A 287,477-nucleotide genomic window follows, 5' to 3' on the forward strand; every position below is an offset into this window, starting at 1 on the left:
CCAATAATATACCTTACAGTGTGGCAACTGAGGCAGTATAAACATCAGTCATTAGATGATAGAGTTTGTTATAAGAAGCCCTATCACAGAGGGAAAGAGCAACTATTGTGGGATCACACAGGATCTGTCAGATGTTGAGCACGGCTTCTTGGTGACCCTTGGCTTGGGTCTCAAAGAATGCACAGGAATTTCCCTCCTGGACCAGAGGGGAGAGAACTTCCTGTGCAAGCATCTGGAGAAACAGACTTCCATGCTAAGAGGAGAATATGAGCGTTCAGGGTGGAGGATGGTGGTGGAAATACCTCCTGTGGAGACTCCTTCTACTTCTCTTCCTATTTCTTCTTGGTGAAACTAAAGAATCCAAGCCCCCAAAGGGACCTCTGTTGAAACTTTGACATTGTATTTCCCCTCGAGCTGTCCACAGCATCTGAGGCTCATCAGGCCAACCTTCATCACCTCATAGGTCCTTGCAGGTGCCTGAGGTTATGCCGGTCACATCAGAAGGCATCTCCGGATCTTCCTTCCTCACATCTCTGGATATCTGAGTTTCAGCTTCACCCTTGGTTGACTGGGGTCCATGTCTTTTCTTCCCAAGAACAGCCCCGGGGCTGCTGAGGGGATGAGAGACGAAACTGCAGGTAAGAACTCCTGGAAAGCTAGAGTAAGGCACCCCTAGAAGGGATGATGTTGACTATGACTTGGCGCTTCCTCATACCTGACATTGCAGACTGTCAGCTCCATCCTCAAATGCGGTATCCAGAATCCAACCCTCTCACCACTGCCACAGCTATCACCCTGGTCCATCCACCACCATCTCCCTCCTGAACTACTGGCAGTATTCTCAGCCCTGCAGCCACAGTGGTATTCCTAAAATGTAGGTCACGTCATGACGTTCATTAAAAGTCCTGCATGGATGCCCCATTTCACCAGAGGAAAAGCCAAAGTCCCCATAATGGTCCGCAGGCCCAACATGAACTCAGCTCTGACTCCCACCTCTGAACTCTCCTGCTTCGACCCCCTCCCTTACTCTACCCCAGCCACTTGGGTCTCTTTCCTGTTCCCCCAGCTTATTAAATATGCTCCAGGGCCTTTGTACTTGGTTGCAGTACCCTCTGCCCAGAGATGTTCTCTCTCACCTTCTTCAAGTCTTTGTCCAATGTCACTTCAAGGAGGCCATCTCTTACCACCCTGTCAGTTCTTTACTCTCCTCATTGGACCCTGCTCTGTTTCTTCAGCTAACCATTTTTACCTTCTGATTTACTACTTTATTTTGCTTATTTATTCCCCTGCCTGGAATGTAACCAAGGCAGGTATTTTGTTAGTTTCCTGCTGTATTCCCAGCACCTGCAACAGGACCGAGCCATAGTAGGTGATGACTACATAGTCATCGGATAACTGAAAGAAGGCACAGTTGGGACGCCTGCCCTCAGCTCTGTCTGCAAGGCCAAGACAAGGAAACCCCCCTGCGGACTCTGCATCCTCCTCAGAGGGCAAGGTAGCCGACATCTGAGCTGGCAGTCCTTGCCCGGTTCAATCCAACTCGCCTCAACAGACATTGATGGAGCCCTGGGCAGGTGCTGAGCCTGCCTGAGGGATGAGTCTCCACCCACCTCGAACTGGGTGGGGCGAAGGCTGCCTGGGGCAGAGGGGGCCTGCTAAGGGGCACAGGCCAAGCCAGGCCCAGAGGGATCTCCCAGAAACCTGAGATGGCAGGGCAAGCTCAGGCAGGCCTCCCCGTCACACCCACCTCATACCCCAGGCCCACTAGTCCGGCCTGGCCCGTGACCGTCCCCAGGGTCACTGCCCTTTCTAGGCCCTATTCCTGAGGGTCTGTGGGGCTCCCAGTCTCTGCCTCCCTCCCTCCCTTCCTCCCGGGTCTCCCTCCTCCACGCCCCCATTCTGCCAGACCCCTACCACCACAGCCCCTGCTTTTCCTCACCTCTCTCTTCCACGCCTTCCCCCTCGAATCTGGACCCCAGCCCCAGCCCCCCTCCAGGTCCCGTTTCCGGGCCTCCTTCCCCGACCCGGCCTCCGCCGCACCTCGCCCCTCCTCGCGCCTCCCCCTCCCCCCGGCCCCCGGCCCCCGCGGCCCCGGCCCCGGCCCCGACCCGGGCCCGCGCTGCGGCTCCGGCCCTGGCCGGTAGGGGCCGCTCCTCGCGGCGCCCGGGGCCCCGCCGCGCCAGCCGCCGCCGCCCGCCTCCCCGCCCCTTCCCCAGCCGGCGCTCCCGTTACGCCGCGGAGCCGGGAGCCGGAGCCCGAGCCCGCGGCGGCAGCGGGAGGCGGAGACGGGGGCGCCCGGGCGGCGGCGGCGGCGGCGGCGGCGGGGCCTGCGGGGCCTGCGGGGGGGCTGGCCGGGCCCGGCCAGGCCGCGATGGCGACCAAGAAGGCGGGCTCGCGGCTGGAGACGGAGATCGAGCGCTGCCGCTCCGAGTGCCAGTGGGAGCGGATCCCCGAGCTCGTCAAGCAGCTGTCGGCCAAGCTCATCGCCAACGGTACGCGCCGGGCGCTCCGGCCTGGGCTGCTGGAGGCGCCGCGGCCTCCGCCGATCACCGGGCCGGGCCCCCGAGGCGCGGCGGGGCGCGGGCAGGGGCGCGGCCGGGTCACGAGGGCGCTGCGCCCGGAGATGTGCGCGGCGGGGCCAGGGCCTCGGGAACCCGGGATCCGCGGAGCGGCGCGGTGGGGGCCTCCGGCGGCCGAGGGCTTGTGCCGGGCGTCCCAGAGTTCCGGCGTGCGGGGCGGGCTTCTGCGGAGTCAGGGGGTGGGTGTCTCGGAGTTGGCTGCTGTACTGGGGTCCCAGGGGGTCAGGGGCCGGCCTAGGGGCTCTGAGAAGTTGGAGGTGATGGGGGGAGGGTGCGTCCTCAAGACTCGGGTGTGGATGTATGGGGATCCAGGGTGTGTGTGTGGTGTACTCGGAGTCATGATGTATTTACGGGGGTCCTGCGAATGGGGGTGGTGAGCAGAGGCACCTGGGAAATATGCTCTGTAAACAGATGGCGTTCAAGGGGCTCCAGGTGGAAGCCCAGGCTTGGGGTGTGTGTGGGGTGGTGGTGGAAATCAGGTTGAGATGTGTCCCGGGATCCAGAGGGTAGGATGTCGAAGCTGTGGATCTAGGGAGGTCGGGTTTGGGAATATGGGGGAAATAGAGTCAGGGGAGTCAGGAGGGAGAATATTGTGGAGCGAGGTGGCAATGTGGTTGAAGAATGTTGGGAAATGGAGTTGGGTGTGTGAGGGGCTTGGGGCCTAGAGGAAGAGGGGGTCAGAGAGATCCAAGGAGTAGGAACCTGGTGCCTGGAGTTAGTCTGTGACCCGGTTGACTCAACTGGTTCTCATACCCAGTGGAATCAAAATTGCATCCAAAATGCCATTTCAGAGCATAGCTCCACGTGTCCTTATTTGTTTTGGAAGCAAGTATCCTTAATATTTGCTTGTCTTTTAGTGCCCGCCAAAACCGCAGGCACCAATGCACTGGCGAGAGGGCAGAGGTTTTGTCACATTTCATCTCAGGCTTCCTGAGGCTGGGTGAGCACAGGTTGGCTGAACAAATGAATGAATGAAAGAATGAATAAATGACACTGTTCTGAGAAAGGACCGCCACACTGTTTTCAACCTTCTCGCCTCAAACTACCCAGAAATGGAGAGGGATGTCGTGTGTCCTCTTCAGGAATGGTTTATATTTGTGCCTTTTATAGTATCAGAGCCTCAAAATAAGAACTTGGTTTTGTGCACTCTCAACTGTGGTACCTTGCTTTGGGCCGGTATTTCCTGGGCAGATGCAGGTGCCATGATCATAGCAGGGGCATGGAGGAAGCACAGACCTACCTGGGCTCAGCATGTGGAACGTGTTGACTCTTCTCAGTTACGCGAGCATTTGAGGAAAAGGTGTTCAGTCCCCTGGGCCCCAGTGGCAGCCTGACCTTGCTGTCCCTGTAAGGGTCACGAGCTTGGCCTCTTGCTTCTCTTCCCCGTACCTGCAAAGCTTTCTTGTTTCTTCAGAGCTCGACAATCCTGTGTCTACTTTGCCACTTCCCGGCTGTGTGGGCATATAATACCTTCAGGGCGTATTATACCTTCAGGGCATATAATACCTTCATTGATCTTAGGATTAAATAAGTTCATTTGTGAGCCCCCTGGTTTTTCCCTTCAGAACCCACTTGTTTCCTGCTTTATTTACTCATTCAACCAGTATTTGCATGCCCACACGTGTCGGGCATCAACAGTGGTGAATAGCACTGACCAAGCTTCTACCGTCATGTGCTTACCTCCTCTGAGGAGACAGATGGTAAGCAAATATGGACATAGTAAACAAGGTAGCTTCAGATAGTGAGAAGTGATTTGAAGAAAACAGACAAGATGTGACTGAGAATGATGGGTAGGAGAGGTGGGGTAACTCAAACTATGGTGGTCTCTGGAATGAGAGGGTAGATGGGCTTTCAGTGGCATGAGCCGATCTTACCTTCACGGCCCCTCTAGGCTTGGCTCCCTTTCCAAGGCTTGGTCCCTAGAATCTAAGCCACAGTCATTAATGGGGCTTGCGGGGGGAGCAGGTTGTACGGGGCACAGTGGTCCATGGGTCTATGTGCAAGTTTGGTTTGGGGAAACTCATGAGAGAGAGACTTTTGCCCCAGAACCCACATGGTAAACAGCAGCCGTTGATGGCCAAAGGTCACACAGACTAGAAAAGGTCAAAGAGATTGCTCAGGAAGATAAAAAAAAAAAAGAAAAAGGATGAAACAAAACAGAATTATTGTGGCTTTCCTTTGGGGTTCAGAGAAGTGCTTGTAGGAGGGTCTTTCCCTTTCTTTGGCTGATGGGGGCTCCCCTGACTGGCAGTGGGATGTCCTCCTGGCTTTGGGGGCACCAGACCCACCTGGGTGCGCTAGACCTCAAGTTTTGGGCAGATTTGGCAAAATCCCTAAGCTAAAACATTTGCTGTTTAGAATAAGGACAGCGAGTTAATGTCATGTTTATCATACTAAGACAGTTACCTTGAAGGCAACCACAGGCAGAAAAGGGCACAGTCTTTGGAACCAGCCAGACCAGTGCCTGAGTCCTGGACCTGCCACTTCCTAACGCTGTGACCTTGGTCAAATTACTTAACCACTCGGGGCCTCAGTAGTTTCATCCTAGAATGAGGATTAAAAGACTTACCGTGTAGGGGTTGTTATGAGATTCAAAGGAGTCTAAAGACTCCCAGGGCTAGCCACAGAGCCTGACGCCTTAGTAGGCAGGCCCTTCATTCATTCACTTATTCATTCATTCCACAAAAACTGAGTACTTGCCAATGTGCTAGTCACTGTTTTAGGCACAGGGGATCTACCAGTGATCACATCAGACAAACATCCCTGCCCTTATGACACCCACATTCTAGTAGGGAAGGGGCAGGGAGACAGATAGATAAAATCATGAAGTAAAATGTACAGGATGTCAGATGGTGGTAAGTGGTATGAGAAGAATAAAGAGGGGAAGAAGGAAAAGTGCTTTGGGGTGGGGTGGGGGTGGGGCTTGTTTAAATGGGTGGTCGGGGAAGGCCTCTGATGGGAAGGCAGCATCTGAGATAAGAGCTAAGTTGGTGGAGTGTGTTCCAGGGAGGGGACTTCCAGGGCAGAAGCCTGGTGAGGGCAGAGGGGTGGCAGGGCCAGATGGCATGGGGCCTCATGGGTCATGGTTAAGGCTTTGGGTTTTCTCTGAGTGATGTGGGAGCCCCGGGAAGGTTCTGAGCAGAGGAGTCACTGGTTCTTGCGCTCCCGCCTGCAGCGAGCCTCTCCGCTCAGCACATCAGCGTCTGTGCTTGGGCATGGCAGCCCCTCCCCATGGAGGCCGGTAAATAGCGGATACTTTCAGAGCCTGCTGCTCCAGCCTGACTCCTTTGAGATAAATTGGTTTAGCTAGTTTTGCCAAGAGGTGTATAAGGAAGAAAAGGGCCAATGCCAAGCTGGAAACAGAGCCCAGAAGTTCCTTTTCTGCCTCACACCCCACTGCAGTCACTGTTTTTAATCACTCCATCTCAAGGAACCGAAATGTGTGGCAGCTAAATGCCAGGCCCTGATGAGTTCCAGCAAGAGAGCGGGGATGGGAATACATACAAGCTAAGGGGGATGGGAGAGTCCACTCAAGCCCAGGCTCTTGCGACCTCAAGTGTGGTCAGGGGTCCAGCAGCATGGGCATCGTCTGGGAGCACGTGAGGAGCGCACACTCTCGGGCCCCACCCCAGACCTGCAGGGGATTGGTGGGCACAGGGAAGTGGGAGGGGCCCTGGCCTGGAGATGGCGTGGCCGCCCGAGAGGTCAGGGGTAAACATGGAGAACCGCACATCGGCTTCTTGTCGGCTCACAGGTCAGCCCTGGCCGTGGGAGGGCAGTCCCAGCTGGCTTCTCTCCCCAGAAGGTCACCCTCTAGCCTCCTGGTGGTTAGGTTCACTGCTGTGTGAGAAAGTGCAGTGATCTGGCCCCTGGGCTTCAATTCGGACTCTGGCTGGCTGGGTGACCTTGAGTCAGTTTCTTAACATCTCTGAGCCTGCGTTTCCTCATCAGTAATATAGGGTTAATAATACCTAACCCATCAGGATGGCTGTGAGGATGAAATGAGTTGGTATATGTTAAACTTGGTATACGCAAAATACTGGTGTTCACTCCTTCCTGCTGACCCAGCACGACCCTGGGCAAAGCAGGCCAGGTCCTGGCTATCACCTGGTTGGGAAGAAGTGTGGGAGACCTCGGGATGACACACGTGAGCTGGGCCTGGTCAAGACTTCCGCATATTTCAGTAACAGAACAGGCCTTTTGGAGCCTGCACCCGCCCCGAAAGACAGCCGCTCGCTCTGAGGCAGTGTCGGCCTCTCCCCACTTCCCCAGGCTGCTCAGCTTCTCAGACGGGCTCAGTCACTGAGCTCACTTAGAGCAATTAGGCCCTGATCATAGTGTCTCGTGAAGGGACCATTGCCCCTCTGGTTAGGTGTGATTTGGGGTTACTTTACTTACCTCTTGGTGAGGGGTAGGTAGGGAAGTGGTGCCTGAAACAAAGAATATTTAGGGGGAACAGTTTGGTTATAAAATGTACTTAGACCTTTGAGTGAGAGTGAGGTTCTCGCCTTTGCCAATAGCTGATATTCCTGTGGTTTGAAGGAGGGCACGGGTGGCATTGTGGCTTCCCCTTTCGGAGGAGGGCCGGGCTCGCTCAGGCCCCTGGAGATTTCCCAGAGAGGCAGAGAGGTAATGGTGGCTGGGGGCCCCCTCTGCCCGCCCGAGGGGCTTCTTAGGAAACAAGGCTGAGGTGTATCTGAGAGCCTGCAGCGGGGTGAGAAGGTGGCCCTGACGTGTAGGAATGGCTTCTTTGGACACTCCTGGGGTACGGCAGACTCTCGGGAAGCCCCCAGACACAGGGGAAGGAAACTTAGGAGACTCTCCCTCCTGGCTTTCCCAGGCCAGCGTCCTGCTGTCCTCTGAAGGACATGCCTTTGTGGCAGACCACACGTCCTGATTTTTGGATCCAGAAGATTCACTTATTCTTCCACAACGCACATGGGTGGCTCTGAGCTGGGCATTGGGGCTCACGTGGTCGCTGTGGTCAGGGCAAAAACACTGTGACCTTGTGGCTCCACACAGTGGGACTGGGGCTGCTCAGCTCCTCCTGCACGCCCCCCCCCGCCCCCCCCCCCCACCTCCAGGGCACAGGAATTTCAGGCTCCGAGTGGAGAGGAAGGAGGATACCCGACATCCATCCGCTTGGCCAGCCAGCCTTTCCAGCCTGACCTCCATCCCCTTGGTGCGCGGGGCCCCTCCGTTGGCTGGTTTGGCCTCCTGGACCTTCTCGCTCCCCTTGCTTTTCATCTCTCACCTGTGCGCAAGCTGTTGGGCTCCAGAGCCCTCTCTGCAGGTCAGAAGCCTAGCCATCTGTCAAGGTCTGGTTCAGGTTCCTCCTAGCTGTCCTTCCCTCACAGAAAAGGCTGTTGGCCTCTGAGAAGACAACCACAGAGAGTTAGAACCAGATGGGCCCTGAGCGATCACACTGGATAACAGTTTTCACACTGTCCTGTCGAGAAAGCACCCTGGTGACCAGGTGGGCAGGCCTCACTCACTGGAGCAGGTACATTTTCCCTTAAAGTTTCCTTTGAAGGAAGGGCTAATGTGCTTAAAAAAACACATTTGAAACCCACTGATCTAGTCCAACCTCCCCATCTTATAGATGAGAAAACAGGCCCAGAGAGAGAGGTGTCTTCCTTAAAGCCACCAGCCGGCGATGGCAGAGGTGAGCAGAGTGGGTCAGAGGTCTGGACCCTGGGTCAGAGTGTTGCTCTGCCTTGTGAAACCCCATGTGTAAAGTGGGGACACACGTCCAAAATTCCTTTTCTGAAACCCTTGGGGCCAGATGTGTTTCAGGATGCAGAATTTTTCAGAGTGCAGTGTATATACTGGACATTATGTGACACTCCCCGTGGGGTTAGTGGCAGTGCTTCATGAGAAAACAAGCAGTATTTCTGCATCAAAACATATCAACAGTCATTGCAAAAGGGATAAATAGACTCCACATAACCTTACATTGGTTCAGTTTACCTGCCCAGTAAGTTAACAACAAAACCCAGCTTTTGGTTTGTAGAGAGGTCTGGATTTTGGAAATTATGGACAAGGGATCGTGAACCTGTAATGACAGTGCTAAACTGGTAAGGTGGCTGGAAGGACCACATGACAACAGAACAAAACAAACAAGCCAAAGAGCACCTGAAAGTGCTTTTAGCCTGGGGCCTGCACAGAGCAAGCCCGTATCAGAGATAGCATGGGTTGTCTCGTGGTGGGTGCTAGCGTCTCCCACCTCCCCGCTCAGGGCCGCTTCCCCTCCCCACACAGTCTGCTGGGCATGTGCCTGGTCTTCCCACTGTGGTGGCCCTTCTGAAGGGCAGAGGGTGTGCTCCTGCTTTAGTGGGCCACCAGCCTCCTAGCCCACACTGGGTGTGCTGTGTCGAAGTGGCCGGCAGACTTTCACCAGGGGAGGCTCCTGGAGGCGCACGGGCTTCAGTAGTTGCAGCTCACGGGCTCTAGAGCACAGGCTCAGTAGTTGTGGCACATGGGCTTAGTTGCTCCGTGGCATGTGGGATCTTCCCGGACCAGGGCTCGAACCCGTGTCCTCTGCACTGGCAGGTGGATTCTTAACCACTGTGCCATCAGGGAAGCCCCCTGGTGTATTGTTTAGATTCCACATATAAATGATATCATGCAGTATTTGTCTTTCTCTGTCTGACTTATTTCACTTAGCGTAATGCCCTCCAAGTCCATCCATGTTGCTACAAATAGGAAGAGGTCTTCTGAGACGCCTCAAAACCTTCCCCGTCAGCCACCAAGATGAGACTGAGCAGAGTTTGGCGCGCGGGTGGGATGAGAGCCGCGTAAACTAGAAAGGGCAGCCGCAGCCACAGGAAACCTGGTGGTGTGGCCTCAGCCCCTGCTACCCTCCAGGCTTGTCTGTCCCTGTTCATCGAGCACAGCGCGTGGTGGAGGTGCCAGCACCAGGCAGAACAGATGCTTTTTGGTCCTTTCACGGGCCTGCCAGACACGGAGTCAGAATCCCCAGGTATTTTCCCTCTGAGTGACCTTGTGCACATCACTTGAACCACTGAAACCTTAGTTTTCCCGACTTCATGGGTGTTAAAACAGTGCCAGTACGGAGGGAGGATGAACAAGCGTTTCTTGAGCTTCAGCTGTGTGCTGGATTCTGCGCGTGAACTTGCACGTGGATCCCGGTTAATCATCCCAACAGCCACGTGGGGAGTGGGGTCGGGGCTGTGATTCCCATTCAGGGCACGAGTAGACCGAGGCTTGGAGATGTTCATAGAGTAGGACTCTAGCCCAACTACGACTCTAGTTCCATTATTCTACACTAATGTTTTTCTGAACTTTTCAGATCAAAGAATCACCGAGCTGGCTTATTAGAACCCAGTTCTTAGGGCCCCACACCTGGTGATTCTGATGCAGCCCGTTTGGGTTGGGGCCTAGGCTTCTGCACTCTTTATAAGCTCCCAGGTTTTGCCAGTTATGCAGGTCCATGGACACGCTCTGAGCTGCACTGAATTAAGGGAGCTCAGACATCATGGATTGCCAGACCTCTCCTCTAGGGTGGCGATTCTCGGTCCAAGATGCGGACTGGAAATCTGTATTTCAAAATTCAGCCTCCGGTGATTTGTGTCATCAGGCACGTCTGAAAGCCCCTGCCCTCAGCCACCATTCTTAGCATTTAAGGAGCACCTCCTGTGGAGCGGGGCGGGGGACGCTGCACCAGAAGACGTAGAGCGAGCCGGTCACCAGCCACAGGAAGCTTCCCACTCAGGGCAGTCCCTCAGCCTCTGGGCAGCTGACTCACCTGGGGCTGCTTAGTAACTCGGAGTTGCAGGCTGGGTCCGAGCTTCTGCTTCGGGAAGTCTTGGTGGCGTCGGGTTCAGGGAACAGGGTTGTTAACCAGCACCCGGGGGATTGTGGCGCAGGGAGTTCCCGGACCACACTGAGACGTGATTGTCCAAGTGGTGGGACAGTGTCACCTGCGGCCTGAGGAGAACAGTGACAGCATCACTGAAGGCTACAGGGTGCAGCTGGGTTACTGGGGCTGAGGGTGGTGGGTGAGGCCTGGCAGAGCGTGGTTTTAGGCGGCCTCTCCTGGTCTTAGCACCGAGAGTCCTGTGTCCCAGAGCCCCCTCAGTCCTAGGCAGTGGGACAGTAGTTCACCCTCTTAGGCGGATGGAGTTATTTTAGCAAAGAGGAAAGGAACCTAGTACAGGAGAAAGCGGTGGATTTTGCCCTGTTAGATCCGGGTTCAAATCCTGGGTCCAACACTTACTGCTCCTCCGGCCTTAGGTGAATTACTTAGCTTCTCTGAGCCTCAATCTTTATCTCAAAGGTTACTTTGAGGAACAAATAAGAGAATGCAGTTTCTAGCACAAGCATTATCTCAAGCAGCCTCACTGCATCAGGAGTATTGTGTGTGGAAGGAGGGTAGAAAGTTCCAGATACTCAGTCCTTTACAGGGTGTGGACGAAGTGGGCAGGACAACACTAATAGCAATGATAGCAAAGATGCTTAGTGGCGGTGGGGTTCTTGTTGTGCTGAGAAGCTGACAACAACCCGTGTTTGCTGGGTCACAGAACTAGTAAGCGCTTCAGCCCAGGTCTGACAGATGCCTCAGGCCTTCTCTTCCAGCCACCCATTCAGCACCCAGTAAGCCTGGGGTAGGACGTAGGGGTGCTGCCATGGGTAATGGGGACACGAAGATGAATGAGACCACGGGGCTGGCCACCCCAGGAGGGCACGGCCTTTTGTTCTCTTGTTCATTGCTCTATCCCAAGCACCAATCACATGGCTGGCACACAGTAGGTGCTCAACTAATTATTCAACCAACAACTTGGCCTGTGCTCTGGAGGAGTTAACTTGGATTCATTTACTCATCAGACACCTACGGAACACCTCCTGGGTGCCAGTCCTGTCCTGAGGGCCCGGAACACGAAGATCGCCGAGTCCAGTACATGGAGACTTGGCAGACTGGGCTCGGGGCTGGGGGTGGTGGAGGGACTGGGCTGTGGTGGCCCCCGGGGAGGGAGTGTCCACCCGCGCGTGGTTGCACAGCTGAGTCTCTTGGTGTCGTCCTAGCGAGACTGGCCTGGGCCCGCCTGGGGCTGATGGATCGCTGTTCGGGCTGGCTGCCTGTGGCCTTCTCTCCCTGTTTCTTGGGCAACTGCAGGGTGGACACTTGCTGGGAGGCCCATCCCAGGGAGGGGTTCCGGTCCCCTCGCTGCCCCCTTATCCCTCTTTCCTCCTCACGTTCAGGCTGGCTCAGCCCCGTTGCAGCAGGGCCGGGCTCCATTGAGGAACTGCCGCCTCTGGCTCTTGTAGGTTCTGAAGCGGCGTTCTCTCAAGTTAGCCAGCCTTGGAGGGGTGTCCACTTGGTGAGATGATACCCCTGAGGGGTGGGTGGTGCCCAGCCCAGGGACCTACAGTCAATGCCACCCTCCCTTCCCTGGTCCACCAGGCACCAGGCCAAGGCAGTCAGCTCCCCACTGAGTCTTGGGCCTGGAGGCCTGGGAAAGTGGGTCTCCCTGGCCCGTTGTAGCCGCCGCACACCCTGTGGCAGCCTCCCCGCCCTGCCCCAGCACACACGCCGGTGGTGTCCAGTCACCCTTCTGCCTGGAGTCTCACTTGGAGAAATTCCTCAGGCCCCTCAAACCTCACTTGCTTCTCACACCCTCCTGAGTGTCCCTGCTGGTCTTTGCACACCACCGCACAGGGCTTGGTGGTACCCGCCTCCCTACAGACCCTACCCCTTGGAGGCAAGGACTGGATTGGGGCTTTGGGTCTTCAGGAGGAACTTGCTGAGTCCGTGTGGGTGTACGTTTAACGACCCTGTGTGGGGCTGGCTTCCTGAGAGAGCCATTTCCAAGCCTTCTGGGCTGGCCTGATAACAGCCCCCCTGCCCGCTAGACTCACTTCCTGCCCTGCGGAGCTCTGGGGACAGGTCAGGCCAACTCCAAGCTCATGACTTTCAAGTTACCTCGTCTCTTCTTAGACGAGGTTTCTCTAGGGGAAATGTGTGCGTGTGTGCGTGCGTGTGCGTGTGTGTGTGTGTGTGTGTGTGTGTCCAGCATACTCGTCTACTCTGGCAGCGCGGAGGAAGCGAAGTCTGTTCCCGCATGTTCCTCTCCCGTCCTGTCCCTCAGCTTCTGCGTTGTGTGTGGATATGAGCAGGCATTGGCATGAGGCCTGGACCCTGGCCATCCCAGAATGTCGTTTCTGCCAGCTTCTTCTGAGCTCCTTACCCTTTGCCTCATGCCATCTTTGCCTGTCAGTAAGAGTTCCACAGTAACCGGGCCCTCTGAGCTGGGTCACAATTTAAACAAAGCTAGTGGAAGGGGAGCAGTGGGGCCTGAGGTAGACACGGGGAGGTCTGGTCTTGGTGAGCGTCGTGCCCCGACTGTGTACCAGGTACCCCGGCGGAGGGAGCTGTGTCTCCAGAGACTAAGGTACTTGGTTGGGCCGTGTCTGTGGAGGGGAGACATGCTTATTGATTGACTCGTTCCAGAAATGTGTATGGGACGCCTGCTGTGTGCTGAGCACTGGCGGTGGAGTGTGAATGTGAGAGCGATAGGAGGGAGGGCAGAGCTAAGGTGGTAAGTTACAAGGATCTTGGCTTTCACTTCGGGTGAGGGGGGAGCCATTGTAGGGTTTGAGGGGAGGGGTGACCTGACCCGACTTAGATTTGAAACAGGGGTAGGGCATGTAATCCATATTTTCTAGTCAAGGTGTGTGCCCTTTTCTTCCCCATCCTCCACCGTGACAGTGTCCCTACCCTGGTTCGGCCCAGCTCTACCTACCCGTGGGTCTGGCTGAGGAACGCCCTCACCTTGCTGACCACGTGCCCCTGGTGAACAGTGACCTCACCAAGGCACTGCCCCTCCTCCAGTAGGTCTGCGTTCCCCCTTTCCAAAATGTCTGTCGCACGCGTTCTTTTCTCTTCTTAGACCCTGTACGTCCTCTGAATGCCTTGCTGTCACCCCTCGCTCATGACCTTGCCTCATTCTTTGTTGAGGAAATAGAAACAATCAGGAGACCAGCTCGTTTCCTCCCCCCGAGTTGACCCGCTTTCCTCCTGGCCTGCTTGGGGGCCTCAGTTCCTTCCAAAGGCCTGCAGCCCTGAATCCCTTCTGTCCTCGCCTTCCCAGATTGGCCTCTGCAGTCCACTCTCTGCCTCCCTGGATCAGTTCTCTGTCTCTCTGTCTGGCTCTCCTGGACCATGCCCTGTAGGATGCACACATGCCTTAGACTTCCTACTGGAACCATCCTTAGCCCTGCATCGCTGTCTAATTACTGCCTTATCTCTCTGTTCCCTTTTGGCAAAGGCTCTTTGGAGAATCGTCATCTCCTCTGCTCACCCTGGCTGGGCTTGTATCCCCTGGGCTTCCCCGAGACTTCTCATGTTAAGGTCTCCCGCTCCCCTCCACCCCAATGTTGCCTCCATGTTGCCAAACGTAATGATTATATTTATGCTCTTATCTTCCTGGATATTCCAGCTGCTTTGAACCCACTTGACCACTTCCTCTTTCTGGAAACTTCTAACCTCAGTCTCTCTTTCCTGGTCCTTCTCACTCAGTCTCCCGCAGCTTTGATGTGGACCCTCGCCCACTGACATGATTTCTCTACTTGGATATCAAGTGTCATTTAACTTGGTTAACACAGAACTCTTGGGTATTTTCTTCCTCACCTCAGTACATGGCAAAGTGGTACCGCTGTCCGCTCCACTGTGCAATCTAAAATCTAGAATTTACCTTTAATCCTCTCCTCTCCTCAACCCTTGTGCATTAGTTTCCTGCTGCTGCTATAGCAAATTACTGCAAATTTACTGGCTTAAATCAATACAGATTTGTTTTCTTTCGGTTCTGGAGGTCAGAAATAGGAAATGGGTCTCATTGGGCTAAAATCAAGTGTCGACGGAACTGCATTCCTTCCGGAGGCTGTAGGGAGGAGACTGTGTCCTTGCCTTGTCCAGCCTCTACAGGCTGCCTGCACTCCTTGGCTTGCGGCCCCACCTCCATCTTTAAAGCCGGTGGTTCAGTGTCCTCCAGTCTCTCTCACTCTGCTTCCATCATCACGCCTTCTTCTCTGACTCTGACCCTCCTGCCTCTCTCTTCTAGGGACCCAATGTGCCCACCCAGATAATCCAGGAGAATCCTCCCATTTCAACATCCTTAACTTAATCACGTCTGCGAAGTCCCTTCTGCCAGACAAGGTGGCATATCCACAGGTTCCAGAAGTTAGGACATAGACGTCTTGATGGGGCGAGGGGTGGCTACTATTCTGTCTGCCATACCTCCAGTCCATTCCATTAGTTAGTCTGGTTTATGTTCTCTCCAAACTATGTCTCAGTCAAACGATTTCTCCCTCTCTGTGCTATTTCTCACCACTTACCCTCTTGTCCAAGTGTCTGTCACCTCTCGCCCGACTACTACAGCAACCTAACTGGCTCTGCCTTTGCCTCTGCCATGCTCCAACCCCAAGTTCATTCTCCACACAGCAGACAGAGGGATCTTTCCAAAGCCTACATCAGATCATTGCACACCCCCATTTACCCGCAACCCCCAACCAAAGACTTGCGATTGCACTTAGAGTGAATGCCAGACTCCTCACTGCAGTCTATGAGAAAGTTCATGATCGCCTCTCTGTCTATCCCCATCTTGACCTGTTCCCTCTTTTCCAGCTACGCTGGCCTTCTTGCTGTTGCTGGAACACACCAGCTGTGTCCCCACCTAGGGCCCTTACGTGAGCTCAGAGGATGCTGTTCCCTCAGCCATCATCATTCAAGTGTCAGACGCCTCTCCGTGGAGACTCTTGCTCTGGTCTGACCACCCAGTTTCGAGTAGCCATACACTTGCTCGCTGTCACGCCACCCTGCTTTAGCTCTCTGCACATCTCTTACCACTGTCTGGCCTTTCTCCGGTTTGTCTCTGTCTCCTCTGTCCCGAAACGTAAGCTCCCTGGGGGCAGAGGCCTCTCCTGTCTCATTCGCCGCCGCACGTCCTGGCGCGGGCTGGCCGGTGCCTGCACGTGCAGAGCCCTGGGAGGTACATGGTTAGCTCAGACGGAGGGAGCGGAGGAAGCTTCTCCCGGTGGACCCTGAAATGCATCTCAGACGATGCCTCGAACTTTGGCAGGAGAAGGGAGGCAGGCACGGCATGTCCAGGCACCCTCTGGTGAGACACGGCCTTGGAAGGATGCTGAGGGCCTGGAGAGTGTGTGTGAGAGGCTGGCGGCCCAGGGAGAGCGGGTGCTCGTTTCTCAGTAGTAACTGCAGACTTAAAACATCTTCACATGGTTCTGAGATGGTGGAGTACGTCGTGGGAAGCCCTCTGTGGGTGCCCAGACCAGCTGCTCTAGATTCAGAGTACACTGTAACACGGGCCATCTTTTTTCCTTTTAAATTAGCCAGTTAATACTTTCTAGGTAACGAATGTACGTGGTTATTAAGACCTAATAATGCAAAGGAGTATATAGTGAAAGTAGCTGCCTCCTTACATCATCTCCGTGTCCTCCTGCGCCCTTCCACTGAAGCGACCATTCCTGGGTGCCCTTTCAGAAACACTCTGTGTACCTGTACCTTTATAAGAAAGTATATTGTTGGTTTTTGGCTTTTACACACAGGAGTGACATACTGCACTCCCTATTTTGTATCTGTCTTTGAGTTGTTATCTATTACTCTGTAACAAACCATCGGAACACTTAGTGCCTAAAACAACCACATTTTATTGTTTTTCATGATTCTGGGCTTCTCAGAGCTTGCTCCTGCCTCGGTGGCCAGCCGTGGGTCAGCTCAGGGATGCTGCTGCCCTTGGCGGGGCGCTCTTACCTGGCTAGGTCTCATCTGAGACAGCTCAGCTCTGTTGCACGTGACCTTGCAGCCTCCTAGGTCCAGGCCAGCCAAGCACGTTCTCATGGTGGTTGCAGAGAAGCAAGAGGGAAGTGGAAGTGAATAAGCCCTTTCCTGAGCTTCTGTGTGCATCAGATTTGCTCCTGTCATATCAGTTGAAGCAAGTCATGTGGCCAAGCCCAGGGTCAATGGGAAAGGCCACGAAGCATGTGGATTCAGGGAGGCGCAGCCAGGCTACCGCGGAGCTGTGTTTAGATCTGTCCCCTTTGTTTAATGGACACAGTCTGTCCCATTGCCTGGGGTACACCGTCATTCGTTTAACAGGCCCCCTGTCGTAGTTCCTATCCTTTGCCATGACCAGTAGGGCTGCATGTAGTAAACTAAACATCCCTATACGTACGTCTTTGAGCTCAAGAGTGCATGTATCTATGGGAGAATTTGCTAAAACTGGAATTTCTGGGTCGGATGGTACAGGTACGTACATTGTTTTGTAGGTGTTGCTGAGTTGCCCTCTGTAGACATTCCTATCGATTTATACTTCTCCCAACGCTATCTGATGGTCTCTGTTTTCTTGTCAACACTCTTTGGGAGGCAGGAGGGTCCCAAGTGCTGCAAACATTAAGGTACCTGTGATTTACAAGAAGCCAGAGAGACGAGGGGATGAAATTCAGAGTTCCTACGGAGACTGGGAAATGGAGAGCCTGACTGTCTTTGCTGGATAACAAAGGGGACAAACCAGTTCCTCCTTCAATAGGGGTTTGTTGTTTCCTCTTGGATTGGAGCCCCAGCAGGAATGGTTTGAATAGACCTAATGCTTCTCTATTGACATGTAAACTGAGTAGTTGAGATTTTTTATACTGATATCAAGTACTCCCTGAACAGAGTAGAAACCGAAGTTTTTTCTTCCCCATCTGATCACATCTCTGGGTGTCAGCTGTTTATCCCACAAGGGAGAAGGCTGTGAGGAAGGGGCAGTCACTTCAAGTGGCAAAGGGCACAGTTCCTCCTTCCCTGGGGGGAGGGGGGTTCCGGGGCCACCTGGGCACAGAGCCGAGCCGGCCGCGAGGCTCATGGGACTGTCTGTGGACATGAACCCGGGACCAGAGTCCCCTGCCTGGGGGCTAATTCCCCACACTCTTCCTGGTGAGGGCCCTGGGGAGTGGTCTCTGGCTTCAGGCTTCCTCTCTGTTTGTCACTGGGAAGCTGGTTTCTGCCACCTCAAACCCCCAAAAATACCCGTGGGAAAGTTGAATCCAGCCCCTGGGCCCCTGAGTCCCCCCTCACTTTGGTCACCTGAGAATCCCAGCAGGTGGAGTAGGAGAGGGACTTGGAAACTGCCTGTCCCGGCTTGGCCAGGGTTGGGAAGGAAGCTGGGCTCCTTCTCTTGGAGCTGACGTCCACATGGTCTGTGCCTGACCTGCTGGGGAGACGGGGCAGGAGCCATCTGGGTTTGAATCCCATCTCCAGGACAGTATCCCAGCGCCTCACAGTAGCGAAAGGTGAGGAAACTAAGGCTCAGAGAGGTTAAGTAACTTGTCCAGTGCCACACAGCTAGGAAACAGAGGAGCAGGGATTCAAGCCCACGGCTGCCTGAGGCCAAAGCTGTTTCTCACATAGTACTACTGGGCTTCCCCATCCTGGGAAGGACACCCCGGCCCCACTTTGCAGTCCTGATGCTCTCCCCTGTGCTTGGGTGTGTGAATAGGCAAGTGGAGGAAGAGATACTCAGATTTAAGTCTTTTGGGAGCAGGATTCTGTGTTGCGACTGGGAAGCTCTCAAGGCGATCATAGGGTGCACCTTGTTTGCTACCCAGTTCTCTGGGGTCACTTTCCTCTCTTGCCTGATGTCCAATGTCTGGAAAACTGCTTTTCTTTTTTTTTTCATAAATTCTGTCTTGTTTTTGTGTTTATTTTAGATGGGAGGGTAAATTCGGTCCGTCTTGGCTGGAAGTGAAAGTATATTTTTAACATTTGGATCCTCTTTTATATTTAATTCTTTAATACAGTGGGAATTCATTTCCTTGTGTGCCCCGAGGTGCCTTATTTCCTTATGCCTCATGGTCCTGGCATGTAGCGGGACACACGGTTGGGCCATGACAGCGGGGTGGGGGACGTCTGTTTCTTTTGTCGATAGTGGATTCTGTTTGGGGAGCTGTGCGGTCCTTGGCCAGCGCCCGTGGAGCCCCATCCATCACTAGCCTTGCAGCTTCTGCATAATTCCTCTGGCATGAGCTGCTTGATCTTTTAAAATAATTAATTAATTTTTGGCTGCATTGGGTCTTAGTTGCTGCGCACGGGCTTTCTCTAGTTGTGGCGAGCGGGGGCTACTCTTGGTTGTGGTGCACGGGCTTCTCATTGCAGTGGCTTCCCTTTGTTGCGGAGCACGGGCTCTAGGTGCACGGTCTTCAGGAGTTGTGGCACTTGGGCTCAGTAGTTGTAGCTCACGGGCTCTAGAGCGCAGGCTCAGTAGTTGTGGCGCACGGGCTTAGTTGCTTCACAGCACGTGGGATCTTCCTGGACCAGGGCTCGAACCCGTGTCCCCTGCATTGGCAGGTGGATTCTTAACCGCCGTGCCACCCGGGAAGCCCCAAGCTGCTTGATATTTTTAAGATTTCTGTCCTCCTTGTTGGGAGAGTGAGTGGCAGGGAAGTCACCTTTTTTGAAGGGAGGCCAAGAAAACATAATTTGCTTGGGAGATTAATTAGAGCCTGGAAATTTTAAAAATTTCAAAAATGATTTTGTAGCCACCATGCTAAATTTCAAATTAGATTGTAAGCTCTTTACTCAGAATGTGCACCTCCTTTTAGAACTGAGGAGCTGATCCTTGCCTATCTGACAGGAAACTACCCCGACTACCTCCTCTCCCTCTCCACGCCCTTCATGGTTCAGCTCTTGGAGTTTCCCCAAGCAGCTGGTCTGTGTCATGCCTTTGCATATTCTGTTCCTTCTGCCTGGAATGCCCTTCCCCACATTTTCCTCTTTGAAAGCATATACCTGTCACACTCTTGCTGAAGGTTTTGTCTCGTGCTTCTCCTCCTCCCAGCCAGAGCTACACGCATCTCTGTTAGAGCCCGCAACATGTTAAATGGTCTTGAAGGACCAGAATCTCCATGAGAAAAGGGGCGCTGTCTCCTAATTCTGAGGAGAGCCTCTTCCTCTAGGCTGAACCTCTGCCAGGGCCCACCCCGCTGCTCTGCGAGCACTGGGCTCTCTTCACGTCTTGAATGAAGACTCTGGTGCGTGGACTTCCCTGGTGGTGCAGTGGTTAAGAATCCGCCTGCCAGAGCAGGGGACATGGGTTCGAGGCCTGGTCCGGGAAGATCCCACATGCCGCGGAGCAGCTAAGCCCGTGTGCCACAACTACTGAGCCTGGGCTTTAGAGCCCGCGTGCCACAACTACTGAAGCCCGCACGCCTAGAGCCCATGCCCTGCAAGAAGAGAAGCCACCGCAATGAGAAGCCCACGCACCACAACAAAGAGTAGCCCCCGCTCGCCACAACTAGAGAAAGCCCTGGCACAGCAACGAAGACGCAATGCAGCCAAAAATAAATAAATAAAATAAATAAATTTTAAAAAACCAACAAAACAAACAACAAGAAAAAGACCCTGATGTGTTGCCCCAGTGTTAGGAGATCGGTGAACACAAAGGGACGTGAATCCCACACAGCACTAGGGAGTGGTTTGTACACTCCTCTTCAACTATGCAGCCCCTTGTTTACATAAACATCTTTGCAAGCCTAGGAAGTAAAAAGCAATGAAAGAGGAGAGGTGAAGAGTCTAGGGGTTCTACCAAAGCCCTCAGTTGGGTTCTGCAGAGTTCTGTTTAGAAAGCAGTGAACTTGGGGATGGGCATTGGTAAGTTTTCTCAGACAGTGTTTCTCAACTGAAAGCCTGTTTTGTGTTTGGGAGATCTAGTTAGGATACGATTTTGGCCACTGTAACACAGGTCAGAATAACAGTGACTTAAGCAGAACAAGGTAAAAGTTAGTGTTTCTCTCTCATGTACTAATTGACCATAGCAGCGCCCAGGGCTTGTGGCAGCTCCTGGGTGTTAGAGAACAAGGGTCCTTGTGTCTTGCTGCTCGCCATCCTCAGTAGATGGCTTCCACCTCGTGGTCCGGGACAGTCTGCCAGTATCTATCAGCACAGCCACATCCTGGCTGGTAGGGTGGGATGAAGAGGGGCTGGATGACAGGCTCATCCCCTCTCAGGCCCTGGCCCAGATGCTGCGTGTATCCCATCAGCTGTAACTGAGTCACACGCAGCATCTAGCTCCCAGGGGCCCTGGGAAGCTATGCGCACTGATGAAACCTCGGCATTCTAATGCTAAAGGAAGAAGGGGAGAATGAATATTAGGGGGCGACTGGCAGATTCTGCCACAGGCAGGGACAGGCCTACCCTGGAAGGTGCAGCCCAAATGCCTCTGCCTGTCATTGAGTTAATTCACCGTTTATTGTCACTCTTTGCCAGATGTTGTGCCCGGCCCCGGGACTCAAAAATAAATGACACTCAGGGGCTTCCCTGGTGGCGCAGTGGTTGAGAGTCTGCCTGCTGGTGCAGGGGACACAGGTTCGTGCCCCGGTCCGGGAAGATCCCACATGCCGCGGAGCGGCTGGGCCTGTGAGCCGCGGCCGCTGAGCCTGCGCATCCGGAGCCTGTGCTGCGCAACAGGAGAGGCCACGACAGTGAGAGGCCCGCGTACTGAAAAAAAAAAAAAAAATGACACTCAGGTTCTTCCTTTAAGCCTCTCCTTATAGTCTAGAAGGGATTGGGGTGCTCAAGGTTGCTGGGACAGCTGGGGGTGGCTTGGGATGGGGCATGTCGGGGAGGAGATCCACAGCGCTTAGAGATCAGTAACGGCCAACAGTGTTCTCAGCATCCCAGAGCCTTGCAAAGGCTTGGAGGAGTGAACCAGGCTGGCACCTGTGGAGAACTTGGCCAGGACCTGTGTTCCATGCTAAGGGATTTGGGCGTCACCCCGTGGTGATGGGGCTGGGTAGGGGGGTGGGGGAGGGTGAACCGGTGAGTCTCTGAGTTCTTTTTTTTTTTTTTTTGCGATATGCGGGCCTCTCACTGTTGTGGCCTTTCCCGTTGCGGAGCACAGACTCCGGAAGCGCAGGCTCAGCGGCCATGGCTCACGGGCCCAGCCACTCCGCGGCATGTGGGATCTTCCCGGACCGGGGCACGAACCCGTATCCCCTGCATCGGCAGGCGGACTCTCAACCACTGCGCCACCAGGGAAGCCCCAGTCTCTGAGTTCTGACCCCAGCTGGTCTTCTCACTCACCGCACCCTGTTCTCCAGCCGCTTTGTTCAATGCAAAGGAAACTTGCCTTTGCACCTTTCCAATGCTGTGCTGTTTCCTCAGCCTAGTTTACCCTTCCCTCTCTTGTTTGCCAGTCCAGATCCTACTCAACCTTTAAGGCCCAGCTGAGTGGTGTGGTCACACTCCAAGGTCACAGCATAGTCCCTACTAAGAACTCATTAGCTCTATTCTGCAGTCTTGCTATGGTCACAGTATTGCTCCCATTTTATAAACGGGGGAATTGATGCTTCAGTATGCCCCTGGTCCCACAGCTAGAGAGATGCAGCAGGTAGCAGAGGTCCTGATCTATTGTCCTCTCTGCTCGCTGGCCTGGCGATGCTGCCCCGGGCAGCCATTTCCAGATGCAGGGGCAGGAGATCAGCAGCAGGGAGGTGAGCTGGAGGGGCGGGGAATGACGCGGAATAATTCAGAATAATGCGGAGTAGTGTGGAATGATGGGGAGAGAGGAATCCTCAGCTCATGTGTCCAGAGAGCCTTTCTTAGAATTACCCCCCAAAATGCTGAGGTTAAATCCTAGGGCCAAAGTCACAGAGCAACAAACTGAGATTTAAATCTAGGACTCTGAATCCCATTTTACTTTATTTTATTTTTTGGAAGCTTAAAGTATACAGAAAAGAAATTCAAAGTATACTGATAGTCTTACCACTCAGAAATAACCACTATTTTTTTTTTGCGGTACGCGGGCCTCTCACTGTTGTGGCCTCTCCCGTTGCGGAGCACAGGCTCCGGAGGCGCAGGCTCAGCGGCCATGGCTCACGGGCCCAGCCGCTCCGCGACATGTGGGATCCTCCCGGACCGGGGCACGAACCCGTGTCACCAGGGAAGCCCGGAAATAACCACTATTAATATCCTGATATATATATATATATATTTTTTTAAAAAGTTTATTTCCAATTTTTATAGAAGAGTTCATCTTTTCTAAAAGTAATATTAAATGATTCTGCTCAATATAAATAATTCAAACTTTAAAGATGAGAGCTTAAAAATCATCCCAAATATTATCCTTCAGAAATGCCTGTCGTTTCCTCCAGTGATTATCATTCTAGATGTCTCTGTAGGGATATAGACAGATTTAAATAGACACTTTTATAAATGGTGATCATATTCCTGTTTAGTAGAGTAGCCACTAGCCACATGTACCTACTGACCCCTTGAATTGTGGTACGTTTGAATCAAGATGTGCTGTAAGTGTAAAGTACACAATGGATTTAGAAAAATTAATATGAAAAAGAATGTAAAATATCTCAATAACTTAAAAAATACTGATTACTGGTTAAACTGATAATATTTGGATATATTGAGTTAAACAAAATATATTAGTAAAATTAACTTCACCTGTCTCTTGTTTCTTTTTTAATGTAGCTACTACAAATTTTAAAGTAACATGTGGCTTGCATATATTTCTATTGGATGGCAGTGCACTATTAGAAAATAAGGTGTTAGTAAGTATTCATGGAGGGAAGAAACTGAATCCGAAGGAATTGTTGAGCTCCAAATAAATGCTTCACCATGTGACAATCATTTCCTAAAGAGTCCAATAAAGCTTTTTTTAAAAAAATATTTATTTATTTGGCTGCACCGGGTCTTAGTTGCGACATGTGGGATCTTTTAGTTGCGGCACGTGGGCTCTTAGTTGCGGCATACAGGATCTAGTTCTCTAGTGACTGGGGATTGAACCTGGGCCCCCTGCATTGGGATCGTGGAGTCTTAGCCACTGGACCACCAGGGAAGTCCCCAATAAAGCTTTAAGAAGATTGGAGTCATGTTTGGTTTTTTTGTTTAAACATATATTACAGTGTTTTGAAAGATGAGGGCATGGCCCCTGAAGTTCCTCCCAGTTTTTGACGTATTATTGTTTTTGCATCATATTAATTTATAACAGTCATGTTCTGTTTTGTAATTCTCATAGGCCTGCAGGCCTCTGCCTACATGTCCTTCATCCCTGAGCCCTGGATTTCTTTTTTAGCTGGATTTCATTCTCAGGAAGGACTCATGCTTCTGGGAGGAAGCTGCTGTTTGGGCTGGCCTGTCCATGTGGGCTTTGCTCCGTATCCCCGGGCTCTGTGCCAACATGGCCTTGCGGCCCTCGGTGTTGATGCGGCCGTGGAACAAGCCTGACGTCCTCTGCATCTTGTAGGCAATTGCTTTCTCTTCTTGGACAGCAGAAGAATTCTTGTGTTCAGTAGCCTAACTCAGCTCTGTTTTTGCGTTGCTTGGTTCCTCCCAGGACCCTCGGTCTCATCTCTAAAAGATTATTTTCGGCTCCACATTGCACAGAGGCACTGCTGAGAACTATAGAGTCAGCAGCTTTGGGTCACTGACCAGAGCACTTGGAAAGGCTCTTGTTACAGCTCTCGGCCTTTGGTAGACCTACTTCCCAAAATCTCAGTGGGTCCTCTGTGATATTTTCTTTTTAGTTAATTTTAGATTACACAAATAATGGGCAAACCTTTTCTCCTTTCTAGGGCCAGGACATTACAGATAAAGCTAAAGTCTAATTGGCCGCTAACCCCCATTGAGGTTCTCCTTCCTGTACCCCAGTGGTAACTACTGCCATGGGTTTGAGGCATATCCTTCCAGACCTTTAAAAATTGCTTTTATATTTTCATACAATTATGTTCTGTCCCTTCACAGAAAAAATAGACTGTGTTCAGGCTGGTGTATGAATTGTTCTGGGTTTACTCAGAACAATCTGTATGTGTGGATTCCAAAGAGCTGCTCTTAGAGTGAGGTTTTTATTCTAATTAACAAGCCAACAGAGACATTAACAAAGAAGTATAAGCAATGCGCTCTTAGGAGCAGAACCTTCGTACAAACGTTCCCAGATACCATGTCTGTAGAGCTTTGACTTCTAGGCAGGAACAGACTGCATGCATTCAGGTCATTTTGACACAAACTTGTTTTAAGAATCTGAGTACACAAGACTTTCTACCAGCTCATGTCCGTGTATAAAGCCGTAGACCACAAAAGAGCTAGAAGATTTCACTGCATTGTCTCTGAAAAATACAGAGTATTGGGTTTTGTGTGTTTTATAGCGATCATGCTGAATAAATCATAAGACAACTTTGTGTCTTCTACTGAACTTGAGCTCTGTCCACATCAACGAGTATCCATCTTTCTAGTTCAATAAATATGGGACAGAGGAATGAATGCTTGGGCTGCCACCCTTTTGCTTTCATACTCTGGAACATTCTTAACTAATTAAGAGAATTCACCGTAAGATGGTCCTGAGGTCCTTGGGGAGTTCCCAGCACACAGACCATTCCTCACCCCCATTTAGCTTCTCACTGTGTTCTTTGTAGATGACATGGCGGAACTCCTCCTTGGGGAATCAAAGCTGGAGCAGTACCTGAAGGAACACCCCCTGCGGCAAGGGGCCAGTCCCCGAGGCCCCAGGCCCCAGATGACTGAGGTCCGCAAGCATCTGACCGCTGCCCTGGACCGAGGGAACCTCAAGGTACCGTGGGCCTCGGGATGAGGGCTTAGAGGGATGTGCTGGCTCTACCTCCTCTGGGCAGCGTGTGCTCGGGAAGGACGCCCAGGGACAAACTGGGCGACGAGCGGAGCACATCTGTGGCTTGTCTTCTGAGGAGCAGGCCGACTCCCTGTGCAATTGATGTGGGGCTTCCAGACCGATGGCTTCTCTCTGATGAGAGTCTCTAATGACACATTATCCTGAGAAATGGCACTAATCTTCCCCAGGTGCTTGGAATAAAGCTGTTATCTGTGGCCCAGGACTCAATCTGACACCTTGTCCCACTGAGAAGAGAGAAGTGAATCAGGAGTGTCGCTTAAACCACATGATATCCTGCCTGAAATGTGCAGCTTGTGAATGTCCCAGGCAGCTCTGGCCCGGAGCGGGGTGCACATTGGCGCCGGCAGGCCTGGTACCTTGGTGTGGGAGGGAACCGGGGCAGGAACTTCCCTCTGCCTGAGCAATGACCCTAATCCTCATGGCACAGGAAACCCTAAGCGCTGCCCTTCTCCTCATCTGCCCTGTTTCCTGGTCTCCGTATTCAGCTTTCCCTCTCCATTTCACATCTTTCCTTGCTTCACTGAATCTTTTTCACCTTGCCTTCCCTCCCCCCTGCCCCCTTCCCCACCCTGTTACCTCACTTACTAGTTTCTGGACACTTCCCTGCCTGAAGTCTGGCTCTTAACTGGTTTCCTGAAGTCAGTCTTGTTCAGATAGCTGACTGCATCCCAGCACTCCTGCCAGCTTCTTCAGGGTCCCTTTAAAATCTCGGATGTATTCTCTGTTGGGGAAGGGCAGTCTTCAGTGAACTTTTAAAGCTCTTCCTTTCTTCCTTCCTTCCTTCTTTCACTTTTCTTCAGAGTTAGGGACAGTTGTCTCCATGTCAGTTGTTCTTAACGAAGATGGTCCTGGTGACATTGGTGGGTCCTAATCAGTGGGAAAGGGTGGGGGGACCTCATAGTGACAGCTGGTCAGACTCAAGTGTCCTTCCAGGAGGTATAAGGCTGAGACTCTGTGTTGGGGGGAGAGGTTGAAGATCACTGCTCCAGGCCTGGCACCTTGGCTAGTTTCTATCCCACTTTGAGTCCCCCCACTTTGAATTAACCTTTAATTTTACCACATGTTCATAGTTTTTGCTCTCCATCCTCCACAACCCAGTGCGGTAGTAAGAACATTGAATTTCAACTTAGAATTCTGAGTTTGCTTTCCAGTTGTGGATTTGTAAGCTGTGTGATCGTGGGAAGTTACTTAAGCTCTCTGAGCTTCACATTTCTTATCTGTAAGTGTAGTTAGCTCAAGGCCATTCTGAGTCTCAGGTGTAGAAGTTCTTTCACAACTGGATAGCGCGAGATACATGTCAGTTTTTGCTATTTTATTGGTTCTACCTAGAGAAGTTTTCTCCTGCTGCCATTTTTGAGCTCCTCTGCCTTATAAAGAGTGTTCCAAAGTCATATTTGGAACATATCTTGCCTGGGCGGGTTGACCCACTCACGCTGGCTGATGTGAAATTTCCTCTCCTCTTGACCTTAAGTTCGGGTGTCTCCTAGCTGGGAGCTAGGGAAAGCCCTGTGAAGACACAGGTGCCCACAAAACACAAGTGAACTGAGGCTGGAGAGACCAGAGCGAGGTAGCCGTGTGGTGGCAAAAAGAGCCCGGACGAGGAGTCAGGAGGCCTGGCTTCTGATTCAACTCAAGAAAGTTGCGCTTGTCACAGGCAAGGTAACATGGCACTGGGCTGGAGCTGCTCCCCTCTCCCCCTCGGCCCAGGGGCCTCTGCCAAGCTGTTTCCTCCTCTGCACAAGGCCATAGATTGGACTTGCCCAGCAAGGCTCTCCATACTGTGCATACTCTTGGAATTTTCTTCAAGCTCCTGCATATTTTCCATCTGGCCCTTCAAGTTTACCTTTTTTTTTTTAATTAAAAATTTTTTCGGGTTTAATTTTTAAAACTTTCTTCTTGTGGTAAAATATAAATATCATAAAATTTGCCATTTTAACCATCTTTTAGGTTCAGTGGTTTTAAGTGCATTCGTATTCAGATCCCCACCATCTATCCCCAGAAACTTTTCATCATCCCAAACTGAAGCTCTGTGCCCAGCAAACACTAACTCCCTCCCCCTCCCCCTTTAGTTTGCTTTTCAGCCTATGGGTCTCAGTTCTGGGGAAAGAGGGAGGACACAGGAATCTCCTAGGAAGCCTTTTCAATATACCCAAGCCTGCCCTGTCCCCTTCCCTGGTGGAGAACCCCTGTGGTGGATGCTTTCTTTTCACAGCTCTTTTTCTCTTTTCTTAAGTCTGCTCTGATTTCTTTCTCTGTTTCCAAATACAATTCTGACGTCTTGCATTGGTGCCACTCCCTTGGGCCACTCTTAAAACCCTTTTGCTCCCTTCATTCTCTTGCCTGTTCTATGTCCTCTGTAGCGCTACCCCTGCTCCCTTTCAGGGACTGCCTGGAAGCCGACCACCTTGGCTGAAACAGCGGCTTCGCCACGCTCTGGCTGGTTACCTGCATATCGCCCACTCCGTCTCAGCCATAGATTACAGGATAGTGCAGCTTCATGGTGTGCTTCTGTAAGCTGAAAAATCCGGCTTTGTATACCTGGGGTTCCAATGAGAAGGCCTAGAAGAGGGTGATAAATGTTTCCTTATGTAGATGGCTGGGTTGCCTCTTCTTTCCCCAGTGATGAGTGGGGCTTGAGGATGGGCTGAGGATGAGGTTGGTGGGTGTGGACTGGGGAAGCCAGCCTCTCCTGATGGAGAGGAAGACGAGCCCATCAGAGTTAGAACTTGCAGCCTCTGGGAAGGGACCTGGGTCAGTAACCATAACAAGCTGGAACAGCTCAGCGAGAAAAGTTTGTCCCCGGAAAGAAAGCAAGTCCTGAATTTTGCACCAATTTAGAAAGCCTCTCTCCTTGGGATTTGGGTTACAGTCTGTGTTATACCCCCAGTGCCGTGGGCAGGACCCACCAGGATGTCCGTGGAGCCTCCTTTTCGGAGACAGGTGCTCGTGTGTTTTGTTCATAACGCACGCCTTCCATTCTTGACCCAAACCTGAGGCCTGAGGGGAGCCTGTTTTACAGCAGATTTTTTTTTTTTTTTTTTTTTTTTTTGCGGTACGCGGGCCTCTCACCGCCGTGGCCTCTCCCGTTGCGGAGCACAGGCTCCGGACGCGCAGGCTCAGCGGCCATGGCTCACGGGCCCAGCCGCTCCGCGGCATGTGGGATCCTCCCGAACCCGCGTCCCCTGCATCGGCAGGCGGCCTCTCAACCACTGCGCCACCAGGGAAGCCCCACAGCAGATTTATTGAAGTGTAATTCACATGCCATATAATTCATCCATTGAAAGTGTACAATTCAGGAGCTGTGCAACCATTACGTCAATTTTAGAACATTTTCATCACCCCAGAAGTAAACCTGTAGGTGTTAGCAGTCATCTCTCATGCCCCCATCGTGCAGCCCTAGGCAACACCAGTCTGCTTTCTGCCTCAGCAGGCTCGACCGTTCGGGCCAATATATGTCGCCTGTGTGACGGGCTTTTTCACTCAGCGTCATGTTCTTGAGGTTCACCCATGTGGTCCCAGGGGTCAGTTTTTCGTTCCTGATGATGGCTCAGTAATATTCCGGGGGACGGCGAGACCACATTTTGCCTCCCCCCTCATCAGCTGCTGGCCACATGGGCTGTTTCCGCTCTGGGGCCCCTGCGAGCAGTACCAACAAGAAGGCTCCCACGCCCGTCTTTCTGTGCAGAGCCGCGGGGCTCCATGGGAGCATCACACATCATATCGTAGGAAAATGCTTTTTTCTCTCCTTTTCCTTCTAGTCAGAATTCCTACAAGAGTCCAATCTGATCATGGCCAAGTTGGATTATGTTGAAGGAGACTATGAAGCCGCTCTCAACATTTATGCCCGGGTGGGCCTGGAAGACTGGCCGCTGACGGGCGTCCCCCCTTACAGGTTACGGATGGCCGCGGACGCCTACGCCACCAAAGGTGAGGCCCACGCCTGCTCTCCTGGGGGCCATGCCCTGGGTCGCGCTGTCTGGAGCTGCAGGGCCTCCCTGGATCCTGCGGTTTGACCCCTGTGCCCTTGGCTGGGCTTAACCCCGGCAGCTCCTGGCGAGGCCCCTGGGGTTGCCCCACCACAGGCACTGGATCATTTTAAGTCCAGCGACACGGCGTTTCCTTAGAGCTGCAGCTCCTCAGTTGTCCCTGAAGGAACAACATTGCAGTAAAGTTTCCTGATGATTAATGTGCAGCTTAAGCAGGGACCGTTCTTGGTAATTGAGATGCCGCACAGCGTATATACAGGGATCCTTATCACATGGCCAGTCGGCCATGTGGCTGATCTCATTTTCATTCATCAGTGCCACCTCTGGGTTAATTAAGGCTCAGTGGTCACTGTAACAGCCCGTCATGCAGTGTTTACCTGGGGGCCTAGGGACTCAGGGGATAGACGGGGGAAATGTTGCCCTGGTTGCCACAGAGGAGTTTGTAATCTAATGTGAGGGAGTGCAATCCCACGGGAAAAAAAAAATGACAGAAAGCCAGGGCACACACATTATTTGACCTTTCCAAGTCTCCACTTCCTCATCTATGAAATGAGTATAATCACATCCACTTCACAGAGTTATGAGGATTAAGTCACATAATGTATGTAAAGCACTTACTAAATGATATTTTTAAACGTCAGCCCCAAACAAAACAGCAAATGGAAAAAGCCAGGCCCGGTAACAGCTTTTCAGAGGCAGGAGAGGTCACTGTAGGCCAGCAGGGCCAGGAAGGCTTCCTGGAGGAGGAGGGACACTTTGAAGTAGATTTATAAAGGCCTCAGTAAGAAGGAGACCCTCTGAAAGCAGCTCCTCTCCTTCCTGCCACCTACCATGCAAACCATGCAAACCATGCAATGTGGCTGACTGTGGCCACACAGAGGCTCGGGCCCTGGGTGGGTTGACCCTCTAGAACAGCACTGAGCTGGCCACTTGTCTGCAGCCGGCTGTCTGTCTTGGTTATCCTATGCAATGTTGAACAAAGACCCAGCCAAGGCACACTTAAAGAGCCTTGTGACAGGGGTGACAGATTCACCCAGTTCCCTGGGGAGCCTTGCTCAAGCACTTTTAGGTTCCTCTAATTAATCTTCTCAGTGTCCCTGTGGGCTGGGAAAGGATGCTGTCACTCTGACAGGGCACTCTGGTGGTTTACTGGGCACAGTCCTTTGAGGCTGTCTCAGGGGTTCTGAGGGCCTGGACCTGGGCGTGCATCTGTCTGAGGTCTGTGCCACACAGCTGCTCTCTTTTCTCGCTGGTGTTCACCCAGCGCCTCACATGCCTTAGGCTTATGGGAGCTGTGTGTGTGTGCACGTGTGTGTGTGTGTGTGTGTGTGTGTGTGTGAGAGAGAGAGAGAGAGAGAGATTTGGGGCCAGGAACGATATTGTGCAACAAGAGCAAGGCTTCATCTGGCAGTTTCCAGTCACCTGATTGACCTGGGGCCTCCTGGCTTGTAGCCAGGAGTTGGTTTGTCCTTTGGGGGTGGAGCATGGCTCTAAGACCTGGTTAGCACCAAGAGCTCAGGTCTTGATTTGAGACGGCCTGGTGGGCAGACTGTCTGCAGGTGGCACCACCAGCTTAGTCTCACACCTGCCATGCAAAGTGGGCAAGGGGGACAGGAGGCTTGGTCCCCAAGTCTGGCCCTGGGTGGTGTGTGATTAGCAGTGGGCCCCAGCCACGGGGCTGAGGCATTTGGCTGTTGGGACATGCTGGCTGGCTCATGGGAGAAGGGAACAGCTGTCCCCTCACTTCACCAGAGTAAGACTGGGCTGGAGCAAAGCCCAGGTGCACCTTGGATGGGCATGCACCAGCCCACGCCCCTCCCCTGTGCCACCTGTATGCTGCTGTCAGCCGGGGAATTGACCTGCACACTTTCACAGGTCACCTCAACTTTTCCATGGTCCCCTGAGGTCTGACTCGACCCAGTCTCTCAGCCAGAGTCAATGTCCATGAACTCCCACATCTGCTCTTGCAGCCATGGCCGGGAGCAGATTCCCCTGGCCAGGTAATATAGCCTCGGCTTGTTGGGAATCAGAAGCCAACAGGATTCAGTTATGAGAACCTCCTATGGGCCAACACCACGTTAGGGTTTTATTGTCTTTTTAATCCTCCAAACCCCTAATTTACAGACCAAGGAAATGAGACCGGGTGAGGTTGCTAAGAATGATGCGGTGCCTGCTGTGTGCCAGGCACTGTGGCCCTTATTTGGGTATCTCAGCCAAGCTTCACCATCACCCTGTGAGGTAGACACTATTATTTTTTCCATTTTACAGATGAGAAAACCGAGGCACAGGGATGTTAGATATGCTGCCCGGGGGCCTACAGCTGGGAAGTGGGAGAGCCAGGACTCAGCCTCAGTGGCTGGTTCCAGAGCCCATGCTCTCCTACTGAGTGACAGGAGGGGGACTTAGTCTGAAGAGTGTTCAGCTCCAAAGCCCACGTTCTTAATTACTCTGCTCTGTTGGCACGTGGATGGGAATGCGCTCAGGCCAGGTAAGGTTTCCGCAGGTAGAAAACATTCAGGTCACTAGAGAACACCCTAGATTTGTGTCCACACTCCTCCTCTCAGCCCCACCTCTCACGTTCCTCTCCCTTAACTCCTTGCCCAGGTCCCTTGCTGTAAGTTCTGGCCCTTAAGCTCGCATGTCCTGTCTTCCCTGACACCCTCCAGGGCTCACCCATTCAGAGGCCATCACATTTGATAGTATCACAGCCCAGTAGGTTAGAACTACTCAAACATCATATTAGAACTAGTTGTACTGCGATCAGACACTCCTGCCAGTCTGTGAGTTCCACTCAGGGAGGAACTGTTTTGTTCGTTTGCCATCCTCAGAAACTAGCACGGTGTCTGGTACCTAATTGGTGCTCAATTATTGATTGAAATTTGTAGAAGTTCCCTTGCTCAGATTTCTACCAAGGTGCCCATCGTGTAATTCAGGTGATTCTGGGTGCCTTTGCTTCTAGCTGTCATGGTCAGGTGCATTTTCTTTGCCCAGGGGTAACATACTGGGCATATTTCGATAATTCAGACTTACTCGCTGCCAGTTACGGGGTATACCTGTAAGAGCATGTTGACATCACACCATGACAGAGGCTGGCATGGATCCCTTCCCCAAAGGTTATACATTTCAGTTCATTGCCATTATCAGAGAGCCTCTCAATGGATCTCAACTCCCCCCCCCGCCCATCCCCCCAGCACCTTCCTCCTATCCCTCAAAACTAAGTAGAGAAACAGAGAATGGGAATAGAAGCCATGGAGAAACTCTTTAGCTTCTGGTAGAACTGGGTTAATCAAGTGAGTAGAAATCTTTATTCTGGGCACAGATTGAGATATCACGTGAAATCTCCAGGACACCGAATGGCCACAGATGTTCTTTTCCCAAAGGGGGAGGCTTGGGAACAGTGAACACATGGTCACTGTCTATTTTGGGACTTCGATCTGCTGGACATCGGCTAACTTGCTGCAGCTAGGACAGTGGGAGCTGTAAGTGGCTTGCCTTCCTAGAGATGGCCTTTATAAATAGCCTTGGCATGTACCCTGTTGTAATAGAGGGACCACAGATGCATGGGTTCCAACTGAGGGAAGGCCTGTGACAGTCCTGCGATGGCCCACCTGGTCACGGTGGGTAGGCAGCTGTGTTCTGCGAGGTTGCTGTTCCTCCCCCGTCTGCTAGGGCGCAGTCCTCATCTGTGTGATGGATGACTGAAGCTGGGTGGCTGGCATGTTGCAGCTCGTGGAAAGGGGAAAGGAGAGAGATGTCTAGGGTGAGCAGAAGTAACACATATCAGCTGTGCTGACAGTGCACCGGTGAGAAGTCACTATAGGGCCATGCCACCAGGCACTTGGGAAAAAGAGGAGACTGGGGGGGGGGCATGTAAGCCTCTCGTTAGACATGTCCATCAGAGCTTGGTCTCGGACCCAGATGGGACCTGTTGGAGGATGCAGGTGAATGAAAGGGAATGCGTAGGATCTGAGGCTTGGGATTGGTGCCCACGAGGAGGGAAATTACGAGCCTGGAAACAGCAGCGTGGTATTAAACTTCCTTTCCAGATTGCATGGTACCAAAGCAGAGAAGGACTGACTCCAAAATATAAACAGGGCCTTCACAACCATCTCTCATACAGATGTCTTATTTTCCAGCAGGGGAGACTGTGCCAGAGAAGGTAAGGGACTTGCCCAATGACACAGAATGAACTGGAGGCAGGGCCCCGACACGGAGGTGTTTCTTGGTAGGAAACGTTCCTGTCAAGCTGCATGACATCTGCCCAGGTGGAGAAGGCGGTATAGTGTTGGGAGCTTTGTGGGGCCTCCTCCACTTTCTTTATTCCTCCTTTGTTCCTGGGTTTGAAATTGCTCCTCTGACACACTGACTCAGAGCTTGGGGTGTTGGAGCCAGACTTCCAAGTTTGATCTGTAGCTTTGTCACTTACTAGCTGTAGGATCTCGTGCAAATTACTTTCACCTCACTGGGGCTCCCTTTCTTCATCTATAAAATGGAGATAATAATAGTATCTACACTGTAGCATTGTTGTAGGGAAGGAGTGAGCACATGTAAAGCGCTTAGCACGGTGCCTGGCAGATAACAAAGGTTAGCTATTTTTATTCTTATGTATCCCTGGAGCTTGAACCCAAATGGATAGATCTCTTCAGAAGCCCCAGGTAACAGCCAGCTATGGGGAGAGGGGAGAGTTGCCCTAGTGTATCTGCCTTGTGTAGCAGAGGGCTTGGCTCAGGCTGTGGGAGTGCAAGCAGAGATTGGAGGCTGAGGGAGGAAAGGCTGTTGCTGCTGGAGGCTGGGGGGCACCCAGTGGTCAGGGGCAGGTGGAGTGGGTACCGTAACATCCTGCACTTTGTCAGCCCTGCTCCGGGCTGGCCCGGAAGGTTAGAGGGTCTTTAGAGTTGGAGCCACATTCATGGTTTTATCACAAAAGGCCATTCACGTTGGGATGGATCAGTTGATGCAAGTAGTGTTCCTTTAAGAGGCAAAAACAATTCACACAATTCCCAGACAGTTGTCTTCATAAGGAACATGCTAAATACATTGGCCGATAAGAGAGGAGACAGCGGAGGAGGAGAAACTGTCTCTGCTGGGCTCCAGGGAGGAGGGCTCGTCTCTGCTGACCGCACTTCACTTCCTGGCCAGAGGCCTCCCCTTCCCTAGAGTCTGCAGACCTCGTGGGCCTCTCGCTTCGCAGAAGGGCGGGTGTGATGAGAACAGCAGTGGGGATGTGGTAACGGAATCATATAATGGCCTCCCCTTGGGTATGTTACTTCCTTCCTCGGGTGAGACTGGCCCCAGAGCCCTCTTCGGTCTGCCCACTGTGTGCTCTGAGCATCGGGTCTTGGGGCGTGGTGTCAAGAAGGAACTAAGATGCCCACCTCTCCGTGGGCAGCGCCGAGGGGCGAGGGAGCTCTCAGGGGCTTTCAGAAGTGCTGCCTGTTCCCTTAAGCTTGTAAGCACTAGTCTTCAAACACAGAACCCATCTCCAGAAAGGTGTGGATCTCAGCCTTGCCCTCCCCAGCTTGAAAACCAGTGTCTTCTCACACCCACGGACCTCAGCTTGCAGTAATCAGTCGTTAGGCCAGAGGACAGAGACTTAAAACATTCACTGACAAAACGTTCTGGGAAGAGGCCCCTGGGGATTGCTCGCTGTCTTCCATGGGCCCCCTGCCAGTGCAAAATTCAGACAAATCAGCACAAGGGACACGGTTCATTGTTGAGGGGCTTTTATTAGGTGTTGCTCACGGGCTTCTCCACCACACTTTGCTCAGTCCTGGGCCGCTGGGTGGTATCAAAAAAGGCCTGAAATAAATTGAGTTGGAAATTGTTCAGGCTGTGGGTAGTTATGACTTGAGTACTGTCGTGCTCCCAAGAAGGCTGTCGCATGTTGTGGCCACGGAGGAAACAAATATCTTGAACCAGGGTTCCCTGCCCCCCACCCATGAAATATAAGAGACGGGAGAAGAAGGGTGTATCTGCTCTTCCTCCTTGGGGGCTAATCGTAACAGCCCTCTGTGTCAAGGTGAGGCCAGACTCCCGACGAGGTGACTCGAGGAATGAGGTTCCTAGAAGGTGGTTTACCTTTCTGCCTCATTTTTCCTCCTGGAATATTGTCTGTTTGGAGCAGCCCAGATTCCCCTGGGAAAGTGGAGACATGTTTGTTGGGGGCTTTTGCCTGGGGGCCATGGTGGGGGCTCCGTCCTCAGGGATGTTCGTTTGCCGCCCCCAGGGGAACCTGCATGTGGTGGGTTGGGTCCAGGCTGGCCATGCTCCACCAGTGCCAGAGGCATCTGTGGGGTAGGCAGTGCCGGTCCCCTCGCACACTAGGGCCCCTGCCCTCTCCAGGCCGTGGGTTGACGTCTTCCGGACCAGCTGGCGCCTATGCTCAGCTGACAGCTGCAGGCTCAGGCATGGTGACCAGGGCTCGCCCCTTGAGCCAGCTCACGTAGACACTGGGTGGCAGAGAGGCTCTCAGGTCGCTTGTGTGCTCGGTGGGGGAGAGTGCCGTGAGAGAGACACAACAGCTGCTGGGACATGGTGGGGGGGGGAGGGGCTGGACCGGTGGCAGGGTGTCCGTGTCACCTGCTCTGCCCAGCCCGAGTCCACTGCTCTGCAGATGTAGTGAACGGGTATGCTGTGCTCACCGAGAGGATGGAGGCAGAAGTGCCGATCCAAGTCAGCGACTCAGACTCTGTCCCCCAAGGCCAGAGCCCCTGCCTTGAGCGCATGCATAGGGTAAACCCACGCTGAAGACGCATTTTGAAGTTCTGCTGAGATCTGTGGGTTAGGGCCTTTCAGTTGTAGGTGAAGGAAAACCCAACTGAATCTGACTTCGGGGGCAGCCGGATTCAGGGCTCAAAGGCATGGACGCTTTCTCTCCTTTTCCCAGCACATCTTCCCCTGTGTTGCTTCCCATCTCAAGCTCCAGACTCTGATTCTCTTAGGCGTAAGTCGTAGGAGTCTCGGCCAGATTTTCACTGGGTCTTGTTGACCCTGCCTGGGTCACATTCCCATCCTCAATGTAGTTACAGTGGCCAGCGACATGCCCTGTAACTGGCCCAGGACCTGCACGAAGGCTGTGACGAAGAGGGTGGGCCCTTCAGGGGAATGAGAGGGAGGGCAAATGTCCATGACAGGTGACACAGCAGTGGCTCCTCTGAGTAGGAGCCTTCTTGTCAAAGAAGCTGGGGCTCTTTCTGCCTTTTCTCCTTGGAGGCGATCCCTGCAGGGGAAAAGGAAAAGGGACAATTGAGGAGGAGCCAGGTGACTGCTCTGTGACAGAGTCACTGTGGACTGGAGATGGCCTTGGGACCAGACCGCATCAGGCAGTCTCCAAGGATGGAGGAGCCAACCTTGCCTGCGTGGAGGGCTCTCGGGGGAAGAAGGACTTGACTGTTCTGGCCTCGGGGATAGGACCAGGCCAGGCAGTGGAAACGGCACGCAGTCCAGCAGTATTCCCATATCTGGAGATCTTTCTAACACACACAGCCACCTCAAGGTTCGGCTGCCCTGAGAGGTTGGGGTTCCTGTTGGATTAGCATTTGTTGAGCGCTCCCAGGAGCCAGGCATGACGCTTTCAGATCTACCTGCATGATTGCACTTTGCCCCGAGAACAGTCCTGGGCCATAAGGATTATCATTCCTTGCGGAGGGGTTGAAAGCCTGAATTTCAGAGGGGAGGTGGGAGTCAAATCAAGGCCTGTGGACTCCAGAATCCATATTATTTCTGCTTTCTTGAGCTGCCTTTCAGTTGGAGTAGGGATGTCACTGATGGAATTCTGGTGTCAGATAAGCTGCTAACCTTTGATGCTCTTCTGTGATTCTTAAGTAAGTAAATCTAAGTCTCACTTTTCTTATCTACACAATGGAGATAATGATACAAGAATACTGAGAAGAATGAAGAAGACAAAATGGGAAAATGCTTTTAAATATATAAATCTGAGGTCAGCAAAAGGGAGTTTGTGTAGTCTTGACCTCAGGTGTCCCGAGATTGGGAGCAGCAGTGGCTGTGACGGTCTCAACCCTCCCCATGGCCCCGCCTATCATGCTCCTTTGCTTGGGCAGCTGGTGGTGCTTCCAGCTGTCCTGGGTTGCCCTCTTGCCTCTTCCCCCATAATTTCCCTTTATTATTCTTCTTAATACAGATAAGATACATGTGCATTGTATAAAAATAAGAAATACAGACCAGTCAAAAGAACATAAAAATATCCATCACCCTGTTTACCCAAAGCCAACCTCTGTTAACATCTTAGTGTGTTTCCTTTTAGATCTTCTCTATACTTATCATGCGTGTGGCTTTTTTTTTAATAAAATGAGATTATATCATATATACTGCTTTGTGACCTGCTGTCACTTCCTGCAACAACAGATAAATTTCTGCAACATTTTAGCAGCTGTGCAGCATTTCATTGCATGGATAAGCTATAATATATTTAACTAAAAAGCCTCTATTTTGGGCCATGTATGTTGTTTTCAGCTTTTCTCTGTTACATATAAGGCTGTGATGAATGCCCTCTCAGCCTGGTCTTTGTGCTTGTTCTTAATGATTTCCCTAGGAGAGGTTTCCAGAGGTGGAGTTTCTGGGTCAGAAAAGAAGTATTTCCAGACTGCTGCAGAACGGCTGTGCCTGTGTGCTTTCCTATCTGCGCTATGTGGGACCAGCCGCCTCTCATTCTGACCTTTGATCTGAAAGTGAACATTTTTTTTTCTTTTTTAAATTTTTAAAAAAATTTATTTATTTTTACATTTATTTTATTTTTGGCTGTGTTGGGTCTTTATTGCTGCGCGCGGGCTTTCTCTAGTTGCAGCGAGCGGGGGCTACTCTTCGTTGCGGTGCGCGGGCTTCTCACTGTGGTGGCTTCTCCTGTTGCAGAGCACAGGCTCTAGGCACGCAGGCTTCAGTAGTTGTGGCACGTGGGCTCAGTAGTTCTGGCTCGCGGGCTCTAGAGCACAGGCTCAGTAGTTGTGGCGCACGGGCTTAGTTGCTCCGCGGCATGTGGGATCTTCCCGGACCCATGTCCCCTGCATTGGCAGGCCTATTCTTAACCACTGCGCCACCAGTGAAGCCCCTAAACATTTATTCTTCACTTGTATGTTGAGTATAGGCTATTTGGAAAATGAAGAACAATATAAAGCAAAAAATAAAACCAGCCACCCTACTGCCACTTGAGTTAGTTAACAAATTTTACAGGTGTGTTTTTGGAACCAGGGTTCGAACCAGCCTGGGCTTGCACAGTGGTGTGCCTTATGGGTATGTTCGAACGAATCGCCTATGGAACATCTGTGTTGTTTCAGGTTCTCCTATTACAAATATGCTCTCTAGCTTTTAAAAAAAACTTTACTGAGATATAATTTACATCCCATTAAATACAACCTTTTAAGTGTACAATTCAGTAGTTCAGAAGTTGTGCGACCATCACCACAGTCAATTTTAGAACATTTTCGTAACCCCAGAAAGAAATCTGTACTCATTAACACTCACTTCCTGTTATTTGATTAATGCCCACCCCCCAGCTCTAGCCAGTCACTAATCTACCTTTTGTCTAGAGATTTGCCTATTCTAGACATTTGAGATAAATGGAATGTCCTAACATGTGACGTTTTGTGTCTGGCTTCTTTCACTTGGCATGTTTCCAGGGTTCTCACATGTTGCAGCATGTATCTTTCCTTTTTATGGCTGAATAATATTCCATTGTATGAAGGTACCACATTTTGCACATTTTGTTAATCCACGCATCAGCTGATGGACGTGAGGTTGTTCCTGCTTTCTGGCTATTATCAATAATGCTGCCATGAACATTTGTGTACCAGATTTGGGGTGGATGTATGTGTTCATTTCTCTTGGGTACATACTTAGGAGTGAAATTACTGGGTCACGTGATACCTCTGTGTTTAACTTTTCGGGGAACTGCAAACTGTTTGCCAAAGCGGCTGTATTATTCTGAAAGATTCCAGTTTCTCCACATCCTTGTCAACGCTTTTCTGTTCTTTTGATCACAGTCATCCTAGTGTGTGTGTGATATGGTATCTCACTGTGGTTTTTAACTTGTTTCCCTAATGACTAATGATGTTGAACAATTTTTCATGTGCTTTTTGGCCATTTGTGTATCTTTTTTGGAAAAATGTCTATTCAGATCTTGTGCCCATTTTAAAATCGGGTAGTTTGTCTTTTTATTATTGAGTTATAATTGTTCATTTTATATTCTAGATGCAAGTCCCTTTACAGCTATATGGTTTTAAAATATATTCTCCCATTCTATGGGTTGTCTTTTTACTTTCTTGATGGTGTCCTTTGAAATGTAAAAGTTTTAAATTTGGATTAATTTTAGTTTATCTACTTTTTTCTCTTTTGTGCTTTTGGTGTTGTATCTAAGAAACTGTTGCCTCATCATGGTCACAGATCTTTTTTTAACATTTAAAAAGAGTTTTGTAGTTTGAACTCTTACATTTAGGTCTATGATCTACTTTGAGTTAATTTTTGTATATTGTGTGAGGTAGTGGTCCAACTTCATTCTTTTATCTGTGGCTATCCGGTTTTCCAGCACCATTTGTTGAAAGACTATTTCTTCCCCATTGAATTGTTTTGATGTCTTTGTTGAATTTAATTGAATATAAATGTAAAGGTTTATTTCTGGACTCTCAATTCTATTACATTGGTCTGTATATCTATCCTTATGCCAGTACTACTTTACTACTGTAGCTTTGTAGTAAGTTTTAAGATTGGGGAGTGTGAGTCCTCCAACTTTGTTCTTTCCAAGATTGTTTTGGCTTTTCTGGGTCCCTTACATTTCCATATAAATTTTAGGATCAAATAGTCAATTAGTACCAAAAAAAAAAAAAGCCTGCTGGGAATTTGATAAGGATTATGTTGAATCTGTAGATCAATTTGGGGAATATTGCCATCTTAACAATATTAAGTCTTCCAATCCACGAACATGGGATGCCTTCTTTAATTTCTTTCAGAAATGTTTTCTAGTTTTTGGTGTACAAGTGTTACATTCCTTTTGTTAAATTTATTGCTAAGTTTTATTCTGTTGGATGCTATCATAAGTGGAATTGTTTTCTTAATTTAATTTTCAGAATGTTCATTGCTAGTGTATAGAAAACACAACTGACTTTTGTATATTGATCTTTTATCCTGTAACCTTGCTGTGCTCATTTATAAGTTCTAATAATTTTTTATGGATTCTTCAGGGTTTTCTATATATATCATGTCATCTGTAAATAGGATAGTTTTACTTCTTCCTTTCCAAGCTGAATGCCTTTCATTTCTTTTTGTTGCCAAACTGCGTTAGCCAGAGCCTCCAGTACAATGTTGCATAGAAGTGACCAGGGCAGAGATCTTTGTCTTCGGGGCAAAGCTTTCAGCCTTTCACCACTATATTAGCTGTGGGTTTTTCATAAATGGCCTCTATCAGGGTGAAGAAGTATTTCTAGTTTGTTGAGTGTTTTTGATCCTAAAAGGGTGTCAGATTTTGTCAAATGCTTTTTCTGTTGAAATAATTGTGTAATCTTTGTGCCTATTCTTCTATTAGGATGTATTATATTGACTGATTTTCATATGTTAAGCCAACTTTGCATTCCTGGAACAAATCCCACTTGGTCATGGTATATAATCCTTTTTAATGTGTTGCTGGATTTGCTACACTAATATTTTGTTGAGGATTTTTACGTCTATGTTCATAATGGTGCAGTTTTCTTGGGATGTCTTTGTCTGGTTTTGGTATCAAGATAATACTGGTGTCATAGAGTGAGTTGTGAAGTGTTACCTCCTCTTCTACTTTTTGGAAGAGTTTGTGAAGGATTGGTGTTAATTCTTCTTTAAACATTTGGTAGAATTCACCAGTAAGCCATCTGAGCCTGGGCTCTTCTTCATAGGAAGTTTTTGGATTACTAATTCAATCTCTTGATACTCTATTGTTTTAATAGATTTTAAAGCCATTACTTGTTCTCCACTTGCTTCTACATGGCATCTTTTCATTGGAGCCCTGAGCCTCAGATCATGGCAAACCATCGTGCTCAGAAAGGAATGGTCTTTAGCCAGTTGCCATTTTCAGGGTGGATGACTGAGGAATGGTCTCTATTTTCTTCCACAACAATACCTTGAATAGCAGCTCACCCCATGTTACAGAGTAAACTCAAGTACACGTTGTCGTCAAGGGAAACAGCACTTCCTATATTCGCACTTGATTGACACAATCAGCTTGGTGGATGAGTCCTGTTTTTTCCTGCTAGAAAACTGTCAGCCACTGCCAGGTTTTAAGCAGGAGGAATGACTTAATTAAGTTCATGAGCAAGAAGCATCTTTCTGGCACAGAGTGGAGAATAGATTAGAAGGAATTAGAGATTATGGGGAAGGAGACTGGTTGGGGAGGTGAGCTGGCTTTGGGGTCTACATTTCAGGGGGCCTGACTTCTGCAGGCTGTTTCCGAGCGCCTGGGCTCCGCCAACAGAAAACACTGGCAGGAAATTAGAGAGCAAGAGGAGGGAGGGGCCAGGGTATTTTTTTCTCTCTCTCTCTGCCTTAGGCAGCACCTTTGACAGCGGCTGCATCTCTCCCGTGGTTCCAGCTGTAGTCAGACAGACCCTCCCTCTGTGGCTTCGGCTCCCACCAGGGGGCTTCTGCTGGGTTCCGTCTCCCAAGCAACAGCCCCAGCGCGTCAGCTCTTGTAACTCCACCTCCTCGCTGTATCCTTTCCAGCCCCGGGGTGTTCATGGCCTTCCGCTCTTGCAGAATCCTGGGATGCCATACCATCCTGTTTGGCTTCTCATATGTTTCATCCCTTATGTAGCCGGTCCCATACACTGACTCTCCTTTATTGGAAAGAACTAGAGTGATTCCTTTGTCCTAGCTGGATCCTGACAGATAACTGCAAAAGCCTGGATCGCAGTAGGCGGTGGAGATGGTATGTGTGTTGATGTGGTTGAGGAAGGCACCGAGATGACTGTGAGATTTTTAGCTTAGCTCACTGGGCAGGCAATGCTGTTGCTGAACCAGGTAAGGGTTGCAGGGGGAGGAGCCAATTTCCCTAGGAGGGTGGGGCGAAGACACTGCGTTGAAGTTGAGCAGGATGAGACCGCTGCAACCACAAGGGGGTGCTGTCCAGGGAACCATTCTAATTCTGGGGCTGCTGCTCAGCACAAGGGTCTCTAGGCTCTTGGTTCGTTGGTCAAGATTCGGGAATTGACTGTGTGTAGATTTGGTTACAACCCAGGAGCGGCTGCATCTCGCTCAGGGGACCACAGGGAGTGGGGAAGGCAAGAGGCCCAGCACATAACAGGGGAGCTCTACCTGTAGGCGGAGCGCCTGCCAGGGCTCTGGGCCCACAAAGGGAGGAGGGATGCAGGTGACAGAGGGGTTACGGGACCCAGAACATGTGAGCATTTGCACATTTGTGGCAATTTTATATTCTTAAGTAGGTCGAAGTTAAAATGTAGTGAAGGCGGTAAGCAGTCTGAGGTTTTGTTTTTTTTTTTTTTTTTTTTTTACGGTACGCGGGCCTCATTGTTGTGGCCTCTCCCGTTGTGGAGCACAGGCTCCGGATGCGCAGGCTCACGGGCCCAGCCGCTCCACGGCATGTGGGATCTTCCCGGACCGGGGCACGAACCCGTGTCCCCTGCATCAGCAGGCGGACTCCCAACCACTGCGCCGCCAGGGAAGCCCAGTCTGAGGTTTTAATGTACCACAGGAAAATCCACACTGAGGTCGTCAGGAGCAGACGCCCGCGCCCCCATTGTTACCTTCTCCCCTGTTGTTGAAGCTCGGGTTCCTGATGAGTTCTGCTGACCATAAAAAGTCTAGGGACGGGCGTGCATTCTCCCCATCCTGGAGGCTCTGTCCTGGTCTGGCGGGGCTGGGCCCACACCCTGCTCCGTCCTGCCCACACTCTGCTCCAGGCCACCTGCCGGCTGCCTGCCCGCTTGCCTCAGCCTGGCGGGCCTATTCCCTCCTCCGCCTGTCTTCTCCCTCCAGCTGCGAGTCTCTCATTTCTCCTGTGAGGAGTCCACCCTCGGGGACACCTCAGGGACAACCTCTCCAGCTCCATCGTCCACTTCAACTTCTCCTTCCTCTGATTCTACCTGTATTTATAGTTAGTACCATCCAGTTGGGCATTCTGTTTTTTATTATTTCGCACCTGTCACTTGCCTCTCTCGGACTAGACTGTATGATTGATTAATTCATTAAATCAGCAGATATGTGAGTGCCTGCTCCGGGGGGCGGGCTCTGAGGCTGTACCGCATCTAAGCTGCTGGATCCGGCTGCGGATCCCGGCATTGGCACCTGGGACAGTGCCTGCCACACAGGGGTACTTGTGATGGGATGGCTCTTTAAACATTCTCCCCTGGCATCCAGGGCCACACTATCGAAGATAAACTCTACCCGAGTAACACAAGCTGCTTAAGCAAAAGTGCAGGGTTTTTAGTGTATTCTGAAATGCTCTCCATTTTAGATGAAAATAGATTTTGGTTTGGGCCCGATATAAAACAAACAATCTTGTCTCTAGTTCTTCTTCTACCCACACTCACCTTCAGGTAGATCATCCCAATTTGTGGACTGTCTTTCAGGCTGTTTGGCTCTGACGAGCCCATCTCTCATGGCTCAGTTCTTTGAAATCCAGGGGCTCTTTGGGCCTCCTTAATGCAGTTTTCTCCCCTGCATTGTGTGCTAGTGGCTGTATTTTTCCCTCTTTGGACTTGGGGCCTTTTTTCTAGATCCCTGAGGCCCAGACCCATACAACGCGGGCCAGGTTATAAAAGGGGAGTAGTCCAGGCTCCCATTTAATACTTTAAAACCAGGACTTCTGAGTCCCAGCACAGTGCTTGTCCTGCCACCACCCATCACTTGGCTTCCATCATTTCCAAACCATGTCTGGTGTTCATTTTCTTCCCCCAAATGTTCCTGATGCTTTGGGAATGAAAAAAGCATCCTTATTTGGAAAGCTCAGAGCTCTCTGGGGGCGGGAGCAGAGCACAGACTGTTCTGGGGAGAGGGAGGGTGTCAGAGCCGCTCTGCACTCTCCCCCAGTCACCTTGGGACTGGTGCAGCAGAGCAGGAAGCTGTGCTGGGCCCCGGCTGGGCCTCCCTGCCCAGTCCCTTGACCCGTGAGGCAGAGACCTGTGTCTGCCCTGCAGGGACACACCGCAGCCTCGCAAGACAGGGAGAGGAACTCAGGTTTATTAAGCTCCTACTATGGGCCAGGTTCTGGAATAATAGTAATAAATTATTAATAGTAATTACAGCATTAAAAAGAAAAACCTTCCAAACACTCTTTAAGCACTCGCCCCCTAACGCCCTTAATCCTCACACAGGTACCATCCCCAGTTAAGAGGAGGAGTAAAGGGTGGACCCTCTGTTTCAGACCCCCGTTCATTTTCTCCTTTGCTGTCAGATGCTTGCTTTGTGGACTGGGGCCGGTGTATCATTTGTGCAGGCGCTCCCGGGTGCAGAGGTTGCCGATGCCGCACCGAGAGAGGCTGAGTCTACCCTGGTGTGCTGTGAGGTGCCTTGGTTTGCGTTGAGTGGCTCCCAGAGCTGGTTGGACCTTGCAGGAGGTCTTGGAAAAAACATCCTTCTCCCTGAACAGCGTCGATAACACTGGGGCTTCTTACTTAAACAGTAGGATTCTTTGGTACCCTGGCCACGTTCAAAAACCGGAATTCCACACTAGGCCTCTGAGCGGGTCACATGCCAAAAGTTCCGTCGTGGGCCACACCACAGTGGGGTGGGGAGGACCCTCCAAGCGCAGGGCACCCATCGAGGTCTTCCCGCAGTGCCGGCCGCCGCCGCCAGGGGGCGCGGGAGCCGCGTCCTCGCCGAGGAGTTCGAGCATGCGCGGAGCCGACCCAGCAGCCTTGGCCCTGAAATTTGGATCCTTCTAAGATTCTGCTCGAGGTCAGGGAGCCGGGAAGAAGTGTGAACTTGCCAGCCGTCTTTATTAACCTTGGATCAGTGAGCCTCCTAAGGGACTCCTGGGTCATTTCTCGAAAGCTGTGCCTTGGGTAGGCAATTATACACAGGCCTCGCCCGTTCTTACTAGACCGGGAGCCGAACCTCTGCAGCTCCCTGCAGTGACCGCGTTTACAGAGACTCCCACAGGGTCTGACCCCGTTCAGTACGTTAAAGTCAGTGCATGGATGACTTGAAAAGAGAAAGGAATTACAAGTATGAATTCTGGTAGTGGAGGGTTAGCAGGAGTTGATATACCTCCTTTTTTTTCACGGACTGAAAAGTCCCTGGTCATAAGGACTGTAGGGAGAATCCAAAGAGAATTTTCCTAGAGTATTTCTTGGTAGATTGATATCAGGTCTTAAAGTGACAGAACCTAATCCTGACCTTTATGAATTGGATATTTGCTAATGACCATGACCTCCTAGGTATCCTGGAGCTGAACGACAGACTAGTAACATGCAGGATGCTTCCTCCCTGGCAGGAAAATTCTACAGTCTGTTGGAGGCTGGGTCCCAGCTTCTGTAGACCTGCCCCGGTAGTGAGCTCATTGCAGCAGCGCTCAGGGTTGTCTTCGCCAATACCCACTATGTGACCTGGGGCAAATCATGAACCCCCTCTGAGCCTGCATTTCCTCATCTCCATGGTAAGGAGAGGAGAGGAGATGGGGGATCCAGTTTTTTCCCTTTAGAAGCTGCTTTTTATTCTTTTTGAAGTCTTGAGATCGCTTCAGGCTCAGTGAAAGGAAGTACTTTGATAGACAGCTATCCAGGAGAGGAGGGTATGGGGTGGCAGAGGTGGGGCCCGGGGGGTCCTTGCCGAGTGCTTTTGCCCATGTGCAAAACCCAGAAAATGTGGGAGTACGGGTGTGAGAAGGCGAGGAGCTGTGATGCCGTGGCCTGCTGGGGATCTGCTGTGTGAGCCTTCCGGAGCTGTTTATCTCGGGCGCGGCACTCTCTTAGGCCTCTTCCCGTCTAGATTTAACGGTTCTGCGATGGTGGGAAGCTAGATGCTGCGTTGCATGTAGCCACTCATCTCAGGTTGCTAGTCAGAGCCTCCTGTTTATATTTAGATAGTGTAAGGAGAGTAAGAGCCCTTTTATTGCTGCTGACCCATATTCATATTTAACGTTGGTCGTGTTGATAGACTCGTCATTGGTTCTTTTTTGGGAAACAAGCAGAGACAGAGCCCAAAGAAAGTTTGGGGCCTTAGGTGAAGGTCCCCTGAGGTGCTTGTACTTAGTTCTTCTGTGATACCACGTCTGTCTCAGTCACTGTACTCTTCACACTGTTTTGGAAATGTCTTTCTCCTCCATTCCACTAGAGGTAGGCCTTCTCAAGGGAGAAGACCAGGTCCTGCTCCGTGAAGCCCAGCCGTGGTGCTTAGTGAGAATTTGTGGAATGGAGAAAGGGAAGGCACGTCTGTTCACTGGCCACTCTCATTCCTTGCTGTAGTCAGGGCTACACTTGGTACCGTAGGGATCCCCTAAGGGTGATGAGTCCACTCTTCTTAGGAAAGAAACTAGAACCAAGACCAAAGTTTACATGGTATCATGTATGAGCAAGGCTGAGGGTCTGTGCTAAAATGTTAACTATGCTTGATTCTGAGGGGTGGGGACATAGATGATTGTTACTGTCTTCTCGATGCTTTTCTGTATTTTATAGATACTCCTCAGAAAATTGAGCATGATTGCAGTTCCCCCCAGGAAAGGTGCTTGTTGATAATAGTAGTTGTTATTTATCAAGTACTTACTTTACGTGTAGCCAGGCACTGGACTAAACCTCATAATACTCGCTTAGAGCAAGTGCTGTTATTTTCATTTGCTTAATGAGGGAACAGAGGCCCCGAGATATCGAGGAAGTTGCTCAAAGTCACAGAGCTAGAAAATGGAGGAGAAGGGTTTGAATCCATGTCTGTCTACTCCTGTATTTTCATGTATTTTCCATGTCCATGTATTTTCACTTCTTAATATCTTACCCAGCAGATTGGTAGTAGTAATAGGTGTCATTTTTAGCACAAAGATTACAAATAATATAACAAAACATAGGATTACCACCTGACCTACCAATTCTATTCCAGGTATATATCCAAGAGAATTGAAAGCATTTGTCCGTACAGAAACCAGTGCATGAATATTCATAGCAGCATGATTCAAAATACCCAAAAGGTGTAAACAACCCAAATGTTCATCAGCTGATGACTGGATAAGTAAAAAGTGTTATACCCATACCATGGAGTATTATGCAGCCATAAAAAAGAATGGAGTATTTGGAACTAGATAGAGATGGAGGTTGTACAACATTGTGAATGTAGTAAATGTTGCTGAATTGTTCACTTTAAAATGGTTAATTTTATGTTATGTGAATTTCCCCTCAATTTAAAAAAAAGGGATGAAGCACTGATATATGCTACGATAGTATGTACCTTGAGAATATGCTGAGACAAAGAAGTCAGGCACAAAAGGTCGCATATTGTAGGATTCCATTTATGTGAAATATCCGGAATTGGCAAATCCAAAGAGACAGAAAGTGGGTTAGTGGTTTCCAGGGTCAGGGAGGAGGGGGGATGGGGGGCAAGGGCTAATGGGTAAGGTATTTCTTTTTGGGGTGATGAAAATGTCCCAGAATTAGCTAGTGGTGATGGTTCCACAACTGTGTGAATATACTAAAACCACTGAATTGTACACTTTAAACAGATGAATTTTATGGTATACGAATAATATGTCAATAAAGCTGATATTTAAAAAATATATAAAAAGAATATAGCAAAAGAATAAATGCTTCCTCCTGGAGACCTTCCAGCCTACTGTTCTGTAACGAGAATAGTGGTATAGAGAATAATCCTGATAGTGGCTGGGTTTTGCGTGCTTACTGTGTGCCAGGCACTGTTTTAAGCACATAACATTTTACATATGAAGTCAGCTGTGGATTAAGAAGCAGGGAGTCTGGCTCCAAAGCCCACACTCTTAGCCACTATGCAGTACCGCTTTACCCGTTAAAGACAGATAACTCCGAGATGTGAGAGGCTGAGAGCAAGAATTCAGACGGCAGAGGGTCTGCCACTTACTAGTTGTGTAGTCTCGGGTGATTTACTTAACAGCTCAGAGCTCCAGTTCCCTCATCTCTGAAATGAGGATGATAGTGAATTCTCCCTCATTCCTGTGAAGGTTAGAAAAATTATTTTAAACTCTCAGGTGTCTGGCATGTAGCTAGCACTTGTTGCGTGTTGTTATTACTAGTATATGGTTACTAAGTAGAGACTTTAAGAACATTAATTCAAATTATAAACTCTTATTTAGTGAGCATTTCAGGTTGAATTAGCATCTCATTTGCTCACAGAATTATAGAGCTGGCAGGGACACTGAAAGATCGTCTGCTGTAGCAGGTGAATGTCTGATTCAAGGCCTGGCATCTCCTTTTATAAGCAGTGTGTGTGTGTGTGTGTGTGTGTGTGTGTGTGTGTGTGTGTGTGTGTTTGCGCGCACACGCGTGCGTGCATGTGCATGCATGTATGTATACGTGCACACTTCCTAAGAAGAATATGCTGACTCTGGAAGGAAGACAGCAATTTCTGAAAGCATCCAGAAGGGGCCAACTGTGCCTCCCAGCCCAGAGACCACTAAAAGCAGAGAAGCTCTGGATTGATGGGGTCTTCACAGGAGGTCTAGGCCACCCACCCCCCGCACTGGGTGGTTTCCGTTAGCATCCCCTCTCTACACCCTGTGTCGGGGCTTGTCTTGCACTGAGTTGAGTACATCTGACACCTCTGGGAGCCCGGCTGTTCTAGAGGTGAGAACACAGGACTAGCAATCTGGGGCTGCCTGTACCAGGACTTTGCTTTGAGACTCTTGACTCTCTTTTCCCCAGTTACTTTTCAGCCTTGGAAACTGAGATCCCTGGAAACTGTCTTACTGCCTTTGAAGTCCTTGCCACAGAGACATGGTATTGTAATGAGGTTTTTCTGGTACTTCCAGTTATAAACTGCCCTGTGGGTCATGTTACAGCAAGGCATCAGAGTGTACCTGGCCTGGGCCTGGCTTCAGAGATGCAGTTAAGATAAATGACGAAACAATGCCTAATGTTTTAGTACATAGTTCCTATAATTATATTTTATTGTGTTGCCTTTTATTGTGTTGCTTAACTTCATGAGAAATTAATTCCCTGTTCATTTTAAGGCGACTTAAAAAAATCCAAATATTTGCTTTGGCTTGTAGTCCTGCACAGTCATCCAGCTCAAGATGGTGTCCCAGTAGTTCAACCCTCATGGCTCAGATGAGGAGAAGAGGCCGGTGATCCCGGGACTTGCCTAGGGTGATGCAGCTCCTGGTGGGAGGGGAAACCACTGCCCTAAGCTCTGGACTCCGATTTCTATGCCTTTACCATTTGAAACTCATTTTTATGGTCACTGCTCTTATCAGATACCGAATATGCTGTCAGCAGCTCCCTGAGACAGGATATTATGAGCAGAGTTTTGTAGTTGGATAGACCAGGGGTCGAAACTTGGCTTTACCCTTTACTAGCTGTGGGATCCTAAGTTCAATCTTATCTATAAGGTTCTGTTAACACCTTCCTCGCCAGGGTGGCTGTGGGGATTTTAAGTGGTGCATGTCAAACCCCAGGCACAGTGCTGCGCGCTGAGTAGGGCCTTGACAAACGAACCTTTACTATTACGGAAACTGTGCAGCCTTACGCGCCCAGATCAGGCTCCTAGCTGAGGAATCTCAAGTTTAGACAATCCTGAAAGAATGTGGGGATGTTAACCCCTCAGTGATCGCTGGATTTATTTATTTATCTTTTTGGCAGTGAGATGTGTAGCTCTCCACTTGCTCAGCCAAACCTCCAGCCCTTGAGGAAAGAAAATGGAGCTCCCTTTCAGAGGTGACCTTGGTGTGGAAGGAAACAAGGGACGGAGAGTCCGGGTTGCCATATTATGTTGCATCTGTAAGATGCGCCTCAACAGAGTGATTCGGGGGCTGAACGCATTTGAACTTTTAAGTGTCCAGGGTCCTCAGCTGCCCCTCATTGACTGGTGTCCCCTCCCAACCGTGATGTTCCACTGGTCCCTGACGGCTGCACAGCACCTTTGCTTCCAGCAGTCCACCCTGCCTCAGACTCTTAGACCATCCATCACCTGGGGCAGGATACACTTGTCCCAGCTCAGGGGCTCCCTTGTAATCTCAGTTCTGGCCCTTGTGCAGACCTCCTGTTTCTTTTCCCACAAGTTTGGGAGGAGGGTAGTACCCATTAAACAGGCCCGAACAGGCTAATGCACATGGAAGAGCTTCGAAGCAGTCAAGTATGATCTAAATGACTTTATTATCATTAGTTTAGTTAAAAGATGTTGCCCTTCATAGAAAGGACCTTTCAGAATCAGAAGTGAGTCCATCTGTGGGAATTTCCCATGGGAAGGGAGATACATTTTGGGTCCAGTGGCTACTCAGCATTCTTTAAATCACAGCATGTAGTCAGCCACTTTTTCCACCCATGCTTTAAAGTTGGCCTTGATGATTGGTCATGGAGCACTTAGCGTCTACTCTTTTGTACACGGCTTTGATTTTGGAGATGCAGATCTTATTGAGATGTTTATTAGGCATCGCTCCCACACCAGCTATTTTTCAAGTCTGATTTTTATTTTTGTCATGCATTTCTCTGGAAAAAAAGTAACCAAAAACATTACTGATGATAGCTTTCCAAACTGACAAGGCATTATCTGACATTTTAATGGGGGCCAATTTGGACTGTGACCTCAGAACTCTGCTTCTCAGATAGTGTCGATCCGATCCCAGACACTTGAAAATTGACAGTCTAGTCCAAAGGTCCTGTAAGCAGCTTTCGACAGAGAACTGCATGTTCTGGAACTGAGCTGCATAGCCACAAATTCACTGTGGTAAATCAAGACTCCGCTGTTGCTCTGAGATGTGCGTGGTGGCACATGGAATGAACGTCACAGCATTTGGGAGAAGGAAAGGAACAGTATTTACCCTTAAGGGCCTCCTACCCGAGAATGGACTCCTTGCCAAAGACCCATTTGCCAGCCAAGAGCTTAGGTGTCCACATAGCTACCTAATCAGAACGGGAATCCACAGAAAACACCAGTCTCTCCTCATGGTGGAGGATTAAGTTGTGTAGCTGCTTTGAATATTCTTACCAACTATGCATGGCCATGGATTGCAGCCCTAGATAAGTGGATTTCAGCTATTTCAGAATGTACAGTACAGATGATAGTCAAACTGTGTTGAACTGGATTTGCCTTTTCTTTGACTCAGTGGGCTTGTCAGGTCCCTGAGGGCCTTGGTCATCTTCATGAGCATTAGGGGTCAGAGTCCAGCCTGCAGTAGTATCAAGTGCCAAAGACTAGACCCATTTTTTCCTGGCCCTTTGACATACTCTGGAGAATTTGTTTTCTTTATATTAAGTCCCTGATACCGACTTGCACAGTATTTGGCTGCTTCTCATACAAGCAGAAGGCAGATTATGAAACAATTTATCTCTTTTTGTTGTTTTCTGGAGATTTTAATTTTGTACAAATGAGCACTTAAAGCACATTTAGGAAGCCCCAATCAAGTGCTTGCTTTTGAGTAGTTCCAGAGCTGTTCTACCAAATGGTGAATTTGTTCAGTTTATCTTGTATGCTCCTTCAGAGAAAATTTTAAGAGGTTGAAACAGAGTTCACACTGGAGAGAGGGTGCTTAATAATTTTTTTTTGCAACCATATAAACAACTTTGGCTCTAAAGGAAAGGGAGTGAATATTGAGCACTTAGGACTGGGGGGACATTAAAACAGTTATTATATCTATTCTTCATGTTCAAAAAGTTTAGTAGAGACATGGAAGTTAAAAATAGAACTGAATCTAATTTCTAGAGATGAAAACTACAATGTCTAAGATGAAAAATACACTGAATGTGATTAATGGCAGATTAGACATTGAAGAAAAGATTAGTGAACTTGAAGACGTAGCAATAGACACCATCTAGAATGAAACAGAGTGAAAACTTTTTTAAAAAGTGCAAAGAATATAAGTGAGTTGTGGGATAACTTCAAGTGGCCTAATATGTGTGTAATTGGAGTCCCCTAAGGAAGGGGAAGGGTAAAAAAAAAATTCTGAAGAAATAATGGCTGAATGTTTTTCAGATATTATGAAAACTATAAATCCTCAGATCCAGAAAGTTCAGTGAGGCCCAAGCACAAGAAACATGAAGAAAACTAAACCAAAGCACTTCATAACCCAAACTGCTCATGACCAGTAATAAAGAGAAAATCTTTAAAATAGCCAAAGGAAAGACACATTACATGCAGACGAATAAACATAATGTGACAGCAGATTTGTTGTAAAAAAACATGCAAGTGAGAATACACAGAGGAACATCTTTAGTTCTAGGAGGGTGGAGGGCATGGGCGGGGGAAGCAACCTGTCAAGTGGATGAAAATGAAAATGTTCTCAAACATGAAGGTGGAATAAAGCCTTTTTCAGACAGACAGTAACTGAAAGACCTCATCATCAGCTGAACTACACTATAATAAATATTAAAGGAATCCCTTTAGGTAGAAGGAAATATGAATCTGCACAAAGGAACAAAGCGCACTGGAAATCGTAACTATATTAGAGCCTATATCAGTTTTTCCTCCTTATTAAAATGTCTTTAAAACATAATCCACCATTTCAATAAAAATAATCATCATGTAGCATTGGATTTATAATCTATGTAAAAGTATAATGTATATAATAAGAAGATATGGACTGGAAAGAGAGAAATGGAAGTATGTAATAGTAAAGGTGTTATGCTGTATGTGAATTAGTATAATATCATTTGACGTAGACTGTGATAAGTTAAACCTTCAAGCAACCACTGACAGCAATCCTCGGAGACTTCCATACCCTGTTTCAATAAATGATAGAACAAGTCAACAGATGATCAGTAAGGATACAGAAACGTTGCAACAACACAATCTACTAATTTTACCTAGTTGGCATTTATATGTCACTCCACCCAACAACAGAATACACATTCTTTTCAAGATTCTTACCAAGATTGACCATATTCCGGGCCAGAAACAAATTTCGACAAAATTAGAAGGGTTCAAATATGTTCTCTGACTTCTGTCAGAGATCCCCAAGACCACCCTCAGGTCAGTGATTCACTAGAAAGACTCACAGAACTCAGAAAAGCTATCATACTCATGGTTAGAGTTTATTACAACAAAAAGCTACAGATTAAAATTAGTAAAGGCACATAAGGCAGAGTCCAGAAGGGACCACAAGATTTAAGTCATCTTCTCACAGTGGGGTGATATGGACAGCACTTAGTTCTCCCAGCAACGATGTGGGACAGCACTAATGGTGTACTGCCAGCCAGGGAAACTCGCTCAGGCCATCATGTCCACGGTTTGTATTGGGGGTCAGTCAAGAAGGCATAGAACTTAATTATTTGGTCTCTAGTCTCCCTAGAGGTCAAAGTGGTATAGTGTGGCCTAAGACCTACACTGTAAATCACATTCTAAGTATAACTAAATGGCGTGGCCTGAGGCCCCAGATGTACAAAGACACTCTTATCCGGTAGGATATTCCAAGGGCTTAGAGCTTTTCTCCCAGCTGATCAAAGGCCAGTCCTTTCTCTGGAATGTGCAGAGTTTGAACATCTCAAGCCTGTTTAGTCTTTACTGCATAGACCATAATGGAATTAATTTAGAAATCAATAACAGAAAGATCTGTGGACAATCCATGAGTGTTTGGAAACTAAATAACACAATTTTAAAGACGAAATCAAAAGTTAAATTAGAAAGTATTGTGAACTGAATAAAAATAAAAACATAACATATCAAAATTTGTATGATACTGCTAAAACTACTTGGTGAGAAATTTATCACACAAAGTGCATATATTAGAAAAGGAAAAAGGTCTCAGATGTATACTTTGGCTTCCACCCTAAGAAACTGGAAAAGGAAGAAAAAATTAAGTCCAGTGTATGCAGAGGAAAGGAAATAATAAAGATCAGAACAGAAATAAATGAAGTAGAAAACCGGAAAATAATAGAGAAAAATCAGTGAAACCAAAGTCAATGAAATCAAAAATCTCAATGAGAATTTCAACTGTTCAACTGATAAACTGTTAGACTGTTCAGGATGAAAATAGAGGACACAAACTGCCGACATCAGGAATGAGAGAGATGTCACCATTAGAGATTCTACAGATACTAAAAGGATCAGGGAGCATTATAAACAACACTATACCAATACATTTGACAACTCAGAAGAAATGGACAAACTACTTAAAAGATGTAAACTACCAAAGCTCACTTAAGAACAAAGAGATTATCTGAACAACCGTATATCAAAGAAATGGAATTTATAGTTAAAAAGCTTCCACACAGAAAACTCCAGGTCCAGATGGCTTTACTGGTAAATTCTACCAAACATTTAAGAACAAAATAGTAATTCTACACGAACTCTTCCAGGAAACTGAAGGGAGGAGAATACTTCTCAAGTCATTTTATGAGGTTAAGACTTACCCTAATCCCAAAACCAGACAGAGACATTACAAGGAATCTGTAGACAAATATTCCTCAGGAACATAGATGAAAAAATTCCAAGCAGAAATTTAACAAATCAAATCTAAAAATATAAAAAAAGGCTAATACATCATGGTCAATAGGGTTTATCTCAGGAAAGGAAGTTTGGTTTAATATTTGAAAATCAGTCGATTTAATTCACCAGATTAAATAAAAGAGAACAACCCATAGACACAGAAAAAGGATTTGAGGAAATCCAACATCCATTTTTGATATAAACTCTTAGCAAAATTGGTGTAGAAGGGATCTTCCTCAACCTCATAAAGGGCATCTATGAAAATCTGATAGTTAACATCAAACTTCATGTGAAAGACTAAGTGCTTTCTCCCTTAGGTCAGTAATAAGATAAGGATGTCTGCTCTTACCATTTCTATTCAGTGTTGTACTGGAGGTTCTTGACAGTGCAATAAGGCAATAAATAGAAATAAAGGCATCCAGATTGGAGAGGGGGAAGTAAAACTGTCTTTATTTGCAAACAACATGATTGTGTAGAACTAATAAGTGAATTTAGCAAGGGTACAGAATATAAGATCACTATTCAAAAATCTATTGTATTTCTATATGTTAGCAATGAACAAAAGGAAATGAAAATTAAAACAATACCACTTACAACAGCATAATAAATATGAAATACTTAAATCTAACAAAAGGTTTGCAAGGCATGCACACTGAAAGCTACAAACCATTGCTCAGAGATGTAAAGAAGACCTACATAAATGAAGAGACATACTCTGTGCATAGGTCAGAAAACTCAATACTGATTTTAATAGACATTTCACCAAAGAAGATGTATGGATAACAAATAAGCACATGAAAAGTCAGTATCATTAGTCATTATGGAAATGCAAATCAAAACCACAATGAGATACCACTTCACACCTACTTAGATGGCTATAACAAAACAGTCAGACAAGAGCAAGTATTGACAGGAATGTGGAGAAACTGGAATCCTCATAAGTTGCTGGTGGGAATGTAAAATGGTATAGCCACTTTGGAAAACAAGTGTTTTTTAAACAGTTAAAAGTGAATTTGTTATCTGACCCAACAATTCCACTTCTAGGTATTTACCCAAGAGAATTAAAAATATATGTTCACACAAGAAAATTATACCTGAATGTTCATAGCAGCATTATTCATAATAGCCAAAAAGGAAGCAACCCAAATGCCCATTACTGGCAAATGGACAGATAAAATGCACCATATCCATACAGCAGTAGAAAGAAATGGAGTATTGCTGTAACTTGGAGGAACATTGAAAACATTATGCTAAGTGAAAGAAGTTAGACACAAAAGACCAGATATTATATGATTCTGTTTTTATGAAGTGTCCAGAAAAGGTAAATCTACAGAGACAGAAAGCAGATTGACAGTTGCCTGAGGCTGGGGCTGAGAATAGAGATTGATTTGGGCAGTCAATCATGTGATCATTTGGGGATGATGGAAATGTCCTTAAACTGGATTGTGTTGATGGTTGTACAACTCTATGAGTTTATTTAAAAAATGTTGAATTTTACTTAAAATGAGTGAATTTTATAGCATGTAAATTATCTCTCAGTAGAGCTATTTTTAAAAAATGATATACTGTATACTGGTAATCCAGACACATAATATTGGTGAAAGAATAGACCAAAAAAATCAGTGGAACAGAATAGAGAGCCCAGAAATAGACCTACTCGACTATAATCAACTGATTTTTGACAAAGGAGCAAAGGCAGTTCAATGGGGAAAGGTAGTCTCTTCAACAAATAGTGCTGGAACAAACGAACATACACATGCCACATATATATATATATGTGTGTATATATATATATATACATATATATATATATATATATATACATATATATATATATAGACAAAAACCTTATACCTTTCACAAATATCAACTCAAAATGGATTGTAGACCTAAATGTAAAATGCCAAACTATAAAACTTCTGGAAGATACCATAGGAGAAAACCTAGGTGACCTTGGATTTAGCAGTGGCATTTTAGAGACCACACCAAAAGCACAATCCTTGAAATAAAAAATTGATAGGTTGGACTTTATTAAAACTAACAACTTCTGTTCTGTGAAAGACACTGTTAAGAGAATGAAAAGTCACAGACTGCGAGAAAATATTTACAGAATAGATATCTGATAAAGGACACGTATCCAAAATATACAAAGAACTCAAAAGTCAACAGTAAGAAAACAAACAACTGAATCGAAAAAAGGGCAAAAGATCTGACCAGACGTTTCACCAAAGAAGGTATACAGGTGGCAAATAAGCGTAAGAAAAGATCAATATCATATGCCATTAGGGAACTGCAAGTTAAAACAACAGTGAGACACCCCTATACATACTAGAATGACTAAAATTCAAAAAACTGATAACACCAAGTGTTGACAAGGATGCTGAATAGTAGGAACTCTCATTCATTGCTGGCGGGAATGCAAAATAGTACAGCCACTTTGGAAGACAGTTTAGTAGTTCCTTATAAAGCTAAAAATAAGATCTGATAGAAAAACCCAAACAAAATTTTTGGCCAACCCAATAATATTTATTCTTACAAAGCTATCTGTAAATTAAATATATTTATTTAGCTATTTCTTGCAAACACATTCTCACCATACAATCCACCAGTTCCCCTTCTTGGTATTTACCCAATTGAGTTGAAGTCTATGTCCACACAAAAACCTGCACGTGAATGTTTATAGTAGCTTTCTTCATAATTGCCCAAACTTGTAAGCAACCGTGGTGCCTTTAAATAATGAATAAATGGAATGTTATTTAACGACAAAAGGAAGTTAGCTATCTGCCTACAAAAAGACATGAAGGGAGCTTAAAAGCATATTTCTACGTGAACGAAGCCAATCTGAAAAGGCTACCTACTGGATGATTGCAATTATATGATATTCTGGACAAAGCAAAACTGTAGAGACAGTAAAAAGATTAGTGGTTGCCACGGGTTCAGGAGGAGGGCTAGAGGGATAGAGCACAATTTTAGGGCAGTGAGTCAATTCTGTACGATGCTGTGATGGTGGATACATGACACCATGCATTTGTTAAAACTCATGGAACTTCACAACCCTAAGAGTGAACCCTAATGTAAACGATGGGCTTTAGTTAATAAAAAGTAAGAGTCAATAAAAACAAAAGAAATCATGATGAAACATTAAAAAAGCGCAACCTCAATATAGCTGTTAAACAGTAACAAAATCTTTGGCCGATCCGCACCTTCTGTGACAACGTGGTCACCTCTGAGCTCCCCGGCACACTGTCCTCAGCTGTGGGCTCCCTGTGGATGGAAGTGGTTTCTCCTTCCCATGCAGTACGACCACCTCCTATCACCTTCTACAGCCTAGAGGGACTGTCACAGTTTGATAAGAGCACCTTGGAGGAGGCCCTTCTCAGAGTGATGCATGGGTGGCTCTGGGTCACTTGCTGGCGTTTGGTGTGTTTGGTCCCCTCTGCGGTGGTGTCTGCTCTGAAAGCCAGCAGCTCACTTGACAGGTGTTGCTTGGGAGGCCCCAGACCTGGGTTCTCATTCCTGCTGTGCTGTTAACTGCCTGTCAGGTTTTGGGCAAGTCGCTTACTTTACCATGATGGCTCTCAGCTTCTTCGTCTATAAAATGAGTGGCTTTCCCAGGGACCTCTCTGGCCCCTTCCAGCTGCAGAGCCGGACTGTGTCCGCATTGAAGCTTCTCGCACCCTCGTGCGTGGAGTGAACGTGTGCAGTGTGTGTTTCCCGGTACCCCAGGGCACTTGACACAGCAGAAACCCTCCCCGCGGGGCTCCCTCTCTGCCTCCAATTGCAGGCGGGGACCTGGAGCCCGACGTGCCCCAGCCTGGTTGCCCAGAGCAGGGGCTGAGGTTGGTGCTCGGTTTACACAACAGCTGCTCCTCTCAGCATTGTTGTTTCTCAGTCTTTCATGCTTTCATATCCCGTCCCAGCCCTGAACTCTCTCTTGGCAAAGAGTAACCCCTCCATCTCCCAAGATGTGCCCACACAGCAATGTTCTGGGTGTTTTCTTGGCCTGGAACTGAGAGGTGGCTTGGGGTGTTGTCATCACTACAGAACTCTAGGGCTGAGAGTTGGAAGATTTTCCTGGTAACTGAGGCTCCTGAGAGCATTTAGAAATGTTTTGTGTTCAATCGGTTAAGTGTACATCATGGGACAGAAGATACTCTGTACCTAGTATTGTGCTGTGAGCCTACCTGTACTTACTTTAAAAAATTCTTTAAGGACCTTGAGACATACTTGAATGAGAAGCTCTGTTAGATCTGAATGGAATCATGGTGAAGTACCCGATCAAATTCTCAACCTGGATATCAAAGTCAAATGGTGCTTTCTGTATATATAGGGGCCTCCTTCATCTGAAACTTATGGATATTCTTTTTGGTACTCCATTTTGCTGTTCCCTTTTGTCCTTAAAGAGAGAGGGCAGAGTATCTGCTTCTCTAATATTATCTGGCCCTCTAGCGCAATATTAAAAAATTAAGCCCCATGGGGCTTCCCTGGTGGCGCAGTGGTTGAGAGTCTGCCTGCCGATGCAGGGGACACGGGTTCGTGCCCCGGTCCGGGAAGATCCCACGTGCCGCGGAGCGGCTGGGCCCGCTGAGCCATGGCCGCTGAGCCTGTGCGTCTGGAGCCTGTGCTCCTCAGCGGGGAGAGGCCCCAGCAGTGAGAGGCCCGCGTACCGCAAAAAAAAAAAAAAAAAAAAAAATTAAGCCCCATGAAAAACAACTTACCCAGTTTTTGTATGTTGATTTTTTTTTTAGGACTTTGTTTAGAGAAGTTGCCTATTTCTTCTTCTACCAGTAATCTCCTTGTGGATCGGGAACAGGACGTCATCACGTGTTATGAGAAGGCAGGGGACATTGCACTCCTGTACCTCCAAGAGATAGAAAGGGTAAGTGAGGACCATGTGTTCGTTCAGTTGATAAGTTTTTAAAATTTCAAATCAGATCTCACAGAACTGTGGTCAGCCTCTGGAAGCCTTCAGCTTGTCTGTCTCTGGGTGCAAAGCTTTGCTTCTGTTCTTTAATGCTATGGAGAATATGGTGGTAAATGCGGCACCTTGTGAAAATAGATGCGTCAGTGTTTGGGAACCATTTTAACATCCTCTGAGCAGAAATGACACTATGCATCTGTTTATACCCTCAGTGCCCCGAAGCTGGCTACTCATTCCTGTTCTCATAGGCAAAACAGGTTGAGCTTCCTTTGTACTTGTGTGGATTCTGTACCAACACAGGGTACATCTGGAGTTTGGGAGGCTTTACCTCAATGGTCATGCCAAAGGGCTGCTGGGGACTCTCAACCAACCTGCTTGGAGCAGGCTGTGTTCCTTGAGACCATCTGGGATGGTTTTCTCCCAGCAGTCAGTGGTTTGCCTCTGCTGTGGGGAATGAAACCAGAAGCTGATCAGAGGGCCATCTGAGGAGAGAACGAGTGAGCAAGGCACCCTGAGCTCACGCCCTCAGACAGAGGACGTTGAAGGCTGGATGAGGCTGGGGAGCTTGGGCAGTTTGTCTGTTCAGAAGGATCGCTGTCTTTGGCTCTGCTCTTCACTAAGTTACCTCCTTCACTTCTCAGCGTTAATGTTCCTATCTGTAAAAGGAGCATGATAATGGTTCCTACTTCATGAAGTTCTTGTGGGCATTGTAAAAGGTCCTTTAAATAAAGGCATTTAGCCCAGATTCAGAAATGAATTGGATTCTTGGTAATTGACACTTATTTTTCCTAAACACAATAGCTCCTAGTCAAGTCCGCCCCTTGCAGAGCTTCCTGGTGTTCTAACCAAGGCTCGGTCCTGATATTTCCCCTTTCGGACCCAGAGGTGCATCCTGTGAGATTGTTTAAAATGAGTAGAAGTTCTGTGAGACTTTTTGAAAATGGTCAGAATCTTGTTTCCCATCAACTTATGGGTTCTCTGTTTCCTTAAGGATTAGAATAGAGAGGGACTACCAAAGTCTTGATAGTTTTTGTTATTTTATAAGTGTACAGACTGGAAGTAATTTCTTTCATAGAAATCTTTTTGTAGTGTGTTGATGTGGGTGGCAAGGATCAGAATTACCTTTCAAGAGCAGGGAGAGTAGGGTGAGAGCCACAGAGAAGAGGGGGAGAGGATGATGGGAGTGGTGTCTGGCCTGGGCCATACCAGAATGGTTTATACATCATGGTTCGCGATATCCAGGAATTCAGGAATATATTTGGCTGTCTTGCCAAAATGTTGTTCTATGAGAAAGGAATTATTTGTTATTCAGAACTGATGGTACGATCTTTAGAGAAATGATCATGCAGCTTGATTTTAAAATCTGCATGATTTTCTTTGTCTACCTCCCTGATGGCCAGTGCTGGGCAGCTGAGAAGTCTGCTTATGCCAGCTAAGCTGTTCTTGTGGACCCCACAGTCCTTGCCACTTAGAGGACCTTATTTTGCATTTTACTCTCTGTTGTCACGCTGGGGCTGCCTTCTCCTGGCTGGGAGAAAGGAGGTTCATCTGTTATGTGTGTCTTTAATGATGTGGGAATTGGCAGATCTAGATGTACTTCCTGTTGTGTTCCTTTATAACCACCTATTCACCACTGGGTTCTTTAGCCAGACCAGAAAGGAGACTCTCATAATCGTAGGATTTAAAATAAATATTTTTCGTGGTTTTGAGGAAACAGTGATCATAGGATGTTAGATTTTGAGAAAAAAATGGAGGCCCAGAAAGGGAGACCCCCAAGGACACACAGGAAGTTAGGGCCAAAGCTAAGATTAGAACTCAGCTCTTCTGACACCTAGTTCAGCATCACTTACTTCATTATCCCAGGCCGCTGCCAATAAATGTGGAACCCCGTAGTTTCTTACACCCTTATATGTAGAAAGTGCTCAATAAGTATTTGACCAAGCAAGCCATAGCTCTTAGTAGTGTGGGGAAGCAGCCTCACTCAGTGTATGGTTCAATTTCAGGGTATATATTAGATGACTTTCACATTTCTGGCTCTGATTTTCCAGTCTGAGTTTTCCTTCATGGGAAACCACTTTGGGTCTCCCCAGATCCAGGAAGCTGGGATATTAGCAATGAGAGAGATTGAATGAATGAAACATCTGTTTTGACTGTAGTAGATGCTCAATAAATTATCTGTGACTAATTAGAAGTCTAGGGGAAAAATGACCTTCCTTAAGTGACCACTGGGCTTGGTGGAAGTTCAGGGGTTTTTATGAGGCAAGACAATGATGCCATGCAGAGGAAGATACCTGTTTGGCCTTTTTTTTCTTCCTTTAACTTAAGTGACTTTTAAGAATTATGCTAAATTGAAAACAAATGTTAGGAAAATAAAATCTGAAGGAAGCAAAAGACTGGGGCAAGCTTAGGTAAATAGTGCTTTGCTTTTCTGGGTAGGTAGCCCTTTAAGTAGAAAACCCCACACACTGTTCCTGTGTTTGTTCTGCTGGGCAAAGACAGTCTTTCGGTGGTTTTTCCCCTCATTTCCCAGCCATTCTAAAGCGAAGAAACTTCTGTTTGCCGGGACCTTTTGGCATTTTATTTATGTGTTGCCTCTTAATGTCATTCACTAGCAAGGATAAAATTTGAGGAGAACTTTTGAGCACAGTTTGGAGTATTGTGGAAAATGTTTTTTCATAATCTGGAACCATCGATTTGTTTCTGCTGCAGCCGCATTCCTCTTCTAGTTTCTCTAAGAGTGGGTATGTTTAGCAACGTTAGTGTTGTTTGTTTCCTGAAGGGCGGGGGCTCTTCAGAAAGGGGGCTGACCTTGGCTTCCCCTCCAGGCGGCTAAGTTAAGTTGGGAGAGGCAGCAGGGCCCAGGGGTTAAGTGACGCCGGCGTTGGGATCCTGGCCTTGCCACCTCTTAGCTGTGGAACATCAGGCAAGTTACTCAACCTCTCTGTGCCTCCGAACCTCAGCTGTAAAATAGCAATAATAATTGCTGTAAGGCTGATGTGAGCATAAATTGGGTCAACTCATGTTGTTCCCAGTACATGTTTAGCACACATTAAATGTTCGTTTTATTGTCATTATCTGTTCCTGTGTCACCTGGCGGTGGAATCTTTCCTCACCTTCGAAGATTTCAGATATTTAGATGAAAATACGGAGTATTTTAGACATGCTGTTTTACTAAAAGTGTTAAATAATTTTAAAGAGATATTTATGGAGTAATTTTTTCAGGAGAACTTGGTTTTCCATTTCTTGCCTGGAAGCTAATGGAACACCATCTTGCCTAGAGTCCCCATATCATATCCGGGTTCTGAATCTCTGTTCACCCCGGCTGTTTGACCTTGGTCCAATCGTTTATATCTGTGTGCTTCAGCTTTCCATTTTCATGGCGGGATTAATACTGCCTTACTTGTCTGGGGAAGAAAACCAGTGAGCCACCAGTGTTCTCCACCCAGTATGATAGGAGCTTTCCATGTACTGTTCTCCCTCCTTGTTCCAAACAGGGAGGCAGGGCCAAAGGAAATTTGAATACCTGAAAGCCGTGTGCACTGAATATTTGTTTAGTGTTGTCCTTGTTACATTAGGGTCACAGAGACATCTGCTAATAATTTTCTCTGATAGTTTGTTCTCTGAAGGGGAATGAAAAATACCTCCAAAATTATGCATATAGAATAATTTAATCAAGTAAACCAAATTAGAATAGATGGACATGACATAGGTTGACCTTGATTAGTTTATCTTTGGATGGTGGCATTACACCAACAGTAAATAAAGTTATCTGCCCCACAAGAAGCTTCTAAAGGTGCAATGATAGGAATAAAGATGACTTCACCCTCGAATATCATAATATGAGCCCTGCTTTTGGCAAATGAAATCATCCTGTCTCTGTCCTTTGCATGCATCAGCCAGCCAGCTGGGTATGGCTTTCTTGAGCAGAAGCCACGCCAGGGTGGAACCTTACCTTCTGCTGACAGTTCATTTCTTTACACCCTATTTTAGAAAAGAAGTTAATGCTAAATTATGGGACACCCATAGTTTTTTTTATGGGCTGTTTCAGCGTTGAAGTGTTGAGAAATAGCTGGTGCCCAAATGTTGCAGGGCCCAGCCTAGACTTCATCTGTTCATCAGGAGCCGTTCACTGGTCATCGTGGTCAGTCCTTGAGTGGATTCTGTCCCCCCCACAGGAAGAACTTCCAGTGACACAGCTGAGACGTTGGATTCACAACTGGATTAGATTAAGGTTACTATGTGTCTTGAACTCAAACAAGATGTCCTAAGAAAAGTACTCAGGGCTACTGACACGGAAGGCAGGGTGTGACTCTGGAGGTCCATGTGGCTGTGCTTGAGGGTCTAAAACATGAGACCATGAAAAAAAGATGGATTCTCCCTTCTCTTCTCCTTCCCAATCCCTGCCTTTTCACTTAAGCTGAAGCAGCAGGTTATAGGTCATGGCTTAATGTAGTGCATCTGAATAAACTACTTCCTTAAAGAAATGTCAAGAAACTGACTGGCCAGTATGTTGCTCCGACTTTGAGGCTGCCATCTGACTGGCTGGGAGAGGAGGCTACAGCACACTTAAAGCTGAGTTAGAAAAGCCTGGAAACCAGAAAAGAACAGTAGCTTATTTTTACTTTTGTATGTTCTTGGTCAGTCTTTGCCCTCATAATTTTATAGCATTAAAGGGGCCTATATCTGTCTTTTTTCACTCAAGATTACATCAAAACTTCAAAGTGTTGTCATGGTTATGTAATATTTTACCAAGTGGATGGCCTCTATGGTATAATTCACTTATAGTTGGGTATAGCCTGTTTTTATACTGCTCTGGTGCCAGCTTCCTTCAGGTAGCTTTTCCCTTGTTTTGCTTTGTTTCCTAAGGGCAAATTCCCAGAAGTCGGGACATTTTTAACATTCTCGTTACTATATATTGTATCCAATTGCTTCCTACAAGTCATACTAACATCTTATACCTTTGGCCATACAGGAGAGTAGTGGTTGCTTCGCAATCTTGACGGGGTTGCATTTGTTTCTAAGTTACTTTGCTGATTTGCTAGGTGAAAACAGTACTTTGCCATTTTGGCCTGCATTTCTTTGACTATCAGTCAGGTTGAAATTTTTTCCATCTATTTGCTTACTAGCTATATTTCTTTTCTTTTTTTAAAATCACAGCATTATTGAGATATAATTCACATACCATAGAATTTACCCATTTAAAGTATTCAATTCAGTGGTTTTTAATATAGTCACAGAGTTGTGCAACCATCACCAATACTTAATTTCAAAACATTTTCATCACCCCCAAAAGAAACCCTGTACGCATTAGCAGTCACTCCCTATTTACCTCCAATTTCTCCAGTCTCTATAGATGTGTATATTCTAGACACTTCCTGTAAATCAGACCATACAACATGTGGTCTTTTATGACTGGCTTCTTTGGCTCAGCGTAATGTTCTCATGTTGCAGCACGCATCGGTACTTCATTTCTTTTTATTGCCAAATAATATGCCATTGTATGGCGATACTGCATTATGTTTATCCATTCATTATTTTATCGTTTATTATTTGGGTTGTTTCTACTTTGGGCTATTATAATAATGCTGCTATAACTTTTTGTATATAAGATTTCATGTGGACAAATGTTTTCATTTTTCTTGAGTATATTCCTGGGAGTGGAATTGCTGGGTCATATGATAACTTTATGTTTAACCTTGTTATATTTCCTTTTTGTTTGTTTATACTTTCTCTCTGGTTTTAAGATGTCGTATTATTCTTATAATTTGAATAAAGCTTTTATACCATAAATATGTTAACCCATTATTATGTTTGCTCTGAATGATTTCCCACTCAGTACTTTTCCATTTCTAAATTGTTCATACATTTTAAACCTATTATATATATTAGTTGAATCTGATTATCTTTTTATTACACTTATTTCATTGTTTTAAAGCTGAAGTACTGAGATAAATCTTCTCTAGGATATAAAAAGTTTTCAACCATTTTCCATTTTAAAAAAAAAAAACTTTTAATTTTCAAATCTTGTTGGAGAGATTTATTTTGGTGTATGATATTAGATATGACTCTAATGTTTTCCTCAAACTTCAGTACCACTTTAAGATGATCTTATCTTTCTTTTTTCATATTTTCTGTTATGTATTTTAAGTCATTTAATAAAATTTTAGACACAACAGTAATTTCTGAACTTTCCTATTTTGTTCTGCTAATCTTATATTGCACCAGTGTGACACTGTTTAATAAGTGCTTCTTTATGATATATTTTAACATCTGAAGGGATTAGTAACTACTTATTTTTCAGAATACCCTTTGTCCTTTTCTGTTGGTATTTCTAGATGCATTTTAGAATAATTGGGATTTGGTCAAATTTTTATTAACGCTATACATTGGTTTGGAGAATTATATTTAGTCTTTACTCACCTGTGACCATGATACCTCTTTCCATTTTGCAAGATTTTTGTTTTACAGACTTCAGTAGATGGATTGTATTCGCAGCTCTTTTCTATTTGTATTGCTTCGCGTATAGGATCATTTTTTTTCATTGTATTTTCACATATAGCAATGCTTTGGTTTTTAAAATTCAATTACAAAAATATTTAATGAGCGCCTTCTTTGTTCTGCACACTGTGCTTGACACCAGGGGCACTAGAAGAAATAAGCCACAGAGCATGTCCTCAGGAAACTTACTGTTTTCTGAGGACACAGGTCCATAAACAGCACGTGGGCTGCTTTGGTGGGGAACGCTCAGAGAATTCTGCAAGCCCAGAGAAGGGTCTTGGACCCGTGCGGAAGTTCAGGGATGGCTCCTGGAAGAGATGACACCTGAGCTGAACCTTGAAGGCTGACAAGGATAGGAATACAGGGTTATCAGCCACGATACTGAACTCCTCCATAAAAATAGAGTTGTTTCTTTTCATTTTTCTAAGGCTATGAACATATGGCAGAGGAATGATTTTTGTCATTATTCTTTCTTCCTTTCTAGTGTTTTCCACTTTATCTCTCTTTCATGCCCTATGTATCTCCAGACTTTTCTAAAACAATGTTATTATAAAGGTGGTGGAAAGTATCCTTATTTTGTTCCTACTTGAAGGTGATACTTTAATATATCTCCAGTAAGGGTTATAGTGTTTACATGCTCATTGAGTTTCTCATTTGCAGTTCATAACAATTATGTAGGTATATATTATTATCCCCATTAATCAGATGAAAACAGTGAAGATCTGAGAGATCAAAGGAGTTGTCCTAAGTCCACAAGTGGTGAGGAATGTCAGAACCAGACCTTGAACCTGGGCCTTTTGACCTAAAATCTTTGGCCCCAGCCCACTTTCTGTCATGCTTCCTCAGGTGTTGGGTGTGTGCTTTTGCCCAAGCAGGCTGTACTTGTTAAGGATACTTGTTGGCAGTCCTCTCACAGGGAAGTGTTTATCCACAGAAAAAGTGGTGGCTTCAACACTGCCAAACAATGCTCCTGCCCAGGCCCATGTGTTAGAGGCTCTTTGTGAGGAAGGGATTAAATCCAAGATACTTAGACTTCAGGGCAAACTCTGAGTTAAGCTATTCCCTCTCTCATCCACCTTGCATTTTTCCCATCCTGACTCATCCTGGCAGCCCTGACCTTGTCTTTTGGACTTTGTTCTGCAAGCAAATGCAGACTAATAGGACAAAGGGAGAGGAGTCAGACTGCAGAGTCAGGTAGACCTGAGTTTCAACACCAGCCTTAACACTCGTTAGCCATGTGATTTGGGCAGCTTGCTCAGTGGAGCAAAGTCTCAGTTTCGCCTTCAGTAAAGAGAGGGTAATAGTGTGCGTCTCAGTGGGTTTTTGTGGGAGAATAAATGAGATAGTCTATGTACCTACATAGTGCCTAATGCAGAATAGGTTATTTTCTTATTGCTTTTTTCCTTGCATTTCTTATTGGCCCTGCAAATTTATTCATTCATTCATTTACTATGTGTTTTATTCATTTACTACATTTACTATGTATATTGAATGCTTACCCTGTCCCAGACACTGCAGTAGACACTGGATATATTAGTAAATGGAATAGACATGGCCCCTGACTTTGCAGAAGGTGCAGCACCATGGAGGGAGACAGCCAATAATCAAGTAAAAAATACATTAATAGGGCTTCCCTGGTGGCGCAGTGGTTGGGAGTCCGCCTGCCGATGCAGGGGACACGGGTTCGTGCCCCGGTCCGGGAGGATCCCACGTGCCACGGAGCAGCTGGGCCCGTGGGCCATGGCCGCTGAGCCTGCGCGTCCGGAGCCTGTGCTCCATAACGGGAGAGGCCACAACAGTGAGAGGCCCGTGTACCACACACACACACACACAAAAAATTAATAAATGCATTGAAGGAATAGAATAGGATGCTGTGGGAGGGAATAATAGAGGCAGGCCTGCTTTATGTTAGTGCTCAGGGAAGGCCCTTCTGAGAAATGACAATCAAGCTGATATATGAGAGGTGAGAAAGAGCATAAGAGTAACACGATCCAGACTGTGTTTTAAAAAATTATTCAGGTTGCTTGTGGAAGGTGGAAAGGAAGTTAAGGTGCAAGAGAGGACATGGAGACTGTATTTAGGAGGCTGCTGTAGAAATCTAACAGGAAGTGATGGTAGCTTTGATGAAAGGTGTGGTTGTGGAAATGGATATATACAGACATTTGAGAAATAATTAGGAGGAAAATAGTAATAGATTAGATGTGAGAGAGTGTCAAGGTCTCAAGGCTCAATCCCCAGTGTCTGATTTGGGCAGCTGGCTGGATGACGTTACAGTCGCCCCTCAGTATCTGTAGGGGATTAGTTCCAGGACCCCCTGTGAATACCAAACTCTGCAGATGCTCAAGTCCCTTATGTAATATGGCGTAGTGCAGTCGGCCCTCCGTATCTGCAGGTGTGGAACCCGTGGATACAGGACCAGCTGTATTTATAAGATGGAGTGATAAATAGAGGCTTCAGTTTTGGGCTGAATCTGGACTCCTAGGAGTGTAATCATGCTCAAAGTTTCTCTGGGGTAGAAGTTATATGGCTTTTGTCCCAGGAAGGCATTCCAGGAGCTAGGAGGGAGATGCCCAGAAAGGGGCCCTTGAAGATGAGCCCCATCCCTGAGGTTCTGGTATAGAGACCCTTCTTAAGACTGAGGCTGGACCAGGAGAACCAAGAATTTCTCCCTTCCACCACCAGCCACATAACAAACACAGCACCAAGTACTACGTAACAGCAGACTACTACTGGGAAAGAGGCATGAATGTGGAGAGAGAACTCCTCTGTAGTGCAAGCATACAGAGACTGCTAAAAACTGAGGGTGGGATAGAAACACTGAGGAAAACCCTCTGGAATCCCAAGTCCCACAGTTAGCAGCCCAATGCTGGAGGAGTTTGAAGCCCGTGGTGCATTGGAGGTAACTATAGAAACAATAAAACCCAGCTCCAGCTCAACTACTGACTAGGTTGACTCAATCCCCAACACTTAGGGCCTGATAAGAGAAAAGGGGTACACATTTTCAAGTGTAAATATTATTTAACTCAGTTTATTTCTGTATACACAATTGTCAACAATAAATAAAAAATTAAGGGCTTCCCTGGTGGCACAGTGGTTGAGAGTCTGCCTGCTGATGCAGGGGACATGGGTTCGTGCCCCAGTCCAGGAGGATCCCACATGCCACGGAGCGGCTGGGCTCGTGGGCCATGGCCACTGGGCCTGCGTGTCCGGAGCCTGTGCTCCGTAATGGGAAAGGTCACAACAGTGAGAGGCCTGCGTACCGCAAAAAAACAAAACAAACAAAAAAAAACTATAAGATACATATATATACACACACAAACTGGAATAAACAAATCACTGTGACGAGCAATAAACAAAACCAAACCCAGAAATGACCCAGGTATTGGAACTATCTGATAGGAACTTTAAAATACCCATGAGTTATATGTTAAAGGATATCATGGAAAAGATATACAACATGCAGGAACAGATGGGAATTTCAACAAGGAGAAGGAAACTATAAAAAAAGCATAATTAAAATGCTAGAAATAACAAAACATGATATAAGAGATGAGGAACTTCTTTGATAGCTTTTAGAAGACTGGAAAGAGCTAAGAAAAAACTTTCATATGAAGATAGGTTAATAGAGATTATTCAAAGAGAAACACAAAAAGAAAATTAAAAAGAGTGGGAAAAAAACAGAACAGAGCATCCAAGAGCTGTGGGAAAATATCATATATGTATTTGGTGCCCCAAGAGGATAAGAGAGAGAAACTGGAACAGAAGAACTATTTGAAGAGAAAATGGTTGGGCTTCCCTGGTGGCACAATGGTTGAGAGTCTATCTGCCGATGCAGGGGACACAGGTTTGTGCCCTGGTCTGGGAAGATCCCACATGCCGCGGAGCGGCTGGGCCCGTGAGCCATGGCCACTGAGCCTGTGCATCCAGAGCCTGTGCTCCACAACGGGAGAGGCCACAACAGTGAGAGGCCCGCCTACCGCAAAAAAAAAAAAAGAAGACTTTCTTATGTTTAATTTCTTTAAAAGATAATCGACTGCCTAAACCAAAAATATGAACAATGTATTATGGGATTTATAATATAGAAGTAAAATGTGTGACAACAATAGCAAAAAAGATAGTGGAGGAAATAGAAGTATATTGTTATCAGGTGTTTATACTCTATATGAATTGGCGTAATATTACTTAGAGATGTTATAAAGATCTATATTATAAACCCTAGGGCAGCCACTAAAAAATAAGAAAGAGACATAATTAACCAGTTGATAGTGGAAATGAAATGGAATCATCAATCCAAAAAAAAAACAAAAGAAGAAAGTGAGAAAAAGGAACAAAGAACATATGGGACAATAAAACAAAAACTAGCAAGATGATTCCAACCATGTCAATAATTATATTAAATGTAAATTGTCTAAGCACCCCAATTTAAAGGCAGAGATTTTCTATCTATAAGAAAATGATTTAAATATTAAAACATAGGTAGATAAAAGGTAAAATTAACACTATGCAAACAATAATCAAAACAAAGCTAGAGTGACTGTATTATATCATAAAGTAGAATTAGAAACAAGGGATATTATAGGAGATAAAGGGAGATGTAATAAAAGGAGTCAATTCATCAAGACATAATCCTAAAAGTGTGTATACCTAATAATAGCGATTCAAGATATAGAAAACAAAATGTATAGAAGAGTTTATAACATTAAATGTGTATAGTAGAAAAGAAGAAAAATTTCAAATCAATGATCTACATTTCCAACTCAAGGAACTAGAAAAAGATGAACAAATTAAAGCCAAAATAAGCGGAAGGAAGGGAATAAGAACGATTAGAACAGAAATCAGTGAAATAGAAAACAGATAAACAGTAGAAAAAACTAGTGAAACCAAAACTGGAGTCTTAGAAAAGATCAATAAAATTTGTGTAAACTATTAATAAGCTGAACAAGAATTAAAGAGAGAAGACACAAATTATCAATACCCAGAAAAAAGGAGGCACTTCTATAGATCTATAGACATTGAAAGGCTGTAAGGGAAAATTATGACCAACTTTATGCAAATAAACTTGATCATTTATAGAAAATAGACAAATTCCCTGAAAGACACAAAGTACCAAAGCTCACTCAAGAAAGAATAGATAACTCAAGTGTACCTATATGAATTAAAGAAATTGACTTTATCATTAAAAATCGTCCCATAAAGAAAACTACAGGTCAAGTTGGCTTCCTTGGTGAATTCAATGAAGAGAGATTCAGTTTAAGGGAGAAATGAGGCCAGTACTATAGAAGCTTTCAGAAAGTAGAAGAGGAGTAAAACACTCCCTAACTAATTCTATGAGACCAGTATCTCTTTTTTTTTTGTATTAATTGATTAATTAATTAATTAATTTTTGGCTGTGTTGGGTCTTCATTGCTGCACATGGGCTTTCTCTAGTCGCGGTGAGTGGGGGCTACTCTTTGTTGCGGTGTGCGGGCTTCTCATTGCGGTAGCTTCTCTTGCTGTGGAGCACGGGCTCTAGGCACGTGGGCTCCAGTAGTTGCGGCACTTGGGCTCTAGAGCACAGGATCAGTAGTTGTGGTGCACGGGCTTAGTTGCTCTGTGGCATGTGGGATTTTCCCAGACCAGGACTCGAACCCGTGTCCCCTGCATTGGCAGGAGGATTCTTAACCACTGCGCCACCAGGGAAGTCCCAGAGACCAGTATCTCTTATGAATACAGATGCAGATATCCTCAACAAAATACCAGCAAACTGAATCTAACAGCATAGAGAAGGAATTATATACCAGCAAGCGAGATTCTTTTCAGAAATGCAAGGTTGATTTAACGTATGGAAATCAATGAATGTAATACAACATATAAATAGAATAAAAGACAAAAACCACATGATAATGATAATCTCAGTAGATGCAGAGAACTAATTTGGCAAAGTCAACAATCCCCATGATAACAAAATCACACAACAAACTAGGAATAGAAGTAAAGAAAAATTAAAAAAAAAAAAGAAATTAATATCCTCAACCTGATAGAAGGCATCCATGAAAACCCATGTCTAACAACATATCTAATGGTGAAAGAGTGGATGCTTTCCTTCCAAGATCAGATTAGGCAGGAAAAAGAAATAAAAGGCATCCAGATTGAAAAGGGAGGGACTTCCCTGGTGGCACAGTGGTTAAGAATCCGCCTGCCAGTGCAGGGGACGTGAGTTTGAACCCTGGTCCGGGAAGATCCCACATGCTGTGGAGCAACTAAGCCCGTGCGCCACAACTACTGAGCCCACGTGCCACAACTACTGAAGCCCTCTGAGCCTGCACGCTTAGAGCCCGTGCTCCACAGCAAGAGAAGCCACCACAATGAGAAGCACACTCACCACAGTGAAGAGTAGCCCCCGCTCGCCGCAACTAGAGAAAGCCAGCGTGCAGCAAGAGAGACCCAACAGAGCCAAAAAATAAAATATTTTTTAAAAAAGAAATAAAACTATATTTACAGATGACATGATCTTGTATATAGAAAATTCTAAGGAATTCACACAAAAAATACTATAAATAATAAATGATTTCAGCAAGGTTGTAGGATACAAGGTCAATATACAAAAATCACTTTTATTTGTATACACTAGCAATGAGCAATCTGAAAATGAAATTAAAATTGTAATTCCACTTCTAATAGCATCAAAAAGATTAAAATGCATTGGGATAATAAAAAGCTCAAACCGTATACTCTGAAAACTACAAATCACTGTTGAAAGAAATGAAAGAAAACCGACATAAGTGGAAAGGCGTCCTACACTCATGGAACAAAAGACTTAATTTGTTAAGATGACAATACTCCCCAAATTGATCTACAAATTCAACCCAATCCCCATTAAAATCCTAGCTGCCTTTTTTGCAGAAATTGATAAGCTGATTCACAAATTAATATGGAAATGCAAGGGACCAGAAGAGCCAAAACAATCTTGAAAAAGAACAAAGTTGAGGGACTCACACTTCCCAATCTTTTAACTTTCTATTGTACAAAGCTACAGTAATTAAGACAGTGCACACAATTAGTATTCCTGAAAAAGAAAATGGAAAAAACCAGACTAGATAAGAAAATGCAGTTATATAATCAAAGAGAAATTCTTCAACAAAGTAAGGCTTTATTCAGCACTTGCTACACACTGTGCTAAGTGTTCTATCCATTTATTATTCCATTTAGTTCATAGGACTTCACTAAGTGAAAAATTCTATTACCATCTCCATTTTACCAATGAGAAAACTTTAGAGACTGTGACTTGCCCATAGTAGTGGAGCTGGGCTTTGAACCCAGAATGGCAGCCCGAGTCCAGTGCCTTACTTGATACTGCAGATCTGAATTTTTAGATTGAGAGTTCATACTGTGTTCCAAGAATAGCTGACATAGAATGATGAACGGCAAGACAACACCTGGTAGATCTTCTAGACTTCAGGGAGAAAAGGACTGCTCTTTGCAGATTGTCTGCAGGGAGACCAGTAAGGCTGGCTTCCGAGTTGTCCACAGCAACTGTCGGTGCTGGAAGACTGGAGTATCGTCTGCCACGTTCTGAGGGAGAGAAAGTGGGAAATCTGAGAATGTCATACCTGAATGTCTCAGGTTTAGAGGAACAGAGACAAGAGACAGACATTCTTACACCTGTAAGAATTCAGGGCCTGTAGCATCCACGAGCCCTTTTTGGCAGTATTGCACCAAGCAAGCATCAATTTAAAATAAAGAATTAAAGAAACAATGAATGCATTTGATTGATTGATTGAGGTATAGTTGATGTACAGTATTATATGTTTTAGGGGTACAGCATAGTGATTCACAATTTATAAAGGTTATATCCCATTTATAGTTATTATAAAATATTGGCTGTATTCCCTGTGTTGTACTAAATATCCTTGTAGCATATTTATTTTATACATACTAGTTTGTACCTCTTAATCCTCTACCCCTATCTTGCCCCTCAAATGCATTTTGATATAGAACTGATGAGAAACAATTATGGAGTAGAACATAATTGTTAGGTACCTTGGCAATAAAAAACAGTACTATAACGAAAGTAAGAGGCTGAGGAGAAGGCAAAGGAGAAGGTAGTATGAATATGTCAGTTTCCTCATTTTTATTCTGGGTCAGCAGATACTGTATAGTGTTGAAATGTGTAGATAAAAGAATGACCTACTTTCTGTCCTTTCTCTGGCTCTTTCTTTGTCTCCCCGTCTCTGTCTTTCTGTCTATATACACATACATATAACACACATGCATACATGTAATAAATATAACATATTTTTAACGTTAGAGAGACATAAATGTATGAACTATGTGTAAAAAAAACCCACATTTTTCTGAGGTTGAGTGATTACTTTGGTCACACTTTAGTTTCTCCTGTTAAATTTAAAATTAAAACCAGTATGTATAACAATCTCAATGTTTGTAAAATGATTATTATCTTTCTCTCCTCTTGATACATACGTACATGGAGATAGCTGGGTTATCGTTCAATCAATGTTCACTGGCTATTTCTATGTGGTAGAATTTTGAGATGATCTTTAATTTTCTTTTTGTACTGTACTACATTGTTTTCACTTTAAAATAACCGTGGCATTTAAAAAATTTTAAAACTATTATCAAAAGCAAATGGAGGATAATTTTTTAAAGTTTCAGCATTGAACCCCCAAGTGGAAATGTCAAGGAAGTAGTTGGATATATGAGTCTGGGAAAGTCTGGACTAGAGATTATAAATTTGGGATTCGGCAGCATGTAGCTGATTTTTGAGGAGTGGATGAGATCATCTTGAGAGACACTTCACAGAGAAGGACAAGGGCCCAGAACCGCACTCTGTGCATCTCCAGCACTTCGAGGATGGGTGAGGGTGAAGCCAAAAATGACAGTTCTCAGAGGCAGGAGGAACACCTACCTACCTCTTAGCACTTGCAAAGCCAAGGGCTAAGTCAAGAAGGAGCCAGGCAGTTTTGATAAGGTGCTGGGATGTAGTTCAAAGGCAAGGGTTGCCCACCTGGCTTTCGTTCCACAATGTATTGTTCATTGTGTGTCTTCTACTTTTTTTTCCCTCCCTAAAGCTCATAAGGTAGAGAGCCAGCAATTCCTTCAGCTCCATTTGGAGAATAATTTCAAGGCCTCTAAAATATTTGGGGTCTGGCTAACAGCTGGATCTTTGGAGAGCTGCTGACTCAGCAGATGTTGGCAGCATGTTTGGAGAGCACTCCTGTGGTTTTAAAATGGGCCACAGTAGCTTCTGGTTGATAAATGCTTTATTTGACTTGTGAGTTTAAGGAGAGCAGCCTCTGTAACCATAGCTAAGTGTTTACACTTCACTGTATCCCCCTCAACTTGCAAGCCTTTCTCTTGACTAGTTGGCAGTCTTTCTGGCGGGGCTAAACACGTCAACCTTTAAAACCTCGTTATCTGCTGACAAGAGGTCAAGTTTGGGGAGAGGGCGAGTCGAGGTGGTTTTTCTCAACTCTCCCCTTGAGAATAGGTGGCTGCTGCCCAGTCCACAGGCCTCAGCTCTGTAGCCTGGTGAATTTGCCCTCTCTGGTTAATTCCAGAGCCAGTGCCAATCATGGCACCTTCCAGCTCTTTCTGAAGCTCATCAAACTCTGGAGGGCTGAAGCCACGGGCCACGCATCAGTGACCTCAGCCATTGGTGGATGATGACTGTTTCTGTCCATTGCTGGACTGGCTTCTGTGTCACTCAGCCTCTCTGTCAACATCCTGGCCTTCGGCAGAGCCACTCCACCTCTAATGCTTCTCCTGGCACCGTGCGCTCATCAGCACCCTTCACTCCTCTGTCCTCAGTGCCAGGAGGGCCACACGTGGCCCGGGGTTAGCAGTTGTTCCCTGTCTCACAGAAGTCATTCTCTCTGCTTTTCTTATCGCTACACTTCTACATCAGTGCCTTGCACTGATGTTTGCATACAGAAGTTATTTTTTCAAGTCCTGCAGTGCATTTAGAGACAGGGTTTGAAGGAGGCAGGCTTGCATGTGGATCTGATTAGTTTTCCGATTTTCTCCCCTTCTAGGTAATACTTTCTAATATTCAAAACAGAAGTCCTAAGCCTGGCTCTGCTCCCCACGATCAAGAACTAGGTTTTTTCCTAGAAACAGGACTACAGAGAGCCCATGTCCTCTATTTCAAAAATGGGTAAGCCTTCTTCTTTTTCTAAATCAAATTCCTAAAGAAGGAAAGTAGAAAGCCTTATAATGCTGTCTTCAGTTTAGTTTTTATCGTAAAGCAATTTCAAATATAAATATAAATTTTTTTTCAAAAAAAGAATGAGCATAGGCTCTTTTGTCTCTTCTCCACCTGGGTCCTCACTTTCCCATGAGATTTGAAGGTGGGGGGAGGGAGGAGGCCCCCCCATGAGTACGAGTCACAGTGTGGAGCACCGGGACCAGGAGGGAATGGGGCCCATGCTCTGTGCTCCCTTGCCTCCCTGGGATGGTACTGCACAGGCCTCCCTGCTTTGTTGCGGGGAAAATGAAGGGATTGGAAACCCTGGCCCACAGGATCACCTGCCTTTGAATGGCTGATCCGTTTGGAGAACTGGATTTGCCAGATTTCAGACGGTTTTTATGAAAGCGAGCATGGCTGTAATGCCACGCAGGTACATTTTCCCCTTGAGCTGCCCTTGAAGAGAGTTTTAAAAAGGCTTAAGAGCCTGCACGTAAGGGATAGCTCTCTCATGCATTTGATGCTTGTTTTCCTTTTCGTGTTGCTCTTATGAGAAATGCAATGATACGCTTCCAAATCTCTTCAGCTGTCCCTTGTTTTGACATTCTGCTGCAGGATAGATGTGCATGGAGACCAACAGTAGGTATCTGGTTCCCCCGTAGCTCCTCCTAGGCTGTGCGTGGGAGGCCCCTTCCTCAGGAATAGTCCAATAGCGCTTTAAGCTGCAGATTGGATAACTGAACAGGGGAGTTGCTCCCTCTTCATTTTCAAGAGCTTCAAACCTTGGGGCGTAGCTCATGGAAGTGGGATTTCACCTGCCCAGAGCCACATGCTTCTGTTTCCCATTTGTTGGGGGAGTAAATGCTTATTTTCCAAATCCTATTAAACTGTTTGTGGAGAAGGCCTGCTTTGCTCCAAAGGTTCAGATTGGCAGGGCCCACAAAAGGCTGCAATAAACACCCCAAAGTTTGGAATGGCTTGGTAGCTTTGGCATAGATGCTTTTGAGTTTGATCTCATCTGTCACTGATTGAGATCGTCTGAGTGATGGTGCATGTCCTCTAGACTGAGTTTTGAGTTCTAGTTTCTTTGCTGTTATAAATAGAGAGAGAAGGGAGGGAACGTAGAATATTTTTTCTGTTTATTCTCCCTCTTCACAATAAATAGTGTCATCACAGAGGAAACTCCAACCCTGGCTTTCCCTCCCTCTAACCTGTGAGTGTGTGTGATTGATATGCAAGTCCAGAGGCCGGAATGAATTTCCCTGGGGCTTTCAGTAGTCCCAAACCAATACCTTCTATTGAAAATGTTTTGTGTGAGATTGATAAGGACCGGCCGGATGACTTATTTTCCTATTTGAAGCTTATTCGTCGAGGAGGAAGAAGCGGGGCTATGGGGCTCTGTCCTCTTGCCCCGAACCTCTGGATGCCCACCAGAACCCAACTAAAAAATAATGATGAGAGGTTTGCACTAGGTGATGGATTACATGCTGGGAATTGCTTACTGGCTCATGTCTCATTTTATCTTACCCAAGTTCAAGAAGGTTCCCATTGACATAGTCAAAGTTAAGGGACTGCTTAATTTTGAAGCCCCTCTTCGTTTCTTCTTGTCCTCTTGGTCTTCTCCCTGGGCTCTGAAGACCAGTGATGCATTGAGCCGGCCGCCCTGGAGGGCTCTTGTCAGCTGCAGTGTTCTAAAGCGGTAACAAGAGGTTACGTGGGTAGGCGGAGGTGAGGGCCAGTTTTGAGACCACGAAACACGGACGAAAGGAGAGAGACCAGTGGGAGGTTTTGGACATGCCAAGCGCTGTCAGGGCTGCTGACTTACACGGTGGGTCACTCGGGGCCCAAGAGCCACACCCGGGGGGCATTCATCAGTGGACGCGTACCGCCAGTGTCTCTGCGGAGCAAGTGGGGGCAAATGGAGGCGGGAGCCATCCCTAAACACCAGCGGCTTCCCATCTTCCAATGTGTTTGCTCTGCTCCTTCGTCGTCTCGCTCCCTTTTTGTGTTTCTACAACTTAGAAATATATATATCTGGGATTGACAGGATTTGACAGATTTTCAGGGTTAGGAAAATGCATCTTAGATGAGTTTGGCAATAAGAGTTACTAATTGGTAAAGCGTATCTTTTTCTTTAGAAATACACTTAAATATGTTCAGCCTTTTAGTTGCCAAGCCCGTGAACTTGGGTCTCTTTCAGAAAGAACCTGACGCCAGGACCAGCTCCTGGGCCGCTCTGATCCCTTAGATCCCTCTTCTGTTTACCAAGTACTTTTATTTCATCGTTGATCCTCATGGCGTTATATCTTCCACACCCACCACCGCCCTTGGGGTTGGCGGTGTAAACAGCATCGCCTCTATTACACACACGGTGACCTGGCTGCCGGGCTTCTGACCTCAGTCCTTTCAGTGCTGCCCCCACTGCAGGGGAAATGCTGTGTGCAGGGCCTTGGCTCAACCTTCAAACCGTGGCCTTGTCCACCATCCAGCCTCACTTGTGAGGGAGCGCTTGACCCCGGGATGAGACATTGCCGGGGGATGGTCCCCAGCCTCCACGAATTGGTGTTTTCTCATCACACTTTTCCTCATGTCTCATCTACAGCCTGTCACAAATCATACGTTTCTTCTTCTCTCCTCCTCCCCCTGCCCCTCTCCCCGCTCCTTTCCTCCCCCTCTCTTTCCTGCCTCACCCCCTTCCCCTCCCTCTCCTTGTTGCCCCCTCACTCCCCCTTCTCCCCTGTCCCCTGGGAGGGAGAGAGCACCTGTCATCATCCCAGCCCCAGTGTCCTTGGGCGTGGTCTGGCTTGGCACACACCCACGTCGATTTCACGGGGGTTTCTCTCATCCCTCTGGGTGGCAGCAGCAGGCCTGCTGTGGATGAGAAAACCGTCCTGCTGAGGCTGTGCAGAGGGTGGAGGCAGAGCGCGTTAGCCGCAGAGGGCCAGGGCTACTGCCTCTGAGCTTTTCGAATTTCCTCACCCACGGTAGGCACTCGGATGAGGGGAAGCAAGGGCGCTGGAGCCAGAGGACCGGATAAGGGACCAGCCCTTCTCCTCGCTGGGTGTCCGTTTCTTTATCTGTAAAATAGTGCCAGAACCAGAGAGCTGCGTGTGGCGCAAATAAGAGAACGCATGTGGAAGCATCTGGTGCAGCGTCAGGCAAACAGGCAGGGGGAAACTGTAACTTCCAGTGATGACGATGCCCGGCTGGCTTTCCAGCTGGAAGTGGGACCACAGGAAGGTCGGGCTCCAGCTGAAGTGGACGTTCTCGAAGCAGGCGTCACTCACTTCACTGCAGAGCCTCACACAGCAGAGTTTTCAAGGAAGGGCCCTCGTTTATGACTGCTGGTGTGAGCCAGCTCTGCTCGAGATGCGTAACAATTAGCTTGGGTAACCCCTAATCACCGAGGGCCACCCCAGTGTTTCAGAGAAAGGAGGCGGGGCCGCCTGGTGTGAGGCACTAGCACTGGGTGTTCTGGGCAGTGTGCAGAGAAACAGCCTCAGCCTGGGGCTCCCCTCAGCCTTCTGAGAAGTGTTGCCCCTCCTTGAGTCCTTGAGGCCACAATGCCAGAGAAGCTTGGGTTTGGGAGGCCATTTATTTACTCCACGTTATTTTAGGAATATTGAACTATATCTTATAAACGAAGGGTAGCCGAGGACATTTCAAGGAGCTTTGCTTCTTACTCCAGCACGTCAGGCGTACTGGGTAAGCCAAATGGATTGTAGTGTGTGTTTCCCCTGGTTCTGAATTGGTTTTAATTCAAGGAGGGTGGGGATAAATTCAAGCAAGAAGGCAGATGAGCGTCAGTGTCTGGGAAGTGTACCCGCTGGGTCGTCCTCTTTCCTAGGGTGCATCACGGAGTTCTGTGTGGGAGATCCTCGGAGAAGGTAGGAAGTCAGGCAATATGGTCAGACTCTGGGCTGCCCCCCACGTGCCTGCAGCCAGGCCAGGGAATAAAGTGGGATGGAGGGCTTTTTGGAGTTGTGTTATTACAGTCAGTCAGCACTATGCATTTGTTGGCTTTAAATAGACCTCTAATTAGCACTATGCATTGACTTTTCAAAGTTTTTAAACTTCCCCAGTCATCTTGTTGACCTTTGCAACTGTTCAGCCCTGCTCAGTGTAGCTTGGAATTAGAAGGCAGGAAGAAGGGCCATGAGGCCTGCGGCGTCCCATGGGCTGCCGAGGTTCCTGGGTTTATGGCCTCAGAGAAACAGTAGCAGCAGACGGGCTCCCACAGGCCCTGTTGGGGGCGGGAGGGAGGGGGAGGGAGAGGGCTTGGCTCGATGCACTGGCCTCCCCAGGCACTGGAGCGACTTGGCCTTGTCCTCTGCATTCTTGCCTTCAGTACGTCTTCCTTCTGGCGGTGATAGAAGTGGTTGTTTTTTCAACTGCCCCCTGCTTTTTACATTAGGAGTCAAATGCAGGGAACATGAGAAAATTCAGACACATTTCCAGTAAGCGTTTCGTATGTCTTAACTTTTGGTACATGACATTTCTCGAGAGATTCAGAGAGTAAAAAGAAATGAGCCTGCACTGTGGGAGATAGTAGGAGAAAAGAAAAAGGGTAAGATGTGAAAATAAGTAAATTATAGGCGACAGTATGGTTGTTTAAAAGAGTAAACAATGCAAGAACACCTAATAATCACTGTAACTGAGCTGAGGTTTCCAGGCCCATTCATTCATTCAGTAAAGTACTTATTCATCCATTTAGTGAGGACTAATTGCATAGTAGCCAGGCCCTGTCCTAGCACTGGGGCTCTAATGCGGAAAAGAACGACAAAGTCCCTGACCTCCTAGAACTTCATCTCAGGGAACTAACTAAAAGAAGCAGTCTCAGGATAGTCTGTACATGTGTGACAGGGGAAGTCCAGGTTGCCAGAAAGCCAAATAAGGAGGCTGCCTGTTGAGACGGCGGAAGATTTGGGAAGGGGAGTAAAGCTTTGGAGAAGCGGGATTGAAATGATGTAGGTGCACAGATTGGGGAGAGTCAGGGGTGCTTTCCAACTAGTTGGTAGAAACCTGGGGTTAGAACTGTACTCAGTATTGTATATATTCTGCAGGGTATGAGGAGACCACTCTGGTTGGAGCAGAGGTTTATACAGTAATGTATGTGTTTCTATATAAACCTCCCAGCACAGGACCTGGCATGCAGTAGATTGGGTCAGTTATCCAACATAGTTCTGCTATGTGCCGGTACTGTGCTTGGTACTGAATTGGGGAATATAAGACACATAGTCCGGGTTCTCGGGGAGGATACAGCCTAGTGAGGGAGAAGATAATAAACAAGTAAACCAATGTTTATACTTACAAATCGTAATAAATGCTAGGAAACGAATGGGTGCAGCAAATAACAGAGGGCACCTGCTCAGGTAGGGTGGTCAGGCCAGGCCTCCTGAGGAAGTGACATGAGACCAAGACTTGAAGGATGAGAAGGAAGTAAGCGTGCCACAAGCAGGAGAAAGAGTGCTGCAAGCAGAGGGCCCGCCACGTGTAAGGTCTTGACCCAGGGAAGTTTGATGTGTTTAGGAACCTGAAAAGAGCCCAGTGTGGCTGCAGCAGAGTTGGAAGGGGGAGAGTCACAGACTCTCCTGGTTTGGCTTACCCTGAAAAGGCAGATCTACCGTGGTGGCGTACAATGGGAGAGTAGCGATTGTCCAAAGAAAAATCCCCAAGTCACCAAAACAAAGGCGAGGTGACAGTGGTGGGCAAGGCATTAGATGCTCACCTCAAAGATGACAGTGGGGCTTCCCTGGTGGCGCAGTGGTTGAGAGTCCGCCTGCCGATGAAGAGGACGCGGGTTCGTGCCCTCGTCCGGGAGGATCCCACGTGCCGCGGAGCGGCTGGGCCCGTGAGCCATGGCCGCTGAGCCTGCACATCCGGAGCCTGTACTCCGCAACGGGAGAGGCCACAACAGTGAGAGGCCGGCGTACCGCAAAAAAAAAAAAAGATGACAGTGGTCGTAGGGACCAAGACAAGTGGATGGATTGGAGATGTATGGTAGAACTGCTGTTCGTTGATGTGTGATCCCAACTGGTGTGGGGACTAGGTGATGAATTGGATTTGGGGGGGAGCGGGAAGGGGAACAGAGGAATCAGGAATGACTCCCCAGTTGCAGTCGGAGCAACTGGTTAGATGGAGTGGGGACAAGGGGAGGACCAGATTCGGAAAAGGGGAAATCAGAGATTTGCCTTTGGATGTGTATCATTTGAGAGCCTGTGAGATTTCCAAGTGGCAGTGTCGACTAGGAGGATAGATGAGCACAGGGGAGGTTGAACCTTGAGTTATAAGTTGGGAGTCTCAGCATGTTGATTATATTTAAAGCCCTGGACTGGATGGGCTGAGAGGGACAGACCGTAAAGAGAGAAGCAAAGCCCAGGACCCAACAGGAAACCTGCAAGAGTTGGAGTTGGGCCAAGGAGGAGGAGCCCATAGGGGAGCTGCCCGAGGTAAGAGGGACCACGAGGGTGTGTCCTCGTAGAAGCCTAAGGTGCCTGAAGAGGAGGAAGGGCTCACCTGATGATGCTGAGGTGTTAATAAGGGTAAATACCAAAGCACTGGATTCGATAATATGGAAAGCCTTTGTGACCTTGAAAGGACTTTTGTTGGATGGTCAGAGCACAAGCTAGACTGGGGAAAGAGCGGCACGAATGAAGTGGTGGCGTCAGATGTGGGTCACTTTAAATAAATGTTATTTCCGTTCCCATTTCCTTTTCCAAGTTAGGGTTCTCGCTGGAAGGATGGATGGTGGAGAGATGGTGGAAGACTGAAAACCAGGCTAAGATGCAGGGAATTTATTCTTCAGGTGTGGAGAAGGATGGGATATCAGGAAGGGCCAAGGCTAGGGTAGTTCATTTGGCAGGAGTCTAGTGCCAGCAGAATCATGCCCACCATATCAGTCGGACTTGGTTCATTTTACTTGGTTTTCAGCCATAGGCTACGTTCTGATCTCAGCAAGAACCATGTATGTATTGGACTGAGAGAAAGATGGGGTGATGGAGGGAGTCGGGGGGGGGAGTCCATGTAAGTGGGCTACTTCCTTTATTCACAACAGCTTCAGGAGGGAAGTTTACGGACCAGTGTGAGTCCTGCAGCCTGGTCAGCCAGGACCACCTCGGTGATGCCACTTGTCATTCAAGCAGTCCTGGGTCTGGAAGACTTTGGGTCAACCTAGCGAACTGTGCTAAGCACTTCCCATGAGTCATTTCAGTAATAAGGAAAATTTTCATAATAGTTGAGCTGAAGGTCGGGTATAGAATCTGAAAATCCTGGAGTCCAAATGGTTAGAGCATGTTTTTAAAAATCACTGCCCTTTGTAGCTGAGGACTCTGAGATCCAGAGAAATCACATTCAATGATCATTTAATAAGTATTTATCAAGAACCTCAAGAGGTTATTTACTAGTGCCAAACGCTGTTCTAAGTGAACAGGTCAGACCCAGTCACTGCCTTGCTGGGGTTTACATTTTGCTCAGGGAGACCGTCAGTACACAAGGCAGTGCTGGGGTGTGCTCAGAGCAGGAGCCCGAAAAAATGGCTCCTCTGTTTATAACACACCCGACAGGCATCTGGGTTCATTGTGACAAGGGACACAAAACTTGTAGCCTTCCTATGAACAAATACCCTACACATGTCCTCCTGCACCTCCAGGTGGCCGCTCAGCGGGACCAGTGGGACAGGGCTCCATGCTGGAAGAAAAGCCACAGTGTTTAGCGGGGGAGTTTGCCGCCTAGAGCCTGTGGAGGACCATGAGTGGTCTATAGACTTAAAGGCTTTGACCCTCTCTTTTCAAGGAAAAAAAAAGATCCCATTTATATGCTATTCTAGAAAAGACCAAACAGTGGAGACAATAAAAAGATCAATGGTTGCCAGGAGTTTGGGAGAGAGGGGAGATGAATACACAGCACATAGAAGTTTTTTAGAGCAGTGAAAATACTTTGTGTGCCATTATAATGATAGATAGATGTCACTATACTTTTGTCCAAACCCATGGAATGTGCAACACTATTCACTTCCTTAGAGTGAACCCTAAGGTGAACTGTGGACTTCGGGAAATTTCTGTACCTTCCTATCAATTTTGTTGTAAACCTAAAACTGCTAAAAAAAAAAAAAAAAAAGAAAGAAAAGAAAGAAAAAGAAGAGAATTAAACAAGGCAGTGAGACTTATTCAGGGTCACACAGCTAGTTGGTGGCCTGTGCCTCCCCCTGCTGACACCCAGCCCAGTTTTCTCAGCGCTCGCACAGAATGACCCCGCCCAGTTAGTGTTCTCTTCTTGAAGATGGAGCTCTGGGCAGCAGAGCCGCAAGGAATACATTAGGCTGAGAAAATAAGGACTTTTAAAGCCAGTCTAGTTGTAATCGTTTATGGAATAAAAAGCGTCAGCCAAGTCTCCTCTGTTTTGTTTCAGTGTAGACTAGGTCTGGCTCATCCCTTAATGCCATCAAAACTTTAGTATGAAAACAAAGGAGTCTTTGTCAGTTTTAATTATGAAATTCCAGGACCACTTTCCGTGATACATTTCAGGGAATGAATTATGGGGGACGGGTAGTTGCTTTCTGCACTGCATAAGCCTGAGCACCCACGGCGTGTTCGAGGCCTGCGCCATCAAAGCGTTATCCGCGTTCAGCAAGGTGGGTGCATCCACGTTGGCCTGTCCTGTCTTCAGCAGAAGAACGGGGTAGGTCATCTGAGGCTTCCAGAGTACAAGGTGGGGTAGGGTGGGAGCACGGGGCGTGGGGAGGGGACCGGTGAACTAACTAGCAGTTACTCGCATCTCACAAAGGCCCCTCTCCGGACGGTTTCTCCCAGCTGTAGGCTGCCTCCTTCAGCCTCCATTCAGAGTTGGAATTCCCTGAAAGATGAACTGGTACCGGAGATTATTCCAGTTCTTCACCTTGGGTTTGTCCGGGATAGTGATTTTCTATTTTAATGGAGGCAGGAGGGAAGGGGGAGGTTCTTTGTTTATTCATTCACTTATTTGTTCATCCAGCAAACATTTATGTGCTAGGAGCTGGGGTTGAGACAGCAAACGATCCCAGTGGATTCTCTAGTCCAACAGGAAGATAAATAATTACAAGTAGGCTTACACCTTAGGAAAGGAGAAGGCGGCGATACTACCTCTTTAAATTCAGCCTTTCACTTTGCACGTTTTCCCCAAAAGAGATGGTTATATAACAGTTGTGGCTAAAAAATCAAAATTAACTTTATTTTTTTGATATTTCCCAATAATTCTTGATACGACCGGAGATTGACCCTGGAATTTTCTTTCATGGAGGGCAATATTTGCAGGCCGACTCTTGGGTCATGCTCTGGACAGGAGTATCCTCAGTGAGCATACACAGCAGGAACATAACAGTGCGGTGTGAGGACTACTGCCCAACTCTGTTTAGTTTCAGACGATTTGTTCCAACATTCACTTGTTCTGCCAGTGTTTATTCAGCTGCTGCTCCTGCCAGATGTTCTCCAGGTGCTGGGGGTGAAATGGTGAGCAGCCAGACGTGCTTCTTGCTTTCAGAGAGAAACCAGGTCCTTATATTCCTGGGTGTATAACTACACCCCGAGATGGGGCTCAGGCGGCAAGGTACCCATTTCTGTGAGAGGCCATTTGAAAATGAAGTTGACCTGGAGCTGGTGGTTAGGGGAGGTTTCCCGAGCAAGTGACTGAGCAGAGCCTGAAGATGAATCAGTGAAGAGGAGCTAATTCACAAAGGCAAGGTGGACTGGGAAGGGCGCTCGTGTTGGTTAGACCTGAAAGGATCCTGAATGGGCATCAGAGGCATCTGGTCCAACCAACCCATGCTTTTTCTCTGCTCTGTTTTTCTCAGTATTTAACGGGCATCAAATGTACTACGAACAGTGCTTACCGGGGATCTTCTTAGGTTCAGTTAAGCATTCCGACCCACAAGACTTTCAGTGGCCACACTTGGCCATCTGTGGAGACAGATCTGGAGCAGAACCGTAAGTTGCCAACCAGGCAGTGTCAAGGGTTTCTCTCCTGTGAGCTGTGCTCTTGGCAGTCATCTGGCCACCCAGGAGCTGTCCTCTTTGCCCCTCCCTCATCCTGTGACAGCTCACATGCTAGAGAGTGAGCTTCACGTGGAGTAGGGATGGGGTCTGCCCCGGCTTAACATCTCCCTGAGGGATATGCTCAGTCGTAAGTCATCACATTCAAGGAAGCCCGAAGCGGCGTTGTCCCCGTCAGATATTTATAGTTCCTTCCAGTCCAGATGCAAGATATCAGTCAGAGGTCATTCTTAATATAAGCAATGTTGCCTCGTAACATAATTGACATTCTAGCTTTATTAGGTTTCCAGGGAAACAGAACTAGAAAGTTAACCTAAGGTCAGATTCTCAAGCAGGAGAGGAAAGGAATTTGCTAACCCTTTGCCCACATTGTGTTTTTTTTCCCTTATCTAATCTGTTTATTGTCTGTCTCCCATCACTGGCATATAAGTTCCAGGAATTTGTATCTGTTTGGTTTGGGGAGGGATCTGTACCTTGAGAGTATCTGGTATACAGGTGTACGTGAATGAATGAGTGAGTGAGTGAATGAACTTATGTTCGTCCGAGATGGCTGTGGCTCACAGATGCCTGACAGTTGTGTGTTTTCTTTAAAATTAGTTCACGCAGCATGTATGTACTGAGAGCTAAGCGTGCAAGCACTGTGCTAGGTGCCGGGATGTAAGGAAGAAAAAAACAGCCTAGACGGGCCTCGTGGAAGTGACCGCTCCTGTTGCTGTTTAGGGGGAGCTGTGCTCTGACCGTCCAGCTCTTCCCACAGATGATGTCCTTCTGTTGGAAGAGGGTGAAGGGGGCCAGGTATCAAGTGGTTTCCTTGACCTCAGTAAGAGATAATACGTTTTCTGGAAAGGTCATAGGGACTTCTGTTGTCTGCCTTATCTCTGAGACTGTTTCCAATAACGGTGGCTTTATTATAAGACACCCCCCAAGCAGGCCTGATAGACTCTTTCTTTTCTGAGAAGCTCCTAGCTTGGTGGAAAATTGGTGCTTGTAGCCCTCCTTGCTTAAGCCTGGCGTGTACACATCTGGATGGGATTCTAGCGTTCCCACAGCAGGAAAGAGAATTATCATTTTCCACGGTTTAGTGTTGAGAACATTTGCTCCCAGAGCCTCCCAGACGCGCATTTTTTTTCAAGTATGTAGCGCTTTGAGTTGAAACCTCACAGGCTGAAGTTGGACACAGAAGCCCGAGAGCCTGTTTAAGCATGGCCTTTGTACGCAGCCCCTCAAGGGCAGGCCATTGAAATGACACGTGTGTGTCGGGAAGGAGGAATTCACGTCCCGTCTGGTCAAGGAGGAAGCCAGAGTTTACCCTCTCTGAGCCCGTCAGACTGTGGAGTGCTTTCTCGGTAATTTAGTGACGTCTGTGCCACAGAGCCGGTCCAGATGTATCTGCCCGGGAAGCGGGGTGGATGGGCAGGAGGGTGTTGGGAAGGCACGCAGCATTCCTGTTCTTGGCCAGAGCAAATCTCATCAACCTGTTCTTTCCCTTCCCTGGTTTAGGTGTCAAATGTGTTAATATTTTATATGAGGGCAGGGTGCAGGGGGTGGAGGCCCCAGCTCTTTTCAAGGGATATTTCCTACCTATTTCTTTTTAAGTCATCATTTTTCTCTCCATACTTTTTTCTTTTTTTTTTGCAGAGGTATTTTTAGTCAGCTCTTAGAGAGAGTTGCAGAGAGGTTGAGTTAAAGCCCAGAAAATGACTGAGACATCTTTGGAAAATTTATGACTTTTCTTAGGAAATGCTAGAACCTTCTATTGAAAGTGAGGGGGCCATAAATTTTCTTACAAACACCTGCCTTTATATTTTTATAGCAATGTCCGCCATAGATCTTTACACCAATAAGGATATCTGCAATATGATTGTATGTTCTCATAGCAAAATCCTGCATTAAATTGTAAGATTTTTAAAAATTAATGAATTGCTTTTTTCAATTGACATTTGATTTTTCCACCTTCCTCTCTATTTGAGGTTTGAATTTTTACTTTTTATTCACAGGTGACTTTGGTGGTGATTCTCTAGGCCCGGCACAGACATACTGTACCTTTTTGTTCAGTTAGCTCTTCCTTCTGTATCTTCTCTTTGCTGGCAGGTGCTTGGTTGATGGTTATGGGAGCTGGTTCTCCTTTGACTCTCCCTGGCAAATTAGCATCAGAAGCAGCAATCTCTGCATGTTGGAAACAAGCAGTTAAAATACCAGGAAGAATCTGCTGTTGTGTTTCTTCTGAAGAATACTCAGAAAAACTCATTAGCCAGACTTGGTAAAACCTCTGAATTACAGATTTTTTTAAAGATGCAATTACACTGCTTTCAAGTACGTTTTGAGCTAGTTAAAAAAAAGAAGATATTGCCATCTCAACTCCATGTATGTTTATTGAGAGCCTGCTGGGCACCAGTCACTAGGATAAGCTCTGGGATATGAGATGAATAAAAAATGTTCTCTGAGCTCATGGGGAAGACAACAAATAATTATAACACCTGGTGAAAAGCACTATAAAGAAAAGATGGGCTGCTGGGGAGAAGGAGAGGGAGGGGAGGAAGGAGGAACAAGCACTTGCCTGGGTGCGTTCGTCAAGTTCATTAGAAGAACTGACATTTGAACTTGGTCTTTGAGGGAGGGGTGAGATTTCCCCATCTCAGGGAGGCCTGGGGCGGGGGGCAGGGATGGCAGTCCTGGTTGAATGCTAGAGCTACCAGGCCAGACACACTTTATGCACTCTTGGCAGGCAGCATTGTCTAGTGGTTAAAAGCCATTGGCTCTGGATCCACCTGCCTGGGTTTGAATCCTCCGCCTTACAAGCGCGGTGACCTTGGCAAGTTACTTAACCTCTCTGTGTTTCACTTTCCTCATATGTAAACTGGGGATAATAATAGTACCTGCTTCATAGTGTTGTTAGGCAGATTAAGTGCGTTAGTAATTATTGTGTGTTTGGACAGTGTCTGGCACACGGTAAGTTTGATAAATAAATTAATAAAACCCTGCAGAGTGAAGGGTTTGTCAGCTCCCTAGAAGAAAAGGTAAGAATCAGCAGCTGAGAAGTCTGGGAAGATGATAACAACAGTGGCAGTATAGTTTTGGGATCTTCTCATATCCTGTCATTAAAAAAGACACAGTAACCGGACAGCAAAACCAAAAACCCGTGCACAACATTTACAGTGAAACTAGATGACAAGGTGTACTCACGAACACCAAAGTACAAGCTAATGGCGACAGACTACCAACAGGTAGAGACAAGCATGTTATTTGCATCTGTGTGGGAGAAAGCAGAAGGAAGCAATGGGGGATCCCAGGGGCCTGAGGACAGGAGACCCGAAAATAGCCCTCAAGACTCCTGGAAAGCTTGTCTGGCCAATTTGAGATTAGCTGCTGAAAATGAGAGGGTTTTGCCAAGTAAGGTCTAAGGGACTGGAGCAGTCTGGCCCCTGTGAAGACTTGAAACCGACCCACTAGGGCTTTTTGCTGGGACTGGACCCCACAATGAGGAGAATGCTGAAAGTGGAATGAAAACTGACCAAGTGACACAAGAGACAAAAGAACGATCAGGTAGAGATAAAAGTGAAGGACGGGGAGGTAGCCAGGAACTATCATAAAGCAAGATGCTACTATTATTTTTTTAGCGGCTTTATTCAGGTATAATTTATATATCAAAAATTCACCTGTTGTAAATATTACAGTTCAATTGTTTTAAATAAACTTACGGAAGCATTGCAGTCATTGGCACAATTCAGCGTTAGAACATTCCATCACCCTAAAAGTTCTTCATGCCTATTTGTAGTCAGTCCCCACTCCTACCCCCAGCTCCAGACAACCACTTATCTGCTCTATAGATTCGCCTTTTCCAGAAATGTCACATAAATGGGATCATAGAATATGTCGTCCTTTGTGTCTTGCTTCTTTCTCTTAGGATAATGTGTTTGAGGTTTACCCACGTTGTTGAATATATCAGTAATCACTCCTTTGTATTGCTAAATAGTTTTTCCATTCTTTGTCCGTTTACCAGTTGATGAACATTTGGATCATTTCCACTCTGGGGCTATTATGAATAATGCTGCTATGATCACTCATGGACAAATCTTTCTGTAGACATATGTTTTCATTTTCCTTAGATAGATTCATCAGAGTGGAATTGATGGGTCATAAGTTTATGTTTAACTTTTAAGAAACTGCTAAGCTGTTTTCCTGAGTGACTGTACCATTTTACCTTCCTAGCAGCAGTGTATGAGAGCTCCAGCTTCTTTCCATTCTCTTCAACATTTAGTGTTGGCAGTTTTGAAATTAAAGCCAGTCTGGTGGGTTTGTAGTGGTATCTCGTGATTTTAATTTGCATTTCCCTAATGATTAATGATGTTCAGCTGTTTTGCATGTGCCTATTAGCTATTATATCTTCTTTGGTGAAACGTCTTCAAATCTTTTGCCCTGTTTTCAATTGGATTGTCTTCTTATTATCAAGTTGTAAGAGTTCCTTATATATTCTGGGTACAGGTCCTTTATCAGATATATAATTTGCAGATATTTTCTGCCAGTCTGTGGCAGGTATTCATTTTTTTTAATTATGTCATTCAGAGAGGAAAAGTTAATTTTGATGAAGTCCAACTTAACCAATTTTTCTTTTTATGGATCGTCCTTTTGGTGTCATAGCTAAGAAATTTTGGCCCAATCTAAGACCACAAAGTTTTTCTCCTGTGTTTTATTACAGAAGTTTTAACTTTTACACGTAGGCCTCTAATCTATTTTGAGTTAATATTTGTGTATGGTGTGATGTAAGAGTCTAAGTTAATTTTTTTTTTTTTTTGCATTTAGATATCCAGTTGTCTAAGCACCATTTGTTGAAAAGTCAACTCTTTTCCCATTAAATTGCCTTGACACTTTAGCAAAATAATTAATTAATTGAGCATAAATATAAAGGTTTATTTCTGGGGTCTCTATTTTGTGTCGTTGATTTATATGTCTATTCTTAAGCCAATAGCACACTGTCTTGAATATGTAGCTGTATTGCAAGTTTTGAAATTAGGTAGTGTAAGTCCTCTAATTTTGTTCTTTTTCAAAATTATTTTGGCTATTCTCAGTCTTTGATATTTCCATGTGAATTTTAGACTCAGCTTGTCAATTTCTACAAAAAAAAAAAAAATGCCTGCCAGGATTTGAATAAGGCTGGCAGTGAATCTCTAGATCAATTTAGGGAGAATTGCCACATTAACAATAGTGAATCTTCCAATCCCTTGTCTCTTCTTTTATGTAGATCCTCTTTAATTTCTCTCAAAATCTTTTTGCAGTTTTTATTACACAGGTTTTGAATTTTTTGTTAAATTTGTTCCTAAGTAGTTTATTCATTTTATGTTATTGTGAATGAAATTGTTTTTAAAATTTTCTTTTTAGATTATTCTTTGCTTATATATATATATATGTATATATATATATACATATATATACTATTGATTTTTATATATAGATGCTGTATCTTGCAACTTTGCTGAACTTGTTAACTAGTTCTTATAATTTTTAATAGATCGATTACTTAGGATTTTTACATATGGGATCATGTCATCTGTGAATAAAAACAGTTTTACTTCCTCCTTTCCAAACCGTATGTCTTTTATTTCTACCGTCACCTTATTGCACTGCCCCGAACCTTCAATACAATGTTGAATAGAAGTGGTGAGAGCAGACCTCTTTATCTTACTCCTGCCCGATCTTAGGGAGAAAGCATGCAGTCTTTCACCATTAAGTAAGATGTTAGCTGTAGGTTTTTCATAGATACGTCTTTGTCTCTAGTAATATTTCTTCACTTAAAGTCTGCCTTATCTGATATTAATATAGCCACTCCAGCCATCTTGTGGTTACTGTTTACATAGTGTATCTTTTTCATCCTTTTGCTTTCAACCTATTTGTATCTTTGAATTAAAACACCTTTCTTGTATATCTCTTGCAGATAGCGGATAGTTGGAGCTTGCTTTTTTTATCCAGTATAAAAAAAATTGCCTTTTGATTGGAATATTTAACTCATTCACATGTAATGTAACTACTGACATGATTAGATCTACATCTGCCATTTTGCTCTTTGTTTTCTGTATGTCTCATGTCTTTTTTATTCTTTGTTCCTCCCTATGGCCCTCTTTTGTGTTAAACAAATACCTTTCAGCATTACATTTTAATTCCTCTGTTGATTTTTTACCTGTATTTTTTGAAAATTTCTATGGTGGTTCCTCTATGAATTATAAAACATATCTTAAATTATCAATCCATTTCAGTAAAATATGCAGGTTGGCTCTAATATAGCTTTATTTCCTCCCTCCTTTTGCTACTAATGTCTCTATATGTTATAAACACAACAGTGCAATATAATAATTATTTCCTCATACAATCCTATTTTTAATATAAATGAAAAGAAGAAAAGATTTTAAAATATATTTAAACTATATTTAACCACATATTTATATTTCTAGTACTCTTACTAATTTACTCCTGTGGTTTCAAATTACCTTCTGTTGTCATTTCCTTGTAGTCTGAAGGACTTCCTTTAAAATTTTGTATTGGGCATGTCTGATAGATATGAATTCTCCCACTTTTTGTTTATCTGGGAATGTCTTTATTTTGCCATCATTTTTGAGTGACAATTTTACGCCATGTAGAATTCTTGGTGATTTTTTTTTTTTCTCTCATCACTTCGAGTATATCTTCCCCTATGTTTGATGAGAAGTCACTATTAATCTTAACTGTTGTTCCCCTCTATGTGATTAATTATTTTTCTGTTGTTACTTTCAAGATTTGTTTTTCCGCAGTTTTATCATTATGTGTCTCTGTTTTTCTTCAGCCTTTTTTTTTTCTCTGTTCTTTGGATTGGATGATTTTTATTCATTTATCTTAAGTTCAGTGATTTTTTAGCTATTTCAAAGCTGCTGTTGAGCCCATTTAGGGAATTTTTAATTTTAGTTATACTTTTTAACTCTAAAATCCCCACTTGGTTAATTTTTATAGTTTCTATTTCTCTGTTGAGATTCCCTATTTGCTGACTTGCTATTTTCTTTTAATCTTTAAACGTAGTTTCTATTAATTCTTTGATCATACTTATAATAGGTACTTTGAAGTCTTTGCTAAATCCAACACGTAGGCTCACTCAGAGTGAGTTTATATTGACTACTCTTTTTTTTTTTAAGTATAGGTCATGCTTCCCTATTTCTTTGATTGTCTCATAACAGATATAGTACAACCATAAACTAAAAAATGAAAGGAGAATGCTGATAGCATATGCAGAAAATAAGATTTTTAGCTTTTCAGTAATTATAATGATGGTGATATGATTTGATATTGTGAAATGTTTTTGTGTAACAAAATAGAGCAGCTTAATAGTCATGGAATGTTCTACTTCTCTTATCCCCCATGTCCTTGAGAACCAGGATTCTTGGTGTGGGAGAAAGGCAAAATAGATTTAAGATAGAAGGAATCAAGGAAAAACTCTGTAGTCCTGAATTTGTTTTTTTCTAATTTAATTTTTTTAAAGTATAGTTGATTTACAATGTTGTGCCCATCTCTGCTGTATAGCAAAGTGACTCAGTTATACGCATATAGACATTCTTTTTTTTTTTTTTGCGGTACGCGGGCCTCTCACTGTTGTGGCCTGTCCCGCTGCGGAGCACAGGCTCCAGACGCGCAGGCTCAGCGGCCATGGCTCACGGGCGCAGCCGCTCTGCGGCATGTGGTATCTTCCCGGACCGGGGCACGAACCCGTGTCCCCTGCATCGGCAGGTGGACTCTCAATCACTGTGCCACCAGGGAAGCCCCAACATTCTTTTTTTTTAAATATTCTTCTCCATTATGGTTTATCACAGGATATTGAATATAGTTCCTTATGCTGTACTGAAGGACCTTGTTGTTTATACATCCTATGTATAATAGTTTACATCTGCTAATCCCACACTCCCAGTCCTGTCCTCCCCTACCCCTCTCCCCCATGGCAACCACAAGTCTGTTCTCTGTGTCTGTGAGTCTGTTTCTGTTTTGTAGACAGGTTAATTTGTGCCTTATTTTATTTTATTTTATTATTGGAGTATAATTACTTTATAATTGTGCCATATTTTAGATTCCACATATAACTGATAGCATATGGTATATCTTTTTCTGACCTACTTCACTTAGTATCATAATCTCTAGTTGCATCCATGTTACTGCAAATGGCATTATTGCATTCTTTTTTATAGCTGAGTAGTATTCCATTGTATATATATGTACCACATCCTCCTTATCCATTTGTCTATCGATGGACATTTAGGTATTTTCCATGACTTGGCTATTGTGAAATAGTGCTGCTATGAACATAGGGGTGCATGTATCTTTTTGAATTATAGGTTTGTCCCGGTATATGCTCAGGAGTGGGATTGCTGGATCATATGGTAATTCTATTTTTAGTTTTCTGAGGAACCTCCACCTGTTCTCCATAGTGACTGTACCAACTTATAGTCCCACCAACAGTGTAGGAGGGTTCCCTTTTCTCCATACCCTTTCCAGCATTTGTTATTTGTAGTGTAGTCTTCAATTTGAATGACTGAATTGGAAATATCAGTATGAAATCATTAGGTATCTGTGTGTGTGTGTGTCTGTATGTGTATTTGTGTGTGCGTGTGTGTAGATATACACATATATGTTTGTGTGTGTGTGTGTGTGTGTGTGTGTGTGTGTGAGAGAGAGAGAGAGAGAGAGAGAGAGAGAGAGAGAGGAGGTCCTTTAAATAAGTCCTTCAGAGAGACAAGGAGAGGAGAGGAGGTTTGGCTCAGTGACTGACCCAGTAGCAATGACCGTCCCTAGTGCCTAGGTTGTGATCTTGAAGTATCATTTTCCAATTTAAAAAACCTCATTCAGTTCTGGGGTAGGAAATAAATAAGACAAGCCTGTGAAATCTCTACATATCAGATAGCAAGAGAACTATCAAAGATTTCTAGGGCTATGTTTTCTAACATGGAATTCAGGCCATATATGGGACAATTTAAATTTCAAGAAGGATAAAAATTGCAATAGTCTCATCAAATATGTTTAAATTCATGAGTTCTAATTCAGTATCTAACAAAGTAGACAGAAAGAAAGAATCAAATGTTTTTCCTCCATTTACTGTATGAACTGGAAAACCAAATATTAGATGAAGGGAAATACCTCCCTATAAAATTATTCCAGCTAGTAAGTGAAAATGCAGTGAGAGAATTAGAATGTCACCATTTTGTAACTCCCAGTGAATTAACGTATCTAACCATCAAGCATCAAGGGCAGCTAACAGCAGAAAAAGAGCGACAGCTGGACCCAATGTGCCTCCTGATGGAAGAACACACGACTGGCAAAGTCTTGCAAAGGGATTGAACCTGAATGGGTGAAGCCTCAAAATCCAGCTCCCAAATGCAAGAAATACAGGGAAAGGAGGACTATATCCAACTGCATGACTCTGTGGTTTTCCTGTCGAACTGCATGACTGTGTGGTTTTCCAGCCAATGGGAATCTCTACAGGTCAAGCAGTTCAGATTCTTTAACTGATTAATTGTAAGGAAAAGAAAGAGGTAGAAAGGGAACCTGTAGATTAACCGAGATTTTAAAGACTCATCAAGTAAGAAAAAAAAAAATGGGCAAGTGCAGGGATGTATACTTGAGTGATTGAGCTGTAAGGAGTGGAATGAGGCCATGACTAGGAAAGTCAGGGGGGCAGTTACTGTGGTTGGATGGAGAGGCCTGTTAACTGGGATGGGGTGAGTGACAACGATTCTTTTTTTAAACTTGGGTGATAGTTACAAGTGTTTTTGCCTTGTAATAATTTCTCAAGCGATATATTTGTTTTATGTGGCTTTCTGTGTCTATTTTTTATATAACAAAAAGTTAAAAAAAATAGTTGGGGTGGATAGAAGGACACCGAGCAGGGGCAGGGGAAGGATCCCTGCACTGGGGATCCCGGTCCTGGCTCCGCTGCCCGCTCAGCGCTGTTGGGCAGGCCTCTCCCATTCCATCTCTGGGACTCAGTTTCCCTCTCTGTCAGTTGAGGGTAACGAGTCCTGTCTGCTCACTAGGTTGGTGGGAGAACCATCTGGAACAGTGGGCTGGGGGTGGCGTGGGACCAGCTCATGTCACTTCAGAAGAAGTCGATGATGGCGAACATTTACTGAGCAGTGACTGTGGCCTCATGTGATCCTGACAGCAGCCCTGTGACTAGCAGGTGTGTAGCTGGTCTTACCCTGGAAGACCCCGTCTCTGTCCTGAAGCAGCTGAAAGTCTCTTTTTCTTTAAAAATATTTATTTTAGGGCTTCCCTGGTGGCGCAGTGGTTGAGAGTCCTCCGGCCGATGCAGGGGACACGGGTTCATGCCCTGGTCCGGGAGGATCCCACATGCCGCGGAGCGGCTGGGCCCGTGAGCCATGGCCGCTGAGCCTGCGCGTCCGGAGCCTGTGCTCCGCAATGGGAGAGGCCCCAACAGTGAGAGGCCCGCATACCAAAAAAAAAAAAAAAAAAAAAAATTATTTTATTTGTTTATTTGGCTGCGCTGTTGTCTTAGTTGCAGCTCGTGGGCTCCTTAGTTGAGGCTCGCCAGCTCCTCAGTTGCAGCATGCTAACTCCTAGATGCGGCATGCATGTGGGATCCATGCACGGGTTCCCTGACCAGGGATCGAACCCAGGCCCCTATGCATTGGGAACGTGGAGTCCCAACCACTGCGCCACCAGGCGCAGCCGAAAGTTCCCAGCAGCCGAAAGACTTAGGGAGGCTTTCTTGATGAGAGAGAGGACTCATTTGTAATTATCTTGTCAGGGGTCTATTAGTAAATGTCCGCTCTTCTGGATGGCTTAGAAGGGCTTGAAAATAGCTTATTCTGCTGAGCAAATTCAATATTCTCCCCACAGATCATGTTTGCCCTGCTCATGTGCTTAACAAAGCCTCTTTTCTATAGATGGTGCAAAGGTACAGTTGAGCTCACCATCTGAGTGATTGGATGTGAATTCTGACTGGGAAGGGCCACTCTGTGAGGCATATGATGAAAGCATCTGATGTAGAAGCTTGTCCTAACGAATTGTGGACAGACCCGTTTTTATATTACCATCATTTTGTCAATGTTAGTCTCCTTGTCCATCCTGGTCCAGTTCAGAGTTCTCTTTCTGCCGTGAAGGTTAGCCCACGCGGCAGAAATGCTCTGCTGTCCCTTTGTTGTCTGCCGCCACTGGCAGGGGCCATGAATCACAGCCCTTCTTCAGAGCCAAGTGTGTCCCGGTAGGAATTTGGCCTGGCCCTCGCTGTTCCCAGCCTTCCTTGCTTCTCTTCTGCCCTGTCGTGCTTTTGCTTTTGTGTCATGGGAGTTAGTCACAGTTTCCAGACTGTTTGCAGGCTTCTGCATGACAGGGATCATCAACTTTTCTGGGCACTGGAGTCAGACTGGGCCTGGGTTCAAATACCAGCTCTTCTGTCTGTGGGCTGTGTGATGATCACGGGCACGTTACATAATTTCTCTGAGCCTTTGTTTCTTCGTGTCTAAAACTACAGAAGATGCTAAATACCTGTCAGTTGAGAAAAAAATTTTGACCGTAGTATACGATGGAAACCAGTCCTGATGTTGCAGTATCTTCTGCTAAACCAGAGGTACACAAACGTACCAGTGTCTGTCTTTGGCTTTTATCCGGTAACAGTTTATGTGTGGAACAGAGGACCAGGTGGTGGGTGGTGCGAGGGTTAGGGGAGGGTGGGGAATGGGAGGATTACATGATTTTGAGCGCTGGGCCAGCGACTTTACAGGCGTCATCTTATCCAGGCCTCAGGAGCAGGTATTAGTCCCATTTTACAGATGGGGAGGCAGGTACAGCAAGGTGAAGCCTGTTTCCCGGGCTCTTACCCCTCCCGTGGAGGCCCAGCGCCTGGTACTGTTTCCCTTCGCCTTGTTTCCAGATGTCTCACATTCCAGTCTCTGTTCCTCGTCCCATGATCACTCTCAACCTTTGCCCTCTCCTTCTTTTCTATCCCCAACTTACTAATCTTTCCCAGCCTGACTCACAAGAACCTGTGAGGATTCCAGGCGGCACCATGCTGCCTCAAACTGGGCAACACTGCTTTGTTTTCCCCGAGAAAATTCCCGGAGGCTTTTACGTGCCTGCTTCATGGCCAAGGTCCTCCTTTCCCCTCCAAGGGTGCCTGGTCTGGTTTTGAATGGGACCCTCGGGCTGACCTGGCCTGAGCGCTGCCTCCAGAGTTGCTGCCATTCCCCGTCCCCACTCAGCTCTCCTCACCCCTGTCTCTTGCCTGCTTGGCTCCTGCAGGCGTTTGGACCCGTGACTCCTGGACATTTAAAGTCCTATATATATTTTTTTTTTTTTAATTTTATTATTTTATTTTTGGCTGCGTTGGGTCTTCGTTGCTGAGTGCAGGCTTTCTCCAGTTGTGGCGATTGGGGACTACTGTTCATCGCGGTGCGCAGGCTTCTCATTGCGGTGGCTTCTCTTGTTGTGGAGCACGGGCTCTAGGCACACGGGCTCAGTAGCTGTGGCTCTCGGGCTCTAGAGCGCAGGCTCAGTAGTTGCGGAGCACGGGCTTAGCTGCTCCGCGGCATGTGGGATCTTCCTGGCTTGAACCCGTGTCCCCTGCATTGGCAGGCGGATTCTTAAGCACTGCGCCACAGGGAAGTCCCTAAAGTCCTATATATGTTATTTTTAAACTGAGTCCCTTGGATTTTTTCTCACTTGTCATAGCTTTTGAAATATTGTCCCCAGAGGTTGTTCTGGAAATGCAGTTCTGTTTCCCGCTATTGGAATGGAAGTGAACACTGTCCTCTTATCCTTGTATTGAACCTTCAGCTTAAGTACTGTGGTCCATCTGGAAGGACTGCCCCCCCACCTTGATGTCCTCTCTGCCTTTCCCCCTCTCCACAGCCCAAGTGGCTGGATGAACAGGATGGTCAGAAGTCCTTCTAACTATGTGACCCTGCTGCTTAGAATTCATGAATGTTTGAAGCCATATTGTTAGCAGACCATTTCTACCTCCTAGATTGTTTTCCTTCTGCTTTATTACTGACATTTTCAATGAGTATTAGATTGGCCTGGTGCGTATCAGGGTTCCACGTAATAAGCTATGTCTCTTCTTGGAAGCAGGCCGTGGAGCCCTGGCCTCTCTTGCACTCCTCGTGCTACATGTGTGTGTGTCTCCCACCTCGGGCTGGTCTCGAGCAAACACTTCCCTCTGTGGAAGTGAACGATGTCGGTGCTGGGCTTTTCCCTTGTCAGCTTTGGATCAGGCTCTCCTAGAACTTTAGTGGCTAGACCTCCTGGACCACTACTTTGAGCCACTAAACTACCTCTAGTGGCTCAGCCACCCAAGCTCCCATTTTTGAGTTTGGACTGGCCCCTGTTGATTGATTCAGAGCAAACCTGTATTAGCTGAGCCAGAACAAGAAGGACTCAACTGCTAACAGCCTTGGTTCCTCTGCCTCATCTGTGTTGTTGGGCTCTGACCCTTGCCCGGTGGCCTTTGGCGGAGACTCTCTGATCCTCCCCACGGGCACCAGCACTCCTAAGCGATGTCGCCATCCTTTCCTGCGAGAGTGACCACAGGGCCCCAGGAAAGAGCTTTTCACTCTTCCACCTGACATCAGTCGTGTCTTCTGTCATTGTGAGCATGGTAGGCTTTCAGTAAATAGCAGAGTGAATGAATGAATCAGACTGGGGAATATCTTTTTTTTTTTCTTCAAAATTAAATGACTCCAAAGAAGTAAAACAGACTTTCATGTCTGTGCATTGACTGGAAGGTAGATTCCAGAATTCCAGAACCGTTTTGACCAATGGCAGAGTTTTGAGGATGATGGTGATAATCGTGGCGAGTGCTTAAAAAGCACTTACTCCGTGTATGAACTCATTTAATTCCTACAGCCAGTCCATGAGGTGGGTACATGTGTTCTCACCATTTTACAGATGAGGAAACCGAGGCAAGCACTTGCCCAAGGTCAACAACTAGTTAAGTGGAAGAGCTTGGGTCTGAGCCCAGACTGACTCCAGAGTCCGCGTTCTATTTTGCCTCGGTTTGAGGACGTAGATTAGATGCGTACATGGATTTCCAGGTGGGTGCCCTGAAGAGCGAGCCTCACGTGTTAGACGCGCTCTGGTTCGTTTGTTAAAAGTGCTGTCAGATCGAGGAGTCCAGCTCTGCGTCAGGTACTGTGAGGCCTCTCGGGTCACGTTGAGCCTCGTTACGATCCAGGTCTGCGGGAGGAAGCGCGTTTGTTGGCGAGCCCAGCATTGCGTCCCCGGGGTCCTCTCCTCATGCGCAGTGGACACTCGCTGTGTATTGTTTGAATGAGGATTGATATCCTTTGACTCATTTCCAAAGGTTGAAAGGAAGGAGGATGGGAGAGGAGCAGGCCTTTCCGTATCCCGTGTTTCCCCAGAGCCTCGGGGTCGGGATGAGGGGAGAGAATGGGTAGGAGGGTGCGTAGTCCTTCCATCTGAGCCCCTACGGCAGTTTGTCCGGCTGTCATACATCACAGGCAGGACAGTTTGTCTGGCTGTCACATGTCACAGGCGTGAGCAGGCCGGGCCCCGCAGGGCTCCCTGTGCCTCGTCCACCTGTGTCTCTGCTGCCGGGACCCAGCTGCTCCCTGTGCTGTGGCTGCCTGGCCAGCTGACTAGGATGCCTGGTCTGCTGTGCTTTTGTCACGAGGAAGCCCTCGTTGCCAGGGTGGTCCAAAAAATGTTGTTAAGCCTAGTATGACTCTCATTAGGTTTGAAATGAGACTTACGGAAGCTTCGCCCGCTTGTTCAGGTCCCGGCGTGCACGGTTGTCACACCCTCCATTGCTATATCTAGGTTGCAGCTGGCTCGCTCCGGTGATCAGAGAGAGTCCTTTGCTAATGAGGCCAAGGTTGTGGGTTTGATCCCTGGCCCTTGACTACAGCAAGCCATCTGTCTTCACAAATGCATGTCACTGGATCTGAGGCAAAGAGTGTGCACAGAGGGAGAAGCTGGAATCCATTCTGGGAAAAACAGCTCCCTGACAGCCGGCCAGAAGTGGCCTTCCGTACTGTGAAGGATGTCTTTTTCTTCTCCCACTTTCCGGATCTGGAGTTCTGGTTTCGATTCCAGACTCTTTCCACATAGATGGTACTAAGGGTTGTATAAATGAAGGGGAAGCAATTCCCAAGCCTGAGAACGAAGAGAAATTGACCTAGGGATACATGGTATCCCTTTGTGTTTTTCTAGGGTTGTAAGTGCTGACAGTGTCCGGACACTGACAGGGTGGATCTCCTGGTGTGAGAAGGATCTCTTCAGTTGTCCTCTTTGTGATCACAAACATGCTTTTCAGCCAGGAGATGGGGAAGGGGATTTCAGAATGTAAGATTGCCCTCACCCCACAAAAAGCTTGCTGAGGGTCACTGGGTACCTGGTTGGCTCTGTGAGGCAGTTGGGACAAGAAGAGGTGAGTACAAGAGGGCCTGTGCTCTCAAGATGACTGCAGACGTAAATACAAAGGAAAAGCACAGGTTTAGTGCTGTCTACACTCAAAATAGGTACAAACTTGGACTTCCCTGGTGGCGCAGTGGTTGCGAATCCACCTGCCAGTGCAGAGGACACAGGTTTGAGCCCTGGTCCGGGAAGATGCCACATGCCGCAGAGCAACTAAGCCCGTGCGCCACAACTACTGAGCCCGCGCTCTAGCTGCAAGCCACGACTACTGAGCCAGTGTGCCACAACTACTGAGCCAGCGTGCCACAACTGCTGAGCCCACGTGCCACAGCTACTGAAGCCCGTGCACCTAGAGCCCATGCTCCATAACAAGAGAAGCCACCGCACCGCAACGAAGAGTAGCCCCCTCCTGCCCCAACTAGAGAAAGCCCATGTGCAGCAACGAAGACCCAACGCAGCCAAAAATTAAAAAAAAAAAAAAAAAAAAATGTACAAACTTGTTGGCAACACCAGGAGGCATTGTCGTGTCTTCCTGGGGAAGCTCACAAAAGGTTCTCAAAGGTGGCCTTTGACCTGGGTCTTGAAGGATGACTTAGGACTCTTTAAAGAGAGAGAGGAGCATGTGGAAAGGCACCTGGGCAGCAAGGTTTCCCTGAACTGTCTGAAAGGTTTTTTCAAAAGTCTCGAAATCCTCATTATCCACACAACCCTCTAGAAGCTGGCAGGCTGGGCATGCCTGGGTACGTTGCTTGCTACAGGCATGTCCCTGCTCTCCCAGGCACCCATGCTACAAACACGACTGAGGATGTATGAGACATGTTCTGTTTAAAGGGAACTTGCTGTGCTGCCTGCCAGTCCATGTGCGGTGAGAACGAAGGGGGTAAGAAACAGGTAGAAAATGCATCCCCTCGGGGTCGTGGTTCACTCAGCTCACGGTAGTTCTGAATTTCATTCATTCAACACATATTTATTGAGCACTTTCTGGATGCCAACTCTGTTTGAGGGGCTTGGGATATGGCAGTGAGCAAAACAAAGATCTTAGTCCTCAAGGCGCTTATGTTCGTATGGGGGATGTGAAGCCATCCAAGCTTCCTGGTGCTGTCCCGTGTTCACCAGTGTATCCTCAGGGATGAGACTGGAACCCGATATGTAACAGTGCTCAGTAATTATTGAAATAACCTACTGCTTAAGAGATTCAGAAGCGCCAGTTGGTATGAAAGAACATGGAAAAAGCCGAACGATTTCTTAGCTCTAAGAGATCTACTGTGTTGACTTGTTCTAAAATTGATCTTTAGTTACAAAGTTCTCCACCACAGAGAAGGAGAAAAAATACTGAACCTACGCTGGCAGTGGTACCTTTCCCTTGTTACCCAGGAATTTGACATCCAGTATTTTATTCACATCAGAACGTTGAGTTTGCGATGACAATGACAGTTGAGGTTGAATTTGAGTGCATTGGTGGCCTGGGCCAAACTCTGAGGTTAGAAGAGAATATGGAAGGACAGGTTAAGGGAAGAATTGTATTTTTCCACCCTGCTCCCAAGAAGTGAACATAAAAAATATAAAAATAAAATATATTGAGCTTGCGGTTGAAATAGCTGCCCGTCTCCAGGTGAATGGTTCTCCGGCCTCCCAGTTTCTCCCAGCCTCGGTTTTCCATTTGGATTTGGATTTGGGAACTCTGGCTTCCTTCCCATGTACGTTTCCCCCTTGGTTCGATTGTAGGTTTGTACGTCAGAATGTACATTTCAGAGACCAGCCTTCAGAAGTGCTGCTTTCAAGGCCCTAAGGGTCAAGAGGGAGGCCGAGCGCTGGCCAGTCGGTGCCCTCCCCGGGTGTCCTCAGGAAGTCATGCTTCTGCAGTGACCTGAGGACCAGCACACGAGACCTGGAAGGAGGTGGCTCAGGGGGAGGAGGATGAAACCTGATGGAAAAGGGAGGAGAGAAGAAAAAAAGGAAGTATGTCAAGGGGGGGATTAGAATGTGTGCCCGTGAACCGTGGGTGGGCTTTCCTTTGCCTGGGTTTGCACGAGAGCAAGGCTGAGGACGCTGGCCTGGGCTCTCCCTGCTGGGCTGGGGACTGTCGGTGATGTTGGCAGGTTTCGCCTGCCTGTCGGGCTGAACAACCAGCTGGTGCTCGAGGGACTTGTAGGCCCTTTCTCCGTGGTAAGAGCTTAGCAGTTGGGAACCGTTCCCCGTGGAGGGAAGCGCACCCAGCTCAGGAAGCGAGGTGCAGGAGGTGAACCCCAAGCTCTGACAGCTTGCCAGTGCCTGCTGCTTGAATGCTGGCCAGAACCTTCCTTTTAAGAATAGTTTACCATGATGGATTTTGACCTCATTGCACTCTCTAAGTCAAAGGTGTTGAAATGGAGCAAATGACCTCATGTCGAGGGTCTGTGGAAACCCTCAAAACCGGGGCAACTCCTTGTCTCTCTTCTGTTCATTTTGGAGTGGAGTTTTTAAGCAGCGGTTCATTCCAGGTAGTTCATGGGTCTCCACATTTTAAGAATAAACTAAGAGTTTAGAGACATGAAAACAATCATGTGGCTTTTGTTTATTTCCCTCAAATTGGGGTATTTCATAGCCTTTAGAATGTAATTCTTGCAAGTTAATTCCTTTTTTTGTTCCTTTCTATCATGATTATCCATCTAGCTTAAAAATTTTTTTTCTGCTGTCATGGCAACAGTGGAAGTGATTGCTTGAATAAAATTATGTGACTAAAAACATGTATGGATGGTATAAGAGTTGCTGAGAATTGGATGTCTTTGCGCTTAGGATATTTATTTCCTTTTCTGATATTTAAGCTGGGTGATCTCTCCCCTCCAGTCCCCCTCCCTCCTGCCCCGTGGGTGGACAGGCAGCCTCATGGTTGTCCTGACGGTGCCGTTCGACCAGCACAGCCGGAGGCCTTCTGAGACATTCTGCGGTTACTGCAGATCTGCTGTTGACAAGCAGGATTCCTCCCAGCTTCAGGAAGAACTTGGTTCTGAATCCTAAGCTCTTCCCAGAAGTAAACTGGAAGCAGCTTGAGAAAAACTTGAATTTGCCTCAAAGGCAGTGTCAGTGCGTCAGGAATACGCCCTCAGCTGCTACCGGTTTGGCCTCCTGTGCGGCGTCCTCTCGGTCACGGGGACTTCCTGCAGTCGCCACCAGAGGGCCTCGGTCCTGCACGGGAGAAACCACACCTCGGCCTCAGAGGGGAATTGAATTTCTCTACCCGTCAGTTCTCATTTAGGGCAGCTGAGGCCTCACCCTTGGACACCAGGCTGCTTCACCTGGGCCAGCAGATTTTCTTTCCAGTTTTGAACCAGTTCCTAGGAGAATCTCGTTAGCTGGGAGCACTGGAGCGCATCCGACTTGTATTATGTATATATATTAATTTTCATATTAATGATGTAAAACACAGACCTTTCTCGTATGCATATTTTGTTCTTTCTTCTAGAGCTGCACTTCAGCTTGAGGGCTCACATTTCTTTTGTCAGGAAGGTGACGAGGTTGGGTCGAAAGGTCCCAGCTCTCCCTCTCACTGGGTGTGGAGGGCTGAGCAAGCCGTTTCTCTTCTGTGTCCCAGTGGACCAGGTTGTGTCAGATCACTTATAGCTAGACACTTCTGTGCTTGCGTAACTGGATAGGTATCTCACTCTGCAAAGAGGGCCTGGGAGGCATTCCAAATGGCCAGTTCCCATCTGACAGCCTTCCCTGACTTATAACATATAGATTTGATACTGCCTACTGAAGGCTTAATTTCCACCCTGCCAAAACAGCCCTTTAAACCTGGGTCTCCAACTATATTGTCCCAGTCCCACCTTATTTCACACAGTTCAAAACGCCATTCTTTTCTGGAATAAAATGAGACTGCTCTGCCCTGCCCATCCCCTTTTTCAGCTGTAGCTGTTTTCTCCCCACCATGTTACTTAACAGAACCGAGCTTCAGTCCAAAGCAAGTGTACTCTGGTTCCTGTGAACACAGATCCCATAAAAGCAGATGAAGGGGAAAGCAGCAGCGTAGACTGCATGTCCCAGGGCCTGTTACCTAATTTTTATTCACGTCTCCTTTAGTGCTGCCTGGACTGCCAAGCGCAAGCCTCTCTTTTCATGCCACCGTAAAGCTTCTGATCTGGTATCATCTGATATGTGTGGGTGAGAGGAATATGGGAGTATTGACGTATCTGTGCCAATAAACCATTACCTTCAAGTTCTGGGGCTGTTCTTGTGAATCAGCGTCCTGGGATGTCACGTTAGGTATAAGACACGAATTGATAGCCCTTGTGAGTGCTCGTAGCATACAGAACCCACCTTCAGTTTGATTTAATCCCTTTGTGTGATTCAAAATGTCATCCAAGAAGAGAGCTGAATACCTAGAGCATCTGCCACAGACTGCAGAGGCTGGCTCACAGGTCCGCACCGGCTGACCCGCTCTGTGGCTTTTTTGGAAAGCTGAGATGTGTTCTAACGAGCAGGTTATAAATATCACGGGGTTCTGTCGTAGGAGGTGGCGGTGCTCGATGTAAAGGGACCTGCTGGGAAACGCTCCCAGCTGAATGGGTCAGGCACGGCCTTCAGAGGGGGCAGACAGCAAGTGGGGTCTGGGCACGTGGACCGGGATTTACTAACGAATTACTGTCCCTTCACGAAACGTGTCACCCTGCACATCTCTGTGAGGTGTGTGGGCACCAAAATGAGGTATGCTGGCCCCAGTCAGGTGGCGCCGGCCTCCAGCCAGCGCTCACTAACCGTGGGAGGGGCTGTGACCCTCTGCCTCGCTGGGGGCAGGAGGGGCCGATGGGTTTACTGGGCAGTGACGTGTGTTCTCGAAGACACGGAGTGGTTGCTTGGTGGAGCCCCTCATTTTTCATACCTTTTCTCTTTGTCTTGCCTGTAAAGGTTGCAGGTCACAAGAAGCCTTTCCCACGTTGCACACAGTGCCTTGTTGATACTCCTGTACCCCTTTGCCACCCACCTTGCGGTGAAAAGATAGAGTTTTCAGCACCACTCAGCAGAGCAGGAAAACTCCTCAGCCACTGTGAGGTAGAAGATAGACTCTGGAAAGATATCTTGCCTTTTGTTTTTTGCCTCGGATCCGATCTTCCGACATTTATTTTCCCGAGAAAATTGAATTGTGGAAGTTCAAAAGACCACTGATCCTAGGTCAAACTTTTCAGAGTTGAACAAAGAGGGACAGGCATGTGCAGAACGATTGCTTACAGTCTCGCCAACAGCTTTTATGTAGGCAAAATGAATTGAAGTATGTGTATAAAATATCTAACATTAATACACGCCAGACGGAAACCCTGTCCCATTCTGTGTGCGCACAGGAACTTGACGAGAGGGGTCGGGAGATTTAGAGAGATCCTCAGAGCAGTGGAAACGAGGACAACCCAGAACCTGCGAATGGTAAGTGTAACTAATGACTTGGCTGAGGCCCGAGGCACTTCAAGTGCCTCTCTCTCTTTCATACGTGTATTATAAATAATACATTATATATCATAACATACTATGTAATATAGATATTATACATTATAAATTATATCTCAGTGAAGCATATATATATATACACATATATATATGTATATATATATATACATCATACGTTCACCCAAACTCATTAGATTTTAGTAGCCACAGAATTGTTCAGCCATCGCTAATATTGAATTTCAGAGCATTCTCATCACTCCCCCAAAATCTCCATGCCCATCACTAGTCAATCCCCATTCTTCCCTTTCCCCAGCTTCCGACAGCCACTAATTTACTTCCTGTTTCTATGGTTTGCCTATTCTGGACATTTCATATAAGTGGCATTATACAGTATGTGGTCTTTTTTGTGACGGGCTTCCTTTACTTAGCATAACGTTTTCAAGGTTCATTCACGTTATACCATGTATCCGTCTTTCGTTCCTTTTCGTCGCACCATGATATTCCATCGTATGCATAGACCACATTTTTGTTTGTTCAGTCATCAGTCAGTAGACATTTTTTGTTTCCACTTTTCAGCTTTTATGAATAATGCTGCTACAAACATTCTCATGCAAGTTTTTATGTGTATATATGTGTTCATTTTTCTTGAGTAGATACCTAGGAGTGGAATTGCTGGGTCACATGGTAACTCTACATTTAGCATTTGGAGGAATTGCCAAACTATTTGTCAGATCGGCTGCAGCATTTTACATTCTCACCAGAAATGATGAGGGTTCCGGTTTTTCCATATCCTCAACAACACATGTTTCTTATCTTCTTCTTTAGTTCTGGCCATCCTAGTGGGTGTGAAGTGCTGTCTCATTGTGGTTTTGATTTACACTCCCCGATGGCTAATGATGTTGAGCATCTTTTCAGTTGCTTCTTGGGAATGCTCTCTCTTGAAACAAAAAATGCATCCTGTATAGCAGTTAGAAGGCATACCCTCCTGATGCCAGTGCGGTGAAGGGTTAGTTGTAGGCTGCTGATTCATACCAAAACCCAGACAGAGCAAAGCAGATTAGATCCTGAGGAGAACCTAGCTGTTGGACTCACTATATGGACCATAAAACCCAGAAATAGAAAAGCTAGTTAAATAAACTGGTTGATCAGCAGCTTGGCTCTCCTGTTGACTTGAGTTCTCTCTCTTTCCTTTTAAACCTTTCACCTTCCTGTCTGGGAGGCTCATTAATTATACCTCCACAGTTTACCCTTCAGAGCCAGAGTCATCGAGTGTTTGGGTGAGGCTTGGTGCTCGTGGAAGCTAAGAAGCGCCCCAGGCCCCAGCCGATGTGGCAGCCCCACTAAGACCGCAGTGTCCTTGGTCTCGTCATCCATGCTGTTGTCCTCCCATTGTCATGAGTCCTTTAAATGCTGTGGGACAGTGCTCAGTTGGGCAAGGCTAGAGATTCCTGTCCTGGGAAATGAGGCTGTATCTTCATGCTAAGGATGTGGACATACAACTCACTGGCCCAGATGGCTAAGCCATAGGCTTTCCTAGAATTATGGGAGGTGAGACAAGACGGGCGACTTCACGCACACCCCGCACCAAGAACTCACGTGGTCTTCGATATCTACCTATGTATTATATGATTTACGGGTGCCCTCAGAAGTTCAAACAAAACATTTTGATCTTCACAGTCCTTTAAGGGAAAAAACCCTGCAAAAATATGGTTAGGGCTTCCCTGGTGGCGCAGTGGTTGAGAGTCTGCCTGCCGATGCAGGGGACGCGGGTTCGTGCCCCGGTCCGGGAAGATCCCACATGCCACGGAGCGGCTGGGCCCGTGAGCCATGGCCGCTGAGCCTGCGCGTCCGGAGCCTGTGCTCCACGATGGGAGAGGCCGCGACAGTGAGAGGCCCGCGTACCGCAAAAAAAAAAAAATATGGATAAAATTTATTGCTATCTATCTTTTCTCTCAAACTGACCTACTCCCAACATTCCATAAAACTTCTGAACTGGTCAGCATGAATAGCTTCTTCTAAGATTTGGAAGCACAATGAAAGTAACTGGTTATATTGGCAAGTGTTCTTATAATTGTTTTAAAAGCACATTTAAAATGCCAATCTTTTGGGCTTCCCTGGTGACTCAGGGGTTAAGAATCTGCCTGCCGATGCAGGAGCACGGGTTCAAGCCCTGGTCCGGGAAGATCCCACATGCCGCGGAGCATCTAAGCCCGTGCACCACAACTACCAAGCCCGCACTCCAGAGCCCGCGAGCCACAACTACTGAAGCCCGCATGCCTAGAGCCTGTGCACTGCAACAAGAGAAGCCACCGCAATGGGAAGCCCACGCACCGCGACAAAGAGTAGCCCCCGCGCGCTACAACTAGAGAAAGCCTGCGCAAAGCAACGAAGACCCAAAGGAGCCATAAATAAATAAATAAATAAATAAATAAATAAAAATTTTAAAAATGCCAATCTTTCAAAATTGCTTATAGACTCTCAAAAAATATATATTTTGTTAAGGAGATAAGGGGTGTTTCCTCGTTAGAAGGTTGAGTGCATGCACTGCACTGTGAGAATCTGCTTGCTGCTTACTCCAATATTTATCAAAATTAGAGAATATCTTCCATTATTGTCTAAGGTTTATGATTTTCAAACCAATGTGTTTTAACTTATAAAAATTCTGTGAGGTAGGATTCTGACTAGAGATGTTAGGAAGGAAGACAGTTTTCTTCTTCTTTTTTCTTTTTTTTTCCTTTTTTCTGAGAAGCCCCGTGAAGAGGCTTCTAAAGAAAGCCTGTGTAGCTAAAGCTGCCCCTGGGCACGTTCAACTGTTACTGACTGGTTAGTGTTAATGTAAGCGGGGGAGTCACTCCCCACTCAATGTCACACTTGAGTTGCAAGTACACCTTTGGTCTTGGTGGATGGTTCTCAAGTGACCTAAGTTAAACCGTTTCTAATCCCTTGAGTGCTTAACGAAAGGTGTGCATCAGAACCATCTGAGGAACTTTGAGCAAATACACATCCCTGTATCTGACCTCAGGAATGCCAACTGAGTCCGTCTGCGGCAGGGCCTGAAAATCCGTATTTTCCAGTTTCCACAAGTGAGTCTTTGCCCACTCTAGTTGAGAAGCATTTCCTGGGAAGTCTACACTGGTGCTTGGTTTCCGGTGGACATCAGGACACTTCTCCAGCTATTGCCACTCATAAGACAGTGTTTCTATCAGCCTTAATTGCTGTATGATTCTTTTTAGATTAGCTGATAATTACAAATTTATGATATCCTTATGAGATGAAAAAGTTGCTTTGTAAACTCTGGTGTGAGACCATAGCAGAGAAGGATTTAAAAGTACATTCACAGCAGCCCCATTTCTAGATAAGTACTCCAAATAATTGAAAGCAGGTGTTCAAATCAAAACTTGTATATGAATGTTCATAGCAGCATTATTGACAATAGCCAAAAGACGGAAACAATCCAAATGTCTACCAACTGATGATTGAATAAGCAAAATGTGGTCTAGCCATACAATGGAATATCATTCAGCTATAAAAAGGAATGAAGTACTGATTCATGCTAACACATGGATGAACCTTGAAAACATTATGCTAAGTAAGAGAAGCCAGACACAAAAAGACCACATATTATATGATTCCATTTATGTGAAAGGTCCAGAAGAGGCAAACCTATAGTGACAGAAAGCAGATTAGCTGTTCCCAGGGGGTGGAAGGAGGGAGAATGGAGAGTGACTTCTTAGAGGGTATGGGGTTTCCTTTTAGGGTAAAGAATGTTCTGGAACTAGAGTGGTCATGGTTGTACAACATGGTGAATGTGCTAAGTGCCATTGGACTGTACACTTTAAAATGGTTAACGTGGTGAATTTTATGTTATGTGAATTTTATCACAATTTAAAATCACATACAAAAAAGTGCATTTAATGACCCAGTTTGTACAAAGAAGTTCAAGTCTTCTTCCAGACCAGCTTCTCTCCTTTCCTTCCTTTAATTCTAAATGTATTTGAAATGTATCTGGTAGCTACCAACAATTTTTAGACATTTAAACCGCAAGCTAAATATAACCGGAGTATAAAACATAAAAGGTATCATAGATATTGGTGATCTTGCTGATAATTTCTCATATTTAATCTCCTTTTCTGAACTTCATTTGAGATTTCAGTGAACACAGCCAACATCCTTCCTAATCGGTAATGCATGACGAGGTGATGCCTTTAAAATGTGCAATCACATAACCTCATTTTAAAAATCTCTCCGGAAGGTTAATACGTTGAGGGAAAATGAGATCTAGCGTGAGCTATCCAGCAGTAGACAAGCAAACTGTTTTGAGGGCAGAGACTTTTACAACCTTAGAATCCCTCCATGGCAGATACATCCAGAAAGTGAAGTTCTTTGTTCATTTTTCTCCTTTAACGTTTTTTTCTCAGCTATAGTGAGTGGAGGTTATTTTTGCTAGTTGGCGCTTCCAGCAGAAGTCATTAGCTTATATGACTGCAGTGAGATCAAAATGAGGCTGTAATGGAAGGTTTAAGAAAACAGTTCAGGAACTGTTTAGGTCCTAAAAATCGTGCTCTTATGAGATCTTTACAGATGGCTCAGTTGGGGATGATAGGAGTGCATTTAATTTCACATTTTTGTAGACATTTAAAGCTAGTGGGTCTTACTTGGGAATAATGAAGAAAATTTGCCTTTACCCAGTGGCTATCAGAAACCACTAAGCTAGTGATTTGGTTGCATTTAAGATTCCTTGTGGTGTTTTAAGAGATTTCACATGGATGAAAGCCTAGCAAAGTTCTGTTCTGGAAAATATTTATTTAAAAAGGCTCATTGTCAGGGAAGATCAGCATTCTTTGTCTGCATCTTCCAAAGAATGCTAAAACCTTGTGGAAAAATCTGCTGGTTGAAGTTGTCTTTGGCCACCTCTGGCTGATTGTGAGGTGGCCTGGACCACCCTGAGATGCAGTGCTTCTATCTTCGGAGGGATTTTTTTTTTTTTTTTACTTCTCTTCTTTGTCACTGGAAGATTATGAGGTAAGTTAACTGATATGCATCAGTTAACAAAGTACTTCTTAGTAGCTGCCACATCTCCCTCCCCCATACATCGTACGTGATGCTGTTCTAGGCAGTGGAGCTATAGAGTTTGGAAAAACATAGTAATCTGCACCTAACTTAGAAGAACAAGATCTGGATATTTCTGGGTTTTCACAGTAGGAAAGGAGATCCCTACCCAGCTTTAAAAAAACGGTCTTCTGGATCAGTAGCCACCGTCACTTCGCCAGTTCTCCACTTTGCTCAAGGCCAGTGGGAACCTTTGGGCTGAAGGGCCAGGATGCAGTAAGAACGGGGCCTCAGGTACTGAGTCGCAGAGTGGGGCTGTGAGGGACTTGCCCTTGGCACTCCGAAGAAGGAAGACATTCTAAAAATCTGCACCGAACATCATCTTATCATCAACGAAGAGATTTTTTTCAGGGATTACATCATGTAGGTTGAGTACTGGCTTTCTGCCAAGGTTGGGCTTTGGCAGGCCTCGGTTGGGAGGTGATGAAAATATTTGCAGTTCACCTATTATTTATAAGAGCTTTTGGAAAAGCGCTTAACTAAAAGTTTCAGTTGTTTCCGGTATAAAACATGTTTAGTGTTCCAGAGTATAACAGAGGCAGGGCAGCATTTGAAGGGCATAAACTTATTTTTTTTTTAATCTTTCAAATATCTTAGTGTATCATTTTTTCTTTTCTTTTTTTGTCATCAACTGATATAATTTTCATCATAGGAGTAGACATTTTTAATTATGAGTCTTGGAACAGTGATGACAAAGTGATGACTAACACGTATTTATTAAATGAGCGAATGAATGAATGAATGATACAAAATAGATTCATGGCTGTGCCTTTGCTCCTTTGTGTCCCCAGACAATAGCCAGGCAGCTGGCGGAGATCTTGCTGCGGGGTATGTGTGAGCAGAGCTACTGGAACCCTCTGGAGAACCCACCATGCCAGTCACCTCTGGACGATCCTCTCCGGAAAGGAGCAAACACAAAAACCTACACCCTCACGCGGAAAGCCCGTGTCTACTCAGGAGAGAAGTATGGGAGTTGGTGTCCTCATCTGTAGGTTAGGGGATGGGAGGGAAACTTCAGGAAAATGTAAGGATTGAATAGAAGTTCAAGGGTAGATTTTCTACCAGTTTAATAAAGATAGCTCTTTACTCTTCATAGTTTCAGCAAATATCCATGCATGCGTGGGGACGTTTTGAGTAGGAAAATGCTCTCATCTAGTGCTTGGCTGCCATTCTCAGCCTTCACTGTTGGTCTTTGGGATTTTCATGTCGTTTATTATAAGAACCGCAGAACCATACAGCAGTCAGTGACAAAGCTATTAGTAAGCCAGAGTTGACTTTTCTTTACTTTTCCTCAGCAATTCCTTGATCCTTTTGTTTAAAAGCTTGTTTTAAACTGAATTAGCTGTAAGAAGAAGGCGAATTTGATAATTTACATGTGATTGGAAGGTGATGTCTCTTTAGAATGTTTTAATTGGTTTAAGTTTCGGATTGGGAACTTGATCACCTTTGAGGAAAATGGGCTAGGGAAACACTCCGGTCTCAGCCTGGGATTTCCCCAGGTCCGGGAAGGAGGAGGTGGGAGGGAGAGAGACCACAAGAAGGCGGGAAACGGGAACAGGGGTTGACTCATTCCTCCCCTCAAAGCTTTCCTTCCCGTCTTTGTTCCTACAAGGACAAGGCATGATGGCTTTTCAGAACCTCTCCATGAAGCAAAGGGGAACGTGTAAGAATAAATACGGAAACCTTCTTTAGTCATTACAAATTGGAAAAATGGCTGAAAGACCGCAGGCTGCTGCTTCTGAGGCCCCAGAAAGCACTGACAGACATGGGGTGATTAGATAGTTATTATGTGTGTGACTTCTGAACGCAATGCCGCATTTTACAAGGGGCAGCATTTCTCAGGGTAACTGCCTCTTAATCCTCTTAAATTGACCCTGGCATTTGTCTCCCTCCTCATCTTGTTCAATTTGCATTTCTTATATGGATTCAGACTACTGAGCATTTTCTTAACTTTTCCCTGCGTTTACTCCTTAGTACTTATCTGGATTCATAGAACATCTGTTCTAGCAATTCTCAAACTCTCACTTTTAAAATGCTGACCCCTCATTATGAACTGTTTAGCAGCAGGATTGGGGTTCTTTTTTAGGTGATATTTAAATCTTAAAAATAGACCCTAGATTTTTCTTCTGCTTCAGATGCTTCTTAGTAGCCAAAGTGCCGGTATATTGAAGAATCTAATTCTTGTTCCCTCCCCCAATCAAGTTTGACACATGGATGAAGCCCTGTGTCTCTCTGGGTGCGATTCCAGTGTGGCCTCACCCCTTGAAGGCAGAGAAGCTCACAGTGCTGGCCACTTCTCCCTTATTTCCTAAACCACTCAGCCTCTGTCACTCTTTTAACATCCGTTTCCCCATCTGTACAAGGAGAATCATGGAGGCAAAATGCAGATCTAGTTAAATGAAGTTATTAGTTAAAGGGAAGATTCCCATGTGACAGGTTACTGAGACACAAGTTTCATTTCACACAAATACACACATTTTTTTAAACTGTTTCACTGAGATATAATTCACATACTATATAATTCATTCATTTAAAGTGTACAATTCACATTAGTATAGCTTTTAATATAGTCACATAGCCCATCACTACAGTCAAATTTAGAATACTTTCACTACCCCCAAAATAAACCTAGCACCCCTTAGCTGTCACCCGCCATCCCCCAAACACTTGTATTTTCACATGAATTTTAGGATCATTTTGTCTATTTCTGCAAAAAAAAAAAAAAAAAAAAGGCAACTGGAATTTTGTAGGAATTGCATTTAATCTGTAGCTCAATTGGAGGAGTATTGCCATCTTGACAATATTAAGTCTTCTGATCCATGAACATGGGATATCTTTCCATTTATTTAGGTTTTCTTTAACTTTTTTCAGCAACAATTTGTAGTTTTCAGGGTATAAGGTTTGCACTTTTTTTTTTTTTTTTTTCGTGGTACACGGGCCTCTCACTGTTGTGGCCTCTCCCATTGCGGAGCACAGGCTCCGCACGCACAGGCTCAGCGGCCATGGCTCATGGGCCCAGCCGCTCCGCGGCATGTGGGATCTTCCCGGACTGGGGCACGAACCCGTGTCCCCTGCATCGGCAGGCGGACTCTCAACCACTGTGCCACCAGGGAAGCCCTGCACTTCTTTTGTTAAACTTATTCTTAAGGGTGTTTTGGTGTGTGTGCTATTCTTTTTGATACTATCACAAATGGAATTGTTATTATTAATTTCATTTGGGGGCTGTTCATTGCAAGTATATAGAAGTAAAATTGGTTTTCTATATTGATCTTGTATACTGAAGTCTTGCTGAGCTTGTTTATTAGTTCTAATAGTTTTTTTTAGATTCTTTAGGATTTTCTATATACAAGATCATGTCATCTGCAAATATAGTTTTACTTCTTCCTAACATAGATGGCTTTTATTTCATTTTCTTTCCTAATTGCCCTGGGTAGAACCTCCAGTACAATGTTGAATGGAAGTGGCAAGAGAGGACAACTTTGTTTTATTCCTGATCTTAGGAAGGGGAAAACATCCAGTCTTTCACTATTAAGTATGATGTTAGCTGTGGGTTTTCATAGATGCCCGTTATCAGGTTGAGGAAAGTCCCTTCTATTACTAGTTTGTTGAGTATATTTTTTTGTGAAAAGGTTTTGAATTTGTCAAATGCTTTTTCTGTATCTACTGAGATGATCATCTGGCTTTTGTCCTTTATTCTATTGATGTGATGTATTACATTAATTGATTTTCAGATATGAAGCCAACCTTGCATTCCTAGGTGAATCCCACTAGGTATATAATCCTTATTTATTACTGAGTTTGATTTACTAGTATTTTGTTGAGGATTTTTGCATCAATAGTCATAAAATAATTGATCTATAGTTTTCTTTTCTCATGATGTCTTTTTGGTATGTCTAATTTTGGTATGAGGATAATACTAGCCTCGTAGAATGAGTGGGAAATATTCCTTCCTCTTCTATTTTTGGAAAGAGTTTATGGAGAATTATTATTAATTCTTCTTTAAATGTTTGGTAGAATTCACCAGTGAAGCCATCTGCTCGTGGGCTTTTCTTTGTGGGAATGTTTTTGATTACTAATCCACTCCCTTTACTTGTTACAGAGCTATTAAGATTTTCTATTTCTTCAGTTTTGGTAGTTTGTGTCTTTCTAGAAATTTGTCCATTTCATCTAAGTTACCTAATTTGCTGAGTACAGTTGTTCATAGTATTCACGTACACACACACACACACACACACACACACACACACACACACACACATATAATTTCTATAAGATTGGTAGTCATGTACCCTCTTCCATTTCTCATTTCTCCTTTTAGTAATTTGAGTCTTCTCTTTCTTTTCTGGGTCAGTCTACCGAAAAAGTTTGTCAAGTCTTATTGATCTTTTTGAAGAATTAACTTTCAGTTTTGTTGATTTTTCTCTATTGTGTTTCTATTTCTCTAGTTAGTTAATCTCTGTGCCAATCTTTCTTCCTTCAGTTATCACCATCAGCTTTTAGCTTTCTAGTTTTGCATGTTCATACCCTTACTTCTGATTTATTAGTAAAGAGAGAAAAATCTGCTTGGGGCTTCCTTATTAACAAGACAGGACTCTCCAATCAAGCAATTTTGTGGCAAAAAGATGTTATCACCAGTTCAGTTATGTGAGTTGGGAGGTAAAAAGGGGGAATCCATAGATGATGTTTAAATCTCATTTTGGCCGGTGGTCCCTCCTCTCTCCCCTCTTATGAGGAACATGAGCACAAAGCAAACTTGATGTGCCATAGATCCTTCCAGCTCCAGCAAACCACACGGACCATTCAGGACCATTGGTCATGATGGACCATTACTGAAAAATAACCTCTGCCAGAAAACTCCCCTCCCTGTCACTGCAACCTGGATGTGAAGTGGGTACAGGATGCTCATCCTCTCTCCGTCTTAAATGTTGAAAGGAAATCAAATGCTGATAATCCAAGATAAAAAAAGAGAGGAAGAATCACATGCCATAGGCCTCCTTACTTCCTTTCTTCTAGATCTTTCTATGAAGAATTTTATTGACTTTTGTTTACTTATTTTTTAAGTAAGCTTTTTACTGGCACATAATATACATTGCGAAAAATACACGAACCAAAAGTAGAAAACTTGACGAATTTTCACTAAGTGAACACATGCAAGTAATTTAGCATCCTGGTCAAGAACTAGACATGGCCAGAACCCTAGAAGGGCTCTCTGTACCCTCCCCCAGTTACTGCTCCCTGCCCAAGGGTAACCCTATCCTGACTTCTATCACTGTAATTAGCCTGGCCCATTTTTGAAATTTACATGAATGGAATCATATATTAAGTACTTTTACATTTAACTTCTTTTGTCTAACATTATATTGGAGAGATTCATCCATATTTTTGCATGTAGTAGTAGTTTGTTTTTGTTGTTGAATAATATTCCATTTTATTAATATACTCCCATATGTTGATCCATTCTACTCTTGATGGACATTTGCGTTGTTTCTCATTTGGAGCTAATAGGAATAGTGCTGCTATGAATATTCTTATACATGTTTCTTAGTCCACATATGTGTGCATGTCACTCAAGTATGTTTTTACTTCCATTGTATTCCTCCTTGTAAAAAGCACTTGAGGTGGCTTAGATAATTAAATGCATATTAGACTAGATAATTAGCATTAAGTAAAGGAGGAAGCTAGAAACCACTATGATGCCAGGAAGCGGATGATGATTTATTGAAAACTAGGAGTGCCACACATTGTGCTAAACTCCTCGGTAGGCCTAAGAGGAGAAAGTAATGATCATGGCGTGCTAAATACAGGTCTGAACCTCCTGGTAGCCAGCGCAGAGGCTTTTGGGAAGGACGAGGATGCTGTTCAAAGTTTAAAGATAGGGGACATTGAAGGGTCCTAACAACTACCTGATGGCAGAACTGAAGCTGTGAACGGCCATCCCTTCAATCAACTTCCTCCAGGTCTAAGGCCCCAGGCTTCTGGCTCCACAAGGCTGAGGCCTGGGCACCCCAGGATCTCCCCTTGAGGCTCTTGGGCCCCAAGAGGATAATATCACAAAAGGAGGGCCCCAACAATTTTGACTGTCCACCCTGAGCTCCACACTTCCCTGGGCAGGGAAGAGGGAAAGAATGACCAGAAATAGATCTAGAGAATTCATAATTATGGAGAAGGGGGCATTCCAGTGGGTAGCTTTTTAGGCATGTCTCTTAAAACTATCCTTTCCCCCTCCCCCGCCCCCCACTTCTTCCTGCCAGCCCTGAGAACTTTGCAGCACCCCTGAGTACCCATCTTTCCTGCCTTGAAAAGAAGGGTAGAGGAAGTAGAATTAGAATCAGTTAATGTGCTACTTGTTAGCAGCTCTAGTAAAAATAACACAACCTCACATTTAAGTAGACTAGATGGCTCAAGTGGAATTTGGGGATTATCTCTGGACCGAATTTGCTGGTGTTAAGTTATGATTAGAATGGGCTCCCTCTCTTTTCAATTAGTCTGGACAATGCAGAACTGGGTAGCTGTGAAAAAAATGATTAATGGTTCTGCTTTATTTGTAAGGTCCCAACTGCATGTAAGCACGAGCCAGGATATCAGGAAATGATTGCTGGATGGGGATACACACAGACACACACACAGACACACACACAGACACACACACACGAGCGTTCTTAATTCAAAGCCTGTTGGCTCTATTTCTGAATTTAAGGGGAAAGAAATGTTCCATCTTCCAAAAACCCAAATCACCTCAAGTTACCTCTTTAAGGAGGTCACTGCACATTCCAGAATCCTGCTTCTCACTCACAGCCCAGCCCTTTTATAAATTTTAGCCCTGCAGGAGCAATAGGAACCATCCCACAGGTGGTTTCCTTACCTCCAGGGATGACTGAATTGTAAAAAGAGTATCAGTCACTGGACTTTTCTGTCTTACTCCTCATGGCCCTTTGACACAATACAAAAGTTGCCAGCACTTCAAAGAGAACAAATATTTGCAATCATTTGGAAAACATTTTTTTGGCCATTTTGGGGGGGAAATCATCCCTTCTCTTAAGTTAAATGATTGTAATATTACCCCTGGGAAGATGTAAATTTAGTCTTTATTTAGTCATCTCCAAAACATCCCCAAGTTTTTTTAACCAAGTTCATTTTTACTGCACTCTTCTACCATTCCACGAAAAAGAGTTGATGGGACTTCCCTGGCAGTCCAGTGGTTAAAACTCTGCGCTTCCACCGCAGGGGGTGCGGGCTTGATCCCTGGTGGGGGAACTAAGATCCCACATGCCCGCCTGGCATGGCCGAAAAACAAACAAACAAAAAAGCAAGAACCGAGAAAAAAAAAAACAGAGTTGAGTTTGGCCCAACCAGTGATAAGACTTACAATTCTATTCAAAGGATGCTAGAACTTTAGAATGGGGGAAAATGCTGGAGGGTTTTTTTTTTTCCGGCTGTGCCCCGTGGCTTGTGGGATCATAGTTCCCTAACCAGGGATTGAACCCCCAGCCCCCGGACGATGAGAGCGCAGAGTCCTAACCACTGGACCACCAGAGAATTCCCTGGAGGTCTTTTAAAACGCTCAGAGCACAAAAAATAGGATATAGGGAATGGAGACCAGAGTTACGTTTGGTTTTCGTTGTTCTTTAATCCTGAGCAACACTGAGCTTAAAAGCTTTTTACTTTAATCCAAGATGGTAGCCAAATCCCATAAAGTTGATGCATAAGACAGCTCCTGCGTGCCACCCCGTAGTACACGTGTGTTTGAGTAAGATAGCTCACTAAGTTCTTACAGTATTCTAGAAATCATTCAAACTCTAAAATTACTTCCTATCTCCTGTATCATCTAAATGACAATATACAATACGCCAGCTAGCAAGTAAGAGGTAAGAAGAGTACCATGTAGCGAAATGTCTTCAGTTTATACCTCGTAATGGGTTTAGGAGGAAGCTTGTGTTCTTTAGATAACGTCAGTTTGTAGTGATCAAACTTTCCACCTCTGTCATAGGCACAAACGTTCTTTGGGCTTTTAACTTGGTTTCTACAGCGTTACCCGGCTGCCTGCTATTAAAATGCGTAGTTAAAATGTATACATTCCATAGATTACCATAGAAATAAACAGATTAATCCAGGGGCCCAGATTATACAGTATTTTTCGTGGGTTCTACACTATATAGAAATCTAGAAGCTGTTAGCCGTTCAGTTCTGCTTAGTCATGTATTTTGTGTTATTTTGAAATTGCCATATATCAACGTCAATTTTCTTTATACAGCATTTTTTGTCCTCAAGAAAATACTGAAGAAGCCCTGTTGTTATTGCTGATTAGTGAGTCAATGGTGAGTAGAATGTGTTTTTACGTTTTTCTTTCCCCTATTCCTATGGTCCCTGTTTTGATATGGTGACTCCATCAGGATAATGATTCTTTCTCTTTGGAGACGAGTACTTTCCGAAGGGAATACCTGGTGGGAAAAAAGTATAGTGGTTTAAAAAAAAAGGGACGTTTCTAATTCTTGGACTGGCCAGATATGTCCCTGGGTCAGCCTGGAGCATGGAGCTTCACTTCCCTTAGTTCATTCATTTATCCACCAAGTACTGATTGAACACTAACACAGTTGTATATGGGTAACTATAGCTAAAATGACCACCAGAGGAACCTTGAAAGGGGAAAGAAGCCCCCAAAAGGTAACCTTTATGAGCCTTCTCCATTTGCCTTGGTGGGAGGGAGAATTTGGGGGTGAAACACTTGTATACTTGAACCTCTGGTTTCCATAGCAGCAGCCTGATGAAACTGCCTCGTCCTCCTGCCCAGGTCCTCTCCCCAAGCCCCCACCTGTTTCCCAGGCACTGCAGAGCCCAGGCCCAGAGAGCCCACTCCTGTTACCTGGCTCTGCTGTTGTGAGGGAGTTTTTGCCAGACCATCAAATTCCTTTGAAATGTTTTCTTAGTGTTTGGCCAGGATATCAAATATAGGTCTACGATTTCATCGCTCATCCTTTACTGGGTTTCTACTCTGCATATCGCTAGACATGACAGCCCGGCTTGAAACATTCTGGAGTAATCTGTGTTATAGTAGTTAATACCTTGGCAAGTAAATGGTGTCTGCTGAGCACCTGAGCAGAACAGCAAGCCCCTGGAACTTGGAGGGACCTAGAGGTCCTCACATCCACCTAGTTATTTAGACGAGGGACCGGAGGCCTAGAGCAGGCAGAATGGAGGCATCATGCAGTGGTCTGCTGCTCCTTGTAGCAGAGCATCCTGCCTTCTTCCATAACTCCCACCCCACCAGGCAGGCAGGAGGAGAAAAGAGGAAAAGGCGTCATAACTAAAGCAAGAGAAGGTGTTCCCTTCTTCCCCAAGCAGACAGTTTAAATGGAGGCGTGAAAAACACTCAGGGAGAAAGACTTAGAAACGGAGCACAAGAGGAATGTCTGCGTGCTGAGTGAAAGAGGGGCAAAAGAGGCTGGGATTAGGCAGGCAGCGTAGCTTTCTTGCCTTAAGTTAAAGCTTTGGGTTCTCTTGTTCTGTGAAATGGCCCCGAGATGTTTATAAGAGCGAGACTGCTTGAGTCACCGCTTCTTTTTATTTGGAAGCTCTTTGACATCATTGGCCCTACTTCCTCTGAAGGAAACAGGTTGCCCCTGTGGCTTATCTTTCCTTGACTGTCAGCTGGTGACTTAGGACGGTGTCATTTACATCCTCTACTCTACCTTGGCACAGATGTGGAGGCACATATGTGCACAGGCTGGCGCCCAGTGGCCTCCAGTAACTGGTGTTCAGATGGGCAGGTCTCACCGTCATCAGTTCTGTGGGGGGGGGAGGGGGGCTGCCCACACAGGCCTCATCGCTGGACTCTTCACAACCTGGCACTTAGCTTCCTTTGGGCAGACTTGGTTAGTAACGGTGTAAAAATTCTGAAAGCGTGGTGAGCATACGCTTTCGATTTCTTGGACAATTCTGATTGAAAGGATTGAGTTCTATTGTCAGATCATGTGTTCCAGATTGGAATTTGGGAAACATGGCCACATCTCTAGAATGCTTGCTCTAAGTGTTGTTGTCTTGGGAGTGATGTCCCCAACTCTCCTGCTCCCTCCTTGAAGTGGTAGAAACTAGTAATACTCAAAGTTCGGATCCCCTGGAGACAGTCAAATCTGACTCTGTCGTATTTAATTTCCAGGAAGTCTCTTCAGAGGATGGTGAAATCCAATGACAGTAAATATGAAGGGCTAGGTTGCCAACCAAAATGATTATGTTCTCCCTGTAAATCGTTCCATAGTTACGTAGGTAGAAGTCTAAATTAAGTTGCCTTTGGAAGTCTTTTTTCACGTCCCTTGACTCCTTGATTTTTTTCAGTTTTTAGACCGAAAATAGATGTGCTCAATTTCAGAACCAAAATGAGAATTGCCGGGCTTTTTTGGTGTCTGAGAAAATTGTATTCTTTACTGGTCCTAATTTTAACTTAGAAGCATAAATTTGTCCATAGTCCCTCCACCTACAAGAACTCATTTGGAATTGGACTGCATTCTTACCTCAAGTCAAATTAGTTTCCCCAGGAGAAAGGGGTTATCAGAGCCATATTAGTACAACTACCACTGAGACAATGTTCTGGGACATTTATTATTTGTGGACCTGTTTGAGGTTCTATATTGTACCTTTTTAATCAAAAAGCACTGAGAGACTTTTTCTTTTAAAAAGAAAAAAAAAAGACGCATTTGGACATAACCTGAAAATCTCTCTTAAATGGTGTTTTGTCTTACTCCCTTCTCGCCCAGGCATTGATCTCAATATGGAACATTTAGAGGAAATAAATAAAATGAGACCACTTACAGCAGGCCGTATTTTCCCCAGAGCTTCTTTTTTTGGGTCGAAAGGCACTCCTAACAAGAAAAACTTAGAATGAAATCTTCAAGAGCAGGCTTGTTTCCATGAGAGATGACTCACTTTGTAGGAAGCGGCCTGTCTTATATATTCTTATTTGTCTTTGACATTTAAGAGTGAGGAGTTTTAAAACAAGTAAGTACTGACAGGAGGCTACAAGTCAGTGCCTTGGACTCACACGAAAGAAAGCATTCACCTCGCTAGTGAGCAGGAGATTGTGTGCGTGGCCTTTCCAAGTGTCAGGCAGGAAGGCAGACGTCAGCCCGCCTGGACCGGTGACCCTCGTCCTGCACGTGCCACTTCCGTGGGGAGAACGGAGGGGCCCTTTCTGTGCTCCTAGGGATGGACTTCTGTTCCTTAGCAAGGAAAAGAAGACAGGAAAAATCTAACTTTATTGATACTGAACTCCCTATTAGGGCGAAAAGGAAAATGAGCTATGTTGAGAGTCTCCAGTACCTGTGATATGTCTGGAGGAATTGGGGGAGAAATTTCAAAAGTAATGAAAATAAGTCACTGTGAAGAGCGGTTGATTTCTAGATAGATGAGATAAATAAGCTTGAACGCACCTGCTGTGTTTCTGTGCTAAGCAGTGGGGAAGTGAAATAGGCATGCCCTGGTGTTCTCCTGGGTCCTCTGTGCTAACGTCTTTTAAAACAAAAATCCGTTCGCTTCTTGCTGTCTCTTGTACATCTGTTTTGTGCTTCCCTAAACAGAGTTGAATTAGTTTCTGTAGTCTGTTCCAGTGAAGATGTCATATAGGGATTTGAACGTGACTTGGGTGAGAGAGGAAAAGTACGCTATATCTCTGTTGGACTGATGGAACGTGATGACACCAGTTGGTGATGGGAAGTGTGGGGCTGGGAATTTTCTCCCGCTCTGTAATGTACAGCAGAAGCAGGATCTACAAGTGAGGCGCAGCAGGGCTTCACTTGGTGGTCGATTCTGCTGCCCCAGAGCGCAGCTGTGTCTGCAGCATGGCTGTCTGTGAACCCGAGCCCAGGAGGAACCACCCTGCTTTTCATCGACTCCTAAAGCTTCCTCCAGACGCCTGCTGACAGGGACAAGTGCCCGCCAGGCCTTCAGTGTTTGGATAATACCATGTTACCATGTGCTGTGGTGCTCTGGGGATTTTGAATAAATGACCCCTGTCTCATTTGTGTCCTTGTCTCCAGACCCGCGGCAAGCTCCCAGGGGCAGGAGAGCCTGGATGGCTTCTCTGCGCACGGCGACAGCTGTGTGCACGGGCTAGCTCACCGTCTGCTTCTCTCTTCTGTGTTGTTTCCAGGCCAACCGGGACGCTGTGCTGAGCAGGATACCTGAGCACAAGAGCGACCGCCTCATCAGTTTACAGAGTGCATCTGTGGTCTATGATTTACTGACCATCGCTCTTGGAAGAAGAGGCCAGTATGAGATGCTGTCAGAGGTACAGCCCTTGAGTCTGGTTGACTTCCAGCAGTGGGTAGTGCTGGCAGTGCCAGCGCTGTGAAGAGCTGTGCGACCTGGTCTTGTCCCCACCCCCCGTCGCTGGCAGCCATGTGACCTTGGACCCATCCCTTAACTTTGGTTTCCATCTCTGCAAAATGCGAATTGGGCTAAACGATTAGGTGGTGGAATTCATTGGTGGTCATCTACCAAGGGTCCATAAACCCACTGGGGCGAGTTCACGTATGAGAGAAGGCAAGCGTTTCTCAAGCAGTTTCTCTTTCAGTGTAATTTCCACCATAACCCCAATCTCCCATCTGTGATATTAATTTCCTTGTAAAACAGGTCTCATTTTATGTAAAGTATCAATGCATAGCTCCTGGTGAGCTGGCATCTTCCGGCACAGTGTGCGTTGGGTGAGCTGGTGCAGGCTTCACGGGAAGTAAACGCTGTCGTCACGTAGAGTCTTTTACTCGTTCAGAAGAGACCCCAGTTGCTTACAGATCTTGCACCAGGCATTGCCATCTCATTCCCTCAGCTGCTAAGAAACACTTAGGATGGAAGCCTGACGGGTTTTCCAGTTTCAGAAGAAGCTGGTTAATCCGAGGCTGCGGTTATGCGTTATTGAGTCCCTGCCCAGAATACCAGATCCACCCTGGTAGGGGCTAAATCAGTAACAAGATCATTTTATCTTCTCTTTAGTGAAGTAAAAAGAAAGAAGGGAAGAAAGACAACTCCTTTTGTTAAAACGAACTTTTCCATGTTATTTATCTTTCTTTTTCTAAATTTACACACATTGCAACAGCCTCCGGGCACGAGGACAGGGAATGAAATACAGTAACAGATTGGCTGAAATCAGATAAGCACCCAGCTCACCCTGTAGCCTGCCTGCCGGTGCATCGCCGCATTAGGCAGGAGCCTTGGAGAACAGATGAGCCTGCGTGGCTTGGATCTTTTTTTAGTCTTTGGTTTGGTGACTATACAGGGCAATGGTTACTCAGTCTTCAAAAAAAAAAACAAAAAGCCCTCGCCATCTGGCTTAGATAAGGCAATGAGTCCAGATGTTCCTGTCATACACGGTATACCCCCTGGGACACTGCCCAGGCTTGGGATCGGCCCGGATTCTTTACCACCCCAGGGCTTTGGCTTCCTGGGACCCCCTCCTTCTGGCCAGCTTAGTTCCTGTCCGCCGCTTCCACCAAAGAGCCCATCTGTAGTGCCACCCAGCTCACAGCTGAGTTCTCTTAAGGTGAACTCCCCTCCACCCCCGACAAACCACTAAAAGTTTCTCAGAGGCCAGGGTTGAGCGTGGTTGGCACGTCTGCTTTCCTCCCATCATGTAGCAACAGAACCTGTCCCCAGCTTGAAATTCCCCTGTGTCCGCAGCAGGTGTGAGGAGCCTGAGGCTGACAGGCTGGACGGCCCCTGCCCACAGGCTTCTCGTCGTGCCACAAGTGACTCCAGGGGCACGGCTGTCATCCTAGCGGCATTCCTCTGCGAGCCCGCAGCTCCCTGGCATGGGCCTCTGCCCGGCACGGAATCCTGGGACCTTGTCTTCAGCCAGATGACTTTCACCTTGACATCACATGTAGCTTCATCTCGTGGTGATGACCTGACGCCCAAGTCACTGGGTAGTCCGGTTGGTTGCCGGAGCCTTTGCAATTCAGAATATGCTCTAGTCACATTGTCAACAGTGGAAACAGCGTCAGGGATTGCCTTGCAAGTGCTGGAGCAGAACGGTGGAAGAAAGGGAAATTTATCACTGTGTATCCCTCGGAGCCTTTTGAATTTCGTGCCGTATCTGTGTTTTATCTATTAAACATATAAATCGATGGATCAAATATATATATAATAGAGGACATTCATTTCTTTAACACATATAAATGCAGCCCCTGGTTCTGTGCCAGGGGCTGTGATTCAGGCCGGGGATGCAGCCGTGGGCGAGGCGGGGTCCCTGTCCGTGAGCGGCTCCCAGCCCAGAGGAAGGCCGCCAAGCAGCAGGCAGTCGCCATCTGGGCTGGCCGCTGCCGGGGGGTCTCCACACAGGGTCTCATCCAGTAATGACGGATCTGAATCCTTGGCCTTAGCTTTTCTTGCTACTTCTACTTAGTTTTGCAGATGGAGCTTCCCCCAGTGCACATGTGGCGGCCACGGTGAAGCAGATCTGAGTAGAGCTGTTTTAGGAGGAAGGCGCAGGTGCACAGCGTCTCGAGGGCTGGCCCTGGTTTGGGAGAGCTCGCCTCCTGGAGGAGGGTCTCGGTCCGCCCTTGGCTGAGCGCCGACCTCTCTCCCTTGGTCTCAGGCCATGACTTTAAGTGTCCCGCTTCCCTCATTTGCTGGGGTTTCCTCCCTCCCTCCCTCCCTTCCTTCCTCCCTCCCTCCCTCCCTTCCTCCCTCCCTCCCTCCCTCCCTTCCTCCCTCCCTCCCTCCCTCCCTCCCTCCCTTCCTCCCTCCCTCCCTCCCTTACTCCCTCCCTCCCTTCCCTCCTTCCCCCTTTTTTCCCCCCAATTTGTATTGTATGTTTCCTTCCTTCCTTCCTCCCCACCCTTCCTTTCTTTCTTCTCATCTGCTCTTCCATTTCCTGAGGACTTTAGGTTAAAAGGCTAACTGGATTTTTTTTAATTGCGGTAAATTTACATGACATACACTCAACCACTTTAAAAGGTACAATTCAGTGGCATTTAGTACATTCATGCTGTTGTACAACCATCACCTCTAATTTCAAAACACTTTCATCACCCTGGGAGGACACCCGGGCCCCACTGAGCAGCTGCTCCCACTCCTCCCCGCCCCCAGGCCCTGGCAGCTACTAATCTGCTTTCTGACTCCCTAGATTTACCTAGTTTGAGTATTTCACGTAAATGCAATCATCCGTCATGTGGCCTTTTGTGTCTGGCTTCTTTCACCTGGTGTAATGCTTTCAGGGTCATCCACATGGTAGCACGTATCCGTCCTTCATTCCTTTTCACGGCTGAGTAGCATCCCATCGTATGGATAGACCACGATTTGTTTCTCCATTTATCAGTTGGTGGACATTTGGCCGTGGCGACAGTGCTGCTGCGGAGTAACTGGCTTTTAAACTTCCTACATTATTTCTCTGGGCCCCACGGATGTTGGGATTATCATTATCATTCACGTGGCGGTTGTTTATATCCTGTCTTCATCTGCTGCATCGTCACCACAGTGATCTTTCTCAAACACCCTTCTGTTGAGAAACATTTCATGGCTATCCCCCTTGCCCCTTCTTTTTCTCCCTCTTTTTATTTTGTTTTGCATTCTTTTTCCTCCTGTAATGAAAACAACTTCATTGTCTTTCTGCCCCATGCTACAGCCCTTGAAGAATCAAACATTACATACAAACATGACAAAGAAAAAAGTCACTGAGAATCCCACTCTCCTGAAAGAGTTGACTACCCACTGACATTTTAGAGATCACTTTGTCCTGTATCTCTTTATGAACAAGTGCATGTACATCTATGTAAGTTTCAAGGAATGGGACAGTATCATAGACGTTTTATTGTGGATATTCCCCATCATTCTCCTCCCCTCCATTGACATCCCCACCCCAGCCCTGCCTCCTCAACCCCCAAACCCGGGTCAGACATCTCATGTGTCCTGAGCACAGGCCCTAGAGTCAGAGAGCTTCGGTTTGAGTTCTGGTTCTGCCGCTTACTAGTTGTGTGATCCGGGCAAATCATTAACCTCTTATGCCTCAGTCTTTCCTTCTGTAAAATAGGCATAATAATCACACCTATGTCAGATCATTCTGAGGGTTATTCGCTAATTCATGTAAAGCGCTCAGAACAGAGCCCTACACGTAGAGCTCATTAAACAGCAGCCGCGTGCTGCTGTGCTGTTTCTACCGCTGGGTGCCCAGGAGTTGCCAGGCAAGGGGGAAGCAACTAAGTATACAAAAACAGTATCTTGTCTTCCAGAAACTTCCAGTCTATATAAGGAAATCAGAAAACAACATATGGAAAGGTAACCAGTTAGAGAAGACTAGATAGTGCAAGGCACGTTAATTGCAGGTGAAGGGACTAGGCCGGGTGCAGCAGAGCTGGCAGGTTGGGGGTGCCAGGGAGAATGACAAACAGCTGATGTATGAATTGGCTCTTCGGGGCCTGACAGGAATTAAGTCTAAGAGCAGAGGGACACCCTCATTATCAAGGTCACGGAGGTGCAGGGACATGAGGCCTTACTCTCATGGAGGGAGAAGAGGCGAGGACTGGGTGAAAGCAAGGAGCCAGGTTGCCAGGCCCTGACGTGTCTGGCACACCACCCTTCAGCTGCTCTGTGAGCAGATTCTCTTTGCCTCTGTGCCGCTGCAGGAACCTTCCTTTCTTCTGGGTAGAATCTTTCATGAACAGAAGAGTTCACCTCCACCAGGCTGCTGTGAGAGGAGAGGTCTTGCCTCCTTCCCACCCTGTCCTCATCATACCTTCCTCCCTTCTCTTGTCCCCAAACAGCGTCAACACTTCTGCATCAGGACGTGGCTAGCGCGGGTCCAGGCACTCCCGCACCAGCAGGGACAGGGTGGGGGGCCCCCAGTCCATCTTCTCATACTCACGACACCTTTGTGTGTGTCGTAAGCATTGTGCAGACTCCGCCCTTTAAGAATGGTGCTTATGTGGGGAGCAGAGCCACTTTGCAGAAAGACTCTCCTCTGTGTCTCCGTGGTTCAAGATGGAAGGCTCCCCTCGCATCTCAAGATGGGCTGCTTTCTTGTGTGCCCACACGGTGCCTTTCTTTCTCTCGGGGCGCTGTTCAGCCGGATCCTGGGCAAGGAGCGCTGTGTGCAAAGGGAATTCAAACCAAAGGAGCATCATATCCTCATCCTAACGGGTTTAAATATAAGCGCAATGGTTACCGTATCTCCAGTGCTAGGAGTTTTCATGTTTTTAAAGACTGATGTGAAGCCCTGCTGAAAGGTTTGTGTAGGAAGGAACACTTCTTTTTCTCCCCCTTTTTAAACAGTAGCACTAGTTGGCATGACAACCTGCACTATTAAAAGTAAAGCAACAAGCGCCGCTTTCTCTGTTTTTTAGAATGAACGCAAGCTGCTATGGAATTGTTTCTTGAATTTGACTATTAATGGCTCCATTTTGACAGAATGTTTTGGGGTCCTTTTTGAAGGGTGTGTGTATCCCCTCTACACAGACATGGCAGCTTTAAAGACAGAAATGGTTTTTTTATCTTTCCTGTTGAATTCGTATTCATTTGTTTATGGTAAATCTCAACAACTTTATAGTTCTGTGGGTAGGACTGTCTGGCTCGTGCTTGTACCAAAGGGGCATCTACACGTCCGTACCCCAAACACTTATTTAATCAGGGAGCCTTGTAGAAAACACTTGAACATCTAACTACATCTGCTTAACCGGCCTATCATTTGTTAGTTTACACTAACATTTGGTATTTCATGCAGCCCCACTCACTCTGCAGAAACCCAGCCTTGACCTACATGCCAGGGTCCCTAGAAGGCATCAGGGTGGCCTGATGCAAACGGAACCGCAGACTTCTGAGAAATCGAGGCAGAGCATTTGGTTCATGATAGGTGCACAATAAACACTTGCTGAATAAACCCGTGCTTCAAAACCAATGTACATTCTCATCCTGCTTTCCTTTGGTTTGGGGGTAAACTGTCCCTGGATGTACAATGAGTGTATCTTCCCCAGGTAGGCCCAAAGGTTAAAGGTCCTTTACTTGGGAAATAGCAGAGGAAGAGGTGGGCCCTGCTTGGGGCAGAGCACTGACTGGTGCAGATCCCAGCTCTGGTCCAGCTTTGGGGGTCAGCCCAGTAGGGATCAACTACATCATTTTTGAACGACAGGCCTGCCCTGAAGAATCTCAGCCACTGATGTGGCCACAGGTGTCTATATTCCCACCATTATGGGTATGTTTTTTGAAATAAGCATCATTGTTCTCTTCTTATGGCCCTCAAGGGAAAAAAATTTTCAACTTAAAAAATGCCATATTAACCATTTTAAAATATATAATTCAGTGGCATCAATTGGATCCACAGTGTTGTATAACCAGTATGTCTGTTTCCATACTTTTCCATCACCCCGAACAGAAGCTCTGTACCTATTAAGCAATACTCCCCATTCCCGCAACCCCCATAACCTGGTAACCTCTAAGCTACTTTTTGTGTCTGTGAATTTGCCTATTCTGGGTACATTATACAAATGGAATCACGCAGTACTAGTTTTTTGGTTCTGGCTGATTTCACTTAGCCTAGTGTTTCCAAGCTTCAGCTGTGTTGTAATAATATATCTGATAGCGTGTATCAGAACTCCATTCCTTTTCAGAGCTGAGTAATATTCCATCGTGTGTATATGCCACATGTTGTTTATTCATTCGTCTGTTGATGGACGTGTGGATTGTTTTCACCTTTTGGCTATTGTGAATAATGCAGTGATGGACACGTATCTGAGTTCCTGTTTTCAGTTCTTTTGGGTATATGTCCAAGAGTAAAATTGCCAGGTCACATGGTAATTCTATGTTTAACTTTCTGAAGAACTACCAAACTGTTTTTCACGGCAGCTGCACCATTTTACGTTCCAAGCAGCAAGGCACGAGTGTTCCAGTTTCTCCACATTCTCACCCACGCTTTTATTTTTTGTTTTTGTTTTTTTGCTGTTGTTGTTGTATTATAGTCACTCCAGTAGGCGTGAAGTGGTATCTCATTGTGAGTTTGCCTGCTGACTAATGATGTTGAACGTCTTTTCACGTGCATATTCATCATCTGCGTTATCTTGTTTGGACTAATGTCTGTTCAAGACCTTTGCCCATTTTTTTAAAAATTATTTTTTTATTTATCTATTTTTGGCCGCTTTGGGTCTTCGTTGCTGTGTGTGGGCTTTCTGTAGTTGCGTCGAGCGGGGGCTGCTCTTCGTTGCGGTGTGCAGGCTTCTCATTGCGGTGGCTTCTCCTGTTGCGGAGCACGGGCTCTAGGCGCCTGGGCTTCAGTAGTTGTGGCCCATGGGCTCTAGAGCGCAGGCTCAGTAGTTGTGGCGCCTGGGCTTAGTTGTTCCGCGGCACGTGGGATCTTCCCGGACCAGGGATCGAACCCATGTCCCCTGCGTTGGCAGGAGGATTCTTAACCACTGGACCACCAGGGAAGTCCCCTTTGCCCACTTTTATATTGGGCTGTTTGTCTTTTTGTTGTTGAGTTATAGGAGTTCTTTATTTAATGTGGATAAGAACCTTAACAGATACATGATTTGCAAATACTTTTTCCCATTCTGTAGGTTGTCTTTTCACTTTCTTGACAATGTCCTTTGATGCGCACAAGTTCTTAATTCTGATGAAGTCTAGTGTACTAATTTTTTTCTTTTGTTGCTCATGCTTTTGGTGTCATATCTAAGAATCCGTTGCCAAATCCAAGGTCATGAAGATTTGTCTGGGGCCCCCCTTACAGGACAACCAGAAGAATGGATCCTAACATTCGACCTATATTCAAGCGTTCGTTGAACACCTACTTTGTGTAAGACACACCTCTGGGGAGCACCCGGGACACCTTACCTCCCTCCCTACTTCTTGTGTGTGTCAAGGGGCCACCATGGTTGAAGTCCCTGGTGCCCAGAGCCAGGGGAGAAGGACTGAAATCAAAGACCAAAAGGTGAGGGCAGTTGGGGAGAGAGGAGGGAGAGGAATGAAATGCCCATTTCCTGAGTTTAGGGATTCATTTTGTAAGAATAACAAAGGGCTACATCAGCAAAAGAGCAGATGGAGCGGTATTTGAGTAGAAACCTGGCAACCCTTTACTCACTGTGCAAACTTGATCCAGTTGCTTCACATCCTCGAAGGGAGAGCGTGCCGGAGGGTGGCGTCCAGCAATAAAGTCTGTGACCTTTGAAAAACAACCCACTCTCTACTCCCCCCACCATGGCCAGAGGCAGCGGTGGCCTCTAATTTAAGCATCTGCTGAAGTAATAAAGGTTTGACACTCCTCTGCTTGAAGCCATATCGCTGCTTTAGAGCAAAAAGAGAAACGGGAAGCGGGGGCACGGACATGGGGTTTGCTCCGTTTTATTTCCAGTTTAAGGGGAGAAAACTTGAGCAAGCCTTGATGGGTGTTGTCTATGTTTTCTCAAAACTGGGTAGGAGGACTTTTATTTGTAGCTGAGAGTCCCATCAGCCTGACTTTTAGAAGCTTTTCCTGGCCCCAGACTCCTTGTAGAGTAGATCTCTCGAACTCCACTTTAATTTGTACTTTTATATGCAGTTAATTTAGAAATAAGGGCTCTGACCTGAGCATCATGAGACCTGGCTTCTAATTCCAGGGCTGCCACTGTGTGACCCTGGGCTGGTCCTATCTCCTCTCTCTAGGTCTTAGTTTCCATGTCCTTAGTAAAGTAAGAATGGGACGAGATAATCTCGAAGGTCAACACGCTCTCTGATTATATCAATCTGTGGGTCTAAGATAATGGTCCAGAATGTCTAAATTGCTTAGATAGTTTTTCATTGCTTAGTTTTTCACCGCTAAAGTAAGGAAATGAAATATTATTCATATACCATGTTAAATTTTTAAAAATTGTTACACACCTGCCAGGAATTACATTTATTAATTGATTCATTAAGTATATACGATGTAGAAAAGAAAAGCTTCCTAATCAATCGAAGGATCTAGGTTATGAGAACTTGTAGGATATGGCCAACCTGTCCACAAAGGTGAATAATGGAGACAGTTCTCTATGTTATTTGTTCTATTTTAATAGTGATGAATTTTAGACATCCCCTCCAGGCTAAATTTGAGGGGTATCTGATTATTTTATTCCTGCCCCCTCCCCCATGGGTTTTGGAATCTCACCGTTGAATTCCAAATATAGACGTTGGCTTTTCCTTGCTTGTGGTATTGCACAGCTGTCACTGCCATGCACCCAGTTCGTGTAATTGGGCTTTGCATACTAGGAAGGTAATTGCTAAATCCTTTTCTTCTGCCAGAAGAACTTCTCATCCCTGGAGCCCCCTCAGAGACGGCTCATTTATGAAAAGCCAAATTAGGAGACTGGAAGGGATGAGCTCTTGCTACCAAAAGGAAATAACATTTTTGGAAGTGACATTTTGATGACCACTCAAATGATTAGGATGCCAATTAGAGTCTAATTATTGTTCTACCAAATATTCTTGGTATTAAATGAATGTTATCTGGGATTTAGAGAGAGGTGGCAGTAAGTCTGATTGCAGCAGATGGACCTGTCTTTCCTGGTAGAGATAATACTGTTGCCGGATCCCTCTTCTTTCCTTGTAAGGGAGATGATTTGGAGATATCATCTGCCGTTTTGTGTGGGTGACTAAGGGATCTGCAGATCTGCATTGGAGTCCACGTCCCTCTCCCCAGGCCCACACTGCCGTCTCTCCGCTGGACATTGGAAGTGGAAAAGGGCCAGCTCTCATCTCCCCCTTTCCACTTAGGGGCTCCCTTCCTCTCTCCCCCTGCCCTCCACTGGCACCCCAGCCCCGTTCCCAGGGCTCCTCGCCGCAGATCTAGCCCTGCAGCAGCATCCACTACTTCTTTGTTTCGTGAAAGCGACATCAGCAGTAGCATGTTTATTGCATTCGCTCTGTGCCAGACACTCTTCTAAGCATTTTACACGTATGACTTCCTTTAACCCAATAGCAACCCTCTGGCTGGTGAGCGAGGCGTTTGGATTAAGCTTAGGCAGTCTGGCCTTAGAGCCGCTGCCATCAGCACGTGCTGCTCTCCTCTCCAGCCACCAGCCAGGCTGGGTCTGGGGGACCGAAGCCGCCTCTTATATGCACCCCACTCCCGTCTGTCTCCATCCTGCAACACCTACATCTTCTTCCATTTTCATTAGTACCTCTTTTAGACTGGAACCGTTATTGAAATGTGAATTATCTCACTTTATAGCATATATTCTGCTCCCAGGCTCCTTACTTCATTAAAACTGGAATTTTTAAATTTATGGACAAGATATTATGCTGTCTGTGATCTGCATCAAAATAATATGTTGGGGAGAAATGGGTAGGGATACAAATGAAACAGGTTGAGAACTGAGTTGGTAGTTGAAATAGGGCGAAGGGTACACGGGGATTTATTATGCTATTTCCCCTATCTTTGTGTTTGAAATTTTTCAACAATAAAAATTTTTTATCACCAAACTTCTTATTTGTATCAAAGGCAGTTAACTCACAGAGAACAGGAATAGTAATAATAAAAATTTTTAAGAAGGAAAATAAACTGGAAATTTTTACTCTGTCACATACATATGTGTTTAAGGTGCTTAAAAGGAATAGCCAAACAGAACTGGGGTGAGCAAAGCCCTAGTCTAAGGGGCAGAGGCTGTGGATAGCAGGTGCTCCAGTGACGCCCCAAGTTCCCTTTGGTCTTAGATGCATTCTTTGGAAGAGCGCTTCCTTTGTGATTGAGGTATGTCGACCTGAGTGCTTAGAGATTTATATAATCTCCGTGTTTACAGGGACATAGGGGAGGACGCGTTACATAGCCGAGCAGTACGCTTGGCATCAGGATTTCAGGAGCATCTGGAGCTGTCTGGGCACTTTTTCAGAGCCAGCTGGATGAGGATGCCAAGAGCCCACAGGAAGACAGAGCCATCGGCTCTGAGGCCAGAGCGCCAATACTTTTGAATAGGGGTGAAGGGTTAATTTGTAATTGTTGGTTTGCGTTTCCTAACTCTCTCTATGACACCCCGATGGCTTATAATGGGACGTGGGTAGTTACAGTTATGAGAATGGGGTCCGAGCTGGGAGGGGCTGTGAAAGATCTGCAGTGTAGAGGAAACCATGGCCTGGGTACATCTTTGTCAAATCGTGCGCCTTTGAGATGGGCCACCGTGATGCTGGTGGGCATCTCTGGGATCTGTGAAGTTTCCTGAAAATTCAGCAAGCTGGAAAGGCCTCAGTCCTCAGAGCTCCAGGGATCCCCAAGAGGACACAGGAGCGAGGGCCCCTCAGCAGTACAAAATATTGTTGAATCTCGGGAGTATTTCAGGGAACGTGTGGCATTTTTAGGAGGCTTTTATTTAGCTATACTCTGCTTTATGCGGTAGGGATGGGCCCAATCAGTTGAGTGGCTTGTCTGTAATTAACATCTCAGAGGCAGTGGAGAGCTATGGATAAGCGCTCCAGCTCTGGAACCAGACCACCTGTGTGCAGATCCTGGCTCTGCCACAGCTCTCTGAGACCCTGCATGGTCACATGGCAGAGTTGTGCTCCATTTCCCTCCTCTGTAAATGTAACAGTACCTGCTTGGACCTTGTTGGGTCATTAGGACCAGCGAACGAGGCAGTTCCTGTAAAGCAATTAGAAGAGCACTTGGCTGCAGTGTTAGCAAAGAGCTTGTTGTCTCAGCGAGTCTGGGCTGTTGTAACAAAATACCACAGACTGCGTGGCTTGTACGCAACAAACGTTTATTTCTCACAATTCTGGAGGCTGGGAAGTCCAAGGTCATGAGTGGCAGATTTGATGTCTGGTGAAGGCCTGCTTTCTGGTTGCAGACTGCCCGCTGTTCGCCCAGTGGAAGGGGCAAGGAATCTCTCTGTGGCTCCGCCCTCATGACCCAATCAACCCCAAAGGCCCCGCCTCCTAACACGGTCACATTGGGGATTAGGTTTCAACATAAGAATTTTGGGGGGGGACACAGACTTTTAGTCCATACCACTTATTAAGGAAATAATAAACATGTATTCTAACAGTTTGGTTCCATAAAGTTGTACATTATTTTCAAGGGTCTCAGATTGAATCCTTTTCTAAAATGAGGAAACATTTTGTAAAGTAAATAATTATTTCTGATATTATGTATTATACGTTTGAATTTTCATATATTAAATTTGGGTAAAATGATAGATGTCATGTTACATTTCCTCTCTTAATATAAGCATGTTAATTTTAGGTAATAGCTAACCTTTTTTTAGCACCTACTAGCCTGTATCTGAAGTACTGTTCCTGTTGCTTGTTATGTATTAACTAATTTAATCTTCCTGGTAACTCGCTACATTAATTACTGTTATATTTCTCACGTTACGGTGAGGAATCTGGGTATAGAGAAGTTAATTGGCTTGCCCAAATTCACACACTTAACCTGTGGTGATTCTTTATTTCTAGCTGCTGTACATGTCATGAATTCCCTATTCTGGAAAGTTCTCAGGCAGAAGTAGTACAACTACTTGTTGGGGGCTGGGTGGTAGGGGGTGCTATCAGAGGGGCCTGAAGCATTTGATCGGGTGCACCTTCAGAACCTTGGTTGTAGGTAACAGACGTGACTTGTCAATTCAGGCAGAAAAGTCATGCATCTACCAATGCATACCGTTTAGCACACAGGATCCACAGAAGGCTAAAGAACAGGGGTGAGCAGAAATTGAGGAGGCAAAGCCCCCTGCCCCAGTCTGGGAGAATACTGTTAACTCTGGAGGGCCTCCACCAACCCGGCTGCTACCGCGGCCCCCAGGCCTGGCCACGGAAAACAACTTCCAACGGCCCGTCCCCCTGCCCAGACCTCTGGATGCAGCTCGCTGGCAGGAGCATCTCACTGGCCAGGCTCAGGTCACGTGACACACTCCAGTTGCTTCCCTCCTTCGTTCACCCTTAGGTTTGGCACCTGGAAAGCAGAGTCTGTTCCCCTTTTATCTAGGGTGTCCTTACCCCAACCCCTGCCTGAAAATAAACAGGAGAGTTTTGAGGTGATAGGCAGCCAAAATGACAAATGTCCCTTCCGTTAAGAGACTTCGACTAGATGCTTCCCAAGTTCCCTGGTAGCCCCACGATTCTGAGTCTACTCTTTATGAGGGCTGGTATTTCCCTGGAGCACCTGGAGTGGAGCTCTATACCGATTAGGCTTCCATGAATGTTTCTCACTGAAGATAATGAGTATGTTGGCCTTTGTCACAAAAGAAAATAAGGATGCACACTTATTTATAAGCTCTAGCTTTTTGATTCAGAGCAGAGTGTTTGAGCTGTGAGCTTTTGTTTATCAGGAAAGAAGTTGATGTTTATCGTTCTTCTTCACAAAAGGAGGCAGAAAAGCACTTAAACCTTTAAATGTCTCCGTGTACACATTTGAGTGCTTAGTGGTTATATTGCAATGAATTCGTTGAGTGGAGCTGTAGAACAAACCTCATTTTGATCATTATCTACCTACTTCTCTCCACATACTGACTCCTTTGCCTACTTCCACCAATGTGATCATCATTCTGGTTTCCTTCTTCATCATCCCTCATCCCCCTTCCCTAAGTCAGTTTCCAAGCACTGGCTTTTCACCGCTTGGCGTTCTCTCCTTAATACCTGTCCTGCCCCACGTGCTCCCAGCCCGTGCCGCCCCACACCTGGATTAGGTCTTCCCGCACCACCCCGTCTCACCCACTTGATCTTCTCAGCGAGGTGCTTTCCTCTTTTTACACCCACTGTGCTTCTTAAAGGCACAGTAATGCTTTCTTGTTGCTCATCTGTGTAGCAGAGCAGGTAAGAGGGCTCTGGCGACAGATTCAGATCCCAGCTCTGCTATTCAGTGTTTTTATTAGTGAGAGGTGTATCCAGAAGTAATGAACAAAACCACCATATAGTGAGTGCCTTAACCAAATATGAGTATTTTTTCCCTATGGCAGGAAGTCTGAGGAGAGGCAGCTGCAGCATCTCATGATATCAGAGGCCCGGCGCCTTCTCTCTTTCTGCTCAGTCATTCTAGAGGGTAGCATTTGTCCTCATGCTTCTCACTTCCTGGCCGCCCCACTTCCAGTATTGAGTCTGTGTCCCGGGCGGAAGAAGGACCAGGGCTGAGGGCAAAGTGTATGCCAACTGCAGGTGCCCTCCCCTTAACTTCTGCCAACATCCTGCTCTAGGACGGAGTCACATGTCCACCCCCGAGTTTTTGACGAAGTGTGTCTCCAGTGGGATCAGAATAAGGGACCAAGTGTCCGTTTTACATCCTACACCATCATTAGCATGGGCTTATTAACTGCTTATACTTCGCTTCTTAATATATTTTTTAGGGCAGGTTTTCACAGTAAACCAACCAGCACAGTATTTACTGTGACTTTCTCTGTGAATACCATTTAAAATCCTGGAATTCTTTCCTCTCCTCTCACCCCTTCACTTTACCTGTATCATGACCTTCTCTGTGGCTGCTTTGTCTCTCAGCCCCAGCCCCCTGCCCCCCCCTCCTTGGGCATCCATGAATCCTAAGCATCCCACCTGTCCTTCTCCTCCGCTCCCGGGCTGCAGGGAGCGTCGCTGGAGAAGAGGGGCCACGTGGTGCCGTAGGTGCCACCGCATGTCCACATCAGTCTTTGAGGTGACCCTGATGGGAGCTGTCTGCCCTCTCAGGGTGAAGGTTTTGTTGCTGTTTAAGGCTTTTCTGTTCATTTAAAAACCTCCTCGGGAGAAGGCCTCATGTGAGAGGCCCATTGTTCCAGGGGCCTGGCTTTCTAACCCATCTCTGCACTTTCTTCTCTGCCTGCTAGTTCCCCTCAGGTTGCCTCCCCAGTCTCTCTTTCTCTCTGTCTCTTTCTCTGTCGTTCTCTCTAATAAAGACACACACACACACACACACACACACACACACACACACACACACACACACACACACACACACACACACACACACACCCCTGCATACACAGACCTTCCGTGCCATGGGTTTGCTCCCGGGTATGTAGGCCGGAGACTCTGGGGGCCCCCTTCACTCCCTCCATCTCACCAGCCACCCGCTCCTTCCTTGGGTGGCCCTTCCTTGCTGATTCTAATTCAGACACATTTCTTGCTTCTGTCCTTGTTTCTGAAGTCCCTGGACCATTCTATCCACCTTATTCCTGGCCTTCATCCACCCTGGTCATACACCCCCCTGGTCATACACCCCCCTCATCCCATGATCTCCCTTAGGTTCTGACATGGTCGTGTCACTCTATGCAGAAACCAGAGGCTCCTCATGGATTGGGTGACCTGCATTTGTAGATCTCCCGCCTCAGGCGGGCACTGAGGAGACATTGAAGACAGGATCTCTGCCCTGGATAGTTTCTCAGAGTGGGACTGGGCTGGGCTGGACTGGGCTGGGCTGGGCTGGGCTGGGCTGGACTGGGTTGGGCTGGGCTGGGGCGGGTGAAGACATCACATTAACGCAGGTATGAACTCTGGGAGCACAGAGGAGGGAGAACCAAAGCTGGGGAGGGGGAGGGAGATGGAACAACTCAGACAAGGAGCCACCACGTCAGACTCTCAGTGACGCGGCCCCAGCCGCGCCTGCCTTCTGGCCGCCCGTGCCCTCAGCTGGGTTTATACTGGACCACTTGTCATTGGCACGTCGAAGCATCCTCTTTCGTGCCTCCACGTCCTTGTTTGTCCCCCCTCTTCCCGGAGCACCGTTTCTGAATCCTAGCTGTGTTTTCTCCCTTCTCATCCAACAGAACTGGCTCAAGTACCAGTCTGCCAGGACGCCGTTCCTGATGCCCGTGACCGCTTTCCCACAGTACTTTCTGTTTCCTCCTCTTGGGACACTTGTCAGTTGGGACCTTGTATTTGAGTAGTTTGTGCACCTGCCTCTTTGCCTGTATTAGATGAAAAGCTCCTTGGGATCAAGGGTTGTGTTGTAGTCAGCTGTGGATTGCCCCCGGCTTCTGGCCCAGGGGGCTGCCTCGGGGGGCGCCTCGGGAGGGTTCGGAGGAGCAGGGTGCTTTAAGCATTCCAGGGAAGCCGATGTGGTAGGACTGCTCTTAGTGCGCACAGACGCACACTCACACCTGCCCAGCTGCGCCACCGGCAATTCTTACCTGTCTGCATTTGTTCTTCTTTCCAATCCAGTGCTTAGAAAGAGCCATGAAGTTTGCCTTTGAGGAGTTCCACCTCTGGTACCAGTTTGCTCTGTCACTCATGGCTGCTGGAAAAGTGAGTCTCCCTTTCTGACATGCAGTCCTCTGTGTTGATGGTTAACTTGAATTTCATGGGATGATGTGATGCCTGGTAGATGTCTACACCAGCTACTTGAAACTGTCCTGTGGTCATTTATAAATGAGTGATCGAATTTAATTATTTGGGGGCCAACATGGACACATCATTGAGAAGAAAATTTTGAAATTCTTGCCTTTTTCTAGTGTTTGTAACTTTATTTATCTGAAGCTGTAAGGTCAGTTCTTCACACTGACCCCTTTCACTCATTTGAGAGTGTAAACTATTCCTGGCAGGGGAAATCTGCTAATTATCTGTAGCAAGATGTGATCTGAGACCGTGTACGGTATTGGTTGAAAGCAAGGGCTGTGGAGAGAGAGGCCTGGTGCGGACCTCGAAGCCGTGTGACCCATGGCAGGTCACTTAGTGTCTCAGCTTCCTCTTCCGTCTCATGGAGAAATGGTACCGACTTCATAGAATTGTCATCAGGTAGTGAGATGATACCCACAAGGTGTTTAGCATAGGACCCCCAAAACGAACACACTCAATAAAGATAATAGCCACTGTTATTCTTGTTAATTTGGGCCCTTTAGTGAATTGTAAAGTCTGAGACACAAGATTATTGGGGCGAAGTGGAGTGGTATGCTTTCCATTCTGAATGGTATGCTTTAAATTAGACAGTTTCTTTTTTATAATAATGTAAACCTCCACTGTCTTTATTTTTTTCTTACTTTTACAATGGCTACACAAGTAGGGAATAAAACTAGGGGGATTCGGGGCAGCGTTTTCACTTGTTTTAACCACAGTTTACTCCCCAGTCCCCCAAAAGTTCCAAGCTCAGGTTATCTCCATCCCCAGGCCCTTGCTTCATTGGGTGGAAGTTGGAAAACCTCATTAAGAGTGTATCCTAACCAGAAACCCCACTGGGAAGGCTTTAGTATTTGGTTCTGTCAAAAATTTTGAGTTTCACAGAAATGATCTCCTTTTGCCAAGTCTGCTCGCGCGGTGAAGGTGCTGAAAGAGTGCATCCGCCTGAAGCCGGACGACGCCACCATCCCACTTCTGGCCGCAAAGCTGTGCATGGGCTCCCTTCACTGGGTGAGTGGGGCTGGGGCCCTCCGCGTGTGCGGGGGCTGCCACCCTTTTGATTCCTAGGCAGAGAGGAAATAGTAGCAGTGCATCAGCTACACAAAAGCAAGGCTGTTCAGAGCCCCGGGCTTCTGGCCCAGGCTACAGCCCTCCTCAGGCCTCAACCCCACCCCAAGGACTCCGGGGAATCAGTACAACTCCAGGTTTTTCTTTTTCATGGGAATGTGCTTCAAAAGTAGAAATGGTAAAAGATGGACTTGGAATTCCTACTCAGACGCATCCTGTATGTAAGTCATATGGGACTGAAAAAGTCTATGTCACTCAGCGATTCCCTCTTAGGGGAGCCTGAGCTTTTCTGTAAAGCCAAGAGTCAACCTCTACTTTAGCTCATGTGTAAACCCAGCTTCCCTCATTCCTCTTCCTGCACAGAGGCTTTCCGCTTCCAGTGTTCTTGTTCAGCTTTGAATCTGGGAAGAGCCTGATTTGTAACAATTGTAGTACCTCAAAAACGTACTGTTTGAGCAGAAACTAGAAAACTCAATTGATCGCCACATACAATGGAGTTTTAATGTCTTTCTCTAACTTCATGTCAAGGTTAGTGATAAGAAGAAGTTGCCCAAAAGACTGAGGCACGTGGCTAAGGTTTCCTACCATGACGGTCCTTGCTGCTCTTTTTTTTCCATTTATTCTCACCCAGCAGGGCGAAAGTAAACATTGTGAAGAAAGTGTCCTACTTTGGTCAAATTTTTCTTGGGAAAGTGTGGAAGAAAAAACACATTTTGAAATGTGGCTCTCACCTGAAACACAGCCGTGAAGGTGTTGTGTGGTCCGTGCAGGTTTTAACACTTTGGTGTGGCAAGTGAGGGGACATGCAGGCAGGCCCCGAGAGTGGCTGGAGCAGTGGACCGAACCTTTCGGTTTTGAAAATGCCAGCTTCCAGCTGTGACTCTGCCACACTCCTTCCAGCGATGGCGCCATTCATCACCATAACACCTAACATAAACCTGGCCCTCTTTTACAAGATGAGAATAACAAATCTTTTCTGTATATTTTTTACATTTTTATCATTAAAATTTCCAAACACCGCAAAAGTAAGGAGTATAATCAGCTATCGTCCATGTACTATCTCCCAGCTTCAGTAACATCGGCACTTACCATACCCCGAAGGAGCAAACCTTATTATTTTTGCCTCTAGTGAGCTGTGCAAAAGGTCTTATTGTGGGTGTAGTTTACAGGTGCACATTCTTCCCTTTGGAATCTGCCAGTGCGAGGTCTGTGTGCGGTGTACTGTAAAATAAATAGATGGAGTTTTGAAATTTCTAACAGCTTGTGGGAAAGGGAATCCAAGCCTAAAAGATTCTTTATGTCATGCAAAAAAGGAAAGACCCAAGCACAAAATATTTCAAGAACTTTATTCTTTACAAATTATACATACATGTATACATAGCTTCTGAATACCTAGCACAATCTAATCACAGAGCCAATCAGTGAAAAACAGAGACGACAAAGAGCCCCACCAAGTATGCAAGTGACCTTGGAAAAGAGGGCAAAAAAGCGATAAGGAAAGGTTGAAAGCAAAAAGGCAAGGTGGGAATCCTGAGGACTGTTGAGAAGCTGAAATACAGAAAACAGAATCACCAGAGTGGAACTGGAAGATCTGGGAGTTATTTTCACAGTGACTCATCAGAAATCGCTTAGGACAGCAGATGCTTACGGGAACTCATGTTAGAAATTCTGCAGGATGTTGGTGTTGTTTTTAACTTACCTGGTTTTTCAGTTGGAAGAGGCTGAGAAGTTTGCCAAAACCGTCGTTGATGCGGGAGAGAAAACGGCAGAGTTCAAGGCCAAAGGCTACTTGGCCCTGGGGCTTACGTACAGTCTGCAGGCCACTGACGGTGAGCGAAGTCCCCGCCCACGGGAGCTGGGGAGCCACCAAGTCTGCACTGCAGGACCGGCCCATCCCCTGTCTCAGGAGGGCGCATGGCTGGTTCCTCGTTTGCCGTCCTGTGGGGACCTGCCACCGCTGTCCTCTTTGCTTGGACCGGTCGGAGAATGGGAGGGAAGAAATGCAGGCCCTGTGCCCCGGCTCCCAGGCCCTCTTCACAGGTGCACTGTGCTGGTGGTGCCCAGCTGGCAGCTGTAGGGATCTGTCCTGAGGAGTGAGGTGAGCAGGGCCCTGAGAGAGAATTCACCCCACCCGGCCTTCACCTGACTCTGCCCCAGCGCTTGGCCTGAGCTCTCCCCATGTGGAGGGATGTTGGGTCTTAGGCTAGGAATGTAGAAGCATTCAGGGCCCACCTCCTCCAGAAAGCATCCCTTGATTTATCAGTACCTGCCCCTTCTCCATTTGCACTTTTTTTTTTTTTAAAACAACTCTTTTTTATTTATTTATGTTTTGGCCGCTCCGCGCAGCATGTGGGATCTTAGTTCCCCAGCCAGGGATCGAGCCCATGCCCCCTGCAGTGGGAGCGCAGTGTCTTAACCACTGGACCGCCAGGGAAGTCCCCATTTGCACATTTTAATTCACGGATACGTACACGTGTAGTATAGTGGCTCGTAGCACATGCAGTGACATTACACGTTTGGGATGTATTTACTGTTTTGGTGGATGGGCTTCCGGCTAAAAAAAAAAAATCTTAATTATGTTTTCTATACTTAATGAGTTTTCAATTATATGTTTGCAGAAAGGGCAAATTGGTAAATTGTTTTTCTGAACTTTCTATTATTCCTTTTACATTTTGTTGTTAAATGTAACACAAATACCAAAAAAAGTCTCAAAAATGATTGTCCAACTCAGTGAATTAGTATAAGGGAAAGTATTCTTATAAGCAGCACCCTGCTTAGGAGATAGAACCTTGCCAGCTACCTGGGAGCCCTTTACGTGCCCCTCCCAATCACAAGCCCCCTTAAGAGAAGACACTACCCTGACTTTTATGGTATTCATTTTCTTTTGCTTTCTTTGTAATTTTGCTATAGTTTATTTTACATGTTACCCCAAATCTTTCTTTCCTCTGCCCTAAAATATCAAAGACCCTGGAGAAGTTTTGCATATCAACTGATTTTCAGTCATAGATTTTTTTGCTAATTTTTCATATACACTGACAATACCCAGAACATTTTTTTAACTATAGTAGGCTTTCAGTGAAGGGTAAATTTCATAGCATATGTTTATCCATATAACTTCTTAGTTGAGACTCTACACCTAATTTTGGGAGAGTCACGTGACCCTGCTGGGTCTCATCTGTATCCAGGGTTCCCTTGGGACAGCTCTCTGGGTGCCTCTAGCTCATTGACTGTTGTTCTAAGTTAGTCATGGCTTACAGCTACATCCAGCTCTGGGCAGCCTTCCACCATCCTCAGCGCGATGTCAGGATGGGATCTGCCATGTTGGATTTGTTAGATAAGGACCATCTCCAGGTGCAGCCATCAACAGGTTCCTCTAGGAGTTTTTCTGTTGTCCCCGTAAAAAGTACCTTTTTAGTTTCTACAAGGCTCTAAGGTGGCATTTCTCACATGCTGTCTACAGGGGAAGTGTTGAGCTGATTTTCCAGTATCAGTGTTGGGTTTGCCCTGTCTGTCCCTGGTGTTCACATCAAGGCATTAAAGGTCCTAGCCATTGCCTCCGTGAATTAAACTGGCCTTCCATGGCATCAGGCTAGTGTCCTTGGTTTTCGGTGCCGGAAGGAACTCTGAAGGCCGTCAAATCCACCCACTGGGGCTTGAATCTCTTCTCTTCCATTCTGGCAGAGCCATTCTTCACCCGTGAATTACATGCCTGCCCTTGAGAATGGTTTCCTCTCTGGAGTTCCCAGCTGGTCTTTTGAAGACAGGCTGCTATTCCTGGGGGTACCAAGAGTGACCAGCCAACTCTCACTCTCGCCTTGGCATGGTTCCACAGTTATGCCCAACAAGTGCAAGGGCCTCAGGCTGACACGGCCTTCGTTTCCCATCCTCGACAGTGCCTGGGACAGAACTGGGCACATAAGCTCCCAGAATTTGTTGCTCTTAATCCAGTCAAATGTTTAGTTTTTGTGATGAGTTTTCTATTTGTCAGAAACTCCCTGATCTCCCATGCCACTGACTAATCGAACCCTTTTCTTAGCTTCTTTGCGAGGGATGCAGGAGGTCCTACAGAGAAAGGCGCTTCTTGCATTTCAGAGGTGAGTGGGAGTTCATCTTTTCACTCGGCTGTACATAATGACACCAAAGTATGATAAGTATAAAAAGAAGAGATATTTATAAAGATTATGTAAACAGTATTTTACCCCTGGGAGTCTTTCCTCTCGAGTACCGAACAGACAGTATAAAACTTGCTGCATCACTTGTTGCCATGTAAATCTGCATTCTTGATATGTTTATTCATTCCTAATAAAGCGATTTCAGCTCTAAGAGAGGTACTTTTTTATGTCTAGGGAGATGATTCCTTTTATTAAAGATATTTTTTATCATCTAGAAAAAGCATCATTCTTTGCAACCTTTTTTTTTTAACGTGTCAATCTGCAGATTTTTATATTACGAAATGAAAAGGCCAGATTTTAGGGCAGTCTCTGAAATACTTATAAGACAGTCAGGCCAGCAGGTCCCAGGTCTCTCCATCCCCTCCATGCTCCATAATACCTTATGCTTATCTCCATCACTGTACCTTTCATGAAATTAGGAGAAGGCCTTATAATTAGAGACCGCTTGCATGTCACAGTGGCCTTTCACACCCCTTACTTGATCCTCACCCCACACCAATAAGGTAGATGGAACAAGTCGTGTGTTCACTGCAGGTGAGGGACCGAGATGCAGGGATAAAGAGCCAGGATCCTGTAGCTATTGAGGTCAGGAAGGTCAAGGTCTCTGACGCTGACTGGCTTCTCTGGTACCTACTACACCACACTTCCCTCATTTTATTCTTACTGCAGGCATAATAAATCACTAACATGAATCACTGTCTGAAAGTATAGCCCCATGATGTCCAATCTAGAATTGGTATTGATCCTGTCAGCTTAAATATACCTGAGTTACTTGATTTCTTGGAATTATATTAGAAACTTAGTTACTTAACCAAAAGTTTTACGAGGACCTCTCAATACCTAATAACCGTTGTTAGATTTCTTTCCTTAGAACTAGGGCTGCCTGTAGGTTTGTCACAGTGTACATGCTCCTTTTTTATCACGAAATCATTAGCACTTGGTTTCAGTTAGTCTGAAACACTTTCATCTCTTTTCTTTCCATTTCCTAGCAGGCGTGCCCATAGCTCCTTCACGCTGCCAGTCCTAGACTGGTTAATGACAGAAGGTACCAACTGACAGCAGCAAACAGACCTCCTATCTCTGTGCTAAGTTTTTGTTGATATCCTTCAGCACGGAGTGTGGAAAGCATTTCCATTTCAAATGATTTGGAGTTTTAAATTTTCCAGTCCTAGTTTGTAAAACCCACACATGGATGCCTAAGAAAGTGGTCATTACATCTGTTTCACTGTTTCACTTTCCTTAAATCAGCTCATCTTACTGGCTCTCTAAAAACAGCCATGGTGGTGGTCTGCCTTGAGCCGCAGAATTCATAACTTCATGTTATATAACAGCTGTTCCATTGGCCTGAATTTCTTTTTGTTCCTCTTTTGCTTAGTTTCTAATTCAAAGGGATTTTTAAAATATTAGTTCATATGGGAATAAAGTGGAATAAAATCCTACTAACCTACGTGATTCTATTGGGGAAGGCTAACCTAAATTTGTATTTATGTGTATTTAAGGGTATTTTTCAAAGTAATAAAAATATTTGGTTTCAAGTACGCATGAACTAGGACTATCCTAGTGTACTGTACAGAAGTCTATAAGGGAAAGATTTTAAGTAAATAAGAAGGATCTGTATTACTTCTTACATGTAAATGAGTATTTAAAAATCACTTGGATGAGAAATATTTTCTTACTATATATTTTAAATCTTCTCCCCACAATTCTGTTAATACTATTGTTTAGCAAATTTTGTTTAAAAAGAAAACGGTGTATCTCAAAAAGTGGTGAGGTTGCAGATATAGCGTGTGAAAATTAACTCAATTATGACTGGAGTCAGAATTCAAAAAGGTTTGCTCTCTCCTGGATTCAGAGAGGTGATTTTTGAAGACATCCCAGTTGCATGATTGCTTCTTAATGTTGAGACCCTCAGCTGTTCATACACTCATAAGCTGAGCCCAAGAGGCTGAACCAATTCATATGTCCTGTACAAAATTATAGTGAAGAAAGACTGTTGTTTGCAAAGCTTTCTAAGATGCTGTATTGATCTCAGTGGTGGCTCCTGGGGGCTCTCACATCCTACGGAGAAAAGCCAGGCTGGAAACAGTCGAGCGCATGTCTCAGTGACTTGCCCCCCAGCGTGCAGGAATCCGGGCTGCGTGGTGTCACTGGTGTTTATCACTCAGTGTGGTAGAAGGGACACAATCTCACAATCTCACTTTTATTTTCCTCTCCCACTCCTAGCTTGAATTTAAGTTTGAATGTGGTATGTTTTGTGGGTATGGAGTGACCAGCCAGCCCGGTTTGTTGGGAACTGAGCAGTTTCCCAGAATATGGGACTTTCAGTGCAAACACCAGGAAAATACAGGACAAACCAGGACAAGTGGGTCATCCTATGTGTGTAAGTAATGGGAGGTCCCTGAGTAATAGATTTAACCAGGTTTGCACTTTTCTTTCTTAACATAATGATACACTAATCCCATGTCTACTGTAATCAGGATTGAAGGGGACTTCAAGGAGAATTGGCTAAATAAGGCAGCAGGGTGATACGGTGGAGAGACCAGGCCTCGGAATTTCACTTCTGGCTTTACCTCTTTTGCTTGATGTTCTCGAACAAGATGCTTAATAGTAGATGCTTCATAAATTGTAGTTATTATTGTTACAAGGGGTACATGTCTTAATGGACCAGGGTCAAAATTGATCAGCTGTCTCTGTATTCTTGGTTCAGCTCCAGAGGATGTTGGAGCCAGAGTTCAGGAGAATGATGGGGTGGACCTCAGGACGATCTAAGTTTTAGCCAGGTGATCTGGGAGGCCCATCGCATGCACTCCAGTAGCAGTCTGGCATACCCTTCTCAGGGCACTGCTCGTACTGCACTGTAATGATCATTTAGGTCTCCCCCTCTGTGGTGTTGGGGGGAGCTCCTCAAGGAAAGGCACTTGTATTATTCATCTCCAAGCTCCCTAAAAGTTAACACAGGGCCTGGCATCACAGTAGGTACTGCATAATGTGGATGGATGGGTGAGTGGATGGATGGATGGGTGGGTGGATGGATGGATGGATGGGTGGATGGATGGATGGATGGATGGATGTTTGGATGGATGCATAGATGGATGGGTGGGTGGATGGTTGGATGTATGGATGGAGAGATGAAGGGGTAGATAGATGGATGGGTGGATGGGTGGATAGATGGGTGCCCTCAGTGGGCCAGTGTCTTGCAATTCTTTCTTTTCCTATGGAATAAAAATGGAATTAATGAGTATGGAGGTGCTTTGACAAGGGAAGCACTTTGTGAGCACCCCTGTAGTGACATTTTTTAGGTCTCTGATTTTCTCTTAGCAGCCTCACCAGGTGCTCACAGCATGGGAATGGGATTCATAGCGCTGCTCTAAATTCATGTACAGAGTCCAGCAAGCTTGCAGTTTTCAAGATCACTAATGTCCTTCCTCTCACCTGCATTGCTTGATGATTTCTGTCAAGCACATTTTCTGTGGGCATACAAACTTGGTGTTGTCACAGGAAGCCTAGCTGCCGAAGTTGTCCCGCGCAACTGGAGCACGTTTTCAGGACTCTACCTGAGATGAACATCTTGCACTTTTTCTAGTTTTTTTGAGCATCTCCATGTTTCCTTTTTTCTTTCATAGGCTAAAGTGGCCAGTTTAACGTATTAGCCAAATTATTGAAATAAGGTTTTTTTTTAAATGTGTGTGCTTAAGTTGTGCCTCATTAGAAATTTGGCTGTTGGATATTCATTATTAGCCAAGTTGACGATTCTTCCGACGTTGTCCTAATGTACCCCAGTGATGCCAAGATTTCTAGCACTTCTGTTTGTTTCTTAGTGCTGTGGCTAACAGTTAATAATCATTTGAAGAGGCTAAGGTAGGGCCTTTGGTCAGAACTATTCTTATCCACACCCTGAGTTCACCAGACCATTGTCAGCTTTTCACTTGGTTGGTGTTGGGTAGAAACAACCGTGATTTGATTTAACTTCATTTGTAAAAACTCTAGACTGTGCTGAGAAAATTACAGCTCTGTGGAATTCTTTTTGAGGGTTGTAGAAAGCTGGTTTAATTGTGAAAGAAGATGAGATAAAATAAATAATGCTAAATTCAAAGTCTCTTCATAATCCATTTTGTATTCATTTTCCCTGAATAATTGGGAGAGACAGAAACCATGACATTCCAATCTCACTTTTTATGAACACCAAAGAAAAATATTCTTTGATGTATAAATTCATGGAAAAACCAATGCCTGTCAAGTAATAAAAACTGGGGCATGCTGAGTAGGCCTCTGCTAGAAATAAGACATCTCAAAGGGCAACACAGGCAAATCCTCCGCCTCAGCCTCTTAGACTAAAGTGAGAAGAGTCCTAAGGCAGTGTCTGGAGGCAAACTTACGAGTGAAGATTCCCCAGGGATGGGAGTTTTGCTCTTAAGGTTAAAAAAAGGACAGAGAACATCCCCCACCCCCTAGTTCCCCCCAGTTGCTTGTGGTAAGATACAGTTGACTTCCACATAAAAGCAAGAATGACGTGTCTGCCATCCAGTAGGAGGTCAGCATAGCCTCTTCCCATTGGTGTCAAAAGCCAGTTGATAGACTAAGTCTGGTGTCTGGCCACAAAGTCTTACATGTCTTGGTTGCATGTAATTAGTTAAACTGCATGGAACTTAGTAGAAGCTTCAAAAGACTGAATGAATATCCTCCATTTCTCTCTATAGTTCATCAAAAAACCAAAACCTCATTTTACAAGCAAAGCCGGGCCTTTGATTTTCATATGGTTTCTCTGAAATCCAGAAATTTGGATAAAGTAATGTTAAGACCAAGCGAAAACTTAACCAAAGCAGCTGTCGCCTTGCCAAGTATGCTCACAGCCTCACCGTGTCCCAGCGTGACACGTGGAGCTCTCCTGCTCAGCCCAAGGGAGGCGTCTGCTGGGGAGGTCAGACCTCGGGGCCTGTGGCTTCTTCAGCCCCAGGCTCCTTCTCAAAGTCAAGCCCATTGGCTGCCATTTCAGATGCTAAACAAAACAGAGACATGCTCCTGTGTCATTCCCATGTACAGTGGCAAGAGGAAACATGCATGCCATTTGTTCGTGGACAGAGGAGAAGAGTTTAAATGAAACATTAAATAGTTAAATTAAATATGGGGCCTTGGGAAAATAATGAACAAGAACCTACTGTATAGCACAGGGAACTCTACTCGATACTCCGTGATGACCTATATGAGAAAAGAATGTAAAAAAGAGTAGACATATGTATAACTGATTCACTTTTCTGTACAGCAGAAACTAACACATTGTAAATCAACTATACTCCGATAAAAATTAATTTAAAAAAATATGGGGCCTTGGTATAAATAAAAATACAAATGGGAGTACTTGTTTGACATGGAAAGTACAAATGGCCTCTCTCATGTACTAATAGCTGCAAATGCTTTTTCAGGGCCCACAGCCTGTCACCTACGGATCACCAAGCAGCTTTCTACCTGGCTCTGCAGCTTGCCATCTCCAGACAGGTCAGTTCTCCAATGTTCCCACACTTGGTGCCTGTTCCGTCTTGATACAGTTTGAGGGAGTAGCTGACCTGCTTTCCTTCACCTGAGGCTGACCTGGAGCCAGGGACTCTCCTCAGAGGCCGCTGCCTCCTCACAGTGAAGACCCTGGTGTTTCGGTCAATTGGAGCACCAGCTGTGAAGACACAAGGCAGGCAGGCTCTGCTTTTGGAGATTAAATCTGCAAATCTGGAGGGCCCCACCTGGGGTCACATGGCAACAGGGGATGCAGCACATGATGTAGACCCTGACGGAGGAGTCCTCAGACAGCCTTTGTCCCTTGCTAACAGAGCCCAGTGGTGAGCTGCATGGTGGGGATTTAGTCACTGGTGAGGCCTGGTCGTCATAAGGGTATCAGTGATTGACAGGAAGATGCCAGCGAGTGTAGACAAAAGAGACCAGTTCCTTTCAAATATGTAGAAGATATGAACAATTACACACAGTGTCTCCTCGAAATAGGAGACTCGACAGTATTCTCCTTGCTGGAGGTGCAAGCTTTGTTGGCCTTCATCTTCCCAGCGGTAGCTTCCAGAAGCTGCCTTTGCATTCTCATACCCTCCCGTTCCCTCCCAGCTGTTCAGGAGACTCCGGCCCCATGTCTGCCTGTCCACCACGTGCAAGACACTGGTGGTAACCCCAGCACAATCCTAAGTGCTGACTGGAGGGTGAATCGAAGGTCAGTTCCCCAGACATGCCATTCCCCTGGCAGGCCTGGGCTGTCCACATGTATCTGACTTCCCGGAGGCCAGGGAATGCTGCCAAGAAGTGGCTCCCCTTGGCGACCTGGGGACCAAGGAAACCAAGAGAGCTCACCTGGCACGGTGTGGCTCACAGCTGGCCTGACCACAAGCTGCTGCAGAGACAGCTATGGGCGGGTGACCAACCGTCCAGTCTCTCTCCTCCTCCAGGAGCTCCGCTCGCCTCCTCCTTGAAGCCCCCTTCCCATAGCAGCCCGTTCCTCTGCTTCCTCTTGCCCAGCTCTCTTGTTCAGTATCTTTCTCACTAGACCTTAGGTTCCCTGAGGGCAGGAACCCACATCTGTCATCATTGCTTTGCACTGGCAGCGGGGACACTGCCTGGCACGTGGTAGGCCCTCACTAATACTCATTGAATGAAGGAACCAGCTTCGAATTCCTTCAAGTCCGCCCAGCCCTTAAGGACCTCACTTTGCACCCTGTATCACTTTTTTCCTGATTACACTAGTCATCCCTAAAAACGGATATCATGAGTGTACCTGCCTTTTGACCCTCCCAGAATACCAGTGCTGTTTACACAGCAGCCTGTGCCCCTGGGGAGGGGCGCAGTAGATGGAGCCTTCTGGGTTCACTTCGTGAAGTGATGTGTAGGGCCGGATGATCTCTTCCTGCTGTGATAGCTGGGATTCTACGGCTCAAAACAGAAAGCCTCTGTAACCAGCATTTTTAACTTACATGCATCAAAAATGGTATTTCGGAGAGGAAAACGAATAGATTTGGTAAAGACAGAAGTCACGGTTTCCTACTAAGGAGCGAGGTTACTGAGGGTTTGGGAAGAAGCAGGAGAGCTGAGAAGAGGTCCAGCCAGGGCCCGGAGTTGGAGGGGAGACAGAAAGGAGTCCCTGGGGTGACCGTGTAAGAATGCTTCAGTCTTGAGCCTGTTTTGAAATCCAGCTTCAGGTTCTAATCCTCCCTAGGTACTGTTAAACCTGCATAGAATCTCGGGTGTTCAGATACCCGTTATATATGCATTTTATCCACCCTTGTGCTTGGGTGATTTTGAAGAAAGTCTTGAAGAGCTGTTGGATTTTGAAGGTTAAGGTTGTATCTGATCCTACTTAAATTTGGACACACCTGCTGTGTATGTGGCATTGCAGTTTGTTTCTTGGGTGGAGTTCCTTTGGATTGTAGTTTGGAAAGGTGTGGGGTTGGTTAATTTGTTTGCATAGTTCCTTGATGTCTAACGGAGATGCAGGACAAAGGGACTTGAAAAGAATCACAGGTGTCTGATCCTTTGGAAAGCTCTGTTTAATGTTCTGAAACTTATCAAGCAGTTTAATTTCAGTACTACTTAAAAAATCAGAACAGTTCAGCTAAGTCAGTTTCATTCCAATAAAAACTGCTGGGAATTTGTTATGTGTCTCCATTTAGAGTGAAATTATCTTGGGCATAATCGAAAGTAAATCAGTTTTGTGGAAAAAGAGACAGATTATTTAGGGAGAAGTAAACGATTTGGTATTGGCAGTTATACTGAGAAACAGAGTCTCTTGTATCACTTCATTAGTCATACTGTTGCTTGAAGGGGGCCTCTGTTTTCGTGTTTGTGGTTAATATCCTGGGGCTGCCGTGAAGATGGCTTAAAATCTGAGTGTGGCACATGGTGAAACAACTCCTGATATATACAGAGAATCAGATACTGAAATGGTGGCTCTGTGTGTGTGTGTGTGTGTGTGTGTGTGTGTGTGTGTGTGTTTAAAAATTCTTTCTGGTTTTGTTTTAAACCAGATACCAGAGGCTCTGGGGTATGTCCGCCAAGCTCTTCAACTTCAAGGCGATGATGCCAACTCCCTGCACCTCCTTGCCCTCCTGTTGTCAGCACAAAAGCATTACCATGATGCTCTGAATATCATTGACATGGCCCTGAGTGAATATCCAGAAAATTTTATGTAAGTGATACTGGACTTGCTTTTCCTTACACAGAAGGTATTGAATTTACTTCTCCCAATCTATCTAAGTCCTTCATGCACTTCCTGGTGGTAAATAGTACAGAATCCCCTTTACTCTTGTTTTTTCATGATATTTAGAAACAAACATAGTCTTCAGGTCAACCTGAGTTGAAATACTTTATCCATTCTTTCCCATTGTGTACCTTTGAGACATACAAGATGATTTTAAATGCATTGTGGATGAACATTTTTATTTTAATAGCTATGCATTTTAAAATGTACATTAGAGAAAATACAGCTGCCTATCAAAGTGTGATTTCATAGAAATTATTGCTCAGAGGGAGACTAAGAATTTTTAAATGAGTTGTTTTAAAGTGAATTTAAAGGGAAATATTAATATACATGGATATGGCAAAAGCTATGTTGAACAAACTCCAATGACTGAAATTTGGGAAACATTGCTTTGTAGCTTGTTTGTCCCACGTTCCATAAAGGACTCCATTACTTCCAGGTGATCACTATATTTTAGGCAACTTTGATCTGGATACCTGACCTCTTTGTGTCTTAGGTTTATTCTCTAGGAAATGGAATTCCTTAAATCAATCAGCAGTGTTTGTTCGTAACCTAATTGTCATTGCACACTGCCATGTGCTGGAATTGTCTGCGTCTTCACCTCTTCCCTCTGAATCCCTGAATCCAGGCCTGTTGATTAGGCTTTGTTGAGAAGGACATTGTCTTTTGGGCTACTCATTTTATCCTCAGTGGAGTAGCTTAGTAACCAGTACACAGTGGCCAGAAACAGTAAACAGTCCCGCAGGCTGGCAGGTTCTCATTGTCTAAGTGGCAGGGTCAGCAGTGGGCGGGGGCGGCCTGGGGCAGGGGGAGAAGGGAAGGCAGGCTCTCTCCACTTCCAGAAATAATGCAAATTTTAAGTGGACCCGCCTTGGCTTTATTTCTCTGCCTCATCACCTCACTGTGGTTTTAATCAGTGCGTTTCAGCAAACTCCGCTCAGAAAATCGGTTCACACGTTTCCATTACAAACATTTCTTTGTCCTCAAGTGAAAAGGGCACTTCTCTTCTCCCCATCGAGAAAATTCTCATTATAATCCAGGAAACCTCTGACTAGAGATTTCTCTTGTAGGTTCAGCTATTTATGCAGAGTGAATTAAAGAGCTTTGCCACTTGCTCACGGAGTACATCTCAAAATGCACACGGAGTGCATTTCTGGATTTTATCCAAAGCTGGTTAGCCCGTGGAACCGTCAAGTGGTTAAAGCACTTTCAAAAATACTCGGCCCTTTAGCCCTCAGTAGAGTAGAGCCTGATGCAACTGAATTCAGTTTCTCTCATCAATACTCTTATAAAGTGGCTGCCCCTGCCTCCCAAGCCCAGCACCTTCATTGGATGTTTGTTAGATGTTAGACTCCAGCGTGTGGCCCTTGCGTAGACAGCCTGGGGTGTCATCTGAGAGGAGAGGAGGCTTATTAAACTAACAGCCACACTGCACGGTAAGCAGTAAACAGTGGTGGCTAATATGGTAATGCCTCCAAGTGACAGCAGCTGACAGCCTTTTCAAGTAGTAGAAGTAAGGAACAGCAGTAGAGGTATTTGAGGAATGCGAGCCTGTTATTTTAATGTTAAGCTGTAAGCTCAAAAAAGCAAAGCATATGGCAGCAGGGCTGAGAGCCTCTGATGACTTGCTTGCTTTTTAAATATTTGTATTTCTTCCTTTGTGATGGGAAACTTCTTCCTCCCAAGAATACTTTATTAAAAGTTGGGGCCAGATATAGTCAGTGGATCCCATGGTTTCTTCCCAACCTGGCTGAAACATTTCAACACCAACCTAAATGAGATTACGTGGGCACCTGTCCCAACTGCCATGTAGCATTATCCGTATGTTTGTGACAAGCTTGTCTCCAGAGAGCTGCAGACTTTCGGAAGCCTGGGATGTCCTCGTGTCTCTCGTGTCCCAGCAGCCACAATACCACAGACTGAGTATGTAGTGGATGTTCCCTCGGCCCCTTCCCTCTGCTAGGGTCAGGCCTGTCCGACTGTTGAACCAAGAAATGATTTCACTAGCCTCTTAGCCTGATGCAGAGAATTACAGAGCTTTTTGGTCTCCATTAAACGTATTCAAGATACTTAGCCACCATCTTTTATCACTTCATGGTGACAGTAAGGACGGGTAACCCTGGAGAAACCAGGGGCTCCCCCAGGGGCAGTGAGCTGTCCTGGTCAGTGCATTGAAGGCATTCATACGTGGTGATCACTCAGTAATTGCGAGGCATTCATATTAATAGTATTACTACTGATACAGTGTCTTCAAATGTAATATTTTAGAATCCTTTAAAATGATTAAATATTGAGTAGAAGCAAAAGACTATTTATTAAATCTATTCAAAATAATAATACAACTAACCTATGTATACCCACTTCTTAACTTAAGAAAAAGAACATTAATGTTGCCTGTGAATTTCCTGTGCACTCCTGCTGTCCTCTTCCCTGACCTCTCCCTGCACGGGTTAACCACCATCCTGAATTCTAAAAAAATTTTTAATGATCTCCTTACACCACTCGCTTTCATTGCTTAACATTGTGTTTCTGAGGGTCATCCTTCTTGCATACAACAGCAATTTATTCATTTATACTGACAAATAGTACTTTATTGTATAAATATACCAAGATTTCTTTTTCTAGTTTACCGTAAGCGGATATGTGGGTTGTTTTCAGTTTTCAGCTGTTACACGAACGATGCTGCTGTAAATATCCTTGCACAGTCCTCCTGGTGCCCATGTGCAAGTATTTCGTCAGGTAGACACCTAGGAGCGGAACTGTTGAGTCATAGGATGCGTGTATCTTCAGTTTTACCAAATAATTCCAAACTGTTCTCCATAGCGGTTGTGTCCGTTTACATCTCCAGCAGCAGTGCCCACGGGCCCACGCAACTCCAGACACCAACACTTGGTGCCCTCAGACTTGTTGGCTGCTGGTTAATGGTATTACACTGTGAGTTTAAGTTGCATGTCCTCATTATTAATGAGGTTGAACACCTTTTTCATGTGTTTATTGGTCATTTAGCTTTTCTCTTTTATGAGGCACATATAGAAGTCTTTCTTCTTTTCTAATCTGGTTGTCCATTTCATACTAATTTGTAAGATTTCTTTATGTTATGATTAAAAATGCTTTTGTTGGTTATATGCATTGTAAAAAGCTTCTCCCAATCTGTGTCTTGTCTTTCCTTTCTCTTAATGATATCTTTTGATGAACAGAAGTTCTTAATTTTAAAGTATAGTTGAATGTATCAATCATATCCATGGGTAGTACTTCTCTGTCTAGCTTAAGAGACCTTTCCTAAGTTATCTTCTCAAGCTCTCTCATGTTATCTTTCATCCTTGAGGCTAGGAGTCCATCTGGAATTGACTGTTTTATGTATGTGAGGTGTAAGGGATCCAGGGTAATTTTTTCCCATGTGGATACCCAATTGTCCAGCCACATGTATTGAAAAGATTCCTTTTGCAGTTTCTCCCCAGGGCCACTTTTGTCTTAAACCAAACGTCCATCTGTGTGAGGAGTTGTCTGTGAGCTTTCCACTTGGTTCCATGGGTTCAGGGTGCCCACCTCTGTGTGATTGCCTCTCTATCGTCATCCTTTTTTTTTGTTTGTTTTGGTTTTGGGTTTTTTTGCGGTACGCGGGCCTCTCACTGTTGTGGCCTCTCCCATTGCGGAGCGCAGGCTCCGGACACGCAGGCTCTGTGGCCATGGCTCACGGGCCCAGCCGCTCCGCGGCATGTGGGATCTTCCCGGACCGGGGCACGAACCCGCATCCCCTGCATCGGCAGGCGGACTCTCAACCACTGCGCCACCAGGGAAGCCCCTCTATCGTCATTCTTACAACTTTATTATACATGAGGTCAGTCCACCCCTGTAACTTGCTCCTCAGGGATATCCTGGCTGCCCTCAGGCCTTTGAGCCTCCATATAAATTTTCAAATTGGTTTTTTCACGTTCCACCGAAAAAAATCTGTTGAGATTTTGATTGGAATTACATTTAATCTAATAGCTTAGTTTGGGGAAAATTAGATATCTCTAATTATTTAGGCCTTTAGAAAATACTTTTTAAATGAAGCTTTATAATTTTCTTTATAAAGATTTTGTTGATGTTTACTAGGTTTATTCCTAGTTACCTGAAAAAAATTCCATGCTTTTCTATTTAAACCTCTATTAAGAGTTTAGGGAAATTTCCTTCTTCCAAGAAGGCTTGCTAAGAGTTTTTTTTTTTCATCATGAATTGATATTGAATTTTATCAAATGTTTTTTCAGTATTTATTGAGATGATTATATGATTTTACTCCTTTAATCTGTGAATGTTATATTAATTGATATTTTTAAATGTTAAATTAACCTTGCATTCTTGGAATAAGCCCAACATCATCATGATCTATTCGTTTTTTAATGGATTCAGTTTACTAGTTTTTTTAAAGAACATTTACATTTATGTTCATGTGTGAACTAGCTTGTAATTTTCCTTTCTCATTATATCCTTGTCAGGTTTTGGCATCAAGGTTAGGCCGGCCTCATAAAATGAGTTGGACTAGCTCTTTTTTGTGTGTTTTGGAATCTTTGTGTAAGATGTGAATTATCTGTTCCTAGAATAATAAGTTTGGGTAGAATTTGCCTGTAAAACCATCTGGGACTGGTCTTTTTTTCCATGGAAGGACTTCTGATGCTTTTTAAAAATGATTATAGTATATTCAGGTTTTTCTACTTCTTATTTTATTAAGCTATGTTTGATATACTATATATATTTTAAGAATTTGCCCATTTAATCTAAGTTCTAAATTTTATTGCCATAGAGTAGTTTATAATGTTTTTAAATTATTTATTGTCATACAGCATCTGTGGTTAGGTCTTTTTCTTTCCTCATTGCTGTTTAATGTGCCTTTTTTTTTTTTCTTGAACAGTCTTGCCAGAAAACTGTCTGAAACATTGATCTTTTCAAAGAACCTTTAGTTTTTTTTATCATCTCAACCTTATATTTGCTTTCTCTTTTATGAATTTCTGTCCTTATTTCTATTATTTCTTTTCTCCTATTTTCTTAGAGTTTGTTCTGTTTTGTTTTAGTTGGTTTTCCTTCTTAATTTTTTAAGTTGGATGTTTAGTTCTTTAGTATTGTGCCTTTCTTATTTTCTGACATAAGCATTTAAGATAAAATATTCCGCTATGTACTCCTTTAACTATAAACCACAAGTTTCAATATGTGAAATATTTGTTATTGTTTCATTCTAAATATTTTTAAATTTCCATTATTATTTTTTGATGAATTAATTATTTTAGAACTGTATTTTATAATTTAAAAATATATGGGTTTTTTTTAACTTATCTTTTGTCAATGGGTTTTTAACTTCATTGAACTGTGTTCGGAGACTATAATCAATATAAGTTTGAAATTTGTTGAGACTTGTTTTATGGCCCAGCATGTGGTCACTACTTATAAATATTTCATGTGTGCTTAAAAAGAATGTTTCCTGCATTTGGGGGTAATTTTTTGTATATTTTATTACGTTGAGCTATCAACTGTGCTTTTCAGATCTTTTTTTTCTTATTGATTTTTTTTTTTCTACTTAATCTATCAGTTTTTGAGCAGAGGTATATTGAAACTACCTCTGATTGGTAGATTGTCCTGTTTTACCACATAGTTGAAGCAATTTTTTTTTCTTCTTTTTTTTTTGTGGTACGCAGGCCTCTCTTAAAATGCACTTTTTAAAAGCTGTGCTATTAGGTGCATTTAAATTTAGAATTGCTATGTCTTCCTAGTAAATTCAACCTTTTATCAATATGTAAGTAGTTGCATAATTCATTTTGCCTGAAAGTCTATTTTGTATGATGGACACATACCTGCACACACAAATGTATATGTGTACATATACATGTATACACACATACTGTGTGTGTGTGTGTGTGTGTGCTTAGAATATCTTTTTCCATTCTTTGAACTTCTTATATTCTTATATTTTACATGCACTCTTGTATTCATTAAATATAGCTGTTTTGTTTTTTTGTTCCAGATAGGCTGACAGTCTATCTGGAACATTTAGTTCATTTCCATTTATTATAAATAGTGACATATTTGTATTAGTGTCTCCCACTTCATTTGTGTTTTCTATTTGTCCTGCTCTTTTTTCATATCTTATCCTCTCCTTTCCTACCTTCTTTTAAATAATTATGTTTTTATTACATATTTTTCCTTTACTAATTTGTAAGAGAAACGTTCTATTTTGGTTGTTTTAGAAATTTTAGTGAGGGTCTGTTGTTGGCAAACTTTCTCAACCTGTGTCTAAAATTGTATTTGGCCTTTCTCTCAAAAGAGATTTTCAAACTAGATCTATGATTCCAAGCTCACATTTCCTCACAGCACAGTGATCTTGCTCCTTTTGTCGTTGTTGAGAAGTCAACCGTTGGTTTAATTTTAGTTCATTTTAATGTCATCTGCCTTTTCTCTCTGGCTGCTTTCATTGCCATTCTTGCTGATGCTTGGCATTTTCACTGTGATACAGCTAAGAGTAGGTTCTGCTGGGGACTTTTTAAAACTGTGGATTGGTCTTGTTTGTATTGTTTATCATTTCTAGAAAATTCTCAGCCATCATTTCTTCCAGTATGTCTTCTCCTATAGCTGGCATATCACTGGATCTTGCTTTTGTTGTTTAGTCTGATAAGTTCTGCCTTTTGTGTCAAGTGTTTGGTCCATTCACATTTAATATAATTAATGATGGTTGAATGTACGTCTGCCATTTCTGTATATATCTTGTCTCTTTTGTTCCTCTAATACTGCCTTTTTCTTCTGTTGAAAACTTGTTTTTTTAAACCCTTTAACTATTAAATGCCTAAACAAAAGGATGAAAAATTAGTATTTGCTGATTATGTATTAAATGTCTCTAACACACTGTAAGTTTTTTCCAAAATAAAATTTAACAAAGTACACATTTTTATATTGAACAGTGTTCACAGATTCTGATAGATTCGCTTTCTCTTGTACTTGGTATAAGAGCCTCAATCGTTCTTCTTTTAAAATAGAGCTTTGCAAAAATTTCCTAATTGATTACTGTATTTTACTTAGTAATTTTCCTCACTGGCCCAAGAATGTAGAAGTAGATGCCAGGTGATGTTGGGAACAATTGTTTCTCCTAAAGACAGTGTGGTGGCCAGGGCTTGGTCAGGCCCTCACAGACTTCGTGTTTCTGCCACGGGATTATTCATTTTTAGATAAAATATCGCAATGAGAACTGACAGTTTGTTACTTTTGTCTCTGGAAAATATACCAGATAGTATCATGCCAATGGTGGCACATTTGAGAACTTTAGTATAACTGAGATATTTTATTCTAATTTCAGCAAGCCTTCCAATGGCTGCTAAGGGCAGCCACACCAGGGTGTAGTTTCTTGCCCTGAGACAAATTGTGGTTTTACAACTTTCCTAATTACAGATTTTTAGTTGATTTGAACTTTACTCTTTCCTACTTAAGTAAAACACATACAGACACTTATTCTCCGGCTCTCAGAGAGGTCATCAAATCAACAACACACTTAAGAAACCATCAAATGTTACTGCAAAGCACAAAAAGTAAATTTTGAAACCTCTCAAAGATAAAAATACAAGTGGGATCATTATGGTGTTTTCTGATCCACGACTTTGATATATCAGATATTGAAACAAATCCTCAAGCCACCAGATTGGAAAACAATCTCTTCTTCTGTATGTGGTCTTCTATTTTCGTACCCGTGGAAACAGATTTTTTCAGACAATCGTGCTGCTTTTTACGTCAACAGGAACTAACTGTATGGAAAGAAATGAACATATATAACGTTCATGCATTCATTCATCCATTTGTTCACTCATTTAGCAATAATAACCACTAGCATTTATGCACTGCTTTGTGACAGGCAACTCCTATCCGCACTTCACATATTTTAAACTAATTTAATCATCATGAGACCATCAAAGGTTGGTAGTATTATCATCCCCGTTTTACAGATAAGGAAACTAAGGCATAGGGAGGTTTAGTGATTTGTCTAGTTGTGTACCTAGTAAGTGGCAGAGTCATGCTTTGAACCCAGGCAGCCTGGCCTTGGCCTCTGTGCTCTGTGCCTTCGAAGCATTGCGTTCTTCCCACATTCCAGTTGCCATGTGAGGTGCTGGGCATGCCGCCATGGACGAGAGAGAGGTAATTTATGCCCTCTTCAGGCTAACAATCCAGATGAACAGGATTTTTATCCTACACCCTCCGTTAATCTCTTCAATAAACCAGAAAGATTGATGGGGATCATTCTTTTCTTGAGTGGAGTATATATACCTGGTTTAAAAAAAACATTACTTGGCAAGTAAGATTGTACCTTTTTCTCAGTCTGTCTCACTTAACACACATAGTCTCAGAGAAACTCAGTTTAAGTTGAAATATCATATTGAGTAATGTTTTGATGTAGTGATTACTGAGAGGCCAGGTGTTATGGACTATTTTTATGTCTGAGCTGAGCGATGGAGTAATGAACATGCCTATTAAATTTGCATTTGATAGAAAGTTGGAACTCAAGAAAAGAGGCTGTTCATCTAATTAAACTAGAGAAATGATTCACTGGAAACCTGAAGGATGTCTGGGAGGGATGAGTGCAAGGTAACCAACCCAGGGATGCCTGTTCCTCAGATACAGGCTGGGGAGGGGATCCTTGGGCAAAGGAGAGCGGGTGACAGCCTAAACGACACCACAGACCAAAGTGGAGTGGATTCAGTGGTGCAGCAGCTTATTTAAAATCAACTTTCCACAACAACAACAGCAAAAGGACTTGAATAAAAAGTGGACAAAGGGGCTTCCCTGGTGGCGCAGTGGTTGAGAGTCCGCCTGCTGAGACAGGGGACATGGGTTCGTGCCCCGGTCCGGGAAGATCCCACATGCCGCAGAGCAGCTGGGCCCGTGAGCCATGGCCGCTGAGCCTGCGCTTCCGGAGCCTGTGCTCCGCAATGCGAGAGGCCACAACAGTGAGAGGCCCGCGTACCGCAAAAAAAAAAAAAAAAAAGTGGACAAAGGACTTAGATAGACATTTCTACAAAGTAGATATTCAAATGGCCAGTAAGCACATGAAAATATTCTTAGCATCACCAATCATTAGGGAAATGCAAATCAAAACCACAATGAGATACCATTAGGATGACTATTATTTAAAAAAAAAAAACAAACCAAAAAAAAAACAGATACTAACAGGTGCTGGAGAGGATGTGGCGAAGCCGGAACCCTTGTGCTCTGCTGGTGGGAATGTATAATGGTGCAGCTGCTTTGGAAAATAGCGTGGCCATTCCTCAAAAAAATAAAAATAGATTACTATATGATCCAGCAATTCCACTTCTGGGTAAATACTCAATAGAATTGAAGGAAGGAATTCAAACAGAGGTTGTACACTCATGTTCATAATAGCAGTATTCATAATATCCAAAAGGTAGAAATCACCTAAGTGTCCATGGATGGATGAACGGATAAGCAAAATCTGGTCCATACATAAAACAGAATGTTATTCAGCTTTCAAAAAAGAAGGAAATTCGGAAAAAAAGAAAAAAAAGAAAGAAAGAAGGAAATTCTGACATGCTGCAACACAGATGAACCTTGAGGATGTTATGCTAGAGAAACAAGCCATCCACAAAAGGACAAATACTGTATGATTACTCTTAGATGAGGTTCCCAGAGTAGTCAAAATCATAGAGACAAAGTAGAGTGCTTAGTGGATACAGGGTTCCAGTTCTGCACGCCTGTCTCCCTGTCCTCCTGGGAAGAGAGCTTGTCTGAAGGCCTGGCTGCTGGGAGAAGCCAGGCCAGGGCAGTCACCCCAGAGCCAGCCATCCCCGATGGTGGCATGCAGAAGGTTTATTTATTTCAGTGCTCTCATTTACAATGTCTCAAGTTCTCCTAGATATCTCGTCCCACCATTCAAAGTGTGGAGTATCATCTTCAGAATTCATGCGGGGTGTTTCCTGGAGATCTCTGGATCCCCAGCCCCTAACCCAGAGCTTAGCTTGCTGCAAACATTACTACTCGTGTGTACACTGACGACCCTGCTGAGCAGCCTAGAGGCCTTAGTTCACAGCGAAGCATGTTTACCTGTGTTTCGTCTAGTGTCTGTTGCCGCTTTCACTCTGCTGAGTTCCGCTACATGATAAAATGATGATGTCTGCTGATTTCAGGGCTCATATACCGCTCCTGCTAGGTACCCAGCCACCTGTGAGAAAACCTCCAATAGTACAAGTCCAGCTGAATGCCAGTTCATTTGTAGTGGTCTTTGCATTTTCAGTTAATGACAAACAAAACCAAAACACCTGAGAGCTACAGGAGAGCAAGAAAAGAATCTTCAAACTTATCTCCTAAGCATTCCTGTGGGATCCTGAGCTGAGAACAGCTGGTGGGGAATGCATCACCCCCCTGCAGACGGTCAGACCTGCTCTGCTTTAAACATCCCTCCAGTTAAGGGTGAGAGAGCCCGCTTTCTGCCAAGTGTGTAGCAAACCTCATGGTGTGCTACGTGAGGACACAGAGAAGGTAAAGAGAGAACGTGGATAAGACAGGGCAGGATTCATGAGAGCAGGTTCTGTGCAAGGACCCATGGCTCCATTCGGCCTGTGATCCCAGCGGGATGCCTGATCCACCTCTGGTCCCACGGAGCTGGCCAGCTTCGTAGCACCCCGCTGCTCTCTTCCTTTCTGGCGCCCTTCTTGACTTTGGGTGGAGGCTGCCATTTCTAAATTACAGAGCTTCATGGCTCCCTTAGAGTCTGTGTCTCATCGGGCTGAGCCCTCTTCCTTCTAGGTCTAGGTGATTGTAGGATCCCCACTCTTTGGCATCTGCCTTTATCCCTGAAAAGGGCCCCCAGTGCATCTTTTCTTCTTGAGCTCCCATCCTCAGACGTGGGAATGTGGGGAGATCCAGGCCGTGGCAGCCGAGTCAGAAATAAATCCCGCAGAGACGGCTTTTGGGGAGCGGCCTGTCAGTAGATCTGCTCTTGGTTCGCCCCCTCACAATTTTAGAGACGACCAATGGCTTTGTGGTTCAGACAGAATAGATTATTTCTTTTTAGAGCCGGGATAGTTCAATGGAGAACTTTTTTTCAAATGTTTCCTGTTAACACGTTTGTATAGCAGAGGGCTCACCGGGCCCAAGGCACTTGCTCACCGAATCGCTCACCAGAGCTGGGGGCAGCTTCTCGGCCGCCTGCTGCCCTGCACGCCGTCGGCCCCTGGTTCCACCCGGTCCGACCGTGCTCAGGGAACCATCCCGACTGCTGCTTCGTGGATAGCACTTAATGAAAGGGCTCCCTTCATGAAACTGTCACGCTCAGGCATGGGAGGAGGTCTCCCAAGTCTGGGCAGCGTGAATCCACACATGTTCTCAGGTCAGCCTGTCTTGGTCGTTTCCGGCTTAGGTGCCGGTTCCAGGACGCTAATCGGAGTTGAGATTAATAGCTGAAGTGGGAGCGAAAAATGAGCCAAACTGGGGTTTCTTGGGGTGATTTATTTCAGCTAAATATGTCAGTTGTTTGTTTGTTCTAAAAATATCGTGAGGAGGATGGGGGAGTATTCCAGATTGTTGACACTTTGACTGAAATGAGAAGCAGAGTGTAACTGATACGGGATCGTGCAGGAGTCCCTGCGGGTCACGAGGAGGAGGCGGGATCAGGCTACCGAGAAGCGGCCGCAGGACCGTCCCCAGCGCCGTCACTCCAAGCAGCCTCCCAGGCCAGGATGAGGGGCTGCTAAGTCCTGCAGAGCGAGGTATCTGACCCTGATGCTTCCTTTTGCTGAACAAGCGTGGTGTCGATGTTCCAGGAACCAGCAGATCTGGGAGCCTGAGCTGGGGTCAGGCTCACGGCGACTGGGAGCCGTGCTGAATGTCCCCCCCCCCCAGACCTGCCAGCACCCTGTGCGGCATCTCCTTCCACGGCAAGCAGAGGCCCTGAAAGTGGTCAGATTTCAAGAACTTCCTCAGTGGTAAAAACTCCCAGACAGAAGTTTACCCATGAGCCGCCTGTGCCGGTCTCTCGACAGGGCTTCGTTCCCGGAGAAGATGCTCTCATAGCAGGAGCCGTGCCCTCCAAACCCTCCCTTGGTGGTCCTGTTAGCAAAGCCAGCAGGAGTCAGCGCGCACTTGGGGGTTTTGTAGAGGAAACCAGGCACTCAGATTTGATCCCTTTAAGACTTGTAGACGAAGGGTTTCTGTCTGGCAGCCTGTGAGCAGACATCTCTTAGAATTCCAGGAGGTCAACGCACATTTCAAAGATGTCTGGATTTAATTATCTTCAGGCTGGGCAGGCATGACTCCAAACACTCCCTGAGATCCTGAGCTCACCTCCTGTTTACTTGCTTGGTTCTGGAAGATGTTTGAGTTTTCCAGCCCTGAAGAGGACCCCCAAAGGCAGTGGGTGATTATCCAGTGCTTTGCAGACTCGGGACGTGCCCTTTATGTGGGCGAAAATGCTAATGGTGCCCCTGGCTTAGTACGCTGCCCCTCACCGGAGATGCTCGGGAAGGACCTGGACAGGGTTGTAGCACATCCACCAGGCAGCCACCCAGAGACTCTCTCCAGATGGAAAGGAAGGTTCAAGACCACAGGTGGGGGTAGCCTTCATTTGTGAGCTTAATGTAGGTGGTTGATGAGAATTGCCACTGAATTTAAGAATAAAATACCCTCAAAATCCTTATTGGAATGAAATAAACACAGGTAGAATTGCCTAAGTGTAGGGACTATGGGAACTCTTTTCCTTGGATGTCTTTTTTAAAAAAACTCAGACCCTTTGAAGGCTAAGATGGAGAGTTATGAAGTAGAGTGGTGCTTTTTGAACTTAAGTTTGCACAAATCACCTAGGACTCTTGTTACATGAAGGTTCTGATCCACCGGGTCTCGAGTGGTGTGTACTTTCTGCATTTCTCACATGCTCCCAGGGGATGCAGAGGCTGTTGCCCCAGCCACGCTCTTGAGCAGTAAAACATTATAGGACCTCTCAAGGCCTTTTCCAGGGTTGGGTTAATTGGAAAAATCTATATTTTTTCTAATGAGTCGATGAACAGCACATCAGTACAGCAGTTAGGTGAGCCAGATGATCAAAGAAATTGTGTATTTCCCGTGTAATAGTTGGGTAGACAGAGCGTTCATTCAGGTGACATTTACTGAACAACCACCATTAGTGAGACCCCCCCAAGCAGTGTTTGATATCTAATCTAATATCATACCCCCCCATCCCTTCCAGCTGTCGTCAGAGGGTCCTCAGGGGGCTGGAGGCCTCAGCTCTGGGGCCTGCGCAGCTGCAACCCCACCATCATGGGCTCTCCTGGTGGTGACTGGGCCTGTGGAGCTGCGTCAGGCCAGGCAGCTCGCAGGCCAGTCGTGGCCTTGATCTCCAGTGACAGTGACTCAGCCCCGGGTCAGAGGCTGCTTTTTGCAGAGAACACCACCTCCTGGGATTGGGCTGCCTTGGAAACCCGGCCAGGAGAGCAAGGGCTCCAAGACCAGCAGGACATGAGAAATGCTGGTAACGAGGAACTGAGATGGATTTCCTGCACGAAAGCCACATTGAAACCTGAAAGCAGCCCCTCGTCCCCCCCTGAGGGGTGGGTTAGAGGTGTTTCGAACATCCTCTCCGTGACCGGCTGCCGCTCAGTCCTGTCTGACTTTGTTCCCAGCTGACTCATCTGGGTTCAGATTTCCACCGCCCCTGCTCATCACCACGTGCTTGGGGCGCATCTCTTTCAATTTCTCTCACCATCTGATCTGTGGCTGCCAAGCCATCTTCTCAATTTAAAATTTCATTTCATCATACCTACCTCCTCCCCACCCCTGCCTGATGCACTGTCACTTCTACCTGGTGACAGAGTGGTGACACTTCCCTTCAGGTGTTTGGCAGCCCGCCCCACTCCAGCTCTCAGGTCAGGCTCCCGGGAAGTGAGAGATGTGGGAGGTATCCAAGTCCCCCGTGGCCACTGCCCCACGTGGGCAAATACCACATGCGTTTCCTGCACAGCTGTTTTGCATCCCAGCCTACATTCAGCAGATAAACAAAGACAGGTCCCTGGCATGCTGAGCCCAAGAGCACACAAGCACAGATCAGCACAAAATACCAAACGTTCAAGGTTCCCGTGATGTTCTTTCTGAATCAGTTGCCTTGAATACAGCATTTACGGAGCTGCTAATTAGTGAGGGGTTTTGTTTATTAATATGCGTGTTTCCTCCTTGATGGACTTAATGAGCGCATTGTTTATACTGCCAAATAAGATTGGAGGGAATTATTACTTTAGAATTTCTCTAAACTTTCCTAATTTATTTTCATGGACAGTTCTTCATCAGACAGCTTAGTGAGGAGTATTAGATTTCAGAATTTAGTGATATCTACCCTTTTAGCTTCTTCTCGGGCCCCAGCCTTATAGCCCAGACTCCAGACACCATTCCTTGAGTGCACGGGACGCTCCTGCCATTGTCGAGATGGTCCATCTGCCTGCCTGGAAGGCCCTTCCCCAGGACCCCTCCCACCCTAACTGAAAGTCCTACTTCTCAGCTGTCTTGCATGACCCCCCCAGGCCGACCCTGTCTCCTTCCTTTTGTGCTGCCAGAGAACCTTGTCCATATGTCTGTTTGTGTTCATCACATATGTGTATGTAACACTAGACTGTGAGGTTTGGTGGGGAAAGATACCATGTCTTATTCCCCTTTGTGGCCTCAAGGGCGTAATAGGCATTTTTTTAATGATTGACAAAAGGACGAACAAATTCAAGTTCATTATCAGGCACACTGACATGTAGGTAGTCAGCTGTACAAATTATGGGGTGAGTGAACAGATTACAAAAAATATTTTATACAGATGAGGAAGGAGCTAGATGCCCTGGGGAGCAGGGGGTGAGTCATAGGAGATGTCAGACGGTGGGACTTGAACAGGTAGAGTTGGTTGGGGGGCTCTGGGGAGGGGACTTCTAGGCAGGCGGAGGGAGCACGGTGAGCGCAGGCAGGAAGATGGGAGGGCACGTGGAAAAAGCTCGAGGAATCCTGTTGAGTCTGTGTCTCATGGGGGTGGGGCCCGGGGTGAAGCTAAACCAGAGAGATGTGCTAGAGGGGAAGCCTAGTGCTTGGGGGCAGTTTCCAGGGAGTGAGGAGTCTTCCCGGGGATGAGGATTAGACATTAAACCTGGCCCTGGTACATCCTCCAGGGTGCCCAGTGAAAAGTCACCAGGCCACATGGCCCCAGAGCTTCACCAGGGGCCTGTATCTTCTTTCTAAGCTCTACACTAAGCCAGACAGTTATTTCAAGAGTTACCTTGGCATTCTCAAAAAATTCCAAAAATGGGGTAAAGTATTGTTTCTGTTAGTTTTAATGAAAAGTAAAGCCTTGATTAACTGCATCCTTCAAGTGTCTAGAATTTTATATGTGCCTGACTTCTGAGTGAAAGAGGCAAGTCACAAAAAGCACAGGCAAATGTGATCCGTTTTTTTTTAGTGCGATCATTTTTTAAAGAACCATGTCTGATGTATCCTAGGAACAACACCCCAGGAGCCCAAACTCCACTTTTCCTGCAGCCCTACCCAGATTTCAGGGCCTTAATCTGTCCCTAAGCCAGAAATCTTGCCTAATATTCGTGGCAAGTCTTTCCTGCTGACTGGACTGTAACTTCTCTGAGGTCAAGGGACTGTATTTTATGCCACTTTTATTCCACACAGTATCGAACACAGATCTTTGCACATTTTAGGGTTTTAAATATTTAACACTGGATTAGAAAATGCTACATATCTTCATTAGTGTGGCCAGAACATTTCAAGTCATTCTCCTCTGTTTCTCGTTTGGCTGTTTGGAGTCAGATGGGTTTGGGTTTACATTTCTGTTCTAACAGCGACTGGCAACGTGAACTGGGGCAGATTCCTTAGCTCTCAGCCTAACTTGGAGGGTTGTTGTAGAGATCACTGATTACGTATTTACAGCGTCTGACAGCTGCTGCTGTTATTGTTATTATTTCTCCCATCTTGAAAGCAGAAGCCTCCTGGCTTATAGCTTATTATTCCACAGTTGAGAGCTCTTGTATTTTCTGGAATTGCATTTCCATTTGGGAGTTTTAGCTCCTATTACTTAAGGCTGGCTTCAGTGGTTGGGAGTTGGGGAGGCTCTTTGACCTGAATCTCCAAAGATGAGTAGAGGCTTAAAAAGCAGAAGCGGACAGAAAAGGCATTCCAGGCAGAAGGAACAGCATGTGCAAAGACCCAGGGGCACGAAGGAGAGTGACATGCGGAGGAAGTTGATCGTGGCTAGAATAGGGGATGTACCCGGCGGGCAGAGGGCAGACAGAGGCTAAGCATGTGGGCAGGAGCCAGATCATAAAAGGCACTGCACGTGATGCTAGATTTGGACTACCAGGAACATTGTTAGATTGGTATTTTAGCGAGGTTCTATTCTTCATTAATATCCTGTAAGTATTCAATGAGTCTCTGGGCAAAATTCGTTTTAATTAGATTAATGGACTTTGAGCCAGGTACAGGGAAGAGGAATAGACCATTTTCCCAGCATGTGATGCCTTACTATACTTAAGAGGAACATCTCACTTAATTTGTGGTGGGTCCTGGGTGATGTGGCCGGCAAATGATCTCAGCCCAGCCATCCCTGTGCCCTCTCTATCAGGTTGACAGTTCCACAGATTGAAATGCTGGTTGGTCCCAGGTTTTTTGCCTCAGGGTTTCCTCAGTAGATGGACTCTACAGTATCTTTGGACGTCAAACGCAGCACATGAACGCTTATCTTCACATCTCTGCCAGTGTAACATGCACCCAGCCAGATGTTTTCGAACCATCTTGAAACGTGTGAGCAGGGCTCGGCAAACACGTTGACAAGTCCCTTGTCCTGTTTTCGGCATTGTTCTCTGCCTTATAAACCAGCCAAGGTCTGGGGAATGGCGAGAAGGAGCAGAGTCTCTGAGGCCTCCAATCTCCTGCTTCTCTTTTGCACGCAAGAACATGTCGGAGCTAAAGGCTCCTGGAACTGTCTGCCCATCGCGCTGGGCACATCCGACAGTGGCCGAGAGGCTTTGCTTTCTCTCCCCAGCCTGTGCTCTCAGCTCCTCTTCTCCGTCAGCCTCTCCTTCACACTGCCCCTCTTGCTTCACTTCCAAGTACCTTTTCCATCATTTGGGCTCAGCAATTCTACTATTGTTCTTCCTGTCTGGTTCTCTGAAATCCAGCCCACACCTTTCAACTCCATATCCTGAGTCAAGTGTTTGAAAGCTGTTATTTCATGTTAATTAGCAGTTCTTTTTCCAGCCAAGAAGCCTTGCACAGAACTGTTCCCCCAAGCTGTGGCTTAGAGACGAGCTCTGGTGTTTTGTACTTTGGTACGGTTAGAGGAATCGTGGGTAATTGCTCTTAGAGCCGCAGCGCTGCCTGCCAGGCCAGGACACCTTCCCCACGACTCCGTGGCCCTCCGTGGGCTGGCAAGCTCCGAACCTGACTCAGCCAGAGGACTCGGTGCGCCTCCAGAGAACACCATGGTCTCGGTGGGGTCTCCCCTGGCCAAAATTGCTTGGCACCCAGACCTCATCCACGAGGGTCTCTGGCCTCCAAGTAGGTCTCCACCAAACGCTGGCAGGTGACCATTCGGCAGCTCCTCCTTCCTTTGTAACACATGTTCCAGTTGACCCATGTTGACTGGACCCGTGTCATGTGGGAGATTCTGGTGGAGAAGTACTCCCACCACCTTCTGGACTCATGAAGACATCAGCAAGAGTTGGCTTCCGGCTCCTTAAAAACCCCTCAAGACAGCCTGAGTGGCTGCCATCCCTTGCAGGCAGTCTTGGAAAGGCCTCAGGGAATTTCCACTTCTTGAGGTGTTTTTGAGCAGAAGCCAAGCCCTGTTCTCACATCTGGCCTCACTCTTTACGCCCACCTGCTGGTAGATCAGGGCCTCCATCCGTCTCCTTACCTGGCCTGTTATTCCATCGTCCTAGGCTTCTGCAGACCCAGGCTTGAGAAGGCTGCAGCCCTGACCCCTCTGGGAGCCACCAGCGCCCCCTTGGGCATCCTGTGTTCCATTTGGAGGGAGTGGTTGGTGCTAACCCATCCTGAGCTTGGGTGGCGACTGTTAGGACCGCCCTCCTTCCACCTCTCCCGGGGCAGGGGGTGGACTTTCCTCCTCCGAAGCGCCTGCCCTCAGATGAGTAGTGAGGCAATTCTCCTATGTGTCTAACTTAAGTCACCGGGAACATACTTCTTTACCTTCTGTGGTTTATAGAGAAAATAGTCAGTGAGCAAGTGCTGATTTAAAGCCCACTGACCTCAGAGCACAGTTCTAAGCACTGTGGAAGTGAGGCCAGAGGTTCTTTTATAGAAGGGAGATAAAACCCCCTACTGAGAGGGGTCCTTACACAGATAACACTGATATTGTTTTGTAAAAGTGCCAAGTACGGGCACATAGAAGACCTTTAAAAAGCAGGAGTTCCTCCCTGTCTTTGTCTTCTTTTTATTAACAACAAACACCAGCTGATATGATACACACAGTGTAAAGATAAAGGTGTGAAAGTGGTACCCATGGAAGACTTATTTGATGAGGTGGAGTTTTAGCTGAATTTAGGAAGAATTAAGGAGTGATGTGGATTAGTAGAGATTAAGATTGAGAGCATGGGCTTCCCTGGTGGCGCAGTGGTTGAGAGTCCGCCTGCCGATGCGGGGGACGCGGGTTCATGCCCCGGTCCGGGAAGATCCCACATGCCGCGGAGCGGCTGGGCCCATGAGCCATGGCCGCTGAGCCTGCGCGTCCAGAGGCTGTGCTCCGCAACGGGAGAGGCCACGACAGTGAGAGGCCTGCGTACCGAAAAAAAAAAAAAAAAAAAAGATTGAGAGCATGGCATATATTCTTAGAGTTATGATAAAAACATAGTCTTTGGCCAGTGAATTACATTGGTAGGAGTAAAGGGCCCAGTGGGATCCGTGGCACTGAATGGGATGGTGACATAGGAGTGGGCCAGTGGGCAGAGTGTCTTAAAGCAGTGGTCCCCAGCCTTTTTGGCACCAGGGGCCAGTTTCACAGAAGACAATTTTTTCTTCGGACCGGTGGGGGGCCGTGGGAGGCAGGGCAGGTGGTTCAGGCTGTAATGCGAGCGATGGGGGGCGGCGGATGAAGCTTTGCTCACTCGCTGCTCACCTCCTGCTGTGCGGCCCAGTTCCTAACAGGCCGCAGACTAGTACCCCTGTCTTAAAGGACTCAATAAGGAATTTTGACTTATTATTGCAGTCAGTAAGGAATCATTGTAGTTTCTTGAGCTGGGAATGAAAATGAGTTTTGGAGATCTTTATTATATGACTTCTTAGAGCCGGGCAGGTGAGTGGACAGCAAGACCTTCAGGACGGTACCTGGGCTCACGCTGGGGCTTTCACAGGGACAGTAGTGATGAGCCCAGGGACCAAGGGAGCTGATGTCTAGAGGGACATAAGTAGACTTAGGGGTCGGGGCAGCTCTGAGGGGCCACGAAAGGGAGAAGGGGCTAAGCTTAGTGCCCTGAAGGTCTGGGCGGAACGCGAAGCCATCGGTGGTAAAAAAAAGAAAATTGGGAAGAGGTAGTGGGTGACTGTGGGTGACTTGGTGAAGTCCTAGCCCCTACAGAGCAGGGCTGGAAAAGATCAAAGAGGAGAGGGCCTTAGCCCGAGGCCCCCTTTTTATGTGCCCTCGGTTCAGGCTTTCATCTCCTTCCCATGATGAGGATCATTGTGGAAGGTTATTTGTAGATATTTATGCAGATAATTACATCGCCTGTGTAATTTTGTAAATAAATCAAGATTCGCTTTTGATGCATTTTTGAAGTTTTGCAAATAAATTGGCTTTGTTCTAAAAAGCACGGTCTTAATAAAATCCCTGTGTTCTGAATGAAATTAGCCACTCCAGATACGTTTAACCTGACCACACATGGTGGCATTGTGCCGGCATTGGCGTTGGGGGTGAGACTTATGCAAAGGCAGATACTGAGCCGGGAGTTCTGGAATCCTCAGCCCTCCTGCCACTGCTTCCCTCAGATCCAGCCTTTGGACGCCCCCTTCTAGAATGAGTACAGAGCTTCTGGCTACTTTGTTTTGTTCTGGTGGGGACTCTGGCTTGAGCTGTGTTCTTTTCTCCCTTTATCTCCCCACCACAGACTACTGTTTTCCAAAGTGAAGCTGGAGTCGCTGTGCCGGGGCCCGGATGAGGCGCTCCTCACCTGTAAGCACATGCTGCAGACTTGGAAATCCTGCTACAATCTTACCAATCCCAGGTAAGAGGCCAGCGGCGGCACCTGTTGTGCGTGGTTTTGGCATGGCCCCTGCCTCTCAGTCCATCCCCGATAGGCATTTAGCAGGACAAATTCCCCACCCCTGTGCACCCCTAGGCCCCCGGGAGCCACAGGTAAGAGCAGTGGAGCCTCACACATTACATTTTTAAGCAGATTTTCTCTTAGCGTCTGATGAAATCTCCAAATCGTGGGTTTCTTATGCTTTCGTTGCCACGGTGGCCCTCTAGGCTCACTTCCAATTGGTCTCCGTCTGATTTCCCTCAGCCAGCCATTTGTGTAATTCCCTTTGACAAGTCTTTATCTTTCTGGTGATTTATGGATAGACTAGTCAATTATATATTCCAGATGGGGTTCTCACAGTAATATTTTAAAAAGACCTGCATAGACAACAGGCCACATGCTACTAAGGAGAGTAGAAATTGCTTTTGACATGATAAAGTGTAATTTTCAAAAAGTTAAAATCATGACTCAAACAAATATAAAAGATTAGCACATATAAAACATAAAAGATTAGCACATATGGAAGATTTTACTTACCTCATTAACTAATGAGGGAAGCAGTAAAATGTTGAGACCCATTCAAAGAAGAATTTGAAAAATAGATTTGCTGAAATGAATTTGCAAATAAATATAAAAACAATAATATTCTCTAGAACAATGAAATACATTGTTTGGGGTTATCTTTTCTACGGAGTGGACATTGATTGTATCTCGACCAGACAAAATTCATAGGTTTTCTACTGGCCAACTCTGCCCCATAGAGATGTGAAAGGGCCCAGCCAGTAGGAGTCAGTCAAAGGCGTCCACCCTGCAGAGGCAGATAATCTAGGGAAGGTCCACTAGTCAACTCCCAGCATGTCCCCGAAAAGCACCATCTTCAAGTCTTGAGCAGTGTTTCCTGGCATGTGTCTAGATTACGAAGTGTGCCCTGACCTGTGAAGGAAGTGATTTAATGAAAAGGGACCTCACGATTCAGGTGAATTCAAACAACTGCTCAAACACTCAGAATATTTTTCAAGTTCGCAGCAAGATGTATGGACAGCCCACATTCCGCTCTTAAGAGTCAGGAGCCTAAGAATGTATAAGTCAAATTGTAAATGTGTTCAAGGGTGTGGCCCACCCAATCCAGCCCAGCAGGAGGCGGGCAGGCAGGCTGGTGAGTCGCTGCGGGGTGGGAGGAAAGGTGGGGTGGGGTTAGGGAAGCAGCAGGGTGCTGGTGGGGTTCCATGTGAGATCTTGTTCGACAAGTTTCTGCCGTTAAAAAAATATATATATTCAAAATCAGGGCCCTGTTGAGGTGATGGGTCCTGATGAGCTGACATGAGCCAGAGTTGAGACCACAAGCCCCGTGGGCGGTGTGGCTAGAAGATGGGGGAGCCTGGCCGGGAACCCCCCCTTGCAGAGCCCGAGCCACAAGAATTACACGAGAGCCCCCTTCCTAACCGTAGCCTGTGGCACGTTACCAGGCCCATGGGGCCCATCTTCCTCTTGGTGAAAAGCTAATCGTGAAACTGGCTTCTTCCCTTTTGTGGGTATGTTCTGGAGATAAAGATCATTTTAATTTTTTAAAAAAATTCTACTTTTCTAAGTCTGTAGGCAGAAATAGGAAATGTCCATATTTATGTCCCAAAGTCCCCACTCCCAGCCTACCAGACGCAGCAGGATTTGAGGGAGGGTCTTTGCCGCGAGCCCAGCTACAGGCGATACTCCCCGAGCTGGCTGCTTCCTAGTGGAGCACATCCCTTTGTCTGTACCCCCTTTAGAAGTGAGAAAATAAATCCATCAGCTTTCCCGTTGCCAGTTTTCTCTCAGTTCTCCACACCTCTCCCACCTCCCCACATTTCTTCCCACTTAGCAACCAAGAGTATTGCATGTGAGGAGAAGAAAAAATAGCAGAATTGGAAAGCTTTTTAAAAACACTTAACCAAATGCCTGGGCTGTGTCCGTACTTGCTCAGCTCCCTGAAGGATCCTTCAGGGCCAGGCACGGGGGGACCTTGGCTCCGGGCGCAGAGTCTGGCTGGGGGTGGGGGTGGGGGTGGGTGGAGGATGCATCAGCTCTACGGAACTGCTCCCTCCAGCTACTCCCAAAGCCTCGAGGGGGGGTGCTGGCAGTCCAGCAGCCCCTTATTAAGGAGTTTCCTGTTTGTTTTTTTAACTATTTTCTCTGGGATGTAAATAAATGTTTCTCCTGTAGCCCTCACCAGTGTGCAGACTTAGACATCCTCCCCAGTACGGTCGGGGAGGGCGTGACCCTGGCAGTAGAATAAAGCAGAAGAGGGGAGGGTAGTGTCTTGACGGGGACAGCACACCCCGCAGTTCTCCAGATAAGGGCGGCTCTGGGCCCAGCAGCCTCAAGTCGGGACACGCGGGGCTTTAGAAGAGGATAGAAACGCATGCACAAGTGGGTGAGAAGCATCCCTGCTTCATAAAAGACGTGAAAACTGAGCAGAAAGCAGGCTGGCAGGGGCCGGTTGGTTTCCAGCTGGAGAAGGTCCTCACTGACTTCCGGGCTCAGGCGCCCGTGTTTCTAAGTGTGCTCAGTTGTGAGGGACCTGTGCTCACCCTCCCAGGGCGTCCCACTGCTCGCCACCCCCAAGAGCCCCACCCAGGGGCTGGCACAGGCCTCCAGAGCAGTGGGACAAGGGGGCGCAGAAGAAGACACGGGCAGTAACAGGGCCAAACGGAGACAAGACCTGGCTTCCTGTCCTCTGCGACCCGTCCCTCCTCTTCACTCTTGCTTGAAGGAGCACCACCCTCTGGGCCGGTCGCTGAACGGAGCCTGAGGCCAAAGAGCGGTCCCTGCAGGCTGAGAACGCTTCTCCTGCCGTGAGCAAAGGGTGGGTGGCGTTGTCCTGAGTGTACGTTTGGCAAGGTGTTGGTCACTTCAGAAGCCTGGGTTGAGGCCTGCAGCTTTGCGTGCCTTTAGGACAGAAATCCGCCTCACGTTTCGTCTTCTCTCCTGCTGAAGTGCACAGCTCCCTCAGCTCTTGTGCGCGTTGACTTGGCCACTTAAGACAGTGTGACCTCTGGCCAGAGCCTCGCCAGACGGTCCAGCGCTTCAGCAAGGGATGCTGTACCTTCTCTGTGCAGCACCGTGCTAAGCTGTTTATACATACGTCCTCCTCAACCCCTGCCTCAGCCTTGCAAGAAAGCTACTGTTCTTTCCACTTCATAGAAAATAAAAGTGAAGCTACACTTCACTTTTATTAAAGAACTTGCCCTAGTTTTCTCAATTAAACAACTAGTAGAGCTATTATTCAAACCCAGGTCTGCCGAACATCAAAGCTCTCTCTCCATCACCCATGCTGCCTCTCTGAATTGACAACCAGCTTTTTTTCCTTTATTTTTATTTTTTATTATTAACTACTTCTTCCCCCTCTTGTCACTGCCACTTAGACCATCTCCATCATGTAGCCATATGATCGGAAGAAAAGTTTTTCTTCCCAAGTCCCATTTCAATCACATTAACGAATAGCATATAAACATTTTTTAAAAAGAATTTATTTGCTCTAACCTCAGTTGGAAATTGGAAACCCCTTTTTTTTTTGCGGTATGCGGGGCCTCTCACTCTTGTGGCCTCTCCCATTGCAGAGCACAGGCTCCGGACGCGCAGGCTCAGCGGCCATGTCTCACGGGCCCAGCCGCTCCGCAGCATGTGGGATCCTCCCGGACCGGGGCACGAACCCGCGTCCCCTGCATCGGCAGGCAGACCCTCAACCACTGCGCCACCAGGGAAGCCCCGGAAACCCCATTTCACGCTAGTAGTCATCCATATTTCGGTGGAGCTTTTCTTTTTACAAAGTGTGCTCTCATTCATCTTCAAAATAGCCCCATAAAATGGGCAAATGTCGTGTTACATCAGACCCATTTTACTGATGAGAAAATTGAGTTTGGGAATGTTGAGAACTTGCCTTGATTCATGTAATCCAGGCTTAAGTTGCCTGGGAAATGTTCTGGTTTCCTATCCAAGGCCCCTCTATTACATCAGTATTTACTGTGTGCCAGGCACTGTCTCAGAGCTGAGAAAGGACAAGGCTGTGACAAGGACCCCAGGGTTCTGGCTCCCAGTCCACCATCAGCTTGCCTCTTGTGTTTCATCTCTGTGTAGCTGTGTTAGAGGATTTCCAAGAGAAGCTTCCAGTTTCTAGGATAACTTAACCATCAGTACAGTCTACTCTGGATTTTCAGTCCTTCTTTAAGGGAATAGAAATTACCTGGATGTGTACATCTACATATGTGGGTCTCTTCAGCTTATGTGCGGTGGATTTGGGGCTCCGTCCAGTTTCCTTTCCCTAAACCCTCTACTAACACCACTGACCAGTAATGTTTTTCCTTTCCTTCCTATCATCCTCCTTTGGAGGTGGTCCTGGCACCTAAGGGCCAGACAGAGAAGAGGTGAGGTGACTGAGCTGTAGGGGGAGGTGGTCCACGGAGTGCCCAAGTAGATGTGTCCCAGAGGGAGAGAGGAAGGCTTGCCTGAGACACGCTGGCCAGAATGAGAGAGCGAGGCCAGGCCTCCCTCTGCCCCTCCTTCCATATCCTGTGGATCATGGCAAAGACAAATCCTGCACCATATAAACAAAGAACTAAAACCTGCTTACAGCATCCACCAAAATTCTCAGTCAGTCGCAACAGTCAGAGTGGAAATGAAGGCATCTCCATTGTGAACAGTTATTTGTTGATATATAAGCAACAGATACTATGGAGATAAACAGATACTATGGAGATAAACTAAGGAATGTAACCAAATATTGTTTCTCAGCTGGTGGAAGGGAAATAGGTCCTGTGTCCCTATCATTGGCTGAGGTTCATAAGTTAAGATCTTCGTTTTGGTTGGGGTTTATAACATCTGGAGTAGGAGGCCCTTAACTCAGCTTCTCCACACCTACCGTTGCACCAGACAGCTGGGAGTAAGTTGTCTCCCGAAGTCAGCCAGCCTTGTTAACCCCTGATGCGTATTTGGAGGCATGGTGTTTATAAGGACACCTGGCATGTGTCCAGAAGTTATAATTCTTCTGAATGTTCTGTCTCCATGACCTCAGTTCAGCCTGACACACTTCTGTGTGGGAAGAAGAGGCCACCTCACCTGACAGGGAAGTCACTGAGGCACAGAGAAAGGGGCCTTGCTCAAAGTGACCTACCATTAGTGACAGATGTGGGATAAGAACCCAGACTCCTGGTTGGGTTCCAGGACCCAGCATGACATGCAGCAGCCAACCCTGTGCTCTGATACTTGGTGAAATGAGAAGCCTGGAGGATTGTGGCTGAACCAGACATCTCCCATCCACTTACTGTGATTTGGTCCACTGAAAACCCAGGCAGATCCTTCCTTGGCAATTCTAAGACCTCATTGTGCGTCCTGGAATCCCCAAGGTGATGAAAAACTTCACTATATTTTGAGATAAGATCTTCCAAAAAACTCCTAAGTGGGGAGCCATTGCAACATTCAGATAATTAACTCTTTGTAATATTTTTGTAGTATTTTTTGTAATATTTATATTAAAAATACATGCATGAATAGATCAGTGCTAGAAATATTCAGTTGCTAATGTGATTAATGCAAATTTGCATGTACTTTTATGCTGTCTTCTGCTCAGAGACATTTATTGTTTCTCAGTCATGGAAATAATTAATAGAACAGATTCCAAAAAGCATGTATCCAGTGATGTCATAAGTATAGGCTGACAAACCAGTCTGTACTGAAGCAAGTTTCCTTCTGTTTCCTGTGGATTTCTCTAACTACATCACTGGACGTGGAAATTGCAGCCTGCAAACCATATTAAGTTTCATAGCAAATCTTGTTTGTACCACTTTTAGCAACAGCTGCATAGAGGAAGGAAATTGTGTCCCTTTACTGTGGAATTTGAACTTCTTAACGAAGAAAATCATTTGTAGAGCCCCCAGGTGGGGGAAAAAAAAATGGATTCAAAGAAAAGCATTAAAGGCTCAAACCTCAAGAGACAGATATACATCTTTTGATAGAATACCATGATAGAGGAAAAAAGAATGCAATTGTTTAATTGTTTTTACTTACAAGTTTCTTAGAATTAAAAAAAAAAAAAAAAAGTCTTTCTGAGCTGAGCGCCCTTAACGGTGTTCCATTCCCGTTAGTCCCGATGTGGTCTCCCACGTGACTCGCCCAAGGAGTGGGGCTGATCCCGTTACTATACGCAGGAGCAGCCTGGAGAGGGGGCTTCAGTGCCGGAAGCTAACGAGAACCACCGGCCTGGAGGCTGCTGCCAAAACGCGACTGTGTTCTCTCCAAGGCCCAGCCTTCCCAGCTCGGGAACACCGGAAGGGGGCCGTAGCTGCCACTCTGCCAGCACCCAGCTCAGTGTAGGGCCTCACACCTCCTCTCTCTTGTCTATTAAATAGAGGTATCAACCACGCCATTTATCTTAAAGGCTTGTTCTTAGGACACAAACGAGGCCGTGGCTGTGTCACCCTTTGAAAAGGCAGGGCCAGTGGTTCTTGAATTTGGTTATGCATGAGAACCATCTGGGGAGCTTTGAAAACCAGAAATTCTGATTTATTGGGTCTGGGGCAGGACCCAGGCATCCGTGGCTTTTCGAGATGCCCCGGGTGATTCTTCTGTGCAGCCAGGGCTTAGACGCACTGGTGCAGAGCGTTGGTTCCTAAAGACAGCTCGAGGATGATGTGTTCATGGGCTTGAGCCCGACACTTAGCAGCACAGAATGCTCATCAGCTTCCCCCACACGGTGGATGGAGAACGTGGCTCGAAGTTCCCATTTTTGTGTCTTACCATGACACAAAAGAGACGAAAATTAGCTCGGGTCTCCGGGTGCGGTTTAAACCGTGTTTGTGATACGGATCCTGAAAGGAATCCCAGACCAGGCCGGGCGGGGAAGCAGGATGCCCGGTGATGAGTGGAAAGGTGCTGAAGAAGCTCCAAAAATGCGCAGAAGGTTTTGCTGCGTTTCAGGAGTCGGGATTGGTTGACTCTGTTGCCTTCCCCTGCCCGCCCTTCAAATGACTGACATTTGTAGCTGTGTTTTGCAGTGATTCTGGACGTGGGAGCAGCCTCTTAGATAGAACCATTGCTGACAGACGACAGCTTAATACAATTACTTTGCCAGACTTCAGCGATCCCGAGACAGGTGAGAATAAAAAGCCAGAGGGGCCGAAAGGGTGTCAACCGGAAGGGACGTGGGGCCTGGCCCCAAGCCGCGCGGGACGAAGACCACCAGGGCCTGGGGCGGGAAGAAGTCCTCACCCAAATAGGCTACACTGTCGCCTGAGGTGCGTTTTCTCCGGTGTCTTTTTTCAAGTGTTTGTTCACAGTGGGGGAAGTAATATTACTTGCCCAACGCAGCTCTTTGAAATCTATTTTTCCCCTTGCTCTTGGAGCCGAAAATTCGAAACTAAAATTAGACTGTTCCCATCCCCATCAAGCTTCCCCTCTGCTTTTCTGTTTCTTTCTCTTTCTTTAGATTTCAGACCTTGCTAAAATCAAGCTTTCGGTTTCTAATCAGTTGCACATATGAACTCACACAACCCCACAGGAAACCCTGCAGGGAGAGGCAGGTGGGTTCAGAGCTTCTGAATCTACTGACCCCACGAGGAAGCTTGTAGCACTTACTGCCTCGGAGCAGATATTTACACCTCAGTTATCATTTGCGTTTCCACAGTTGCCTAAGTACAGAGGGGTAAAGAGACCTCTGTAATCTCCAAACAAGTAACTTTAGTAGTAATACTGACTTTTCAGTGGCAATTCGGAGGACTCGACAGACCCACAAAATGTAAAGAAATCCACGGCGCTTTGAGCCTCAGGGATAGTTCCAGAGCATCATTTGGAAGCTGGTTTTGGTGCTTCTCCCGCCACCCCAGAGGGCCCTGGGTCAGGCTGAATCGCTGTCTGGGTACGCCTGGTCTTCTGTGGGTTGATTTCATGAAAGGAGCCTCCGGGTCTTTCTCCTGCACAGTGCCAGGTCCCGGCTCCTGACCAAGCCCCTCCAAAGAGCCAGAGAGCAGCCCCGAGGCGTGCACAGCCGTCCTTGGAAAATCTCTCCCCAGGTGGCAATGGGAGCCGGGTGTGGTACTCACCCAAGCCCGTCCTCACAGCTGCCTGCCTTCCTGTGCTAGTCTCCCTTTTACCAAATTTAAAGTCGGCTGAAGAAGCCTGATCCCAGGGCCTTGGGGCTCCTAGGTCAAAAGAGTGTTGGGCATCGGAAGCAGCATGAATTATAAATTAGTGCAGTTTAACAGGGCTTGCAGCCACTGCTCAAAATGCAGGCCAGCTAGGCCACAGAGAAACTCGCCCCTGGAGTAGCCTGGCCCCTGGGTGGAGGGGCAGTCATTGGTGGGCTTAGACGGCGCACCAGGCAGACTCTGACGTGGGATGGTACAGCAGAGTTCTGCTTGTGGTCCAGACCTGCTAGAGGGACGTGTGTAGCCCCCCTCGCTGCAGGAGAGGGAAGGTCAGGCTGTCAGGACTTAGCCACTGAGAGGTGAGGCTCGGACCCCGGGGAGAGAAGAGAGGGAGGTAACAGTCACTACAGCTGGTTCACAGCTGCTGTGGCTGCCCAGGGCCAGCTTCCCCTTCTCCCCCACCCACAGGACCCTGCGAGGACACTCATACTAAATTCAGACCCCCTTCCCCACCAGCTGATCGGGACCTTAATCTCCCCTGAGGTCTGAGACTTTCATCCACATCACATTAAAAACAGACAGTGGGAGAAAATGAGGGAGGCCCTTGGGATTCATTCTCCCCTTTGCCCCTTGGGACCTCTTCCCCGGAGCCTCCAGGAGGCTCCCACTTCAGGTTAAACATCAGGTGCTGTAGCTTCCAGCCGAGGTGTGTCTCCGTGGCAGAGTCGGGGGTCGCTGCCACTTGTCCGTAGTGGACACTGCTCTCCCTCAGGCGCTAGCCAGTGACCAGTTTATTGTGTTGGTGTGGTTGTATGTCCACACGACGCCCTCCAAGACTCCTCTCACTGGCCCTGCCCCCACAGCCCCAAATCGTTGCTTTTCACACCACCACCACCAGTTACTTACCCAGGAGGCCAGGAACCAGAGAAACGGAAGGCCATGTTAGCAGGCCTTATCAGTTGCAGACTGATTTTAAATGATGGTAAAACATTCTGAAGTGATCATTTAAATCAGAGAGACTTAAAAATTATGAAGACTCACCTATAAATGGAAAAGATGCCTCCATCTTGATTAATAAAGCCCAGTTTTAGATAGTTCAGCCCATTGGTGGTCGCAGGAGGGCAGCGGTTCTTATTAGTGCATCAGTGGGGACTGCCTGTCTCGTGAGCGACCCACAGATTTGGTCCAAACTTGATTCCGAAGGTTCCATAGAGGTGTTTTGCTTCCATCCCTGCCCTTCCATCTTGCCTTTCCCTAAAGACAACCATTTTTTATTAGCTTTTTGTTTACCCTCCCATACAAATAAGATTATATCTTATTTCCCGTGTCCCTTGACTTGAAAATAGCATACCGTATACGTGCTGCACAGCCCCGGTGACGTGTCCCTTTACACATGCCCTGAGGATTCCTCTGCACCCGTTTGGGAGAACGTCCTCAGGCTTCTGCAGTGCTTCTCTGCTTTTCGAAATGCATCCGACAAGAGCACAGCCGGCAAAGACGTGTGGCCAAAGCCGAGGTGACCCGCCACGCTTGTGATGCTGCCAATTCTGAGTCACCCAGTGTGCAGCAGACGCCTCTGGGAAGCCACAGGCCCTCTTGGGTTGTTGTTTTTGTCTTCCAGAACTAAAATTTATTTCCTTTTTTAAAAAAATTTTCTACTGTGGAAAAATTTCAAGTATACCAAAATAGAAATACTCGTATAATGAATCCCCATGTACCTACCACCAGCCTTCAACAATTCCTATTCTTTTTTCCTGTATCTCTGCTGTCCCACACTTAGTTTTTGTAGACTATTTTGAGGCAGATCTCAGACATCGTATTTTGCCTGTTAAAATTTCAGTGTATATGTCAAACAGATGAGAGCTCGGTTATAAAAATATAACCGAGATCCCATTATTATACATCTGGGTCATTATGAAGTACAGGCTCAGTGTTCTTGATTTTGGAAAGTGAATAATTAACTGGGGTATGGTTTTCCACCTCTGAAATTGTCCATATGCAGATCTGTGTAATAACATAAGGGGAACCCATGTCTAAAAGCTTTGGACTATAGCTGAGTCCACTGTGGCTAAAGAGTGGACGTTGGTTTTATTAAATGGATGTGGCAGACTGAAAAAAAAAACCCTTAAGGAATATGCTTTCCCTTCTAATATCGCCTCTGGGTCCCCTTCCCCCCACCTCTGTCATCCAATAGGTCCTAGCCATCAGGAGAGAGGAATCAAATGGAGGGACAGTCATTTAACTTTGAAGCTTTGAATCATTGTCTTTTCTTCGGAATAAGTTAGTTCCTTAAATAGAGGAGGAAAAAGAATTCTTTTCCTTCCTTTTGCCTTCAAAACAGGAAATGGAGTAAGGAGATTTATCTTTGATCATTGGTAGATGTTACCAGACACCGATCCGTAGTAAGGATTCTTTCGCCTTGAAAGTTTGATCCATTTTGTCTGGGAAAAATTTGAATTTGGCACTGCAGTGGTTCTCCCTACTGCTGTGTATCTCTCCAGCTGAAGGCATGGAAGTGACAGGAATAGCTTCCTTTTCAAAGTGCCCGGCCAGTGGACCCAACCGTAGACCAGCTTAGCAAGCTTAGACTCCATTGTCGCGATTCAGGGACCTGACCCATTGTTGCACCTCAGTTACCTGCACCTAGAAAGACCTTAGTTTTCAAGTAAACTTTATATAAGTGCTTCTCATAAAAAACAAATCGAGGAAAAGTCAAGTTCTAATCCTTTCCAACTGAAAAGCAGATAGTTTCTTTTCCTCCAGAATGTCCTGGGTATTCTAGGTTAAAGAGGTATTATTTTCAATGGATCATACTGCTGAATCCGTGCCCAGGTAAATCTGAGATGTTTTTATGCCGTGGTGTTGTTGCAGAACAATTAAATAACCAGTGGAAAAAACAGCAAATTTGTTTTCTTCGAAAAGCACTTGTATTCTCTTGTCAAGTAGAGGAATGATTGTGTATTACATGACCTCATTTTCTTTGCAGCTTATGTGAGTATATTAAAAGCCAGTTTATTTTTTTTCTTTGTGTTTCTAAAGTTTTTTTGCCTTTATCCTTTTTTTTTCTCTCTCTCTTTCATGTTTTTAGTGTCAGATTCCTCCTCCTCCTCTTCTCTTTCAAGAACCGAATCTCCTCTCCACCTGTTTGTATCTTCTCATCTTCATTCTCATCCCAAACCCGATACCTTTGTGTGGCCCCCGGCAGCTCATTCAGTCAGTGACCCAGGTCCCCGCCAGGAACCCTCTCTGTGTAAACATGGTTTATGGTTTTTTCCTTTCTTGTTAGATCTGCTTCATTTGCCTGATGTTTTATTTTCTGATAATCTTCCTAACTGCTAAGCTGGATCGGAAACTCCATCAAATTTACCTGAGAGAAAATCTTGCTAGTTTGAAAATCCAAAAAACTGTGCGGGCAGAAGGAGACGTTGGTGCCCAAGTTCCAACCTCCCTTTTAAAAAGTAAAGGAAATCTGTTTAGAGCAGAATCAATAGAAGCTTCTCTGGAGCATCGCTTCCAGTTCTTGGGGACTTCTGTGCTTTCTGCTTTCCTGGAGTGGATATAAATTCATACAGATCTCATTTTTTAAAAAGACAAATTAGAACATTTTGCAAATAATAATTTACTCCTAATCATTTCTGGTTTTCAGTTTAGAAATTAATTCACCAAGTATATAATAATCAAGGTAGTATTCTAAAGATATCAGTCCTATGCCTTTTAAGTATGTGGTTCTCAAACCTTACTGTGCGTTAAAATCACCCAGAGAGCTTTGAACACTGCAGATTCTCTGGGCCCTACCCCCAGAGTTTATGATTCAGGAGGCCTGAGGTGGGGCCCAAGAATCTGGATTTATAAAATACCTTCTTAGGATCCCGATGCCAGTGGGCTGTGTACTACATTTTGAAAAACAATGCTATAAATTGTTTTCTGTTTGCAAGGAAGGAAAACGTAGGGCTTGTGTCATGAAACTATGCAGGGAAATTGAACAGTATTTTAATCTAATCTTGATTTTAAATAATAGGGAAATTTGAAAGTCTGTTTTAGGGCGTTTAGGGACTTGTCAATGGAAAAAAAAAAAAAAAGATCCCTGTATTGAAATGAGACACTTGTTGATAAAGCCCTTAAATGGCACCTAAATATGGATATCACCAGGAGAGCCACCCTTGTTCTTCCACTCATTTATTTAATGTTCACTTTACCCGCAACACGGCCAGAAAATTTAATCTCTGTGTCCATGATTTATAAGGGCTCATCTTTGTTCCAAACACTCAGTTATATGCTAAACAAAAGCTCATAAGGGGAGCTGCTGCCAGAAAGAACTACTTTCCCTAATGCGCTTATCTTTCTGATGGTAACCTGCTGTGTTACACACACACACACACACACACACACACACACACACACACAGACACACACACACACACACACACACACACACACAGAGTCTGGCAGAAAGGAGACTATGATCTAAAATAAATAATTCAAACCAAGAAACACTCTGACTTTACTTATCTGCATATTAAGTGTTCTGAACTCAGCCTCAACGGCAATCCCAGTTTTATGAAATGGAATATGAAGATAAAATTTACAAACTGCTTATGTCGTTTTTAATCCACTTCTTAAAATAGATATTTTCCCTTTAATATGATGCCTACAGGCAATTGCCAACTTTTTTTTTTTTTTCTGCTTTGGTTTTTCCAGAAAAAATTGTTTATTACACTGACTTTTGCCCAGTTTTCTGGGGTCTTAAAATGGGATCTTACTGTTCTAGAATAATGTTAGATGTTCCCACTGCCCCATCCTTTCTCGTTTGCACAATGAACCCACCTACCTCCACACCCTGCCAGTAGTTATCTTGTTGCATCCCAAGGAGCCCTGTGTCCCTTTAAACCTCTGAAAATTGAAGTCCAGACTCTTCTGGTGGGGCACCTTATATCAGATTAATTAGCAAATTGTTAGGGCGATGAGCACCCACTGGGCTTTCTGCTGAACGTAATATGTACCAAGCAGTGCTCAGTTGTTTATTCTCTGTGAAGCTCTGAGTCATCTTCCATCCTTAGGGAGTGCATAGCCAGTAACCAGGTGTTTTAAGTAAGACTGTTCCCCTCCCCCCACCCCATAAATCCAACATTTAGTTAGAGAAGGGAAAACACAACATACATTGCTAGTAAATGTAGAATTTCTTGATTAAAATTATAATGAATTTGAATCCCAACTCTTTCCCTTAGGACAGATAGCCAAGACCTGAAGTTTTATGAATTTCTCCCTCCAGTCCTTTACTTCACAGGATTGAAAGCTAGCCCAGCCCTACAAACGGTTGGAATCATGATTAGGGTTAACGTGTGGAAAGATCTGAAAACTGCTCGTTTGATTATTTTTCCCTTCCCTTTGGAATTTCCTGCCCTGGAAACAAAACACATTACATGAATTGGTCAGCTTTCATGTGCTGAGTGAACATTTAAACGTGGAGGGGAATGCCCAGTTGGCCTTTCTTTGCTTTAAAAAAAAAAGAAAAAATCATTGTTAGTGGAAAAACATATGTCACTGTTGAATTGAAATCTGATTCCAGACAGCCAGACTTACGGTTGGAAGGTTATTAGAACTCCATTTGCTTTTTTAGCCTTAATTTTGATTTTTCAAATGTTTGTTTCTTGGTTTTAATTTTTGGTTTGATTTGTTGTTCCAAGGCAACTCTCCAGAAGTATACTTTCATGGTTTTCCCTCCCTTTTTTCAGTTAGTAAGTAGTTTACCGATCTATCTGTTAACTTTTCTGAGGGTCTCCAGAATCACGCTGACCCCACCATGCAGTGTGTGTTGTGGCGTTGATCAGGAATGTTGAGATGGCTTGGACCTGAAGCTTGCTCACCCCTCCCGCTGGGGACCAGCCCTCCCAGGCCCTCTCATGCTTTCTGCAGCTTGGGTGTAAACACTGAGGAGGCAGCACTTGTCTGGGAAGGACTACAGAAGAAGGCATTGCAGGAAGAATGCCCAAGGAGGGGCGCGCAGTGGCTTGGTCAGCAACCCCACGGGGGCTGATCAAAAGTGTGAGACGTCCAGCCTCCCCAGTGTGGCTCATCTGTAAATCTGAGGTAGAGGGAACTAGTTGAATCTTAAAATTCCTTTCCAGTTCAACCACTATTGCTCATAGAAAACAATTCTAATAATTCGTTTTCCTAAAATAAGCTAATCAGACATCATAAAACTTAAACTACTTCTACCAGAATTTAAAGCAGACTAAGCAATTCCCTTCAAATATGTTAAAGGGAGGCTTGACACATTTATACAAGGGACTTAACTACTTCCATAAAAACAGCAGCTCCAAGTCTCTCGAGGGTCAGGAAACCTGGGTTCGGGGGCCAGTTCTGCAGAGGAATCCAGGCAACTCATTTAACCTTCCTGGCCTCAGCATCCTCATCTGTAAAGGTCTTAGTCGACTAATTATTCTGTTCACACACACCTTTGGGGTTTGCCGGTAGCTGATCCTGATTTCAAGCCTCGGCCAGGTGCCTTGCTCCCCAAGTTGCAGCCTGGACTCTGTGGCCTCCAGAGGGCAGTGACCGGCCAGGTGGGGAGAGCCGGACTGGAACGCAGCCGCCAGGACCCCCCCCCCCCCGCCCCGCTGCCCTCACTCCTGAAACCTGAGGATCCCAGGCGCCCCCAGCAGCGAGCGCCTCAGCAGTCATCCTTCTGGAGAGAAGTGTGGGTTGAGGTTTTATTCTTCTCTCCAAGAACGTGCTGACTGGGTGCTCAGCTTCATTTTTCATATCACCGATTCTGGTGACACCGCGGCTCTCTTTAGGAACCAGGACAAGAGAATAGACATTAACGAGAAAACACACCTCTCAAACGAACTCAGGTGAGAAATAAAGCCAAGGTAGTCGTTTTGTCTCCTTCCACGGTGGCTGGCGTTGTTTTATTGACTTCGCATTTTTCTAACATTCAGAAACATCTGTCATGATCAGGAAGTGACTAGTCAGGTGGTGAATTTCACCCTCTGCTACTGCTTAATAGAATAAAGTCATCTTTGTCACCTATATGTGAACAAAAAATCACTCTAGTGATGACCCCACTGCTTTCGAGGAGTGGCAGTTTAAAACATTCAGTCCTAATGATTCAAGTATAAACCTTTTCTTGCCATTTTAATTAAATTAAAATTAATTCTCCTTAAGTAGTTCTGGGGTGTCTTTCTTTAAACAAGGTCGGTTGGAATTTTAGGAGATGGACAAGTCAATAATAAATGGCACTCGGGGAGAAGTTGAGTGTGTGACCAGCAATTAGACTACGGCCTGAGCCAGGGAGGCTTCTCCCATCAGCTGCATCAGAGACAAAAGCCTTTCCCAGGCGGAAGGACACTTCATTCCAGAGACACGGCCTCATGGCTGTGCACGGGGGAGGGTTTGAGGAAGTGGGTAGCCTCTGCCCTGTGCAGTCCTCCGGAAGGTGCTGTCTCCCGGCTCACCCTCACGGCGGGCCCCTCCCTGCATGTGCGCCGCTTAGCTCCGCCAGCCCCCAGCAGCAGCACGCAGGCCAGCCCCGCATGCCCGCTGGTGACCACATACCCCTGCCTTCGGGGGATCCTTCCCTAAAGCTTTCCCTGGAAAGGACGTTCCCCTTTCAAGAGAAGGCACATCCCGTCAGGTTTCAGCTGTGCTTGATGTTCTGTTAAAGTCATTTGGAAATTGTGATCTCGTCTTGGGACCGTGGGTTGGCTGTCCAGATTTCCTTGGCTATCTTAACCTCCTTTTTCACTCAGTGAACAAAGGAAAGTATCTACTAGAATGACCCCCAGAGCTATTTATCAGCGGGACCCACAACCAAGAGGCCCCATAGTCGGTGGGAGTTGGATAGACCCAGCAGTGGCCCCTAAATCCGCCCCAGCCCCGTGGCCCCATCACGTGGGTGGACATGCTGTGCAGAGGGCAGGGGGCAGCCCGCGAGGGATCAGAATGTGGAAGGGGGATCTCTGACAGCGTGCTGTGAAGAGCCCACCACCCCCAGATCAGCCTCCTTGAGAGGCAGGACCGCCTCCAGCAAAGATAGGAATTGTCCTCGCCCGGGGTTGGCAGGGTGGGGAGTGGAGGAAAATGGCTCATGTTTTTAAGGTACAGAGAAAAATATGCCTAATTTGAGTGCTGAAGTGAGAGCAGACGCTCGCATCTCTCCTCCCGCCTCAGAAAAGAAGAGACAGTCAGCACTGTCTCCTCGGGTCCAAGGACGTTCGGGTTCTTAGAGCACAGGGGCCAGGTGTGAGGTCACTGGGCTGCCAGCAGTCCGCAGTGTTGCACTGATTTATGCGCAAGCCCTATCTTGAGAAACAGGCATCCTTTTCCTGTTAAAAACGAAGAGTTTTAAGCAAAGCTCTGGGGCAGAATGCTTAGTCACTCAGATCGTTGTTCAGTTTGCAGGGTCTTTAAGGGGGGGAGGGGCGCCTTCTTTTCTTTAATTCTTTCATTGTTTGGGGGGCACAGCTTCTAAGAACCGGAAGCTGAATAAACTCTACTGACAGATACGATGGAATCACTTCAGGACTGAGGGAAAATAAGTACAGAGATTTATTAGCGGTGGGTAGTTTCTGCACACTTGGTTTCTTTTCAGAAAAACGTGGGGAGGGCAAGTATCTGCTGCGGCGGCATCAGGCAGAAAGAATGTGGGTGACAAGCAGAGAGATGGAACTTGGGGCGCGGCCACGTGCTCTACGTTGTCTCACGTTCATGCATAGGAGGCATCCGAGTTAACTCTCCAGGGCCGGGAAGCAAAGAGCAGCCTGAATCCTGAGCAAACACCTGTGAGATGTGCCTCCTGATGTCTCTTTGGTAGAGGATTCTTTTCGCACATCAAGTAACATAGCTGTCTGTTGTTCCTGAACCGTGTTGCTCACCAAGTCAGCAGGCAGCAGGGCTGCATCTGAGACCTGTTCATCTTCTACATGCTGTGAAGATATGAGGGGACAGGGAAGGTGGACATCCTTCAGACCATAGCAGCTTACATAATGCGACCAGAACAGCCAAAAGGGTAGCTAGAATATAAATACATGCCGTGCACTCAGTGACCCTGCTTGTGAAAATACAGGTGATGGAACATAACTAGGCCACATAATTTATTGAGCCCTTTGCTTCACAGAATTATTGGCTCTGAGATCCCTTTGAATGATGAGCCTTAGATATTGAAATAGGGTCCACGTGTGATTGCCACATTTGAGGTCTGTGTGAAATTGACCGCGGGTGTAGCGTGCTTTGGAAAAGGATTTTTGGGAAGGCTTCAACTGCAACAGCAAGTTGACCTGGCTGTGCCCGGCATCCTACTTGTGGCAGGGTTTCTCCACAGGCTTCAGCAAATGATAGGAATGTGGGGCAGACATCCTCCAAGCTGAGCTTGGACTCAGCTTCCTGAGGTCAGGGGCCTGGGTTCCTGGCCCCTCAGCCCATGGGGAGATGACTCTCCACTGCAGCTCCTGGGGCCTCTCTTTCGCTGCCCCTGTCCCCCACCCCACCCAGACAGTGGTCCGGGGGGGAGGGGGGACTCAGATAAAGACCCCAGATGTAGGGATCAGAACAGTTCTTCAAGTGGCATTTTGCCTATGTATCAGGTGTCCGAGATAACATTTCCTCTTGGGCCTCTAGCTGGGAGGAAATTCAGGTCTCCTCAGCTCCGGGGCATCTTATGCCCCCTGGACCACTGGGGCAGTCAGGTTACAGAACCTAGGCCAGATGTTAGGGCGTGCTCTCACCTGCCTGTGTCAGCTGTCGGTTCAGTTGGTTTTGCAGTAGCTTTTCAGAGCCACTGTGCCCTGTGACTGAGGGACCTGGTGGCTGCTCGGCTCTCAGGGTTACGACAGGGATAAGCGCTTCTCAAATTAACGTGATAAATAAGAGGTGTACAGTGGCCAGACACATCTGCTGGCTTACCTGTCGAACCTGATTATGTGGAAGCTTGTTTCTCCAGAGTCTTGGATTTCAAATTAGAAATATGTCTTCTCTTCCTCCCTCTAATTCCTTTCTCAAGCCTCAATTTGTCCATTTCCCTTAGGGGAATAATCCTCTTAACCCCCATGCACGCTGTAGGAGGACATTTGCTTTGGTGAGAAAGGGGTTGCTGTAAAGATAGGCGGGTTAGAACTAGCATTTCTAGGTGTTACCAACAGAAATCAAAATCTGTTTTGCCACTTACCATTTTCCATCCTATGAAACAGTTAAGTTACAGGTTGTTTTGATTATTTGTAATCAGATATACATCCATTCTGATTCATAATGATGTTTATCCCTTTTTTCCTCCAAATTCTAACCCAGTGGAAGAATTTGATATACTGTGCTATTGCTAGAAAGAGTAGACATTAACTATTAAATCATTTTACCATTATCATAAGCCACCTACCATTATTAATGAGTACTGAATGCCCTAATATCCATCCCCAGTTCAGAACCTGAAGGGTCTCTGCCCCTGTGAGGTGTGTGTGAAAAGGGATCGACTAGGAAGGAAACAGTTATTTCTGACGGACCTCAGTTACCCTCCCTATTTAAGCGGGTTAGTTATGTTAGATCTGGGAAGCCCCTAGGTGAGTACAGTGTTAATCCAGCTGTGCACCACTCTGCTTCTTAGTCCGGGTTGTTGGAAGTGAGCACAGCCATGCTGAGAAGCCCCTTGAGACAGGGAAGGTTCTGGCCTCTGAGCCATTAGGGAAGGACAGTAGGGCACCCAGACGTGCTTCCCCAAAGAGGGGCCACTCTTCTAAATTTCACACAGTGATGTGTGTATTGACAGTACTCATTCTTCCATTCGTTGATTCATCATTCACTCATTCTGCAAGCATTTACCAAGTACATTGCGTGGGCCTGGCATTGTTAGCCCCTGAAAATACCTCATTGGAGGGCATGTTCCTGTCTTCCAGAACCACCCAGTCTCGGAGGAGAGACAGTTACATCAACCTTTTACATAAAACAGTGTGGTCTGTACAGTGATAACCATACCCACAGGGGGAGATGGGGCACTGAGGACCCGAGGCCTAACTTTTTACACGAGGGTGGTAGGGAGAAGAAACAGAAGGCTCACGGCAGCCTTCCCGGTGGAGGTGGCATCAGGGCTGGATTCAGAGGCTAGATTCGGAGTTAGGATAGTGTTTGAGTCCTGGTTTTGCCACCTGCTGGCTGTATGACTTTGGGTAAGATACTCACTAAAATCTCAATTTTGTCATCTAAACAATGCAGGTAACAGTGTTACCTGCCTCAAAGAATTGTTTAAAGGTTAAGTGAGATAATATATGTAAAGTGCAAACCAGAGTGCCTGAAACAGGCCACGTTCACTGAAGCCGCTAATCACCACTGCTGGCATCATCATCATCATCATTGCCATACCTTATTCACAGCGAAACATTGATTGTAATAATAACTTAAAATCTGTTATTTTACAGATGATTATGTGAAGCATTAATTGATTTAGTTGTATATAGATACCACAAAGAGAAAGGACTTTGACATTAGTTCTGACGAGTGCATTTGTGAACCAAACAGTTAATCCAAAAAAACAAAATTAGCACCTCCAAAAGTCACAAGTCCTTGTAGCAAAGGAGCCTGAGAACCTGGTAGAAAATGTGTGGGATTTTTCTAGAGCGGTAGTTTATTATTGTTCTTCTTGAAAAATGAATTAATAACTAAATATTTTGAGCATTTCTCAGTTTCGACTTCTCATGGGTCAATATCAATAGATATAACCCGTGTAAACAAGATCTCTTGAGGGGTCTCAATAAATTTGCAGACTCCTAAGGGATTCTGAGACCAAGAGGTTTCTGAGAACCTCCGTCCAAAAGGACAAGATCTTCCCGGTACTCTTTCCCCAGACTGTTGGGCTGCAGGGAAGCAGGACAGCTCAGGCTGGCTGGCCTGTGTAGAGGACGCCTGCAGGCTTTTCTTGACCACATGTCAGTTAATAACACCTGCTTCCTCTCTCCCCAGGTCAGGGGCCTCAGCCTTAGCTGCACATTGGAACCACCTGGGCTATTAACAAACAGATGCCTGGTCCCACCCCTAGGGTCCATGATTCGGTCAGTCTGGGCTGTAGCTACGGCATATGATTTTTTTAAATCCCTAAGTGATTTTGATGCGAAGTCAAAGTTGAGAACCACTGTTGAAGGTAGTCAGTGAGGAGGTGAGTCGGCTTGATAATGTCAGAATGTAGCAACAACAACCTTACTTATTTACTAATAGTTGCTATTGAAAGTCTCAGGGAAAAGACATCAAATCATTGTTATCAAAGTTAAAGCATTGATTTTTCCATAAAAAGGTTCAAAACAAAACAAGACCAAAAAAATCAACAGCAGTTTAATCATTTTGCTGTTTGGGGTTTTTTTAGGTAGTCCCACACACTTTGTCTAAGCAAGGTCAGTTCTTAGCTGAACTTCATCAGTTCTCCTGGATCATAATGATATCGATCAGTGCCTCTGAACTGGGCCTCGAGATCCTCCTTGCACGGCAGCGCTCACTGGAGGACTCACTGGTCCTTCTCCAGAGGCCCTCCTCATGCTTTTCCCCGTGGGTGCTGTGTGTGGATTATCCACAGACGCTGGATTCCCAGTCTGGTTCCCATCCACCTCCTGCATTTTGCCTCCACCAACCCCACCCCACTGAAGGATTTGAGTGTGTTTAGAAAAATCCATGTTTCCTTTGTGTTGGAATATGGATGGCCAGTCTATTGCCACAGGTAGTCTTAAAAATGAATACATGAATTTTTATTTAAAAAAAATTTTTTTTCAGATCAGTTAATTTCCAGATTTTGTCTTCGTGAAATACAATCGTATAGTCTGAAAATAATAACTTTGTGCTTTCCTCTTTTCAAATCTTTCACGTCTTATTCACTGTTTAGAACTTTTAGAAGCTTTCTTCCTTAAATATTCATGAAAATAGAAGGCATTCTTATGTCATTTGTGACTTCAATGAGACAATCTCTGATGTTTAACTGCAAGAAGTTGCTGGCCCTTTGTGCCTTACTGAGAATATACTTTCCCATTTCTAGATTAATATTTTTCTATCATAAAAAGGACCAACTTGGTGCATCTCAAAGCCCCAACAGAAATTATTTTTATGCTCACAGTCTCATTTTACCCAGAGTGAAATTTATTTGAGTAGTCAGCATTTATCTCTGTATATCATCACCATTTTCAACCTCACGATAAGTCGATAGTTACCACTGAAGGCGCTGGAACGTTTATCTCCGTATTACGCTTTACGATGCATTATAAGTTAAGAATGTTGCCAGTGAATATAAATATCACCGGTTTTAAATTTGAAATAACCAAGACTCCCGCTCTCAGCTCTGAAACCATTCCTCCAAGAGCGGATGTTGGAAAGAAGTGGGGAAAGAGCCCCTGTTTGGGGAGGTGGCCTCCGATCGCCAGGACCTCCCGAGGGTCAGCGTGGAGAGGAGTGTGTCATTTGACTCATCGGACTTCTGAATAGAAGCCCTTTGGCCGGTGAATGTGCTCAGCCTGCCGCCTCCCCCAGTTCTCAGGACAGTAGCTTCTACAGAGGAGTGAGGCGGGTGCAGCTCCTGAGCTCCGGGCCCCTTTGCCGTAACCTGTCCTCGGCGAGTCTAGTATTAGCCTTAGTGATAGACACCTGCTTAGACAGCAGGCAAATTGTGCTTTGTCTACAGTTTTTAAGGCATGTCCTAGAATACGTTTCCAGATCCCTCAAAGGCCAGGGAATGAAACGGGCGGTTGCTGGGTTTGTCTTGAGAATGGCCTCCATCTATGCCAAATCCTGCCCCAGGAGGCAAGTGTGGTTCTTCCCCCTGCCCCCCAGGTAGTTTCTAGGTTCAGGCCCAGGCGGGGGTGCTTTGTCACCTCCCTTCGTAGTACTTCACGTCTGCGAAGTTTCAGCAGCGTGTCACGGCCTCGTGGCTAGCTGTGCCTCTCCTGCCCCGACACTCAGCCTGCGCTCGACTCAGCTCCCGGACGGAGCATCTGCACAGCGTGTGCTCTGTCCTGACTAAAAGACGAACTAAAGCAACGGACAGAAACTAAGGTGCCAGGCCATAGTGACTGTATGGACAGTAAGGACCGTAAACCTCAGAAACATTGTGAGGGAGGGGTGTGTGTACGTCTTGAACCCGTGCCTGTGTGTGAGGGGGACGGCTGGCTGTGTGGGTCGGTGGCTGGCTCTGGGTCTGTCCTTCCACCTCTGATGCCGTCTTCCCGAAACCCTCCCGCAGGCTCTGTCCACGCCACGTCGGTAGCAGCCTCCAGAGTGGAGCAGGCACTGTCGGAAGTGGCGTCGTCTCTGCAGAGCAGTGCCCCCAAGCAGGGCCCGCTACACCCCTGGATGACGCTGGCGCAGATCTGGCTCCACGCAGGTACCACTCCGCCCCTCAACCCCGCGCCCACCTGCCGCTCTGCCAGAGGGGAGCTTGCGGCCTGGGCCGCAGGGTTTATGCTGTCGCAGGGGCCAGAGATCTACACCCCAGACTTTCTTTGAGGGGGACAGCAGAGCGTGGTGTCCCGGACCCGACGGAGGTCTGGCAGTCCTGCAGCCTTGGAGTGGAGCCTCAGCTCTGCTACTTACCAACAGCTGCATGGGCTGGAGGGGACAGCCTCCCCTCTCAGCCTCGGTTTCCTCATCCGTACGGTGGGTCAATAGCACCGTCTCCTAGGGTTGGTGAGCACAGTGCCCGGCACACCCTGGTGGTGAAGTCTAAGAGACCCTGGGAGAGGGGCCAGGTGTCCTGATGACACAGATGTCTTTACCTAAGCCGAGGGGGCGGGGGGAACAGCGTTTGGATGTCCAAGCTGCCACTTCTGACGGCGCTCCTGGTAATCCTCAGAGAGCGAGGCAGGTACCAGCAGCTGCCGGACTGGAAACTAGCCCAGAAGGCAGGTGTGACTGCCCCTCCCCCAGTTTCACACGGCTGCTTCTGCATAGCTAGGGAATCGCCACATTATTGTGCAGCCTGCAGACATTTAGCAATGGGAATCCCACCATACAGAGCAAATGGCGGCTCTTGATGTGCTTACATAGGAAAGATAACTTCTGTTTCTCAAGTTTTACCCCTTGATCTGCAAGGCCTTCCCAGGCTCAACTCTCAGGGTGCACGGCAGAAGCCCAGGTTTGGCTGCAGAAGTGCTTATTACCCACCACTGGCCATCTGTTTACCCCTTTTTTGCCAAGGCTAATTGTATGATGTCCAACCTTGTTTGGAACCTTCGTGTAAGAAACACAATTGGATTTACCTAGGTTTGGCATGTCCCAGAGCCGAGCTCAGTCAGCCGCTCCCGTGTTGGCATCTTTAATTGAGCCAAAACAACCACTGTAAATTAACAAATTATGTTCTTCTAAGCAGAAATACAAAAGAGGGATGATTCACGAACGTGCTGATTGTTCTTCCTGTGCAGATGCTGGCCAGCGTTCAGCCTCTTGCTGGGTTCTAGACAGGCTGACTCAAGGGCCCGGGAACAGCAGTCATGCCTTCCTCTGTGGCTCTCTTGAAGAAAAGCTGGTCCCCAGTCTAGGACCTGGTGCCTGTCCTACTCAGTCATCCTCGTGAGCAGTGACGGCAAAGAACAAAAAGAGAAGGGGTTCACTTTAGTGTCCAGGCCAGGTGAGACTGGCCGAACCTGCAGGGCTAGTAGAGGGGCAGAGTTGTCCTTCAAAATGGGCATGAAGTTGAGTTTTTAAAGGGTCAATGTCTACGAAACAACAAGGGCAGAAGGTGATCCTTCTAGGCTGGAAGCAGCTCCCTTGACCTCCCAGGCATTCTCTTGCTTGTGGCTCGGAAAACCTAATGACCTTGGTGAGGGTCACTGAGTCCCAGGACCGCTTTGCCCAGTGGCTTGCTGCCCCTCCCTCAGTTATCCAGGCTTTGCTCCTCGACGTGACCCACCATGACTCAGGAGGAAATTTTGTAGCTGCTTATTAGAACATTGAAGAACCCGGCAGCTAAGATTCCTTTTGGAGTTATCCTTGAAGTTTTATCAATCGTGTGACATCCCTTTCTCATTGCCATAGCCTATAGGACAGAATAAAGCTCTCATTGCTATTAATGCGTGTGGCATTTAACATTCTACGAGTTGGTGGAATTGGATTCTGGAAATGGAATATCATACTTGCCTTAAACTCCAGGCAGAATATAAGTCCCGCTTATATAGTATGAATGAATGAAGCAAATTATAATCTTTATAAGATTGGTGCTACATTGACTCTTCCAAAGCACTGACTTTGAGTCAAGATTAGAATGGTATCGTATATTCAATATGGTCTTTGAAGAGGTAAACTCAGAAGGAATTCATAAAAGAAGCTTCCACTGAACTGTAAGGTTTTACCATAGGTGGTTTGAGCTTTCCTGCTCTGGGTGGCAAACTAAAAGTGACTCACATTTTTTGACAACTTATGGAAACCAGGTAACATCTGCGTCCATCATCAGCTCTAACAATACCGCCAGATTCTGTAAATGCCGCAAGCTTTGGAAGAAACCAGATCAAGGCCTCACACCCAAGGCCATGGTGTTTCTGTGGCGTTTGCGGGTCTCTTCTCTCCTGGTTGTTTTTGCTGGTGATCTGAGTGTAGTGGGAGCTTGTGGTGGAGGCCCGTGCTGGAGGTGGCCCCAGATTTGAGGCTGGCAGGTAAGGCCACTCTGAAACGACCTCAGATTTCCAGCCTATTATATGAGCAGGTCCCTGAGCCACTTGTGTGTCATCTGAGTGACAAAGAGATCATGACTGGGACACCGGAGCCTCTGGCTGCTCTGTGAGGACATCAGCCACAGGCCCAGTGGGGAGCACAGACCCAGGAAGTCCAGGGATGCTTGACCATCCAGGGTCCCTCCCGTCCTGTATGGTGGGACCCATGCCCTGGGCGCCCCTTCCCGCTGTACCTCTTCCTCCTTCCTGGACACTTCTGACCCCAGGGCCTCAGGCTCCTCACAGGGTACCTGGTGGCCAACTGGCATGGGTTGTACATGTTTTGTTGCTTGGTGTTTTTGGACCCATGTGACAATTTTATTTAAATTATTTTTGAAAAAATAATACACGCACATGATACACAGTTCAAAAGGCACAAGAGATGTGAAATGAGAGGCTTCCTGCCCCCCTGAGTGTCAGTCACACTCCCCCACGGCAACCACCGTTAGTGTGTGCACCCCCGCCGGGGTGTAACACTCGCTGCAGACCATTGCCCGTCGGCACGTCAGAGAGCAAATCCACTGTATGATTTTACCGTAATTTAACCAGTAGCCCGCTGACGAACATTTAGATTAGTTCTAGTATTTTGCTGCTACAGACGATGCGTCAATGAGTAGCCGTCTATAGATTGTTCCGTCCCTGTGAGGTAAACTCCTAAAAGTGGAATTGACGGATCACAGGATGCGTACTCTTTAATTTTGGTAACTTTTGTCACATTGCCTTCCACAGAATTGTGCCAGTTTGCATTCCAGTCAACAAGGTGAGAATGCCCATGTTCTCACATTCTTGATAACACAGCAAATCATCAGACCTCAAGATCTTTGCCGATCTGATAGATGAAAATGGTATTTCAGTTGTCTGCTCACGGCTTCTGCCCATTTATCTTCTTAGATACCGAGCTTTTCTTTTTGAGTTGTAAGCACTTACTATGTGTCAAAGAAATTGGCCTTGTGCCATATGTGCTCTAAGTATTTCCCCCCATTTTAATTTTGTTTGTGTTTTGGGGTTTTGTTGGGGGTTTTTTGCCAAATTTTTTTTTTTTTTTACATTTACCAATCTTTTGGGTATCAAAAGATTGGGTATCAGCTCTGGGTATCACATGCTATTTAGAAAGAAACTACCCATTTTTATGGTCTCTTTTCCTGGAAGTTCCAAGTATCTTCTAGTGCCATTTGTATAAACACCATCTTACAAAGAAGGTCCAAAGCGTTCTTTTCCTCTGTTATGCAGAAGGGAAACCCAGGCCAAATAGAAACCAGCTCCTCTGTGGTCTCACTGGGCAGGAGTCAGGTGAGCTGAATTAGGGCCTTTGATGTTTGTTGCTCCTTGAGACATATCTCCCTGGGAGTCATACATCGTTTTCTTTAGAATGCACACCTTATCACTGGCCTTTGGAAATTCATACATTCACAGTCATTCAGAGTTGAACCAGGGCCTTTCCCAAGCCAAGCAGCTTCTTGGTGTCCATCCTTCAATTTCCACTTCTGGGATGGCAGCTAAAAATGACTGTGCAGTAGGTGGATAATTTCTGCTTGTTACTTACTAATAATTATAGCTTTCACTTTGGCATCTCTCACCGTCGAAAGCAACGGCTATTCTTAGATGTGCAAGATCAGATTTTCTGATTTCTGCTGGGAATGTAAAGCTGTGATACTCTCACAAATTCCTTGGCCCTGGCCGGCCTGTCCCGTTTGCCCTTCCCCCTGCTAGGTTCCTCCCAGCCACCGGGAGGCTGCATCGGCAGGGTTGAAGGGTAATCCTGTGGCGCGGCCACCATGACAAGGTGAAGACAGCTCCCAGACAGGTGGCGTGAGGGTGACTGCACAGGGAGTGCTTGCAGGAGGGAACATGTGGTACCCAGGGGTCAAGCCTGACCTGACACGGTGCCAGTCTCCGTGGGTCAGCCCCGCCAGACCTGCCCCTTCTGCTGCCCTGGGAGGTTTTGATTCACGGTCTACGACCTGCAGGTAGCTGACCTTTACCAAGCACCGTGCATGTGTCAGACCTTATCCTGGGACTTTATGTGTCTTAACTTGTTTAGTCCTTGTGATAGCCATATAAGGTATAAATACCCTTTAATCACCCCATTTTACAGATGGAAAAACCAAGACACAGCTCTCACGTCACCTGCCTAAGGTTACATGACTAGTAAGTGGAGAAACCAGAATCCAGACCCAGCCAGTGTGGGCCCAGAGCCCCAGCCCCCGCCCAGGGAGGGCGCTCAGCTATGGAGCACGCACCTGTGAGCACCTGTTTACGTGCGTCATCAGGGCGAGGCTCTGGAGCTCAGTGGTCAGCAGACGGACACGGGCTCTGCCTTCATGGAGTTTACAGATATGAAACGTAACAACTGCAGAAGCACTTAATTCCACGGTGCCGAGTACCCCAGAGCAGCAGTGTAGGCTCTGGGAGAACTGGGAACCAAGGTCCTCCCCAGCCAGGACCGGAGGAGGCCTGAGCACGTGGCAGGCGTAGGACACACGTGGACAGGCCTGTGGGCCACGTGAGCCCTGAGGTTAGAGAAATGGCAGGGCCGCAGGGCATGCAGCCTAGAGAGGAAGAACCACGTGGCCGAGGCGAGGCCAGACGAGCCAGCGCCCCGGTGACCAGGTCAGGATCTCTTCCTAAAAGCACTGAAAAGCTGTTGAAGGACGGCAAGCGGGGGCATGAAAGGATCAGAGGGAGATTGCTACAAGATCACCCTGGAGGAATGTGGGGCACGGAACGGGAGACAGTGCCGTGGGGAGGCAAGGTCAGGAACTTCGGTCTGTGTGACCGCGGGGAACGGCCGGTCTGAGGGTGGAGAGAGGGGGATACCTGAGTTGCATTTTCGAGGCAGAACTGATAGGACTTGTTGATGGGTTAGATGTAGGGGTGAAGGAAAAGGAAGACTCCTGTGTTGGGAGCTGGAGCCAGCGGGTAACTGGTGATTCCTCTTCCTGCCACGGGCAGCCTGGGTGGTGGGAACCGATGGGTGGGGATATGGGGGAGCAAGAGCAACCAGAGCCCTCCTTGAACTTGGGAGCGTCGGGTGCCTGAGGACCCACAGTGAAGGTGTCAGGCAGGTGGCTGGATACTCAAGTCTACGCTTGAGGTTTGGGCTAGAGACATCAAGTTGCGAGTGGGGATTTAAAGCCAAGGGATGTGGTGAGAATGTCGATGGAGAAGGGAAAGGGCCAGGCCCCAGACCTGAGCCCTCAACATTCAAAATTTGGGGAGGAGAGGAAAAGCCAAAGCAGCAGAAAGGAAGTGGTCAGCAAGGCGGGAGGGAACCGGGAGACGTGGCGTCCTGGCAGCCAAGGGGGGTTACGAAGGTGCCTGCGCGGTACCATCAAGGGCTTGGGTTCTGGACTCAGACTAGTTGAAATCCTGGTCCCACCACCCTAGTGCCCTCCTCTGCAAAATGACGACAGTTTGACAGTCACACAGAAAATGCATGAGCGTGTTCAACAGGTGGGGGTCAGACACTCCGTAACTGTTAAAATAATGATTTCTTGATCAGCATTGTATCTTCATTTCTTTTTAAAGGTTATAGTCCATTTATAGTTATTATAAAATGTTCCCCACGTTGTATAATATATCCTTGCAGCTCATTTTATACCTAATAGTTCATACCTCTTAGTCCCCTACCCCTCCCTTGCCCCTGCCCCCTTCCCTCTCCCCATTGTAAAATAATGATTTTTAAGTGCGTGTGGCAGGTAGGAAATGCTGCGGAGGGCTTGAATAAGGTGGAGACAAAGACATTTGTCTCCCGGCAGACACGCGCGCCCAGCCCTGGCGCTGCCCTGCCCTCCGCGGCGGAGGCTGTCCCAGGACCAGCTAAGGGTGTTTCCCAAGTCTCCTCTCTCTAGGGAAGCAGGGTTTGGGGAAAGGGAAATGGTTTCGGGGGGTCGGCGAGTCTGCAGGCCTAACTCCCTGCTGCCTGCAAGGCCGAGAGAAGCTGATGGCCCACGCGCCTTTTTCTGCATCCCTCTCTGCCAGACCTCTGGTGGAATGGAGGATCTGATGGCTCGCACACAGGTACAGCCCTCGGGCCGCCTCTCACATACACGGCTCCTTTGTGTGAGTTTCACAGGAATGTCCCCTCTGGGTAGGCTAAGCCCCAGGGAGCAGGTGTGCCTTAGCTGAAGGCACCTTGGTGAGAAGAGCTTCCTCGCTTTCCAGGGGCAGATGCAGCCCTACTCCAGGCTCACAGCTGGCCAGCGGGGTCCAGGCTGGTCAGCCCCACTCCGCCCAGCGCCTCTGCACGGCGCACGACCCAAACAGCCCTGAGCCCAAGGCAGGCAATGGGAGCCGGTTCTCAGCCTTGCAGCCGACGTGAAGCAGGTGCTTGACAAGTGTCAGAAGAGTGAGTGAACGAGTGAGGAAACTGGGCCCCGTGCGGGGCTGTGGGTGCGTCCCGCTCCAGGTCCCCCTATCGGGAGCCCCCTTCACCACTGAGGAGGAAAGAGGCCCCGGACCTTGGCACTATAGCTCAGCCCTTTTCAGATCCCATCTTTAGCTTGGTTTGGCCAACGATTTCAGAAAGCCCTCTGCGCGAGGCACAACGCACAGGGGGGCGGACTTGATCCCGGCCCTCCAGGGACGTGACCTCTACAGGATAACACAAGTCACGGGAGCACGGGGCAGCCTGGGGTGAGGGACTTCCCAGAGCACGCAGGGCAGTGGAGGGGTGACGCACCCAGGCCTGTCTGGGGAAGTCGTGTGCAGGGTGGGGTTTGGGGGGACGTCATGTGCAGGGCAAGGTTTGCGGGAACCCAGGGTGAGGAGTGATGGGTCTGCAACAGTACAGGGAAGGCACTTTGGGCAGAAGAAACAGCACAGCCAAGGTGTGGAGGTGAGACCGTGAATGGAGCACGGAGGGAGTGAAAAGGTAGCAGGGTCCTAGTTTAGAACGGGAAGCAAAAACATCTGGGTTACATTCACCTGCAGTTGGGAACCATTGAGGGTTTGCAAGCGGGGGTGGGGTGGAGGGGTATTTCCAGCATTTTTCATAGTAACCTGGTAGCAAGGAGAAAGCAAGAGAGTCCAGAGAGGACAGCCAGAGCTTAGTCTGAGCTTCAGAAAGGGGTAGAAAGTGTCCGTGACCCTGCGTGGCACCTTACCTTTCGTTAGAGGCTGTCAGCTGCCAGCGACCAGGACAGACTCTGTCCCTGTGACCTCTTCAGAGAGTGACCCTTCAGAGCCCGCCCCGCAGCGGGGGCTCTGACACTGCGCTGAACTGTGTTCTTGTTAGGAGCCGATCAGCTTTAAGTTCCCAGAGCCAGCTTCCCGCTCTGTTGCTGTTCCTTCGGTACAAGCTCTTCTATCTCTTAATGAGCTCAAAAGGCCCTTTATGGGGTTTTTTGTGTGTTTTTTGTTTTCACTTGAATTTAGCCCTTGGTGAAGGGGTCGGGGAGCATCACTTGCTGTGACTTCTCTGGCCTTTGACTCCTCATCGACCTGGGCCACAGAGACGGTTGCCTTCCCCTGACCCGCAAGCAGTGTCCATTAGTCTACAGTCTTTCCTTAAGCACCTACTAAGTGCTAGACCTGTGCTAAGGGGTGCAGAGGTGACGTGGCTGGAAGTTGCTCATAGTTTTAGTGGGAAAAGACAATACCGATCACATTTTTTGGAGGCTTTAGGGAAATAGTACACCTCTGTTTACGTCCTGAGTTCTGAGCCAGTTAAGAAAGAGACAGGGAGTGAGATGGAGATCACACTCCCAGCTTTGTGCCCAGGGAGGCTGAATCGGAGGATGCATCGTGACTCCTGGCCTCAGCTGGGCTCCCAGTGCATCACAGCTGATCGAATTCACCCGTCCCGAATTGCTGGCCTCGCTGTCGCAGGGGCAGAGCCCAGCATCATGCCCGCAGGAGCAAGCCGAGAATGCGGGCATTCAAGGCTCCAGGCTTCCACCCTCTTGGTTGAGACGCGGGCCAGCCTCAGGCCCCACCTGGCAGGTGAACAGGGCCAGAGAAGTTGATGGCCTTGCCCAAGGTCACACACAAGGCCTGGGCGCAGGGATCGAACCCTCCATGTTCCCCTGACACTGGCTGACCAACGGGGTACCCTAGAGTCCTGGTAGCAAGGAGAAGGAGGGCTTGAATAAGGTGGAGACAGTGCTGCCTCAGAGACCCGGAGAGGGGGCCAAACCAAGAGGGGAGGCCAGCTGTCCACTCTTAAGATCTCTTTGGAGGAAAGAGGCTCCACTGGGGAGAAATGGTTTGAAAATCACCCCAGCCCGTTGCGCCTGTGTCCTTCTGTTTGACCTTAAAACGGAGGGGTCAGGGAGCAGCGCAGGCCATGCACTCGCCTGCCCCTCTGCCTCGGGAACGCAGATCTCAGCAGTGACGTGAGCCGGCCCCTACAACTTGGACAGCACGGCAAAGAAGTCCTCGGGGGTCTGGATCCTCTCTCCCACCTTCTCAATCATGACTCAGCTCAGCCCCCGTCGTCTGTTTCCTCATCACGAGGAGGGAGGAGAGGCACCAGACCTGTAGCCGAAGACACGGAACCAAGAAGACACTCGGTCCCGTGTTTGTTTTCACGGGGACCCCCACAGAACAGGGTGTCATCTACATTGTTGTGTTGGTGTTCAAGGCTCCCCCCCCCCACCCCCGCTGCAACATACACCTTGATTCTTGTTATAAAACCTCTGGGGACTTCCCTGGTGGTCCAGTGGCTGGGAGTCTGCCTTCCAATGCAGGGGATGCGGGTTCGATCCCTGGTCGGGGAACTGGGATTTCACATGCTGTGAGGCAACTAGGCCCGCACGCCGCAACTAGAGAGGAGCCCGCGCGCCGCAATGAAGAGCCTGCGTGCCGCAACTAAGCCCCGAAGCAGCCAAAAAACAAATAAATGAAAATAAAATAAAATAAAATTTAAAAATCAAAAGCAAAACAAAGCTCTGGAATCATTTCGTCCCCGCTCTCCCAAGTTGGCCTTTATTCCGGAGCGATCTAGATGGGAGGGGCCTGTGGCATCTCACCCACCCACAGGCAGCCCTGGGACCTTGGAAATGAACACGAACTCACCCCCAAAGGGAAGCAAGTCAGGAGGCAGCATACAGTGGGAGGAACATTCTGTATTGGTGCCCCCGCAGCCGCCAGGCTCCGGAACCTGAAACTGCCAGATACACCCCGGACTCTTCTGGCGGGAGCTTGGAGAGAGTCGTGTTACTGGAAGACAGCGGGCAGCCCTGCGTGTCTATCTCCCAGGAGGGCAGGTTTTGCAGAGGCCCAGGCGGAAGGACAGATGCGTGTGGTCTCTGTTCCTACAGAGGCCCCGTGTGTAGTAGGTGCTCAGTAAGTACCTCAAGAGAGGAGTCTCGGAGGACGTGAGGCAGGCGCAGTGCCGGCCCGGCCACACTTAGAGCTCAGTTGTATGTGAGTGTCCGAGTTTCCAGGTCTGAGAGGCTGGGCCTCTCCCCGCAGGTCCCCGGGCCAGCCCATCACCTCTGCTCCCTGTTGAGGGGGACTGATGGCCAGAAGCACAGATGGGGTGCAGGGTGGGTCTGTGCCTCCCCTGGGCTTGCTCATGGCCTGAGGAGTCAGTCACTGGTGTGACTATGGTCACCAGGGAAGTGAGGTGCTTAGGAGAGGGCCATGCAGTGGCATCGACACTGACCACACCCTGCCCACCCAGAATTTCCAGTCTCCGCGCCTGAAGCTGGAGGTGGGGAGGTAGAAGGGTGGATGTCAGCAGAACGTGCTGTCCGGGGGCGTAGCCAGGACCCCTCACAAAATGTCTCTAGGGACACAGCCATCAGAGGGATACCCAGGATGGGCTCCCCTTCCAGCTGGGGCGGTGGGACGGGGTCAGAGGTAGCTTCCGGGGGTGGTGGCCGTTGAGCTGGGCTTTAAAGGGGGTACAGGGGTGACACCATCAGGGCAGAGGCAAGAGAATAAACAAAAGCCCAGGGAAACAGCGGCGGCTTAACACGGCAGAGCCCGGGGGTGTAGGAAGCAATAGGAACACAGGTTAGTAGGGGTGGTAGAGACAGTCACCACGGGCTCCGGATGCCAGGCAAAGGGGTCTGGATGTTATCTGGGGGCAGGGGAGACACTGTTCTCTGTAGAGAGCTGAGAGCACAGCCGCAAAGCCACGCCTGCCTGTACCTTGCCCTGGGACCTCGGACAAATTGCTCAGCCTGTCTGTGCCGCAGTTTCCTCGTCTGTATAACGGGGATAAAATAATAGTACCTAGTGGATCACTGTGCAGACAAAAGCAGAAATGAGAGCACTTCTTTGCACAAAGCCCATGTTTGATGATAATTAGCTACTGGTATCATTACTGTTACCGTTCATTCGTTCGCAACCATTTCTTGCGCTCTGACTGCCAGGTGCTCATCCGGTCGCTGGGGACTCAGCAGTGAATAGTGTGAAGGTGGTGGCTTATGTCCTAGAGGGGCCCCCCAGACAGTGAGTGAGACAGACAGGGTGAGCCTGGTATTGGCCGGAAGAGAAAGCAGGGAAAGGAACTGGGTCGTGCTGGGTCAGGACGGGGTAGGGGGAGCAGCAGTTTTAGGTGGGATGGTCAGCAGAAGCCTCTCAGAGGCCGTTCCGGGGAAGACTGAAGGGGGTGAGGGGTGCCCAGGAACGGAAGGAGCGCTTTGCAGCAGGGTGGTGACCCCACCGGAGCTTTGCCTGGGGAGGCTGGTCTGTCAGTGGCTGCGCGGGACAGAGGGGCTGGAGGAGAGACGGGAGGGGCGTGAGGGAAAAAGTCAACGTTTTCTGTTTCTTTGTATTGTGTTCTTCTATCATTCCTATTCTCGTGTGCCTTCCGTTATACACAATGTGTGCATATACACGTAACTTGGAGATATGGGCACAAAACCTCCTTCTCTGCCAGGAGTGGAGGCCAGCAGTCAGGGCAGGAGCAGGCGAGGAAGGGGCTGCCCGGGGGTGGGAGGAGGGGTCCGTGGGCCCGGAGCACAGCGGCCACCTGAGCGGGGCTCTGGGTGGTGGTCTTGACAGGTGTGGCTGAGGAGGGAGAGTCTTCCCACATCCAGCCAACGCAGGCCCTACATTGGAGAGGCGGTGGGGCCGTGACCTCAGGGCCCTAAGGAAATGAGGAATCTGAGCGGACCTGGGGATGGCTGGGGGCACGGGACGTGCATGATGGAAGCCAGGGCTGCAGAGCAATTAGGGACCCTCCACGGAGGCGCGGGAGACTTGAGACCTGAGATCGGAGGAGAGCTCATTTTCCTGCTTTTTGGAAAGCGATGGCTCGTCAGTGTTATACAGTTACTAGTCCCCCCGGTGCAGTGGCTTTCCCTGGTCGGTCCAGGGCAGGGTCTGATGGAGCAGTGATTTTATGTCGTGCCCATAGCAGCACCGCCTGCTGGCCTTGTCACACTTCCTGGCATCAGGGGAACCAGCCCGAGAGCAGAGCCGTTGCCCTGTGAGGGGCTGTGCCGCTCTGGTTTGCCTGTCCCTGGGTTCATCCAGCCCTTCTTCTGTGGCTGCCAGAGCTGAGGGCAGGTGTCCCTGGTGCGCCCTGAGGATGCGTGACCTCCGAATGGGGGGGGCAGGGCCCAGGCAGGCCTCACTCCCGTCTCATCGGTGGTGACAAGTGTCCCCTCCAAGGTCGCACGGCCTTGACTCGAGTGCCTGTGAACAGTGGGCGGGAAGGACCGTCAGCCCGCGGCTGTTTCCACTTGGGGTTGGGGGCTAGGCTGGCTGGCTCTGGGCCTGCGTATTCCAGGTGGGCCCCTGCCAGACTCCCGTGGTGGAGGGGAGGCGATGTCCCAGGGCCTCTGAAGGGCAGTGGCCCAGGACAGCATCTGCCTGTGCTCTCCTCCTCACAGCTGATGTCTACATCGGCATTGGGAAGCCAGCAGAAGCCACAGCCTGTACCCAAGAAGCTGCCAACCTCTTCCCGATGTCCCACAACGTCCTGTACATGCGAGGCCAGGTTGCCGAGCTCCGAGGAAACATCGAGGAGGCCCGGCGGTGGTACGAAGAGGCCTTATCCATAAGCCCCACCCACGTGAAAAGCATGCAGCGGCTGGTGAGTCTGAGCGCTGGCGGGGCCTCCAGCCCTGGACCAGGGGTCCCCCGGGAAGCAGCACATAGTTCTTGACCCTCAAACCCTGTTCCTGTTCCAAAGGCCAGATGCACCTGGGCTGCCAGGCTGTCAAGGTGCATCAAGCCAGCGAGCGCCGTTTGGTTGTAGTTTACGCAAATGGAGCTCGTAGGAATCGGCAGCGCACAGCCTCAGCGACCCTGCCTGGGGGTCCTGATCAGTGTGAGAGGAGAGTTTTGAGTCAACGGTCTCCGGCCAGCAGTCCAAGCCACCTTGTGGCTCTGGGTTTAATAAAGACATATTTGTGGCCCTGGGCACTGTCATTGTCATCTTGGTCTCCGAGCTGCTTATAGCAGCCACCTTGGGGGTGTCCGCACCTTGGGGAGCCTTCAGTACAGAAGTCAGAGCACTTTACCTCCTGGGGGGCTCTCTTACCTTGAGGGAGCCGAGACCCCAGCCTGTCTCCGAGGCCACTGGCTAGTGGGAGCGTCCTGTCAGAGGACGGGGGCAGCCCTACTGTGCCCAGAGGACCCAGGTAAGTCACCACAGCGTCCACACTGCATACGGGTGTGGTGGCTCTGAAGCCGCACATGCCCCTCCTCTGGGTGCCCGGCCAGGAGCCCGGGGCTGGCCCACTGCTCCCCTCCCTTCCTTGCGGGGGAGTTGGCCACCTGACCACCTCGGTTTCAGTTGGGCGGGGTCAATTAGACCACTCACACGTGGGGCACAGCGGCTGCCCAGGAGCCGCCCGTCTGCTGTCCCCTTCCTGCGAGAGTCTGGATGGAGACTTGGAGATGAACCGGGTCCAGGGAGCGGGTGAAAAGCTGCTTTCTCTGGGCCTGTCGGCCAGACTTAGCTTCTGAATTTGTATTTCATTCTCAGCGGTAGGACATCTCTGATTTCATGAGCCACGGGAAGGGAAAAGCCCGTAATGCAGCCGAGGTGACCTTCAGGTGGGCAGCCCTCGGGAGCCCAGCGTGTATGATCAGGGGGGTGTGACGTGGAGGAACGGGCATCGGACAAGGTGTCCAGGGACAGAATTCTGGCCCTGCCGTGTCACTCGCTCGCTCTCTGACTTTGGGGAAAGCCCATAAGCTCTCCGCACTCGGTTTCCTTGCTGTAAAATGAAAATATTCAACTAGATAGGCTCTGAGTTTCTGTCCAGTGCTAAGAGGATACGGTTTTGTAACCAATAAGTAAAATGTTCTCCAGAGGGTCCCAAAGGCTTTGTTCTCTCACCATTGCTCACAGTAACATCACAAAATGTAGATGGAGCTGAGCAGTAACTAGTGGTTTTCAGCAGAAGAGGGCCCAGGTGCCCAGCATTAGGAACCATGGGAAACGTATGCTTCTGAGCCAGATCTGGGTTCAAACTCAGCCCTGTCCCTGCCCCCGGGACACCTTGGGCTAGTCACTTAACCTCTAAGAGCCTCGGTGTTTCTGTGCATTGAGCTGTTCCTTACCCAGTTCATTTGTGAGAACAACATGAAATGGTTTACATAACGAGTCCAGCAGAGCTCCTGGCACCTAGTAGGTGCTCATTAAATAGAAAACTGAAGACAATCATTTTCAGTTTTAAAAATAAATCAGACCTTGTAATAATTACAATCATTTAATTTTCAACTTCCCTTTATGAGCATTTTGTAGTTCAATACAGCTTTATAAATAATTTTACGTATTATCCAAACATTAGTTTGTTTGGTTAAAAATATTCCATGGCTTTTCATTTTTGTCTCACTATTGTAAGAGGAATCTGTAAAGAGCTTTTGAGATCTCCCTGCTTTTGCTGAAGTATCACAGAAGAGGTATAATCAACACTGCGTACCCAGCCTTTTTATTAAAAAGAGGCAGCGTGTTTCTACCCTGGGGCCTATGAATTATTCAGAGAAGTATTTCTTGTTCGTCCCCAAGGGGAACACATGAGACAAAAGATCAAATAGGAAAATCGCACCGGGAAAGTTTTCTGTTTCACCTTTGGAGCTTGTCAAGACACCTGAGCTCCCTGCCAAATGCCAGACGCTTTCCTTTCTGAAAGGAGCAGCAGTGGGCCCAGCGGAGGAGAGCCGGTGAGCGAGGGCCGGGTGATGGAGGGGCCTTGCCTGTTGGATCCAGGGCAACGACCGAGCCTTCTCTGGCCTGGAGACATTAGCTGCCTTGGAGGTTTCAACAGGAGAAAATTGCGATAATAATAAACTCTTAAACTTCTCCACGCATCCTGATACATTCAAAAACTATCTAGACTGGAGGCAGATTGAGTCCGACAGGCCTACAAATTTGAGGAGTTCAGATTCTCGTGGTCCGAAACTGCCCAGTGACTGTGCTTGTTGTGGGTCCCAAAGGGTGGCTCGGCCAGTTCCTTCTTGGTGGCCTCGTAAATGATGCCCGCTGGCCTGCGTCCTCCCAGCCACAGCCACAGCTGGCGGGAGCCCCGCGGCAGCCAAGGTCAGCTTCCTCTCCCACCGGTACTGCCGACTCTCCTGGTGCCCACAGAGGGGCAGCCCCTGGAACCCAGGCCCCCAGCCCTGAAACATCACAGCCCTGTCTTTCCTGCCTCCCACCCCAGCGGCACAGGAAAGCTCTGTTTCTTTGGCTCACCCTCTTGGTGCATAAAGAGGCATAATCTTAGCCCCAGACACAGACGAAGCACAGGAAGGGAAACCTCTTATTGAGTCACAGAAGGTCCTGCCTCTACCCTCGTGGCAGCCAGACTGCTTTGCAAGCCCCTAAGTGAAGACGAATTGTCAGCAGGGAGATCAGAGGCCGCCTTTTTCCCAGGTGACGTCCAAGGGAAGAGTCGGGGGCTCTAGACTTACGGGGCAGAGGAGGCGGAAACAGATGTGAGCGAGCGTTGGCACCTGCCTGGCTCTCAGGAGTGGGGTGCGCAAGTGACAGGGTGGGCCAAGGAGGCCTGGCCGCAAGGCCACGGCGAGGGTCAGAGGTCAGACTAGAAGGAGTTTGAAGGACCTGAGCGCAGCAGCGAGCACCATCCCAAAGAACCAGCCAAGGGGCTTCCAAGGGAAGGAACCGACTGCAGGCAGATTGCAGGTCATGGAAAAAGCCCAGAGGATGGAAAGTGCGTCTGCGTCAGCCCTGATGCTCAGAGAGGAAGGAGAGGGGCCAAGGGGCAGTCGGAGGGAGCCAATTTGAAGGAAGGAAGCCACGTTGTGTGTCACAGGTGGAGACCAGGGGCTGACGGTGGCCACGGAGAACGGTTAGCAGTCGGGGCGCGAGCTTGTTCCCTGAGGAACGATTGTTTGCTACCTTCTAGGGCGGGTTAGTGGGAGGACGTGCCACCGCCCAGCCCAGCTCGTAGGAGAGGCACGATTTCAGAGAAATGCAAACACATTAATATTGTTAAAAAGCAATAACGACTTGGAGGCAGATGGTATTCATTAAAGTATTAAATGTATTAAAGTTAATACAAGGTCCGACTTGACAACAGAAATGTAAATTAAACCCCAGTGAAAATTGACAGTTTTCTAATAGTTTCAGCCTTCACAGATGTGTTTAAATTCACATACAGGGCAAAGAAAGAAGAGAAATAATGTGTTTAATATTAATAATGAGTTAGCACAAGACAAGAGAGCTGAGTGTGGGCAGATAGTAAGGGAGCGGTGAGCTGACGGGATAAAGAATTACAAAGTGATGTTGTTGACAAGGGGAGGGAATCATAGAGTGATCAGACTTCTTTCCAGAAAATCTAAAGGCATATGTTCATATCTTTTTTGCATAAGTATATAACTTTACATACATTTGCATGCCGTGGTAAAAAGCCTTTCACTCCCAGGACCTGAGATAAATTAATGAAACATAGAGCAACTGTTTCCACACCAGTAACCCTGTGCTCAGGAGGAGGGGGTAGAGGAGGGAAAGGGGGCTCACGGCGGACTAAGGGCAGAGGAACGGCCTCTGGGTGATACCACCCAGGCCAAGGACAGGCACGGACTCAGGGTAGACAGGGACACGATGACCAGGATAGGGACAGGCTCTGCAAACAGGGCCACCCGCTTGCCCTCTGATAACGTCACCCTAGGCTCCCGAGGGCTGTGTGTGAGATGGGAGGGTAAGAAAGGAACAGAGGGGCTTCCCTGGTGGTGCAGTGGTTGAGAGTCCGCCTGCCGATTCAGGGGACACGGGTTCGTGCCCCGATCCGGGAAGATCCCACATGCCGCGGAGTGGCTAGGCCCGTGAGCCATGGCCCCTGAGCTTGCGCGTCCGGAGCCTGTGCTCCGCAACGAGAGAGGCCACAATAGTGAGAGGCCCGCGTACCGCAAAAAAAAAAAAAAGAAAGAAAGGAACAGAGAGAGCCTTCAAGAGGGAGATGAACGTGGAAGGAAGCCAGAAAGGCTGTGTGCGGGGAGATGATGTTGGTGAGACTAGAGGGGAAAATACTGCTGAGAAAGTAACTTATCCTGGAGCACATCACCAATGAACTCGACAGGTCGAAAAGAGGTGTGAAACAGAAGCAGATGGTGGGGGTCGCCCAGGGCGTGCTGGAGGCCGGGGCCGCAGGAGAGGGAGACAGGCGTGCTCTGCTCGGGCGGTTTTGGGGAGGGTGTGAGCTGGAGAGGGGCTGGGCCCAAAGGGCCCTGCTTGTGCCCCAGCCCTGCCCTGCAGGGAAGGAAGAGGACTGACTTGTCCCCAAGGGATGGGCCTCCAGCTACGGCAAGATGAGGGTCTCTCAGAGCTAATGCCGAAGCGGGGAGAAACCAGAGGGGAAGCACCAGGGACCACGGCCTTGAATGTCGAAGGTCCCACGACAAGGCTGGACACCCGGACAGGGACAGAGGCCATCCATCCTTCAAAGGAGGGTAGCTAGGAGACCGGGGGCGGGTGGTGTGAATTTCACCCGCTCTGCCACAGGAAGTAGTGAGAAAGGCCTACTGGTGGAGCACCCCAAAGAAAGGGGAGGACGATGGGGAAGAGGGACCATCGGAGGCCAGGGGTCAGGCCCCAGAGGTCCTCCCAGGAGTGGGGCGGAGGCCTCCCTGCCTCATCCTGAGGGCCCCGTGATGGTGGGTTGTATGAATAGCTTGGCAAGGACCCCCAGGGAGGCTGCAGGGGGTTCCTGCTCAGTGGAAAGACACTTTGGGGGCTCTTGTAGGTGGCCAGTTGAATAATAGAATAGACTTTTTGTTTGGGGCATGAAGGGTCCAAAAGTGCTGGCTGACCTCTGTGGATGAGGCGTGAAACACGCCTCACCCCACACCTCAGTTCAATCCAGACAGCTCCAGGCTAAAGATTTCAGCACAGGTGTCTTCGAGGGTCTCCTCCGTGATCTTACATTTTCAGAAACATCAGAAATCTGTAGTGACATCAAGTGTGAGAACTTCAGAACAGGTGCTGCAGTTCTGTTCCGGGAGCACGTTAGTAGCAAAGGCTGGCAGAGAACGGCCGCGCTGTAGGAAAAGTGCATCCTGTTATGAAATACCCGGAGGCACGCCACGTCGGCGGGAGGTCTGGAAGGAGGACCTGAAATGCGCGGTGCAGGGGGACAAGTCTTCTGGATGGTTACTTCATTTTAAGTTGTGTTCGCAGCTCTAAAGTTTGAGCCGGAAGCATCCGAACAAGGCTAATGACATTGCTCGGAGACGGCGGCAGCTCTTCTGAAGTTCAAAGAGGGACCTGAAGTCGGAGCTTTCTTTAAACTGTCCTCAAGCTTACACGCGCGTCTACTGTGCGAAAATACTTCATCCCATTGCGCATGACGAGCCAGAAGGGTGGCAGGCAGGGCAGGTCTGAATCAAGGGAAAGAGGTGACTCCGGCTTGCCTGACGCAGCTTGCACTGCTAAATTATGAAACTTTGGTGTTTTCTCTCTCTCCCTCTTTTAAAGTGTTTCATGAGACTTGGAGGAAATAGCTTGCGTCTATTTTATGATTTAGAAGCACGTTTTCCAGTTGATGCCCCTATTGGAGGAGAGATGCAGCATGGAGTCGTGAAATTTTCAGGGTGATTCCAGAGGCGGCAACTGTCTGTGTATCTGTCTAGCTTATCCATCAGTTTAGTAAGGGGTACCCAGGGCCCAGGGCCCAGACAGGGCAGGGCTCCGCATCTTTCCCTTGGAGAAGCCAGTCTTAAAGAAGGGAACTTTGATCCTTCCTGTTACTCTGGATAAGACCCAGGTACAATTAAGGTAATGAAGCCGAATGGAGATACCCTTCCCCTTGCAAATGCTGATCTTGAGAAACGGATCTCTTTCATCGAAAGTATCGATTTCTCTCTGTACATAGAAAGAATGATTGGCAGGGAACAAAACACTACCATCGTCTAGTGAGAAGCCTTCTCATCTATTAATTGTATTTCATTTACTTCCAGGATTTTTAAAATGCTTTTAAACATAAGGAGAACAATTATTTTCTTTAAAGGAAGACTACTGAAATATTTAGATGTCCACCTTTCCTACTCATCTGTGTGCTGTTGACAGTACTCTTTGAACAGTGTACAGGCCTTAACTTCTCTACTGTCTTTACTGACAGTATTTGGGACTCAAACTAACAGAGGAGAGGAAAGAGCAGGGCCTTCTACCAGATGCTTAGCCCCTGTTCCTCACTCCGGCTTCCCTCCCGTCCCTTAATGGTACACACTGCCTCTGAGCAACTTTGACAGCTTCAGGCCCTTCCAAGAATTTTTCTTTTTTTAATAGATTTATTTATTTATTTTTGGCTTCGTTGGGTCTTCGTTGCTGCGCGCGGGCTCTCTCTAGTTGCAGTGAGCCGGGGCTGCTCTTCGTTGCGGTGCACGGGCTTCTCATTGCGGCGGCTTCTCTTGTTGTGGAGCACGGGCTCTAGGTGTGCGGGCTTCAGTAGTTGTGGCACGCAGGCTCGGTTGTTGTGGCTCTCAGTCTCTAGAGCGCAGGCTCAGTAGTTGTGGCGCACGGGCTTAGTTGCTCCTCGGCATGTGAGATCTTCTCCGACCAGGGCTCGAACCCATGTCCCCTGCATTGGCAGGCAGATTCTTAACCACTGTGCCACCAGGGAAGCCCCCCAAGAATTATTAATAATTGGCACGAATATAACCTTAGCCTCAAAAGAGAAATGCAAAACCTCATTCGCCGTATCTGATGTTTATTCTTGCCGTATGAAATATGAAATAGAGAATTTCATTTTTACTGATGGGGACGCTGCCCTTGGTGACCTGCCCTAGGTCGTATTTCAAGTTAGGAGCAGAGGCAGGACAAGAAGGTAGAGTCACTTAAGAGTCTCCAGCTTGAACGATGGGACAGCACAGAGGTTGAGAGCATGGCACTGGAGCCAACCCACCTGGGTCCCAGCTTTGTCACTTACCAACTGTGTGGCCTGAGATACGTCCCTTAATCTTTCTGTACTTCCATTTTCTCAGCTATAAAATGGGGGTAATAATGGTGATCCCCTGGCGGTGTGATTTTGCGGGTTAAGTGAGTCACACAGGCTGCCTAGCCCTCCATAAACACTAGCTATGAGCGTTGCTACCAGTCTCCATAATTGAGGTCCCACCTGCCCGTGGTGGAAGCCTCTCTGCCTCGATTTGACAGGGAGTTCTTCTCTGAAGGAACTGACCATGGGTGTGGCTTTCCTCCTGAACCAAATTTCAGCAGTTGGAGGAGCTGAAATAAGAATATATCATGGGGCTTCCCTGGTGGCGCAGTGGTTGAGAGTCCGCCTGCTGATGCAGGGGACACGGGTTCATGCCCCGGTCCGGGAAGATCCCACATGCCACGGAGCAGCTGGGCCCGTGAGCCATGGCCACTGAGCCTGCGCATCTGGAGCCTGTGCTCCGCAACGGGAGAGGCCACAACAGTGAGAGGCCCGCGTACCGCAAAAAAAAAAAAAAAAAAAAAAAAGAATATATTGTGGCACGTGCTTGGCCAAGAGCATGGTATTACACTTTCCTTTTTAAGTATTACTTTCTGACTGTTTCTGTTGAGCCTGTAGCCCTAGTTATCCAGGCTGAAAGGAGTCAGGGAACGGTGGAGGCCCCAGCTGGCCTGACTTGTTGTCAGGTAGAGGCGGAAAGCATCTCTTCTGACTGGGTTCGGGGGAGGCCCAGCTGGGCCAGACCAGGGCTGCTGTGGAAGATGGGTGCCCCCATGGCCAGGGTGGGGTGGGCCCTCGGCCTGTGGGCAGGGGCGGTCGGGTACCAGGCATCAGCCTGGGCGGCAGGAAAGGCAGAGCCTGGCGTGGAGCCCGGCTCAGGAGTCACTGCCTCTGAGAAGCGTTTCTTGGCCCCCTACCTACCTACCCTGACAGAGGGGCCCTCAGCCCCTTGACCTCCCTCCCTGGAAGCACCGGTTGAACCAACGTGGACTTGTTTGCTCATGGGTCTGTCTGCTCCTTGGGGGAAGGCGCCCTGCCTGAGGCAGCCCAGTGACTGCGTAGACCAGGGGTGGCCGGCCGGCGTGGGGCGGGTGGGCTGGGGAGGAGGGAGGGGGAGAACAACTACAGGCGACGGTGAACTTGACAGATGTCATTACTCCCCTTTTATGAGTGAAGCCCCCCAAAGCCTGGGTGCTAATTCCCTTGCACAGACCGAGCAGCTCTCGTGGGAACATGCTGGCTCCGCCGGGCAGGTTTACTTGCTCTTTGTGGCTCCGCCTCTGCACAAAGTCCCATCGACCACGAGGACAGGAAATGACACTGAGGTGGGACTGGAGACCGTGGAGGCCCGGACAGGGCTAATTAATGCACCTCCCGGGGCAGCGGGATCTCAGAGAGGACTTGCTGGGCTGCCAGGCAGGGCTCCTGTCAGGTGTGTCAGCTTAGTGGTTACCTGTGGACCTGCTCCAGGGGCTGAACATGACAGAAGGCTGGAGGGGCAGCCCTCTGTTCAGGGGCCCCGGGAGGGGCGCGGTGACGACCCCTCTCAAGTTCAGACACTCTGTCCTGTTGTCCCCAAGCACATTCTTCTGTGTCAGACCCTGAACCCCATTTGGGGAGCATGGTGGTCACCATCCTTAGACCACAGATGGCCGTGGGACGCTACTGGAGTCCACAGGGGCGAGGCCCGGGCCGAGGGCGGGCAGGCGCCCCCGTGTAGCTGTCTGCCGGGCCCGCGAGGCTCTCTCAGTCCAGTCGGGGAGGGTCACCTCTAAGAAACGGACTCACCTGACCACACCCACGAGAGACCTAGTTCCAGACCAGAGATCAAAATGGTAATGTAAAAAGAATCCACCATTCCTTGGTCGAAGCCCCTGTGCTCTGTTTCCCCACTCCCCAGAGGAGCTCACCTGCCAAGCTAGATGCCAGGCGCCAAGGCCTGACTCAGACTCAAGTGCTGGGGAGGCTGCAATGGCCACCCCGGGCAGCCGGGGGCACCGAGGCAGACGTGTTGGCGTGGCAGCCGCCGAGGGGTTGGAGCTGCGTGGACCCAGGCAGCACCCCTCCTCCGCCACACAGAGCTTCTTCCTGGGCCAGAGCGCTCCCACCTGTTGCCTCCCCTGTAGGCCAGAGCCTCCCTGCTAATGTCCTGTGGCTACAGGTGAGCCAGGAAAGGGCTAGCCTCAGCCCCGTGTGCCACGCAAGTATCATTCAACATCATCTCCCGTCTGAAAACAACGGACGTCCAAACCCCACTCCCTCAGGCCAGGTGAATTCTCTTGTAGTGGACTTCCTGTTGGTCACCCCCAAGCCATCTCTTCCCAAGGACAATCTTTTGTCCCTTGGTTGTGACTCGGGACACACCCTCAGCCCTTCCTGCTGGTTCCCTCCATAGATTGTGAGCCTGGCGTCCCGTTCAGGACGAGACCACCTTCTGCTCTTGGTCCCAGACTGAGGGAGCCTATTCTTTTGCCCCTGACCCCCACCCCAAACCCAGATGAAAGCAGCTTCCTTATTTCCACAGCACCAAGATACCTTCTCTGCTCTCACATCTTGCTTGGGTTGGGGAGGGGCGTCTTCCGAGGAAGGGAGGGAGAGGCCACATTGCCCTAACCGGCTTTGCAGAGCACCTGCACCCGTCTTTGGGAGGGAGGTGACAGCAGTGGCAGAAACAGTCAAAGAGCGAGTCTGCCGAAGCGGATCAGGGGAGCGAACCCAGCAGAGAGGACCTTTGAGTGGGGACGGGTGTGGCGGGTATTGGGAATGACTTGAGGGAAGAAGCAGGTAATTGAAAGGTTTTACGACACAAGCTATGTCTTCACATCATTTTGAAACTGTGTGCTTCTGGCTTGTTGGGAACGTGTGTCCTTGTTGGAGCAAAAGGAGTGTCGCCTGGGAATCCGGAACGTGTGCTGTACGTCCGCATGACTCCTGTGTGACTTGGGGCCCTTGTTCCCGCCACCCCCCGCCCCCGCCAGAAACCCTCCCACCCCAAACAGCATCAGTCGGTGCAGGGATGTTCTCTGCAGACATTTTCTGCTTGATGATTGGGTCCATCCTCCCACTGCAGCATTTTCTGGGTGCTGGCCAGGGAGCCGTGGCATCAGGCCACCCCTGCGTTCCCTGAGGACTGAAATCACAGACCCAGAAGCAACACAGACCCAGGGCAGGCTCTGAAATGCAAGCCGTGTCACTAGGCTTTCCTTTGCTGCAGCTTAAGGGAAAAAATGAATTCTGTGTTTATTCCTCTTTTGTTTTGGAGTCTTAGATGACTAATTACAGGCAGAGTGGTTCAGTGTCTCATTAGTAATGATGATCTAAAATTATTTAAAATCTGACATACTCTACCCAAACCATTTATTCTTAGAAATTCTGCCCCATTATTCCAGGACGATTTGACGGTTCGCTTCCACTGCTTTCCTGCCTTTCCACAGTTATTGCTCCCTAGCTTGGATTAGGAATTTGATCCAGATTTTTTCACTTACCAGGGTCCTTCTGTGTTCTCAGATCCCGGTCCCTAATCCCCTCTCCTTATTTCAGGCCTCCCGGGATTTTAGCCCTGCTGCTTAACTTGGATTCCTCAGCTCCCTCCGCCCCCGCACAGCCTGCCTCTGAACTCAGCCAGAGGGCGTAGCTGCCACCATTTTCTCATGGTGGCATTTGGAGCCACTCGGGCTGGCAGCCTCCGACCCGTCTCGTGCCTGAATTGCTTCCCCATCATTTGGGGCTGGTCCCAGAGACGCCCCTGCTGGTGTTTCTGGGCTCTCTCTGGGCCATGTCTCTCTCATGTGTTGTCCGGACCTTCTGACAGTCTGAGCTTAAAACTCTTCAGCCCAGAGGTCTAGGGAGGACCTCCTGTGAGAAGTCTCCCCCAGGCACTGCTTCTGGTTTTCCTTCACCGATATCAAGGATGAGGGCCTAGGGTGGACAGGTGGCAGATGAAAGCCTTTGGACCTGATGCTCCCCAGACAGTTGAAAGCAGTCCGGGATTTAGAACAACAATGGAATTCCCTAATCTAAGCGTCCCCTTTCACAATTGGGGAAGCTGAGACAGACAGGGGAAGGGACTTGCCAAGGGCACAGCACTGAGTGGCAGACCCACCAGGAATCCTGATTCCATCACTTTTGAAGGTTTCATGCCCACTTTCCTTATCTGTAAAACGGGATAACAGCACTTGCCTTCTTGGGTTGGGGGGTGGGGTGAAAGGCATCAGCTCTCTGGACCCCTCCAGGGTGACCCTGGCCCCAGAGAACTCTGCCCCTTGCTCTGGTGGGAGGAGTGGAATTTCTCACCATCTTCTGGGGATTGGAGGGCTTGACTCTGTGACTTGACAGTCAAGCAGCAACTGCTGAGCCTGTCTCCCTTCTCTTTTGCTCTCAACTGCAGTGAAGTCTCTGTCTTTCCTCTTGCCTCTCACCTTGCCCAGAGGGGTCTCTCCCTGCTGTGTAGCATCCCCGCTCACAGCTGCCCGGACCCTGGATATGCCTGAATCGACAGCTTCAGCACTGATTTAGGAGCCCAGGCACATGCAGAAAAGTTTCTGGGTTAGCCTTTGGTGTCCCTCCTGTTACCAAGGGGGTGGGGTGGTGGTGAAGGATTGCTTTAGGAGGAAGGAATGCCAAATGCACCAATGACGAAATACCAAGAATCACCAGGTTTCAGGCTCTGGAAAGGTCATTACTTGGATCCAGATGTGCAGAAGCCTCCTCTGGGGTCTGTCATCGCAGACCCCTTGCTCTTAGAAACCTGCTGACCAAGGAGGGGTACAAGGTGTGCAGGGGCTCCACGCTGGGGTATTTGGTGAGAAGGCTGCCCGGGGTCCGGAGGTGACCTTACCCCAATGTGCCTCCAAGGAAGGCCTCAGCTGCCTCCTGGGAAGAGAAGAGAACTGCGGTCTGAGAGACCCCCCACTAGCTCTCAGATCTGGGCCTCGGTGTCCAGAAAGCCCAAGACTCCAAGAGTTTGGGAACGCCCTTTGCGAGCTCCTCAGCTCGACGGCTCCTCCGCCAAGGTTCCCGGGACTCCAAGCACTTCGCCCCGTGGTTACTTTGCCCCTTCACTTCCCACCAGGTCCACTGACTGCGCCGCGGTCCCTCTCGTCCCTCCTCCAGGCTGCGTGCTCCCTCCAGCTTCCTCATCTGCTTGGTGTTTACATAACACCTGTCTCTTAAAATGCCTTCGCAGGTGTTGTTTCTTTTCAAGCCTCTCAGAACATCAGCTAGTCGCCCAGAAGGCGTGTAAAGCCGCAAAGGACTCAGTATTTGAGCCCCTGCTCCGTGTCAGGGGCTGTTCTAGCTTTACCTAGACTCCGATGGTGTCTGACAGTCAAGGCGGCCTTGGTTCTCGAGAAAAATGTGAACTGTCCCCTCTTGATGTCTCCTGGAGACCTGATTCTCCGGCCAGCTGGCAGCCTCCCGGGTTGGGGGGGCGGGGTTGGGAGGGGGATAACCCAAGCTGATAACAGCAGTGATTGTTTCTCCAAGGAATCCTGGACACACACACACTCAGCCTGGGATCTGGCCTTGCCGAGAGGTCAGTCTTGATTAGATCCGAAATTGAAATGCTGGCTGATGTCCTTCCAAATGAAGCAGAAACTGCTGGCCCAGCCCCACGGGGGAAGCTGTGGGGTACGATGCTGTGTCTTTCTTCATAAACAAAGGCGTGAAGCAGGCCTGTTGTGGAAAACGGCCCCTCCCCTGTAGGGACCCGGGTCCCCGCAGGTTCTCTCTGATCCTCCACGTCCGGGCAGCGGGCATCCGGGCAGATGCAGGAGGCTAGAATCAAAGCGCCAACAAGCGATCCCCGCGGGGACCTTGCAGAACAAGCGAGAAGCAAAATCTGCTTCTTCCTAAGGACAAACATGCATTTTTCCAGGCCTTTCAAAGCCGGGCAGGTCAACGGAGTTATACCTGGCTCTCTAATTAGGACTCCCACAAGCTGTTAGGTTCTGTACCTGCTGCCTGGTGTCTTACACAAAGGGGACGAATCTGCTCCTGCCTCTGGAATGATTAAAGCTGCAATCCCATCCTCCTTGCTGCCAGCAGCCCCTCCAGTCACCCCCGACCACCGTGCACCCACCCACAAGTATGACAGGACGCAGCCCGGTGTACAAGGAAGTTGGCTTTAGGGAAATCCAGGCTTAGGAGGCCATGTTGCCCAACGATCCTTTGGAGACTGAACGGGAGAAGACAAAGGCCAGATGTCGGAGGCGTTATGAGGGCGTTTCAACGATGCCTTAAGCTTCCCCGAGTCAAGTTGCTTGACAGAAGAAAACGGGCCTCTTTTCTCCCCTTCTGTCCTCGATCCTGGAGAAAACAGTATTTTTGTGCTGACCCCGCCCAGCCATCAAGGTAACACGTGCTTTGGCCGACGGGGTGCACGCGTTTCAGGGCACCAGCATCGCCTGCCTTTCTTGCCCCTCTCTGCTCTCGTTGGGGGCGAGGAGCTCAGGGCTCCTGCCAATTAGAGGACGCAGACGGTGCCTGCGGGGCCGGTGGGCCGCTCTGTTCCCGGCTTCCCAGCTCCGCCTACAGTGACGTCCTGTGAACTCAGCCGCGGAGGGAGTATTTATACCACGGAAAGTGGCAAATGCTACGCATCCGGGGTTTTTTCTTTCGGAGAGCAACTTTACCAGCACACGGCTGGACTCCGATCCAGATGGTTTAGTGGTGGGGAGGGAGGCAGAGGAGAAGGGGGAGCAGTGGACATCGGCAAAGAAGAGCACAGGTGTCCCTGAGTCAGGACTTGCGGGCGCAGGGTGCTTGGGGCACAGATGCAGTGGAGCTCACCTCACCACTCTCCACAGAGACAACAGCTGAGAGGAGGCAACGGGGAGAAAGACTGAGACTCAGGACTGCCCAGGCAGGTGGCCGGGAGGGAGAGGTCGTTAGACTGAGACTCAGAACTGCCCGGGCAGGTGGCCGGGAGGGAGAGGTCGTTAGACTGAGACTCAGAACTGCCCGGGCAGGTGGCCGGGAGGGAGAGGTCGTTGGGAGATCTCACATCTTGGAGCCAAGAAGACCCACGTTTGATTTCTAGCTCTACCAACCATGGGCGATTCCTATGACCTTGGACAGTTTGGCCTCTGTCATGCAGAAATGAGAATTCCTTTTTTTTTTTTTTAACATCTTTATTGGAGTATAATTGCTTTACAATGGTGCGTTCGTTTCTGCTGTGTAACAAAGTGAATCGGCCATACCTACACATACATCCCCATATCCCCTCCCTCTGGCGTCTCCCTCCCACCCTCCCCATCCCACCCCTCCAGGTGGTCACAAAGCACGGAGCTGATCTCCCTGTGATCTTCCGCTGCTTCCCACTAGCTGTCTATCCTTATAGGTGTTGTGAGGGCACCTGCCCAGCATGTAAGAGCTGCCTAGCAGGTGTTAGGTTTCTGCACCTTCCCTTTTCCCAAGGACGCATGGCTGTGAGAACTGAGGGTGAGGTGAAGAGGTCCCCAGGGCCCATGCAAGGTGGACGTTAGGTCCTTTGGGAGAAGGCCAGGGCTCACTTCTCAGCAAAGTACCCCAGTCGGAGAGCAGGGGGTGCCCGAGAGGGTTACCAGGAAGCTGAGACCAGACCCGCTCAGCTCCTGGGGCAGCGGAGCCCGGGGCAGGTCCCCACTGGCTGCGAGCGGCCACCTCTGTGGACCCAGTGAGTGTTACCTTCCCTAAGTCCACACACGTGAGAGTCGCAGGAGCTTAACCACAGGAGCGATATTTGCAGTGGCTGTAATTTCCTTCTCCTATTGCCTGTCTCCACCCAGGTGATTGGTCAACCCCTCAGGGATCCGCTGGGGAGCTCCCTGCACAGGCACGTGGCCTGGAGAAGCCTTCATGGCCCTGGGCACCGAGGCCCAGCCCTGAGGGCCTCTGTTCAGGGGAGCCACCACGTCACTGCACCCTTCCCATGGGGGCTGATGGGGGAGTTTTGAGGAAACGGCCCTAATCTTGATGCTGTTTACTCTGTGTTGAAGTGGTCAGTGGCAAGAGCTCGGCTCTGTGGGAACAGAGAGTGCGGGCCAGGTTGTTCCATTTCCCCGGCAGCCACGTGGTTCCCGGTGGCAGCTGCTCCCCGCATGTCCCAGGACGAGGCCTGAGGGCCCTGGGGAGAACGTTTATAACAAAAGCCCAGGCGAGGAAGTCCCCGTGTCCGAGCAAACCGCCTGTCTTTCTTTTCCTCACTGCAGCATAGCTTCCCCGGGCTCTGTCCTCCAGGCTGGCCCAGCCTGGCCCAGGGGTCCCGGAGCCCACACCTACCTTCCTGCCCGCACTCCGTGGGGTGAGTCCTCATGTTATTTGTGGAAAACGTTTTTTCCAAGGTTTATCAATCCCTGTCCTCCCGTCATCAGAAACTGTCTTATCATTTCTGTTTGTTCCTGTGTAAAAATGGAAAAATTGTTCATGCCAAACCCTGGCGGGGATGGGGGAGGCGCTCGCCCAAATGACCGCATCCTCCTTGGCGGAGAGTAAATCACCGCGCTCACGTCCCGGTGGGGCAGGTGGGAGCATTGTCCCGCTCCAGCGGGCAGGCCTCGGGTGGGCAGCCCCTGGCCGGACCTGCTGGAAGCCCGGTCGCGGGAGCACTTGGCCTTGAGGCGTCCTGGTGGCCGTCGTGTAGCTGACGTTCTCCATGATATCCCCAAGGAGCCTGCAGGGCTGGGGCCTGGAAGCCCTCCCCTCCGCTCCCCTGCTCCGGGTGCCATGGAGGGTGCCAACCCTTCTTAGTGTGGGCACTGCCTAGACTGGAGTGGGTGACTGAGCAGGGAGATGACGCCCACACACAGCCATCTATCGAGTGCCTGTAGTATACTGAGCACGTGCCAGGGACCAGAACTGCCTTTCAGTCAAGCAGCATTTACTGAGTGCCCACGGGGTTCCAGGGCACTCAGGTCCCCAGCGTCCCCAGGGTCCCCCACAGAATCAGAGCAGAGCCTGCTCTCCTCTCTTCTGCCTGGGCTACTGCGCCACAGTAGGGAATGTGCCTCTGGGGCCACTCTCCTGTTTGTGTCCAGTTTTGCTGCTGGAGGGCAGCCCTGCTCTGGGCCTCTCCTCCCCCGGGAAGCCCTCCCAGCCGCGCCGGCCGCTGCCCCTCGCCCCTTCCTTTCACACTGTGGTCGGTTACCCTGCAGACAGCAGGAAAGAGGCTGCCCTGTAGTGTTTTCTGCTTGTTCCTCCAATTAAACTTTAAGCCCTGAAAGAATAGATAGGCATCAGGTGTGTAGTGGGTGCTCCAAAAATACTTGGTGGGTGGGAAACTCTCCCAAACCCTAGTATTTTCATCTGGAGATCATCTACTCCACCCCTTCATTTTCTAGGTTGGGAAAGAGGCTAGAGAGAAGGTTTTGCCTAAGTTGGACAGCTGGCGGTGGACCACGGAGCTGGCCTGAGAGGGCATGCCCTCCACCAGGGTGCCGGCCCAGGGAAGGCCAGGACTTCTTGCTGAAATAACAGGGCCGGCTTTTGCTTTCATTGTTTGGTGGTAAATGTTCAGACTCACGTACAGTGACACGCCAGTCAAAGGTGTGACCCTCCCCCACCCCATCCCCCCATCCGAGGACAGGTTGGGACAGAGGCCTGATGAGGGTGTGTCAGGGTCGTTGGGAAGGGATCTCAGCCTGGGACCTCAGGAGTGAGGCTGGAGTTTCTAGGACCCTCCCACCCTCGGCTTCTCCCAGGAAGCTCGTCAGCTCAGCAATGAGGTGGTGGCCTGGGAATCGTCTTTCTGACCGTGGAGAACCTCCACTCCCCACTCCCCACTCCACGGCTCAGGGGTCATGTCTCCCTCCCCATTCCCACCAGCTTCTGGAAGAGCCAGGTGACTGCCTGGGCTGCTGTTCTCACCTGTGGAAGCCCTGGGACCCCCACGGGGAGGCTGGGCCCAAAGCAGGACCCGGTTTACTCTCTGGCCGGGCTGCACAGGCCTCGTGAGGAACGCCATCTTCCCAAACACACCCGGAGTAGCAACAGCCTCCCCTGAGGGTGGGAGGCTGGGCCTCGGCCTCCGGGGTGATTAGCACCAAACTTTCCACTGCGTGGGTAACTCAGACCGTGGGGAAATGCTGACTTCCAGGCCACCCCTTGCTCTTGTTCCTGCCTGACTTGCTGTTGGGGAAGGTGGACATCCCCCTTGTTTATTATTTATAAATAAGTCAACCAGGGAGACGTTTAACTAAGTCAGCCAGGAGTCTCTTGCCCATTACCAATGGAAAAGTATGGGCGCGGGGAGCCGTGTTAGCACCCACAGAAAACACTGGCTGGGGCGTGGCAGGTCCCACAGCCCTGGGGCCAAGCTGTGGCTTTCTCTCCCCTCAGAGCTGGCAGCTGACGTTCCCGTTCACGCTGAGACTCTGAGCTAATAATTGCAACAACGAAGCACGTGATTCAAATGGCAGAGTGAGGGAGGCGGGGCTAGAGATTTACCTGGAATGTTACCAAGAGCTGTCCCAGGCTTCAGAGTGAGGACGATGCCCAGGATCTCCACATCTTTTGGGGACACCAAAGCTCCCCCCTTCGCCCCTCGCCAGGGCCCCCGCCCAGCCTGAGGTGCAGAAGTAACCCCGAGACTCCTTCTCACGGGTGTCCCTTGATGCTGCGTGGGGCTGGCTTGAGCTGACATTTCTTCAGTTAGGTCAGTGTGCCACGCAGAGCTCTGGAGATGCTCACGCTGGCGTTTCTGAGCGCGAGCTCGTTGAATTTACGAGTGCCTCGCCTCAGGCTGCGGCCAGTGTGGAGCTCACCTGCCCGGGCACGGGACTCCCTGTCACCCTGCCGGCCTGGTCTCCGAGGGTCCTGCCTGCTGCCGTGTGGGACACCCAGGCCTCGGGACACAGATAAAAGTAATTCCACCCCCAGGGCTAGGGGTCGGGGCAGCACTTGGGGTAAGGAGAGAGAGCAGCTCCCAGCCTGCCTTTGCGCTGGTTTTCAGGGAGGAAGGAAGCCGACGCCTCCTTAGTCCTTCCAGCGCTCGAGTCAGAGATATGCTCAGACATACTGATGTTGAGGTGATGTCATCCTTCTGTTACTGAGGTCAGCGCTCCCTTTTTTTTTCCTGACTAGCAAAATCACCACACCATGAACTCTGAAGGGCAAGTGAAGGGGCGCTGGGTTCTAGACAGCCGGGTTGCAGTCGGGGCCAGGGGAGACTGCCAAGGGCACAGGACGCCCCATCTGTAATCTGGAGTCTGAGCTCATCTTCCAGCAGAGATTACAGGTGGGGGTGGTTATAAGATAGCACAGCCAGTGGGAGGGACGCTGCTGAGGTAACGTCGCAGGGAAGGGAGCCGGGCTGCCCCCGTCCCAGACTGAACGGGCGTGCCGTGTGAGTAGCGTGCCGGGTAGGGTGGGCGCTCTTCACGTCACACAGATGAGGGCAACGCTGTCAGCCCCTCTCAGGCCAGGCGCTCTGGTGGTCCCCTGGGTCTGGAGAGCCCATGGTCTGGAAGCCACAACGTGCAGGAAGGGCCTGCGCTGCCCAGGCAGGCTGACAGAGCTGGACGGGGATGTCATGTCCCCAGAACTTCTCCCCCAAGGAGGATTGCTCCCTGGACAAACCAGCCACGAGCTGTAGGGTCAGAGCCAGTGAACCCAGAGAAGGCTCTTGGCATGTGTCTAAGCTCCCTGTATGCCCGGTGCCCTCCCTAGAGATCCTGGTAACCTGACGTGCGGCAAAGAGCCCTGAGCTGGTCCTTGGGAAACCTGGGTGCTGGGACCCAACTCCCAGGGCCATTTCATCATTTCTCTGTCACCTCTAAGGCCCCTCCCCGGTGTGGCTCCCCCGGATAGGAGCCTGCCTACCCCAGACCATTCAGGGAGAGCCACTGTCCTCCAGGAAGAGCTAGACACGCAGGGCCAGGTACCAGTTTACGGGAAGCTTTTAGAGGTGGAGGCATCGGATCCGATTTGGGGTGACAGTGCTTCACCGCTGTGTGGCCATGAGTGGTCACCCCAACTATGAGCTTCTCATTCGTTTTTTATAAAGGGGGGAGCGTCATGTTTTCTCTCCTGGAATGTTCCCCCTTATCCTCCTTCCAGCAGCCTGGCTCTGTTCTCGATGTGTCCGCACGTGAATGACAGTCCTGCCCTGCTCAGGGGGCTCTCAGTCTGGGGCAGGACCCCCGGCAAACCAACCCCTCCAGGCCAGAGAGAGCAGGGAATGTGGCCAGGGTGTCGGCCTGTGCCTCTGAGCGCCCTGCGCGCCACACAGCTCCCGACACCGCGGTGCTGGATCATCGCAGTACTCAAAAGAAGTTTGCGGAAGGGAGAGAAGAGCTAAAAACAGCCTTGGTTGTAGCAAAGTGAGCGAGCCCCGTCCTGGGAACCCGGGAACTGGGATGCTCTTCCTCAGCTCACTCTGTGACCCTGACAGCGTGCGTGCCCACCCATGGCCCCCTTTCCCGCCTTTGGAGGCGCTCACGTGCCCTTCTGCACACGCCTGAGCGCCCTCCCGACGCCCTGCTGCAGATGCGACAGGCTGTGGGCCTTCGGTGCTTGGAAGCTGCTGGCAGGCCAGCTGTGGTTCCTCCCTGAGGGACTGTTCCCTAGAAGCCACCACGATCTGTGGATATTTCAGCACTGACGCCGAACTACCCAGTTTCAAAGAAATTAGGCCAGAGGAAATTTGGGGCCAAGGGCCCTGAGTCTGTGTGACATCCACTGGGGGCTGGACGGGCCCTCTGGCTCGGGCAAGACTTGCCCCCCCGCTCACCGCTGGTGTTTACTGCCTGACGGCCCATTGCTCTGCTAATCGTAGAATGAGCTCCTTCAGAATATTCCACACCATCCTGGAAGAAAGCAGCTTCGAAAGATTCTGCCAGTCAGACGCTTAAACATAAAGGAAGAGCCCCACTCGCGGTTTTCTGGGGCTTAACGGCTCCTTCTGAGCCCACAGTGAGGTCTCCTTTGGGCGCCGCCCTCAGCACTAGAGTCCAGTGAGATGGGGGCAGGAGGGTGGGAGGTCTGAGTTTACCATTCCTCTAAAGCCCTGAAGTGTGTGTGTGTGTGTGTGTGTGAGAGAGCGAGCGAGCGAGAGAGAGAGAGAGAGAGAGAGAGAGAGAGAGAGGGAGAGAGAGAGAGGGAGAGAGAGAGAATTCTGGAAGCTTTCTTCAGAGCCTGAAAGGCTATAGGGCAGAAAGGGAGGGGAGGGAACTTTTCTGCATGACTCCAGAGGAGTCAGCAAACATCAAAGAGTAGGAATTGGATATAAAGCCTAATTAGGGCTGCACATTTTTAACCGACAGCTCAGACCGCCCACCAACGGTGTGGGCGGCCTGGAGAAGTAGTGAGCTCCCCGTCACTGGAGGGTGCAAGCAAGAGTGGGAGGCTGCCTGTCGGGGACTGCAGCAGGGATTTCTGTCATAGAGCAGAGGCCCAACCCCCCACACACACCCTGCGCCAACCCCAAGGATTTCTGCTTCCATAGCTGGTTGGCAGCTGGCTTCGAAAAACAAGAGGTTTTTGAAAAATTGAGCTTTGTTTCCTTCTGAGTTGAGTTCAATGCTAGAAAGGCCTGGTCCCCAGAAGGTACATTTCTTCAAATAAAACATTTGACCTGGAAAGGGGCCCCCACGAGAGCATAGCCTCCTGCAGCCGCCAGGCGTCCTGGTGAGCAAAGGTGTGGGCAGCCTCTCAGCCACGTCTGCTCATCCTCTGCGGGAGGGAGGGGAAGGGCTGGGGGTCTTTCCCTCCTCCCTCTGGAATACTCAGCACCATTTCACAGCACACACTGCTGAGGGAATGGCTCCCAGGGTGTCTGCTTAGTGCCCAGACCGCTGGTTCCTCGGGCCGAGGCTCCTCTCTGGGTGCTGCACCCCCATGCCTGTCTGAGGACATGGGGGCATTTGGCCTAGTTGACTTGAAGTGGGGTGGGGGACGGAGCCACCTCGTGATTTGGTTCTGACACCGGAGCAGGGAGGCTGGGGGGATGTGGAGGACGGAGGCCACAGGGGTGCCAGGAGGTTTTCTCGTAACGCTTGTCTCCAGCCCCAGAATACGTGGAAAAAGTCTGGCTACCGTGGAGTCCTGGTCCCCACTCTCCCCCCCCCGCCCCCAGCTTCTCAATCCCACCAACCCCGGTCAGGAACCATCCTCAAGGTCACTGTCCAGAACTGGCCCTTCCCCGGGAGCCGCTCAGCCAGCACTGCCCCTCCTCTTCATGAGGACGTCAGCAGCCCTTTGTTGCTCTGAAGGTCAGATGGCCTCATGAACGCTCTGTCCCCACCTGAGGACTGGGGCGGCTAGGTGGGACTCTGAGACCCCCAGGTGACGGTTGCAGCAGCCGTGCACATGCCCTGCTGTGTCCTGGCTCAGATGAGTACGTGGTTCTCAAGAATGGCTAGCTTTGGCCTTTGGGGAAACTGGATCAAATTGAGTAAAGTGGCAAAGAACCAGCCCCTCCCCAAAACTTGAGATCTGTTGATAGGAAAACTGAGTCCCTTCTCCAGGGCATCCTCGACTCACTCTTGACGGCCTGTGGAAGGCTCTGGAGCTCCAGCGGGCAAGGGGCTGTAGGAGGTAGGATTGCAGACGCCCTCAGCATCAGCCAGGATCCCTAGGATGGGGCTCCTTGGGGACTCCTGGCCGGGTTAGGCGGGGCTTCCGTGGCTGCCATAGTTGCCAAGGTACACACACTCGGGCCCCTGGCAAGCCAGTGCGATTTCTAAGCACTCAAAGCAAACAGCAATGAAACACAAAACAGAGCCCAGTGTAAACCAGGTCTCATCCAGAGCTGCTGGAATCCAGGTGAAGAAGCTGCAACCCCGCCCCATCCGAGTATGAGTTCAGTTCCTCTTCAAGGCGTTGTTGGAAAGCAGGGCGGGGCTCAGGGCTGCCCCCTCGCTGCACCCACAAAATGCTCGTGCTCAGAACCAACAGTGCCTTTGATGCTTGCAGAGAAGAGCGGGCCTCCCTAAGCTTGGCATTCAGAGCTGCTCCGAGGAAAGCCTTTCTAAGTCGGTTGTCTCCTTGTGGTCTTCTGATTTGAAAGAAAAATAGTTTTGAGAACACCACCGCTACCACCCTGCTTCTCTCTGATGGATTGCATCTTCAGGAAGAAAATGCAAACACCTGAAGAGAAGGGACGGCAGCGCGCTGGGTTTTCTCACCCAATGTGATGTTTCAGCTGGTGCTGACTCCCAGACCAGCCGACCTGTGGCCTCTGGGAAAGGGTGGGAGCTCGTGTGGGGTCCCTGTTCCCTCTTGGGGGCCTGATAGGCTTCCAGAAAGCCCTGACTCTGCCGTGCACATACAGCTGTGTTGAGGGTGGTGTTAACGCACTGGGCTCCGAAACTAAAACTCTGGGTGCTTGCCACCAGGCCTCTCCTGGCACCTTCAGGGGTCGAGCCCCACTCTGCCCCCAGGGGCCGTGGCCTTGAGCAAGCCTCTTTTCCTCTCTCGCCCTCTGTTCCCTCATCTGTAAGAGTGTAGGACCAGAAAGTCTGTAGGTGGGTTCTGGGGTTTTCTTGGGGAGCGGTGTCAGATCTGTGGTGAGTGAGCAAACAGCCTGAGGGCAGGCCATGGCAGCCCCTGGGCTCCAGCGGGAGCCGGGCACCTTCTCCCACGGAGCTGCTCCCCTCCCTCGCTCAGCCACCATGCTGATGTACCCGGAAGGCAGAGAAGGCTCTGAGTGAGCGGGGTCTGACTTGGGAGTGTGGACAAGGGTGACCTGAGGCCAGAACTTTGAGGGGCTCATTAGTCAGAAGCACTAGAAGAGGCCATGCCCACTTCTCCCCTCCCCACCATCACACAGCATCCACACCGTCCCCTTTTCCATCCTTCCATCCATTCAACATTCACCTAGAACCTCAGCTGTGCCAGGCCCGCTCTCAGTGCCGCAAAAGCAAAGGCAAATCAGACGGTCCCTGCGCTTACAGAGCACCAGCCCAGAGGGCATCAGGGCTGGCAGTGACGAAGCAGCTAACCGTGGGCGTCCTGGAAGCCCTCCCTGCCCCATTCACCAAAGGTTTATCATACTGAGTACTTTACAAACTCTGTCTCATTTAGGCCTCGCTGCTCTCCTGTATTTTAGTATTTGTCCCCATTATACAGACAGAAGACCTGAGACCCAGAAGTTGTTCAAGTCAGTGGTGGAGCTAGGATTCAAACCAGTTCGGGGGAGCCTAGAGCCCGTGCTCCTGACCTACCCTCTGCCGTCTCTGAGCGATCCACACCTTTCCCCGGCTGCTGGTGGGTCCCTCTAACTCCAGAGCCACCAGCGGTGACGAGGGCCTGCACAGCCTGTGTCTTGACCCCCTGACACACCTCCCCCAGCCAGCACAGCCGCAGCTCAGACTGCAGCCAGCTCAGCAGCTTTGTCATTGTCCCCGAGAGTAACAAGCTGGGGAGACAGGCTTCCCTTTAGCTGCCATCACAATCCCGGGGTCCTGACGACGGGAATTCCACCAGGAGGAGGCTTAACTATCCTTGTCCAAAGCTCGGAGGTGCTGGCTTGCCTTGAACGGTCCCAGCAGCTCAGGTGCAGGCCAGGCCCTGGGAAAGGCTGCAGATCTGGTCATTAGCCCCCATCCAGGATGGGGCCCCTGGCTCACGGGTGCCAGGGAAATCCTTCCCCCTCTGCAAGGCATGCTGTGGTGGGGATCTTGCGGCGATGTTATCTCCCTGTACCTGTGCGCCTAGGGGGACAAGCAGGGGTCTGAGACGCCCTTGAACCCAGCGAAGGGCTGACTTGGCACTTGGGCAGAGCACCACAGGGATGTCTAAAATCTCCAAGGAGCTTTTTGTCCTGCAGCCCGGCTCTTGGTCTCCCGGGGCCGTGGACAGAGGTCTCCGCAGAGCCAGGGCTGCAGCAGTGGAGCCTGCACAGGGCTTCTGCACGGGCGCCCTCAGCGTGGGGCAAGGTGTTTAGTCCTTGAGCAGCTATTTTCACACACGCGTGAAAGACATGAATGAGGAAGATGCTAATTGGCTTCAAACTAGCCAAGTCCGTTTTGTCTCATTTGAAATAACAAGTTTAATTTAATCCCTTATTTGCAACTTGGTGCATCGCCAAGATCTTATTTGTACAAAACACCTGATTATAATAATTACAAGCTTGGGGAGCTGCCTCCATTTGTGTCTGGAGAAAGGGACTAATGAGCTACCTCCTCAGCGGTTCCCGTCTTCTCAGAAGGCCAGCCCCAGACAGCTCCCCACCTCCAGAGTCTCCAGAAACAGCAGGGCTGGCAAAGGTGGAGGCCTGTTTGCACATCCTCTCCAAGAGGAAGGGAGCGGGCCCGGTGTCAGGAGCACGGGTGGCAGCGTTCACGTCTCAGCTCCGCCACTTATGCCCTGCCTTAGGCAGGAGCCAACATTACCTGCTGAGGCCCCGAGGCGTAGACGTGAGTGAGGGCCTTGGCGAGGCGTAGCCCAGCGCCTGGCACATAGCTCGGTCGTGTTAGGATGGTCACCAGGCCCCAGCTTTGAAAGCAGGCCTGCTTCTTGCCCACATCGGTGTCCCCAGCACGTGGCTGGGGGCTGGGCAATCGCTCAGTGAGTTTTTGTGATTTTGATATGGGGGGTACTTACTAAGGTAATGAAATATGTCAGTCGTCGAAATCTCTGTCTCCTGCCAGCCTGAGGGCTGGAGCTGGGAGCCGTGTGCCTCTGGGTAGCCCTGCCTAAGGTAGGCAGTGTAGCCTGGGCTTTGGGGGCAATGGGGATCTTCAGCACTTCAAGCAGATGGACTAGAGCCCCAGCAGCAGGGGGCCAGGCCGGGACCGACTAAGGTTGGAGAGGTGGACGGGGGCTGGGGGCTATGTCCTGCAGAAATACCTGGGCTGACAAATCAGCCTGGATGAACCCAGAGGTCTGTACCGGGAGAAAGCTGGACCCAGCTGGTGGTGAGACCCAGCTGGTGATGAGATCAGTGGCCTCTGATCTTTGCAGAAGAGAGGAAGCAGGGGGCCTGAAGGATGAAAAAGACAGCAGGGTCCTAATGCATAAGTGCACATCAAAGCCAGGGGAGGCCTCTCACAACGTAGAGGGGCTCGGGACGTGTGTCAGTCCTGACAGCCAGGCCCGTCCAGGTCCCATCCCACCTCTGGCCAACCTGCCGGCAGCGCTGGCCCAGTACAGTGACTCAGACCCCAGCTGGAGCTTGTTCTGGTTGGACTCCTCGTGTGACTGATTTCTGAGCTGCTCTTGCCTCACTGGGGCACTGGGGAGAGGCCGATTTTTCATTCCCTGGCCAAGCCTGAGCTGGCAGCCCCTAGCAAGTCTGATGTCTCCCCGAGCTGCTCCAGCTTTAGGAATTAGTTCCACTAGACAGATTGCTCAGGAAGCGTCAAGGTCATCTGGAAATGGTAGCCTGTTCGTACATTCGGAATATAAGTCCAGGAATGGGCTGGAAATTTCCAAGCCCACGAGAACACTAGAGAATCACAAAGGCCCTTAGCTGCCCAGCACTGAGGGCGACGGGTCAGATTAGCCCAGTGGCTGGTTCCTGCAGGCATTTTGGGGGGTACACTTGCCGCTGCCATGTACCCTAGGGCCCCCAAGATAGGGTAGATTCAGCAGCCTGCCACTTTCTAAACAAAATTCCCAGCAAAAGGACTGGGGTTCTCGTCCCCACTCCAGCAGAGTAGGGGCAGGTCATTGCTGCTGAGAGCAGTGACCTCCGGGCCTTGCTGGACCAAGGCCCTGGTCCTCCTGGGTCTCCACATCTCATTGGTCTGCCTTCTGGCTAACGGCAGCCCCAGTCCTTTGGCGGCTGCAGCCACCCCAAGCCTCAAGGTCACAGCCGGCCTGTGGGCCACCAAAGGGAGGCAAGGAGCCTTCCGGTCCTTGAGTGAATATACAGGGTGCTCCCAAACGGCAGAAAAATAGGAGAAAAGCTGTGCCCTGGAGAGGAGCCACCTCCCCATTGTAACCGTGGGAAGGAGCGACAGAGCCGGCTGTCAGTGGTCAGAGAAAGTGGAAGGGAGAGACAACATGGCAGGTGCCCGTTTACTGTTGCTCAGATGTAACTGGGTTAGTGCCTGAGGGGCACCGGCCTTGTCTCTTAAAGTGACAGAGGCAGCAGCGAGCGGATGAGAAGCCAAGGTGGGGAGAACGGGGCTTTGGCCTCAGGAAGACCTGGGCTGGCCTGCAAGCTCCATACTCGTGTGCCCTGTGACCTTGGGCAAGACACTTGGACTTTCTGAACCTGTCTCCTTATATCTAAAGTGGAGGAAATAGGAGACGAGCCAAAGCCAAGTTCAAGCGTCCGGCATAGTGCCCGACGGGGAGACAGAACTCCGGGTACAGAAAGGAAACAGCACGAGGTTGCTTCTACCGCAGCAGAGCCAGTGGGACCTAAGTTATATTCTCCACCTGCACCAATTAACCAAGCATGCCTCTTTGTGGCTTACCAGGTGGGTTGTCCCCATCACTATTTGCCAAACACACAATCTGTGCCTCCCTGCCTGGTAGAGCCGCCCAGAAAACGTGTGTGTTCAATAATTTGATGCATTGAGAAAGTCTTGCCTTGAAGGAACGCGACGGGACTCCCTCTGTAACCTTTAAATGCCTGTGTTTGCTGCCATTACCCAGACCCTCCTCCCTCCTCTCATTTCTCTGTTGGCTAAATCAGAATGTTCTAGCAGGAGCTGGGGCTGATAACCTCCCCTGGAAGAAAGGAGGCATAGCCCTCACGTCCTGGGAAAGTGGCCTCCCGTTCTTTCCACCTGACCTTCGAGGTTGGGAAGTGCAGGTGTCAAGCTGTCAGGTTTTCTCTAACGGAGGGTGGAGGGCCGGAGTAGGGGGGGCGCCACCTGGGAGAGGAATGCGGTTACTCCCCACCCCACCGTGCACTCCACACCTGAATGGCCTTCAGGGAGGCCCGAAGAGTTGGGAGACGCAGGTTCTGGCCCGGCTCTGCAGTAAGCAGCTTGTGCCAGGGCAAGAGACCCGGAGCCTCAAGGCACCCTGGCATACTCACCTGCAAATTGGGGATAGGAGGACCCAGTGCGTGAGCGTATTTTCCGCCGCAGAGTAGGTGCTTCTCAACTGTGGGCTCTTTCTCCGCAGCAATAAAAGCAGGCCTTGCACGCAGGTGCTTCTGTGTCCTGGCCACGCCTGTGTGAAATTGCTCTGGAGTCCCCAGGTGAACTAAGCACTTGGAGCAGGGCCTGGTGTGCTCTAAACACTGTTAGCACTCGCTGCCGCTCTTACTATTACTATTCATCCTGCCAGGAAGCCCGGGTCCACACTGAACGTCCGCCCTTGTTCCCTTGTCCCCTCCTGGGTGGGTAGGGAGTCGGTGCTCTGGGGAGGGAGCCATGAGGAGAAAACCCTGTGGACGCGGGAAGTGCTTCCCTGCGGTGGCCTCATGTGCAAACAGGGGGCTTTCACGGTAGTCCCAGCAAACCTGACCCTGACCAGCCTAGGAAGGCAGCCGAAACCCAGCAGTGCTCACTGCAGAACGGGAAGGCCTTGCAGTCTGAGGAGAGCAAATTCCAGAAACCAGTAAAATCCTAATTGCGAGCACTGGCTTCTGCCACCTCTTTTGTTCCGAAGCTTGGAACACCCTCCTGCCTGGCCCTGGCCACCCCCCCGGAGCCCCCAGCTCTGGCAGATCCAGTCCAGGACCTACTCGTACCCAGGGACTCCAGGGTGGACATTGTTACAGCGTATCTAGATGTTAATAAGAAAGGACACGTATGCAGTTTGCCTTTTAGAGAGGCTGGACCTGACCTTAAAGTCTGCAGCCTCTGTTGGCCTGAGGCCTCCTCTACCTCCTCACTCAGGGAACCTCCCCGGGCTGGCTCCCCTCCCAGAGACGAGGCGTCACACCCTGTGCTGGGGCCGTGGGTCTCCCAGGCCCCGCTGACCGCAAGCTCCTCCGGGGTTGGCCTCACGGCTCCCGTGCCAGCGGCTCATAGGTGCAGGCGACTCTGGGAAGTCAGGCTGCTTTTCTGGCTCTCAGACACCACCCCCAGGGCCACAAGCCCGGGGCAAGGTCAGCCAGACAGCCCTCAGGTGCTGGACACCGCCTGCTGAGGGCTCCTCCTACCCCGTCTAAGAGCGCATCTTGGAGGCCAGAGCCCTTTGGAGTGGGCCCACCTGGCCCAGGCTGCACGTCATGCCCCTGCACTGCCTGGGTCTGCCCCTTGCCCGCCGGTGAAGTACAGCTTTGAGGAAACCAGGGAGGACTCACCCCTGCCACACGTGAGGCACAGAAAGAAAGTACAGGGCCGAGATTTGAAGGACCGGTGAGTCAGGCCACATTCTTGGGCAGGAAGACAAAACACTGTAAGGATGTTAGGCTTCTCCACACTCTTAGAGCTTTCATGCAAGTACAATTCAACTCCCAAAGGGAAGACGCAAAGTGATTTTTAAAATTCATCTGGACTAGTACAGGGCAAGATTGTCAATAAATACACTGAAAGCGAAGAGCGATGAGGAAAGGCTCTAATCCCACCTGTTCAATCCTAATGTGGAATAAGGAAATCCAAACAGCACGGTGCTTATGTGAAAGGTAGGTGGTGTAGCTCATCGGAAAATTTAAGAAGCTCACCCCCCACCCCCCGCATCTCTTGCAGTAATTCACTGTGTGACAAAGGCAGTGCCTCACAGGAATGAGGGGAAGCAGGGAGTAGCTAGTTTGTGTCCAGCTACGTAGAGGAGACCCACTGAGGTTTCCTATTTGCCAGGGAAGGTGGACAACTACGGGGGCGGGGGAGTCAGATCACAACAAATGGAATCCAAGGCATGTCAGTTCTTTGAAAGGATAACTGCCTAAGCTTTGAAGTGACAATCAATCAGTAAATAACCAAAGATCAACAAATTTAACTTAAAAAACTAAAAACTTCTGTTCACAGAAGAAAAAAAACCCTCAAAAGTCAAAAACAGGCTTTAGACCATTACGGTAACAGATGCATGTCTTCTAATGGGCATGGGAAATATTGAATATTTAACCTCAATTGTTATGAAAGAAATGCAGGTTTTGACAAGGAGGGGACAATCTGCACTTACAAAATTAGTAAAAATAAAGAGTAATGGTAGCGGGGGTGGGGCGGGGGACGGACCACTGCAACTCTGTAGATGGCTAAAAACGTGACGCCACCCTTTGGGGATATCATTTGCAAAATATTTGGAGAACCCTAAAGAGTCTTATCCTCTGACCCAGTAATGCCACTTTGGGGAAATTTGTCCTAAAGGAAGACTCTCCAAATGGTTGTCCAGCTGGTTCCACTGAGCCTGTACAGGGCCTCTGGGGAGCCCACTGGGGACTCTGGGCCCCACCCCCCTTGTCCTACCCTCAGCAGTTCCTTTTTGTCTGTTTATACCCATAATGTGTGAGCGTGAGCAGTAAGATTCCATTTAGCCAAAGATTTACGGGGCTATAAAAAACGCTTTGAGGGCTTCCCTGGTGGCGCAGTGGTTGAGAGTCCGCCTGCCGATGCAGGGGACGCGGGTTCGTGCCCCGGTCCGGGAAGATCCCACATGCCGCAGAGCGGCTGGGCCTGTGAGCTATGGCCGCTGAGCCTGCGCGTCTGGAGCCTGTGCTCCGCAACGGGAGCGGCCACAACAGTGAGAGGCCCGCGTACCGTTAAAAAAAAAAAAAGGCTGAACATCAGTAACTTCATACAGTTCATGGTTCGAGCGATTCTTTTGACTCTTAGCCCCAAGTGCAGGAAGAACTTGAACTTACGTTGTGCCCAGCCCAATGGAGATGCATGCCTCCCTCCAAGGAACGTGCCAAAACTCAAGGACAGATAGGAGTGCAGAGTGGTAGTCTCTCTGACTGTCTGTCTGTCTCTGCAGGCCCTGATCCTCCATCAGCTGGGCCGCTACAGTCTGGCCGAGAAAATCCTCCGGGATGCGGTGCAGGTGAACTCCACGGCCCACGAGGTCTGGAACGGACTGGGTGAGGTCCTGCAAGCTCAGGGCAACGACGCGGCGGCCACTGAGTGCTTCCTGACGGCCTTGGAGCTGGAGGCCAGCAGCCCCGCGGTGCCCTTCACCATCATCCCCCGCGTGCTCTGAGCAGCGCCCCGGCCTCACTGCTGCCCAGGCCAAGGGGGCCCCGCCTGGGCGCTGAGGGTCGAGTGTGCGCACGAAGGCCCTGGATGAATGTGCGATTGACCACAGTGGACTAAACAAACCAACCCCTGATCGTCGCTCTCTACGTGCATTTCTGTTGTCGTTTTCGCCAGCCCAATGATAGTTTCTGAACCTACTGACGTTGTTCAAAATGGATCATGTGCCATATTTTGTTAGCTGACATCTAAGTTTTAAGTAAAATGATCATGGAATTAATCTGCAAATGTAGAAGAATATATTCAAAGTTAAAATTCAGTGGCAGAACAGATTATTTTTATCAGAGCTCTAAAGAAAACTGTTCTCTCCCCACCATCACCACTCCTGCCCTACCCTTGGCCCAGAAACCAAATGTGAATTTTCTGTTTTCCGCCTCAGTACTCGTCCAAGCCAGGACACCAGCCGACAATTTCTTAGTTTTGTTGTCAGTAATTGTACCATGTGATAAATTACTGCCCTCACTTAGAACAAAGCCTGAGTCCAAGAATATTTATATTTTACCAATATAGGCCTGTTACAAGAGAAGGAAATATGAGTTATTTAAGTTTAACTTTTTTATGTGAATTCAGAGTTTATTTATCGATGGAAATATGTACAAAGAAGCTTCAAATGGAATATTTACCGACATTCCTTATACATGACAGACACTTGGCTAAATGGAAAGATGAAGTTAATAATAAAATGATTTTTAAATGGACCCATGGCTTGTGTTGTTTGTGAAAGCCCACAGACCCGAGAGAGGTTAAGGCTCAGTTCCTGGGGTGGGGAGCTTTCGGCGCCTGGGGGCCACCCTGGACAGGTCCGCCCTTGGAACTAGGAGGTCCAGCCCTGATTTTAGTGTGGGAATTCACCTTTCCCAGCTCTCCCCATGTTGCCTGGGATTGGAGCATGTGACTGAGGCCTGGCCAGTTAACATCTAGCATTCACTTCTACGGAGGATGGGGAATGAGCATGTGACCTGAAATGGTCCAGTGAGAGTGGGAGCTGCAAGGAAAGAGTCTCACTCTCCTGAGGGACCTAAACCTGAGAGGTGAGGCTGGAACTGCAGTAGCCGTCCTGCCACCGTGAGGAGAGGGCATGTAGAGGTTTGGGGGCCAGATGTGAAGTCAGAGACTCAGCCCAACAGAGTGAAGAGTAAAGATGAAGAACCAGAGAAGACTTGAGCAGGCCTCTCTAATCCCCCAGAGCTGCGCGGCTGAGCAGCTGTGGGGTGACCCCACCCTGCCAGGACCCAGGGAAGTGTGCAGAGCCTGAGCTCTGATCGTAGGCACGCTAAGTCTCAATCCCCCTCCCCCTAAGCTAGTCACAACCTCCATGACTCACTAGGCAGGCAGGTGAGGGGTCAGCTGATGTCTGGAGAGAGACTGAAGGCAGGAGCTCACTGTAGGCAGAGCAGGTAGGCATCCCAACTTTAGCACTGGCCCTGCCAGGCAGCACCTGGAGCTGCGGGTGGTCATAAGTCATGGAATTTGCAACGTGAGACACTGGCAGGAAAGGACAGGTGCTCAGAGGGGCAGCAGCTAACCCTGGCTGGAGGGTCAGGGCCAGCCTGCCATCCTGTGCAGCACTGCGGGAAGAGACCCTTTCAGGTCAGGACCGGGAAGGCAGGAGGCCAGGGCCACCCAAGGATAATAGTCTAGGTATCATACCAGCCACTCTCTCCCAGGCTGGCTGTGTGCCAGGGCCTTGCCTTGGAGAGTCCTGCGCACGTCAGCCTGTGCAGGGGCGCTAGTGACGGCTGCTGTCTGCCTGTCCACCCTCTGTCCCCTCCGTAGTGTCCCATCTCCCTTGGGAGAACCCAGTCTCCACCCGTATGGCTCAAGGAAGAATACATGGGCCCGACCTTTTCGTCCAGAACTTTACAGCCCCCAAGCTTAGTGACTGGTTCAGGTTTAGACATGTGGCCCAAACTTGGCCAATGGGAGGCCCCTCTAGCACCTGTGTTATGGAAATATTAGAAAAAACCTCTTTCTACTGGGTTTGACATCCTGATAGGATGCCAGCCTGGGGATGCGGGTGGCCATTTGGCACCATGTGGGATGGCCTGCCTGAGAATGATGCCAACTCAGGAAAAGAGTGAGGAGGTAGGGAGACTGGGTCCTAGGGTCATGGCTGGAACACGAAAGCTCCAGCTCCCCACCGAGTTGGAAGGGAATGGGAGGGCGGGTGGGCCAGGGAGGGGAGGACGAAGAAGTGAGGGGAGAGGGGATGCCCTTCTTTAAAGGGAGCCAGCCCTCCCCACCACCAGCAGCGGGGAAGGGTCTTGGGGACAGGGCCAGGTTGGGGCCTGGGCCAGGTCCCAGGTTCACTCTCAGGACCAGGGAGGGCTGTGAGCTCAGGATCTCCCCAGGTGGGAACCAAGGCCTCCTTCCCCTGGACCCCTTACCTGTTCATGGCCCAAGAGAGGGCCTGTGCGTGTCCCTGTCTGTGACAGCATGGAACAGCCCCCAGAGTCCTCCGGACGGTCACTCCGAGCTCCTCTGTGGTCACATGACCATCCTTGGATGCCCCATCCCATCTGCCCCCCGGAAGTCCTGCCCTTAGCCAGGCACCCATCTCACACACTCTGGAGATCTTCGCCCTCCACCCTGTCTGCTCTGGGCACGTCGGGCAGCCTCTCACTCCCACCTCAGCCATGGCCCCAGCCCAGCGGCCCCTCCTCAGCTCCCCCGGCATCGCCGGCGCGGGGTAAGATGGCAGACTTGGCTGAAGGCTTGGGGGCAGCAGAAGGGGTTCTGAGGCAGGGCCAGCCACTCCGTGCCCTGCCGTGTCCCTCTTCCACGCCCTCCCAGCCTCTCCCACAGGGAGCCTAAGGCGGCACAGTGCCTCCTCCTTCACCTCCACCTAACTCCTTCCTGCCCTCTCCCCCTCCCCCCACCCCCCCTACCTCTTATGTCCAACTGGGGGCACCAAGTGAGTTGTAGAATTGGCGCTAGCCCGCTCAGGCCTCCTCTGGTTCCTCTCCCTCCCGCCTGCTCTGGAAGCATCCACACAGGGGACCACAAGCTCCTGAGGCCGTGCTCAAGTCCCGTCCGGGGGCAGACGGGCAGTGGGCAGACCGTGCCAGGCTGTGAGGACCCCAGCCCCCTTCCCCCCAACACACACACACAAGCGGATGGCTGGTCCCCAGGAGACTGACCCTCAGAACTGCCACCAGCCTTCCTCCCACTCGAGGTCAGCTCATTTCCTGCTGCCTCCTCCCACTCCACGGCCAGATGGGACCAGGAAAAGGACATCCTGCAAATGTCTCAGGCAGGCAGGGGCTCCTCCAGAAGGTCTTTGGGGGCCAGGCCGAGACCCCCACCCCCACCCTGCCCCGCCAAGGCCATACCCTGGGGGACCCATTCCAGCTCTGTGCCTGCCGGGGGGTGACCCTGAGTCACTGTCCCTCTCTGGGGGCAGGCCCCCCTGCCAGCCTGCCCTCCCAGCTGAGACATGAGTCAGCAGGCAGCTGTAGCGGGTGTGCGGTGCCAGGAAGGGGCCACCCCGTGGGGCCACCGCGAGGGGCCTGGGAGCCAGGCTGCCGCTGGACGACTCCTGGATGCTCAGGCCCAGAGCGACGCTGGCTACGGGGGGTGGCAGGCAGGTCGTGGGGTGCCTTCTGCCCGTCCGCCTGGAGCAGCAGCTCCAGCTGGGCCACCCAGAGCCTCCAGGGCCCTCCCTGCCTCCCCCGTCTTCTACTGGTTGACCCCTGGCCCCCTGAGGACAATAGGCTTTCCTGGTGACCACTGGGCTGTGGGTCACACAGATCTGGCTGGAATCCCAGCTCTGCCTGGTCACGTCACCGCCAGTGGAGAAGGGCCTCCTGCTCCTGTCTCAACGTAGGGGTGACATTTCCCCTCACACCGCCGTTGGGCCTGTTAATACAGCCTCGATGAAGCACGGGGCCTGGGCCCCGGGTGCGCTGCAGGGACGCCCCTCTTTCTCCCCTGCCTGGAGTGAGGCGAGTCCCTGGGGAGACAGGCCGCTCCCTCCTCCCTCTTCCCACACAGAACTATTTGCAACCACATGGCGATTCCCACCGCGCTTCATTCCCTCTCTGCTTGGAGGAGGAGATGAGACGCCTGGGCCGGGGGCCTCCTGCCCACAGCGCCAGGACAGCAGGGGTGCAGCTGGTGGCCTCCCTCACCTTTGCCTCCTCGGCCCCCGGGTCCAGGAGAGGGGGAGAGCCAGCCCTGCCCACACGCGCCATGAAGCTCACGTCTGCAGCTGCCTGAAGCAGGGCCTGTGTCCAAGGGCTCGGGCCGTGGGGTCGGCCAGCCAGGCTTTGAATCTGGGCCTGGATGCTCATTCTCTGAGGAACCTTGTGGTGGGGGGGACGGGGGAGCCGTCACTCGTCCTGAGTCTCAGCTTCCTCATCTGTCAAATGGGCAGACCAAGATCACTGCAAAGATTCAGAGTGTGTGTAACATAAGCACAGCGCTCGACAGGCACATGTGCTCCGTTGATGGTACCCGTGTTAACGTGACTTTCACCACCACTGTGCTTATCGTTACTCTCCAGTGAGAGCCAAGCCTGGCTCTCCCATGTAGCACCCCAAGGCCATGGTGGGAAGGAGGGGATTCCAGCCTGAGCTTCAGCCCCAGCCCCCAGCCCCACTGCCCCTCAGCAGCACCCGGGAAGGTACAGCTGCCGGGAAGGTGGACCGCCCCCCCCGGATCCCCCTTTGTTAGCTACCAGGTTCTGAGCACCTCCTGTGGCCTTAGGTGGTCACAGTCTAGGTGGGGACTGGGCAGACAGACAGCAAACAGAGCAGTAAATAAATAATTACTGGATAAATGGCAGTGCTGGGAGCAAGTTTTAAGTAATGGGTGGATGGCTACTTTAGATGGGGTGGCCAGGGGACACTTCTGTGAGCCAGTGACACTGAGTGACGGGAAGGCCCCCCACCATGGAGAGAGGTAGGAGTCTGGGGTTCTCTGCCTAAAAGAGGATCATGTACAGACTTCCTGAGGGAAAACCATGGCCAAGAAGCCCGTGGTTCTGCCACTTTTTACTCTAGATGTCTGGGCCCGGCAGTGTGCAAAAGGGGGCCTATCGTCTAATTGTCAGCAAGGAACTGACAATCTGACCATGTGAAGATGAAAAGCATTCTCTAAACTGAAACGCTGTGGCCCACTTGAAATCCTCTCAAGGATTGGTCAAAGGTTACTAAATTAGTTTTTACAAATATTTTCATTTAGCCAATCGTGGTCTTAAAAACAATAATATTCATTAAGCAATCAGATGGAACTCAAAAACCACATGACTTTTCAGCACAGTATTTTGAATCTTCAGGCTTTCAACTTCCTGAAGAATTTTTACAAACTTCATTTTCTCGTATTTAACATCTCGAACCTGGGCAGCTCCTGTCTGCCCTGGCAGGTGCACGTGGCTCTCTGTGGAAATGAAGTTGCTTCACCCATAACTCTGCCTTTTTAAAAATAACAAGCAGCTTTCTGTGTGTGCGTGTGTGTGTGTGTGTGATTATAAAATACATGCTCACTGTGTTAGTTTCCTATTGCTGCCGTAGTCAATGGCCACTTAGTGGCTTAACACACATTTATTCTCTTAGAATTTTGAAGTCAGAGGTCTGCAATGGGTCTTAAGGGGCAAAAGTCAAAGTGTTGGCAGGGATGTGTTCCTTCTGGAGGCTTGAGGGGAGGATCCGTTCCTTGCTGTTTCCAGCTTCTAGAGGCTGCCCACATCCCTTGGTTTGCGGCACCTTCCTCCATCCTCAAAGCCAGCAGTGAATCGCGCTGACCTTTGATCTTCCTCATCATAGCACCTGCTGCAACCCTGACTTCCACCACTCTCTTTCCCAGGTTAGGACCTTATGATTACTTTGGGCCCAAGTGCATAATCCAGGATCACCTCCCCATCTCAGTATCCTTAACATAATCACTTCTGCAAAGTTCCTTTTGCTCTGCAAGGTGAAAAATTCACAGGCGTGGACATCTTATGGGTGGCGGGCGCATTTTTCTGCTGACCACTCCCACCACACACAGTTTCAGGAATACAAAGGTAAAGGTCATTAAATTCTACCATCTAGTGTTAACTTTCTCATCATTCTGGCCTATTGTCTTCCAGCAATTTCCTATGAGTATATATATTTTTGAATGATAACTGCATTTTATTTTTTTAATTTTCATTTTATATTGGAGTATAGTTGCTTTACAATGTTGTGTTAGTTTCAGGTGTACAGCAAAGTGATTCAGTTATAGATATACATACATCTATTCTTTTTCAGATCCTTTTCCCATATAGGTTATTACAGAGTTTCGAGTAGAGTTCCCTGTGCTGTACAGTAGGTCCTTGTTGATTATCCATTTTATATATAGTAGTGTGTATATGTTAATCCCAACCTCCTAATTTATCCCTCCTCCCCACATCTTTCCCCTTTGGTAACCATAAGTCTGTTTCTGTTTTGTAAATAAGTTCATTTGTAGAGTGTATATTTTTAATAAAGTAAAATCATACTCTATGTAACACTTTATACACCATTTCACTTAATCTTCCCCTTGTCATTAAACTCCATGAACAATTAAAGACAGCCTAACCTTCCATCACATGGATGCCCTGTCAAACATTTAACCCTTATTATTATTATCTAACCCTGGCCCTTATTATCAGCCATTTAAGGGGTCTTACCCTGTCACACCACATACAACGGAATAATTAATGCTAGCTCACATTGATTGAGCACTTACCGTGCACCAAGTACTGTTCTAAAAGATCTACGTACAACTAAAAGATGCATGAATTCATCTAACCCTGATGACAGCTCTGTGAGCTGGATGATATTACTACAGATACTGGTACAGCTGCGGGATGAAGCTTTCTTCAGAAGATGAAGAAACTTGCCCACGGTTGGGTGATTCTGTGGTAGCTTCAAACCCAGGTCACCAGACTCCAGACTCCACACTCTTAGCCCCTCACATACACATTTTCTCCAGCATCTCTGATTATCTATCTTAGGATAGACTTCTAGGAGGAATGTTAATTTGTGCAGGAACCACACTACACACTTTCTGTGGATTGTCTCACTTAACCCTCACGGTTCTATGAGGTGGTCTATAAACTGAACAGAGCCCACGTGGGTGGCTCGAGTTGCTAGATGCTGTCTGACCGCTCTGTGTGGAGACCAATCGCTAGCAGCACGGAGGGCTATCGGCTCCTCCCTTGCCAAGCTCACCTTGCCAGCTGGTGCCCCAATGCATGTGAGGCGTAGACAGAGGGTACCATCAGGAAGCAGGTGCCAAAGCAGATACCCGGTCTGGGCCGGGTGGGGCTCCCAGTCTCTGGCATCTCAGGCACTGAGAAGCTCTCCCATGAAAAGTCCGCTAGGGCAGATGCAACAGGATTCTGACGGCAGGATTCAGCTTCCCTTCTGGTCTGATCAGGCAACAAAATCCTCAAAGGCATCTGGACACAGAATTAGATGGAGGTTTGGTCCTAGGTGCTCCAGGAAGGGTAGAGGTTACTGGGCGCATTAGAGGTACCCGTACAATATTGCTAACCAATCCACCCTGTTTGTGGATTGACGCACACTTTAACACCACTAATTTCATCAAAAAAAAAAAAAAAAAAAAAAGCATTTCTCAAATCTACCCTCATTTTATAGATGGGAAAACGGAGACTCAGGGTGATAAAGTGACTCATGGGAGAGCATAAGCTGTATTCCATCCAGGATCCATCTGATTCCATGGTCCATCCGTGGCCTCCCTGTGGGAACCAGGGCGAAAACCATTAACACTTTTAATGCCCTTGATACGTATGAACAAATCACCCTACCAGTTTATACTCACACCGTAGGCTGTGACTGTGTCTGCTCACTATGGGGACCCTGACCACTCGGCAGGCTGTGCGTAGCCAGCTGAAACCCCGAATCCAGCCTTTCTGTTGTGTGGCCAGCTTGGGGGGCATTCCAGGCTCACATCAGGGTAGTGTGGGGTGGTCTGCCCTTTGGCATCACCCATTCTTGCTTCCCTGGTTTGTGCAGGTACCTGGGAGGCACAGGTGTCCTGCATGGCTGTCTGCGTTGTCCTCAGAGAAACCTTATCACAAACAGAAGTCCTTATCATTCAATCATCATATGCCCAACTCATCTACCAATAGATGTCTACTCTGGGCCAGGACATCCTTCCAGACCTCTGCCCTATCCAGTGCCCCAAGACCACTTCTGATTGTAGTGTGATCATAAGTGAGTCACCTCCCTCTCTGGGCCTCGGTTTCCTCGTCTGTTAAAAGGGTAGGAAAGAGTATGAATGAATGATCCCTGATCCTGTGTAACTTTAAACATTGCCGAGTTTAGGGATCATTGGACCCTCTCCCTGTGGGACAGTGGAAGGGCTGGGGATTAAGGGAAGTATCAGTGTGAAGCGCCTGACATAGAAGATGCTCAAAGCAAAGTGAGGCTTGAGAAGCTTAAACACTCACGTGTGGGCTGGAATTAGCAGCTCCTTTCTGAGGAGTAGAGTTTGGAAAGAGGAAAACTAATAACACTACAGTGGAGAAACCTGGCAGGAGAAACCTAGAGATCAGGTCGACATCACCAGTGGTTAGTCGTGTGGACGGCATGTACCCTGATAGGATGGGATGAGAAGGCTCTTCACCCCTGTGGGCTTCTTCCCCAAAACCCAGTCATGAGAAAACACCAGAAAAACTCAAATTGAGGAACTTTCTACAAAATACCTGACAATACTCCTCAAAACTGTCAAGGAAATTCTAAAAAACTGACCCGAGCTGGAGAAGCCTATGGAGACATGACAATATCATGTGATGTGGGGATCCGGGCACAGGGAAGGGACATGGGTGTGATGGATTGGTGACATCTAAATAAAGTTTAATAGCAATATACCAATGCTGGTTTCTTAGCTGCGACACATATACCAGATAACAGAAGGGAGTAATATTAGTAGAAACTGGGTGAGGGGATATCTGCGTATCTATGTTATCTTTGCAACTTTTCAGCAAATCTAAAACTATCCCCAAATTAAAAGTTTATTTAAGAAGGAAGTGCGATTTGGGCCAACAAGCACAAGAAAAGACAGTCAACATCATTAGTCATGAGGGAAATGCAAATCAAAACCACAGTGAGATACCACTTCACACCCACTAGGGTGTCTATGATCAAAAAGACAGACAATAACAAGTGTTGGCACGAATGTGGAGATACTGGAGGCCTTGGGTATTGCTGGTGGGAATGTAACATGGTGCAGCCACCTGGGAAAACGGCCTGTCGGTTTCTTAAAAAGTTAAACATCGAGTTACCCAGTAATTCCTCTCCTGTGTATTCACCCTAAAGGAAATATCTGTCCACACAAAGACTTGCTTTATTCATAATAGCCAAAAACTGGAAACAGCTCAGATAGCCATCAACAGATGATTGGAGAAACAAATTGTGGTCCGTTCACATAATGGGATAGTCCTGGCAATAAAATAGATAACTAATGAGAATCACTGTATAGCACAGGGAACTCTACTCAGCGCTCTGTGGTGACCTAAGTGGGAAGGAAATCCAAAAAAAGAGGGGATATATGTATATGCATAGCTGATTCACTTTACTATACAGCAGAAACTAACACAACATTGTAAAGCAACTATACTCCAATTAAAAAAAAAAAAGGAATGGACTATTGATACACACAACAACATGGATGGATTTCAACGCAATGATGATGAGTTCAAGGAGCCAGTCGAAAAAAGAGAGCAAACTGTATGATTCCATTTACAGAAAATTCTAGAAAATGAAAACAAATCAGTTACAGAAAGCAGACTCGTGGTTCCCGGGAGCAGGAGGGAACTGAGGAGGGTGGAGGGGGTCAGGTGGGTGGGGTTACAAAGAGGATAAGGCAAGTTTGGGGGATTATGGGTCTGTTCACTGCCTGCACTGTGGTGCTGGCTTCATGAGTTTAAACCTAGGTCATACCAAATTGTACTCTTTACATATGTACAGTTTATCATTTGTCAATTATACCCCAATAAAGCTGGTTTTTTAAAACAAAAATAGAGTCACAGATGTAGAAAACAAACTTATGGTTACCGGGGAGGAAAGCCGGGGTGTGGGGGGGAGGAGGGATAAATTGGGAGATTGGGATTGACATATACACACTGCTCCATATAAAATAGATACAGCACAGGGAACTCTTCTCAATACCCTGTAATGGCCTATACAAGGAAAGAATCTACAAAAGAGTGGATATATGTATATGTATAACTGATTCACTTTGCTGTACCAGCTATACTCCAGTAAAGTTTATTTTGTAAAAGCTGTTTTTTTTAAGTGAAGACTGAAAATGGGGACAAAGGCCACATGGCTTAAGTCTTCCCACCTGTAATTTGGGGTGATCGTGTGTGCCCCAGATCCCCTGAAAGCCCAGGATGAAGAGGGGCCGAGGTGAGCCCTGCCTTGGCCCAAGGGCCCGAGCACCTAACTCCAGGCTGGGCAGCTGCAGGGCCCTGGTGGTATGAGGACCCTCCCGAAGTAGGGGGAGTCCACTTACCCTCTCTGTTTTTTGTTCCTGAAGAAATGCCACATGTACTTTGGGAATTTTTCAACACAATTGTCTAAAAATAGCCTGGGCCACCACAGCCCGATTCCTTTTTAGGAAGGGTTTCAGCAGCCCAGCCTGTCCTGGCTACCGGCTCAGGAAGTGGAGGCTCGGCCGGGCAGGGCCCGGGGCAGAGGCCGCGGTCTGGGGCCACGGGGATTCTTCCCTCGCTCAGGCCAGGCCCACCTCCTCTCTCCCACTTCTGGGAGCACAGGGCACAGCCAGGCAGCTACCTCCTCATCATCGCTGCTCCCTATGCCAGACCCACGGCCCCAGTGCACCTCCACCCCCTGCTACAGTGCCCTGCGTGGCTTCTCCGTGCCTCGGTTTTCCCATCTGGGAAGCGGAGTGCACTGCTACCTTGTCCTGCTCACTCTAGGGCTGGGCTGTGCTCGCGGGGCTGAGAGTATGGACGGCTCTTGGAAACAGTGCACATCTGCCCTTTTCTGTGGTAGAGTGGACAGGGCAGGCTGGGCTCCGGCCAAGGGTGCAGCCAGACCAGGCACTGAGCCCTAGCACCCCCCATTTCCTGGGGGCGCAGGCCTGTGCTCCCCCCAGGCTGTGAGGGTTATGGATATGATGTATGAAGACCCTGGCTGGGCTGTGGTGCCCAGGCCTGCTGGCTTCATTCCATGATGAATAACCCTCACACCAAACCAAGGAGACTGCTACTCATATTACACCTTATTACGGATGGAGTTGTGCCCCCCCAAATGCACACGTTGAAGTCCTAACCCCCAGTACCTCAGAATGCAGCTGTATTTAGAGACAAGGGCTTTAAAGGAATGGAAAACTTATATGAGGTCATATGGGTGGACACTGATCCAATAAGACTGGGGGAGATTGGGAGACAAGAAGAGGAGATTAGGACTCAGGCACGCACAGAGGGATGACCATGTGAGGACCCGGGGAGAAGGCGGCTGTCTACAAGCCAAGGAGAGAGGCCTCGGAGGAAACCACCTCTGCCGACACCGTGATCTTGGACTGCCAGCTCCAGACCTGTAAGAAAACAAATGTCTGTTGTTTAAGCCCCTGGTCTGTGGTACTTTGTCATGGCAGCCTGCGCAGACTAGTAGATGCCCCATCACACGTGAAAAGGCCGAGGCTTTGAAAAGGTTAAGAAACGTATGCGGGGTCACATAGCTGGTGAGCAGCTGGGGGCAGGATTTGAAGCCTGGGCCGTCTGTCCCCCAAGCTCTTTCCACTGAGTTCTCTGGAAGGAAGGGTGGTTCTCTCTGTCCCTGAGCAAGCACGGGCAGTGAAGGGTTTGGCCATTGGTGAGGCCACGGGTAATGGGCCTACCAAGCTGCCTCTCCCCAGCCACAGCCCCAGGAGCCCCTCCGGTGGTGAGGGGCAGAAGGGACAGTGCGATGCATGCAGGAGACTCAGCTTCCCCAACCTGCGTGCAGCTGCTCAGCTGACCAGGGTGGAGTCGAGCCTATAGCTCCCAGTGCCCTTTCCCCTGCCACCTCCTTCTGGTCCTCAGTCCTGTGGGGTCCAGGCTCTGCCCCTGCCCAGGGACCCCATCAGGACGGGGCCTCCTGCACAGCTGTTCATAACTTGCCTCAGGAGGACGGATGGCAGGTGAGCCAGGAGCTCTGCTCAACAACACCAGGCACACAGTCCAAGGACAGAGAAAAGTGTATTGTACAATTCGGGCCCTGCACCTGAAGCCAGAAGGAGTGACAGAGGGGACCGGGAAAGAGTCTGGGCTTGGATCCGGCAGGTCTAGGGGAAACGCCACCGCCCTGCTATGCTGTGGGCAAAATACATAATGACCCTCAGTTTCCTCATCTATAAAATGGGGGGATGTTTCCTGGACAGTTGGAAGGATTAACCAAGGCACACTTTTTTTTTCCCTTCCCCTTCCTTCTCCTCCCCTTTCCTCCCTCCCCTTCTGTTACAGAATTAAGGACTACATGCTCACAGGCTATGGTACACACAGAGACACACACCAAGGCACACACACCCCTGCTACACACTCCTGCCCGCGCGCTAGGCATGCAGCAGGCACACACACACACCCTTACAGCACTTAGGGATGAGCGGGCTGGGCTGTGACTCCCCAGCACCCAGCTTCCCGCCTCCGCTAGGGCTGCTGTTGCCCTGGCAACCAACTCGGGCTCAGGGTCTGGAGCCAAAGGACTAGCTCCCCCCATTATCCAGTGTGGAGAGGGGCATCTCTCTTTGAGACCCAGTTACACCTGGATTTACAGAGAGGTCGGGAGGGCAGAGGGTGGTGTGGAGCCCGCCTGTGGCTGCAAGAAGAGATAGGATTGGGCTGGGGATGGAGGAGGCCTTCCCTGCCCTAGCGCCCCTCCACGAACGTGAAGCTCCCTTGGGGGACAGGTGATGGAGGCAGACTCTCAGAGAAGAAGCTCCAGAGACCAGGAAAGGCCTGTGGCTGGGAGAGAGAGGAAGCCATGGCAAGAGCCTGGGCAATCTCTCTGGTCACTTCCATGCCCAGCCGGGACCAGGCACCTGGAGGAAGCCGTACCAACCGCAGCCCCTGTGTCCTTCAGCCAATGGCTCCTCCTTCCACTACCCCGGCTGGGTTTCCTTGGGAGGGGTTTCCCCTACGCTCTGCTCTTCTGTTCCTTTCAAGGGTCCTAACTGGCCCCTGCATCCTCACGGATATCCCCGCCTGTCCTTCCTCTCGAGCAGAGGGCCTCCGGATTAACAGAGGTTCATCGTTTGCGCTTAGGCTGCACTAACCACTGTTTTAAGTGCATGACCTCGGCCCCTTCCATTTCTTCCGTGGGGTCTCAGCCAGCGCGCCCTGTTGCTGTGACTGCCTAGTCTGCGTGCATCTCAATGCAGTGCCTCATCCGCTAGGGGCCTACTGTGCACCAGGCACCCTGCAGAAGGTGCCCTTGCACCCTTCCCACCTGGCCCACGGGGCCCACGACATGGAGGATTATGTCACCTCCCCTCAGCCCCCATCAGAGGCCACGGCCACAGACACTGGAGTCAGACGCCCTGGGTTTGAGTCCTAACCCCGCCGTGTGTCAGCTGTGTGACCTTGGGTCTGTCCCTTGCCATCCCAACTAACTCATCTGTAAATGGGAGGGTAATAAATGTGCCTAATTTATCAGTTTGTTGTAAAAATAACTATGATCATGTACTGAAAGCTCAGAGCGCTAGGCCCCAAGTGCAGTAAGCACCCAATAAGCATCGGCTATTTAGTTCTGGGGATGTCCTTGGAGGTCCAGTGTTTAAGACTCCGCCCTTCCACTGCATGGGGCATGGGTTCAATCCCTGGCCGGGGAACTAAGATCCCACATGCCACATGGCACGGTCAAAAAAAAAGCATCAGCTATTTAGTCCAGCAGGATGCAGGAAGAACCAGGAGATGTGTATTCTAGCCCCCGTCCCCTGAGAATGCCCGCTTTAGGCCTGTTTCTCCAGCTGAGAAAGAGGCTCTTGAGGGCCGCTCTCTTTACTGCTGTGATGTCTTCTATGGGCCAGGTTGTGATGTCAGGCAGGTCATCGCTCCCAGACCTCAGTTGGTCACCTGTCCTGTGAGAGGCTCAGGCCGGTGCTGTCCCCCCTCAAACACGCTTGTGAGCTGTGGGAAAGAGCAGAGCCCTCAGGCGGCCCTCCTCACTGGGGCCTGCTCTATGCCAGGTGCGAGGTGGCTGTCCCCAAGGGGCTGGCCTCTTGCTCAAGGCCTCATCAGGAATGAAGCTGGGCTCCCCAGCGGGGTTGCAAGGCCCCGGCTATAAGCACCCTCTTCTGCCTCACTCTGTGCCCGCCCCCCCGCCCCGCCCCCAGAAGCTCTCCCGCAGTTCCTGGGAGAGGGTCAGTGGCCTCGGTGTGTGACAGTGGTTGGCTTCGTCCTGTCAGAAGAGCAATTTTTTCCCCTCCTTGGCTGTACTTTCTTTTAATGACTTTTTGGCTCAGGGCCCAAGGTGGATCAAAGCCTCCCTGGGGGAAGGACAGCAGGGCAGTGTGTTTGTTGTGAGAAAATCATGGAACTGAGGCCTGTGGCCCGCGGGCTGGAGGTGTTGGGTGGGCCCAGGAGGTGGGAATGCCCTGAGCTCTAGGTGGGAGGGAAGAATCTCCTTCTACCAGAGATGCAGAAAAGGAGGCGAGGACAGGCAGCAAGGGGAAGGGGAAAGGCGCCCTTCAGGGTAAGGTGAGAACAAGAGGGTTTCCCAGTCACGTTGTCGTGACTGGGCAACGTCTGGGCCAGAGCTTAAGGTCCTAGTGGACCCCTGTCTTCAGGGCAACCTGAAAGATCTGCTCCAACAAGGAGGAGGGTAAGCTTCTCTGTAAGCTTCTGACATCCTTCACCTGGCCTCTCTTTCACACAAGGGCCCCACCCCTGCCCCCCAGGCTGGCTCAGCTGGAGAAGCCTGGGAAACACCCCTTGTTTTGGGGGTCTTGGCATCAAAGGAGAGGGTAGCTCTTCTCAGGAGCAGCTGCATGCATCAAAGCCGGCCCTGAAAGGTGCCAGAGGGGAAAATGTCAGGGGCCTAGAAAACACACCTGCTGGTGGCAGCCTGGAGCAGCCCAGCAGGGTGAGGCCAGGGCAGGTGGTAAACAGGAGGGAGGCGGCTCATCCCCTGGGAGCTGTTACCGATGCTGCTGTTGATGTTGTTTTGGAGAAGGGAGCAGGAGGTCCCAGCGCCCCGGGAGCTAGAGGGAATCGGCACACGGAGCACCCTGCCGGAGCCTGGGAGTCTGCGAGAGCATATGTGACTGCGCTGTGTGACGGTGTGCACACGCCCCTGCACACGCACCCCTATACATACTCCCCTGCACAGACACACCCCTGAATACACACATATACACACACCCTGCACACACACGCCTGCAACACACCCCTGCGTACACACGCTATACACACAACCCTGCACACATACCCCTGCACACACATGCCTGCAACACACCCCTGCATACACACCCTGTACACACACCCTGCACTCACACCACATGCAATCCTCCAATGCCCAAAGCACTGTGTGAGGCCACATGGTAGAGCAGAAAATCTGGTTCAAGTCCCAGCTTCCCCACTCTCAGCTCATGACTTTGCCACGTCACTTAGCCTCTCTGAGCCTCGGCCTCCCCACCTGCCAAGTGGAGCCAGAACTCTTGCCCTAACTGCGTCATCTTGACACCTGGCATGTTAATTGCCAGTTTAGTTAGTCGTCATCATCCTCTGAGTTTAATTAAGGAAACTGAGTCTCCCGAGGTTAGGTTAGGGGCATGCCCCAGGGCCGGGCCGAGTCACAAGACCTGGACGTGAATTGCATCCCGACTCTAGAGGTCACGTGTACATATACTTCACACGTCCATCGTCCATCCGCACGTACCCATGTGAGTAAGCGACCGCGTACACACGCAGCACATGCACCACATGCCATGGTGATAATGGCCACCATGCTAGGCGCTCCACATACGCTCACAATGAGCAAGTCACACCTCACTGCCGCCCTGATGTGTTTGGCTGCAGGTATCAGAATCCAGCTAAACCACAAGTGCATTAATTCCTTATTTAAGAAGAATCCTGGGGCTTCCCTGGTGGCGCAGTGGTTAAGAATCCACCTGCCAATGCAGGGGACACGGGTTTGACCCCTGGTCTGGGAATTTCCCACATGCCACAGAGCAACTAAGCCCGTGCGCCACAACTACTGAGCCTGCGCGCCTAGAGCCCATGCTCCTCAACAAGAGAAGCCACTGCAGTGAGAAGCCTGCACACTGCAAGGAGGAGTAGCCCCTGCTCCCTACAGCTAGAGAAAGCCCATGCGCAGCAACAAAGACCCAATGCAGCCAAAAATAAATAAAAATAAAATTTTTAAAAAACAGAGTACATGTCACAGAGTAACCATCACCACAATCAATTTAAAAATAAATAAAAATAAAAAGAATCCTGGGCATAGGGGGCTTCAGGGTGATTTGGTGGTTTGGTGAGGTCATCAAGAACCCAGGGTCTTTCCATATCTCTGCCCACCATCCTCAGTGTTAACCTGGTGCCACATGGTTGCAGGATGGCTGCTGCAGCTCTAGACATCAGGCCTGCGTTCCATCACGAGAAAAGAGGAAAGGTGGCCTAAGAGAACTCTCCTTTGATACCTGTCCCTTTTATGAAGGAGCAAAAGCTCTCCCAGATGTCTCCCCAACTCCCCCTCCACCCAACAGACTTTTCCTTATATTTCATTGCCTGGGACTGAATCAGTGACCACCTAGAGCTGCAAGGGAGCCTGGAAAGAGAGAATCTGGAAAAAGGGCACAGGACCGTCAATGGGGCAAGATTCATCCCGTGGGCCTGGACACTGCTGTTTTGAACAAAACTGGGATCTGGATGGCCAGGAAGAGGAGAGGGAGGGCCTGTTAAAATGTCTGCCGCTTGTGCGCATGTGACCATGAGCTCCATCCTCCAGGGGGCAATGTGATGATAGAGGACACAGGAGGTACAGGGGTTTGAACTCCCTGGGGAGGGGAGGAAGGGACCCCAAATCCCAGTGCAGCTGTGCCTCCAAAGATAGCAAGCCCAGCCAGAAAGAGGCCTGCTGAAGACAGCCAGCTGGAAGCAGGGGGGCCACTTACCGGGCTGTGCGCACCCCAGGCACCAGAATCTTGATCATAGTATCCTGTGTCCCCCAAACCCAGACGTCTAGAGCTGCAGTGCTCAGCCTTTATTTCTTCGTACCGTGACACACCCGACGGCGTTCCCGCGGGGTCCCACCCCCACCAGCCCTCACCAAAACATCTGCCTGCCTGTATGCGATGGTGTCGCGGGGTAGCCTGGAATCCCCTTTAACTGTGAACAAATAGGAAGTCATTTAGAAGCTCAGATGCTTTAGTGTGGCCCCTCTCCTTGGACCCCGTTACCCCAGGGACCAGTCAGTGCTGAGAAACCCTGAGATGGCATGCAGCAAATAAAGATGATTTATCAAGGGCTGGCTGGCTGTCAGGCACCTTCTGAAATAAAAGTTCACATGTCTGCCCTGCAGTTAACAAAGCCTAAGGATGGGGAGCCTGACAGTGGGGCTTGGTGTGATCAGGGTCCAGTCTTTCCTCTCTGAGGACCGGTGACAGTCCTCTTCTTGGAGACGTGGCCGTGTTCTGATGGTATCCGAACGCCTCATCTTTGGGGTTTTGCTGACTCCTGCTGTGCCCCATGAGCGCTCGTCCAGGACATGGGGTCTGGGAAGGGGCCCTTCCTGAGGCAAGGCCCTTTTCACCGTGTGCACAAGATTTGGGGTCCCTGAACCCGCGAATGCCCTGAACCCGAGATCTGGCAGCTCCAGCCCGGCAGCTGTCAAGAGTTTCCTTCCTTCAATGCCCTCTGTGCCCTGCTGGCCACTTGCCTACCTAGAATGGCTTTTCACTTTATGTTTGGCCCTGCAGCAGGAGCTGCCTTTGTCCGAAGCACTGGCAGGGCAAGGTGACGGAATCCCTTCCGCATCAGAGTCTGAGAAGGAAGCAACCTCTCACCTGTGCAGATCACGGCCCCAGGATGTTTGCTGCAGGAGCGACCCTGCCGCCCACCTGGCGCCCTTCACCTCGCAGCACCCCTGCCCAGGACACCTCCTGGCCATCCAAGCCCTGCACATCTTACAGGAGCATCACCTACAGCGCCCTTCCTGGCGGCAGTTCTGAGAATTTAACTCCCCATAAATACTTTAGCGCATTAAGGATGTGGTGCTGCATCCGGTGGCAGGTCCTCCTGAGAGGTACCGGGGAAGGATGTGTGTGAAGGATGCGTGTGCAGAAACCCAGCAGAGGGAGTTGCCCCGCTGGCCACTGGCCGCTGTGTCCCCAGCGCTGGCTTCCCTGTGTGCGGGGGTGGGGTAGAGGGCAGTGTCTGCAAATGTTACTAAAGCTTGTTTCACTCCAAGGATTTGGTTCTTTTCATCATGGTGGCTTGGAGACCAGAGCTAGGGGAGGTGGGAGGACACAGTGGGGCTTTCAGTATCCCGGGCTGGGCAGGCAGGGGGCAAGGCTGCTCCAGCTCTCTCTGCAGGCGGGGGAGGGGAGGGGTCCGGGTGAGGCAGCGCTGGAGCTCCCCGTTTGGCTGGATAGCTTCTGTGCACCGGGCCTGAGCTGGGGCTCAGAGACCTTGCCCAGGAGGAGCGTTCGGTCCTGGAGAGGGACTGGCGGCCATGTAGGTCACCGTGGGGCCCTGGTTCCCACTTGAGGGTGACTGTGCCTCCCAGGGGTCATTTCACAACGTCTGGAGACACTTGGGGCTGTTACACCTGTCAGGGGCACCACTGGCATCTAGTGGGTGGAGGTCGAGGATGCTGCTAAATGTGCAGGCCCGGATGTGAGCAACCCAAAAGGGACAGAGTCACTGGGTCAGGGCCTGCGCCTTGTCCCAACACTCCAAATAAAATCCACACCCTGGGCTTCCCTGGTGGTGCAGTGGTTGAGAGTCCGCCTGCCGATGCAGGGGACATGGGTTCGTGCCCCGGTCCGGGAAGATCCCACATGCCGCGGAGCAGCTGGGCCCGTGAGCCATGGCCGCTGAGCCTGCATGTCTGGAGCCTGTTGCTCCGCAACAGGAGAGACCACAACAGTGAGAGGCCCGTGTACCGCAAAAAAACCCCAACAAACCACACCCTGCACCTGGCCCTCTAGTCCCTGTGATCTGACGTCAACCTACTCTTCTAGCTGCCCCCCTCCACCCCATCCTTCGCACCCCCGGACTCCTCCAGGCTCTGACCTTGCAGGGTCCCTCCTGCACGGGCCACCGGCCCTCCCTGCCTCTGTGCTGCCCTCCGTGGAGCCTTCCTGGCCCCCCCACCATCAGGATGGTCCACATCTTTCCCGATTTGAGTCACTCCATGCCCTGGTTCATTTCCAGACGCTGAGAGGGAGGCCTGGATGGTTCCATTCAGCACATACTGCATGTGAACTTGAAACAACAGGAAATAGCTTTAGGAAGATTTTTTAAAAACAACTTTATACATATTTGTTTGTGTTTTAGTTTAAATAATACAGAAAAATGTAAACAAGAAAATAAAAGCTACCTGAAGAGAAAACCACTGCTAGCGTTCTGGTGAGTATCCTCACACACAGTACAAAACCTATAAAGCTATGTTTACAATTTCCCATAAATGGGATCTCTTTGAATTCCCTGTCACATGACCTGCTTTTGCACCCCTCAGTGTGACGGGTGGAACTTTCCATATCAATACAGATATCTCCACCCTATCTGATCTAATGGTTGGGCGATATTCCATGGGATAGATGGATTATAATCTAATTATTCTGCTCCCTATTAATGGTCATTCAGATTCTTTCCAATTTTTCGTTTTTACAAACAATGCTCTGATGCATATCCTTTTAATTGCTCTTTGCCCACTTGTCTGATTATTGCCTTAGACCTGGAACTGGTGGGCAATTTAAAACTGGAATACATGTTTCCAAATTGGCTTTTAGAAAGACTGTACCGATTTATATTTTGAATAATAATATTAATAATTAATAACTACCATATATTAAGCACTTTTTCCTTGCCTGGCACTGCTGTAAGCACGTTATACCGAAAAATTCATTTAATCCTTCCCTCAAACCTGCAAGGTGTGTACTTTCATTACCCATTTTACAGATGAGGAAAGTGAGGAACAGAGAAGTTTATGTCAGTGGTCAGGGGTTAGTAAGTGGCAGAGCGCTAGTTTATGGAGGCTCCCCTTTCCCCACATTTCCTTTTTTTTTAAATTTATTTATTTATTCATTCATTTATTTTTGGCCGTGTTGGGTCTTCGTTGCTGCGCGCAGGCTTTCTCTAGTTGGGGCGAGCAGGGGCTACTCTCCGTTGTGGTGTGCAGGCTTCTCATTGCGGTGGCTTCTCTTGTTGCGGAGCACGGGCTCTAGGCGCGTGGGCTTCAGTAGTTGTGGCTCGTGGGCTCAGTAGTTGTGGCTCGCAGACTCTAGAGCTCAGGCTCAGTAGTTGTGATGCACGGGCTTAGTTGCTCTGCAGCGTGTGGGATCTTCCCAGACCAGGGCTCGAACCCGTGTCCCCTGCATTGGCAGGCAGATTCTTAACTACTGCGCCACCAGGGAAGTCCCCTCCCCACACTTCTGACAATACTAGGAGAAATATTTCCAATCTTTTGATAATCTAATAGGAGGAAAAGAAGAAAATCTCATTGTTGCTTTTATTTTCATTTCTGTTTCTGGTGAGGTTGTTTTTTCCCCAAGTGTTTATCAGCCATTCTTTTATGAACTACTTTCCCGTGTTTTTGCCTCATTTTTCAGCCTAGGCATTCATCTTTGTATTGATTTGTTGTAGCGCTTCACACACTACACGAGTCAGCCGTTTGTCATGATCTGCCTTACCCCCTGTTTAGACACTGAGGGCCAGTGGGGAGAGGGGATTTCCCCCAGGGCCTGGTACAGAGCAGGCTTCCAGAAGAGGGGCTCCTCATGTTCAAAAGGGGGCCTGGGAGCCTCCGGCTCTTACCGGGGGCACAACCCATTTACCATCGACTCTCAGCCTGAAATGACAGCTCCCTCTGCTCTGTCTGCCCAGGGGTAGGGTTTATAGAACGAACGTCCTCAGACATTCATCTCATTTGATGCCCAGGCGGCCACGCGAGGCAGATGGTGTGCAGCCCCTTGTTACCAATGAGGAAACGGAGGCCCAAACCTGCTTCATAACGTGCTAAAGGTTTCACGGCCAAGAGTGACATCGATCCCCCCACCCCCCTGCGCTTCCTTGGTCCAAGGCTCGCCCTGCTGCATCTCTGACTGACAAGCGTGATAGAAAGAATCGGGTGGAGTTTCCTGCCTGTAGAGGACGGGACCCTCAAGGGCCTGGCTACCCGACACCCAGCCCTCGCACAGCTGGTCCTGTACCCACCCCCGTCACCTGCCTGGTGGCCCGGCCCTGCCTCTCCCAGCGCTCCCCAGCTGGGGCTGAGCCAGGGAAGGAGCAGAGGGCTGGGCGGCTGCACAAAGACCCCTTTGTGCCCGTTGCTAGGGCCTGGCTGTATTTACTCAGCCTCGGTAAACAGGAGGTACCTGGAGGCCCGCTCTGCTATGACAACTCAAAGAGCCTGTCTTTCCTTCCTGAGGCTGCTCGAGCCCCAGGTGGCTCGGGGGGGATTCCCCAGAGTGAGGGGCTTCCCCGGGACTGAGCTGGGTTGTCCTCGCCATGCACGGGCAGGGCTGGAGGGCATCAGAGACGTCACTCAGCTCAGCCCCTCGAGGGTCTGATGGCCCAAGGTCACAGAGGAGGGGCTGGTGAGACGGGCCGGGCACCGAGGTCCTGTGCTCTGCACGGAGCTGATTTGGGGGGCGTCCACCTGCCCCTCACATGCTGGTCATCAGCACTTGGCGCAGTCCCAAAGCCTCGTCATCTTCCCGCCATCCCTGCAGGATGGGGGTGGGGAAGGCTGCCCACTCGCCCTGCAGTCCCGGGGCCAGGCCCTCGGAGATGGAGACAGCGCAAAGCACGCTCATTACCAAACCAAGACATGTCAAGATAGGGTTATAAGAATCACAGTGTTATTTCTAAAGCTTGCAGTTAATAAAATGCTACTGTTAACACCCCACCTCACCTGCAGGACAACACCGTAGTGATAGTGACAAGCTAGTTATAGGACTTATTTTCCATATACACACGCTCAGGGGCGGGGGGGTGGCATGCGTGGGAGGGGCATCCAGGGATGGGACCCTCCCTGGTGGCTATAAAATAAACTTCCTTTCACCCTGCAGACATCTCAGTCATGCCCAAGGCTGTCACCTCTTTCAGAGAGAGTGTCAAAGGGCTACTTTGAGGCCTTTGGTGCGTGACAGGCCTCCTGTGACAGGCCCAGCCCAAGGTGGCCAATGGCCAAGGCGCCTGTGTGACCTTCAGCCCGTGCCACCCGCCTCAGCTCCCTTGATGCAGGGGAAGGGCAAGCTGTGCTCTGGGCTCCGTCTCTCCTCACCCCGAGGACCCAGTTCCCCAGGAGGGCTGGGGTGGGAGCCTTGGGGGCTTGAAGCTGATTTGAGGGGGATACCCACAACTCCTGGGCAGGTGCCTAATGGCCTTCCACCAGGCCCGGGGCTCCTCCTGGCCCGAGCCCTGCCCGCCCCTCCTGCCCACACCCTGTGCTTCACAAAGGTCCCGTGTACCTTGGCTGCCAGGACGTTCACGCAGGGAATTCTTTGGGGAACAGAGTGGATTTCCTCATAGATGGGGGCGGGCCTTGTTGAGGAGGCCTCCTGACCTCAGGGTCACCCTACCTTGGCAAGCCAGCCCACAGCTCAGGGCCAGGCCCTGGGGCTGCTGCAAACCTGGCCCAGTGCTGTACAGAGCCAGCCCAGGCTCTTGGCCTGGCAGAGGAAGGTCAAGGGCACAGGTCCCCACTTGGGGTTGGCACACTCTGGGGCCTCCCCCCAGTGCAGCCAGCCATGGAGTCTAAGGGTTCCTTCCTGGCCCTGCTCTTACCTCTTTCCGTCCCAGCAGCTTGTTCCAGCAGAATCGCATCAGCAAGAACTTCTGAGCCAGCCTTGGCCAGACGGTGGACGGAAAGGAGAGGGTATGGGGCCCCTGTACCCAGCCCTGGTCCCCGCAGAAATGGCCATTATTGTCCCCACTTACGGATGAAGAAACCGAAGCTCAGGAGGCCCCACGTGGCATGTGGAGGAGCTTACAGGATAATATTGTGTCTGGAGATGGGCTTAGAACCATTCTGTGCCCTGTTCTCAGCTGCTGCCTCTCAGAAGGAAGCAGAGAGCCCTGCTCTGACATTCATTAGCCATGTGACGTCCAGCAAGTTACTCAACCTCTCTGGGCCTCGGGTTAATGAGTAGTACCCATCTTCCAGAGTTGATGTAGTAAATGAATTCACATTTTTTGAACACGGAGAATAGTGCCTGGTATATCATAATCATTACTTAAATCAAATACAGCATTTATCAAACATTACATTTACCAAATAAAACAAATACATTGTAATGGGATGATGACAATGAGAATGACAAAGATTACAGGATGAAACTGATGGGGAAAGCGAAAGAGATCAGGCCTGTGGGTTCTAGAGATTTCTTCAGCTGAGGTGCCTCCAGGGCCCCTGGATTCTGGGAAAGGAAGAGTCAGTCACCCTCTGAGTCAGCACCACCTACAGTGGGCTGGGCTGCGCTGGTCCCTGGGTTACTGTCTAGGAATTCTCCGAAGGCCAGGTGAGCTGAGAGCGTCTTCCTTGGCCTGCCCCTGCCCACCTCTGCCTGTCTCTGCCTGCTGACTCACCCCAAGGTGTTGCTTGGGACATTTTTCCCTGGGTTCTCAGCCCCAGCTGGAGCCGTGAGCTCACAAATCAGTCCATATTCACTCCTCTGACTCAGGCTGGTTTCTCTGCATGTGGCCCTGTGCTGGGCACGGGGCCCCTAACAGAGGACATGGTGGAGGGTCCCAGCCCTCCAGGTGCCCACACGTGAAGGGCAAGCAGACCTGTACACACATCATCACCATGGGACTTCTGTCCGGGGGGAAGGGGCCATTGGACCCAGAGAAGGCGGAGACCAACTTCAAAGTGACCTCAGAGAAGTATCTTGGTTCAGCCCCAGAGCCAGGCAGGCATGTCTGACGCCTCAGGACTAGTACTATTGTGCCCATTTCAGAAACGACAAAACTGAGGCTCAGAGAGGTAAAGGAAATCACCCAAGTTCACACAGCTAGTAAGGAGCAGAGATGTGTCCCCCAAACCCTCTGGGGGGTCCATGTTGCTTCTAGCAGCCAAGGCTTGAGCCATTTGACCCCGACTCAAAGGCCAGTTTTCAACACTCCTCCTGTCCTGGACCCTTTTATTATTCATTTGGGGTAAACCAGAAGAAAGAGAGGCTCTGCCAGGACAGAGAGCAAGGGCTTATTCGGATCTGCAAGCCCCAGAAGGGGCTGACGAGCGGCCCTGGGGTGGCTCCCTGAGCGCTGAGGACGAGGACGAAGCCTCAGGCGGGCGGGGACAGGGGGTGGCACTCACCACAGTGAGCGACAGGTGGTCAGTTAATGAGAAGGACTGAGCCTGGGGCCACAGAATGTGAGGTAGGGGTGGAGGCAGGGGCAGTCGGAGCCGACTGTATAGCACAGGGGACTATACTTAATATTTTGTAATAACCTATAATGGAAAAGAATCTGGAAAAGAAGATATATATATATATATATATATATCTATATATATATATATCTGAATCACTTCGTTATACACTCAAAACCTTGTAAATCAACCATGCTTCAATTTTTAGAAAAACACGACATTTTGTTACTATAGCCTGCATTCCTGGAGGTTGACTGGCTGTCACCTGGAGCCTCTGATGCAGTTACGGTGTCTGGGGCTGGAGTCATTTTGAAGACTTCCTCACACGTGTGTCTGCTGGTTGAGGCCGGTTATCAGCTGGGACCTCAGCCAGGGCTGTCAGCTGGAGCCTCTGCTCATGGCCTTTATGTGACTTGGGCTTCCTTACACCATGGCGTCTGGGTTCCAAGGGCAAACATCCCAATAGAACTGGACAGAGCTTTGTCACCTTTCCTGACCCAGTCTCAGAAGTCACCCAGTCTCAGAATATCATTCCCAGCATAGTCACAGGCCTGCCAAACTTCAAGGGGATAGAGCGCTGGCCCCACTACTCAAAGCAGGGAGTGTCAGCCTCGTGCTGTAAGAAAAGCAAGTTGCATAGGGAGATCAGCTCAGTGCTTTGTGACCACCTAGAGGGGTGGGATAGGGAGGGTGGGAGCGAGACGCAAGAGGGAGGAGATATGGGGATATATGTATGCATATAGCTGATTCACTTTGTTATACAGCAGAAACTAACACGCCATTGTAAAGCAATTATACTCCAATAAAGATGTTAAAAAAAAAAAAAAGCAAGTTGGGGGTGAAGTGTGGTGGTGGCCATCTTTGGAAAACTACAATCTGCCATCTTTAGTAACTATTGTGCACCTACCACGAGCCAGGCATAGTACAACCACTGGAGACACAGCAGTGACCCGGAGACCAAAGTCCCTGCCCCGTAGAGCTGACATTCTAGCTGGGGGAGACAGCCCGTCAGCCAAATGAACAGGTAAACTAAATGGCATATTAAGTAGAGGTAAATGCTAGAGAGGAAAAGCTATACTGCAGGGTGGAGGGCTAGGTGCGCTGGGAGGCAGGTGACTTCTGAGAGCTGGCCGTGGGGAGGTCTAGGGACAAGATTCTAGGAGGCAGATCAGCTAAGGCAGAGACACTGTGGTGGGAGTGTGTCCAGGGGCTCAGGGATCAGCCCAGAGGTCAGCAGGACTGGAGTCAAGAGAGGGAGGGGGATGGGAGGCGGCAGGACCGGGACATGCGAGGTCGTCCATCTTTGTGCCTACTTTGGTTTTTGCTTTGTGCCAAGCACAAAGGGCACGGAGAGTTTTGAGCAGAAGCAGAGGAACTTACACTCTAAGAACAGGGGTGTAAAGAGCACCCAGCCCCCTCCCCCCATGCCCCAGCCTCCACTTGCCCACCTCCAATGACGAGGAGCTCACCCCTCCGTTGTTTATGGGTGTCTTGGGTTGCTTATGTCTTGTCATGAATGAAAATAAACCCCCTGTAACTCCACCCCCCCATTACAGCCTGCCTCTGGGACCACTGAGTCCCTCCCCAATCCCACAATGTTTTAAAGGGGGGGTTGTCTAAGTCTCCAAGTCTTCTCCACACAGAGCCCCAACAAGTTCTTTCCCTAATCCTCCTGAATGTTTGTCATACCGGCCATTTATGTCTGTCCTTTTTCTAAAGAGGGACTGGCCAAATACAACCCATGGGTCAAATCAGGCCCTCAGCCTGTTTTTGTAAATAAAGTTTTATTGGAACACATTTGTTTGCTATTGTCTACAGCTGCTTTGTTCGGAGTTGCGTTGCTGCCTTGGAGACTGTGTGACCCACAAAGTTTACAATATTTACTCTCTGGCCCTTTACAAGAAAGTTTTCTGACCCCTGTCCTAAATGCGTGTGCCTTAAGTTTCTCTCTTGGCGAGACGTTGAAAATGACTGTAAGGGGCAACGGTAGAGGCAAGGAAGCCCAGGAAGAGGCTGGACTCTTAAAGACGTGCAGTAATAAAATCCCAAATTACAGTATTATCGCAATTTTGCTACATATATCTACACTTCAAACATTAATTTGCATATATTTTAAAACTAGACTTTATATATCTAGTTCTTTGTAGAGGCTTCCAGTACTTGTCTCTGGTTGAGTAAATACAGATCTCTATGTGTTTTCATGAATAATCAGCATGACAGAGCCTCGAAACTTACCTTGAGGCCCTGCGTTCACCTGGAAGACCAGTGGTTGGGAACAGAGCAGGGTGGTATCCTGGGGTGCAATTAAAAACCACAGATTCTTAACTCTGAAAAGAAACAACATTTAAAACCGCGGAGGGCGGGAGGCCTGAGTCTGAGACTGGCTGGCAGGGGTCGGCCAACCACGTCCGCACCAAAGAAAGCGAGATGGCCCACACCCCATGGCCAGGCCAGCCTCCTTAGGAAACTTGGACTCTCCCCCGACTTTCCAAAGCAGACTTTTTTCAGTCACTATGGTCATGAAGCATGAAAAGAAAGCCCTGAATTGTTTTCCAGGAAGAAAGGGAGAAAAAGAAAATAAAATGTTGCCATTTCAAAAATACATGCTTTGTCCTCAGGCTGCCTTAAAGAAAACGAACAGGCAGCAGGACTTACAAAGTTAGACAGAGATGCTGAAAAAGTGAAGTTCTCACCTTGCCTTAAGGGTATCTTCCAGAATCTGTGCCCCCTCGGTAACTGAATCTTCTGACCTCTCTTGACCCTCTTGCCCCGGGTTCTGGGTCTACAGCTGTGTAGTAGAAACCCTAAGTCCCGCCCCGCAAGGGGGCTGCTAGAAGTCTCCACGAGCGGTAAAGGAGGGAGAGCCAGAGGAGGTGACCACCAGGTGCCCCAGAGTGGGGCTACGTGTGGAAGGAAACTGGAAAGAGGGGCCGATGGCACCCCAGGCACGGCTCTCCTGGGTCATTGCCGGCCTCACTGGGATGCAGGGAGGCAGGAGAGTGTGTGGGTACCACAAGTGGCCAAGCATCTTCTGGAAGCTTCATTAATAAAGTCCGTGGATGAAGAGCTAAGAATGAGAGGAGTCAGTGCTACGGAGGGGACAGGCCTGGGGGCACAGGTAGAGGTTCAGTCTTTGGACCTTGACCACAGAAGGCAGGTGGGACAGTGCACAGGGGCCGGATTCCTCCACGGCCAGGCCCTGTTCTGGGATCCATGAGGGGCAACCTGACCTCCCGGCTCACCCCCCCCGAGGGTTCCCAGGCACCCAGACCGCTCTCTAATGCTGCACAAACCTCTTCTGTGTCGTGGCCCTGGCAGGGTGCCTGGAAGCTGGCACTGGCCCAGATTCCCTTCCTCGTGCTCAGGAATGTGCCCAGGGTTACGCTGGGTGTGGAAAGGCAGCTGCCGCGCTCAGGTCTCCCCGGCCTCAACCCTGGGTGAGGTCATTTCTTTTTCGCATCTGTTCCATGAAAAAAACTCTCCCCAAGTTGGTGGACAGGAGGCACTGCCAGAATGAGCCTCCGGGGAGAAGGGCAGGTCAAAGAACAGCGTGCAGAGCTCTGGAGGGAGTTAGAAGAGCTGAGTTCAAGGTAGGCAGCTGAGTCCAGGAGCCGGCTATGACCTAGGCAGGCTGCTTAACCCTCTGAGCTCCGTTTCCTCTGATACGCCCTTGAGTCTACTGAACTAAATGATCTCTAGAATTCTAGTTTTTCTTAGTAACCACAAATTGACGATGAGTTTATTGCCTAAGGTGAAAACGTGCAGTATAAATGTGCCAGGTCAGGCAGTTGGGGCCAGCTACAGGGACTACCTGGGAACCCCTACTGCCTTGTGAGAAAGCCGACCAGCTCCAGCGGCACAAAAACTCACATCTATCCACGAATCACATCTGAGCATTCATGCCTTCACTCAACCATCCTTCCAGTCTTCCTCCTATCTTCCCTCCATCTTTTCATCCTTCCATTCGTCCATTCAACCAACCATTCATCCATTCCATCCAACTATTCTTTTATTCATTCCTCTTTTCTCTCTTCCTTCCTTCCTTCTATCTTTCCATCTTTTCTTCTTGTCTTTCTCTCTATCCAGCCACCCATCTATCCATCCATTTATTCACCCATCCTTTATCATTACATCCTGCCATTCAATATCTATCCTTCTTTCCTTCCATCGAGCTGTCCCTCCTTCCTTCCATCCTTGTTCCTTCAACATATCCATCCATCCATCTTTCCTTTTTCCTTACTTCCATCCATTCATCTATCCAATCATTCTTTCTTTCATTTTTCCATTTGTCTTCCCATCCTTGCTATCTAACAATACCTCCACTATTTACATATTTATGAACACCTACTTGAGCTGGATACTGCTTATATTTAAATATTCACATTTGTATTCATGTTCAACCTAAATAAACCATGAGCCTATTATAGAAATACGTCCTAAGGGAGAGAGACATCCAATACTTAAGGTACAACATGAGAAATGTAATATAATAGATGTATTCACAAAAGTTGTACAACTCTGGGCGGTCAGGATGGGTTTCCCTGGACATTGAGGGATGTGAGGGATGATTGCTTATCATGCGGACAAGGGAGACCTTTGCACATTCCAGGCCAAAAGAATGGAATGAGCAAAGGCACAGAGGTGTGGAGAGAGCAAGGCGGTTCCTGAATCATAAGGGGAGTGTCGTACAGTAAGAGGAGAGGGGCGTGGAGAGGCAGGAGTTCTGGAAAGATAAGCAGAGGTCCGGCTTCCAAGGGCCATGCCGGGTCTGCTGAGGAATTTGGACTCTGTCCTGGAGGAGAAGGACCCATCTGGCTGCAGTGGGGAGGATGGGGTGGTGTGTGTGGTGGGGAGGTGTGACTGGAGAGGGGCCAGCTGGGAGGTGGCTCTGGAAGGTAGGAGGGGAAAGGGTGTGGCCCAGCTAAGGTGATGAAGTTCAAATGGAGACAGTGGGCGGAGTTGAGATTATTAAGTAGGTAGAGGGAGCAGGTGATGGACAGGAGATGAGGGTGATGATTCTGAGGGGACTCCTAGGCGGTGGTCAGGGGCGACGATGTTGAGCAGAAGCTGGGGTCGGGGGGCAGGCAATGAAGGGGTTCAGTTATAAGGAGTCTGAGGCCTGGAAGCATCCTGAAGGAGGGGTCCAGTTTCCAGTGTGTGCACAAATCTGGAGACGGGGCCAAGTTGAACTTTGCAGCCTATTATCTGGTTTCCACTACTGCCATCAGACCAAAGCTGGGCATTCATTCATACATTCATTTACTTACTTGACAAATGCTCTCTAAGCACCATCTACCTGACGCACTGTATGTCCTGGATACATAGCGAACAGACCATCAAAGTCCCTGGCTTCCTGGGGGCTGCATTCTGGTGATGGGAACCCCCACTGGACAGTTTGTAGGTCTAAGAGGTAAGCAATCTGCCCAAGGATACACCATCAGCTAGTGGCCAGGCCGGAGCAGAGGCCGAGGCTCAGAGGTGACGCTGGCCAGGGGCATGGAACTGAATGGGATGAGCTGATTCAGGCAGCCCAGCTCTGCAGGAAGCCTGAGGAAGTTCTGGGGCTGTCCCAGCTGCTGGGTGACTCAGCAAATGACTTTTCTGCTGCAGCCCAGGACCCAGAGTCGAAGCAAGAGGGGTCTGTGGGGACCTAACGGAACGGCCAGGTGTCTGGGGTCAGACCTTCCTCTGCCCCTGGGGAGACTGCTGGGTTTCCTCTCCCTCTTCCTGCTGGAAACTGCCTCTCTCTCCCCTCAGCCCTGCCTGTCTCCTCTGCTTCCTGCTGCAGCCCTGAGTTCCCACCACACCTTCACTTGGGTCCCTCGGTAACTGCCTCTCTCCTGAGCCAGACCCTGGGCTGAGTTTGCCCTGAACCAGCTCTAGGGTCTAAGAAATGTCATTTGGCCACTCAGAGTCACCTTCATTTCATTCTTTGTAAAATGGGGTCTCCTGAGCTCACGCGCTGGAGCAAGGCTTGTGAACCGTGGCAGACCAGGGCTGGCTGGACGGAGTGGAGGCAGAGACCAGTACCACGTCAGGCTCCATCTGTGATGACAGAGGCTCACATTTCTTGAGCGCTCGCCATGTCTAGACTCTTTCCAGGCACTATCCCATTTTGTTGTCACAAAAGTCTACAAGGTAGGTTCTCTTACTATCCCCTTGTCTGCAGTAGAAACAGAAGCACAGAAGGGTTAAGTCGTCTAAGGTCACACAGCTAGTAAGCAAAGGGTCTGAATTTGAATATCTGGATCTAGTCTGTGAACTTTCTTTACACAGTCCTATGTTCTCTCTCACAGCTCTGTGCTGGGCACGGCCAGTAAGGGGCAGGACCACACTAGCCATGGGGGAGGGTGCGTGGCCGTGGCAGGAGCTGGGCTGCTGAGTATGGAGAAGAGACGTCCTGAGGACAGGGAACCCCTTCCTCCCTCCCTTCATCTGGTTAACTCCTACCCACCTCTCAGGACTTCACTCAAGGCTCCTGACCACTGCCTTTCTGGATGCTTCTGGAGCACAGGTGATTCTTCTGTCACAGGTGATTATCTCATTGTGTCTAGCACCTGCTCTTCACCAGGCACAGGGATAAGCATTCAACACATTCTCTCACCCAACCCTCACAGCCCCTCTGTCAGTCCTGGGCTTGGCTGGGCAGGGATCTAGGTGGCAGGGGCAGAGCCCGCTGGAGCCAGCTCAAGAGAAAGGGAACATCTGTGGGGAAGCTCCAGGCATCTTGGGGAAACCCAGTCTCATAAAGGATTGCAGCCAGACCCTAGGAAGGTGTCAGGAACCCATATATCTCCTCTACATGTCACTCTCTTACACCGGAGGCAGCGACCCAGTGTCTCTCATCTGCGTTTCTTTCTGCGGTCCTTAGAGCCCTGGTACAGAAGTCTGCTCAGTGCAGGAAGAACTTCTCTCAGTCAGGACTGTTCAGACAGACAGGGGCCGCCTCAGCAGCCAGTGAGCACCCATCCCTGGGGACGTGCAAGCAGTGATGGGAGATGCGTGAGGGAACGCGCCAGCTCTGATGGGCGCTTGGGCTCAGGCAGCCATTCGAGCCACTCTGGGCTGTGAAATCCAGCTCATATTTCAAATGCCTCCTCAGTGTCTCCACCGAGATGTTCAATGAACATCTCGAAAAGAACACAGCTGAAACTGAGCTCTCGTTCTGTCCCCTCCTGCCCCCTCCACAGCTTCCTCAACTCAGTGGACAGCAACTCCATCTTTCCACGTGCTCAGGTCAAAATTTCAGAGTCATCCTTGAGTCCTCTCTCTCTGTCTTCCATCCCACATTTGATCCTTCGGCAAATCCTGTTGGTTCTACCTTCAGACTCTATCCAGAATCTGACCTGTTTCCTCCACTGCTCTGGCTACCAGCCTGGTGAAGCCTCCCCACGATCTGGTCCCCTGCTGCCCCCTCCCCTACTCCCTGACTGGTCCTTGCCATCCCTCCAATACACCGGGCACAGTCCCCTTCTCGCAGCTTCTGCAGTGGCTGTTTCCTTGGTCTGGACCTCTTCCCCTCTGTGTTTGCATGGCCACGGCCCTCACCCTCTTCAAGTCTTTGCTCAGGGGTGACTTCCACAGTGAGACCCACTCTTTCCTCCATATTTAAAATTGCAACTGCCCTTCCCCCACCCAGCCCATCCTGGGTGCCCCCAATCCCTCTTAACCTACCGGGTTTCTTCCTTTCTTTGCACAGCACTTACCACTTTGAATATACTATATAATTTTCAGTTATTTGATTATCTACAATCTGTATTCATCCACTAGAGTATAAGCTCCCTGGGGGCATTGGCTTTACTTTTTCCGATATCTTCTAAACACCTAGAACAGTGGCTGATCCAACATAGATGCTCAATCAATAAATATGATGATGGAGAGATGGGACTGCAAGTAAGTCAGGATCCAGGAGCCTGGGGATGCCCCTAGCAGCTGGTCAGGGAGCATGGGGCCCCCAGTACCTTCCTGGGGATCCAGGCAGACTCAGCCAGCTTCTCTTGCCACCTATCCTCCCTCCCCCTCCCTTACACTCATGCAGAGTGGGTTATACGCTGGAGGGGGACTGGTTCTTAACTGTGTCCATGGAGGGCTCGGGCATGCTAAAAATCACAGATACAGAGAATAAGCTAGTGGTTACCCGTGGAGAGAGGGAAGGAGGAAGGAACAAGATAAGGGTAGGGGATTAAGAGTTACAAACTATTATGTATAAAATAAATAAGCTACAAGGATATAGTATACAGCATAGGGAATGTAGCCAATATTTCATAGTAACTTTAAATGGGGTGTAATCTACAAGGACACGGAATCACTATATTGTACACCTGAAACTAATATAATATTGTAAATCAGTTACACTTCAATAAAAATAAATAAATAAATAATAAAGAGGTGACTTTAGAATGCTAGAAAGAAAAAAAACCTCCTAAATTATACCAAAATATTCAGTTCACTTGGGTTTGTTTGTTGTTTTTTTAATTGGGGAGGGAGGGTTGTTTTTCCCACAGCATATATCACCTTCTGACATGCTATATGATTTACTTATTTATCATGCTATGTTTTTAAATTTATTCTTTATTATTTAGCAGATTCTCAAAGGGATTTCTGACTCTAAACCGTTTGAGAACCACTTGTCTCGATCATCCTGCTGTTTCCTTTGTGGCCAGCAGGGCTCCTGGGCTCCCATGCCTAGGGGTTGCTCACCAGGCTCCTCTTGGGTCTGGTGACTGCAGCCATCACCCAGCTGGAGAGGTGACAGTTGGTACCCTGGACTTCAGTCAGGTCCCCAGACTCTCCTACCTCTTTTTCTAACCCGGTGGTTCCCAAACCGCCACAGACCCGCCCTTCTCCTCAGGTCTTAGCCCAAGTGGTGCACCTTCGAATTAGCAAGGTCAAAATGGTGGGGAAGTCCCTACGGTGCTCTCCGTGGTCCTGAACTGCCTCTCTGGTCTCTGCTCAGAGTGAGGTTGTTTCTTTGGGAAATAGAGGGGGGGGAAGGGGAATTGTGTGGCCCCAGAGGACCTCTCCCCCTCCAGTTTATACTTATCTTTCCTAGAACTCTAATCCTACTTATTTTGCTTGTATTAAACCTTCTTATCTTTGAGGTCTTGGCTGAGTTGTCACCTCCTCAGGAAGGCTTCTCAGGTTCTGCAAAACTAAAGGTGGTGGTCTCCTCTATGTTCTGTACCTCCCACATCCCAGTGTGTGGGGAATCACCTACCTGACCCCATGAGTTAATGATAAGCTTGTCTGTCTACCACACTGCTGTGCCCCCAACACAAAGTGATGACAATAAATTTTGGTTGAACAAACAAATGAATTAATGAAATGAATGAGAGGTGGATGGTCTAAGGAAGGAATGCCCTCATGGTTTGTTCCTACCCTTTGATTTCACCAGGACTACTATGCCAGGCTCTCTGTAGTAGGAATGTGGAAGAGAAACAAGAGATTGACATGGTTCTTCCTCTGTGGAACACATGACCTGGTGAAGGAATGAACAGTGGCCACATTTTATAGATGGGAAGCCTGAAGCTTAGAGAAGTGATGCAATTCTTCTGTAATCACTTAGCTCAGGAGTGACAGAGGTGGCTCTTGAGCCCCTACGCCTTGGCTCTGGATCTGGTACCCATCCCCTGCCTATGCCATCACTCCCCCCTCTAGACTGCAGTTCACACCGCTGGGTAATGAAGACACTGGGCTACATCTATCTCTAAGGGAATTTTCCAAATCCTAGCTTCCATGGAAAATTAGGACTCATGGGCTTAGTCTCTAGTCTTTGGGTAACAGCTTCCAGGGTCACTAAGATCCCATGAGGAAAGCCCTTTGCTTCTAATAAGTTGTTTTGTTGTCCAAGTCATATTATCAGAAACAGGGTGGGAGACCCCTTCTTGGCAAGAGCTGGATTCTCGGCAGCAACCGCAAGAGTCTTTCATAAACCCCAAACGCCTGGACACTCCAGACTCACAGGAAATGCGGGTAGGCGTGATATGGCCCATCCTGGCCTCCGTCTGGCCAGTAGCCACAGCTCCCAAGACAACCCACATCCTACCCACTGGTGGATGGTGGGACTTGGGAGAAATCCCATTGTCGCCAACCTGCGGACTGTCACCTGCAGGGTTCTAAGGTGTGGGGACCATGAGTCCTGAGCTAGCGTCAGTTTTCACTTCTTGGAACTGTCCCATGTATCCCCCATACAGCCACACAAGTCCCGTGTCTCTGCCTCTGGAGCAGTCAAACCTGGGGTGTAAAGGATTTTGATGATCAAAAATGAGCTGTGAAAAAAAGAAAAATGAGCTGTGTGAGCATAGCCACTCAATAAAGATGTTTTGCTCAAGGGACAACGTTTTGAAAATATGGGATCCATAGAAGAAACATCACACAGAAGAAGCTGAGTAGGTGAGAAGGAGGAGAAGCCAGGACCTACCAACACCTGAAGGAAATAGTTGGTCTCCTTCTGGGAACCAAGGCTCAGTCTGGGGGGAAGGGAAGGGGTGGAGGAAGGAGCTGAGACTGGGCAGTGGGACCCTGTCAGGAAAGGCCAGATGGGAGCTGCTAAAGGCTGGCTTTATGACCTCACTTTGGCTAAAAGTAGGCCTGACTGGAGGAAAGCAAACTCAGCACCCCAGCAAACCCCACTGACAACTGTGACATGGGAAGGGGACCGTGGTGCCCTCCCCAGAGTCCCATTGTTTTCCTGTGTCCCCCTGGCTCTCCGCAGCTGTCCAGTTCTCTGGGACTGGCCTGCCCTGCCTTGTAGCCAATGCTGTGATGTCCTCGGGTACCCCATGCCTGCAGAATTCACAGCTGAGCCCAGAAGAGAGAATACAGGGGTGTCAGGTGCCCTGTGTCACCCACGTCACCTCCCAGGCCCAATGTCCCACCTATAAAGTGGGACAGGCTAGATGTTCCCTGAGGGCGCTTGGTGCCAGTCATGCCAGGGCTCCCATCCTAGATTCTGTGGGGGAAGGGCTGGTCTCCATGGAGAGGGAGCGACCGTGCTGGCCCTGAATCTGGCAGCAGTCGTAGCTGGCCGCCCACGCACAGGCAGGCAGGAGGCAGGGTGCTGCAGTCTCGTTGCCAAGCACAGAGAACTTTCCACTGGGTCCAGGTTTCCGTCACCATGGCAACTGCTGGGGGGTGGAAGCAGAATTCCTCAGAATTCCGGGGAGAGCATATGGGGGAGGGAAGAACAAGAAAGTGAGCCCTGAGCAGGTCCTGGGCGAGGGTAGGGCCAGTACCCAAGCGGACACCACATTTCCTCTGCCATTTTCATTCCCTTCTCCCTCTTCTGATGTTTCTATGTTCTTTTCTCCTTTCTCTAGGTCCTCCTTCCCGCTCCCTTCCCTGAGCCCTTGCCCTTAGGAACAGTAGTTGGTGCTTATCGAGCACATACTACGCACCAGGCACTGTTCCAAGTGTTTTACACATGTGAATTCATTTAACCCTCTCACCACTATGTGGTAGGTACTACCATCATCCCCATTTCACAGATGGGCAAGTGGAGGCCCAGGGAGGTTGGGTGACTTGCCCAGTAACTGGCAGACTCAGGAGTTGGGCTGGATGCCAGTGACTGCACTCTCAGCCACTGTGGTGTCTGGATGGTCTCCATTGTCTAAGAAACACCAGGGGCTGCTAATGAAATGAAGGGGCAGGGGGACACAGAGGGGCACAGGCAGCACATGTCCATGCTCTGAAGACCCTGTCCCCACTTCCCCTCCCACTGCCTGCACCCCACACCGACCTTCCTGGTTGAAGCCAGGGTGGAGGGCAATGCCAACTGCCCACACCTGCCGGGCACCGCCGTTGGCTGAGTTTCCTGGCCTTGGCTGACCAGCGCTCGCTCTCTCAGGCCCAGAGGAGGCTCCTGTCCTAGAGATGGCATTGGGAGGTTCAGGGAGCCAGAGACCTGGATGCCATTCCCAGCACCCCCTCATTTCTCCTGGGGGACCCTGGGGATTGAGAACCTGACCCAGGGTTCAGGTCTGCCTATGCCCATCATACTCCTACAAGAGGCTTAGAATTCCAGGGGGTTCACTGCACTCCTCAGAACCTTTCAGATGATGGTGAGGGGTTGGTGGGAGATCATGTATAAAGATATTGTGGGAGCAGCAAAGATAGTAACTCAGCCAGGCCAGTCGCTGGGCATGACCTCCATGCTGAGCCACTTGGCCTTGTTTTCTCCTGGTTTCCGTATCCTTGTGCCTGATGCTCCTCTACTCACTACCTTGGGTGGGATTTTTGTCTTCAGATCCCTCTAAGGCTTGTCCCACTCTCTCCAACTCTCTGGATCAAATTTCCAAGGCGTCCAGCCTGGACATCTTAATTGCTGGCACCCTGATGGCACAGAACTCCCCCTCCAGACCATCCCATGGGCTGCTGGCCAGGCCACTGATTGGCTGCTCTGAGTCTGGTGCTTTCTCCTGGTCCAGTCAGCTGCGGCCAGGGAGGCGGGGGTCCCATGTTACTGAAGATCGTTGCTAAGATAATGGATGCATTTCTTCACTGTTTAAGCCATTTGGAATTGCGGGTTCTTTTACCTGAGCAGACACCTCACTCACCTGGACTTGGGTCTCATACCCTTGGTGCTGAGTCACTTGCTTCTATGCTTCTATGTAGTCAGGTGAGTTGTGGTTTCTGTTACTAGTAACCAAAACCTCATGGCCGGCCTGCCATTCCATAGGTTTACTGCAAAACTGAATGTCAGACCTGGTCAAGCTCGGTCGTGACCTTACGGAACTGAGGTGAGGGGATCCAGAATGTTGTCTCAAGAAACCTGGAGGTCCCACTTCTACTAGCAAGCCTCCTTCCAGCGGTCAGCCAAAAGCAATGAGTGGGGTTTATGCTTCCATCTGCTGGCCCCACGACACCTATGCTGAGAAGGACCAGAGAAATTAACTCATCCAACTCCTTCCCACCATTTCGGTCATGTGGGGAGCTCTGAATGCTCAGTCCTGGGCCAGGCCCCCCATTGTAGGAGGCAGCTTTCTATCACCCATAAGGGAAGGGGGTTGCATCCGCTCGCCATCCTCCACAGGGCTCACTGCAAGTCTCCTATCAAGCCAGCCCTACAAATGTCTCCCCGACTCCTGGAGCTTCATGATCAAAGGGACTGTGGCTCCACCTCCAATGTGTTATTCTTGCCTCACTATGTGGGCAGGATGTACCAGCTCAGCACTGAGCACTGGGAAGGATGGGAAGACAGGGCCGTCATGAGAGGTAGAAAACCTTTTCACTCCAGAGCAGGACTGGGGATTAATGAGCACCCAGCCCAATTCCCCCATCCCCCAGCCTCTGCTTGCACACCTCCGATGATACAGAATCATCTCTTTGTTGGTTTATGGTGTCCTTATTGGCATGAATGTAATTAAGCCTCTTTGTGACTTCCCCCCATTATGGTTTGCCTTCTGAGACCACTGAGTGGGCACGCCTAACTCTCCACAGTGAATTCCACTCCTTCTTTGACCAATCCACATATGCCCCAACCTCCAGGACCCTCACCACTCCAGTCACTTATGTCTGCCTCTTTCTAAAGCAGGGATTGCAAACTACAGCCGAAGGGCCAAATCTGGCCCACCACCTGTTTTGTAAATAAAGTTTTATTAGGACACAGACACACTGACTCATTTATTATTGTCTATGGCTGCTTTTGTGCTACAAAGGCCAAGTTGAATAGTCAAGACAGACACTGTATGGTCCACAAAGCTTAAAACATTTACTACCTGTCCCTTTACAGAAGAAGTTTTCTGACCCCTGTTCCAAAGCATCAGTGGTCCCCTAAATGGTACAAGAGATCCCAGGTATGGCCTGACCTTCAGGATGGGCACTCCCTTGGTGTCCCCTCCTAGGATCCTCTGTGTGACTGCTTGGTGCGGCATCAGATGCTGTGGATTTCAGCAGCCATGACCCGGCATTGGCTCCATGAGAACCTGTGGTCAACAGAAATGCCCAGGGCACTTTTGCACAGCCTGTCGCTAAGGCCTACTGCCAAAACAAGTGCCCCGGCCCTTGAGTTTTGCAGGACCTGCATTCATCTTGGTTCATTCTCCTTTGCTGTCTTTGTCCCAACTTCTTGCTTAATAAAGACTATTTTGAACCATGAGTCCCTCATCCATCTATAAACCAGCCCACCCAGCTTTGTGTTTTCCATATACAGACTGTCCCTGACTCACAATGGTTTAACTTACAATTTTTTGACGTTACGATGGTGCAAAAGCAGTATGTATTCCGTGGAAACCATACTTTAAATTTTGAATTTTGATCTTTCCCTGGCTGGTGATATATGGTACAATCCTCTCTCGTGTTGCTGGGCAGTAGGCAGTGAGCACAGCTCCCAGTCAGCCAGCAATCACGAGGGTAAACAACGGTTATACACTTACAACCATTCTGTACCCAGACAACCGTTCTGTTTTTCACTTTCAGTATAGTCTTCAGTAGATGACATGAGATATTCAACACTTCATTATAAAAGTCTTTGTTTTAGATGATTTTGCCAAGCTGTAGGTTAATATAAGTGTTCCGAGCACTTTAAGATAGGCTAGGCTAAGCTATGATGTTCGTTAGGTTAGGTGTGTTAAGTGCATTTTCAGCTCACAGTGATTTCAACTTTACCATGGGGATGTAATCCCACTGTAAGTGGAGAAAGATCTGTATTTTCCCAGCTTCCTTTCTGTGTGTTCATCCAAATTGTTGATTTTAAAAGAGCCCTGTAGCATGTCACTAGAGACCTCCTTTCCCAGTTGTTATTGATCTACTTCTCAGTGCTCCTTAGGTATCATTAATCAACCTGCTGTGACCAGTCTCCACCTACAACCTGCAAGCTTCCATTTTACTATATTATTAGTAAGGATGACTGGGAGCATTTTGTCAAATATCTGACTGGGTTTCTATTCTCAAGTATTACCACCCACCTTTTAGAAAACAGACTTGTAGAATTGTAGAATAGAAGAGACTTTGGAAATCACCTAACTCATACTCTTTTCTCACAGATGGTGAAGCCAAGGCCCAGAAAAGTGACTGGTCCAAGATGACAGAGTGAATTGGTGGTAGAACCAGGAGTAGGGTGCTCTTTTCATGACACCCTGATGATTCAGACTGTGTATGGGTTAGAGCAGGCTAACTGCTGTAACAAATAGGCCCAAACATGTAACAGATCACCACAACAGAAGTTCTTTTTGCTCACACTAGTCCTGGCTGAGTATTCAGGGTGGTTAGTCAGCTGTCCTCCTCACTGTCCTTCAGAGACCCAGGATCCTTCCATCTCGTGGCTCGGCCATCCTGCAGGGCATAGTTCACTGCCATCATCTGAAAGATGGAGACAGAGCCCTGGCCCAGTCAGGATAATCCTACTTTGACTTTGCTGAAATCCCAAATGACTTTTTTCTGGCTTTCACTGCTCCCTTCATGCTGCCCTGAAGCTGTTCCTCCAAACTTCAGCCTTCTCTTGGCCCCTTGTGTCACATGCTCAGCCCCTCTGCCCATCCCGGAAGGGTTGGGTCTGGAGTCACGGCCGGCCAGGTGGGCAGGGCTTCAGTCCAAGTCACCAAGCAGAGGGAGGCTGGAATAATTGAACAGCTGGTGTGCGTCCAATAATCATGCATTCTGCAAGGCGGGGTGGGGGGGGAAGTGGGGCGCTTCCCCCCATCCTGTGGCAGGAGAGAACAGGAAGCGGCAGCTGGCAAGTTCACAGTTGGAGTCTGCCCACACAGAATCACAAATCCTTCTCTCTGAATTTAAATGTGCCTGGTGCCATGGTGAAAGAAGCAGTTTCTACCCTGAGGATATTCAATTAGGCTGAGAGGTCTACCAACCAGGCCCGCTAAGAGGTGGCCTTCTGTGTCACCACTGCTGTTGTGGCTGGATAAGATTGGGAACACCCGGCCCCAATTCCTTTTTTTTTTTTTTTTGGCTGTGTTGAGTCTTCATTGCTGCACGTGGGCTTTCTCTAGTTGCGGCGAGCGGGGGTTATTCTTTGTTGTGGTGCGCGGGCTCTAGAGCACAGGCTCAGTAGTTGTGGCGCATGGGCTTATTTGCTCTGCAGCATGTGGGATCCTCTCAGACCAGGGCTCGAACCCGTGTCCCCTGCATTGGCAGGTGGATTCTTAACCACTGGGCCGCCAGGGAAGTTCCCCGGCCCCAACTGTTAATATTCTACTTTCACCAGGCCCTTTCCCTCTAGTAGTTTTCTGGGAATCTGTATTTGTAAAGCCTGGGATCTGACTCCTAGTGCTGCAGGAGGGGGGACACTTTCCAGGGTCCGAGAGTGGGCTCCAAAATGAATTGTCCAAGGAGACACACGTGCTGACAAGGCAAGAGACTTTATTGGGAACAGGCGCCCTGGTGGAGAGCAGCAGGGTAAGGCAACCGAGGAGAATTGCTCTGCCACGTGGCTCGCAGTCTTGGGTTTTATGGTGATGGGATTAGTTTCCAGGTTGTCTCTGGCCAATCACTCTGACTCAGGGTCCTTCCTGGTGGCGTGCACATCACTCAGGCAAGATGGATTCCAGCGAGAAGGATTCTGGGAGATTGTTAGGGACATATAGACCGGTGTCTCCTCCCTCTTCTTGGCCTTTCCCGAATTCTTCCGGTTGGTTGTAGCTTATTAGTTCCACGTTCCTTACCAGGACCTCCTGTTGTAAGAGAACTCATGCAAGTGGCTACTATCATGCCTGAGCAGGGAGGGTGGTTTCCGTCCGTGGTTCCCCTAACACTAGCATTCAAGGCCATTCCCTTCAGACACATCCCATTCTCATCTGTCCTTACCATCTCCTCGAGCCATGCTCTTTCCTGAGGCATTGTGGCATCAGAGGTCTTTAGAGTCATGCAATTCTTGCTTCTGCCATTTACCAGCAGTATAGGCAATCTCCCTGCGACCCAGTTTCCTTACCTGCAAAATAGAACTAACAGTGAGTAATTAGCAGGGATATCGTATGGATTGAGTGAAATGAAGGTATGTAAAAGAGCCTAGTACAGTGCTCCATAAATACCCATCTTCTCTGTGACTTTCCCCTCTCTCACTGGATTCCCATAGCTTCCTCTTCCTCTCTGCCTAGCCAGCTGCCACTTATGCCTCAAGCTCCACCGTCCATATCTTCCAATGACTATCGGAGGTAGACCTTCTCTGACCAGCCCATTCCTCAGTCACCTCTTTGCTGTAGTCCTCATTGATAGGGAGTAGTTATAAATCTGTTACCGGGATAACATGCAGGGCTCCGTGTGGTCAGTCTTTGCATAGAGTTGCACTCAAAGACAGTCAAGCAACCAAAAGTAATTTTAAAAGACATTTCAGTCTTTATTCTTGATGCTTGAAAAACAAATTCATCATCCACAGCAGACTTCTCAGAAGCGCCTTTGCAACTCCCAGGTCCTCATACAGCCTGAAGCTGCAGCTCTCAAAAGCCCATCCCAGCCCCAGCCCCTACAGATTTACTTGCATTCTCTCCCCTCCAGTTCTTTATGATGTACATTGCAGGGTGGGGGAGGGGAACACAAACACTCACAAATTAATGCGCATCTCGTCCTCCTCATATGTGTTTGAGCTTCCAATGGGTATCTCCCTCATCTAATTATAAGCTCTAACACAAAGGAACGATTGATTTGGGGGACTGACTTTTTATTTCATATCATTTCAAACAGACAAAAAATTTGCAAGAATATAAAGGCTCCCCCTTATATTCTTGACCCAAATTCATTAATTGCTTACTTTTTGCCCCATTTGTTTCCTCACTCTCTCTCTCCATATATATTACCATATATTACAGTGTTAATATATATTATACATTTTATATATTTTTATATATATAAAAAACTTTTTTCTGAAATCATTTGCAAGTAAGTCAAAGATTTCATGCCCCTTTATTCCCAAATACTTCAAGTGTGAATTTCCTAAGAAAAAGGACATTCTCTTATATAACAACAGTACAGTTAGAAAAATCAGGAAATTAACCATACCAGGAAAATAGTATTATCCGTTGTACAGCCCATATTAGAATTTCATCAATTGTCTCAGTAATGTTCTTTATAGTCCTTTTATTTTCCCAAGCTAAGACCCAACCCAGGGTCTAGAATTGCTTTTAGTTGTCCTATTTCTTTAGGAGAAAATATTTTATGTATTGTGGTTTTTTTTTTTTCTGAATCCCTACCCCTACCCAGCAGTGCTTAGCACAAAGCTATGAACTTAATAGCAACTCAGTAATCACTTTGAATTGAATTAAGAACAACAGGTTTAATAGTAATAATTTCAGCTTCACACCCTATGGCAAACACTGTTGGTTATGTACAGTCATTCCCCCTCTCTTCCCCCGGGTTGATGGATGTCATGGTGGTTGGATGGAAAGATGGGGAGATAAGTGAGTGGAGAGATGGATGGTGGATAGGATGGTGGGTAAATGGATGGATAAGGACTAGTTGGATAGACTGATAGGTGGATGGATGGGTGATAGATGGGTCATGCATGGAATGAGGTATATGGGTGGGTAAATGGCGCAGTTGGTGGATCTGTGAATGGATGATGGATGGTTGGAGGGATAACTGGTTAAATGGGGGGAATTGGTGGTGGATGTTGTTTGTACCCAATATTCACAATGATGTACTGGATGAAGTACTTGGTTGGGAGTCAGAAGTCCGTGGTTCAGACTCCAGCTTGCCTCCTACTAGCTGGGACTCTTGGAGAGCTCATTCCCCACTCAAGATCTCAGCAGCATCCTCTATAAAACGAGGTTGCTGGACTAGTTGGCTTTTTTGATCCCTTCCAGTTTGGACCAACTCCTGTCTCAGAAACATTAAGTGATTTTTCCAAGGTCATGATGGGGCCCAGATGTGGATCTGGTCAATCTGGCTCTAAAGTGCATTCTTTTTAACTGTTCTGCTTCACTGCCACTATTGGAACATCAGAAGAAAGGCTGGAAGTCCAGTCAGGGGTTCCTTGTTCCCCAGTCCCAAGCCCCTAATCCCCTGTACCACCAAGCACCATCTGGGCTTGTTCCACATTTTTCTGCCTCATCCAGAGCCGAAGGGATGACGCACGTGGCATTTTCTAGGGGCCCCTCCCGACTCACTTTCCTCCCAGCTCAGCTTCTCCATTGCCCACCCGTCCCCATCCCTGCACCCTTTGTCACACCCTCACCCCACACTCGGCAGCTTGCAAGACTTCCTTCCTCCTCCGAGTGCCAAGTGCCACGGGAACTGGAGAGAGGTGCTGCAGCTCTGAGACCTGGCTCCTCTCCAGCCACGTGTGGAGGGAAGTATCAGCACCTACCCACACGGACAGGAATTGGGCTCCGCTCCCACAGACACCAGGGATGCGCAATTCTCAAGGTGCTTTCAGATGAGTATCACTTGCCTCCTGGATCCTAACACAGGAGGCCCAGCAGGTGCTGAAGTAGACTGCAAGCAGGGTCACCAAAAATAAATGAGGAAAAATAAAACATTTTAGAAAGATGTTGATATGTAATGTTGTAAAAGCACTGTCAAAATAATAATCATCAAAAAAATCAGAACTCATTTGGACGACGGTATTTCCAGTATTGTTTTGATTTTGTATGACTTCTGCAGTGGTGGCGATCCCCAGAATCTCTTCCAAATATAGTGGCCCTGCCTATGGGGAGTTTGGAGCAGTGAGACTGGCTGGGGCTGAGCTGGGCAAGACAGGGAGAGCCGAGGCCTGGGCCCATAATTCTGATATTTGCTGACATGAATGCCACTTGGGACCCCAGAGAAGCCATAGGGAGGCCTCCCCCAGCCTCAGGTCCCTGTCGCTCAGCTCCCCTAGGCCCACATTCAGGTCAGAAGTTATCTCCCCCACTCCCAGGTACAGCTCTCTGAGCTGGAGGGGTGAGTCCGGGGCTGGGGGCGGGGGAAGGGGTAACATGTCCAAGGCCGCACAGCCAATTCCAGACAGAACCAAGGCTTGAACCTTATGTGGTAGGAAATGAAGGGCCCGTGCGATCCACGTCATTGGTACCAGTGCAAAAACAAGAGCCTTTACTGAGAGCTGTCCCTGGCAGTGACGCAATGTTGTAACTAGGCCAACAGTTCGCTTTGAGACTTAACTTTGGACGAGCAGGTGAGTGTGTTATTTCCACACCCTTTTGCAGCCATCAGCTAGCCTTCCATCTTTATTAGAACGTGGATTTGATGCGTCTTCATACTACACACATTCTTCATTCAACCCGCCAACCCTTGCTGAACACCAGCTGTGGGCCAGGTGACTAGAGAAGGTAAGTAAACAAAGAATCCACAATCCAGTTTATGATTCAGGCAGGGCTTGTGCTAAGTGACCTGCGAGCACAGAGACAGAATGACGTTAATTTTGCCTGAGGAGGGTGGAGAAAGTCTCACCAGGGAGCTGGCATTGTGAGATGGGTTGTAAGGGATGGGAAGAAGTCATGTTTATTGAGCATGGTATTACTTAGGGTAATTCTAGTTGCTGTAACAAGCAAACCTTGAAAAGGGCAATGGGTCAAACATGGTAGAGGTTTACTATGTATTCAAGTAAAGTCTGAAACTATGTTTCTGATTAACGAGTGACTCTCCTCCACATGGCAATGCAGGGGCCCAGCCTCCTTCCACATTGCAGCTCTACCATCTGCACCTTGCTTGTCTGCATGAAACTAGCAGAAGGGGAAAAGCATGGACAATTACCTGTGGGAAGTTTTTTATGGCCCTTACCTGTAAGTATCACACATTATTCTGATCATATTCCATTGGCTAGCACACAGGCACCTGGCCACACCTAACTGCAAGGAAAAATGGAAATGCTTTTTAAGAATATGCTCAGGAAGAAAGGATGGGTTTGGTGAGCTATAACAGACACGTGTTAATTGTACTGTCTGTTTCATCCGTTACTCTTATCAGCAATACTGTGAAGTAAGGCACTATTATCATTTCCATTTTACAGATGAGAAAGCTGAGGCTTGAAAAGATTCTACAATTGGCCCAAAGTCACAGAACTGGTAAGTGGCTGAGCTGTGATTCAATACCAGGTTGGTCTCTGTGAGTCTGAGGTCTATTCACTTACCCAATCCCATCAAGATTCATAGATTCCCAGGAAAGAGAAAGAACAGAAAGCAAACATGAGGGTGAATGGAGAAGAATAAAAAACCAATGGAGGGTGAGAAAAAGGAAGCAAAGGGGAGGTATATTTTGAAGGTGGTAACACCAGCCAGTGTGGAGGAAGAAGAGAGGAAAGAGACACAAAGTGAAGTTAATGAGAATCTTTGCAGTTCATGCTGTCACCCATGCTTAAGCCATGGTTACCATGGAAAGGTTTAAAAACAGGCCCCACCAATCTCACCTATGATCACAGATAGAAAAATCTTAAATAAAATACTAGCAAACAAAAACCAACAGCACATTTTAAAACAGCACATTGTGACTATTTAACATGCATTGGAGATATTCACCAATGCAATTAGATAAGAGAAAGGAAGTAGAGGTATAAGAACCAGAAAGGAAGAGGTAAAAACTATCTCTATTTGCAGATGATATGACTATGTATATTTGGAAAAGCCAAAAGAATATGGAAAAACTGCTATAAATGTTGAGAATTTAGCAAAATAGTAAGATAAAATTAACATGCAGAAACCAAGTCTTCATAAATATAAAAAATTATGTTAGAAATTATAAAAAACAGCAGAGCAGACTCCATTTATAATAGCAAAACTTAAAAAAAAATTAGACATAAACTTAACAAGGAATGTGTAAAATCTATAGGAAGAAAAAGTTTTAAGTTCCTGAAATGCAGATATGTACACTTGAGTAAATTGATGTATATACCATGTTCTCAGGTAGAAAAATTCAACGTTGTAAAAATGCCAATTCTCCATAAGTTAATTTATAAATTTACTGAGATCTCTCACTCCCAAAATACCATCTATTTTTCCCTGGAGCATCAGAAGTTGATTACAAAATTCATAAGGAAAAAAGCTAGTAAGAGTAGCCAAAAAAAAGAAAAAAAAACTAAAAAAGAAGAGTAATAAGGGATCCTAGCATTAAAAGATATTAAATATATTTTAAAGCCTCTATAATTATAACAGTATAGTATTGGTGCACACACTGATCAAAATCCAGAAATAAACACAAGTGTATGTGGAAATTTAGTATATGATAAAGGTAGCATTTCAAGTCAATGGTGGCAAAGAAGAACATTTTATTTTATTTTTAAAATTTATTTTATTTTAATTTATTTGTTTATTTATTTATTTATTTTGGCCATACCACATGGCATGCAGGATCTTAGTTCCCCGACCAGGGATCAAACATGTGCCCCCTGCAGTGGAAGCACACAGTCTTAACCACTGGACCACCAGGGAAGTCCCAGAAGAACATTTAATTTAATTTAATTTAATTAATTTATTTTTTAAAATTTATTTATTTGTTTATTTATTTTTGGCTGCATTGGGTCTTCATTGCTGTGTGCAGGCTTTCTCTAGTTGTGGCAAGCAGGGGCTATCCTTCGTTGTGGTGTGCGGGCTTCTCATTGTAGTGACCACTCTTGTTGTAGAGCACGGGCTCTAAGCATGCGGGCTTCAGTAGTAACAGCACACAGGCTCAGTAGTTGTGGCTCACGGGCTCTAGAGCTTAGGCTCAGTAGTTGTGGTGCACAGGCCAAGTTGCTCCGTGACATGTGGGATCTTCTCGGACCCAGGCTCAAACCCGTGTCCCCTGCATTGGCAGGCGGATTCTTAACCACTGCGCCACCAGGGAAGCCCAGAAGAACATTTTAATAAGTTGTGTTGAGACAACTGGGTAGCCATATAGAAAAGGATAAAATCAGATCCAGCCTTCACATTGCATGCCAGGATAAATTCCATATGAACCAGAAATCTAATTGTAGAAACTAAATAAAATTCTATAAAGAGAATATATGTGAATTCCTTTATAACCTGGGGTTGGAAAAACATTTTTTAAACTATGACTAAAAATCCAGAAGCAATAAGGGGAAAAAATAGTAAAGTTACTATATAAAAAAGTTTTCATTTTTTTAATATAAAAAAATAAGCACAGTGAAAAAATGATAAACTGGGGAAATATTTTTAAGCTTACATCACAAAGAGTTAGTACCCCTAACAACAGCTCAGTAGAAAAATGGATGAAAGATATGAATAGACAGTTCCCAGGGGGAAAAAAAAGCATGTAGCCACTAAACTTATAAAAATAGAAAATGCAAATTAAAACCAAACCAAGATACCACTTCTTACCTAACATACTGGCAAACTCCAAAAATTTAACAACATACACTATTGGAGAAGCCTTAGGAAAACAGGCACTCTCACATAATTCTGGTAGAAAAAAAAAAAAAAGCACTCCCTATCAAGAATTTGGCAATATCTAGCAAAATTACGTAGGCCTTACCTTTTGACCCTGCAATCCCATTTCTAGGAATCTATCCCAAAAGTACACTGAAAGAAATACAAAATGATGCAGGTAAAAGTCATTCATTGAAGCATTATTTGCAACAGTCAAAAACTGGAAAAAAAACAAATATTGATCAATATGTAATTGGTTGAATAGCCTATGTACATCCATACAATGGATTACTATGCAGCTGTATAAAAGAATGAGGACAATGTCTACGTAATGTTATGCAGAAATTTCCAAGACATATTGTTAAGAGAGGGTGCAGAACAGAGTGCATAGTTTGTCCTTTTTT

General features: G+C 48.3%; 1 protein-coding gene and 1 non-coding gene across 12 annotated transcripts; both read left to right on the plus strand.

The window, feature by feature from the left end:
- The first annotated feature begins 2,239 nt into the window (after positions 1 to 2,239).
- On the plus strand, positions 2,240 to 240,022 carry TTC7B (tetratricopeptide repeat domain 7B). Of its 11 annotated transcripts, XM_073800124.1 has the most exons (22): positions 2,240 to 2,492; positions 25,017 to 25,171; positions 29,008 to 29,176; positions 59,508 to 59,638; positions 76,210 to 76,331; positions 107,095 to 107,173; positions 113,095 to 113,267; positions 120,555 to 120,618; positions 124,443 to 124,580; positions 140,348 to 140,431; positions 141,425 to 141,529; positions 143,298 to 143,415; positions 145,623 to 145,680; positions 151,179 to 151,251; positions 153,768 to 153,928; positions 174,103 to 174,219; positions 181,260 to 181,357; positions 185,437 to 185,598; positions 188,033 to 188,083; positions 196,546 to 196,686; positions 208,798 to 209,000; positions 239,050 to 240,022. In XM_073800124.1, the coding sequence occupies exons 1-22, from the start codon at positions 2,372 to 2,374 to the stop codon at positions 239,269 to 239,271; spliced, it is 2,745 nt and encodes a 914-aa protein (XP_073656225.1). In that variant the 5' UTR covers positions 2,240 to 2,371; the 3' UTR covers positions 239,272 to 240,022. The 11 variants fall into 11 exon arrangements, with proteins under 11 accessions (XP_073656225.1, XP_033706613.1, XP_033706616.1 ...); XM_033850722.2 differs by lacking the exon at positions 185,437 to 185,598; XM_033850725.2 differs by lacking the exons at positions 185,437 to 185,598; positions 239,050 to 240,022 and adding an exon at positions 209,100 to 209,437.
- Positions 83,863 to 83,991, plus strand: LOC117311487 (small nucleolar RNA SNORA11). Its single transcript, XR_004525683.1, has one exon. It is a non-coding gene; the product is annotated as a small nucleolar RNA SNORA11 (small nucleolar RNA).
- Positions 240,023 to 287,477: the final 47,455 nt, after the last annotated feature.

The sequence above is a fragment of the Tursiops truncatus genome, chromosome 2, assembly GCF_011762595.2.
Source record: "Tursiops truncatus isolate mTurTru1 chromosome 2, mTurTru1.mat.Y, whole genome shotgun sequence".
NCBI lineage: Eukaryota > Metazoa > Chordata > Mammalia > Artiodactyla > Delphinidae > Tursiops > Tursiops truncatus.

What these genes read in the sequence shown, in the direction of transcription:
- TTC7B (XM_073800124.1), top strand. Translation starts at nt 2,372, where the DNA reads ATGGCGACCAAGAAGGCGGGCTCGCGGCTGGAGACGGAGATCGAGCGC. An exon ending in ACCTCCAAGAGATAGAAAGG is followed by an intron (nt 59,639 to 76,209) that starts GTAAGTGAGGAC and finishes CTCCCCTTCTAG; the next exon opens with GTAATACTTTCTAATATTCA. An exon ending in CGTGTCTACTCAGGAGAGAA is followed by an intron (nt 113,268 to 120,554) that starts GTATGGGAGTTG and finishes TTCTTTATACAG; the next exon opens with CATTTTTTGTCCTCAAGAAA.